General features: G+C 39.6%; 4 protein-coding genes across 7 annotated transcripts; 1 reads left to right on the top strand and 3 right to left on the bottom strand.

Annotated features, from left to right (window-relative positions):
- Positions 1-48,248: 48,248 nt before the first annotated feature.
- Positions 48,249-56,767, bottom strand: E2F6 (E2F transcription factor 6). 3 transcript variants are annotated; one of them, XM_070955506.1, is made up of 7 exons: positions 56,627-56,766; positions 53,986-54,160; positions 53,664-53,880; positions 51,945-52,103; positions 51,671-51,785; positions 50,896-51,039; positions 48,249-49,031 (listed from the first exon to the last, which is right to left on the bottom strand). In XM_070955506.1, exons 3-6 carry the CDS (start codon positions 53,873-53,875, stop codon positions 50,911-50,913), a joined length of 615 nt encoding a protein of 204 aa, XP_070811607.1. In that variant the 5' UTR covers positions 53,876-53,880; positions 53,986-54,160; positions 56,627-56,766; the 3' UTR covers positions 48,249-49,031; positions 50,896-50,910. The 3 variants fall into 3 exon arrangements, with proteins under 3 accessions (XP_070811607.1, XP_070811615.1, XP_070811598.1); XM_070955514.1 differs by lacking the exon at positions 53,986-54,160 and having other exon boundaries at positions 48,249-48,889; positions 56,627-56,767; XM_070955497.1 differs by lacking the exon at positions 53,986-54,160.
- A 24,924-nt stretch (positions 56,768-81,691) lies between these two features.
- On the top strand, positions 81,692-188,702 carry ROCK2 (Rho associated coiled-coil containing protein kinase 2). 2 transcript variants are annotated; one of them, XM_070932985.1, is made up of 34 exons: positions 81,692-82,204; positions 120,516-120,597; positions 121,880-121,980; positions 123,386-123,523; positions 124,242-124,502; positions 138,487-138,631; positions 148,991-149,129; positions 152,671-152,762; positions 154,398-154,557; positions 155,038-155,119; positions 156,297-156,385; positions 160,618-160,666; positions 162,850-162,985; positions 163,433-163,524; positions 163,713-163,959; positions 164,226-164,332; positions 165,649-165,808; positions 167,763-167,923; positions 169,390-169,574; positions 171,664-171,733; positions 172,677-172,780; positions 172,897-173,083; positions 173,841-173,934; positions 174,017-174,111; positions 174,230-174,409; positions 174,834-174,999; positions 175,303-175,479; positions 177,916-177,986; positions 178,828-178,916; positions 179,474-179,552; positions 180,018-180,279; positions 180,954-181,182; positions 184,867-185,001; positions 186,038-188,702. In XM_070932985.1, the coding sequence occupies exons 1-34, from the start codon at positions 82,058-82,060 to the stop codon at positions 186,039-186,041; spliced, it is 4,515 nt and encodes a 1,504-aa protein (XP_070789086.1). In that variant the 5' UTR covers positions 81,692-82,057; the 3' UTR covers positions 186,042-188,702. The 2 variants fall into 2 exon arrangements, with proteins under 2 accessions (XP_070789086.1, XP_070789087.1); XM_070932986.1 differs by lacking the exon at positions 184,867-185,001 and adding an exon at positions 182,137-182,214.
- Positions 188,703-192,980: 4,278 nt separating this feature from the next.
- On the bottom strand, positions 192,981-207,065 carry SLC66A3 (solute carrier family 66 member 3). Its single transcript, XM_070955483.1, has 7 exons — positions 206,917-207,065; positions 200,535-200,617; positions 200,379-200,448; positions 198,809-198,866; positions 196,644-196,764; positions 195,998-196,039; positions 192,981-193,700 (listed from the first exon to the last, which is right to left on the bottom strand). Exons 1-7 carry the CDS (start codon positions 207,063-207,065, stop codon positions 193,612-193,614), a joined length of 612 nt encoding a protein of 203 aa, XP_070811584.1. The 3' UTR covers positions 192,981-193,611.
- A 6,357-nt stretch (positions 207,066-213,422) lies between these two features.
- Positions 213,423-218,252, bottom strand: CIMIP5 (ciliary microtubule inner protein 5). Its single transcript, XM_070955470.1, has 3 exons — positions 217,984-218,252; positions 215,908-215,947; positions 213,423-213,614 (listed from the first exon to the last, which is right to left on the bottom strand). The coding sequence occupies exons 1-3, from the start codon at positions 218,250-218,252 to the stop codon at positions 213,423-213,425; spliced, it is 501 nt and encodes a 166-aa protein (XP_070811571.1).
- Between the last annotated feature and the right edge of the window lie 50,816 nt (positions 218,253-269,068).

Here is a 269,068-nt window from a genome sequence, read left to right as displayed (position 1 = left end):
TCCTCTAAGATAAGTGGGCTAAAAATCTTCATGTGATTAAAAACTTGTATAAAGGAAACAGCAGTTCCATTCCTATTCAATATAAAAACACCCAAAGTACACGTTAACATCAGATGAAAGAGAGAACTACTCTTACAGTTTGGGTTTCAAAAGTGCTATTTAGATCTCTTTTCTACTTTGCCCCAAATAAACACACATTCACCAAATATAAGCAAGGGCAGGCTTGAGCTCGTATCTCTAGCATCTTCACATATGTGAACAAGAAAGATCACTGCAAGGACGTAGTTATCTGTATATACCAGGGCAGGGGTGAAATCCAAAATTTTTCCCTACCAGTTCTGTGGGCGTGGCTTGGTGGGCGTGGCAGGGGAAGGATATTGCAAAATAGGAGCCTGGATAGCTCAGCAGACTAATGCATTGTAATTTAACTCCAGCTGTCTGCAATTAAAGTAAGATCGAATCCCGCCAGGCTCAAGGTTGACTCAGCCTTCCATCCTTTCTAAGGTAGGTAAATTGAGGACCCAGTTTGTGGGGGCAATAAGCTGACTTTGTAAAAAAATATACAGAAGTATGAAGGCTATTGCTTAATGCATTGTAAGCCGCCCTAAGTCTCCGGAGAAGGGTGGCATATAAATCAAATTTAAAAAAAAAAAAATCTCCATTCCCACCCCACTCTAAGGCCAGCCAGAGGTGGTATTTTCTGGTTCTCCGAACTACTCAAAATTTCCGCTACCAGTTCTCTAGAACCTGTTAGAACCTGCTGGATTTCACCCCTGTACCAGGGGTCTCCAACCTTAGCGAATTTAAGCCTGGAGGACTTCAACTCCCAGAATTCCCCAGCCAACAAAGCAAAGCTGGCTGGGGAATTCTGGGAGCTGAAGTCCTCCAGGTTGCCACTGTTGGAGACCCCTGGTATATAGGACTGGAAGGTTTTATTTCCTGATGGATTGAAAAACCCCAAAATACACATGCCCATTTCACATTTCTAAACAGAGTGGGGTCAATGGACTAGTGGTGGGTTGCCCTCGCTTCGCTCGCATGCGCGCGCTATCCCGTTGCGAACCGGTGGTAAAGGTAAGTAGAACCCACCCCTGCAGTGGACATATGAATGTTAGTGGCATGGCTGGTGGGCCTGATCCTGAATGGGTGATGGAGCCACAATGAAAAATGCTATAAGTAAATTCATTCCTTCTCTTGCAAATGTTTAAGCAAAATATTCTGTTCTTTATGCAGCCCAAACAACCACTAGTTGACAAGAGGGAAACATTGGCAGGCTTGGGGGCAAATCCACAAACTGGCAAAAAAAAAAAAAAAAACCAGATTATTTTGGGAATATTGCCAAAAGGAAAAACCTCAAAACACATCAATGTTCATGCAGCTATAGAATGATGGCAACTCTATGTGAAGCTTCAGTAATGGACTGTAAACTACTAGGGTGGGGGGGGTGGGGCATTTTTTTTTTTTTTAATTTAGTGTTGAGAGAGTTACCAACTCACCCCACTGGCTTCTATGCTGAAAGATTGACTAAAACCTGGCTTTCCCTGCTCCTAGTTTCAACACCCAAATCCCTGCAGCACACTGGCTTTCAAAGAGATAGAGAGAAAATTTTCTTTTAGTTGAACTTGACTTCTGTACATGTCCATATTATTACTTTTGCATCAATACAGAAATGGTTTGACACCGCGTTCTTCTACAAGGATTTTTTTCAACTTCCGTGTCTAGCTTAAAGGACTGGCATTTCCTGAGATCTGCCAGGAAAGATTTCCTGTTTCAGAAGGTCAGCTATATTAACCAAGTCCATTTCCTCTTAGCTTTTTGAGATCAGCCAAGATTGGCTAGGTACTGACATCTAAGTGACCTGTGCAACATTAGTTTGTTCAATTTCACACAATATTGCTTTAATATGCACACCAGGATAAACTGTGCAAACATCTACAATATTGAGGATTGAGATTTTTAAAAAAGAAGCTATAGATGATTAGGCTCAATTACTATAAAGGGAATATAGTGTACATCTGCAATAACATAAATTGTTTACTTGTAGCATTCTTATAGATACACTTGTACAAAATGCTGAAAGTTAGATGCCATTTGAAATATAGTATGCATAAAATAAGCAAAGCAAGAGGCATCTTTGCTTATTTCATGCATACAATGTTAAGTATTAGGGACATTCTTACAATCCTATGCAAAAAAATGATTGAATCAGTATAACTCTTTTAAGGTTGAGATCTTGGACATTCTGGTCTGAGTGCAGACAGGTATAAGATATTGCTGAAAAACATTGATAATATTTGAACCAGATAAAACAGCCCTTTAGTAATAGGAATCAAACTTCTAATAGTCTGAAGTTCCAGAATAATATTCACATTAATCACTTTAATATATAAAACAGAATTACTATTAAATGAAACAGCCTCTATATTTAAGAAGCTGCCATTTCAAATGCTTACTTTCACCATAAATAAAACTAAGGGATCATCTACATTGGTTCATTATTGCTTATCTTTTATACATTTGCAGCCATTTGACATTAGGATGTTACAACAGCATTTTCAATGCCACTACACCAGGGTTATCAAACACAAGGCCCACAGGTCAGATCCAGCCTGCGATGTGGTCGGATCCGGCCCGCAATGTGGTCGGATCCAGCCTGTGGGGCTGTCCTGGAAAATGTAAGGGGTCAGCCCACATGGCTTTGACCCGGAATACCCAGTGCGAAGAGCAAACATTGGGCCAGCGTGGCTTCAGCCCGGTCTACCCAATGCAAAGTGGAAACATGCCAGCAGTTTGGGGAGTGGCGTCAAGATGGCCACACCCACCCAGTCAGCCATGCCCAGTGAGTGGCATCAAGGTGCCATGCCCACCCAGTTGGTCATGCCTACCAGCCCCCCAAGGTCAACCACAGCCCTGATGCAGCCCTCAATGAAATTGAGTTTGACACCCCTGCACTATCTAATGAATAGCCTGTATAACACATATCTTGTACATAGGTAAGTACTCAAAATGCTTCATAGTATCAGTAAAATCTTTATTGTAGTATAGATGAGCGCTAATTCTCCCATGTTGCAAATGGGGTTTATAAAAGTTAAGGCTGAAGGCTGCTTGTCTATGGACACTTAACAAGTCTGTGGCTGATTTCTGTCAGGAACTTTCTAATTTATATTCTGTGGCTACATTCACTCATTGTGCTAATCCATAGTAATATTTATTCAGTTTGGAGCTAGAATATTATGTTTGCAAGGCATGTCTTTTGTGCTTAACTTGTCAATTGTGTTTTATATGGTGATCTAAATCAAAGAAACTGGCACCCCAGTTCACTACCATTCACATCATGGCAAACATGCTTAGACAAAAATTGTTCAATTGTTAAATGTGTTTTAAGTTAATTATTTGATTCAGCAGTGCAATTGAAGCAGAAGGCAGGAATAAATGTATTAGGCATTAGGATACCTCTCAATGATTGTGGGAGAGATCAATAAATCATATAGCGCTCCATAGCTCAGTTTTCTGCTCTATATGGAGATGAATCAGTAAACATCAACTGGACTAGCAGAGAGAAACAAAATACAAAGTGATGACAATAGTCTACTCCACTGTTAACAATGAAAATTAGGTCTCCATTAAACAATCTAGAAATTAAAAACACTCCAGATTTGAGGATTATGAAACTCAGAAGAGCTACTATACTGGAGACACTTGCAGATTAAAAGACATTTTGACCAAGTGAAATGTCACCAAATGTTGATTTTCAAAAGAAAATGTATGTGTTAAGGCTGCTGGGAAGCTTCAGTAAGAGAAAATTCCTATTTGCTTTCCCTTACAGAAAGGAAAAAAAACAGTCCAGAGACATTTTTTTCAACAGTATCCCATTCTAGATTACATTTTCAGTAAGAAGCATTGCTGAACTAGGCTGAGCCATTAATTTTGTTGAGAAATGAGCACTGACATTCTAATATTAGCCTTTGTTCTTTATTTTATCCCTTCAGCTCTGGAGAACAATTTTCAAATCAATCGGCCATTAAGTAGTGAAACACCACTGTGGCCCACAGTGTAATATACGATGTGGCAATAAATACATTAGACAGAAGAATTACATCCTGTAAGGGTCTTGTCTTTCCACACCTACAGGAAACAATGTATTTTAATGCAGATTTATAGGTTTTTCTTACAGGATCTCATAAAAGCTGCAGGTGTAACTTCAATTACTATGGTTTGCTGTTCATGAGTCAATAGCATCTAGTTAATCCAGATTCACAAACTGGATTTTCCATCCTGGGATATTATTTTGACCTTGTCCATCATGCTGTGGGTTTTTTTATTAAATTAACAACTTCTGATTTAAATAAATTTATCCTCAAATTATATTTAAAAGTCTCAGCGCACTTTAAAGACTATGAAGTAGTTATGGAAATCCTAAGCAGGGTAGAAAATGATAGCCAATAAAGACAAAGAAGAAATAGCTGAAGTCATAAACTTTAAATCCATTTTAGAAAATGAAAAATGCTTTGGCTCTCTCAGATATATCCATTGTGTACTAACCAAAGGACTGCATTCCATATGAATTTAAACCCAAAGTTGTTTTCATAGGCAGATCTTCTTAAGCTTCTCTTTTTCCTTCATTGCAAATAAAAGACGAATCCATCTCTATATTAATCAGTAGTCTTTCTAAACTGGTGACTTTCCAGATGTATCAGAGGACAATTCCCATCAGCACTGCTTTCTAAAATCATGGCAAATAAACATCTGGAAAGGAAGGACTTAAGGAAGTTATAAAACATATATTTGTATACATAGGATGAGAGGTGGTCTTAACTCTTTCCATGGCATTTACATCACTGTCTCCTCTTTACTGACAAGATTTAGTATCACTTTGAAAAGTGTCCAGCCTGCTTTTGAAAAAAACAGGGCAATTTAAAGTGTGTCACATTCAAAGTTTGTCCATAGAATCTAATGCAACCTAAGTGTACTTAGCTTTAACAGATAACAATTTAGATTTAAGTTTAAATACAAGTCTTCTGGGCAGAACTTTTGAACCATTCTCCAACAGAAAACCCTGGTATTTTTCTAGCCCTATATGACAAAAAGCAATCAAGATCACACAAGAAAGTTTTGATGATCTCTCACACAGCATTTCCAATTCCTTTCTCCTGTATGATGGTGCTTTTCTGCACTAAAAGATACAATAGTACAGTGATTTTAACTCTGAGCTATCAGGTTTGTTTATGCAGACTTCAACATGCCTTCAAATATTGCTTTCCCATAGTCTATGTAAACTCTGGTGGGGTTTTTTAGGTCCCTCTCAATCTGAATCTCTTAGACTGACTTTTTTTTTAAAATGGAAGAATGCCAATGATCTGCCTTACGGGGATATTGCAAGAATGTATTTTATACCCAGGAATGCACTATAGTAATTATAATTGTACAAACCATTTTAGATTGAGCCCCATCAGAATTGTCTTCAATTTATAAACAAGGTTAAACAGGGTGGGATGAGACTTCAATCCTACATTTATTTATCCATGAGTAAGTTTTGCTTAACGCAAATCAGCTAAAACCAAGTAAGAGGCATTATAATTAAACAAATTTTACATAACACACTATGTGGTGTGGTGGTTTACTTTATGGTTTATTAAATAAAGCCACAATTAGCTGGGTTAACATAAAATGCAAAGTAATAGACCAAATAAACTGTGTTATAGCATAACATATTACACTAACTAGAAAAAGATGGCTCCAAAAGAAAATTATCAATAAAGTATACAATTACAACAAGCTATGACATAGTTTTAAATACTGAGATTTCAAATGCGGGCATTTTTAATTATCTTGTTGAGTTTCTATATTCTTGAGGCAAAGGAAACTGACTTACAATCAATATTTAGATTACAACCATAATGCACTTATGGGAAGCAAAATTTAAATGCAGTCGCAGCAAACAGAATTGTTTAAATAAAAAACCCTGATCTAATAAAAAATATTAAAATATTATTCTGCTATAAATAAAATGTAACATTCATAAGATGCTTCATTTGGTATATCATAGACTTTCTCACATTTGGGTGCTTTTTGGTCTTTTTTCTCCTTACATTTAACTAATCTTTCATACAGACAAAAATAATTCAAAATGAGAAACATGCTGATATTAACGTAATTTGTACTCATAGGCTGTCTTTATTACTACTTATATTTTTAGCATAGAACAAGTGTGCTAAAGATCCAACTGGCACAACGTCTTCTACATAAAATGAATTTGACCTAGGTGCATTAGCTTGTCTGTTGAATTTTTCACACAAATACTCAAAGAGCCCATGGAAAATATAAAAATACCAGTTTGAAATTACCTATCACAATTTCCCATGAACACACATTTTAAATGGGAATTGTAATTCTGTGGTTCCAAAGACCCAAGGGGCTTCAATTTTGAGAAAGAATATATGTAAAGGGCCAGGAAAAGTAAATTTAAATTTGTAAGGAAGTCATAATATTAAATCCTGCTGTGCCCTGTAAGCAAAAAGACAAATTATCAACTGAAAAAATAAATTATCAGAACCACAGAGGTATAAACTATGCAAATTTCTCCTGAAAGTAGAGTTTTAAATGTGGGGAAAAAAAGATGTCTGCACACAGATTCAATATTATTTAATACAGACAACCTGCAGATAAAACCGTATGAAGAAAAAGAGGGTGGGGGGAAAATCTTCCTTAATTTTATTTCATCTGTTTTTAAATGGATCTAAACCACTAAATCACAGGATGAAAGAAAAGGATGAGGTGTGTTTTTTTATATATATATAATGTAAAAACATTCCTTTTTGAGTACAATGGAGTGCCCTGTGACTTAAAATGTTGCGGGTTTTCCCTACTATATATAGCCAAGCAAGAAACTAAAGTTTCTGTGAGTAATTGTGAAATGAATACTGTTAATAACAGATCTTCGAAATAAATTGTTGGAGAATCAAATAATATGCTGCTTCTTGTGCCAGCAGAACAATGCCTGTGCATTTTGAACTATTGTAGTCCTATTAAAGTCAAGATTGGGAAAAATAGACCCCGATCTATTTGTAGGTCACTAGAAAATTTGCAGTACACTTCCTATAACTTGCTGATAGCTCAACGTCTTGCAAAGTACAAAAGGCTTGACAGACTTTTCCTTCCAAATATTTACTTTCTCAAACTGAGAGAGCATGCTTAAGACCTCTAAATAATAAGATAACTACATAATAATCAACATGCACACTCAAAAAAAAAAAATTGGACCTGCAGGCAGTTTAGTGAAGATTAATAGTGATGAGCATAGCTTGATTTAGTCTACTTCTAGGCCTCGTAGCTTTGTTCTTTGCTGGATCTGAAAATACTACCCTGTTTCTCCCAAAATAAGACATCCCCTGATAATAAGCCCAATCGGGCTTTTGAGGGCATGGTAATAAGGCCAAGCACTTATTTCAGGGTTCAAAAAAATATAAGACAGAGTCTTATTTTTGGGGAAACACGATAGTGGCACCTTAACGGGTTTGTCTTGCACAGAACAAAGTTGTACTATACCTTATAGAGGCGAAGCTTCCGATTTACCCCTTGCAAGTCAATCCTGTGCTTGTATCGTTACAAGCAAGCAAAGTCTTGCCAGTTAGCCTTTTGCAAAGGTGGCTAATCCCAGCTGCTGCTGCTGCTGCTTTCCGTGCCAACATTAGCTTCACTGAGTTTGTCTTTCTTTGATTCAGAGCAGAGAAGGCTGTCAGCCTGACTGAGTAAGCCTCTGGAAACAGCAAGTGTTGGTCAGGTCACCCTGACACAAACATTCTTCTGTGACAGCACAACAGAGGAAGGATTCAGTTATCTCTGTTTGCAACGGAAACAAAATAAGGCCTGCGCCACAACTCAGTAATTTGGTTTCAGATAATTTTGGTGCAAGATGGGCTGGATAATAAAGAGCAATGTCCCCCCTTCCCACACCCACACTTCCTTACCTCAGCTTAATTCTTATTAACACTGAAGTGTTGCACTGGGTCATCTTGTTCCTAGTCAGGTGCTTACCAGTCTAAACCCACCGTTAATATCAACCACTCCCAGCTCCCTACAGCCTCTTGGATGGAAGAAGGAAGAAGGCTATGCTTTGCAACCTATGGATTTTGCTAAAGGTCTCCCTTAGCTGGAAGTGTGCCTGTTTTAAACAAGTCAGAAGGAGACAGAGGAGGTAAACCAAACAGAATGGAACAAAGTGGAAGAGCCTGCTATTTGGTCCTTGAATGGCATGTTTGGGGCTGCCCACCAAAAAGCGAGCCTAGCCTTTTATGTTAATTAATTTAAAATTATCATAGAATTGGAAGGGGGCCTTTGAAATCAATTTCGTGTTTAGCACAGGAATCCATGTAAAGACTTTCCTGAGAAGAGCTATTCATCCCCTCCACAGAAAGTGATCGCACCACTTCCTTTGTGTGATGTTCCTATATATTTGTTTTATCTGTCACGAAAAATTATACAGCAGCAAAGATTTTGGAGAGCTCTGGACGCTCTATGCAAAGACTGACTTCAGAGAATTCCTACCCATCCCTGTACAATTCAAGTTGAGATTTTGGGTCTGAAGAGGTCTTGAAATGCATCCATTGTAAGATTTAGAAATTCAAAGCATACGGTACTATAAAAATACTGAGGTAGCAGTTAATGGATGGGTGCAGGGAGGTAGAATTAAGAAAAACAACAACAAAAAGGGGGCTGCTTGAAAGCTTTTTCTTACACTTTTTTCCTCCTTTTTTATTTTTCTTAATCAGTATATTAAATCTCATCTTTTGAATTCTCACTTTCACCCTCACTTTAGTGTAAAGTTTATGTCACAGCAATTACAGTATTAATACTATTTTCAATCTTTTCAAAATCATAGCAACACTTGGAAGCCAAAAGAAAAGCAAGCAGATTAGACTAGAACCTTTCTATCCATAACTGCTGAAAACGTACAGAACTGTTTTCCTCCCGTTTTGACTTGGAAATGCATGAACCTGAACAGAAATCCCTACAAAATTATTACAAACAAAAACCAAAGACTCTCCCTCAACTCTCGCTAAGGCCTCAGTCTACAAATGGTTTTCCAATATTAAAGATGGCCTTTTCTCAAAGTTGTCCACTTCTGATGCAGAGCCTCTGCTGCAGTGGTGGGTTTCACTTATCTTTGTTACCGGTTCGCTTGCATGCGCAGAGCATATTTGATGATGTCCGGGCAGGTGGGTGGAGCCTCCCACCGCCGCTGCTACAGGTTTGCCTGAACTGGAGCGAACCGGTAGCAACTCACCACTGCTCTGCTGGAAGAGATAGACTAGCTATAAAGATGAGCTTCCCTAGTGATAAATAGGCCACCAAAGCGAGAAAGAGAGGTTATAATAAAGACTAATTATATCCTATAACTATATATAGTTATAATTCAGATGTGGAAAAATGATTGGCCAATATTTAATTGAAAGATTTAAGGCCTTATACAGCAAATTAAAAGACTACCAGAACAGATTATGCCATACAGGTAATCCTTGCTTACTGACTCATTCGAAGTTATGATGAACCTCCCCCAGAAGGTACTTACAACCTGGATTTAGAGTTTCAACATCCCCCTCCCCCATGATCATATGATCACATTTTTGTTATTCAGTAATCGGCCTGTATTAATGGCTGTTTGTAGCATCCCTCAGGCACGTTATTATGATTTATGACAATTTTTTGGGGGGCTGAAAACTGTTGTTTACTTCTGGCTTTCAGCAAAAAAAAATGCCCATTATGAAGAATGGGTTTGCTTTAGGGTTGCCAGGTCTGCTTCCAGAAAATAGCGGACAAGCGGGGGGGGGGGGGGGGGGTGTTAAGTAGTAAAAAAATAAAAAAAAAATTACAATTAAATTATATATTTTCTTACAAACATTTTAACACGTATTAAAATAATCACTTCAAAACTTTACTTAAAATTCAAAACATCAAATATATTATAATAATATGTAAAATATTAAATTACATTTTACTTTGCTGTCGTGTGTATTTTTTATTTGACTGCACAGCTTTGATCAATTCTTTGTGTTTAAGGAATAATTCTTTAATTTCAGTACAACGTTGAGAAATATTAAAAAATATACAAAGTTCACTTCGAACTGATACAAGCAGTCGGTTATGTTTGTCAGTCCACAAATTTCCCATGACGCTGAAAATTCGTTCAACATTTGCATTTGATACCGGAATTGATGCACAATACTGGAACAGTTTCAGTAAACTCGGAGCTGGCTCTTTCTTGAAAAAGTATGTCCACTTATCAAGGGATGAATCGCCCTGCAGATGAACATAAACTTCTTCTAAGGCAGAAATTTCATCGAAGAGAGTGTTGGGTGGAAGTTCTTCTCGCCATGGTGATAATAAGCAGATGTTCGTCATTTCTTCTAAAGTTGAAGGATTATTGCAATCAATTAGATTGAAACAACTTAGCGTCTCATACACTGAATCGGTGAAATTATACCACTTTTCTAGGTACGCAATGACTCTTTGATACCCGTTGATGGCTTCTTTCTTGAACTTTTGCACGGCATTCTTAGGCAAATGTTTTTTATGTAAGGCAAATAAAACTTCATTCCAAAAAACTGCTCATCGTATTTTTTTTTGCAAAGAATCACGCAGCTTACACATGATAATGTGAAGATCACATGCAAGAATTTTCTTGCTTTCCAGCTTCAGTAGGGTGTCTTGCATTATTGACATGAAGAAGTGCGTAAAATATAAATACAATTCTGAAATTGTTGGTTCATCGTCCTTTGCGAGTTCATTTTCCTGATCCAAAATAAGGTTCCAGATAACCTTATGGCACTCATCAGATCCAAGAGAAATAAAATACAATTTTAGAGGTATTCAGTTTAAAAGAAGTCTTTCGACCGCTTTAAACAAACTTAACCAACGTGTTGGAACATGGCACAAAACTTCATGAAATTCTGACTCGTAAAACTCAAAAAATGATTTCAACTCTTCTCGTTTCATCGCAGAATTCGAAAATTCGGCAAAAACCTTTAGCACTACATTTTCAATATCAAAACTGCTTTAATGCATTTTTTGCACTGTTGTGTAAAATGTGATTATTGCAATGAGCATTCGATCTTTGTCTCATTCTAACTTATGAAAAAAAAGACAAATCGCGATTCTCCTATCCTTATTCTCTTAGACTGTACAGCTTTAGATTATGTACCATTTCATCATAAAGCTTTTGAATAAAAAAAAGTCCACTATTTTGTGAAAAAAAATAGTGAACATAATGTGAAAAAAGTGGACTGTCCGCTCAAATAGTGGACACCTGGCAACCCTAGTTTGCTTCATTGTTTGCTTAATGTCTGTCACAAAAAAAGAAATTATAAAAGCTAGTCAGTCACAGGATGACTCCCTTAACAATCAGCATGACTTAACAATTGTAATTCCAGGCTCAATTACAGCTGTAAATTGAGGAGTACCTTTCTGGAATTCTGCTTTGTAGAAAAACAAGGTCAGTCAGCCCAACCTGTCAAGTTCAATCTCCTTCCCCTTCCAGACCCATTTAGGGTCTGTGGTTTATATTAACAGGAAGAGCAAGAGGGAATCATAAGCATGGAAACATATACCACCAATTGTGTCCAGTCCAACCTCATGGGAACATTGAGTGAAACAGAAGTTCCATACTTGCCTATAGCCCTCTGCCAACCAACCATTTCAGTTAGGATCTCATTGTGGAGGAGTTAAAGTAACTTAAAGTATCTATTAAAGTTTATTGTAGAAATGCCTGGCCCTAATGGCAACTGCAAAATCATGGAAAAAGACACCTGGAAGACAATAATGTAGGCTATGGCATACGTCTACAAAATATAAGTATTGTTTGTTCGTTAAATCCATTACTCAAACTCTCGGCAGAACATTTGAGTGCTAATTTTAAAAATGTATACAAGGTCAGTTCGACCTAGGAACAAAAAAAAATTGCAATTATGGTAGCTGATCAGAATGAATCATACTTAAGCAAGCTTTCTCTTTTCCAATAGCATGCAATATTAATTAGGCAGATTATTTCACAAATGAAGTGGGCCTTTGCCAGGAAAACAGAGCATATTTTCCTGAGAAAACATATTGGATGCATCAGGCCAAGGCCTGAATTAAATTCAAACTTCTGGTGATTACAGGGACCCACCCAGTCTTGGTAACAGTGTGAAAGTGGCTTGCTATTGCTTCTTCCTGAATGATTTTACAATTTTCCCATTTAACTTCCAACCCTAGAGATCCCTGGTGGTCTCCCATCCATGTTTGACCAGCCAGCCTTGCTTAACTTCTGACCCTTGATAAAGTTGGATGTTGAGTGAAACTGATGGAAGTTCTGTAGGTGAACCAATGCGCACACCATCACTATTAGGTGTCTAGTTTGGAAAATCTGGTGGGAAAATGGAGGCCAAGAACAGAAATGGGACTTGTTCTCCCCATCCACACCTACATTCATTACAAAACAAATTACTTGAAAAAAAGATGTTCACTTTTAAACTGAACAAGGTTATATACCAAAGTGAAGACACTACTGTGACAGTTTAACGTCACATGTAGGAATAAGACTAGGTTGGTGCTCACCAAATTGTTGGACTTCAGTAATTTCTAGCTAGCAAAGCCAGTTCCTTTTGCTTTTTTCTACTCAAATCCTCTCCTTTCCTTTGGTTCAGGATCTGAAATACACTCCACAGTGCTTGCCTCAAATCCAAGGATTTTAAGACTGACAGGATTTTTCTGATACCTGGCCTTCTTTTTTTTCCCCAGGTATAAATTGTGTCATAGTTAATCTCAAGATAGACCCAGATGGCTTTTGTTAATGAAAAAGATGCCTCAAAATAGCACTAAATACAGGTAGTACTCAACGTATGACCTCAATTGAGCCAAAAAAATTTGTTGCTAAGTGAGTCATTTGTTAAGTGGGTTTTGCCCCATTTTATGACCTTTCCTGTGACAGTTGTTAAGTGAATCACTGCAGTTGTCAAGTTAGTAATATGGTGTTAAATGAATCTGGCTTTCTCATTGACTTTGCTTGTCAGAAGATCATAAAAAGGGATTCCATGACCCTGGGACACTGCAACCGTCATAAATATGAGTAAGTTGCCAAGCATCCAAATTTTTACCACATGACCATGGGGATGCTGCAGTGGTCATAAGTGTAAAAAGGGTCATAAGTCACTTTTTCAGTGCTGTTGTAATTTCGAACTATCACTAAATGAATTGTTGTAAGTCAAGGTCTACCTGTTACGTAATTTGGAAAAAGTTCTGGATTCAGTCACAGATTTCTTAAAATTAAGAACTATCTGGAGAGATGGCTGCCAACAAAAAAAAGTAAGATCAAAAATAGAAAACCCTCAAAACTACTTTGAGCCTATCAGTATTCCAACTTGCCTTAGTACAGTATAAGGTCATTCTTTCAATTGTATCAGAAGAAATTATCCTGAAAGTAATTTAGGTGCCTCTCTCTCTCTCTCTCTCTCTCTCTCTCTCTCTCTCTCTCTCTCTCTCTCTCTCTCTCTCTCTCTCTTCTTCCCTCCCTCTCTCTCCCTTTCTTTCTCCCTCCCTCCCTCCCTCTCCCTTTCTCTCTCTCTGTTTATTCCTCCCTTGAAAAAAAATCCTTTATTTGCTTTTCTGTTCTTGCTTCTGTGTAACATGAACTCCTTCACACATGGTAAAGTTCAGCCTAATTGATTTGTCTGCAAGATACTATCTTGACGGGAAACAAGCCACAGAATATTGTGTTAACATTTTTCCTGTTTCTTTTTTTCTTTTTGTTCATTTTTTTATAATTTGTGTATATGTCATAAGCTCATCCTTCACTTTGTGAACCTCACATACCAATAGTCCAAATAAAGATCTATTTAGAATTTTGCAAAAAATGGAATTATTTGTGCTGTAGTGGTGAATAATAAGGCTAGAAGCCAAAAGGCATTATGCTCCGTTAGATTTTATCTCCATATTTTCCCCTTCAAACTGTCTGAGATATTTCGGCACCAGCAAAAAAAAATAAAAAAAAATCCCACAAGCAACTCAACTAAAGAGCAGAAGTATAACTAGAACTATGAACATACCAATAATAAAAGAATTAACTTGATCTGTTCTTCCAAAATAGAATTTAGCAGTGATCTCTTTTTGCTTCAAGACAAAGCCTTCTCTATTTTTTCTGGAAAGAAAGATGGTTTTTAAAAAGTGCTGAATAAACACTGGAAAATTACCAGTAGAAAAACAGAATTATTTGGAAATTCGATGAAACAGACAGGACAATTATACAATTCCTCATCTGGAAACATTAACAGGATTGCAGAATGGGAAATGAGGTTATTTTCAATTCTACTTCTAAAGCACAGTGACAACACTCGTTGTTGCCAAGGGCATCTTTTATCTGTTAATCTTATTGTTTTAAAATTAACCATATATTTAAATATTTATAGGTGGGATACAAGTATTTCAGTACAATCTGATGTTTCTAATAAATCCAAATAAATCTATGTATACCTCAATGTACACCAGGAACAGCAAAGGTCTGAAGATTTTAAAACATACATAAAACAAAATTAATTGAAACATAAACAAAATTACATATTCCAAAAGTAAGCACAATTGTCAAAAAATATAGAGAGATACTGAAATTCTCTGAAAACTGTTAAGTTCATGATGGAATGTTCCTATCATCAATTCAATATACAGGAGTATAGTTATACCATGTGCAAATTTAAATATTTATAGTAGTATGAAAGTTAATTCTCAGGTTGATCAGACTTCTACTAGCAATTTCCAGAACAATTAACACATACAGACTGGCCCTCTTTCCCCCTCAAAAATAACACTTTATATATATATATATATATATATATATATATATATATATATATATATATATATATATATATATATATATATATTTTCTCAGGTTTTCGCGGGTGTTTGTATGTAGGTCTTTGGTTATTCGGGTCTTCTCCCACGTAAAATTGGAAGTGTCTTGGCGACGTTTCGATGAAGTCTCATTCGTCATCTTCAGGCTGGTGTTCTCGGCTTCGTGCTTCCAGGAGCAATGTGAGATCGCAGCTGTCTCTTCCTTTTAACTGCTAGTGGGGGTGTGAGCTGATTGGGTGGGAACTTGGCTGTGCTCTGATTGGATGGGGGGTTGGTTGTGCTCTGATTGGCTGGGGGTGTGTTCTGTTTGGGTGGGGGCTTGGTTGTGCTCAGCTTAGTCTGTAAAACAACAACGCAGCTCACCAGCTCAAATCCCCCTGCAACTCAGACTAAGCTGAGCACAACCAAGCCCCCACCCAAACAGAACACACCCCCAGCCAATCAGAGCACAACCAACCCCCCATCCAATCAGAGCACAGCCAAGTTCCCACCCAATCAGCTCACACCCCCACTAGCAGTTAAAAGGAAGAGACAGCTGCGATCTCACATTGCTCCTGGAAGCACGAAGCCGAGAACACCAGCCTGAAGATGACGAATGAGACTTCGTCGAAACGTCGCCAAGACACTTCCAATTTTACGTGGGAGAAGACCCGAATAACCAAAGACCTATATATATATATATATATATATATATATATATATATATATATATAAAGCACATATTAAAAGAAACAGAATATTCTCCATTTTATCCAAATATAAGCTTTGCATTTGATATCGGGTGCTCCCTAAAACTCTTGTGCAATTAACCTACTTAATAAATAAAATTACTGTTCGAATCATTCTAGGATTAACTATGTCCAGTGGTGGGATTCAGCCAGTTCGCACCACTTCGGGAGAACCGGTTGTTAACTTTCTGAGCAGTTTGGCAAACTGGTCGTTGGAAGAAATCATTAGGGCAGAGAACCAGTTGTTAAATTACTTGAATCCCACCACTGACTATGTCCAGTTGTTGTTTTTCTTCCATTCAACCATATCTGATTCTTAGAATGTACTTGGATAAATCCCTGCAATTATTTTGGCAATGTTTTTCACAAGTGGTTTGCGATTGCCTCCTTCCTAGGGTTAAGAGATAGTGACTAGACCACTGGCTTTATGGCTTTATGTCTAAGGTGGGACTAGAAGTCACAGTCTCCTAGTTTCTAGCCTGATGCCTTCAACACTACAACAAACACTACACCACTCCATTTCCAGCATAAGTATGATGGAATGGAATGAGAGGTGGATTCCCAGGACAGATGGGTACATTTCAAAGGAGTAAGAGGCAACTCAGTCCAGATGTGTGAGAGAAAGAGGAAGAAAACAATCCTGTCCCCCCAAATAGTTTACAGAGTATATTTTAGATGCAGATAGTAGAATCTTTACTCTGGCAAGATTTTGTCTATACATGTGAAACAATACAGAACTCAACTTGGAAGAACTGTAATGTATCATTTTTTATTTTGGGCCTGACAATAAGTGGCTACAAGATAAATCTGACATGTATAAAATGTTCTGTATCCAATATTCCTTGTGCAACTGCAAAATCTTGAGTGTCAACAAGATCGTATGATTGTTCTTCCTATAAGAATTGGAGAATCACATGGTCTGATCTCCCTAGAGTTAAGATGATCTTAGCCATGTTTTTGGAATGAATAACAGAATGGAGCAAAATAGTTTGACTTGGGAAGAATTCAAAGACATTTGGGGAAAAACAAAGTTTTGAAAAAATGGATTTAAAAGAAGTGATAGATGAGGACAAGACTGACCCCAAGGCCGTTTTGAATATGGATTTAAAAATGACAAACTACAAGAATGATATTGAAAAAATGTTGCATTGGATTTCCAAGAAACCAACTGTTAATAATTACAACTAGTATACAAATAACAATGCAGAAAGTGATTTGGATAACTTTCTTATAGTGGATTTATAAGGGACGTTTTAAATTTATGAAGGAGTTTCTGAGAAGAGAAAAAGGGAAAACCAAAAGAAATCAAGTTTTGGCACACTATTTAAAGATATTAAAGATCAAAATTCTTAAAAGTAAAGGGAAGGAACACAAAATTGGTTTATTTGATCAAGATTTATATGTATATGTATACGCATACGCATACGTGTATGCATGTGTGTATGCATCTGATAACTTCTTGATGAAGACTGAATGATGAGGCTTTAAAGATTTGTTTATAAAAAAGATATGGGAAGAAGAGATCTCTTGTTGTAAAGTTATAAATTATTTTATTTAAAAAATGAAAGAAATACAGTTGATTTCTTTGATTAAGGTTAAAATATGTGTGTTGTTATTTCTGATAACTTTTAATGGGCTTTGCTGAGTAGCACAGAATGACAAGGCTTGAACATTTCTTTATAGATAAGACATGAGATACGGGAAGAAAAAAATCTTTGTTGTGGTATCAGAAAACATGATAAGTTATTGAAAGTGTTATACGTATCTTAATAAAGGAGGAAATTGTTTCTTTATATACCTTTTTTCTTTGTTCTTGTGTTACATTTTCTTTGTTACATTTTTACTTCTCTAAAACATTCTCTTTCTTCTGCATTTTTTCTTTTTCCTAGTTTGTATTAGTTTTTTAATTCTTGTTTCTGTAGATCTTAATAAAAATTATTTAAAAGAAAATATTTTACAATTATGTGTATTTTAAACCAATTGAAATTTCTTCCAAATAAATGTAAGATAATAATATAGGTAACTTTAATCAAGGCATGCATCAATTTAGCAGCTACAAATCAATTAATCTATCCATCACGCAAGCTAACTTTGCAGGGTGAAAAACTGTGAACCCATATATGCATCTAGTTACTGAAATGCGACTACTCCATACTTTTCTGCACTCAAGAGTGTATTTGCATTCCTAAGGTCTTTGTGGAATTATGGCTTCTAGATAAGAAATAACAGAGAGATATAGACTGCTGTTGCAGACATTTGCACCCAATGACTAATAAATTACACTCAAGGTTAAACTAGCACATTAGATAATCAATATATGTGCTTTTACTAAACACATAGTAGTTAATTGGAAAGTAGCCTCAAACCATCAGAGATAAGGAAAATAATGTTATTTCTCTCTGCCAGGACCCTATCAACATTCTTAAACCTTTGGCACCGTATCTGTTTTGTCTATTATAAGGTACATAAAACATTCTTTCTTCCTCCTCCTCCTCTCCCTTTTTCTTGTTGATATTTTATAAAAAAATGCACAGGAAAGTTTTTGGAGAAACAATTTTTAAATAAAATGTTCACTGTAGTCTCAGCACTTATATGAACTGTGATTTGTCTGCTTGGTTATTCTGATGATTGCTCCCTTATTGTGACATGAAAATGAGATCATGGCTAGCCAAAGTCCATGGTATAATTATGCTTACAAAAAAACCATCTGGTTATTATGCCAAGACAATTTCATTGCTCCTGATACTGCTGCCAGCAAGCATTTCATTCCTGAGAATTTTGCAGCAAGCTGAGATGAATGATATATATCATATCACAACACAAATTCCATTCACAACATACTTGCTTTAAGCTTCACACACTACAGGTAGTCCTCGACTTACAACAGTTTGCTTAGTTAATCGTTCGACGTTACAATGGCACTGAAAAAAGTGACTTAGGACCATTTTTCACAGTTATGACCGTTGCAGCATCCGCACAGTCACGTGATTTACATTCAGATGTTTGACAACTGACTACATTTATGATGGTTGCAGTGTCCCGGGGTCATGTGATCCCCTTTTGCAACCTTCAGACAAGGAAACTCAATGGGGAAACCAGATTCACTTAACAACCGTGTTGCTAATTTAACAACTGCAGTGATTCACTTAACAAATGTGGCAAGAAAAATCATAAAATGGGGCAAAATTTACTTAACAAATTTCTCACTTAGCAACATAAATTTTGGACTCAATTGTGGTCATAACTTATACAAGTGTGCATTGCAAAATAGCAATAGCACTTAGACTTATATACCGCTTCACAGTGCTTTATAGCCCTCTCTAAGCGGTTTACAGGGTCAGCATATTGCCCCCAACAATCTGGGTCCTCATTTTACCAACCTCGGAAGGATGGAAGGCTGAGTCAACCTTGAGCTGGTGCCTCCCTCTATCCTTGCTTCCCCACAGACACCCATGTTACACTCGTGTAAAGTTTGCATCATTAAAAAAGGTAAAGGTTCCCCTCTCACATATATGCTAGTTGTTCCCGACTCTAGAGGGTGGTGCTCATCTCCGTTTCTATGCCGAAGAGCCAGCACTATCCGAAGACATCTCCATGGTCATATGGCTGGCATAACTAAACGCCAAAGGCGCATGAAACGCTGCTACCTTCCCACCAAAGGTGGTCCCTATTTTTCTACTTGCATTTTTTACGTTCTTTCGAACTGTTAGATTGGCAGAAGCTGGGACAAGTAATGGGAGCTCACCCTGTTATGCGGCACTAGGGATTCGAACTGCTGAACTACCGACCTTTTGATCAACAAGCTCAGCGTCTTTAGCCACTGAGCCACCACGTCCCTGTTTGCATCATTAACAACAACTTAAAAATACAATGCCATTTCAGTCACAAGATTAAGAATATGCCTCTCATAAATTTGCTACATTGCTAAAAATTAGGAGTAGGAGTATGGCTCAGCAAGAGAGAAATAAAATACATATACCAATCCTGTGGGCAAAATACTAAAACCTGTTTTCAAGACCATATTTACAATAGAATATTTTCCCCCTACAAAAGCAAGTTGTTTTTGACATCTGCAAATTGGTTTCCCCACTATTACCAAAAAATCACAGCTAGTTTCAACATACAGTATGTTTAATCTGATCTGTAATTCAGAGTGCTATTGTCTTTTTGGTTTAAGTTTCATTTGTGTACTCCTCATAAGCATTGGGACTGACAAGAAGCCACAGAAAAGCATTAGTAGCACAGTGGTATATTATGATTTTAATTACTAAGCAAATGTATAGCAAATGCCACAGATCCAGTGGTGGGAGCCAGTTTGCACCACTTCGGGAGAACCGGTTGTTAACTTTCTGAGCAGTTCATTAGGGCAGAGAACCGGTTGTTAAATTATTTGAATCCCACCACTGCACAAATCACATAATCTTTCATTAAAACTCTGTACTATTCCCATCGTATGTAAATCAGGAGTGAACAACCAGCAGCTCTCAGTCTTTATGCCACATGTTAGGCATTTAAAGTCCATTGTTATGCTAAAAAAAATTAGAAAAGTCAATAGCTGTAGCATCAAGCATGAGACTCTTCTTCAATTTCTTGTTGAGGTTCTTGCTTAGTCCCTACTATCACCTCCATTTGCACTTTTTCTATTTCCTTTTTAAATTTCTCTAAACATTATCTTGCTTTTTTGCGCCAAATTCAGCTGGAACCTCTGTTATTTAAGACTAAAAATCAACCCTTCCAGTTCGTCCCCTTGATAAACTGAAAAACCCATCTCAGTGACATTCCTATCAATGCTTAATTTCCTTTCAACACTTTAATCCATCACCTTCAACAACTGAATGCATCCAAGATTGCTGCAAACAAAAACCTGAAGTTTCCACTCCTAGTAATCTCAGCTGTACTGAAATTAGAAGGCTAGTGGGATTTTGAAGGTTTAATCTTCATTCTCTGACCAACCTGATGTAGTTAAGATCAATGGAGAGGGAAGGTTAAAGGAGTGTGGTTTGGCATTCCTGTTTCTCTTCTGCAGTTAAAATCTCAGCTGTTTTGAGACCAGTAGAAGAGGAAAGATTGATTTACCCAAAATATTCAGGCCCCTATCTGCGTGCAGCCATGGGGACAAGAAAGATGATCATCTTATACAGGTAGCTCTTGATTTATGACCACAATGGAGCCCAAAATTTCTGGTGTTAAATGAGACATATATTAAGTGAATTTTGCTCCATTTTATGATCTTTCTTGCCACGGTTGTTAAGTGAATAATTGCAGTTGTTAAGTTAGCAGCACAGTTGTTAAGTGAACCTGGCTTCCCCATTGACTTTGTTTGTCTGAAGGTCACAAAATCACATAACCACATAATCACTGCAACCATCATAAATGGGAGTCAGTTGTCAAACATCCGAATGTAAATCGTGTGATCATGGGGATGCTACAACGGTCATAATTGTGAAAAATGGTCATAACTCCTTTTTTTCAGTGATGTTGTAACTTTGAACAGTCACTAAATAAACTGTTGTGAGCTGAGGACTTACTTGTATAGCAGAAGAACTCAGACATTCACCTAGCTCTTCCTCACCTTTTTTGAACTGCCCCACTTAAATGCACTGGTGGTCTTTTTCAAATGACCTGCCTTCATGGCATTGCCAATGTCACCCCCAGCCCAGAGATGAGGTTGCTTTAAGTCGTTTTTAGCTGTTCCAAAGCAACTTTTCCAACTCAATGTTTGCTATGGAGATGATCTAGCATTTTTCATCACCAATGTGGTTGGTGATGCAATTAGGGGATGGAATCTGCTCCTGCAGCCTAACCAGGGGGCCAAACACTTCATTTCAAGCATTTACCTATACTCAACCAACCCCTAGTCCCCAGCCCACATTAAGAAGTACAACAGACAGGTTTTTTTCTCCCACTGGCAGATGATGCTTGCTGTCTTCCTCCCATCCTACAATTGTTTTAGCTATGAGTCATAGAAAAAGCAAAAATATAATTTCATTGTGAACCTGTAGGTAACAGCACGTAAATTTTAATGGTATCTTGTGATAAAACCTCTGCAACCCTATTGTATATAATTGTATAATTGTATATGTTTGCTTAGAAATAATTCCATTTATATTCTCTGGGTTAATACTTATCTAAATGTACATAAGATTAATCACTTTTTTAAAAGTTACAAAAGCAAATAAGGCATGCCTTTTTCATTGAAATTTACTATTTTTGTTGACATATGAATGTAATCCCTTAATCTAATCAAATTCATACAGTTAAATATGCCAGGCATCATTAACTTGCTTGACAGCTCTGATTGTTCAACACATTGTAAGGAATGAGCCATTTTTAAAATGTGTATCAATATGTCAATTGTATTTATTACTTCAGTAGTTAGGAGATTTTCTCTAATAAATTATCTCTAAAATCTGAGGGCAGTCTTAGATTTTCTCAGAATATAGTAACGAGAAGATATATATTTTTTCTACTTTTCTCTTTTGGAGGATGGGAAGATCTTAAATTCTTTTTCTTTCAGGTTAGTACATGTAAGGCATGATTGTTACCCTGTTTTCTCCAAAATAAGACATCCCCTGATAATAAGCCCAATCAGCCTTTTGAGCGCATGGAAATAAGGTCAAGCACTTATTTCGGGGTTCAAAAAATATAAGACAGGGTCTTATTTTCGGGGAAACACGGTATAATAACATGTGAATGTAGTAAATCAATAAGATGCAAAAGCTTCACAAGGAACTTTGATAATCACTTCAATAAGATTTCCTAAATTCCAGGCTTGAATCCCAGATTTGTCATTCTTGCCCCATCTTTTTGTTGTCCGTTTTCAGAATTTGTCTTACTGACACGTCGGCATTCTCAACCAGAGACCTCAAGACCTGGGCTTCTCTTAATGAAGGAACAGTTACATTGTCACTGAAGAGTAACTTGAAGAAAGCCTTCAAATTCCCCACAGCATTTATTTTAACGGAAACTTCTTGTGCCTGAGAAGCAAATTAGGGAAGAACAGTCTCTTGGATACAAGAAGAAAGCAGTGTGAGGTAAGAACAAAATTGAGTTATGGAGAGACAACATGTACAGCACAGTGCGTTGCCTTGCACACTGAAGCTTAGCACTTCATCCTGTCCATTAGCAAGAGTACCGACTACAGAGTTTCAGATTTCAACAAAAAAAAGAAGAAAATGCCATTCTGAATGAGGGGAATCTCACAGAGCATGGGCTGAAAGAAAACCACAAGCATGAGCTTGAGCTGGCCATACTCCTGAGTTAGGAAAGTTAAAACAGACAAAAGAAAAAAATAAAAGGTAGAAGAGCCAGTTTGGTCTAGACTCTACTGGTTAAGGCATCAGGCTATAAATCAGGAGAATATGAGTTCTAGTCCTGCCTTAGGCACAAAAACTGGCTGGGTGACCTTGGGCCAGTCACTTTCTCTCAGTCCAACCTACCTCACAGAATTGTTGTTTTTGTGAAGAAAATAGGAAGAGAGAAGAGTATTGGGTATGTTCATCACTTTGAGTTATTTATAAAAATAATAAAGGCAGTATATAAGCAAATAACATAAAAATAAATGAAACGTTTTCTCTATCTCCTTGCTGATATCTTCTTGTGTCATTTGAGTTTTTGTAGTCTTTCCTACCTGTGGATAAAGACCCAATATGAAGGGAACAAATAATCTCCAGGAGTCAGATTGGGTAATTATCTATCATTCTGAAATCTTCCAAAACTGACAAAAGATTCTTTTCCGCCCACTGCAGAGTGTTTCCTAACTCAGATCAAACTTTCCTCTGATTTTATAATGGCCCTCCCAGGATTGGACCTTGGGACTGAAGCCCAGCACCCCACAGGCCAGAGGTAAATAGACACCCAGGGACTGACAGATGGTGGGATCCAATTGGTTTAATATCAACATTTGGATCTGTGTAATGTTTTGTAAGAATAAACTGGGGGAAGAGAAGAGCCACAACCAAGACAGTGGTCAGATAAAAGAAATTTGAGTCTCAGACAGAAAGGTACCGTATTTTTCGGAGTATAAGACGCACCGGAGTATAAGACGCACCTACCTTTTTTGATGAGGAAAAGAAGAAAAAGAAATCCCCCTCTGCCTCTGAACAATTTTGCCTCGTTGCAGCAAACAGCAACAGCCTGCTTTAATTTCATTTTCATTTTCAGCATAGCTTGATTAGCACAAGGGGAAAAAAAACTCTGCTCCAGCAATTTACCTCTTTGCAGCAAGCAGCAGAGCCCTGCACAAAACAGCTGAGAGCAAATCAGCTGAGAGTCGGGAGGCCGATCCAATCAACTTGTGCTAATTAGGTTGTGCTGAAGCTGAAAGGAGCTGTTTTTTTCTTGCTATTTGCTTGCAAGGAGGTAACTACTGCGAGGCAGAGGCCAAAGGGTGGGGGCACATTCGGTGTATAAGACGCACCTAAATTTTCACCCCCTTTTAGGGGAGGGAAAGGTGCGTCTTATACTCTGAAAAATACGGTAGTTTGTGAAAGCGCTTCAGACTTGACCCTCCTTAGTTCTCATAGAGAAAAGTGGGGGACGTGCACTAAGACTTGCAAAATATTCTTACTGAACCTTATAATAAATGTAGTATTAGCTTTTATACATTTGTCTATGGAGATTCTCAGTCATCCAGGCCAAGATTGTCCCAAAGGTGCTTTTTCAAGAGGCAACTGGACTTTCTTGTTTTTCTTTAAAGACATTTCGCTTCTCATCCAAGAAGCTTCTTCAGCTCTGACTGGATGGTGGGGAATGGAATTTTTCATACGTTTGGTTTCCTAGTCTGTCTATCTCGAAGGGCTGGCAATAGGACACAGTATGATGTTGGCCTGACATTAGTGACCACAGTATCCTTTGTTTCTTCTCATTTCCAAACTATTTTTCTAGTCAGGTGGCAGGCAGTGAATATGCAGTCTTTTATTATTATTATATGCACAACAATGTAAAATCCCAACTCCCAGTTCATTAGCTAATGTTGGCCTTCATGCACATCCAATGTGTATGAATAATAATGCTTCATAGACATTATTAATTAATTAAAATATATATTGGTTTTCCTACCCACCCTTTCCAACTAACTGAACAATGCTTATTCTCAGATAATTCACATCCATCTAGAAAGAGGCGCTCATAAACCCATTGGTATTTTAAAAATTTATCACTGTATCATTTATGGGAAGGGTTAGGTTGACCTTAAATAATAAGAATCTACCAAGGTAGCCAAGTGGATAGACTGCAAAAAATGTAAACCACACAAATCTGGGAAGAAGACAAGTGCTGATCTTCATAATGACAGTGTATGCTTGTTCCAGCCAATCTGCCAGGAAAATGCCACATACCGTACACAACAAACTTTAGAGTCCTAGCTTACAGGATGTGGATTGTCTGAATACACTGAATATCTATGTGGCTGGCCACTTTTTGTTTCACAATGCTGTCCTGTGCATAGCAGATAATGCAATTTAGGAGTAGCACGTTATCAAATGTGGCTTTTAGAATAGAATTTGTTGGCCAAGTGTGATTGGACACGCAAGGAATTTGTCTCCGGTGCATAAGCTCTCAGCGTACATACAAACAGCAAAGTGATAGGTCATAGATCAACGACCATAAAAATACAGTTATCATAAATCATAACAAGATACAACACTGTGATAGCCATAGGATACTAAATAAAAGCATTCAACATAAATCATAACAAGATACAACACAGTGATAGTCATAAGGTGCTAAAGGAATAGATAATAGGAAAGATGAGAAAGAATGATTAAGCACAGAGAGGCAAACACTCAGTCCTGCACTGGCACCAGTGCTGAAAGTAACATCTGACTTCCACTCAGTCATGGCTGAAGAAGCTAGATTAAGACCATTCCGGATGTGTAATGAGAGAGATGGCAACTTGCCCCATGCCTCAAGTAGCAGAATATCATGGGACAATCATCCCTGTATCTAAAGCTACCAGTTTTGGATTGCAAAAACCAGGACAAGCACTAGGCAGCAGTAAAAAAAAGTTATACTTTTGTCAGTCTTCTTGGTGCCCTCTAATAGACCTCTGCGTTTTTGCAGTTCAGACAGGATTATCCTGCTGTGAAGCAGCACCTGCCCTGGGGGCTGGGGGGGGCACAGGGAGGAGGGGAGGAGGTCAGACTCCCACATTGCAGAACAAATCTTGTGCCTTGTATACATGACACATCACACAAAAAGGAGAAGGTTGTGCTTGGATATGCCCAGACTGCTGGCTGTCCATTCAAGTAGAAGTGTTTAAAATTATCAGACTAAATCTGAAGAGGAATCTAACTCAATGACAATGATTCTTAGTCCACCAGCTACTTGCCATTTCAGGTGGAGTAGAAGAAAACTAGATTAAATAATTTGCAAATATAACCTTTCACAGTGTTGCAATAGGATGCAGGTAGAATAGAATCATTATGGTGTAATGGTGAAGGTGTTGGCCTAGAAACTTGGAGATCGTGAGTTCTAGTCCTGTTTTAGGTATGAAAGTCAGTTGGGTGAATTTGGGTGAGTCATTCTCTCTCAGCCCAATCCACCTCACAGGGTGGTGGTTGTTGTGGGGAAAATAGGAGGAAAGGAGAGTATTGTCTGTGTTTGCTGTCTTGAATTATTTGTAAGCATAGTCATAGAAGCCTAATAAATAAAATAAATAAATTATATTGTCTATTTGCACACAGAGACTCCCTTGATTTAATGGCTTCACAAGGACAGAGACTATTTTATTGGGGAGGAGAAATGTTATTATCTGCTTCCTTATAAAAATTAAGAGGACAATGTCACACTCCCAAGAAACTTTCTCAGCTTTACCCAGGATTTTTTTTTCCTCCTGAAAAGAGACCAATTACATGGCAGGGGGCAAAGGATGAGGATGAGATAACAGCGTTTAGCTATTACTTTGATGTCCACAGGCACCATCCTCAGCAACTGACCAAGGAATACAAAAGAAGCTCTTGGGTTGCTGGGAATCCTGTCATTCTTCTCACCAGCTTTTGATATTCCAAAGCATCCTATACCCTGACCTCTGCTCTTAGACACAAAGATCTTATTTCCAAATCTAGCTACCCAGCAAAGGATTTATTTACTTTTCTCACACTGCTACTCTTTTTTAAGATGCTATTTGGTTTCAAAATCTTTTTCTTTCTTTCTTTCTTTCTTTCTTTCTTTCTTTCTTTCTTTCTTTCTTTCTTTCTTTCTTTCTTTTTTCTTCCTTCCTTCCTTCCTTCCTTCTTTCATTCTTTCCTTCCTTCCCTTTCTCTCTCTCCCTTTCTTTTTTCTTTCTCTCTCTCTCCTTCCTTCCTATCTTCCTTTCTTTTTCTTTTCTTTCCATATGCAATCAACAACTGCATCTATTCCTTAGAGCTTTTAATCATATAGGACTTCCTTCTTTATACATTAATGACACATTATGCAATCAAACATTCTAGTCTAAATACATTATGCAGCATGCACAAATTTCTGGCTCATCTTTCTACTGCATAAGCACCACCCAACCTGGATGTTGTACAATTTTCTTGTTTCAATTTGCATACCAATCATTTCCCACAGACAAGAATCAATTCTGAACTTTATTAAACTATTAATCAATAACATTTATTTAAATAATTGCCAAAGTAGTAGCAGGAGAACAGGCAGGCTGGTTATGTGCCAATTCATAAGAAGAGCTGGGAAGGATTCAGGGAAGGATTTTAATGCTTTCTTGGCTATGACAACTGACAACTCCTAGTTGTAAAAGTTGCAGCTGCAAAAGAACAAAGGTTTCTTTGGAGGAAAACTGGGGAAGGGAGGAATGTTCCCAGGGGTCTCATTTAATTTAAAGCAGCCCAAGAAACAAAGGAAAGGAAGGTCAAATTAACCTTGACTTTGGGGATCAATGTGCTATAGAAACACGAGGTACTCTTTTGATCTTTCTCCATATTTGATGAGCTCAGATGAGTTGCTACTGTTCAACATCTATTTCATAAAGAGGTGGAAGAAAAAATGGGTTCATGTATGCCAAGCTTCTTGTGGACTATAACTATACTGTAGTTGGCCAGTCTAACTATAAATGGCCAGTCTTTTAAATATGTGTCAGCTGCAGAAACAACTGAGACCTCTAACAAAGATCATCCATACTAGTAGTGGATATTCAGTACATACCTACATACATAAATGACTATCACACTATGGTCTTTTAGGGAACACAATTCAAACCACAGAAAAGGAGTGGACTAAATGAATTGAATACAAAACATGGGAAATAAGAAATTGAACTAAAATCAAATTTTCGTTCAAAAACAGATTGGACAACCATTTAACCAGGACACTATAAGGTGGGAGTTGAACTAGAAGACCTCCGAAGTCCCTTTGATTCTATGCTCTATGTTCTTACTTTCTACCAACAGCATTCATGGTACTTTTCCATAACTTTCTATCCTTGCAAAGTCATCTTTCCTTTTACCCCTCCTGTATGTTGCTTCATATGCTGCATGTAAATTCTCATCTTTTTTGAGCATCTCTTTAACTCCATCCAGCTCCTCAAAACCAACAGTTTTTTCTCAATCTTCTGCTTCCTCTCAACACATTCATTCTGCCTTCATATATTGGTTTTGCGGTTTGGTTTTCGTTTATCTTTTCTATAATCACCATACAACCAGGGGTGAAATGCCACCAATTCACTCCGGTTCGTGAGAACCAGTAGTGATAAAAACTACCAGTTCACCCAAACCGGTAGTAAAAAAAAGCTACTGGTTTGGGTGAACCGGTAGTTAGCTACCAGTTCAGGTAAACCGGCAATTTAAAAAGCTACCGGTTTGGGTGAATCTGTAGTTAAAGCTACGGGTTCCTCCAAACTGGTATTTCCGACGATCAGCTGTGCTACGGGGTTTAGCTTTGATAGAAAGCAGGAAATCCTGCTTTCTAGCAAAGCTAAATCACACGGCACAGCTGATCCCCCCCTCGCTGTTCTACTTATCTTCCCAAGCCTCCTTTTGGTGCACACTGCACATATGCATGCAGCGCATGTTTGGCACGTGGCGTATATGCGCAGCCAGCAAACCAGTAGCAAATAGGTTTGGATTTCATCACTGCATACAACATAGTGTACAATTAGTCCTTGACTTATGACCACAATTGAGCCCAAAATGTCTGTTGCTAAGCCAGACAGTTGTTTAGTGCGTTTGCCTCATTTTACAACTTTTCTTGCCCCAGTTGTTTAGTGAATCGCTACCGTTGTTTACAACACAGTTGTAAAGTGACTTTGGCTTCCCCATTGACTTTGCTTATCAGAAGGTCAGAAGATTTTACCACCTGACCCCGGGACATTGCCAATGTCATAAATATGAGCCAGTTGCCGAGCATCCGAATTTTGATCATGTGACTATAGGGATAATGCCATGGTCGTTAAGTGTGAAAAATGGTCATAAGTCACTTTTTTCACTGCTGTTGTAACTTTGAATGATCACTAAATGAACTGTTGTAAATTGAGGACTACCTGCATTTCTTTTGTACTGGTGAAAAAAGATTGGATTGAATCCTCATTTGTTCTCGACCCTGTCTCTTTTTGCTTCTTCACGCAAACTCCATTTCCACTGCATTCAACTTATTTTTATGTGTCTCCTGATTTACCCAGTTCCTACTTCTTTTTAACAAAGTGGGCAGACACTCACTACATAGATAGTCATTTTCATTTCTTTGGACAAACATTCAGTCCTTAAAACAGACTACACACTATCTGCCACTTTTCTACTAGCAGTTTTTATTCATTTTTTATTCATTTTAAAGGTGAAGAGGGAATGGAACGGATGTGCTCCCACTCCTTTTACCACAGAAAATCCATTAAGGAGGCAAAGAACAAATAGCTGCCCACTGTTTCCTGATTCTAAAAAATATGGTTCCTTTATGTGGAACTATCCTGGATTTGCTACTGAGTTCCTCATTTGCTTTCCCCCCTAACTTCAACTCTATAATTCTGGAGTTTTGTCTTTACATTTCTGTATCCATTTAAAAACACAGAGATGACCTCGTTATTTTTGACATGATAAAATCATGACAGTGTATCAGTCTCCTCTAATGCAATGACAATTTCATCAAATTCACCGTGTGGTATGATTTGAAAATCATATCTGAAGATACCCAAAATTAGAGCTGGGTGAGAATAAACAGCTACCTCCCGCTTCTGTGTCTCCCTTGACTCACTTTATAAACTTTATTTTTATACTTTAGAAAATAAACATCTGGAGTTACAAAAATGATGTTTAAAATTTCCAAAAACACACGAAGTAACAGTAAAAAAACACTTTGCCTGAGCTTCATTAGTCAGCGGATTTCTACCATTTAGCCATAAATTTAGGTTAAAATGCTGCTCCTGCTGTTTCTTCAAAATAATCTCATTTTATTAAAAAAAACCCCATTCAGCTGTAATCTTCCATTCTTCTATTAATCAGTTTTGACACCGTTGACCCAGCCAGTTAGAGCTTCCAATAAATAAAGTCTGATAAGGAAGTATCAACAGTTTCTTGGGGGGGGTGGGGGGGGAATTATAGCTGAATACTTTTAAGTGCAGAGACCATGTTGTTATCCCTCAGCTGAGGCCCAGAGCATCATTTAATGCTGCCTTTTCTTGGGATGGCAGTGAGTAAGTGGCATTTCATGGCCCCCTTGATCCGTCCTCTGCTAGGCTGAGCTAAAGGAGAAGGCAAGGCAGAGAAAGGAAAATAGATCCATGAGGTTTTAGGGGTGCGGTGGCCATTGAGGTTGCTTTCAGATCAGCTTCTTTGGAGGCATCTAATGAATCCATCAGAATTTGGAATCATATTTCATTTGATTCAACCATACTTGACTTAAAGAGATGTGAATGCTCAGCTAGACTGGTTTGTTACTGATGATTTGTGACTTAGCATAACATTCATTTGTTCATGTTGGCTACCTACACTAACCACAGTTAAGATTTACATGTGAGCCTAGCCATTGCAAGGAGGTAGAGCATAGAAGCCAAGGGATAGAAAACAGAAGCTAACAATGTTTGAAGGAATACAGAATATAACCTATTGGTTTACAGCTCATAAATGTGGTCTGGAGAACAGGAGGCTCAGTTTATGAAACAAAAGTTCTCAAAGGGGTTAAAATAAAATCTCAATTCCTTTGTTCCTAAGGAAAAGATCAAGGTCACGGCCTTGCAACATTTGTTGATTCATAGAGGCCAAGAACTATCATGTTCATTAACAGCTCCAAGAGCTGAAGTGCAGGTCTTTCTCATCCTTGAATCTGAACTCCTTTTCAGCAAAAAGAGTGAAGGTTGAACCCATTCAATGCATGTGCATCACTTGGGCTCATTCCAAACAGAAAGAGGACAAATTAGAAAATGATACTTATTTCTGTCACTAATGCACTACTAGACAATTAATCTCTTGAAGACAAATTGTCCATTCTAGCTATTCACATTTTACCTGCAAGAATGAAGGCTCTATAACGGCACTAAATTGTTAGTTCCTTTCTCACAGCCTCACAGCTAGGACAATCCTTTGTCCCTTTGGTTTAGCTCCTCAGGCATTTTGAGTCACTAGCACTGCTGCTTGGAAAGCATTTTAAAGTCTCACTTTTCAAAGGTGTAAATTCTTGAAAAGTGACCCCTTTAATCTACTGGAGCAAAAGCAACATAAAGAAGTTAAGGTGCCTTGAAGACAAAACATATCAGTAAAGCAATGACTTTGCTTCCAAATCTTTTGCCTACTACAATAACAGCGCTGTCTTTACAAGTTTACCAGTTTCTTTATCTGAAGTTGTTTTTTTTTTGTTTCAAGAGGATCTTGCAAAATGCCAAGCATAGATGTAGTTCGAGACCACAATATATTTACTCACTATATACAGTAGTTTTACCTGTGATTAGAATTGTGATTTAGCATGTTTTGTTTTACAGTGATATGTGTTTTGATTGGAATATTTGGATGCTTTTTATTTTACATTAGGAATTTGAAATTTCATAGAAGAGCTCAAACATTAAGACGCTCAAGACAGTAACTGAAAATTTACCAGTGAAAATAGATATAGATACCAGTATATATAGTTTGGATTCAAAAATCATGTTTTCTATATAATTTAAATTAATGAGACTGCAGAAGAGCTAACCACGGAACTAAAAGAAAGAAGACTAAAGATTAATAAAAAAGGAAGACCAAGGTTCACTATAAAGGTTACTGATAACCTTTCAAGCACCACTGAATTAAAGATTTTTCATGTTTTTAAAGATTTTTCATGTTTTTGTTCCCCTCCTTTCATTCAAAGGGGATTATATTGGACAACATCCTGGTAAAAGTAATAAATAAATGTATTTATTTTTTTGACATCACAACCCAGATTAAGGGCACCATAATAAAACAATTATTGTTGACTTTAAATCCCATATAATGTTCCTTACTAGTAGGGAGGATCCAGTTTAAGATGGGTTGCCAAGTGAATATCAGTTTAACTGTTTATCAGCTAACCTTCTGGAAAGCATATTTTAAGGCTGATAAGTCTTATTTACTAGTTATTCTGGACTCTGAACATTTCAAGAAGTTCTTAAATATGCATCCTTGTTTCATGCTTCCCGTTTAACAGAAGTAAAATGAAATTAGCTCTGGAGGACCCTTTCTATGGTGACATCTTTAAAGGTACATGTTTCCCTGTCAGTCATGTCTCACTCTAGGACGCTGTGCTCATCTACATTTCTTGGCCGAGGGAGCCAGGATTGTCCAAAGATAATTTCTGTGGTCATTTGGCCAGCATGCCTATACACCAAAGGCACACCTATTTGCATTTTTTATTATGAAGCAAGAGAGATGTATAGCTCTCTCTGAGTGCTTTTTGCCATCAAAGGAAGAGTTTTCCATCCCCCAGAGCTTTTAAGAACTGAAGTATGGCAAGCAAAATGGTGCTGCTATGTGTTTTTATAACTTCAGCAGTATTTATGATGATTTTGAATATATATTATTCTTATGTTTTCCCCTACTGGATAGGCCCCTATATTTAAAAAAAGCAAAGTTATATCACAAATTCTCACAATAATTGGTATTTCAGAACTGGTACTCTACTATATAAACTAGAGAGGCAGAATCATTTACATACAGAGAAAAGACAGACTGTCATCCCTGTTCCTGCCTCCAAAGAAGGTTCTCAGTAAATTCCAAACAGAATTGCACAAGAAAAAGAACACAGCAAGAACAAATTGTGCCCGTCTTCTTTCAAAGTACTAGTTGCATAAAAGGCTGTTGTACAAGCCAGGCTTGTGACAAGACTGCAGTTGAGATTAAAACAATTTTCAGGCCTAAATTCAAAGAGCATGACCAACAGAGTATCAGAGTCAGGCTGAAGTGACACGATTTTTTATTTCAGCTTGCAAATACCTCTCACTATAGCCACACTAACAACTAATGACTTAGCTTCTCCAGAGCCTTGCTATGAAGTTCATCTGGTATGTAGAAACATTACATAGGATTGATGTCACAAATGTAATAAATGATAAGAATACAACATGGAACTCTTATGGAGATACTTGCACCAGAATTTAGGATTAGAGTATTATCTGCAATAATGAAATAGTTATCAAAGCTTTCTTGGGAATAATGTTAGCCTTACAATAAAGTAGCCGGCAAGGTTATTTTTAATAGAGGGAGATGGGTAGGTTATCTTAGTGTTCAAATTAATAATACAAAGAAAAACCAAATTCAGATTAACTGGCACTCCTTCCGTCATTTATTTTCACTCTATGTAAAATTACACACACACACACACTTCCATGGAAAAATAATTTGAAGCAGGAAAATAAAATGTCTTTGAGTTACCTATACTTACAAAATAAGCAAAATATGATAAAGTAGGACACATTAATGTTGAATAAGGAGGAAGCCAATATTTTATCTTGGTTTTATGACTTGTTCTTAAACAGAATGAATTCAAAACTCTCACTGGTTTCATAAAATGAGGCAATGACCTTAGCCCTGCCATAACTAATGTAAGAAAAAACTTGCAAGGAGAAGAAAAAAAAGCAAGTGAAAGGAAGCACTCCTATATTTCTTTAAGGATGCTCACACACGACTGGAAAAGATTCATAATGAAATAAAACCAATACACACTCTGACACAAATTATGCATGCATTAAATAACAGCAGTTGCTTTAGATGTTTTTCTCCTGTAAAAAAAAGAAAAAGACAAGGTCTCAGGACCTAAAAGGTCCACAAAGCTTCTGAAACCCTAAATGCTACAAAAAACCTTGCCTGCTGAACCACAACTGCCTTCTACCACTTGACTTGCCGCATTACCCCTGGAAATTTGAAAATGCCTCCCCTACCCAATGGAAGTTCCCATCTTTTTCAAGGTTTGGTTTTGGAGTAAAAACTCTTCTGAGCAAAAGAATACGAATTCTGCTCACAACTTTGTTCCAAAAGAAACAAAGACCATTGCATGATTCATTCTACTTGTAGACCCTTCTCCGCTCACTCTACCCAAATCCCTTAATGGATGCTCAAGCTTTCCATCAAGTAATGTTCAAATAGTGATAGCTGCCAAAGGTTGCTGGAAAAAAAAACAACAAACGGGGTGGGGGGTGGGGGATGGGTCCCTAAGAGTTTACACTTCAGTATGACAAAGTTAAGGGGAGCCAGCCAACTCCCTTCCAAACGAAGGTCAGCCCCACAGCCATGGGGCTAATTCGTTTTTCTTCTGGAAGTGCCAAATCATTGGGTGGTGATGATATTTTCTGCTGGGAACTTATTGGAGATGATAACATCTACTTCTTTTCTTTTTCTTTCTCCTCCCCCCCCCCCCCACTAATCTAGATTCTTTTCTTGCTGGTCCAGGATGGATGGTGCTCAGTCTCCGTTCAGAGGAGACGAACTCCAGTTCCCACTGTTTCCTGGATATTCTGATTTCTTTCACCTTTGTGGCTCTAGCTTCTCCTTCGCTTCCTTAGGATTTGCAAAGTGTGTGTGGGGGGGGGGGGGGGGCGGGGGGGAGAATCGGAATTTTCCTAAGGGAAGAGGAAGGAGAGAAATCTTACCTCGGAGGGCTGCCTTTGTTGCCCGAAAGGATGACAATTAGTTAGGGAAGCATTCGCCTCCTTTTCCCTAAAAGCAGCGTGCTCTAAAGAAAAGGAGAAGGATGCTCACGCCTCCCACCTCTCCGACCCTCCTCCTCCTCCTCCTCCTCCTGCTACTCCACAACTCCCTCCCACCCATCCTCTGAAAGAAAGCGCAGGCTGACCTTCTGCTCTAAGTCACTACCATTGATCTCCCGCTTTCAAACCCGCGCAACTTTGCGGGCTCTCGCGCTCTCCACGCTACAACAGCATCCAGAGAAACCCTGACACGCGGGGACGGGCCCGCTCGCCCAGAGTCTGCCTGCCTCACGCAGCCGTTTGAACTGTTACCTCTGGACGTTTGTTTGTTTGTTTCCTTGCTTATCTCTCACAGCAAGACCCTCCTAGGAATTCCCCCCCCCTCCCTCGGGAGGGCAAAATGTCAGTCCGAGCCCTCTGGGTCATGGGATCAAATTTCCCACGAGGCCTCCGGTGCCCGCTCCTGTCGGTTTTCCAACCGGCAGCGGCCTTTTCGGTCCGCTTGGAGTGGATCTCAAAGCTCCACTTTCCGAACGATTTCCTGCCAGTGGATTTCAGGGCTGGCGGATCATGAGGCAAGATGAAGGCTAATCGATTGAAGAAGCGTTAATGGAGATGGGATGAAGACTTGGCTTGGGGGGAAAAATCATGGATTCTGACCAAGCGGGGTAGGAGGAGACGTTTGGAGCGGGCTTGCCTTCCTCCTTTCGTGATTATAATTTTCGTTTGGGAATCATGTTAGATCTGATCCTTATTTTGAACCATCCAAGTGGCATTATTCACATTCAGCACTTTTTGTCAGCTTGGCTTTCTCAGGGGTTCTCCAGACTCTAGAAATAGGCAAGAATTGACTTGGAAGGGGCTCTTTTCACCTCCATGCTTCTTGCTGTGATACTGAGGCTCTGTGCCATCACAGCAGAAGGCTGTTAGAATCTTGTGTAGTAATGACTGGGTAATAGAGCTTCCTGAATGGATCTGAAATCAACTTATTTACATATTCTGATTTCTTTGTGGCTTTCAAGCTGAGTCCCCCCCCCCCATCAACTTTCTGGAAAATGCTTTTTTGTTTTTCTAGCCGTGATTCTCAACCTGATGTCGTCACATGGGGTCTGCAAAAGCTTGAAGAAATGCTATGATTTAAATCTTGAGTTAAGTCTTGGCGGTCCGTGGCCATGATTCGTGGCCACAAAAGATATTTAAAGGGGATCCATAGTGAATAGAATAGAACAGAATAGAATTCTTTATTGGCCAAGTGTGATTGGACACACAAGGAATTTGTCTTGGTGCATACGCTCTCGGAATACATAAAAAAAAGATACATTCGTCAAGAATCATAAGGTACAACACTTAATGATAGTCATAGGGAAACAGTCAATATAAGTCTTAAGAATACCAGCAACAAGGTTACAGTTATACAGTCATAAGTGGGAGGAGATGGGTGATGAGAACGATGAGAAGATTAATAGTAATGCAGACTTAGTAACTAGTTTGACAGTGTTGAGGGAATTATTTGTTTAGCAGAATGATGGCGGGGGGGGGAACTGTTCTTGTGTCTAGTTGTTCTGGTGAAAAGGTTGAGAACCACCATTTTCTTATGCCAGTTTTCCTAGAGCTAAGCAACAAGAATTATATGTGAATAAAACATGGATATGAGTCCATTCTATAGTATTTTTTAATAAACACGCATATGAGTCCAAGAATGAAGTTATGGTGTATTTCGGGTGATAACTGCGGACAATATCAGCAATATTAATTTTTTTTTAATGCTGTATTGGCAAGTGTCAACTCCCAACTGACCTTGGCAATGTTGGTAACTCAGTAGGGAGAGCCTTGTTTAGGACTGCCTGGAAATTCCAGGGTGTCCGCCAGATTGGGAAAGGAGAAGAAACAATCTGGGAAAAGACAATAGCAAACATCTCTAACACTGCCAAGAGAAAGATTCAATCAACAGATGTCAAGCTTGATTTGAGGGCATCTTGACCTTCTTCAAAATTATTTGCCGTGCAACCCGTATCTGTAATCTTGCTTAGTCAGACAGTACTACAAAAAGTGAGAAGCAGAGGTTGTTTTTGATTGCAAATGAGTGTAATAACATGGCAGATGCCATAAAATCAAATGTCTCCAAGTTTGGACCTTTAGGAGCTTAAATACAAGTTCTCCAAAATGTACTGGCTTGTCAACCCTACTGACGCAACTCTATTGTTGTCATGGAGGCTGAAAGTCCCAAGTCCCTATACAAAGCCTTCTGTGCCAATGTTAATGCCTGTAATTCTCCAATAACAATGCAGAGAGCATTTATGCCATTTCTAAGGAGGTAGAATCCCTAATGTGTCTGCTGAATTCTCACCTACTCAGAGGAATTCTTAATATATGAAGGCAACCTTCCACAACTCTTGAGAGCTGGTTTGTTTTTGGCTGATTTCTGATGTTCAGAAGGCAAATTGTGCTAACTGCAATCCAAGAAGGAAGGGCTCTTAAACATCCCATGTATCTTCAGAGCAGCTAAATAGATTGAAGAGTGAAAAAATAAAAACTATCTGTCAGGGTTCCAAATAACATCCCCCACCAAAGAAGACTCCAAGGCAGGCAATTCCTCAAAGTTCATTTTATTAGAGATGTCATATTGGCATATCTGGGAAAACTCAAATCTGAAAGCTCCCAGGTTTTCCCCACCCAAAGGAAAGTCAAAGTCCCTTCCCCTGCACCCACATGTTCATTGTCAGCACTTCAAGCTTCATTTACCTGTATGGTAAACAGGAAATCCTGGGTCGGTTCGAGGAGGCAGAGGAGGACCCCTGTGTGGAGGACGAGCTCAGGAACCTAATGCAGAAAGGGAGGACCCACCCCGTTTCAGAGGGAAGTTCGATGGCGATCCAGACCAGCTAGCGCAATTCCTCGACACAGCTGAGATCTACATCGAGCGCTATGGACACCTCTACCCATTTCCCAGAGTCCTAGTGAGTGCCATTTCAGAAGGGTTGGAGGGAGAAGCAAGGAGGTGGTCAGCAGCCCTCTACAAGAACAGGGCCCCCCAACTGCAAGACGCAGATGGGTTCTTACAACTACTACAAGCCCGGTTTGAGGAGACCTCGAAACTTGACATTCATCACATGATCCAATCAATCCACCATCCCAACTGGAGATGCCTCCCAGTCATAAATCTCCAGGTGCAGGCTGAACATCCTTGACTCTCAGAGAAAAGAATGTTGTTATGGCTAAATACCTCTACCAACTCCATACAACCCCCCTCCCAGTTTCTCACAGCACTAAGTGTGGCATCCTTGAAGATCCAAAAGAAAAGATGGCCTCCAGGGCTGACACTATCTCAATGCATTGATTGGCATATGAGCACAATTTAATATAGACATTGAATGCAATGTTTCCTTGATTATTTATTATTTATTTATTTATTTATTAGTTTGATTTATATGCCACCCTTCTCTGGAGACTCAGGGCGGCTTACAATGCTTTTAAGCAATAGCCTTCATACTTTTGTATATACCTACTTAGTAGGGCTTTTGGCCCCCCCCCCAAGCGGTGTTCTATTTTATACAAAGTCAGCTTATTACCCCCACAAACCAGGTCCTCATTTTACCTACCTCGGAAGGATGGAAGGCTGAGTCAACCTTGAGCCTGGTGAGAATTGAACTCGCAGTAATTGCAGGCAGCTGGCAGCTAAATACTACTTTAACAGTAGTTTAGTCCACTGCACCACCAGGCTCTTATTTATTTAGTGTATGGTGTATCATACATGGATTAGCATATATTAACATTTCACCTAGATTAGTAAAACACAATAAAATATAAATGTTAAAAATATCTATGTTCAAATACCAATACCTAGGCATCTAACCATTGAAGCAAGCATCATTTATATATTTTAAAAATCGTGTGTGTGTGTGTGTGTGTGTGTGTGTGTGTGTGTGTGTGTGTGTGTACATACACACACAGGAAGCCCAAGTTTGAATCCGAGTAAGGGTATGGCTAGCTGATGAGAGCTAAATAGCTTGAAACAGATTTATACTAGTCTCCCTTTATTTCTTTATCAGCAAAATATAAATTTGGGATAAAATGGTTTGTTGAGAATGTAACTGCTTGAGGGCTCCTGGATTGGAGCTGAAAGGGGAAAGGGAGCAGAATGCCCCCTCCCACATGTTGGGATAGACCAGGTGTCTCGATAGAAAAACACTTAATCTTTCCCCTGGCTCAAGCTGATGAAGGGAGGAAAACTTGTGGCTCAGAGGTTAATTCAACTGCCTAACATGCAGGAAGCACAAATTCAAATCTGAGTAAAGGTATGGCTAGCTGATGATATATATATGCTGTCAGTTTACAGCGATCAAGATATGATCTACAGTTTGATGTGGGACCCTGCAGTCACATAGAGGGGAGGATACTATGCCCCATTTATACAGAGTCCCAGCAGACATCATGTGAGGTGCAAATCCTATTCAGGATTGTCCATTGCTAACGTGATAGTTCAAAGCCTGGTTTCCTTGGTTCTACTGTCTTATGCAGCCTGACAATCATTTACAATATCTATAAGCATTTATTTTTAAGTAGCTTATCTGTACCCCTTTTAGTGGTATGATAGCAGAATACTTTAAAAGATTTGCAGTCCTTCATATTTTCAAATTTCTCCATAATTATGTACTCCAGTCTCTTGACATGTGATATCCTTCAGCTGCCTTGAACCTGTCCTACTGTGGAATTACGCTATGTAAATTGAATACATCAAGTGTAACAGCTAATTGGCTTAGCATTATTTCAGAATGGAGAACAAAAACATTAATGTTGTATCAATATTAGTAATTCCATTTTAATATTCTTATATTATTTGGAAAGCACACAGAGGTCCCCCGCCCCCAATTTTTCATTTTTCCTCTAAACATTTCTACATAATATGGCATAGGAATTAATTCTCTAACAATGGCCGTTTGAAAAACTGTTACATCATGTCTAATGTCCATTTAAAATTCTGAGAAATCATGATGCTCTTGGGTACATTAGGTTCTATCCATTATTTAGAATGAGTCTGATATCAAATTTGCTTTTTAATGCTATTTGTTTATAGTTTTGCATTTCAAATATCCATCAAAGTTCCAGCTGTTACAGTGTCACTGCAATCACGTGATTGCAATCTGGGCACTCGATTACCAGCTCACAATTACTACATTGCAACATCCTGCAATGATATGATTGCCATTTGCAGCCTTCACCGCCAATGTTGGACAAGCAAAGTCAATGTGTAATCCCAGAGGAGATTGTAAATGGAGACTGCATCATGTTGTGCTTAACGGTGGCATGGGATTCGCTTAACAATGGCAACCAAAAGGGCTGGAATTGCCATAGCTAAGTTACGTGACATTGCACTTTATGACTGTGTCACTTAGTAACAGAAATTCTGGTTCCAGTTACTGTTGGTAATCAAGGACTACCTGTAAATGCCATAGGAAAGACCAAAACAGCTGTGGAGGAGAAATAATTACAAGGGCTCTAAGAGTCTGAGACGAAAGCTTCTGGAGCCTTATTCAGATGAGAGCAGATGAGGAGACCAAAAGCAAAAAAATAAAAAAGTCTTCAGCACTTTGGATTTGAAAGCAAAGGTGCTTTGGAATACATGGACACAAGTAAATGCCACACCTGAGTGCAACTCTTTAAACCAAGCCCGTCAAATTGATCTGCTATTGCAAAGGGGAGCCAGATCCTCTCAGAAAAACATGCAGATGCTTTAAAGTGGGGTTTGGGGGGGGATGCCTTTTACTCCAAAGCACTGCACAGCCCTAAAAAAAGACACTTGGCCTTCTAGCATCTACTATCACTGTGATTTCTGTCAATCTGCTTCTTGTACCAATGCCTCTGACTATCTGGAATTCTCATATGCTATTTTGTGGCATAGCGCCTCTGCCTTCAGGCATCCCAATAGTCAGACTGTTTTTACTATTGTTGGAAAAGGTGAAATTATAAGAATATTGCTCAATGTGGCTTCCAACAATCCAATAAGCTACATCACTATTTTTCCTCACAGTGTGAAAGGAAAAGTTAAGGATGAAAAGTGCTCAATATATTACAATAGTGGGAAAAGTTTATTTAGAATGAATTTCTGATTCACATTTTGTAATTCCCAAGGCTAAATGATGCTTTCAAATGCCTGTAATTTTTTTCTTCTTCCAGTGATAAAATAGAGATTTCTGGATGTACTATTATTAGTATCTTAATAGTGAACAGATGTTTATTTTTACTTGCTCTTTATTTTAAATGAATGTCAACCTTACTTATTGATGGTGAACCATCAATCCTGAAGCCATTTGTGGGCTTTCTAAATCATACTCAATTCTCATAAATATGTCATGGCTGGTAATAAATTAGAAGGTAAATTGTGCATCATTCATTCATTCAAGTATGCATTTGGAGAATATACAGTATTGTTCATTCATTTTCAATGCCTATAAATAACTATTTTATCCTATTCTGGATGCTCAAATTAAATGGAAAAAGGAAACCAGTAAAATGTTATTCTAATGAAACAAAACACTGCAAAAGACAACATCTATATAGTGAGCATCTTGCCAGGGAGAAGTAGTGGGGGTGGATAGTCTCTCCTAAATTTCTTCAGTCTTCTCCTACATTTTAATTTTTAAATTGCTTAAAATTTGTCCTCAGTTACCCCAGAGCAGTGGTGGGTTGCCCCCGGTTCGCACCGGTTCTATAGAACCGGTAGTAAAACTGGCGGGAGGCTCCACCCACTGACCCCGACATCATCAGAATGCTTCTGCACGAGCGAAGCAAGCACGTACGTGCAGCCCCGTTGTGAATCGGTAGTAAAGGTAAGTAGAACCTACCCCTGCCCCAGAGATAAACATACCACTAATTGGAGGGGCATTCCCCTCTAATTTTGAAGGTTTGCTGAAGTCCTGATGTAAAACAAATGATGGATAATCAGGAGGTTTTTTTTCCCCCAAACTTAGAAAACTGCATCAGACAATTGGGAAAAATGATGAGTTTCCAGCCCAAAATAACATTCTGCAAATGTCTGTAAACAGTCTAGCTACAAATGCATCATTGTTATCCTGCACTGATGTGTAGTCAAAACAAAAGCCACATTTGTATAAATGTGAAGCCAGAACTACCAACAATCCTGATTTGTGAAGACCAATAAACATAGTCAGATAGACTAATCATTTATAAGCCAATCATTTTGTTTGCCTGAGCAAATTGTTGTTAACAAGGATGGGCAAGCAGCTAATTGTGTTTACCTCTTTGTCATCTCTTTTTTATGATTTTGTTGAGACTGTGTTGCTAAAATACAGCAGCAAAACATCCGTATCAGTAATTGTTTGTGAGACAGAGACACAGAGAGAGAGAGAGAGAGACTGTTTGACTGACTGACTTCTGGTCAAAAATAAAAATAACAGATATGTTACATTTTCCCCAGATTTAACACATCTAATTTCTTTTTTTTTAAAATCAAGTTTTTTTTATTATTTTTTTAATTTATACATGCGAATGTATGAATGTGTGAATGGCGCAATGTTTGAGTATCATACATTTCAATACATATAAACATATTCCTTTTAAGAAACAAGAGAATATTAATACTGGAAGGCCATGACCTTCAATTGGGATGGCATGCGTTCCTCTGGGAAGGGAAAATCAAGATGCATACATATTTCCAGAGACATCTGGGGAGAAGTGCTCTGATAAACATTTGGGATACTATAAGAAAAAAAAAATCATTATATGAAAGTTCCAGTTTGGATATCGATGATGGAGGCCATAATTTATCAAGTGTCCTGGACCTAAATAAAATTGTAATATATTCGGAACTATTAGATGAATTTGGAAATTTAAAAACAGAACAGGATCTAAAAAACAAGGAGTAAAAATTGACTGGTGGCCATATCAGCAAATTAAGACAAAATATAAAAAAGACAGAGAACAATATGGTATATACAGAGAACAATTGGAATTGGATAAGATATTATTAGGACCGGGGCAAAAAATGATTACAAAAATGTATAATTTCTTGGTAAAATTTAAAATGGAAGATGAAACCGTGAAGGAAACGATAATTAGTTGGGCAAGAAATTTTGGATACAACATTCATTTGGATCAATGGGATAAATTATGGGAAAGAAACTACAGGCTAACAATGTCAGCTGCTTACAAGGAGAATCTTTACAAGATTTATTTTTATTTTTATTTTTTATTTTTTATTTGATTTATATGCCGCCCTTCTCCGGAGACTCAGGGCGGCTTACAATGCGTTAAGCAATAGCCTTCATTCTTTTGTATATTTTTATACAAAGTCAGCTTATTGCCCCCACAAACTGGGTCCTCATTTCACCTACCTTAGAAAGGATGGAAGGCTGAGTCAACCTTGAGCCTTGGAGAGATTCAAACCAGCAGAAATTGCAGGCAGCTGTGTTAATAACAGGGTACATTAACCACTGTACCATCAAGGCTCTTACCGATGTTTTACCGATGGCATGTGCCACCAGCAAGATTGGCTAGGATGTTCCCAAACAGGTCCCCGGAATGTTGGATGTGCGGCCATAAGCAAGGGACGTTCTACCATATGTGGTGGACTGCCCTAAGATTAGGAAATTTTGGTGGAAGATTAAAAAATGGCTGGAAGAGCTAACTGGGCGGAAGATAGAAAGAAAACCGGAACTATTCCTCCTGAGTATTTTGGAAGAGAAAATGGAAACATTTTTACAATATATCATATTATACATACTAACTGCGAGTAGGATCGTCATAGCACAAAATTGGAAACAACTGGATATCCCCCCCAGACCAAATCATAATTTTAAAAATATATGAATGCGCAGAAATGGACAGATTATCTATGGAAATTAAGGAAAGGGAAGACACTGAATATTACTTAATTTGGAATAGATGGTATACCTGGCTGGAGAGTAAAGTTAAAAAATAAGCAATATTACGTTATGAAACCGAATTGTGAATAGAAGTTAGTACAACTTAGATAAGGATGTAAAGTAAGATAGTGATAGATAGAAGTAGAATTTGTGTATGGAAGTTAATTAGGATAGAGATACTGATGTAGAAAAGCTGTTATTAGTGTTTAAGCTTTGATGTGTTTGTTTTTGTCTGTTTGTTTTTGTTGTGTGTTATAGTTTTCTATTTTTTGCTCTTTTCTATTTTTTGTATTGTGTATTTTAATGTTTGAAAATTCAATAAATATTATTTTTTTAAAAAACATATTCCTTACATTCCATTTTCCTTATTTCATATTATTTACTCTTACCTTTTACACAAAATTTTAATTTTCATATAAATATTAACTAGTATGCAATAACATCTAAACTGATGTGCTTTAGCATCCATATTATCTTCCATTATAGTTTCAATAGTATAACCCTCAAGAAAAAAAAATACAAAATTGTCCATCTGTTTTCTTTTCTCCTGTACACCAGAGGTGGGTTCTACTTACCTTTACTACCAGTTTGCAACAGGATCGTGCTCTTCACTTTGCTTCCTCTGCTTTTATTGTGACTCTGCTCCTGTTGTATTTTTATTTTGTCACACCCAGTTTATTTCTCTTGCATAGTTTATCTTATAGTTCCGTTATTTGAAGAAAAGGTAGGTTTATAGTTCCAGCATCTTAATATGCCTTTTTAATATCATGCCTTTTATTTTGGGGATTCCATTTCCCACTTAATTTTCTTTTTAAACAGATAGTTACTTCTTTAAATTTCCAATATGCTTTTTTTTCACACAATAGTTGCACGCCGCTGTAGCAAATTGTTCTAAAAGGAATTCCCCTTAAATTTTTTGTGGGGTCCAACTTCAGCTATAAATCTTTTCTTACCCAGACGACACACCATTCAGCATTTCTCTACTCCTGCACAAACTTATGGTTCTGGCTGTTCCTCGGCTTCATGTCAGCCATTTTGTCTGCCGCTTCTCCTAGTCTTCGGATGAGGGGGTTTTCCAAGTCAGGGAGGGGAGATGAGGCTCTCCTCGATCTGCAAGGCAGTCCCCCTTTGCTTCACCACCCCTCCAAGGTGGCTATGGCTTCTAGTGAAGCCCCTGACAGAGAGCTCGGAATGGACCCGCAGAGGTTGCAGATCTCGCACCGAAGGCGCTGGAAGTTCAATTGGAAGCTCCACATCTAATTTCATCCATGGAATGCCACCCTGCTCCAAAACTGCCATGCTCAGATACCAGCTCATTTCAGTTAAAACTAACCAGATGAAATCCAATCTTTATTAGAGTCATAGATCAGCATAAAAACTCATCGGAAATGTACAAGGCCAAAAACTTAAATCTTATATCTGAATGGCTTGCTGCATCTCCTGTAACTGGATCTGAGAACGTCAACCCTTGAGGTAATAAAGAAGACAAAAGCTAGGATCTTGATTCAGTTGGTGTATTATTTTGATAAGTTATTTTGATATTTCCTCAATGTGATTATAAAATGGATTTTTTAAAACAGCATTTGTAATAGTTCATTTTTTTCTGGATTGTTATGTTCTACAAGAGACTAATAAAACACTCTTTCGTGTCCAGAATCCTTCTAAGGAACAATTTTGTCTACTTTTGGTATGAGAAAAATGTTTTTGTTGGGGTCAATATGATGCTTTACAAATAGCATTTATATGGCTTATGCCACCCTTGAATTGAATAGGATTTCTAAGTCATTCAGGGGAGGAAATGTTTAAATTAGTGCAGCAAGTCGGTTGGGACCTACTGGGGAATAGGATCTACTGAGCTCAGTGAAATACAGATGTCAATTGACACGTTGAGATTGCAAGTGAACAGGTCTATGATTCCCCTATAAGGAACTGAGATGTTGTTAGGGAATGTAATCACTGCCCTCTAGTGGGAAATGAAAATTAAAATAATGCCATTCCTAACAATTATGAAGTAGGTACAACCAGCAACTATTTACGACAAACTGTCAGGATGGAAATCAGATTTCATCCTGTTACCAATTATTTCAGAATAGATACATCATTCTTTTACTGCTGGCCTCAATTGAACATGGAAATGCAACGTTTCCGAATATTCTAAGAAAGTGTAGTGTGTTACACATTCCAACAGTGCTTCCGGCCACTCACTGAGCATTCTGTCAACATGTCAGTAGCCTCTCTTCATAATGGAAGCAGCCTACCTGCTTCCATTATGAAAAGCTGCTGTGCCAAGCTCAATTTTTTATTATTCTTTCCTTACGTACCTTTCAGTGGTGGGTTGCTACCGGTTCTCCCCAGTTCTTGCGAACCAGTAGTGGAAATTTTGAGTAGTTCGAAGAACCGGTAAATACCACCTCTGCCTGGCCTCACCCCCAATCTATTCACTGCCTCCCGAGTCCCAGCTGATCGGCTAGAAGGGAAAAAACCTGTTTAAACTCTTGCCGCGGCGCTTCAAAGGGCCGCTCTACAACTGATCAGCAGTAAAAGGCAGTGTGGTGGTAGACCAGTGCGCTCCAAAAACAAATAGGTAGACCGGAACACTCCAAAAACAAATGGGTAGATTGGTACGGCTCTGCAAGCAGTTAAAAGCCTGGTAGAGCAGTACCTCTGCTAAATCCTAAAGAATTGTCACATGACCATCAAACCACGCCCACAAAATAAGCCACGCCCACAGAACCGGTAGTAAAAAAAATTAAAACCCACCCCTGGTACCTTTGGCTTCTCATTGTCAAGGCCAGCACTCTCTGCTTTAGCCACTTTTAAGTTGAGCCTGTTTACTTTGCCACCATGAAACTTGTGCAATTTCTTATGAAAGTCATGAACATGAGACCATTGAATTGATAAATTGAACGGATACATTGAACAGGAATGGATGCCAGCATCGATTTTGTTTATTTTACTCTTCCGTTGTTTTTTTTCATAAGTAATGTATCTAATACTTTTTCCTCCTCATTTCCCCACAAACTTGTGAAGTGGGCTGGATTGAAATTGAGCAAATGGCTCAAAGACACCCAGCTGTTTTTTCAATACCCGTCTTAAAAGTTGTAAAAATGAATTTGCAGAAAAGATAGCCTGTCCAATTGGAGATTTTGAGCATTCAAGGGTATATCATTATACATTTTATTCTAACAGTTTCCCCTTTAATACTCTGCTGGTTGGTGTTGAACCAAAAGTCAAATCCAAGAAAAGAGAAGCAGTTGCAGGAAGTGGACATGGAAGAGGAAGATGGATCCACGATTATAGCTTATTTATACTGCTACTTAAAAAGTTTTATATTTAATTTTTTTGTGGTGCAGGTTTTCTTTTGTGTCGTTTTTAACAAACTGTATTCAGTAGTTTAGTATCATTTTTAATAAACTGTATTAAATATATTACTGCATAATGAATTTTGAAAATCTGTAGAATTATGGCAACATTCTTCAAATCCTTGAAAAGATGTCAGATGGAAAAACAAAACATGGTCCCACTAATTCCAGAGTGCCAGATCTAGAATAATGGCAAATTATGACTTATTAGGAAAACAAATGAACAAATGTCTGACCTGCAAGAGCAGTTCACAGTGGAATCACTTCCACACAGATAATGCATTCTCCTTTATTAGATGTGTCGAGTCCCAGAGTGTCTTTGGATTTCTGCATTAAGCAGGGGTTGGATTCAATAGCCTTTCTTTACTCTATAATTTTGACACTCCAGACCAGCGGTCACTAACTGGTGGTCTGTGGACCACTGATGGTCCACGAGAAAATTTTGGCGGTCCGCAGAAAAATTATTTGCATTTTTTATATTGCACTAAATCAGAGGTCCTTAAACTACGGCCCCTGGGCCAGATACATGCAATGAACATTTGTGTTGCTGCAGTCTCCCCCCTTCGGGGTCTTTTTGTATGGGTCGGAGGGGGACAGAAATTCAAATTTGGGGTCTGCTTCAGCCTCCTGGTGTGGTGCTTTGGGCGAAGGCTGGAGGGAAGCGGTGCTGGTGGCGAAGAGCCAGAGGGCCTTGTTCCAGTGGGACTGTATCATGGCCTGGAACTGGCTGACCATCTCAGCCCGCTGAGCCTCTAGACGCTGGTATCTGGCCTTGCACTCCTGCAGGTCTTCCCTCTGCTTGGGAAACCTATGCTTTTAGTCCTCGGTGAAGTACTTCTACTGACCCTCCTTCTCGGTCAGATCCAATTTGAAGAGTTGCCAACTCTTTCTTGTGGTGGCTGCTTAGCTCCAACAACTGCTTCCTGTTGGGGGCCCTAAGGAGCCCGGGCAGGGAGACGAGGAGTGGCTGGGAGGGGAGAAGCGAGTAGAGGCTGGCGAGATGCCCCTCAACATGAGTGACATTGAGTTGGCCACACCCACCCAATCACATGACCACCTAGCCACGCCCACCCAGCCGGTCATTAGGCAGATCATATTAGTGGTCCGCTAATTATGAAGTTAGTGGTCCCTGAGGTCCAAAAGGTTGGTGACCCCTGCTCCAGACAGCCAAGATTTCAGCAGCTGCATGGATATTCACAACTGAGTTGGTAATTCAGTTCAACTTTAATGCTAATAAATAGTAAGATTGCGGCATAGATGTACTGTAAATACAAAAGTTTTTACTTTAAAGTTCCATTCAATTACAGAAGACAAAAGAAGTCCATTTTTTCCATATTTACACTTTTATTATTATTTGCTGTACAGATTCAGGAGTGCAGTTCTGCCTCCCAAATTTTATTTAATGACCATTTAAACATGATGCATACAAGCTGGGTCCACGCAATTTCAATTTCTTCAGACTTGTTTTTTAAAACCTTATTTTTTCTACTCTAGTTTTCTTGTATAAAACATTTCCTCTTTTGGATTTTTATATTTCATTCCATGTTCAAAACAACCTTGGAGCAACTGTTGTGCAAGCAAGCGTTAATACATTTCTTCAGTTTCAAAGAGCTATCTTTCGAAAGAGCAGTAAAAGTAATCCAAATGCTACTATTCATTGAACTGCAAAAGAAGCCACTTACATGAAATAAATTACGGCAGGTAGTATGTGGACTTATGAACCTTGTATCAGAAGACAAACCTAAGCCACTTTTGTAAAACTTAAGCCTGACTTGCTTAAGTGTATTCCTTAGTGTATGTCTCTGCATTTGTGTTGTGTTAACTGTCACTTTTCCAGTGTAAATAAACCTTGGATCTGATATAGAGAGTTAAAGGATATATGTTCATTTAATTCTTCTCTTTTATGCCATTATGAATTCCTGAAACAGGAAGCAAGTTCTCAGGTGAGGTGTCCACAATTTCATTCTTTAAAAAAAAAAAAAAAAAATTAAGAGAAACACCTGTTATCTCTGCATTGGTCCATAGTGATTTAAATCTTGGAAAATCCTTGAATCTGAAGTTTAGAAATCAAATCCTTCACTTTTTCTTCCACTCTTCATATGATTCACTGCAAAAGTTAAAATTAAGACACATACTATTTTAGAATAGGATCATATACTGGAGAAGTATTTTTTTAAAATTTTTTAAAAATTTTTTTGATTTATATGCCGCCCTTCTCCGGAGACTCAGGGCAGTTTACAATGCGTTAAGCTAGCCTTCATATTTTGTATATTTATACAAAGTCAGCTTATTGCCCCCACAAACTGGGTCCTCAATTTACCTACCTTAGAAAGGATGGAAGGCTGAGTCAACCTTGAGCCTGGTGAGATTCGAACTTACAGTAATTGCAGACAGCTGGAGTTAATCACAATGCTATCAGTCTGCTGAGCCACCAAGCCCTTTAACCACAGCAATGCAATAATATCAATGCATGCATATGTATCATGGTACTTCTGCTTAGGTAAGCAAAGTTATGGAAGTACAAAACAAGGTGGGAAGTTGTAAGAAAAAGGCAGGAAATTTTAACAAAAATAAACCAAAAAAAATGAAAATATTCTGTTTCTGCTTCTTCTGTGATTATCATCAATTCAATTTCTATGACTGCCTATCTCATCTGAACAAATCTAGGTGGGTGATCCAATTCACATTCATTCACTCTACATGACCAGACAACTTTTGGTCACTCAGTTTTGTACATAATCTTAATTCATTCATTCATTCACTCTCCATTCATTTTATATTCTATCTTTTTGTTTTATTTAAGGATCTCATTCCCATTGCATTCAACTTCCTTTGATATTTCTCCTGATAACCTACTCTCACTCTTTTGAAGAAGCTACTATTACACACAATGTTTACCTCTAAAATTGTATACATATATTTACTTACTTTAGGTACAACTAAAATAATGTGCATGGACAATGAACATACAACTAAACTGTATCATATGCTTTCAAGCAAACAAATCTCTAGGTTTATGACTAAAACCTTTAATGTGATGATTACAAATTCAATATTCAATAATAAAGATACTCTTCTCTTATGTGGGAATGAGAGAAAGCAAGTTCATTTGTAGAGTTAATGTCCGATAAAATTTATCTACTTGAAGCACCAAAACTCAACACCAAAACAGGTAGTCTCAATTTATAACCAGTCTTTTAGTGACTGTTCAGTTATGACAGATCCTTCAAAAGACATTTATGATCTAGCTCTGATTGACTGCCTTCCCTGCGGACTTGTGACTGCATTTCAGATACTCAAGAACTGGCCTGTATCCACCACTGTTGTAAGTCGAGGACTACCTATTCAAGAACGCAAACTTTCCACCCTCCCTTAACAACAGTCCTTGGGGAGATCTATTGATAACCTAATGGTATCATATAAATCAGTGGTTATCAACCTTTTCTTCACCATGGATCCCCTTTAAATACCTTTTGTGGCCACGGATTATGACCACAGACCCCCAAGACTTAACTCAAGATTTAAATCATAACATTTCTTCAAGACTTCACAGACCCCCTATGAGGACATTGGAGGGTCCCCAGGGGTTTGTGGATCACAGGTTGAGAACCACTGATGTAAATTATATAGTGTTATCTTTTTTGTAATAAGGTTATAAATAACTAGTGCTAGAAAGTTCACTCAACCTTTGTTTCCAATTTGGATTTTTTTTATCCTGACCCAATGCTATCAGATTGCAACATGCAATTCTAACAGTCTCAAGAAAAAAGCAAAATGCTTTAGTCATGAATAGTTTATATAAACATTTTACTTGTTTGTAGGACTTCTGTCAAAATGTCAATCCCATCTTAATCATTTAACTAAAAAAGGGGGGTTCGATTGTACCTATTCTTATTTCTTGACATTAGACTCATCTTGAGCTTAGTTCTTTTCACACATCTCTGCTATCTCTTTTCAGTTCAGTACTTTACCTCCAGCAAATCAGCCTATTTGCTTTCGCATGAAAGTTCATCTGTATTTTCAGAAGCTTTAACATCTGGATTATCTAACGACACCTCACATAAGTAAATGTCAATGGGGCCTTTTGTGCTTCTAACGTGTACTTCTATGCAGTCCTGAAAAAGACCAATATGTTTTCAAGATTAAATAACAAATTACAGTATGACAAATCTTTTAATAGATGAAGGGTGCATAAATTTCATTGTATTTCAAAACTCAAAGTGTGCCAGCATATTCACAGGAAAGAGTTCTAATTACCGAGAATGTAACAAGAATTTCCAGGTAAGCAGTTCAGGAAAGATCCCAAATACCTTACGCTGCTGATTTACGTATTGCTTCGAACTCTGAAACTAGCAATGGATATGTATGTGTCTCCCATTCTCTTCACAAGCTTCTCATTAAGGGTTTTTGCTTAAGATCAGTGGGACAAAATCATTTTAATTTCAAATCATTACAGTTTGATCCTAATGAAATCAGCTCAGATACCTTTGAAACTTCAGAATGAGGTACTTTAGAGTAAGAAACCAAAAATGTGTGTAATTTCATTTCCATGTAGAAGCTGGCAGCCTAAGCTATAGTTAAATTTTCAACAAGTATGTTAATTTACAAACATATGAGGCAAATCTCCTTCTGTGACATTTAAAATAAAAATGAAAACTTCACTGTTGGTCTTTGTAGGTAGATCTTTTGTACAGCTATCCATCCAATCAAATCCCAGTAATTCAAATCAAGTCAAGAAGTACCTACTTTTTTAGGAGGGGGTACTTCCATCCTGGTTCCTTCTGGAGCCTTAATTGCAATAATAATCTGTTCTTGAAATGTCTGAATGTTATTGATATCTTGATAGGTCACATAAGCTAATGTATGCAACAGTTAAGAAATTTTAACAGCAGTAGCAGAAACTATTGTTTACTTTTAATGTATACAATATAATTATTAAAGTATTATAATTACACAAAAACCTAATATTGTTCAAATCCAGCAATTCTGAACATTTGTCAATGTTAAGGAAAAAGGATATTTTGCATTTTCTTTATCGTCTGTTAAGTCAAACAACTGATGAGCACAATCTTTGATTAATTCATCCAATGCTTCTTCCATTGTTGTCAAATCACAGAGTTCATCTCTTAACTTCTGTTGCTCCGGTGTTCGTTTAGTAATATGCTTAATATCTGAACCCCTAAGATAATTTTTTAAAAAAATTATAGAAGGTTTAAGCTTAAAGGTATAGGTAGCAATGCATCATTTTATCAATACCAAAATCATATTTAATGAGAGCATAAAAATATCTATATACTACTAAAACTCTAGTGTCTGTAACCTTGAACTGGGCAAAATGGTATATCAAAACTTTGTCAACAAAGATACCTCAAATGGGATATCTTATGCTGGGACTCTTTACTCCTGAGGAAATGAAATTTGGGAAAGCTATGGCTGCTTCAGTGCTGCCAGCTGCTGGAGTCACATAATCCTCATTTTCAACATTTGGTGACACTCATGCAATCCCTTGCTCCCTCCCACAGTCAGCAGAATCTACATACCTGCCTTCTGGGAAAAGAAGTAGGAAAGGGAGGGAGGAACAATGAGGAATGAACTCCACATATCCTTCTTGGCCCCAACTGCCCTCCCAATCACCTTTCCCAACCCATCAGCAACTCTTGCACATCCCTGCGACCCCCAGGCACTTTCTTGACTTATTGTTTCCCTTTGCGCACCCTCCCTGGTTTGCACAGCACCTCTCACATCCCCCCCTATCATTCCCAACCTTCATCCCTGTGCATTCCCTTGCTTCTTCCCTACGTGGTAGCAACCACTTATCTGTCTATTGGCCTTGGCCTTGCAACTTCCTGCTGGCTTCCCTACTTTCTCACTGCAAAATTCTCACAAATAAAGTAAATGGGGAAACAAGCAGGAATTCTAGGTACAGAGGGAAGAAGGGAAGAAAGAAAACAATGGCAGGGAAGAAAAGACATAAGGAAAAGAAAGGAGGAGGGGGAAGGGAAGGGAAGTTTCCAGTGCTTCATGCCAACTTCCCACAAGGACAATGGGAAAGCCATCAGTCATTCCTGCTCCTGCTGCTTTTTGCCTTACCTTGGTCATTTTGCTGTTTAGGTAATGAAATATCTCTTAAACGATGACCCAACAGGGCACAGGTTGTCTAAACTTCTAAAATCAGGTATCACTAGCTGCTACACATTTTATGGGACTACATACATACATACATACTAATAGTCTATTCCTGTGCAGACTTAACCCTGTAAACTCACTGATATTCTTATTAGATCAGGTTGTGTAAATTGTATAAATACTGTTGTGTACATTTTTACACAATCCAAGATCTTTACAAGTCTTACATTAATAATATTTATATATAAGAAGTTCTGCATCATTATTGGAGATTCTTTCCACTTGAGATTGTATTGCGGTAAGAGCTGAAGCAAGGAGGTTTCTCCATCTCAATAGTTTGATGCTCAATTACAGTATTATGATGCTTAGAACATAGACCAAACTCAAATATTTAAATATATAATTGGAGAAATCCTTAGGTCAATCCTGTATCCTTTTATCCGTAGTAGAGGTAGCGAACAAGGCTATTAATTTAAAATAATGAATTTGTGTCCAAGAAGCCTTCCAAGTTGTATCACACTCTTAATAAGTAATAGTTTGAAATAATGTGCCACATCATATTTAAATATCCAGGATCTCAAGTATAAAAGTTAGAAAAAAAGAGCCAACTTACACCCATTGAATATGATTCTTGGATCTTTTCTGAACAAGATGTATTCCATCCAACACATTTGTAATATCATATACTCTTCGCTTCCGTACTCCTAGCAAACGAGATACTTCATTCAAATCCAGGACTCCTTCTGGAGCAGCTTTGACAAGATCCATGAATCTTCTGGTCAGCTGAACCAGAGATCCATCATAACGGGGCTTTCTGCCTTTCATTGATTCTGCATAGGGTTAAATAAAAGTACAGATTAACAGGCACCAGTTCAATAATAAAACATATTTGCATTGCCTCTAAAAAGTTCATACCTTAAGCAAAAACACATTACCTTTCAGATTTAAAAAAGCTCAAATTCATATGGAACTATATATAGATATATTTCAATTATTGGCAAACATGAACTTGTGCTGTGCTGTTTTATCAACAGGCGCTGTTTACTGATCCAGTATTGCCATAGTATGACATCATGACTTGTCATCCCTAAGTGAGATAGCCAAATTCACCTGTTTGATGAGAGAAAAAACAATACCTACATTTATTGCCGATTGGAAACCCTGATGGACTTTTTGCATAAAAGAGAAAAAATAAATGTATGATTTATGATTTTGATTATTAGATAGGGTAGAGTCATGAGATAACTTTAAAGAAAGAGATAAATTTATAATTGTACTTATAAATGCTATAAAGAAGATTGGAAACCACTTCTTTGTACTGTATCTTTTTTTTCTATTTTTCCTTTAGCTTTTCTTTCTTTCTTGCAGTTTTAGCTTTCTTTGATTTTTTCTTTCCTTATAATTACTTTGCATTAGTTGTTTTTAAAAACTTTATATTTACACGCGTATCAATATAAAATGTTAATGAGAAAATAAGAATTTTTAAGTTTTGTAAAGGCTCCACCTTCATTGTTTTATGGCTACCAGAAATCAACTGTTCACCACCTTCATTTTCAATTTTTGTACGTGCCTATGGAGTGTCTAGCACTGTATTTAAGAGTAAAAAAGAATGATGCAGTGTGCAAATTCAATAAACACTGCTGATCTTGTGATAGTCTGGCTATGTGAATAATCTTACAGCAAATGTGATGTGTTTGGTAGATAAGAGAGATTTTAAAGAAAAAAGCACAACATTTTCCCTTGACATAATTATCCTATTAGCTCAAAATAGGTCCTCCAACATCCCTTCAAAACACTACATGATTACATATCTAATGTCCCTCAAAAGATTACCACTCCCATTCATGCATTTTGTTTCTACTTCCTAACTGAATCACTTACAGAAAGATATGATATAAGCAATAAGTTGTTGGTTTTGTACACTGCCCAGAGTCATGTCCAGTAAGGTGATCAACCATATAAATGTATTATTAAAGGAATTATTCAAGAAAATAAAAACAAAAAAGGCATTGGTTTGCAGATCTTAGATTAACCTCAACACAAAATGCTGACCTCTTGATGGCAACTCAGTAAAAATTGGGGTTGGAGTAAAAAAACGAAAAGGATCTCATCTCTGAGCATCTCTCTGTGTTAAAAGATTTAAATGGAAGTTAAAAACAAACCACCCACAAACCGTTCAATTCATTAAAAGGCTCCACAATAGCATTACAATAGTTACCACAGCACTGAAAAAAAAAAAGACTTACGACCAGTCCTTGGATTTACAACTATTACAGCAACTCTGCAGTCACAAAATTCTGGACCCTGGCAGCCAATACAGGTAGTCCTCAACTTACGACCACAATAAGCCCAAAATTTATGTTGCTAAGTGAGACGTTTGTTATATTAGTTTTGCCCCTTTTACGAACCTTTCTTGCCACAGTTGCTAAGTGAGCCATTACAGTGGTTAAGTTAGTAACAGTGTGGCTTAATGAATCTGGCTTTCCCATTGAATTTTGCTTGTCGGAAGGTAGCAAAAAAGGGGATCACCGGACTCCGGGACAACTGCAACCGTCATAAATACAAATCAGCTGTCAAGCGTCCCAATTTTGATCATGTGACCCAGTGGTGGGTTTCATTTTTTTTTACTACTGGTTCTGTTGGGTGTGGCTTGGTGGGCGTGGCAGGGGAAGGTTACTGTAAAATCTCCATTCCCACCCCACTCCAGGGGAAGATTATTGCAAAATCCCCATTTTCTCCCAATCAACTGGGACTCAGGAGGCAGAGAATAGATGGGGTGGAGCCAATCAGAGGTGACATTTACCGGTTCACCGAACTACTCAAAATTTCCGCTACCAGTTCTCCAGAACTGGTCAGAACCTGCTGAAACCCACCTCTGGTGTGACCGTCATCAAAATGCTGCAACGGTCTGTTAAGTGTCTACAACGATCGTAAGTCACTCTTTTTCAGCACCGGTGTAACTTTGAACGGTCACTAAACGAACCGTCGTTAAGTCGAGGACCGCCTGTACTGTAGCAAGAAGCCCAGCGTTTTTGGACCTCTAGGAACTAAACCTGGCTAATAACGCAAAAGGTTGATGCCTCATGCCTTTCACACACCGGTAATCTTTCTGAGGCCGACCCCCAAGGGCGACAGCTGTCCCTATCCCACCAGGCCCCGAGAACCCCCAAGACTCGCAGGCTACGACGAAGTTCGAGACGAACTGGGGAACCCCCAGAAAACGCAAACGGGGTTCAGACGAAGCCCGGGAACTCCCCTCCCTTCCCTTCCCCTCGCCCGGTCCTAATCTCATTCTCAAGGCCCCTTTAAGAGAAGCCGAAGGAGCCGCCTTCAAAAGCGCCTTCCTCCGGCCCTTCCTTCCTCTTTCCCTCCCTTCTCCGATCCTCCTCACGGATGGGGGGACTCTATTCTATTCCTTCCTCAGCCCCGCTGGACTCCCCTAACTCGCCGAGTTGGCAACCACCCACCCAGCCCGGCCAAGCCAGTCCATCTCCGTCCTTTCTCCTATCCGCGCAAGGCGAGAGAGGCCTTCAGAAGCCCCGCGGGTTGCTTTGGCCCACCCGCTGCCTCACTCACTGGCAGCAAGTCCAAGGAAGGCGACGGGAGCCGCAGCTGCTGCTCCTTACTCGCGGCCGGGGCTCCGGCCCAACGCCAGGGCGGCCATCTTGGCCCAGCCTCTCCCTCGGCGGCGCCCCTGGCCTTTCTCCGCCTCAATAGAGGTGGGGGGGGATGGATGGGGAGGAAGAGGCGGCGAAAGGGGGAGAGACAGCAAAGCGCCGCCCGCTTTCTGCTTCTCCGCCTCCTCCTCCGGAGAGATGCTTCGGCTGCTGCTTCATAGCGCTTTCCTTGGGCCGGGCCGTTTGCGGGATTCCCGAGCGGGAGCTTTAACCCCCCCCACCCCCCCCGAGCGGAGCAGAACCTCCGTCTGCCTCAGGGCAAAGCGAGAGGAGTTGAAGGCGCCTCTTCCGACCTTGGTTTTCGGATCAGGCGGCGTCGAGGAGCCGCTCAGGCTTGCTCTGCGATGGGCGGGTGGGATCCGGCTCGGGGACCGGGGCTGCCACCGCCACCGCCTCCCCGCCTTGCCTACGGGAAATGTGTTCATCTCCAAGTTAGGGGTTTTCAAGGTTTCTCCAGGGACAACTGCTTCTAAGAATGCTCTCTTTATTATGTTTTAAAGTTCTTTTGGTTTGTTTTGCTTCTTAATTTAATTTTTTAAGAAATTCTTTAAATATGTACGTGCAATTCTTTTTTTTTTTGCTTGCATGTCTTAACCAATATTATTATTATTATTATTATTATTATTATTATTATTATTATTATTATTATTAATAATAATAATATTAATATTAATATCTAGGACGCTGGCAGCAACCCGTATCAACCATTAGAACCAGTCAATGGTATTTGTGATTCATTTTTGAATGTTCAATTGACTGAGTTTCATGTTTAATGAATAAAGTAAATAATAATAATTGGTTGATACCTAGGACGCTGGCGGCAGCCCGTATCAATCATTAGCACCAGTCAATCGTATTTGTGACATATTTTTAAATGTTAAATTGACTGACTTTCATGTTTAATGAGTAAAAGCGATAATAATAATAACAACAACAACAACTTCATTGTCATTGTACCTGTATACACAGTATACCCACAGTATACCCATACAACAAAATTCACAACACCCAAAGACCAGGTCCAACACACATAACAATCCCGAAACACACTCCTACCCACCACAAATTCCCCACCCCTAAACCACCCAAACATCCACACAACAGACCAAGTTAATAATAAATAAATAAGTTAATAAAGGTTATAAACTTTTCGACAACAAATGATGCTTTGAAACGAACTTATTTGTTATTGGGGACGCTGTGTTATTTTAACTTTTGGGTAAAGAAAGTGGGCTTGGAATCAAAAGACTTGTGAATAAAGAAGAACGTTTGTAGCTCAAGTGTTGAAATGAAGGTGCTTGGTGCTCTCTGAGCTTGGTTGTTTTCTTGCAAACGTTTCATTACCCTAACTAGGTAAGTGCTCATCTCCGTTTCCTCATTGAGGGAAGCCAGCATTCTCTTCTTTGATTATATGGCTAGCATGTCTATAGGATAAGCTCATCCAATTAGAAAAGAATACCCTAATCCAAGAACTGCCAAAAACAACTGCAGCCCCACCAACACTGGCAGGATAAGATGCTGTACATAAACAGGGAGTAAAACCCCTTCTAGCAATGGAGATGTTACCTATTCAGGTAAGGAACTGTCTGCAAGCAAGTAACCAACTTCAGAGAGCATCAAGAACTTTGTAGCTCAACTTTGACCTACATACTGTATATTGTCATTTACTGGTATCATGCCCAAGCGTGACCAGACTTCATATTTAGAGTATCTGTTCTGGAGCTTCTCGAGGTGAACAGCAAAAACAAGCAAAAACCAAAATGAAACAAAAATGGGGTTCAGGCTTACAATATACTGTAATGAATTCAGAAAAGAATGGAGTAGAAAGGGAAAAGGAAAGCAAAATGCCCTAATTTATGTGGTACTTCAAGCGACATTAAAAAATTATTTATTTACCTAGTTACTTATTTAACAAATTTATACACCTTCCTATCTCACCCAAAGTGACACCAGGCTGTGCACAATAGATAAAAAAATAGAAAGAAAAACTTTAAGAAATGTTGCTGAATTAAGATTTCATATTGGAGTGTTTCATGGTTAACTTATAGTTTTGCTATTTGTACTTCTGCTACAACAGCGAAATCGAGAAAAGAGAAAGACAAGCAGTTGGGAGTCCAATGATACTCCCAGGATATATCTATTCAAAAATGTTTAACCAAATATAACATAGACAAAGATGAGATGCCCTGTTTATTGAACAAACCTGAAATAATTATATTGAACGGCAGTTGTTTCATAGGAGAGTTACACAGGAGTCATGCAAAAAAAGTGAAGAAAAAAAATCTGAATTTTTCCAAGATTTTCAAATTCTTCAGAATTCTATACCAGGGATGTGTTGATTTTAAATCTGACTGGATTCCTTTTCTAACAAAACCTTGTGTGAAAAGCATAAATAAAGGCCTATTCCATCTTATATGTAAGCTATATTGTGTGCAAATACAATTCACCAGGCCCGCTTACAAATGCATCTCAGCTGAGAAAAGAAGCTTATATTGCTTTCCATTGCTTTTTATTTATTTATTATTATTTATTTATTAAATTTATATACCTCCCTACTCCCGAAGGACTCAGGGCGGTGAACAGCCAAGAGATAAAATACACATAGTACAAACGTTAAAAAACCATTTAAAAATACATTAAATACTTTGGCCCACAAACAAATTTAAAACACCCCAATTTATAAAACAAATTTAAAACAATTTAAAAGGGAGGTTAGGCCAGACCAGCCTGCTGGAATAAGAATGTTTTGAGGGCACGGCGGAAAGTGCGCAAATCCAGGATCCTCCGTATCTCCGGGGGCAGCTCATTCCAGATGGCAGGTGCCCCCACAGAGAAGGCTCTCCCCCCGGGGGCCGCCAGTCGACATTGTTTGGCCGACAGCACCCTGAGAAGACCCTCTCTATGGGAGCGTACTGGTTGGTGAGAGGCTACTGGTGGCAGAAGGCGGTCTCGTAGGTACCCCGGTCCTAAGCCATGGAGCACTCTAAAGGTGGTAACCAAAACCTTGAAGTGCACCCGGAAGACCACTGGAAGCCAGTGCAGCTCGCGCAGGAGAGATGTTACATGGGAGCGCCATGACGCTTCCATAATCACCCACGCGGCCGCAATCGGGACCAGTTGGAGCCTCCGGGTGCTCTTCAAGGGGAGCCCCATGTAGAGAGCATTACAGTAGTTATTGTGTGGTCAATAATAGTTATATGTTGTAGTCAAAGCAATGATATAGCAGGGAAATCAGGAAAAAAAATGCCCTCATTTGAGTAATCTGGGCAGTATTTTGTTCCCAGAACACAATACACGGTGTCTTCAAAGTTACGAGGGCATGAGTGACCGTACGTAACAAGTCCCGATCCAGAAAGGGACGCAACTGGCAGATCAGGCGAACCTGATAGAAAGTCCTCCCGCCCACAGCCGTCAAATGCTCTTCTAAAGACAGCCATGAGTCCAGGCGGACACCCAAGTTGCAAGCCCTCTCCGTGGGGGCCAACGACTCGCCCCCAATAGTCAGTGATGGCACCAACTGACTATATAGGGATGTCAGAAACCACAGCCACTCATCTTGGATGGGTTGAGCCTGAGTCTGTTTCTCCCCATCCAGATCTGTACGGCCTCCAGGCACTGGGACATCACTTCAAGGGCATCATTGGGGTGATCCAGGATGGAGATGTACATCCGAGTGTCATCAGCGTACTGATGGTACTTCACCCCGAAACCACGGATGATCTCATCCAGCGGCTTCACATAAATGTCGAACAGAAGGGGCGAGAGGACCAACCCCTGTGGCACCCCACATACAAGGGGCCTCGGGGTCGACCTCTGCCCCCCTGTCAATACAGACTGTGACCGGTTGGAGAGAAAGGAGGAGAACCACCGCAACACGGTGTCCCCCACCCCTAACTCTTCCAACCGGTGCAGCATGATACCATGGTCGATGGTATCAAAAGCCGCTGAGAGGTCTAATAGGACCAGGACAGAGGAGCAACACCTGTCCCAAGCCCTCCAGAGATCATCAACCAATGCGACCAATGCCGTTTCCATGCTGTATCCAGGCCTAAAGCCCGACTGGAATAGATCTAGATAAGCCGATTCATCCAGGTACTGAGGAAGCTGTCGCGCTACCACACTCTCAACAACCTTCGCAACAAAGCGAAGGTTGGAGACTGGACAATAATTAGCCAACTCTGCTGGGTCCAGGGAAGGCTTCTTGAGGAGAGGCCTCACCACCGCCTCCTTCAAGGCGGCGGGAAAGACACCTCACTCAAGGAAGCATGTCAAGTTGCATGTCCATTCCTTAATCTGTTCTGATGCAGGAATACAGCTCTGTCTCCTAAATTTTAATCAGCAACCCTTTAACCATGATGCATACAAACCATTAGTTGGTAGATGGGTGGCTACAGAAATTGAATGAATGAATGAATGAATGAATGAATGAATGAATGAATGAATAAATTGGGCCCAAGAAATTTCTTCAGGCATGTAAGTCATTTTGCATATTTGTAAAATCGGGGAGGAGTATGTGACCTGCTTAACAAATGCCACGACTTACCACTGTAGCTCTGGGGTCAGTTAAAGTTATAAATCGAGGACTACCTGTATTATAATAAATGTCAACAAAGCAAAGAGCAAAGGTTTTATAGCCTTATTTCCTGCACTTGTTTTCTTGTACAAAACATTTTCTCTCCATATATTGAGCATGAAGTAAAATACACTTTAAAATAAAATACATTACTTCATTCTTATTGAAGAAATCTATTCAAACAGCTATCTTTTGAAAGAGCAGGAAAGATAACCTAATGTTGAATTCACTTTTATTCATTGCGCTGCAAAAGAGGCCACTTACAGACATGAAATGGTTTATAGCAGCTACTACACAGACTCATGAATCCTACATAAGAAGACAAACCTACACCACTTTTATAAAATCTAATTTAAGCCTGACTTAAATAGCTGTGTGTGTGTGTGTGTGTGTGTGTGTGTGTGTGTGTGTGTGTGTGTGTAATCGCGCCATCACAAGTTTTCTTGCTCAGGCACCAAAACCCTTGATTTTTAAAAACATCAAGAAACAACATTTTTAAGCATGAAATTCCACCCTGTATCTGGTCCCAGCATCCCATTTTTCATTTGGGTTGAAAAAACAAATTGTCTTCCTGTGCACACAAGTCCCTTATTCGGGTGTCACGAATTTTGTTTCCCAGACACCGAAAAAACCCACGATTTTTCAAAACAGAAAGCAGCACAATTTTTTAGCATGAAATGTCACCCCGAATCTCATCCCAGCTTCAGTTTTTGCATTCGGGTTGAAAAAAAATTGAGCTCCTGGGCACACCCTGGATTTTTCTTCCCCAGGCACCAAAAAACCTTGATTTTTAAAAACAGCAAGCAATACCATTTTTAAACATGAAATTCCATCCTGAATCTCATCCCAGTGTCCATTTTTTGCTTTTGGGTTGAATTTATTTTTTGCCTACCTTGGCATCACAAATTTTCTCCCTGTGAACTAAAAAACCCTCAATTTTTAAAAACAAAAAGCAGCACCATTTCTTAGCATGAAATGCCACACTGAATCTCGTCTCAGCGGTGGGAGGAGAGATGGAAGGATTGTATCTCTTTGCAGTCACTGGTTGTTAACACACTCTCTGAGAGCCCTTGAGGACACTTGGGGATTTACCTTCTTATCTGTTTATTTGGATTTGGTGTCCTATGTTGTGGCATGGGCTTGTGAAGTGGTTGTTTTGTTTCACCAATGTACAAATCTGCATATGTCTCCCTGTTGTATTGCATATATCACATTGCTCACTTTGTGTCTGGGTGTTTCACCCTTGGTGTGGACAAGCTTCTGACTTGTATATTCTTGGGTTTAAAGTTGGAAAATGCTACTGAGCTTTTCAGATATTCCTGCAATATATATGAAATGACAATGTTGCTACATTTGTTGTTCTCTTGTCTGTAATGGAGGAGCTTCTGCTGGGTCTTTTTTTTTATTTTTATTTTTTATTTGATGAGGACTCAGGATAATCACAAGTTCTGAAAGATTCCTTGACATATTTTAGTACTTTTTCTTTTCCCTCTTTACTGGTAGACAAACTTTCAGCCCAGTTATGTAGGGCTGATCACTCCCATTTTGTGCTCCAGTGGGTGGTGAGAATCAAAATATAAATACTGATCTCTCCAGGAAAGCCAGACTGTTTTCCTTAATATCTTCCCTTGTGAACTTAATGCATCTGTCCTCAGTGTTGATGTGTTTGGTGAAGGCCAGAGACAGGATGTGCTGCTAGTTCTTCTTGTTTGGTTATACAGATACAGTCTGTTATGTTCAAATCTGAAACATTTTGTTTTACATCAATGAGGAGTTATGTTGATTTTTAGTGAATTTGACTTCTGGAAAGATGGCAAAGCAAATAAGCAAAGACAACCAGTTGCTTTGAAATCCTAACCCCAGGACTTTGGTCCCTTAACATGTGGACTTCACCATTTTCAATATATGCAGTATTGGAAATTGAAAAGAAATTCCAGGATTATTACTTAGAGTACCACTTTTTAAACTATCATGTAGAGCTGTGATGACGAACCTATGGCATGTGAGCCGTCGCCCCAGTTCAGCTCCACCGTGCATGCGTGTGCACTTCCCACCGGCCAGCTGATTTTCAGGTCTCTGCTGCACAGAGGGGGCGGGGGTGGGGTGCATGAGGGATACATGCGCACATGCGCATGGGGTGGGGGCTGCATGCTCATGCGTGGGGTTGCACGTGCATGCACGGAGGGCGGGGGAACGCTGAGTGTCATGTATGCATGCATGGGGGGGGCGGGGGAAGCGTGGGGGAGTCACGCGGGCATGCGCAGGGGCAGGGGAAGATTGCGCACATATGTACAAGGGTGATAGACTGCCGGGGGGTCGCACGCACATTGCATTATGGGTGTGGATGCGCACATGCTTTCGGCACACGACGACAAAAAAGTTAGCCATCACTGACGTAGAGCGTTAGAAATAATATACTTTAAAAATGCATTCAATTTGGCAATTGGTGTAGCCTTTGGAAATCTGCTATATTTCTCTTACACTGACTTCAACACAGACATGCCCCTCCCTGCCATAAATGAACACAGAAATAAATAGAATCCCCAGGAAATTTAGTTTTAGTTCTTATCTTATCAGCCTGATTTAACTTTACAGAAAGCAATCTATTATGTGCTGCTAGCTGCAGAGTCAGAGCAGGTAAAAATGAACCATTTTCACTAACGTATATCCCAGCGATTTTCTTGGCCTGTGCTATGATTATTTCCAAGGACCAACTTTTCCAGAAATTGATTAATATTTAGAATTCAAATAAAAATTTAATATAGTTTCTTCCAGATCATAGCTTTGAGAGATCATAACTAATCTTAGAAGAATTATAGGGATTAGACACAAGATTAATATTGATTTAAAAAATCTATTTAGTGCTTACAGGATTAATAGTAAAAGTCAATGTGAAGAAAATCCTTGGAAATATAATTTCCTAGAAATGCCTCCTTTACTTTTTCTCAAAATAAATCTGAAAGAAGACATTGGCCAACCATTGTAACTTGGGTCATTAAATAAATGGTTATAAATGGAGGACTGCCTATAGCCACTGTGCAGAGGAAGCAGCATAGCTGCTTCGTAAAAAAATGGAGGACTCTTTCACTACAGGAAGGAGGAGAAAATTCCAGGAGGTGTGAGGAGGGGCCTCCTTCCAATGGAAAACAGTACATCCAGAAAAAATAGAGTAGTCTTAGTGTTAATTAATAAGTTCATCTTCCCAAAACTCACATGAGCTTCGCATGGGATGCACTAACTGATTTCCGGTCAGCCCTGAATTTTGCATGAGCTCAGGACAGGACCAAAAAAAAAAAAAAGAATCCATATTTGACAGGAACTGGTGGCAGCTTCAAAGATATCTAATTTACAAGGAAGCCCTTGCTAAAAAGCTCCTTCAAAAACATCAAAGTAGAATCTTGTTTGCCTTCTCAGAAAGGTGACCGAACAGCGCCAACGCCAAATACATTGTTAAATTGAACAACTCCTCTGAATATAAAAGAAATATTTAATAGTTGTTTTCCTTTAAGACAGTACTCACTTCATCTATCCCTTCTTTTGTGCAGAGATAAGTCCTACATTTACCCCCCTTTTCTTCTTTGCAAAATTCTTGAGGGAAAGATCCATTGGCTTCCATGTGATTTGCCCGTAGATATATCATAGGATTTTGATTTACGTGGCAAGGTGTGTCATACATCCCATAGCATGATATCACAGTCATTGTTTGGCTATATTGAAAACTTTACTGTGTCACTCCAGGTGGCAGACTTGTGCTATTTTTTCTCTCTCAGACTTCTAAATGTTTCTGTTTTATGCACAAGATAATTCTTGGGGTGGCACATTGAACAAAGTAGAAGTGTAGTTAAGTTGAATAATAAATTCAGATCTAGAAAAAAAAACTTCAATAAACACATTTATGTTGAATGGGATAGTAAGTAACTCACTCCATCCCAAAAGGTAAGAATCACTGTTTCCTTATATATCAATGTCCTATTATCTACGATTTTGCTATTATTGACATGGCCTTGGTTTTGCATTCTTCTGAGCTCATCTCCTAACAAATGCTCCTTGAGATTGTACTTTGATTCTTTTTCCTATAAAAGCAGATAGTTATAGCTGTGCAAGTCTTATAGACTAGCATCTCAATATTTATTACTTCTCCAAATATCATGTGTGTTGACTGGGAAATTACTCAGTGGCCGTAATTTTGGTTTTGTATCCCCCAGAAATGACTGAATTACAAACATCTGTCTGTAATGCTTGTTCTTGGCATGGTGACATCAGGGTCACCCACCATGGGAAACTTGAAGTCTGGAGGCAGAATTGTTGAGAGGTTGGGAAAGCTAGGTTCATCACTCATTCTTTTCCTTCCTCCCTCCCTCCCACTGTCTCTCCTTGAGGTGTTCATGTATATATTATATAGCATTATGGACACATGCATCTGCATATGCTTTCTGGTTCTTAATCACAACTTATGGACCATGGAGTTGAAAGGCCTTAGATGAATCAGGATACAGTGCTATGCGGTATATACAATGTTGGGGCCCAGGGATCTGAACCAGGGAAATGAGTTTAATGATCACGATATATACAATGTTCATATGTATGGATATTACTTCTGTCAGTGATAGCATTGAGGCAATCAAAATTAGAGGTTTGTTTCATTGCCACTTCCTCTCTATTACAATTAAAAATTACCCAGAATGAGAAATTACCACTGAACCTGCAAGTTCACAAAAACTGGGGTCTCACAAAACTATAATTTTTAATGTGAGATCAGTACATTAAAACACAGAGGAGTCACATTAATAGCAATAGCATAGCATTTAGAGGGTGATTGGGACATTGATCCTGCAGAGGTGCTCAAAGGCCTGGGACTCCTCCCACTGTGGTGAGAGAACAGTGGAGACCAGCTGTTCTTTCCACATGGTTCTACCATCTCCTTTACCATCTTTATTATAGAACTTTATTGGACCCCACCTGGATTCCAGTTCCATTTGGTCTTCTTAGTGGATGTATTTGGCAGCTAAGCTAACTGCACTGCGAGATGCCCCCCTCTCGCAGACGTGGCCCTCCACATTATTGAGGGCCTACCTCAAGGACGGGTTTTGGGACCCGGAGAGATAGCATGTTTCAAAGCGGGAATTGAGGGGTTTTTTAATTAGGGCTTTTAATAATTTTTTAAGAGGAACTGGGAGGGTGACCAAGGAGGATGGGGGAGGGTAATCCACCAAGGTTGGGGCCGAGCCCGACACAGGGTAACGGTTTGGAGGGTGCTGGACGAGGGATTGGGGAGGGGATGGCGGGCTATCTTAATGAGGGATGTACCATCAGCACGGTGGATGGGAGGGGCAGATATGGCGGGAGCAGGGGACCATATCATGTGTCGGGGGTGCACACTCGCTACTTGAGAGCAATTGCGCGCCCCGGTCCCCAAGGCTCCTCTCGGATACTAGGTGGCACAGTTACTCAGGACCTGGGCATCCGGCTGATGCTGTGCAACGCCAGGTCCGTGGTAAATAAGGCCCCCCTCATTTACAATCTTATTCAAGAGGGGGGAGTGGACCTTGCGGGTATTACGGAGACCTGGTTGGGCCCGGAGGGAGGGGTCCCTCTAGTTGAGATGTGCCCACCAGGCTTCAGAGCATTCCATCAGCCGAGGGCCCAGGGGAGGGGCGGGGGGATGGCGGTTATTATTAAAGAAGGTCTCGGTCCGAGGGAGACCACTGTGCCACAGATTGCCAGATGTGAGTCCTTCTTTGTGAGATGGGGTCATGGGGTTCAGATGGGCTTGTTGTTTACGTACCTGGCTCCCTGCCGCGTGGCAACAGCCCTGCCTGAGCTACTTGATGTGATAGCCACGGTGGCAGTTGATACACCCAGACTTATGGTCATGGGTGATTTCAACTTGCCGTCCATTGGTGAGACGTCGGAGATGACTTGGGATATCATGGCTTCCATGACGGCCATGGACCTGACCCAGTTAGTTCATGGCCCACTCATAGGGGGGGACACACACTGGACTTGATTTTTGTCTCTGGCCAGTGGTTGAGTGGTCTTGTTATAGGGGATATAGACATGAAACCCTTGTCATGGTCAGATCACTCACTCCTTCGTCTGGACCTTTTAACCACGACACCCCGCCACAGGGAGGCGGAGCCAATTAGATGGGTCCGTCCCAGGCGCCTGATGGATCCTGATAGGTTCCAGATGGAGCTTGGGCCATTTCCTGAGGATCTGGTACACGACTCGGCTGAAGACCTGGTGGCTGCCTGGGATCGGGCGGCTGGTGGGGCCTTGGATCGAGTCGTGCCTTTGCGGCCTCTGACCCGGTGCCGATCCCTCAAGGCTCCCTGGTTTACCGAGGAGCTGAGGGAGATGAAGCGCTGGAAAAGATGCCTGGAGAGTAGTTGGAGGGCCAGTCTTGCTGAATCTGACCGAACACTGGTAAGGTCGCATATTAAGACCTACCTAGTGATGATAAAGGCAGCAAAGTTTAATTACTTTTCCGCTCTTATTGCATCATCAGAGAATCGTCCAGCTGCCCTGTTCAGGGTGACCCACTCCCTGCTCCACCCGGAAGCGCGGGAGGACCCCCTGGAAGGCAGGGCCGAGGATTTCGGACAATATCTGTATGACAAAATCACTCAGATCCAGGGGGATTTGGACTCTGACTGGGTAGATTCGGGCAGAGTGGCGAGGAATAGTCTTGAGAATGTTATCTGGGAAGAGTTTGACTCTGTTACCCCTGATGACGTGGACAGGATTCTGGGGAGACTTAGTGCGGCCACATGTTTACTGGATTCGTGTCCCTCCTGGTTAGTACTGGCTTCCCGAGAGGTTACACGAGGCTGGCTCCAGGGAATTATTAACGCTTCGTTGAGTGAGGGTTACTTCCCCACGGCCTTGAAAGAGGCAGTGGTGAGGCCTCTCCTCAAGAAGCCTTCCCTGGACCCGGCAGTGTTAGCCAACTATCGTCCTGTCTCCAACCTTCGCTTCGTGGCGAAGGTTGTTGAGAGTGTGGTCACGCGACAGTTTCTGCAGTACCTGGAGGAAACGTCTTATCTAGATCCATTCCAGTCGGGTTTCAGGCCCGGGCACAGCATGGAAACGGCATTGGTCGCATTGGTCGATGATCTCTGGAGGGCTCGGGACAGGGGTTATTCCTCTGTTCTGGCCCTGTTAGACCTCTCAGCGGCTTTTGATACCATCGACCATAGTATCATGCTGCACCGGTTGGAAGAGTTGGGGATAGGGGGCACCGTGCTACGGTGGTTCTCCACCTTTCTCTCAGACCAGTCGCAGTTCGTGTTGGCAGGGGGGCAGAGATCGACCTCGAGGCCTCTTATATGTGGAGTGCCTCAGGGGTCGGTCCTCTCGCCCCTTCTGTTCAACATTTATGTGAAGCCGCTGGGTGAGATCATCCGTGGCTTTGGGCTGAAGTATCATCAGAACGCTGATGACACCCAGCTGTACATCTCCACCCCAGGCCACCCCAACGATGCCCTTGAAGTGATGTCCCAGTGCCTGGAGGCTGTGCGGATCTGGATGGGGAGGAACAGGTTCAAGCTCAACCCTTCCAAGAGTGAGTGGCTGTGGTTCCCGGCATCCCGATATAGTCGGTTGACTCCATCACTGACTATCACAGGCGAGTCTTTGGCCCCCGCAGAGAGGACACGCAATCTGGGAGTCCTCCTGGATACGCAGCTGTCCTTGGAGGAACATCTGACGGCTGTAGCCAGGGGGACCTTCTGTCAGGTTCGCCTGATTCACCAGTTGCGGCCCTTTCTTGATCAGGATTCCCTATGCACAGTCACTCACGCCCTCGTCACCTCGCGCCTGGACTACTGCAACGCTCTCTACATGGGGCTCCCCTTGAGGAGCACCCAGAGGCTCCAACTGGTCCAGAACGCGGCTGCGCAGGTAATCACGGGAGCCGCCTGGCGCTCCCACATAACACCACTCCTGCGTGAGCTGCACTGGCTCTCAGTGGTCTTCCGGGTGCGCTTCAAGGTGTTGGTTACCACCTTTAAAGTGCTCCATGGCATAGGACCTAGTTATCTTTGAGACCACCTGCTGCTACCGATGACCTCCCACCGACCTGTGCGCTCCCACAGAGAGGGCCTCCTCAGGGTGCCATCAGCCAAACAATGTAGGCTGGTGACCCCCAGGGGGAGGGCCTTCTCTGTGGGGGCACCTACCCTCTGGAATCAGCTGCCCCCAGAGATAAGGAGAATCCAAGACCTCGGTGCCTTCCGCCGTGCCCTTAAAACTTTCTCTTTTCAGCAAGCCGGGCTGGCTTAACATATTTTTTAACATATTTTTAATTTTTAATTGGTTTGTTATCTTAAATTGGGGCCAAATTAATATATATCCTTTTAATTGTTTTTTAATGTTTGTATTGTATGTTTTTAATCTGGCTGTACACCGCCCTGAGTTTCTCGAGAGAAGGTGCAGTATATAAATTTGAAATAAAATTTTAAAAAAATAAAAAAAATATACACAGTGCTTTACAGCCCTCTCCAAGCATATTGCTTGGAGTCAGCATATTGCCCCCAAAAATCTGGGTCCTCATTTTACCCACCTTGGAAGGATGGAAGGCTAAATACCTTGAGCCTGGTGAGATTTGAACTGCTAAATTACAGGCAGCCAGCAGAAGTAGCCTGCAGTAGTGCACTCTAACCACTGCGCCACCGTGGCGTTTAATTTAAATTAAATCAAAATTTAATTTTTGTTCTATTTTTACTTAGTCTTGGCTGGTTGCCCATCAAATAGCATGTATGCCCTTGATCTACTGCAAGTGATCTTTCTGTGATACAGTAATAGAGCTTCAAGGAAAGAATAGCATAATTTTGTAGATGCACTGATTTTAGACACAGTACTCTTTGTTCTTACCTGGAAATTAGCTCCCCATACGGGAACTCAGTGCAGACATAGAGAGGCTGGGGTTCTTAATATGCAAGTGCAACTCCAGTGCATCTGATTTTGGAGACTCTTGAAATAGTAAGAGATTCAAGTCTGAATCTGATTTTATTCATTTCCAATAGCTCAACAAAATTAGCATATGGGATCCATGGAACTTCTGTTCCTGTTAAATTTATTTACATTGCTATCTGTAATCATTCTTTTCTATAGCAGGGAAATTCTGCCATACATGTAGCATATTTCTTTCTGATATTTATAGCATGAGCATTCTATTAATATAACTGAATATATTTGTTTAAACCTCCAGGGAAGCATCTAACCATCTGCTGAGAATAATGCAATAATTTTCCATTAAACAAATATTTGCTCCTTTCTTACATTTAATTCCATATTCAGGGCCCACATATGAGAAGAAAAGTGGAATTTGGCAGGAATTGAAAGAAAGGAGGTATATTAGCACAACATAAAAAGAAGGAAACACTCTGAACTATGACAACCTATCCCTACTCCAAGTCTCCAATGATGTACTTCTCGCCACTGTAACTGAGCTTCCATCTTGCTGCTAATCGTCCTCTTCTCTTTCCTTCTAGTAGATAGCTGGAGAGACCGTGTTTCTCTTTCTAGCATGTTCCTCTTACAATTCAGGGCTGCAACTGGAAAGACACATATGTGTGATGTAACTATAAACATTAATCATATCTTTAAATAAATTTGCTTAAAACATGTTTAGATTACCATTATCCTAGGATTATATTAGGCTAGACTTCATTACAGTCACAGTCAGAAAAAAAAAGTATATGATTAAGCAGTACATAACCATTAACCATTAAGACTCATAGTAGGTGGAGTTTACATGCCACATAACAAAACTCAGCAGCACTTAAAGAAAACATGTCTGTGTTGCTTAATAGGTGATGTAAGTAAAATGAGTAAGAATACCCTGGGAATTTTGAGAAAAGGAGGAAAATCAATTGCAAAGGCATGTTCCTGTAGAACTGGCTGCATAACAAAACACAGGCTGTAGGTTTTCTTAAATAACAGAATCATAAAATTTTGCACCTGCCTCATAAAGACACCACGGTTTGACCAGATTTTCTTGTACTTCCCTCCTAACTGTGTACTTGTGGTTAAAATGAGCCAAGGATAAAGCTCTTCTGAATTCATGTTGCCATCTCATGGTAGAAATCTAATTGAACTAGGCAAAACTGTAAATAACTTAAGAACAGCTGGAATGAACTGTGTATCTGGATTAAGATAAAAAAAACTTCATTGCTGAGGCTGACTTCTGTGCCCTTTGGGATACATAATCCTGATAGGCATTTTGGGCTCCGAAAGCTTGTGAAACCGCCCCTAGGTATTTAAAGGTTGAGACTTGTTGGGTGGTGAGCTGTTCTATTTGATGATATGGGATGTTTAGAAAATATGAGGATCTTAAACTTGGAATAGTACTATACAGCCTCATTGCAGTGAAATAGAAGACTATCCAAGCCTCTTTTACGTATATTCACTTTTCTTGGCAGTTAATCCACATTCAAAACAACAAAATAAAGCATCAATGCTAGCACAAAAGAAGAAAAGCTGTTGAAATCATTTAATGATTACAATAAAAGAAGTGCAAAAGATTCAGAGCTAGCTGCTAATTTTTAACCTGTCTTGTTGAAGAGTTGGAAACAGAGGAAGGATTGTGCTATAATGAAACGTCTGCAAGAAAATCACTACGCTCAGAGAGCACCAATGACCCCACAGCTATACATTATCCTATGAACATTATATTAAGACATGAAGTGAGGATCAAGGTGACTGTGAAGGGAATTTCCCGCTATGCAGGAAAATGCAAGGACTGACTCCTTTCAATTGCATTACTAATTACAATCTCTAAACCAGAGATGAGCAAGGTCCATTTCTAGGTCACCTGTGAAGGAGTCAACCAACCCAGTTAAAAAGGACAAGGTGACTGTAAAAGCTAGTCTTCCTTGCCACCAGCCCGTCTCGCAGAACAGGTGCCAAGCCCCAGAACCAGACAGAAAGGGACGATCCCACAACAGACCTGTCTGACCAACTGGAACTAAGCAAGTTCTTGTCCCCAACTCTGTTGCCACAAGCCCTTTCCTCCCAGTGTCAAGGGATTGCCTGAACTGGAGGCCCCAACAATCTGGGTCCTTATTTTACCCACCTCAGAAGGATGGAAGGCTGAGTCAACCTTGAGCTGGTGAGATTTGAACTGGCAAATTGCAGTCAGCCAGCAGTCAGCAGAAGTAGCCTGCAGTACTGCACTCTTAACCACTGCGTCACCGTCTAGTCATTAGACAGTTTCTCTCCCTCTCTCCCTCCCTCCATCTCCATTAGTTAGTGGCACTAAATTTGGGGGGTCATATATATCTCCATCTGATTCTTTTGTGAGTGGAATCTGATCAAGCACAAGAATACATTAATTAAATTGCTATCCTGGCAAATAAAACTCCACAGAAGTGCAGTTTGAAATTTAACTGGTATGGTATTCCTGATAGAAGTTCCAGCCAAAAAATCAGTGCCCTTGTCTTTAATTTCCATGTTCTGTGCAGAATATATTACCACCTGACTTGCTCAGCGCCATATGGGACAGCCAATAGATAATTCCACAGCAGATAAACATTGAAAAAGCACATCTTGACCGAGAATATTAAAAAGCAAGCACCCAAGTCTTCAAAGTTGCCAATGTTGAGCCACGTGCATCATATGTGCAGGAACAAAACTGTCCCCAGTCCTTGCGTCTATTAGAAGTGCCCTCCTGATTTCCTTGAAGACTTTCACCTTTTTGTTTCTGCACTTCTGCAGATGGGCCTTTCCTGATCCTATATTAGGAAAATGGTGCCAATCCATAAATTCAAAAAACCAAACCCCTTCTTCAAGAATGGCAATAACAATAATAAAAAGCATAAAATCCCAACTGTACATTAACTTTGGAGATGCCCTAAGAAAGTTCAGCAGCAGGCCATGTATTTAGGCCATAGGTAGTCCTCCATTTACAACCATTCATTTAACAACCATTCAAAGTTACAACAGCACAGAAAAAACTGACTTGGAACCATTGCAGTGTTGCAAAGTCATGTGAACAAAATTTGGGCATTTGGCAACTGGCAGGTTTTTACGATGGTTGCAGCATTGCAGAGTCATATGACCTTCATTTGTGAACTTCCCAGGGGGCTTCCAGGTAAAATCAATGGGGGAAGGTGGACTCACTTAACAAACACTTAATTCATTTAATGACAGCAGCAGAAAGGTCATAAGTTCAGGGGCTTACTTAATGATTGCATTGCTTAGTGATGGAAGTTCCAGTACCAATTGTAGTCATTAGTTGAGGACTACCTGGATTTTTGCCTTGCCACTGCACTCTTATCATAATGGCTCAAAACAGGCCCAATGTTCACTATCCCAAGTGGAAGAGGTGAGGAATAAGGGGTTAGTTTACCAATCCAAGATATTTTGCTGCTTGAGTGGGCAACTGAAAGCAATTTTTAAAATTTATATCCCACCTTTATTAAATATTTTAATTTAGAATGCTAGAGTGAGTCCTGACTTTCTCTCACCCCCTTCCCCCAATTCTTAGAATTGCAATTTTATGAATATTTTCCTGGGATTAAGTTCCACTCAATTCAGGGATACATCTGAGTAGATCTAAATAGAATTGCTTTGTCCTCACTCATTTTTGCTCCTGGGCTGATACAACTATTCTGCTACCTCAAGGAGTAAGAGAACCCTCAGATTTAAATAAAAATCATTTATCCTTCAATTGGGTGTCACAGATACATCCATATAGTTTTCATGGCAACAGTACAGAAATGGCTTGCTGCTGTCTTCCGAAATTTCTCTTTCTATTTTTATTGCTCAGTCAAGCAAACAACTCTGGTATGATATCTCTCGTCCAATTCTGCTTGGTCTTCAGTCTAGAAAAGATCAGCCAGGTGTTGCCAGGTCCCCCTCTCCAAAAAAGGTGAGGATGGACAAGGAAAAAAAAAGATTTTAAAATGAGGGGAAAGTAAAAAGACACATGGCAAGGAGGGCAGTATGAAAAAAAATGAGGAAGAACCAAAGAAAAATAGACAAATAACAAAGGAAAGAGGAAAATTGCAAAGTCCCCAATGGAAAAAAACAGACAGAGCCAAAAATGGGAAGGAAAGAACAGGAAAAAAATGATTTCTTTGCTTTACATACCTTTTACTCTATTGTCAGCATCCTGATTTCTCAACAGCAGTCATACAAAAGGAGCACCCCAAGCAAAATGGCAGACACATGGGTTTCTTTCCACCCGGCTAGATGATAGGAAACTGACTGCACTAGGAAGAGTTACGCTATCACAAGGATGCAATGCAGGTAGTTCTCGAGATACGACTGTAATGGAGCCTGCTCATTAAGACTGCATGTTGCAACAGTCCTTAGGGGAGACATTCTCACTTGCCTGGTCTCCCCAATGAATCGGTAAATGCATGTGCTAGTCATTAAATGAAGTATGGGATGCCTCGGGTGCAGTGGTGGATTTCAAATTTTTTTGCTACCAGTTCTGTGGGTGTGGCTTGGTGGGCATGGCATGACTTGGTGGATGTGGCTTGGTGGGCATGGCAGGGGAAGGATACTGTAAAATCTCCATTCTCTCCCCAATCCAGGGGAAGGTTTCTGCAAAATCCCCATTTCCTCCCCATCAGCTGGGACTTGGGAGGCAGAGAATAAATGGGGGCAGGGCCAGTCAGAGGTGGTATTTACCAGTTCTCCAAACTAAATTTCCGCTACCGGTTTTCCAGAACTGGTCAGAACCTGCTGAAACCCAGTTCTGCTCGGGTGGGGTGGGGGGCCCTTAGAGCTGTAGGATGGGCTCAGGCCCGCCTGCCCGGCCCCCCTGTGTTCCCCACACCAGAAGACATCCCTTGTTCTGCTTCCTGGCCCTTGGGTCCCCACAGGCCTTTTCTCACTCCCACCAGGTTCTTACCATAGGCTTAATTCCCCCCCCCCCCCGACCAAACACCCTCCTCACTTGTCTTTGAAGTCCTCTGAGGTCTTCCAGATTGCTGCAATGGATTGTTTCTTTGTGTGATTGAATGGGGCGATTCCAGAAGCAGCCCCCATTTTATCCCACCCCCCAAAATGTGGCCTCATTCGGGTCACCGCTGTATGGCCAAGAGACAAACAGCTTTGATTTGCTGCCTTGATGAGGTCTACACAGCACTGTGCAGACCTTGTTAAGCAGCAACACAAAACAGTTTGAGACCTGCCATTTCCTCCCTGCCCAAAAATGGGTGGGAGAAAATGGTGGCTGGGTTGTGGTCACTGCTGCATGGGCCAGGGACACGTGGCCTGCCCTCTTTCCCCAACATGGAGCCCAGAAACTTCAAAAGGTAAGTGTGAAGGGTGTGTGAGGATCAGGCCCAAGTGCTGTGTGTCCTGGAGGGATGGGTGGGGTGAACAATCATAAATATGAACCAGTTACCAAGCATCTGAATTTTGATCACATGAACCATGGGGATGCTGGAAAGATCATAACCGAAAAACGGTCATAAGTTACTTTTTTCAGTGCTGTTGTAACTTTGAACAGTCACTAAACGAGTTGTCAAGGACTACTTGTACTGTGAAGTACTTTACAGCAAATGGGCAGAATGCAGCCCAAACATATTGCAATGGGTTTGACACCAGCCAAGAATAATGCTGTCTCCATCATTATCTGTCTCTTTCAAACTTCTATGGAAAAACGTTAAGTTGCATATATGTAGCTTGGAGAAGATTAAGAAAAGACTTGACAGCTGCTTTCAAATATGCAGGATAGTAGCAGAAAAAGGAGAAGATTTCCAAAGGGCTGGATTATAGTAAATGAGTTGAGACTGCAAAGCTGCTGGTTTTGGCAAATTTAGGAGAAACTTTCTAATGATAAAAATAGCATAAGAGTGGAATCCCAAAGAAGGTGGTGAGTTTTCCTTTGGTGGAATTCTTGAAGTAGGCTTGTATCTTTCATTGAGGAACTTGTATTGAGAGAATGTTAATTAGATGAATATAAAATCTTTTTGGTAGATACAGTAGGCAGGCAGGCAGGATGGCACATCATAACCTGATGATTTTGGCTCATGAAGGGCACTAGACAATAAGTTTGACCTGTGTTCATGCTTTCACATTATGCTCATGCAGACAAATGTTTTACAGGGATCTGTTGTCTTTTTTTGGGAGGGGGGGGGAACGGTCTTGTAGCTTTTGTGTTTAATAAATTTGATATAGAGTTCAAGAATGAGTTTAATTCATACCAAGAACAAATGGGTAGATTTCTGCAGATCAGTTTTCTTTTAAAGGAACAAAAACTTGCCATGTTGTTTATCTGGTCACTTGGTTACACTGTTCCACACTCCCATGTCTGCTGTTCTTACAAAGCAGTTATTTTGATTACAAAGTTTATAGTGCCCCGAGACTTCAAGCACTCCATCACAAATGGACTTTCTCTTTGTAAATATTGTGTGACATCATGCTTGCTCAATAGTTTTGGAAGGTAGATGAACTTACTTTTATCTTTCTGTTATTGGAATTGACAACTAAGAACTTGGTAAATGTTTGTCTCTGGTAATTTTTCTTTTCCAAATCAGGAGTTTTAAATTATTTTTTTTTCAGTTTTGATAAAAGTGATTGCTATATTATTGTGATGTCTGAATTTTCTATTTTGTTAGAAAATTCACCTATGAGGTAATACATACAACTCTGTTTTACACTATTATTATAAATTATATCTAATTGCTCTTTTGGGGAATAAATTTTAGAGTTGTTAGAAAGCTTTATAAAGAGCTTTATAAAGAGCAATTCAACACTAGGAAATGTCAAGAAGAGACAAAGGCAGTTTGGTATTTCAAATTATGCCCATGAATCTGAAAAGTAAATGTTCTTCAGATATTATTTTGAAATCCTAAATGAGTCTTGAGACAGTACAGCTTGTACTTATACTGCCATTTGTAATAGTTAGTGTACTCTCCTCATCTAATTGGTTTCCCTCAGGTGTTCAAAATGTCTTCTTTTGGCAGATCTATCTCCAGAAATTAACAAGAAAAGAGAACAGTGAGTAACCACCTTCTTTGTGTGAAAATCTGGGGCAAGAGTAGGTATAGAAGAGCAATCCTTCCTCTGCACCACACTTGACCTTCCTGTTTAAAAAGCCTTGAAATTTTGGAGGAAAGGAAATGGAGCAGAGAACACTGCAAGATTTGCCTCTTAAGAAAACCACAGGCTGTTTAAGAATTGCAGTCTTTGGGAGTTATAAAGGCTCTGAACTCCCTTTAAGATGGGGAAAATATGCACAGTGATAACAAGCTATAAATATATGAGATTTTAGATCCGGCCAACATTTGCATGGAGATATAGCGTGGAGTTTGTACAACATTTCTGGGTTTACCATCTCTTCCCTGCACTGCCTAAAATGCAGTGCCATATAAGGTTTTTTTTATTGTTATGAGAAATTTAATTGCAGTGGCATGTAGGTTAAGGAATCAGCCTTTTTTTTTTTTCATTTCAGATGTCCAGGCATAAGCAGGACCTAATAGAATGAACTTTCTTCTCACCAAGATGAGGTAATATTGCTGTAAGCCACCATAAAACATACATATCCATGGCAAGGAGATATCTCCTCTGAGACACAATAACTTTGGGTAAAGCGATTCATGTTATCTTACAACCACAGTTGAGTTTACAGTCAGAATTCAATAATGGATTGCTTCAAAAATACATCAGTCCTCTAACATGCTATTTGACATCTTTTCACATGCAATTAATGCAGCGCTGTGATGGATGCAGCACTACAAGGCTTGGAAGTTAATTTGATTAACCATTGGCTCATCTCCTCCTCCAGAAGAAATGCAGTGGTGACAGCTTTGGAACTGCAAAACCTATTGATGGAAACTCCTGTCTTGTTCTGCCTCCTAACTTTTGGCATTTCTCCCCTCCTGTTGTCAACATGCGGTGGCATCTTGCTACTATCCTTCCTCTTGGTTATTTTCCCAGCCCAACTCTTGCTCCCTGAAGAAATCAAGCTGATAAAGGAAGAATGAGGGCAATGGTGGAGTGATATGTGGCTGTCATTTGGGGTGCTTTTGGCGTGGTATGTGCTTGGAAGTGCTGGCCAGCTCAATAGGAGAATGAAGGGCAGCAGGGATGATTGTTGTACGTCGATATAAAACTGAAGGTTTGAGAAGGAAAGCTGGTAGCTTGATAGAATGGTATCATTAAATAAGAGACTCTTACATCTCCAAAACTGGAAACATCCCCTTAGAAGATTGCTAAACATGATATAAAGCCTGCTGTTTATTTATTATGCTGGTTGTTTTGACTTGATGTGCCAGTAGATGTCATTAGATTTGCTTGGTTTGACCTATTGTTTGGATGCTTTTCATGCAATTTCTTTCCTGACTAAAGCAAGAACTGGGAGGTCCTCATTCAAGTTGGCTCCAGTCTATACTTTATTAATAGAGAAGTAAGAGATTAATTGGCCTAAGTAAATATAAGAGTGAAACTGTTTCCTACTATACTTTCTTTTATCAGCTTGATAGTTTATAATGAAATAAACACTATACTTCAGACAATATTTAATTTTAATAGTTAGGCCCGCTTATCCATTTAAAACCACTATTTTAAAAGGCTGTCTGGGAAATTAGTACATGTAGTTATTGCTAAATGCTGGCCTCATTTAGTGGTAATTTGAAATCAGGATTTTTTCCCCCTCCTATTATTTTGCACAATAAAACTAGCAATGAGATCATCTCTCTCATTTGATTGTTCCACATTCAATGCCTTCATGTTTTCTATCACATTGATTTCAATAAATACAGGTTTCTGAAAATTTAAAACTTAATTTAAATTTCTCTTGGCTTCTGATATTAATATTTTTCTTTTTTTTCATATAAAAGGAAAGATGGCATAGCTGGTACTTGAGGGGCAATGCTATTAATACTTGATGAGGAATCTTTACTACAGTGCTGTTTTAGTTTTCAGGAACTTTTAATGAGAAAGCATGTTCTTACATGATATTAAATAGGCAAGACTTGAAAGCAGATGAAAAAGATAGGATGATAACAATTTCAATGCACCATTTCCATGTGAGCTCTTTTAGGCCGTATCTGCATATAATGTTATCCTTGAAAATTTAACTAGACCTTATCTAGTATTAAATGCATTGCATTGCATTATTTCAATATAACATGTTTACATGTATGGAAAACAGTGTTACAGATTATTGCGTTAGTTAGTTTGCTGCAAAATTCCCAAAAGGTGTTATCTGAAGCATCACGCTATAGCTCCAGAGCATCTTCCATTCTTTTGGTATCCAGGCTCTGATTTTTAAAACAAATCTTCTGGAATCACTTCAAACCAAAACTAGCTTCTAGCTGCTGCCACGCTGTAGTTTCTTCATAAACTGTCAGGAAAGGCAGGAAATCCGTTTGTGCTGGACATTTACAGCTTTTATTCTGGAGAGCTCTTGAGTCTATATCAGTATTTTTCACATTTAGCAATTATTTTAAGATGCATGGACTTTAAATATCAAAATTTCCCAGCCAACATGCTACCTGGGGAATTCCGGGGTTGAACTTCACACAACCTGAACATGCCACGTTTGAAAAATACAGGTCTACATAGCTGAAGAAAGAAATGTCATGTCTGAGAAGGTAAGGTGAGACTTCCTTTCTCCAAATCTCTTTTAGTATCATCTGGCTTGAAAAAGGCTTTGGGGCAGAAAGTACACCCACTGGATCAGAACCAGCTTCCTGCTGTGGAGCTAACAGGTAATCTTTCCTTATCCAAAACACTGTGTGTGTCCTTTTTAATTTCAGAATGCCATTAATTCTAATTAGGGGGTAGGTTTTTTAGGAGGGGGCCCTTCTGTAGGTGAATAAAACATTCTATGCATGCTCACAACCATCCTTTGCTATGTGCAGAAAGGAAGACGTTTTGAAATCCAAACACGGTATATTATGTTGGTGGGGGTGATGGACAGAGGCTAGTTTGCCATCAAAGTAACAGGCATGAACTGTGAATGGTGTGCCACAGTTCTGCAAAATCGATTAGAAAAAACCACCACCACCAAATCAAACTCCACCCAAGCCAGAAGACATAACGGGAATGAATATTTTTGTCTAGAGGTACTGCGGTCCTATTGGTTTGGATATTCAAGGCAGAAGGTTTCCCCTGCTTCTTCATAAAGCGTTTGTCTACCATAACAAAGGTCATAAATATTGGCTTTCCTCATCAGGATAGAACTTGATGGCGTCACTTCAGCTAAGGATAGCTTTCCCTGGCTTAGCGCTTCGCTTCATGGGGATGCCGCACATGCACCTTAGCTGTTGTCGTGACAAACCCAAGCCGGCTTTTCCCCCCCTTCCATGGCCAAATCCCCCCCTCCCCCAAAACAACCGGCGAGCTGATTCAAGGGATGCTGCCGGGAGTTTTAAGCCCATCCCCCCTCCCTTTCAGTCGCCCTCAGAGCTTTATATGGTCTGCGTGCCATCCCGCAAGCATCACCGGCCGGTCCGCCTCTTGAGGCTAATCGCTCCACTTCGGTTGCTATCGCGTTGTTTTCCCTCCCCGCCTTTGCTATCAGCCGATTGGAGGCGGAAGGTGGCTGGGCGAGAGAAGAGCGGCATGCAGGGAGTCACCCGCTTATTTTGGATGGCCTGAGGGCAGCTTATATCTCGAGGAAGGCACGCACCTATATACGTCTGTGCCTATCGTCGCGCGTGCCATTCCTGGAGCTCAGTCAACAAGTCCCTTGAAGGGTGGGTGGGAAACTAAGCGAATAAGCACCAGCCCTGCCGCACCAATTGCACAACCTTTCACGCCTGAGCTCAGGGACTTATATTAGCGAGTCCCGAGGAGAGAGCTTCCCCCGTACTGGTCTCTCTTTCCCGCTGCTGCTCCTCGCTTGCCTGCCTCTTGGTGGGGATCCTTCTACCAGCGAAGGCTTGTGGGTAACGAGGAGGAAGCCATCGCTGTAGTAGTAATCATGCCGCCGCCGCTGCTAAAATAATTAAGCTTGTAATTGCAATTAAAGGGGGGGGGAGGAGGAGAAGGAGGCAGAAGCTTCAATCACTCGTTCGGCCGACGAAGCGGCAACTAGCAGAGGTCAGCGCGGGGCAGCCCACTCCCTTGAGAGAAACGCCTCCAGAGAGAGAAAGACCCAGCGAGGCGGGCCCAGCCGCCTCCCTCCCATCCTTCTAGCCACAGAGGAAGAGGAGGAGGGAGGAAGTCGGGCGCCGCCGCCGCCGCTTTCCCTCCCTCCCTCCCTTGTCTTCTCCCCGACGGGTAGTGAGTGACCTGGTGCAAAATGGCCGAGGCAGCGTGGGGGGCTCGGTCATAACTTGCCTTCCTTTCCCGCCTCGTCGCTGCAGAAGAAGAGACCAAGGAGAGAAACAGGAAGGCCGCGGCGGGGCTTCCCGAGGCGGCTTCCCTTTCCCTTCTCCTTCCAGGCGCCCACCTTCCCCCTTTCTGGGTTGTTCATGCCTGGGAAGCGGGCGGGTGGAGCAGCGGCAGCAGTGCCCGCCCCAATCGGGAGGCGAGGAGGAGGAGGAGGTCGTCCGCTTGCACCTCTTTGGCTGCTCCTCCGGAGAGAGGCCTGGCCGGGTGAGGCTGGGACTGAGCCCCGTTTTTCTCCGCCCGGCGGATTGTTTGCTTCCTTCACCCCAAACTCGGCAGGCCCCGAAGTGGAGAGCAATCGGCGGGGCTGGAGACGGCAGGGAGTCTCCGCCCGCTCCTGCCGCCGCCGCTGCCGCCTCCTCCGTTTCCAAACAAGCGACGGTCTCCGGGTCTGCTTTGGCGCCCGAGAACCCAGAGGGACAAAAAAGCGGTGAGAGATCCGCCGCGAACGTGAAAATGAACCACCAGCAGCCGAGACAGGTAACGAAAATGTCTGCCTCCCCGCCGCCGGTATCCGGGGAAGGGCATTTGGCGAGCCGGCAAAGGAAGTTGGAATCCATGATCCGGGACCCCAGATCTCCGGTCAATGTGGAAAGTTTGTTGGTGAGTTCAATTGATGGCGGCTGTCTGTGTCTGTGTCTGTGTATATGATTAGAGAAAGGTGCAAAAAAAAAAAAAAGATCTGAGATTGAGGGCAAGCAAGGATGCAGGCAGAGCTGTATCTCCTTTGGGGTGCTTTAAAGCAACGTTATGCTTGGAAGAATCCACACCTCCCGCGTTTTCCGTGATTGGGGAAAAGAGGCGAGAATAGCTTAGGACTTGGATGGGAAGACCGGAGCCTGCTCCCACTTTTTGCTTTGGAAGCGCTGGGCGGGGAGAGGAAGATGTACTGTACACCAGTACAGTTTCTCAATATGGAGAGTTTTGAATACTTCTGACTGGAGGGCCGGAGAGACTTAACTGTTTAGTGGACGTTTGTGTCTAAAATACAATGCCCGTCCTGTGCTCTGCCCCCTCCCTGCGCTCGGAAACGCTCAACACTGAAGGAATTTTTATTTGAGAGTCTGGATTGAGTGGACGAGGCAACGATGAAGAACACTTTTTTTTTTCTCACGGAAGTGTGTTGACAGGATGAAAAGGGGAAGGGGTGGTCCTATTGAAGGATTCTGCCCCTTCCCTCCCCATCCCTGAAATAAAGTCCCAGTGAGAGGATAAATAAGATTTCTGGAACAAAAACGTTGTGTGTGGTGAAAAATAATGATTTGCATGGTGTAGGGTTGTGGAGGGGTGTCCCTTGCCTCTTCCCAGAATTTTGCGATTTGGGAGTCAAAACCCAGCAGTCTTTTTAAGAGTCTTAAAGTTTACTTTTGATCGTTGATGTTTTTGTTCAATTATTTAGACATTGTCCATGTTTAAGCTGCTTGTATTGAGAGGTCTAGTCTTTGCCACTAACTTTTCAGTTCAGATTCTTGTTTTTCAGTGATGCTGTAGTGAATTTGATTTCTGTTAATGGGGAACTAATATTGACTTGTTGCATGCTCTGTGAAGGCACTTTAGAAATTATGGTAATACTTAATGAAACTGTGTATCTTGGGAAGGTAGATTCAGGAGGAATGATTAACTTTATTAGCTGCAAAAAAAAAAAGAGAAACTTATGACAAACGTTTGTTTAAAAGAACACTTCATTTCGGCTATAAAGCTTATTAAGGAATACCATTTGAAATTCTTCCAGTACTGAATATGAAATAGTGAGCTGTAGAGTCAGTATGCTGTCTATATTTTGAGATAGCAGTGACCTCACACCAAGGTTGCAGAAAAAGAATTGTCCCCCCCCCCAGAGTTTTATCCTGCAGGCATTTTTTTGGGGGGGGGGAAGCAGCTGGAGCCATCTGTAAGAATGACTCAGTTCTATTTGGCCAAAATACAGGAACTGACTAAACAATATGGGCATCTCTGTGCTACAGCAATACATGCTTACTACAGACTCTTCAATCTGGTTCTTTTCTCTAGTGTCTGCCTCATTTTAAGAAGAGCCATGCTGGATTAGGGTTTATTTATTTATCATATTACATCTACAGAGGCCATGCAATCACTGACATATCCACTGATATGTGGATAATATAATAGAGGAATAAAAATTGTGATAAAACCATAATAAAATAAACATAATATGGGGCTATAGAATTGCACTGGGATAGATGTTATAATTCAGTATCTAAGGTTTTAACTGTTTCTGGTGTGGCTGTGATGAGATCATCACAGGTGCTTTGAAATCTCCTGAGGAGACATTCTTGAACTATATATGTTATAGTTGGTTCCAGAGCATCACAGTCACACTGTGGGCTCTCGGCCATTCCCCGCTTAAAGAGTTTTGCCTTAGTTATGCCATGGCCTGTCCTGATTCTCTTCAGTGGGCTCCATATTTTTCAGGGCAGCTGTATTCCTGGAATTAGTCTGTTGGATCTGCATGGTTTGTTTGGTTATGGTTATTAAAAGTTGCCCATCTTAATCGCCATTCCTCATCTAGATCTAAGACTGGTATGTTATCCCAAATTGGTTTTCTAGACTTAAGCCTGGTGAGAGATAGTCTAATATTTTATGTATTGGAAGATCTCTAGGAGTCAATGACGTATTTATCTTATTCCATTCTTGGACTTTATGTTGTTACCTGAGATCAGGAGGGGCAATATTAAAAAGAACATTTAGCCATGAGAGGAGTGTGGATGTAAAGATTCCAGATATCGTTCTCATGGTGTCATTAAAGTAAACATCAATCTTGTTAGTATGACAACTTCCCCATACAGGTGTGCAGTATTCAGCAATAGAGTATACTATGATTGTGGGCCAGGGATTTTCTTTTCTACAACATAAGTGTTGTACCTTATGATTCTTGACTAATGTATCTTTTATTTTATGTACACCGAGAGCATGTGCACCAAGAGAAATTCCTTGTGTGTCCAATCACACTTGGCCAATAAATAATTCTATTCTATTCTATTCTATTCTACAGTGGCCACTCAAATGACTTTGGGGTGCTTAGAAGCAGAAGAATTGAGTCTCCCACCCCTTGTTTTCTTGCATTTGGCATTTAGAGGCATATTTTCCCAATGTAGAGTTGAAATTGGCTCTTTAAGATCTAAGGCTTGATTGATTTGTCCTGCATGAATTTATCCAACCCCCCCCTTAAAATCATCTAAACTTATAGCCCTCACCATGTCTTGTGGTACTGATTTACACAGCTTAATTTTGTGCTGTATAAAAAAAACATTTTCTTGCCTGTTTTAATATCCTTTTATTCAGCTTTACTGGATAATACCTGGCCCTAGAATTTTAAAAGAGGAAAAAAATCTTCCACTTTATGCATGTCAAATATCACTTTACATGCTTTGATTACTAGCCCTGCTCAGTCACTCTTTTTCCAAGCTAAACTCTAGATACTATGTGTTTATTTCAAAAGGAAGCTGTTATAAAACCCTCTATTTGCATTTTTTAAAACTCTGTTAATTATTTTTTTTAAAGTCAGCAAGCAGAACCACATACAATATTCTAGATGTGGGTATAACATACATTTGTATAAAGACATTGCAGCGTTGGCAATTTTATTTTCAGTTGCTTTGCTAATGATCCCTAGCATGATCCCTACCATGAGATGAGTCAACACTTCATTGAATTATTGTCTGTGACCTTAGCATCCTTTTCCTGGATAGTTACAGACAGTTCAAACCACATAAGTGAATATATGGAGTTAAGCGTTTTGGGCACTAGAATGCATCACATTAGTTCAACTTAATTTAATTGAACTGCATTTACTGTTAGGTTCACTATTCTGCCAGTTGAAAGAGCTCTTTCTGGAACAGTCACTTTTGGATTTTACCACCTGCCTGGAAATTTGACAGCTAATATACTTTTATGTCAAGATTACTTGTGAATAATATGACATTATAAAGCATTATTACAGACAAAGTACTTAAATGACTCCTTATTTTGCTTCATTGAAAAAATTATGCATTTTTACTCTTAATTTCTATTTTTTTAATTAATTATTTTGTATATTTACTTACAGAATATATTAGCAATTATATCTGCACACAGCATATTCTTCCATTTTGTATTTTGTTTATCATTTCTGTCTATTTGAATGAAACAGATCTTAAGTGGACTGGTCTATAATTTCCCAAATCTCCCTTGGATCATCTTTTTAAAAGTTGTACGTCATATTGGATACAATTTTGCACTAAGTGATTGAGAGACAAGTTGCATATTTTATCTATCAGCAATTTCACCTTTTGAGTTTTTAAAAACTCCCAGATGGATGCAATCATGACCTGGTGATTTATTATTGTGTCATCTCTCAAGATACTGTTGACTGTTACTCAATTTTCTCAGTACAAATTTTTCTCTGAGAACGTTAATACAGACTGACGGGGGTATCTTTCTATTATAGAATAGAGACAAAGAATTCATCCAGTTTTTTGTTATTTTCATATCCTTGAGCATTGTTTCTATCTGTTGATATTTAACTATCCAATTCTGTTTCAATTTAGGATTTTATCATTTCTCTTCAATCTGTTTTGGAGATATAATCCTCCTCTAATAGTAATATTGATGCTTCTCTTCCCTTATTATCATGCTTTTTCCCCCAATAATTTGACCTCTTTTTTTCTTTATTAGGATTGGCTTTGGAGGACTCATCTTGAATTACACAATTTCCCAAACAGTGCAAGACAACCGTGCTGTCTTCTTCCTAGATTTGGTTTACCATTTCTTACATTATAGCCAAGTTATCATCTTGATTGGGAAAACTAATTAGGTAGTCTTAGAAGACATGAGATTGGAGAATTTTGCTAGGGATAATTGTTAGAAATATTTCAAAACATTTCAGTGCTTGTATCCAGAAGAAAATATCCCTGTTACCAGCATTATTACATTTTAGCTTTTGAAGGAAAGAGTATCTAGAATAAATATAGTAGATAACAAAAAAACCAGGCAAATACTTTATTCTGATATGATGTTTCTTTTCAGTTCTTCTGTAATAAAAATTGTAGCTTTGAATGACTTCTCATTAACATGGCAAGTCTTTTCTGCTTTTTAAAGCAGTTTGATTTTATTCAGGCCTCTGCATAAGTCTCTAAAAAGTTGTAGCTGCTTTAAGAGTTGGATCTTTAAAGCAGAGGTATTGTTTTTGGACTGATTTCGGACTTTAAAAAAAGCTTTTTAATGATTAGCAGAAATGCCATGCTCGCACAAAGTCTGAAATATTTATTTTGAACCTTTTTTAACTGTGCACAATTGTGCTTTTATTTACATTAGTACTGTACAATTGATTTGAAGTAATTTCACCAAGAAAAGCTGGTAGTGTGTCAGATTTTTTTCTGCTTTTGTGAAAAATATACTTTGCTGTTTACTACGTGATTTTGTAGCAGATGGCATGATTGCACAACTCTTGTTTAAATAAAATAGATTAATTTTTTTATGACTGAGTTCTTTGAATAGGACAGAAGACATGATAAATATCTACTTGAAATAAAACCACTGTTTTTTAAGGAAAATTTCAAGAACTTTCATTTTTATTGCAATCTTGGTCATAAGAACGTATCTTTTACAACAATAATTTCATGTTTGATGTATCTTAGTGATATTTCATTCATGTAATTAGAATAGAAATTGAGAAACAATTCAGTTTTGTTTTTATAAAAAGATTGCAGTGTCAGTAAGGTTTAGTAAAATGAATTCTTATTCAGCTCTTAAGTTTTATCTTTTGTGTTGTGTGTTTTTGGGATGTGGAGAAGGAGGAGTAATAGTAATAGTTCAATTTATGAAATTCTTATTACATTTGGGAAGAGCGATGTATTACCTTGCAAAAGTTGTGATAACTGCTGAATAAAATTATTCAGTTTTTCTGTAAATTCTAGTTCACTTAGTTAATACCGTGTTTCCCTGAAAATAAGACCTATCCTGAAAATAAGACCTAGCATGTTTTCTGCGTGTGCATCTAATATAAACCCTAACCCCAAAATAAGCCCCATTTAAGCATCTGCGCAGCTGCCCGCCCGCCCATCCATCTGGTTGCTTGTGGTGCCTCCGACATGGAGTGAGGCAAGGAGGAGTGGAACTGCATGCGCACACCAGCTTACCTCAGGGCTCCCAGGGTCCCCAGGCCATCCATGCCTTGACAACTGTTTCGCAATGGCAGCCATGTGCAGCAGGAGCTCATGTGGCAGTTGGCCCACTTCTTCCAGCACTGGCGTGGCACACCAGCAGGAGGCTGAGCAACGTGCCAATGCCGCAGCCACGAGGCAGGGTGGGCTGCCCCCACACACGCACCGGCTTACCTCGGGGGCCCCGCAGCCAGACTATCCAGCCCCAACAACTGCCTTGCCTTGCAGTCGTGACACCAGTACCTCCTGCTCCAGTGCCACGCCAGTGCTGGGAGAAGAAGTGGGTTGGCACCATGAAGCAAGGCAGGTGAGGGGTGCATGGAGAGTCCCCATAGTCTATATAAAATAAATGGATTAAGTATGGATATTATGATACAATTAAATGTATCTTTTTACTCAGACTCCAGAAAGTAAAGAGCCTTCATTGTTATTACTTGACAATTCAATGTGTGAAAGATTTGTAAAAGTTGATAGATTTCAAATTTCATTGAGATTAGCAGTTTTTACAACAAAGTGGGTAGTGATAACAGTCATGATTAATAAATAGCTTGGTATGTTTAATAATAGTTGTAAATTATATACAGTTTAGTTATTGTTAATATGAAAACAGCAAATAGAATTTTGTTTAAAGGGAAACAGGGTTTTTCCTATATATGTATTTATCCACATTTGTTGAGGAATTAATGAATGAGCTCTGTCCAAAGCAGTTTCCTTAATAGGAAGAATTTTACCGATTTCTCCATATGTTTTAATAACAACCAGTTAATCAATTGGTTCAGAAGTTGAAGGAGAATATTTTTCTGCTGAACATCATTAGAATGCTGGAAATAATAGTATTCAGCATTTAGTTCTGCTTGCACTTTCAAGAATGGAGTAAATTAATGGTGATTATTTTGTGTATTTTTAATGATTTAAGATCTAAAACTTCACAATAATTACTTACAGGAGTGTTACAGGGAATATATACTTTTTCCTTATATGTAATGTGACTTCCCTTTTCCTTTGTCATTTATTGCTATTATATATGGTTATTAGTCAGAGTGGTTAAACACGTAAAAGGTTATGCTCAAATCTAACACTTTAAAACTCTGTGGATTGTTCCAGTTTAGTGGTTGCCTTTATTCTGTCTTCTGTTAAAGATAAAGCAAAGGCACCTCTGGCAGAGCAGGATGGAATAATAATTCTATCAGCATCTGTGCCTCTCTGAAACAGTATTTATTTATCAAAGTGCTGATAAGTAGGCTTATATCCTGCCTTTTCTCCAGAAGTTTGAAGTAAAACACTTAGGATTTCTTGTTCCACTTTTATCCCCACAACCACAGCCTTGCACAACAGGGCCTGATTTGTCAGGGCCTTACAAATACTGATGGCCCATAATACTTATTTCTAGTGATCATGTAAATGGCAGTTTATGGGTTGCCTGTCTTATTCTGTGTATAACCTGATTACTTTTTGATTAGAACACTGTTCTACTCAATATGTTAAACTACATTTGCATTATAAGCTAACTGTTTCATTTCATTGTGACTTACTCAGTCCAATTTTCTAGATTTACATAACACGTTGAGCCATAAACTCATCACACAGGCTGATTTGTTAGGCTAAAGTGTGTGTTGTGCAACCCCAGCCATATTTAAAGTTTTTGTTGTCAGTAACAGGATAGCAACAAAAGGGGGGGAGAAAATACCTCCATTTGTTTTTTTAGAAGTGTTTATTTCATACTTAGCCATGATGTGATAAACTGTTTTTTGGGTTAGAATGATACATCGGTACAGCCAATATGGTTTGTAAAGACTCCTCATCACTCTTTATTAATCTGGAATGAGGGATGGAATGCTACAATATTCACTCCTGGGTCAAGTGCTTCTTGTAACGTTTTCATTAACAATATACAGAAAGGAATAGAAATACTGCTTTTCATATTTGCAAATAACGTAAAACTGGGATGGCTAACAATTGAAAATTATTTATTATGAGATGTTAAGGAAGCTGACTGTTTAAAAGTCAATAGAAATGCATAGGAAAACTCAAACATGCTAGTGTAGAATATGGAATAGTTGAGATTGTGAAAAAGATTTTGTGATAATAGTCATCGCAAACTGAATATGAGTCAGCAGTGTGATATGGCTACTTAAATGTTAAATACCTTTTTAGAAGGCATTCTTTCTATGCCTTCTATTCAGTATTTTTTCTAACCTTTGTAGTGGTACATAGATAGGAAAAAAATAAGACCTTACATTCTATCTATTGGCTAAATGTTGAACTACAGCCTGCTTCTGTGCCAGTCCAGGGTAACCAGAAAGGCCAGAAACAGGCAGGTTAGAATTGATAAAATAATTTAGTCTAGGGAATCAAGAGGACAGCAGGTTGGTGATATCTATTTTAACATTTGCTGTATTCTATGGGATTTTTCTATAATTTTTACTGACATAGTAAGTGAGAAGTTTTCTCAAATTATGCATTAGTGCTGGACTGCTGTTGTCCTAGTGCAAAAGATGAAATTGTGATCTTGATTTACCTCATGAAAACATAGTGCTAGAGTTAAAGTTGTTTCAGGATAAATATTTGTTTTAGTAAGGCTTGAAAGAAGGGTGTTTTCTAGCTGGATTTGAGTTAGTAAACAGTGCATGAAATCTTTAGTCAAATATATTATGCAATGAACCTTCAGAATTCAGAAGTCCAATTTTCATAACATTAAGAGCACTTTGAAGCGCACAGTGGTTAGTGTCATAGTTGGCAGAAGCTGGGATAATTAACGGGAGCTCACTTCGTTATGTGGCACTAGGGATTCGAACCACTGAACTTACCTTTCTGATCGACAAGCTCAGCGTCTTAGCCACTGAGTCACCGCGTCCCACTGGGATATGTATAGATCTGTGTTTATTTAAAGTTCCACGTATATCATGTTGAGAATTTTGGAAAACTCAATTGAACAAAACAGTTCCGATTTTGAAGAAACAGTGGCTTTCTACTATATTTTTTTAAAATTCCTTGGAAATGTGGATATATTTAAGGTCAATTCTTTTATGTTTGAGATAATGAAAGGTAACGTGCCTTGGGGATAAGAATACCATCTTTTTCTCCATTAGGGCTTTGGATCACTGACAGAAGAGAAATAAACATAATCTTGGAACCTCAGACAAAGAACATGCCAAGCAGTGATAGAATGTGGCATATTTCATATTCCCAGTGGGCTTAGTGCACTACAGTTATTAGTAATTCATAGTATTTACAAATGTAAAAGGCAATAACAACTACAGTATGATATTTGTTAAGGCTTTACCAGAGGGCAAATCTGAATGAAAGCCCTATCTTTTAATCTCGTCCTATAGCCACCAATGCATAAAAGCATGAGCAATAAGATACAATGGACTGGTGTACACATCACACTACTTCCTAATATGACATTCAGTTTTGGCTTAGCTTATGATCTGAATGTAGTCATTGTACTTAGTAAATCATAGTTTGTGATGTATATAAAGTAATAGTTTAGGATGTATATAAAGTAGAGCTAATAGTGCCTTATTTATTATACAATGGTTAATGCTTTTAAAACAATAGGGATTAGTTTTTAATTGTACTTGATGAATACTGTTCCCATGATGATGAAGATAAAATTTACTTCAAGCTCAGCCTGGTTCCTGATTATTTCTTGGATAGTTCCATGTAGTTTTCTTTGCAACTTTATGGATATGCTTTGACACTGCTTTCTTCAGGCTATGTTTTGATTTCCCAGTCTAAGCTAGAACCCTGGGATTTCCTGGTAGTCTCTCCTCTAGATATTAACCAGACTAAACCTACCTAGCATTTGAGAACAACCAACAACCAAGGTTAGCTTGGTGCTACCACTTGCTGAATTAATGGGAAAATCTCATTTTAATTGTGCTTGACTTCTATATGATTTCCATGTAGTTTTCTTACCACCAGTATGGGAAAGGTTTGATAGTGCCATGTTCTGGAATATTTTTCAGCTTTTTACCTTTGTCTGCAACTTTAGCATTCCTTGATTCTCTCATCTGAATAGTAACAAGGTCTAACTGTGTCAAACGTTTAAGGCTACAGGAATATTGAGAGTCTGCTAAAGTGGATAAATCAGTAGTGTTAGTATGGTCAGATTAGAATAAAAATAGAATCAAGATGTCCTAAAAAACCTGTTGCTTCTGTTTCCTCTTGTTAAAAGTTTTAAAAAACTTAGGCTGCAATGTGTTCACCTGCTGTGGTTAAGTCAGTATCCATTAATAGAAGAATATGCCAATAGGAATTAGCCACATGCTTTGTGCTCTTGTTTTTAGGTGCAGAATGTCTCATTGCCTCATGAGAAAGAAGGGTTTCTAGAACAAACAGAATAATGAGTTGGAACGGACCTTGGAAGTCTTCTAGTCCAGGGGTGGGCAAATATGGCCCCTTTATGACCTGTGGACTTCAACTCCCAGACTTCCTGAGCCAGCTTGGCTGTCTCAGGAATTTTGGGAGTTGAAGTCCACAGGTTGTAAAAGGGCCACATTTGCCTATCCTTGGTCAAGTAGAAAATGCTCAAGTAGAAAATCCTATACCATTTCAGACAAATTGTTGTTCAATTTCTTCTTAAAAACCTCCAGTGTCGGAGCACCCACAACTTCTGGAGGCAAGTTGTTCCGCTAATGAATTGTTCTAACTGTCAGGAAATTTCTCCTTAGTTCTATCTCCCTGATTAGTTTCTATCTATTGCTTCTTGTCCTGCCTTCTGGTGCTTTGGAAAATAGGTTGATCCTCTCTTCTTTGTGGCAGCCCCTTAGATATTGAAACACTGACATCATGTCGCCCCTAGTCCTTCTTTTCATTAAACTAGATATATCCAATTCCTCCAACCATTCTTCATATGTTTTAATCTCCAGTCCCCATATCATTTTTGTTGCTCTCTCTTCATTCTTTCTAGAATCTCAACATCTTTTTACCTGTACATTTTGGTGACCAACTTTGGATACAACATTCCAAGGTGGTCTTACCAAGGCATTATAAAGTGGTATTAACACTTCATGTGATCTTGATTCTACCCCTCTGTTAATGCAGCCTTGGACTGGTTTTTTTTTTCCCCCAACCACACTGCTGGCTTATATTTAAGTGATTGTCTACTAGGATTCCAAGACCCTGTTGCTTACTACTATTCAGCCAGGTGCCACCTATTCTATACCTCCATTTGTTTTTTCTTGCCTAAATGTAGAATCTTGGTTTTTTTACCATTGGGTTCCATTTTGTTAGATAGGGCCCAGCGTTTATGTCTGTCAAGATCCTTCTGTATCTTGAGCCTATCTTCTGGAGTGTTAGCTATTCCTGCCAGCTTGATGTTGTCTGCAAATTTCATGAGTTCCCCTTCTATCCCCTCGTCTAAATCATTGATGAAAATATTGAAGAATACTGGGCCTAAGACAGAGCTTTGATGTACCCCACTACATACTTCCCTCCATGTAGAGGCCGTTCTGTTAAGGACTACACGTTGAGTACGATTGGTCAGACACATACGAATCCATCTGGTGATGATGCTGTCTAACCCATAGTTTTCTATCTTATCAAGTACTAGGTTCGAGATGGCGAACCTATGGCACGTGTGCCACAGGTGGCATGCGGAGCCGTATCTGTGGCACGCGGAGCCGTATCCGCGAGCGTTGCCCTAGCTCAGCTCCAGCACACATGCATGTGCCGCCCACTTGATTTTCGGCCCTTCCGGGCCCAACAGAAGTCAGGAAATGGTCTGTTTCCAGGGGTTGGGAAGGCAGTTTTCGCCCTCCCCAGGCTCCAAGAAAGCCTCTGGAGCCTGGGGAGGGCAAAAAATGGGCCTTCTGGGCCCACTGGAAGTTGGGAAACAGGCCATTTCTGGCCTCCAGAGGGCCTCTGGAGGGGTGGGGAAACTGTTTTCGCCCTCCCCAGGCTCCAAGAAAGCCTCTGGAGCCTGGGGAGGGTAAAAAACGGGCCTACCATGCCATCACATGCCAAAAGCGGGGGGAGCACAGGGGGGGGTAATGTGTCCATGTGCGGGGGTGGGGTGCATTGAATTATGGGTGTGGGCATGCAGGCACACAAACCCCCCGCACTCCTCCCGTTTTTGGCATGCAACGGCAAAAAGGTTAGCCATCACTGTACTAGGTTATGGTTTACTTTATCAAATGCCATACTGAAATCCAAGTAAATTATATCCATAGTGTTCCTCCAGTTCACCGATTTTGTCACTTTGTCAAATAATGCAGTAAGATTTGTCTGGCATGATCTTTTTGACAAACACATGTTGGCTTATGACGTTGTTTGCCTCTACATGTAGAGGCAAACTCTAATTAGAGGCAAAATCTAATTGCAGATTTTTTGCTTGATTATCTTTTCCAGAATCTTCCTAGGTATTGATGTCAGGTTGATAGGTCTATATTTTCTGGATCCATTTTCCCCCCTTTTTTGTAGATGGGAACTACATCAGCCCTTTTCCTGTTATCTGGTAGTTCCCCAGGGCTTCCAGATCTTCAAAAGATATGGATCAGTGGTTCTGAGATCATATCTGCCAGTTCCTTCAGAATTTTGGGGTATAATCCATCTGGTCTTGATGATTTGAATTCATTTAGAGTGATAGGCATTGTTTTACCATTTTCTTTTTTATTTTGACTTGCATTCCTAAATAAAATAAATAAAAATAAAGTGCCTTTTTTGCTACCATCACTCCTCGCCTGGCCTGAGAAGGGAAGGGTGGGAGATGGAGATTCTTTTCATATTCCAGAGCGGGAGTGAAGCTTCATCTGTTGCTGCGTCTTGTGAGCGTTTCTTCCAGCCCTTGTTGGTGTTCCGCACACCTCAGTCTCCTGGGGAAACGTGCAACTTCCTCTTAGCCATGAGACCCTGGCCTGGCCTGGCCCGGCCGTTTCTCTCCACCGCTGCTGTTGGCGCCTCCATAGCCTGCCTGCTGCTCTCACAGCGCAGTTAAATTTAGCGCGCTTCACAATGGGGGAGACGGCATTCCCTTCTTCTCCTGGAGCCCATTACAACATAGAGCATCGGCTGCAGCCAGGTCGGGCAAGTGTATCGGGGTGGAGAGCAGGTTTGCATCTCCCCGAGGGACCGAGATGCATCCAGCACCAACAAAGGCCAAAGAAGCACCCATGAGACGCAGAGAGAGCCGGAGAATCAGGATGAGAGAGAGAGAGAGAGAGAGAGAGAGAGAGAGAGAGAGAGGAAGAGAGATGAGAGAGAAAGAGATGAGAGACAGACAGAGTGTGAAAGAGGGGGAGAGATGAGAGAGACGGAGAGAGAGAAAGAGGGGGAGAGAGAGATGAGAGAGAAAGAGGTGGGTGAGAGAAAGAAAGAAGGAGAGAGATGAGAGAGAGATAGACAGAGAAAGGGGAGAGACAGAGAGGGAGAGAGATGAGAGAGAGACAAAGAGAGGGGGGGAGAAATGAGAGATCCCTGTGTTTTGTTTTCTGTGGGAAACAGGTCCAAATGGCTCTTTGAGTGTTTAAGGTTGCATAAACAGATGGCCAAACTAAGTGCCTAAAGGACCCCATCCCGTCACTGGGAGTCCAAGTGCTTCAACAAGCAGCGTGCTGGATTCATATTAGTAGTCCACAGGATTTAAAATTTTTAATTTAGTGGTCCCTGAGGTTCGAAAGGTTGGTGACCCCTGCTCTATCTACTTGATTAGTACATTTAGCCTGAAGTCTGAAAATAAGCAATAATGTTTATATTAGTTTACAATAGTTTACAATATAATGTTCCATGTGATCCAGATTTTGCAGAGATCTATACTTGAATTTCAATGCAAGAACACTTTTTTCCCAAACGTTCAAATGAATGAATGTATGGAGGGCAGGAATGGAAAGGGCTGAATACCGTATCTTGTCCCCATTCGCTTCCTGGTCGAAAGCTACCCAAGATTTTGGAGGCCAACTTCAGAAGTGTATTCAGAATGCTATCATATTTTGTTTTATTTTCAAGGAAAAAGTATGAATTAGTCCAGCACTGGATTTTTCTCTCTGTTCTCCAGGTGGTTTGTGTCAGACTCCCTTTGCTACCAGATAGCTGAGTGACCTTGCTTTATATCAGCTGATTAAGCAAAGTGCTATTCACATTCCATAGCATCCACATGGCAAGCATGGACAAACAGCAGTGATGAGTGAAACAGTTGTTGGTTTAAGCCTCACAATGCTTTTGCCATTCTTTCCAGCAAGACACACTGCCAGAATTAAAGAGAGAGGAGTTGCTACCAGAGTGAGGTTGGGCTGGGGATGCCGCATGGGTATTCTTTATGAATTTCTGCTAAAAACAAAGTTGCTGTGTGAAGCCTGCATATTGTGCAATTAGTTGTATGCAGAAAACTTGTATGTTTGGTCTCAAAGAAAGCCTTTGTCCCAAATACAGCCTAGAATTAAGGCAGTTACAGGCATGGCTGCATTTTTCAACTTTAGAATAAGAACAGTTTATTCAGTTGCATAAAGATATTTGCCATTTGTAACCCAATAATTTGCCATAGAAAGCAAGAATAAAGATACCTTTTTAAAGTTTTATTTTCTGCCTGTCTACGTCATAATAGGAGAATGAAAAGTGCTCTTTCCCCAAGTTTTTCAGTTACTCAGTTCTATTCATACATGAAACACAATTTATTTTGTATTCTCTAAGGGCACTTAAGGTTAAAAACAAACCTTATAGGTGCAGTTGCTCTGGAAGTGAAATATCTCTAAAGGTAACAAAATCTAAAGTACCATATTTGGAATAAGGGTAGTCAAGATTCCTTCCTTCCTCCCTCCCTCCCTCCCTTTCTTTTCCTACCCCTCCTTCTTTAGTGGTAGAATTAGGAAAAGTTTTACCACTTGAACATAATGAAGATATAATGAGATGAAAGTTGGAATTCAATTATTTTGCATTGCACCAGACGATAATTATATTGCTGAACCAAGAATATGATTTGATAATGACCTGTCCTAATTGACCTGTCTTCTTCAATAAAATAGAACATAAAGCAAACAAATACTCTATTTATTGACTCCTATGGAAACAAAAGCTTATTAATAACTATTCACATGGCAATCCAAGCCTCCTCTTTTTTTAAAAAAAATATGACTGGTGAGAAAATCTACTTTAATTTGCTTTGTTAGCAATGTGCTATTAGTAACTTAATTAAAAGAATTAATTTGGTATTTATGTTTAAAGGTAATCTTTGTGTAAGCACTGTTGGAATCAAACCCTGAAAGTCTATTTTAAAGCAAAAATAAACTAAGACAGTTTTAGCAGTGTGACTTACAGAGTGGTAGGTGGCTGACATTTGATCCTCCCATAGTTTGTGCAATGGGCAAATGCAAAATATTCTCAGAGTTCCTTTGTGAAGTAACAGAAGTAATGACAATTAGTACTCCTATCATCTAGCAATGATTTCCATGGTTGGCTCTTTTAAAAAATGGTGTTCTGATTGCAAAAATCATGCAGAAATTATCTGTGATTGATTCATGTGACTTTGCACTACCAAATATTTTTTAATGTGCAGAAAACATTTTCTTGACATAGCTCTTGAACTTTTAAGTAAATAATTAATACTCCTTTTAAGTTAGATACAGGGCATTGATTCTTTACCATGATATATTATGCTTATTTCATTCTGAGTTGGATAAGAAGAATATTGACTTTAAATTTATGTGTAAACTGTTGGAGTACTTCCAGTTGTGATGTGAGAAAGTCTGAGAAAACCAGAAAGCCTTATTTGTTCATTCTGCTTCAGGATGTGACTTTTTTTAGTTTTCTCCCTTCTGCTTGTTGCTGAGTCTTATGGCAGGAAAACACAAAAATAAACCACTTGTAGTTTGCTTTCCCCTTGAAAACAGCTCTCCCAGAACTTAAGTCAACCAAATATTGGTAGTTGATTACTGAAAGTTTATAGCAGTTCAAACAAAGGTGATATCAGTTTGGGGATTTTAAAGTATGCAATTAATTAGCAAGCAGTATCAAAGTACTTAAAAACATTTTAAACTTTAGATTTGAAGCTTAAGAAAGTAGATTTTCAGTTAAATGTATTTGTCCCGTTTCCTCCCGCTCTCCCCCAATTCAACCATAATACCTGATAAACAGCCAAATTCCAAATCTTTGACATATAATTCAACATTATTTTAACACATTTCACATTGAAAGGTTTTCCCATAATTTGCTTATGTACATTAATATACTAGTTTTGCATGTACTAAATGATCCCATGCCCACATGATATGGGTCAATTTTTATACTTCCAATAAAAAAATCTGATATCCATTCTTTCAGATACATTATTTGGAGAGTCTAACACACCTTAAATACATCTTTTGATCTAAAGGACAATAAAATATTACGAAATTGTGATAATATTGGTACTCTCAAAGTGAAACTATTAGCATTTAGTTGGGATAAATAAACTGGAAGGTTAAAATTAAGATACAGTACTTAGGCTGTAGACTTGGAAAAGTATTTTGTTATTAATAACAATAACAAAAATCCAGAGTTTGGTGCAGCTTTGCTGAGTGGATACCAGAGAAAGGCAAACCATTTGAAAAACAAGGCACATTTTATGTTACCTCTTTTCAATTTGAGCATGTCAAATAAATGCTGTAGTATGTTGCAATTGATTTATCTGCAAACTGACTACATTGCATATAGCACTTAAGGCTATTGGCAATACCTTCTGTGAATGGTTTCATCATAGGGGATTGGAATGCTAAAGTAGGAAGTTGAGAAGCTGTGAGAGTTTGACCATAGAGAAGACTGAGGGCCAAAGCATTAATGTTTTTTAATTGTGGTGTTGGAAAAGACTCTTGAGAGTCCTTTGGACTGCAAGGAGATCAAATCAGTCAATCCTAAAAGAAATAAACCCTGACTGTTCTTTGGAAGGACAGATACTGAAGCTTGAAGCTCAAATACTTAATGGCCACCTAATGAAAAGAGAAGACTCATTGGAAAACACCCTGGGAAAGATTGAAGACAAAAGGGGAAGGGGATAGCAGAGGATGAGATGGTTAGACAATGTTATTGAAGCAATGAAAATTTTGGGCAAGCTGTGGGAGACATTGGAGGATGGGGGTGGGGGCTGGCATGCTGTGGTGCATAGGGTCGCAAAGAGTTGGACACATCTTAGCGATTGAACAACAAAACTGTGAATGTCTATGGAGATTCTCAATCGTCCAGGTCATGGTTGATCCAAAGGTGCTTTTTTTCAAGGGGCAACTGGACTTTATTGTTTTTTCTTTGAAGACGTTTCGCTTCTCATCCAAGAAGCTTTTTCAGCTCTGACTGGATGGTGAGAAATGGAAGGACCTATACTCCTTGCTGTTTAGCTGGTCATTTGCATTCTTTTAGCGAGTCATTGAGGCCACCTAGAGGTTTATCTCTGTCGTCAAGGTCACCTGAGTGGTGCAAATGGATGTGGAGCCATGGCAAGATGTCCATGGCGAGTTGGCTGTGGCGAGTTGTCCCGTCCTGTTTTTATCTTATCCCTCAGCACAAAAAAATGGTGGCTCTGGCCTTTGTGATGACTTTTTTCAACCATCCTTCCTCTTGGAGCTCTTTAAAAGATATAGCTTATGGCTACAAAAAAGATTGCTAAATCCTGTGATTGTGTGACCAAAAAAAAGGTGGTGTAGTAGTTTAGGCAGCAGATTAGAAACTGGGAGACCATGACTTCTAATCCTACTTTAGGTGAAAAGCCATCTGGGTGAGCTTGGGCCTATCTTCTCTCTCAGCCCTAGGAAGCAAGGGCAAACACTTCAGAAAAGGTTGCCAAGAAAACTTTAGGAACTAGCTAAGCAGTCTCCCAAAACTGAACTGCCTGACTGAAAGGCACTATCTCGCTTTCAGTGTGCATGTGTGCATCTATGTGTGTAATCAAGAAATGTACTGTAATCACAATTTCATAAGTTATATCCTTGAGATAAATGAAAACAACGAGGCTTAATTGTTAGAATTAGGTATAGGTTTTTGGAGACTTGCTGTGATATAAATAGTTCATCTTTCCAGCCACAAATATTTCTATTTAAGAAGAAAGGAGTCATTTGCTCTAAAAATGATCAGCTTGTGTTAAAAGTATTGGAATGACAAACTTCCTTTCTGAAATTGGGACTGTGAGTTAACTTTGGTATCTAATGCAAAAAATATTTTCCATTACATCTATTAATGAAGACTAAGAACTTCAACTGTATTTCCCACTATATAGAATTGGGGGTGGGGTGCTGGGGGTGGGCATAGGAATGTCTACAATTTTATGAGTTTGAAAAACATGGGTTATTTAATGGTATTTAGCTCTTTGTTTAAGGCAGATTCCATTCCTGAAAGTTTTTAGGTATTTAAAACTTTAGACAGAAGGAAATTGAATCAAGATATTTTTAAAGTGTTCTGTTAGGGATCAGATTACTGATAAAAGCTACATTTTATCCCAAGAATAGAGTATGCAGACTTCAGAACAAGTTCTTCTTTTGGATTGTTGTTCTAATTGCTTGAGAAATTTGGAAAATGTGTTAGAGATGAACAGCTAAATGCCTTACTAAGTAAAGTCCTAAAGCTCTTCTGATATCACCATCAAACAATATTTTAATTTAAGTTCCTTTCCAGAACATTTAAAGCAGGAATCCACATTTAATTATCAATAATCATTCCATTTCTTTTATCACCATCCAAATATATAATAAATTACTTATTTATTGAAATTACTGTTCTATTATGTAGAAGATGATATTTTAAACAATCTTTTTATGATTATACTTTATGATTTGTACAGATGGGTGAGGTGTGAATACATAAAAGTAATATTACAGTACTGTATTTGTTGTGCAAATAAAACATGAACAAATGAAAACAATAGCTGCCACGTAGCCTTTTCCCACGGAAGATCTTCAGTTGAGAAATACTTTCAGAGATTAGTTGCGGGAAAGTCAAGAGACCTCTTCTACACACACACACACACACACACACACAAATCCACTTTAAACAAACTGGCTATATTTTGAAAGAAAATCCATATATTCAGTGCCAGGTTTTCTTGTGAAATCCTGCATACGTTAAACTTGAAATGCAAATCCAGAGACATTTAAACATTTTTAAAAAAATATTTGAGAATGCTGCATGAGAATCTCTTCTGGGTCTTGCAGTTTAAGTTATCCCTAAGCAAACAGAGGTTTGTATCTCAGGATTTTCCTATAATGAAGTAGAGAGCACATCTGTTTACACAAAGTCATCTTTGTGACTGCATGCCACCTGCAGACAAGTAGCAGGTGGCCTCTGAACTGGAGAAGAAGACATCATATGCTATTGGTGGGCTTCCTAAAGACATATTCTGGTCATCGGTCTGCAGTGACTTTGATCTAATCCAGCAGGACTTTTCTTAAATTTTGTAGTTTGCTGTGTTTCTGCCACTTGCAAAAACTTCTTCTACTGCTACTTCCAATGTCCAATAACTCTTGAGTGGTGGGGCGTTTTTTTTTTTTTTTTTTTTGGTGATATAGGAGGAGGCTGTAGTGAAGAGGTGAGTACAAGAAAACTCATTCAGTAGGTATTCTCTTCTTAGGATGCAAGCAATTGGAAATGTATGAAGAACTACTGTAACATTAGTTGTGTGAACCCTGCTATTTTAGAGTTGTATTCCTGTCTTTTAGAAACAGATTGGGTATCTATTGGGGGGTGGGGTGGGAATGTCCCTATTGTTCTCTGAAGTTTCCTATGCCAGTAGATCAAGTTTTATGGTGCTGAGGTAATGGGCCTTTAACAGGACTAGGCAACAGAGTTGTACCTGCTTAGAATTTGGATAGGAGACCACTAAGAAATCCCACAATTGTAGACTAGCAGAATAGCAGAAAAAACATGACAATTGCATGGGCATATTGATGAAGTCGCCAAGAATAAGCACAATTCAAAGGTGACTTTTCCTTTTCAGTAATTCAAATCATCTAGTATGAGTTTATCAAAATTAATGAATCATGGCTTCACTTCACTTTACTGATTTATGTAAATATTGATCTTTTTAAATAATTTTTTGTTCTTAGTTAATAAAAAGAGGATCATAAAATCATCTAATCATAAAATGTATTATCCCTTTGTAGTAGGAATATTTATAAAATCAAAATAATTTATTCTTTTCTATGTTAGTGAATAATTCTGTTCTAAAGGTACAAGGGGAGCTGCAAATTTTGAAGGCATGAAAGTCCCAAGTCTCCTCTTAAGGGATTTAGCTAGCTAGGCAGTATAAAGTTTTCAGTGCACAAGCTCACAAACAACCTGTATAAATTAAAACAGCTTAAAAATCAGCAAAGCAACCCCTATGGTAAATTGATAATTATAGTTATCTTACACATTTTGATGACTGAAGATAGGTGAAGTAGATGTTTTTGAAACAAAATGTTCTGAGTTTTGGATGATAAAAATCAAATTCTTGTATCATGACTCCGTGATTGAAATAGATATGTGCTTTCAAAGAAGGATTCAGGTTATAAGTTCAGGTTATGAGTCAGTTTAATTACTTATTTCTAGAAATCCTATTTAAGGATCAGGAGGAGGATTTATACTAAGGTTATATGATCTAAAATAGTTGATTACAAATGTATTTTGGATTAAATATATGCTGCCAAAATAAGATGTGACTTTTTAATCACTAAGATATGCTGCAGAATACTTGTGCTTATATTTTTAGCAAATGATGAGTACGCTAATTTTATATATAGTAGTAGTAAACTCAGCTTTAAATCTGCAAGGATAGATGTATTCTTTCCTGACTGCCAGTCGCTAAAACCATTTTTCCCAGTTCAGGATGGTTGAATGTATGTGAAACTGATATTTCCACAGGTTTTAAATGAATTGCTGTAGGGTTCTGATTTATAATTCTAAACAATTATGTCTCAGTTTGTCACTTTCATTAAAAGTAATAGGAAAGGTGGTAGGAAATAGGTATATAAGAAATATTAGCAGGAGGAATTTTATTTTATTTTCTGCTACTGCCAGATGAAATTGTAAAGTGATAGTAAATGCAGGTAGTCCTCAACTTACAACAGTTCATTTAGTGATTGTTTGAAGTTACAACGGCACTGAAAAAAAAGTGATATATGACCATTTTTCACATTTACAATCGTTGCAGCGTCCCCATGGTCACGTGATCAAACTTTGGATGCTTGGCAACTGGTTCAGTTTTATGATGGTTGCATAGTCCTGGGGTCATGTGATAACTTTTGTAACCTTCTAATAAAAAAAGTGTATACTGTGTAACATTGTCTCTAAATAAACTTTTGTGTTTAAAAATTACAGTAATGAAAGGCCACAAAGTTATGAAACAGCATTTCTTCTAAGATGAAATAAACACTGGGTACAAATCAATGAGCTAAAATTCTGTTCTTTCCTGATGTCCTCCTGGCATTATGGAAATGGGAATATGCTTCAATTGATTTTAAAAACCTTAACACTAGATTTAAAACTTAAGTACAACTAATGGTGTTTCCAGAAAAAGGAGGAACATGGATTAATTTATCAGAAAACATCTTCCCAGGGCACTTGGATATTGCTTCCAAAGCCATTGCATTTCTTGCTGAATTTTGGAGGCATCACTGAAAATGTTCCCATAGGTTGGGCAGGGAGGACCTGTCCTTGGCCAGACTTGTCCTGCGCAGCCAAAGAGGTCAAGAAAGGTATTTTGGAGGCAAGTGCGAACAGCCTCTATTTGATAAGTTGCAGCTGTAAATAGAATTGTGCTTGTGCAAGGAAGCCTTGTCACATTTGGAGAGGAAGTTTTTTCATTCTTGCTCGTGGGTGCTTCTTCCTTTATGCCCCATCCGTCTGCATTTTCTCACCATTGCCACCAATTGTTCTACCCAGCACATACTCTTCCATCTGCTGTCCCGCATAACTCCCTTGTCACACTTATCTCTTTGTTAGTTGTTTGTCCTTGCTAGGGTCAGGGGAAAAGAGGGTCTTGCCTGCTTTGCTTTCTCTCACTTGCCTTCATTTTTTTAAAAAAGTTCCCGGCTTTGTGGCAGAGTGAAACAGATATAAAGATTTTCCCTCTTTCTTCTGAAAGGAAGAGAGAAGCTTCACCATGATTGCCCCATGTGCAGTCTACATGAGAAGAGAGGGTGGCTAATGAGAGAAAGAGAAAGAGAGAGAGAGAGAGAGAGCTCTTTTGGAATTTGGGTTCATTGACTGCCAGGATATGCTATTTACCTTATAATCTTGATTCCTACTGACTCTCCTGTCAGAATCATAGAAGACTCAGTATGGTTTCTTGCAGATTCATGCTAAGTAGAGTCAGATTTGCACCCCACATCATGTCTATAACTTGAGTTGTTGACATCTTGATTTTCCATTACAGGAATCCAGAGATATATCAGCAGATTATTGTTGGCGTCGTTTTGCAGTTCTGTTTTGGAAAAGAGCAAGATAGTATGTTTGTATAGGACACATTGTGGATTTCTCTTGCTTGCATATTTCTTAATGTATTTAGAATTTTCCCGGATATATGCTATTTAGAATAGAAACTTGCAAAAAAGAACAAGAGATACCATGGATTGCACGTTTACAACTTTCAGTGCCATGACAGTCAGAACTAATGAATAAGACTTTGTAAGAAATCTGTGATAGATTTTGTATATATCCCTAAAGAGAGAATTCTGAATCTTGGCACGGTAAGCAGACAATTACAACATGTTCTACCTTTGATGAATATAACTACTTTTTAGGCATAAATTATTTATTTCCCATATTTTACTGAAGAAGAGTGAATACAGATCTGCAAGACCATCCTTAATAAGTAAGATGTGGCTTCTTGAGAAATGTAGTAAATGGGAGAAAAATATTTCATCTTTCAAAACAAAATATAATTCTCCATACAGTTCTTCCCAATCTATTTTTTTAAGCGCAAGATCTCAAACTTCAGGTAATTAGGGCAATTCTTTTGGAATTATTTCTCTTTTTATTTTACAATAAACGGTTTGAAATATTAAAAACAGTCAGAGAATCTGTAAATAGTTACTTGCTTCTTGGAACAAATTACATTAGCTAATTAAGTCTTTGTGACTACTGCAGCATAGACAGAAAATATGTCATACGCTTCTTAACTGTGAAAAGAAAAAAGACAGCAGATGGACTGTGGGATGTGAGAAATGAAGACACTTAAAATCTCAAGAATTATTTCTACTTACATATATAGTTACATTAAAATTATCACTGGTATTTTATTATAGAGTTAATAAGCTTGTTATCCAGTATTTCTCAACAAATGGATACATTTGTTAAAATGTTTTCTGAACTTGGCAATTAGTTTTACAGAAAGAAAATTATGAAGAATGATTGACTTCTTACTGCCTTGAAGATAACAGTGTCCTGATTAGCAATTTGAGAACCAACATAGCTCTGAACAATTTCCATCAGCCTCCCCCCCCCCCCACCCACAGTTATTGGTTAAGAGATTTATGGAACTCACAGTTGGAATGTAGGTTGAGTCAGTTGCCTATAGGAATAGAAGTATGTTGAGATTCTACTTTTATGTAATTCTGCAACAGATGGGAGTTTTGCCAGCCAACTATGGATTACATTCTTGCAAAATTGTCTGGTTTATTCAATTCGGAGGTGAGATAGACCCCATCCCTGCTTGCCTTCTGGAAAGCCCTTAACATGCATTTTTCCCATCAATTCTGAGAATCCCAGCAAAGTGGTGGTATGATAATTGTTTTCTCACTAATTGAGTTTTTTAATGTTTCATCTCTTATTTAGTTATGTTTGAGTATTTTAGAGTTTTTAATATTTGTATGTATGGTTCCTCTCATCCCGTCCCCAGATTCACAGATGGGAGGCTAAATAAGTATATATTCAACATACATTTAAATATTAAATACACTATGTGAAGTATTTTCCAGTTTTAGGCTGCAGCTTTCAAGAAGTTCATACCCTAATTTAATATTTTTTATATATTACTAGCATGGAAGTTGAAACAGATATCCTTCATACTAGGGGGTGTGCTTGGGTCTGTCTATATGTCTCTCTATTTCAGTATAAGATAAGGTTAATTAGGCAACAAATCAAAATTATAGATGGCCCTGAATCTACTAAGATGGCAAGTAGCTTAACTCTTATCATTTTTAAAATCTGAACTTGAAATGCCTGACAGTCTTTCCACCATAAACTTTCAGTTAATTTATTACTGGTTTAGTCATTTCCAAAATTTACATTGAGCCGGAGAGAAGGATGGTTGCAGATTTTTGTTCCTTGTGAACATTCTAATGACCTGGAGATTTTTCTGGAAACATTTAATATTTAGGGTAGGCCCTCCCTTGGGGCTGTTAAATTGCAGCAAATATTTTTGCACTGTGGCTAAACCTAGTAAAGTTTCTCTCCCAAACACAGGGGATTCCAGCAGTATACTGTAAATAAACAGAATATCTAGAATATCTCAGATATTGTGGGGATAAAAAAAAAAAGATACCTTGGCTGAGAGGTCTAAGGACATTCTTGTGCATATAATTGTGCTGACCCTGTGGATGTGTTTTGTTAGATAAAGCTATTTTTAGTTTTGGCAGACTTCAAACTACTGCAAAAAGGGATAAGAGGAAGTCAACAGTGAAATCACTTTAATAACATATTTTCTACGTGAAGTGTTTTCTATCTATGAGGCCTAGACAGAGAATATGTCATTTCCTGGATTAGTTATCTTCCATATTGATGGCCTGTTATGGTGTATACTCTCTCCCCCATCCCCTTCATTCATCAGGGGTTCAGAACTCTAGTACAGAAGGAGCCATATTCCTAAAATAGTTGCTTTCTAAGTTTTGGCAGTAATTTTAAATACATCATAACATGCCTACACAACTTGTAGGTTGCATGTGGCCCACCATACAGCGCTGTGTGGTTCATCCGCATTTTTTGAAAACTCAGCAATCGATTGTCACCAAATATCACTGCTATTAGAAAAGATCTGCTGCAGAGGTGGTATTCAACTGGTTTGGGGGAACCAGTAGCAGCAATTTGACCTGGTTCGCCGAACTGGTAAATACCACCTCTGCCTGGCCCCGACCACGCTCGTCGCTTGCCCCTTCTGGCTGCTTGCCCCACTTACCCATCCCCGCCCTATATATGTTGTCTTCGCCACGCGGCCCAGCTAATTGCCTCGCTAATTGCCTTGCCCACTCTGCTCAGCTCACCAAAGGTAAGCAATGCATGCTGCCTGCTTGCCCTTCGCCTTGGGCCGGGGCCCAGGGACATGCCATTCCCTGAGGCGCCGGAGCTGCCATCTGCTCACTGTCCACCTTGACCGGGTTGGGGAATGTGTCATTCCCCGGCTCTGGCCTTGCCCTGGAGCCTCCGTCCGCTCGCTGCCCGCTCTTTCTTAAGCGCAACATGTCACCCCATTTCCCCTCCTTCAGAGTCACCGGTCCTTAATCTCCCCGCTTCCTTCCCCACGACTGCCTCTTCCTTCATCCCACAGCTGCGACCTTACCTTCCTCCCGTGGCTGGCTGATCCATCATCGCTGGGCTCCCCGCCAGCCTGCATCTCGCCCTCCTTGTCACAAGATGCCTGCAGCCGCCGCCTCTTTTTTTCGGTGCAGCTGGAAAAAAAGAGGCAGCTGCTGCAGGCTTCTTGCAGCGAAAATTATTAACCTCCAGATCAAATGCGCCACTGCTATCGCCGCCCTGTTCTATATGCCGGCTGCGCAAGTGCACTCCATTGCCTGCTGCTGCTCCGCTGGAGGAACTTTCCTGGGCAAGCATTCCAAAATGGGGTGATGCATTGCACTTAAAGGAGAGTGGGTGTAAGCTCCAGGGCCTTGGATAATGGGTGATGTTAAGGAAAAATATTGTATTAATTCAAATTTTTTTCCTACTGGGTTCTGTGATTGTGGCTTGGTGGGGGTCATGTGACTGATTGAACATAGCCAATTAATTGTCACTCACAGCAAGTTTTCACCCCTCAGTCCCATGACCTGCCCACCAAGCCATGCCCTCAGAACCGGTAGGGAAAAAATTTGAATACCACCACTGATCTGCCGCCACCACCTAGTTTTTCATAGCTGCTTCTCCCCAAAGACACATTGCCAAGCAACTCCAGTGCTTTCAGGCCTTGCCAAAACTCCATCGCTGTTGCCACACCGTTGCTGAATGGCTAATGGGCATGCCAGCTATTTCTTTGTGGTCTTTGATTATTTTTAATGGGAGAGTATGACCGCTTTCCCTACTATGAGTTGTAACATGGGACTAAGTGTCATGTAAACATGTGAAAAAGATGTATATGATTATGGTTTCGAGTCTTCTTTACTTTCTCTTTTACTGCTTGGGGTGTCGAGGGAATATGGCAATCTTAGAGATTCTTAAGCAACAACTATATAGCTAATACTGATTGATCAAATCTTTTCCAGGAGGGACTAGATTTAAATTTAACTTGTTGGCCATGCATTCTCTGCTGAAAAAAAGTAGCAGTAAATAAGGGGGAAATTTTGTTTAATATTTGTTAAGATATCTACTTAAAGTAACAGGCAGTCCTCATTTAGCAGTTGCTCATTTAACTAACTCATTTCACAGTTACAACAGTGATGAAAAAGTAACTTTTCAACCATTGCTTAAAAGGTGCATCATTTTTTAAAACAGGTATAGTTTTAAACAAAAACATTATTCTGAGTAATATATTCATTTTTACCACATAAATTCTTCTAGATATCCATTTGATATTTAAATAGATATCAAATCCAAATTGAATAGGATTTAAGCAAGAAGTATGCAGAAGGAATGAACACTTCCTTCTTTTAAGGAAGTTGTACAATAGTATCTGAGTATGATTGTATGGCCCAGAGAAAGATAGGACATCCAACCTGAAAATAAAAATGGCGGTGGGGGGGGGAAGAGTCTTATTAGAGCTTTCTTAAGGTACTTGCAAAGTATGCTGGTGAGTGTGCAGTGTTTCTTTTTTTGAGGCAGCCACATTTCAGGTTGCTCAGCATGGTTGCTTCAAGAGTTCATTTGTGTATGTGTGTTCCTATAAGGCTGCTTCATTTTGTCCTGGCAGAAAGCACCGCCTGTGCATTTATACACATGTGCGAACAACCTGGGAAAGCCTTTGAGGTAGCCACACTGCCTCTGGGAAAGGATGTGTCTGTTTCAGGGAGGAGCAGTAGGCAATTTCAGTCAATTTGTTCAAAGGCACTTTGCAGAGTGTCTTTTGAATAATACGAACCACCCAGAACCTTCCTGATTAACATGCAAAGAAGTGGGCTGTAATCTTGACTGCAATTATAAAATGACATACGTTGTATGATATACAATTTTAAGTGGAACGGTTTCCTGCTTCTTGCTAATGATGGAGTTATGTTAGCATCGTTTTGAATGTTTCATCATTCATCCCGTTATTATTTTAAAGGCTTTTAAATACTTAACATCCCCTGAAAAACAAAACAAAACCCCAAACTCCATCCCACACCAAATACAAAAAACCCCAGCCAAATAATAGATCACAGTTGGAAACAGAAACAGTGTTGTCTTTGTCAGGCTATGACGAATGTTATTCCATAGGGTGTTTCCTATGGAAAGGCTGTAGTTGTTGCTGCCCATCAAGCCTCTGACATCTGAGGAATTTGGAACAGGGCCTTAAATGATGAATAGATCATATGATGATAGACACAGAAGAGAAAATGATCTACAAGATACCTCAGTCCCAGACCTCAATCCATTTATAACTTTGAAGACACCATGTATTGTGTTCTGGGAACAAAATACTGCCCAGATTACTCAAATAAGGGCACTTTTTTTCCTGATTTCCCTGCTGTATCATTGCTTTGACCACAACATATAACTATTATTAACCACACAATAACTACTGTAATGCTCTCTACAAGGGGCTCCCCTTGAAGAGCACCCAGAGGCTCCAACTGGTCCAGAATGCGGCCGCGCGGGTGATTATGGGAGCGTCATGGCGCTCCCATGTAACATCTCTCCTGCGCGAGCTGCACTGGCTTCCGGTGGTCTTTCGGGTGCGATTCAAGGTGTTGGCTACCACCTTCAGAGCGCTCCATGGCTTAGGACCTGGATATCTACGAGACCGCCTTCTGCCGCCGAGAGCCTCCCACCGGCCAGTACGCTCCCACAGAGAGGGGCTCCTCGGGGTGCCGTCGGTCAAACAATGTCGATTGGCGGCCCCAGGGGGAGAGCTTTCTCTGTGGGAGCACCTGCCCTCTGGAACGAGCTCTCCCCAGAGATACGGATGATCCCGGACTTACGAACTTTCCGCCGGGCCCTAAAGACTTTCTTATTTCACCAAGCCGGGCTGGCCTAATTTTTAAATTGTTTAATTTTAATCTGAATTTTAATGGGGTATTTAAACTGTTGGGCCAAATTATTTAATTTATTTTAAATTGTTTTTAAATTTTGTATTTTGTGTTTTTACCTTTTGCTGTTCACCGCCCTGAGTCCTTCAGGAGAAGGGCGGTATATAAATTTAAATATAAATAAATAAATAAAAATAAAAACATAGTTCTCTATTTATAGTGGGATATATCTGATTTTCTGGCCTTCAAAATTTAACTATTTAAATCTAATTTTAATTTTGATTTCAAGAAGCAATGGATGGAAACTAATCAAGGAGAGAACCAACCTAGAACTAAGGAGAAATTTCCTGACAGAACAATTAATCAGTGGAACGACTTACCTACAGAAGTTGTAAATGCTCCAACTCTGGGAAGTGTTTAAGAAGAGATTGGATAACCATTTGTCTGAACGGGTATAGAGTTTCCTACCCGAGCAGTTCCAGCTCTGTTGCTCTGTTCTTTTCTGTTCAATTTAAATAGTGATTTATGCACTAGTGACGAAGCTTCTATAATAATTTCTAAATGCATTCTTGTTGTTTATTATAACCTGAATATATACTTTGTGGTACTTCAAGAGAAAGAGAAAGTTCAGTTTTGAAAAATATATAACATATAAAGCAATATGTTAGTCCCCCCCCCCCCCAAGTAAATCTAACAAAAAATGGAATAATGATTTTAGTACTAAGGAAATAGGTTGACAGTTATAAAATCAGCTCCAATTTAATTAATTGTTGAGGATGGTTTGGAAAATATTTTTTTACCATGATGTGTTAGAACAACAAGTGCTATTTTTAAATAGTATTAATATTGTTTTGTTATGGTAGTTTTCTTAGAGCAAAAAGTAGTTATCTTTACAAAAAACAAGGGTATGCATTTTCAATTTACTCGGTTTTAAACTTGTTAAATTAAAGATATGTAATTTCAGTCAAGACAGTACAAAAAAAGAAAGCATTGGGTAGCTGGTCAGTTCAATCTTCATAATTTTTTCATAGCTGAAAAGCAAAGACAGGCTTTCCTGTTTTATCGGTTCCCAAATCTGTAATATTGTATTAATTTACTTACTGCAAATAAGAAACACTCCTTTTATACCATGGTATTGCTGTTAAAGGTGGGACGTGACTTCCTTTGTAATTTTGTTTAAAGGTTTCAATTTTTCCCCATGGCTCTGAAATTTGAGGAACGTTTTTGAAAACTGCAACTGGTATAAAACACAACAGTCTGATTCCTGGCAGGCATAACCAGCCAAGAGCATGTTACACCTGTATTTCAGTGCCCTACATTAGTCACCACTTGGTTTCTGGATATAATTCACCGTGATGGTTTTCACTTATAAAGGCATATCTGGCTTGACACCTGGATGCTTACAAGACCTGCTTCTCCTACCAGATCACCCTGTTCATTATGTTCATCCCAGAAGGTTGCTTGTTGTACTTCTATAAACTCAGAGGAATTAAAGCCACAAGATGGCTGATTTTCTGTTGTTTAGTAACTGAAGTGACAAGGGGACTGAAAAAAGTGACTTACAACCGTTTTCCCTTAACCACCGTTGTAGCATCTCCGTGGTCATGTGATCAGAATTTGGATACTTGGCAACTGGCATGTATTTATGACAGTTGCAGTGATCCCCTTTTGTGACCGTCTGACAAGCAAAGTCAGTGGGGAAGCCAGATTCACCTAACAACCATGTTATTAACAACTGCAGTGATGGGGCGAAAGTCACTTATTCTCCGCATAGGAGGGAAACGGCAGTCAGATTGGGAATGACACCTCTATGCAGCATAGGACCGAGTCTGCTAAATTTGCCTGGCTCCGCCCTCCTGGCCCAGTGTTTCGACTCGGTCTATGCTGGACAGACGTGTCTTCCCAGCTTAGCCATGTCAATCTCGGAATTTCTGGCTTAACTAGACAGTTTTCTGCTCTTAGGGGCTATTTTGTTTTGAATCTATTTTTTTGCTGAGCCCCTTTGCTGACAGCTGATTTTTACGAGCTGCGAACTCCACCATCTGCGCTCCCCGACCATCGGGGGAGCCGAGCTGCGTTTTGACAGCCTTGTCCTAGCAGCTTTACAGACCTGCAGTCGGACTGTCAGGTCCCAGCGATCGCATTCACAGCTGACGGCTGGTGATCCAGCGCCTTTGCGGTCAGGATCGGCGGCGTATTTTTCTGAAGTCCTCGTTGCCGCGGTAACAGCCGGATGGCTGGCGGCTTGATTCTTCGCTTGGGAGGCAGCTCAGCTGTCAACGGCTCTCCTGTCAGCGGCAATCGCAGTAATAGCCCCTTGGCTAGCGATCTGAACTCCCCTTTATTCGCCCGTTGTCACAATCCTTGGAGCGGCTTCTTCTGGGCGATTTGCTTGGCCGCAGCGGTCCTGTGAGGTGAGCCCTCCTCTGATCCCTTTCGCACCTTTCTTCGCGCTCCTGGCAGCCATTTTGCACTCCAGTGCGCCTCTCCAAAATGGCGGATGCCAGGCGGCCCAAGGCCTCAACCAGTGCCAGCTCCTCTGGGAAACGGCAAGCACAGGATAATCCAATGGAGGGTTCCTCTGGCCTTCAACGCACTGAGACCACTAAGGTCTCCTCATCCTCGTTAGCTTCTTCCTCCAAGGTGGACCAGTGCCGCCATAAAGCTTTAGAGAAGGCCTTTAGCAGGGCCCAATCCCAGGTGGTTCCTGTTATCCCATCCATGCCTCAGGATGTTCCTCCCAGGGCCAGGTCTCCTGTTCAATCCCAGGCTGGCAGCTCAGTTAGGGAGCTCTCTCCAGATGTACTGGCAGCCAATGGCCCTAACCCTTGCCCAGGGACAGAGCCCCTATTTCAAACCTTGCCTGCTCCTGAGGGGCCTCATGAAGTACAAGGGGAGGCCCAGGCTCCTGCACCTGCTCCATCTGTTCCTCCACCTCAGCTACCTGAGGCCTTTGAGATCATCCTGGCTAGGGCCATCAGATTAGGCCTGGCCCAATGCATGCAGCAGGGCAATTTACTGACTGACTCAACAGCTGTGTCTCATACACAGCAACCTGCGCAAATGGAGGATTCCATATCTGAGCAGGACCTTGCGGATCCCCCAGTTTCTGCTGATCAAGCCTCTGTTTCCAAGGCTGATGATGTGCCAGACTCTGCTCTCTCTGACGATGAGGGTCTGATCCCTGACCAACCTCCATTTATTGGCCTTTCTCGGCCTCAAGTCTTTCGTTCCTTACTGCATAAAGCTATAGCTACTACTTGTTTAGGAACTGTTGCCGCTGATCCTGCATCGACTACCTCTTCGGATCCTGCTTCTGCCATGTTTGCAGAGCCCACTGTTGACCCAGAGACCATTCCTGCTCCCAAGCTATTTCTGGATATGCTTCACCGTCAGTGGGCTATCCCGGGGGCAGGACCTAGCCCCAACAGGCTCGACAAACGCCTTTACAGTTCTGCACCCGCTCTTTCAGACATCCATCTATGGATCCTCCTATTGTGGCCCTTTGCAACGCTTCCCATCCTACTGGTCCTCCGGAGGACTCTCTTCGCCCGGAGGATAGGCGAGCTGAGAAAACCTTGCTCAAGGGTCATCAAGCAGCTGCGTGGGCCATCAGGTCCTCAACTCCTTCTTTAATAGGGCCGCTGTCCTCTGGATCAAACAACTTCAGGACCGTATCTCTCCTTCTGATTCTCGATCTTGTCAGGACTTGAACAAAATTTCTGCAGCCCTTGAATACTTGGCGGATGTGACATTGAACCCCACTAGGTTTGCAGCTAAGGCCCTTGGATCCAGTGTGACTTCTCACCGCCTCCTCTGGCTCAGGAACTGGAATGCTGATCTGCGCAGCAAATGGCAACTGGCATCCACTCCTTTTCCATCCGGACGTCTCTTTGGTCCTTACCTGGAACCTCTATTCGTCGAGCCAAGAGACAGTCACAAGATTCTTCCCTCTGTCACCAGGCGATCCGATTCCCGCTTTTCCGCCCTTCCTCGGTTCCAGTCCTTTCGAGCTCCCGAGTCTGATACTTACCAGCCACGATACCAACGTCCCTTTCCATCCAGGCCCCAGCAACTGGATTCCCAGGTCAGACAGGGAGGCAAGTTCCTCTCCAAACGCTCCTTCTGGGGAGGGAGGGGTCTTTTCCTAAGGAGATCCCGCTAGTCCCCACGTGGACCCTCCCATTGGGGGCCGCCTTTCCCTCTTCTTCCACCAGTGGGAGGTGTCTACTTCTGATGCCTGGGTTTTGTCCACTATCAGATCAGGGCTTTATTTAGAATTCCACTCCCTCCCCCCACCCATTTTCCTCGCTTGTCCGGTCTCACAGGACAGGATCAAGAGGGAACTGATAGTTTCAACCATCTCTCACCTGTTGGATATCAGGGCAATCCAACGGGTGCCTCGGGGGCAATGGGGCCTGGGGTTCTATTCCTGTCTATTCGTTGTCAGGAAAGCCTCGGGGGAATGGTGGGCCATTCTTGACTTAAAAGCCTTGAACCGTTACATAACCTATCGATGGTTCAAAATGCACACTCTGTTTACCATCCTCGAGTGTGTGCGTCCGGGGGATTTTCTATCCTCCATAGATCTAACAGAGGCTTATCTCCACATCCCCATCGCCCGCCCCCACCGCCAGTATCTCTGATTTAGTTTCCTAGGCGAGCATTACCAATACCGGGCTTTGCCCTTCAGCCTCTCCTCAGCCCCTAGGGTATTTACCAAGGTTATGGCCGCTCTAATTGGACATATCCGGACTCTTCCCGTCCGTCTACAATTTTATTTAGATGATATTTTGGTCCTCTCGCCTTCCCTCCCTGATGCTCACCAGGACTTGTCTAGAGATCTCTACCTTTTGCAGAGTCATGGTTTTTCTATAAATTGGGCTAAGAGCCACCTTGCCCTGGGTCCCTTCGATGGTATCCCTCTCTCCTGATCGTCAGGATAGCATTAGGGTTCTGGCCTCTCAGTGTAGGTCGGAAGGTTCAGTCTGTACCCTGAAATTATCCCGTCTGTTGGGGAAGGCCAGGCTATCAACATAATAATTTTAAATTGGGGTATTTTAAATTTCTGGGATTTTAATTTGAGCCTAATCTATTTAATGATTTTAAATTTTAATCGTTGTTTTGTTTTGTGTTTTTAAATAGGCTGTACACCGCCCTGAGTCCTTCGGGAGAAGGGCGATATAGAAATAAAATTATTATTATTATTATTATTATTATTATTATTATTATTATTATTATTATTATTATTATTATTATTATTATTATGGTGTCCACTTTCGGAATAGTACCTTGGTCTCGCTTGCATAGCAGGCAGCTCCAATGGTTTCTGCTCCCGCATCAGCGGGCCGGTCAGGGTTCGTCACTGGTTCGCCTTCGGCTGATGCCCCAAGTCCTTTCGTCTCTCCGGTGGTGGACATCGCATGCCATAACTCGGGGCACCTGTTTTCGGGAGCCTCCTCGCCTGTCCCTGGTCACAGACGCCAGCCTGTCCGGCTGGGGTGCGCACCTCGACCATCATATGGCTCAGGGCCTGTGGTCAGCTCAGGAACATCAGAACAACATCAATTTCCTGAAGTTGCGAGCCGTCAGGTTGGCCCTCCTTCAGTTCCAGACTCTGGTGGAGGGGAAGGATATCCTTGTCCTCACGGACAATGTGTCCACAAAGGCCCACATCAACAAATTTGGGGGCACCCACTCGCAGCTGCTTCTCTCGGAGTCCCTGCGTCTGGGTCTATGGGCCAAGCAACATCTGTAATCCATCAAAGCGGACTACATTTCCGGGGCTCGAACATCCAGGCGGATGCCCTCAGCCATCACTGGGTGGACCAAGGCAAATGGAGCATCCAACAGCCTCTCAGGCGATTGCGGAATGCTTCGGGACTCCCTTGGTCGGCTTATTCGCCTCTTCGTCCAATCACCATGTACCCCGGTACTTCTCCAGGTACCCGGATCCCAGGGCAGAAGCCACGAACGCCTTGCACAGCCCTTGGCCTTCTCTACGCCTTCCCCCCCTTCCTCTGATCGCCAAATGCATTCGGAAGATGCTGGATGAGAGGGCGGAACTCATTCTTCTGGCCTCTCACTGGCCCCGGCAGCCGTGGTACGCGGACCTGAAAATCTTGTTAGTGGCAGCCCATTGGCGCATTCCGCTCTCCAACCTGGTTCTTACTCAGGGCGCCCTTCTCCATCCGGACCCCTCGAGCCTCCAATTAACCGCTTGGTGGCTGAGCGGAGCCTCCTAACAGCAGCCTGAATCACAGCCCGGGTCATTTCAACTATGCAAGTGGCTCGCCGTCCCTCGACTCACCGGATCTACGAGGCCACTTGGGCTTCCTTCTCGGCCTGGTGCGGCCGGGCCAATATTGATCCGGTCGCTGCTTCTCTGCTGCCTCCTGAAGGAAGGTAATATACTTACCTTCCTTCAGGAGGGTTTTGATGCGGGCCTGGCCCCTAACACTCTGCGTCGCCAGTTGGCGGTTATCTCGACGGTGTTGTCCTGCGGCTTCATGGACTCGCTCGCCCGACATCCTTTCCTCCACAATTTCCTTCGAGGAGCGACAAATCTGAGACCGCCGGTTGTACACCGGTTTCCAACTTGGAACTTGAACAAAGTCCTACGGGCCCTTACAGCAGCACCCTTCGAACCTCTTCGCCAAGTTTCCCTGTACTTCTTGTTCTTCAAGGTGTCTTTCCTAATCGCAATCATCTTGGCTCGTCGTATATCGGAGTTGGCGGCTCTCTCCATCCGCCAGGATCTGTGTATTTTCCATACTGACAGGATCGTCCTCCGCCTTGACCCAGCCTTTTTACCTAAGGTGAATTCGATCTTCCACTGGGCGCAGGAGCTGGTTCTTCCAGATTTTTGCCCTCGCCCCGTTCACAGACTGGAGTGCTCCTGGCACACTCTTGATGTACGTAGAGCCATTAAGATTTACATTTACAAGCTCTCTTCGTATCTTTCCAAGTGCACACGGGTCACAGGCCCCACCCTGGGACACTGGGTTAGGGCCACCATTGCTACAGCGTACCAACAACTTCATCTCCCGGTGCCTCCACAAATAACAGTGCACTCAACATGGAGTGCAGCCACGTCTGCGGCCTGGGCCATCCGGGCTCCCTTGGAAGAGGTCTGCCAGGTGGCCACTTGGACAACCCTCACTCCCTTCATCCGCCGCTACTGGGTGGACTTATTCGCATCGGCGGATGCGGCCTTCGCCGTTGAGTTTTGCAGGCGGTACACCAACCTTGACTATTCCGGGCCAGAGCTCTCACGCCCTGGAGGACATTCAGTTTTGGTATGTCCCCAATCTGACTGCCGTTTCCCTCCTATGCGGAGAATGGATGTTGGTCTTACCTGGTACGTCCGTTCTCACTATGGAGGAAATGGCAGTCAGCCCCACCCTTCTGGGTCCGGCCCAGATGGGTCGATGGGGTGGGTGGCTATTAATTCTCTCTCGTTACAGGAAGACACGTCGGTCTGCGACAGCGCCCTTGCCGAAACACTGGGCCAGGAGGGCGGAGCCAGGCAAATTTAGCAGACTCGGTCCTATGCTGCATAGAGGTGTCATTCCCAATCTGACTGCCGTTTCCTCCATAGCGAGAACGGACGTATCAGGTAAGACCAACGTCCAACTTGTCTTGCTTACAAATGGAAATTTTGGGCTCAGTTGTGATCGTAAGTCGAGGACTACCTCTATTACTTGCATTTAGTGGCTATTTTATTGTTGATTGTTACTGTAAACTGCCCTGAGTCTGTGATTGAGAAGGTAGTATATCAGTGGAATAAAAAGACAGATAAAAAATATTTGATATATTTGAAGGATGATTGTTCATAGGCTGGTTTAAACTAACTAACCCCTGTATCTTAGCAGTTCAGAATTCACCATGATACTGATTGTTTAACTGAGAACGTTGGCAAGAAAAAAAGCTGGAGACAAAGTTTGCTGAATTTGTTTTGTAGTGTAATTTGTGTTATTTGTCGTTTTGAGGATGTGCTCAATTCACCCCAAATTTCAACAGCATCAGAACTAAAATAGTTATTTTTCTGTAAGTTGGTTAGACCATTGAAATAGGCTTTAGGATAGTTATCAGATATTCAAGGTTTTGATCTCATATTGGTAATCTTTCTTGTAATAGAATAGATCTATCAATTTCTTCATTATTTAATTGCAAATTATTAACAAACTAGTTCTTGATATAGCACTCCAAGTAGTTCATGGATACAGTCTGTTAAACATCTTGTAAGATTGATTAGAATTAATTTCTTTCTTTACAATAACAGCTCCAAAATATTACAGAAATGAATGGAAGATATATTACATGACCATTTCAGTTGTATGCTGTTAGGTGGACTTCCTTGGTTTTTTTCCTAATGATATTAATCAATTGTAAAGACTCACAAAATGGGCAATAGACATACAGGAGCAACACAAAACAGCAAATTAGAATGTCCATGACTTTAAATATTCTGTTTCTACAATTATTTGTTTGTGAGCAATTGTGTTCTGTAATTGTGAGAGATTCTCATCCTTGACTCTCTTGGGTATTCTTTTGTTACCTGTTAAGAAAATAGCCTCCTCACTAGTTTTCCCAGGAGCTGAGTGGCCGAGGAAGGCCCTTCTAAAGGGAAAATCCAGTTGCTGACATTTCTGTCATTTTATCCTATTCTCTTTCAATATACTTTATTAACGAAACTCTGAATATCTTGCTCTTTGTGGAGGTGGAACTTGAAATTTTATTTCATGTTATGGCTCATTTGCGGGAAAGAAGTGCAAGTATTAGAAGAATGCATAGTCTTGTAGGGGAGAGGTTTGTAATGTTCCCAGGTATTCATTAAGTGTTTGGTTATGAATGAAAATTTATATTAAAATTAATTGATAATATTTAAAATGCTTTTTTTGGTTGTTTGTTTTTGCTTTGAAAGACTAATATGGGTACCCTCCTGTTTCTGGAAAGTCTTCGCAAATTTCTGCGCATTCTAAACCATTTTAGAATGATTGGTTTGGGTGATACTTGCTTCCCTTTTTTGTGTGTTATATCAGAGTAGTAAATGTATTTACCTGAGATTAGAAGAATATTTGTTACGGTTCATGATGAAGATGACAAATATCATAACTAAAAATACTTTAATCAATTTATATTGCTTTTACTACTCTTTTTCCCCCCTACCTTTACGTGTGCGAATCCGCTAGATATTTTGGAGGGGAAAAAACTGTGGACTTTGTAATGAACAGCATGATTTCACATCCAGGTTTAAAAGAACTAGGATCAACTTCCTGTTGCCTGAGTAGAGAAACAGCACATTGCACTGGTGTCTAGTGATAATGATGCTGTCAAAAAGGATCTTTATTTTCCTTTTGGGAAGGGAAGTCTAGAATGTAATGAAGAAAGGTGTTCTCCTACAAAACAAGTTCATGATAGGTATTTGAGTGCCAGCACTGTTCAAATGATCCAGACATCATGGAGTGGCAGAAGACACTGTACTTTTCATATATATTTTTTATTAGTGATGCAAATGTTGGGAGTTGTTGGAAAGGCTTATAAAATATACAGATGAACAAACCTTGAAAAGTGGCTGATAGTTTAGGTGAAAGTGAGAAGATTCAAAACGATGTAGACAGTCTTGAGCTGTGTCTCTGAAATAAGTGGGATGGATTTTGAAGTTTTCATAACCTGAAACAATCTCATTAACTGGAAATGGGTCGCAATGAAAACATGGCAGTAAATTTATTGATTTATTCATTCATTCCATTTGTGTGACCCCACTCCCCATGTCCACAAGCGACTCTGGGTAGTGAAAAAATTAAAAATAAAGTAAAATCAATACAATAATACAAAAATTAAAATACATAGCACCAGAGAAAATATCATATATTATAATCACTAATTTGTTTTTAAAAAACCAAGTTTCTGCATACATTGGGGATCAGCCCCAGATTAAGAGTCAAGTCTTTTAAGGATTTAAAGAACTAAAACCCAGTAGGGTCTACAGCGGGAATATATTTTCTTAATTACAAACCTGTATTTACCTTAGAATAAATCCCATTGAATGTTATAGGAATTGCAAATATGACAATATATCCGATGGTATCTATTTAGCAGTGAAATGATATCCATCAGCAGATTTGATTCCCAATTCCCATCCAGTGCCCTTCAAAATCTGTGCCAGAATACATCAGAGGTAGTATTGAAAAGGTGCAGCAATAGAAATGTCTTGCTGTGCAAGCAGAAGTTGACTAATTTTGCTTTTTGATAGCCTAAAGTATGTATAATATGAACTATAGTAAGTGAAATGTAGAACATACAACTGTGTAAAATATAAGAAGATAAATTCCATTCTGAAAGATTTGTTCCTAAAATATGGATAAACATCATATGCAAATGGAAAGCTTGTGTGTTTGGAATCTCATGGTTCTATATATGTTCAAATATTCATGGAGTAAGGAAAGGTGAAATTTCTAAAATAATCTTCCTTTGTTTTTTCCCTTTTCTCCCTTTTTTCTTTTTTTCTAGGATGGTTTAAAGTCCTTAGTCCTTGATCTGGATTATCCAGCACTGAGGAAGAACAAAAACATAGATAATTTTCTTAACAGATGTAAGTTTTTCTTATGTATAATATATCCCTATGTAGATGAAGAATATTTTTATATGTATTATATAACATTTTTATTTGCTTAATCCACATAAACTTGCCCCTCGTTTCTAAAAGAGATTTGCTGTCACGATATTATGATAATAGACTGTCAATAGTAATTTAATAGTAAATATCATATTCTGGAACTCTGAAACTACATATTTAGTTCTCAACAAAATGGGAGAACCAGTTGGTGTGGTGATTAAAGGTATTACGCTAGAAATCAGGAGATTGTGAGTTCTGGTCTTGCCTCGAGCACAAAGCTAGCTGGGTGACTTTGGGCTACCAGACACACTCAGCTCTGAAAAACAGACAGTGACAAATCACTTCTGAAAGATAATCTTGCCTAGAAAGCTGCATGGACTTGTCCAGGAGATTGCCAGGAGTCCAGACTAACTTGAAGCAGGTGGAGGTGTGTGTGGAGAGAATCCAAAATAGTATGATTTGATTTCAAGGGTCAATGATAAAAAAAAGTTAAAATATGATATTTAAAGGTACTTTAACATCTTATAATTAAATTTCATAGTTAAAGTATTCCTGATTATGGTGGGTAAAGTTAACAACTAATGCTGTTTTAACAAACATAGTTTTATTTTGTTTTGCTATTTATGTAGACAGGTAGTCCTTGATTTACAGCCATTGATTTAATGACCATTCAGGATGACAACAGCACAGAAAATGTGACATGACCCAGTTTTCACGCTTATGACTATTGCAATATTCTCATAGTCGTATGATAAAACTTTGGGTGCTTGGCAATTGGCATATATTTACGATAGTTGCAGCATCCCAGGATTCTGGGATTCTCATTTGCAACTTTCTTAGGAAGCTTCTGACAAGCAAAGTCAGTGGGGAAGCCAGATTCATTTTACATCCACATGATTCACTTAACAATCCTGTCAAAAAAGGTGGCAAAATGGGGCACGATTTACTTAATAACTGTCTTGCTTACAGAATAAATTTTGGGGTCAATTATGGTTATAAGTTGAGGACTACCTGTATTTATGGATTTAAGGCCTGCTTTTTCTTATTTTACAAAGATAATACTTTGCACTGTACTTCTTTAAAGGATCTGTTTTTTTTGTGCATTGCACTGAAAATACAACCTGACATTGCAGATTAAATGGTCTATGCCATTTGTAATTACTAGTCTTAAATTTCTGTATTGTTAGTGGCTTAATGTGTATTATCCTTCGTGGATATTATTTTAATAGCACAAATATTTTTCTTTAAACTTTTTCAGACGAAAAAATTGTACAAAAAATGCGTGATCTTCAAATGAAAGTAGAAGATTATGATGTTGTTAAAGTGATTGGAAGAGGTGCATTTGGTGTGGTACAGCTGGTAAGAACCTAATATCATCATAAAACATTTGGGTTTCCATTAATTCTCTTAAGAATAGTGTTTTTCTTTATGGCCACACATTAGGTTTCTTGGGTTAGTGGGTAATCTCAGAATAATTTAAAGTTATGAATAAATAAAGTAAATTAAAACATAAGCAAATATAAATAATGTGCTTTGGAGCAGAAGTGCATATTTAATTTACACTGATAAGTATGAATTAATTATGGGTTAACAGTGGGTTAATAGAAAGTTTGTGAAGATTACAGAATAGTGGATGGCCATTTTTTAAAAAGAAACAAACATTTCTAGATAATTAGATAGGCAGATAAAAGAAAGTATGACTTTATGTAGTGCATTGACATGGAATCTGTTACAAAATTTAAGGACGGTCAACTACCTTGCTATATTGGATGTGGGATGATGAGGGAATTAGTGGCCTGTTGCCATGATGATTGCATATTATCTCCAGTAATGGAAGTATTGATTTATTGATTCCAGTTATGAGAGAGTATTAGTGTGTTTGTGCGTTTCTGTTTTGTTTTGTGGTTCCTGTTGGCATTTTGTTGGCCATTATGGAAAAACACTGTTGGATAGTAGAGGTTTGTGGTCAAATTCAGCAAGGATGTTTTATATTTTTTGTAGAAGATTGGCAAATCAGAGTGTTATTATTAGATGTAACAGATTTTTGAGACATGAATACTACACAGTTATTGCCAGAATTCTTCAGAATGAAGCACATGTTTTATCATGGGTCTGAAAGATGCATATGTATTGAAGCTGTTTTGGGGCTTTAATTTAATCAGTTCATAGGAAAGAGCCAAATTCTGACTATTAACATCAGAAGTGTTTCTGTTCTAAAGATGGTGCTAACACAGTTGTTGGTGCTTGGGAATTATAAACGTCTATATGCAACACGGACAAGTGTGAAACATTTCAGTGATTGTATAATAAATGGCTTGAAGAATGGGCTTTTTTCTAGAAGGTCTTTTTGTCTCTTTCTAATCTTTTCTGCTTAAGGAGGGATGGAAGGAATTGCCAAAAAGATAATTTTTGTTTCTGTGCCAATTGGATGTTAGATCTCTCCTCAACTTCTTGATGATGGTACCAGCGCTGATTGTCCCATTATGGATATTTATTTTGTTTTGTAATAACTGTTTTTTTAAAATAAAGAAGGGGTGTGTATGTGGCTGACCATCCTGTAAAAATGTATTCCCTTTGGCTGTTGATTTAATATTTTCTTTCTAATAGTTTTACCCTTCAGGTTTCTGGTCTTTTAATTCTATTTCTTGAAGGCTATTGCTTTTCAGTGTTCAGATAAGCTTAGAGGATTGTTCTTTGGTATTTATTATTGGTTCTCCATATCCAACTTTCTATATTATTTAAATCCTGATTTTTTTTTTTACAGGTTCGCCATAAAATAACACAGAAAGCATATGCCATGAAGCTGCTAAGTAAATTTGAGATGTTAAAAAGGTCAGATTCAGCTTTCTTCTGGGAAGAGAGAGATATAATGGCCTTTGCCAATAGTCCATGGGTAGTTCAGGTATGGATATTTCTTGTGTACAAAGTTCGGTGGTAATTTAAGGGAAATGTAAATAAATGGGGAAAATATAAATAGGTGAAATAGCAATTTTTATGTTTTGATACCTGATGGGTTTAGAATTTGATATAAATATATTGTAAGCTGCTCATATAATTCCTTGATTTAAAATACACACATTCTCCCTTGAAGTGGAGATAGCATCCAGGAATGGGTTGTCCTCGTCTGCTAGCCAATAGAACTGAGTCTGTCAAAGCTGTGAGGACACGCCTACCCCAACGGTCCCCAGCTTTTGACTCAGTCCTAGCTAAAGACAGACGTGCTTTTGCCTAGGGCGTATCAGGTAAGACCAACGCCCCTTTCTGTGCATTGTTAGTTTTTGAAAGAGTCCTTCCATTTGTTTACCCAAGTCCTAGGATTTAGGAATTTCCTACCCATTCAAAAACCATACCAAGGTGATTTATAGTAGCCCATGAAATAAAGAGACATTTTTTCTTAGAAAAGGAGAAAATAAGGCTTGGAACTAGCAGAAATTTAATGTTTTTGCTATTAACAAGAACCTTGTATTACAACATAACACTGAAAGCTATAATTATAATACAGATTCTTATCTAATAATTCTCTAAATGGCTATCACTTTCCATCCTAGCCAATGATAGTTGTAGTTATTGCTTCACATAGAGGGAAAAAACCTATTGATACTTTATTCTTTTGGAAACAGCTTTTTAGTGCCTTTCAAGATGACCGATACCTATACATGGTAATGGAATACATGCCAGGTGGTGATCTTGTCAACCTCATGAGCAATTATGATGTGCCTGAGAAGTGGGCCAAATTTTACACAGCTGAAGTGGTCCTTGCTCTCGATGCAATTCATTCCATGGGCTTGATACACAGAGATGTGAAACCTGATAATATGCTTTTGGATAAATACGGACATCTGAAGCTGGCAGATTTTGGTACTTGTATGAAAATGGATGACGTAAGTATCTGGGTCATCGTGTCTGTTTCAAAAATAGTGTGTGCAATCGAAAGAACCTCATTGTTATTGGGCAGCATATGAATATTAGTGAAAGGATTTTAATTATGCTATGGTTAATATTGAACATAGTGCGGTGGCTGAGATACTTACTGTGAAGATTTGTGATTCAGTGCTTGCTATTGTAATAAATTAACCTGGTTTCTTGAACCAAGCTACTGTCTTTCAGCTATTGCCTTCTATCTGTACTACATAACATTAAACTTCTCTGTGTTAAAATTATACTTTTCTGTTGCTTGAGTGTGTCTCTATCACATTAAGTATTTTTGGTATTGGTTTAAGGTACTTGCACAGCATTCTATTTGCTTGCTTGCTTGCTTGTTTTGTTTGTAACATTGATGTTGAACTGCTGGCTTGGGATATCATTCTGTACTACAAATCGATTCAGTCTCACACCTACTCTCAAGAGAGATAGGAAAGTGTAAAGTGTATTATAATGTAATCATCTATTTTGAAAACTAAAAGAGAACTAAAGTTGATGGACAGATGTATAAAGTTCAGGAGTTTAAATCATAGTTCTGGGGTTCAAGTTAATAAAACCTGAAAGCCAGTTTGGTCTAGTGGTGAAGGTTAGAAGCCATCAGACGGTGAGTTATAGTTCTGTTTTAGGCATGAAAAACTAGCTGGATGAATTTGGTCCAGTCTCAGCCCAGTCCACCTTTGGTTTTTTTGTTTGTTTGTTTTTTTTAATTGAAAAAGTTTTAAAACAAACACAATTTCCCCACAACCCTCCCCCCAACCCCCCCTCCCCCTCCCCGACTTCCCAGAGCAGAATACAAGGTATTTCTATTAACTTTTAACAATAAACTAAATTGCTTAACCAATCATTAAACTAACACCCCCTAAAAAAAAATTCTTAACCCCCCCATAGATAAAATCCTACTTCTTAGACATAAAACTTCTAATATCACTTATATAACGCTTATACAGTTAAAAGAAATCATTCATAAGCTATTTGATATTTTTTGGTCTGATACTTATTTTGAATATAATCAATCCATCTTCTCCAGTCCTGTATATACCTTTCTTGTGTATGATCCTTCAAATATGCTGAAATTTTAGCCATTTCAGCTAAATTAGTTACTTTCAATATCCAGTCATCAATAGTAGGCAAAAAATCCTTCTTCCAGTGTTGTGCTATCAGCAATCTTGCTGCTGTTATCAAGTTCAAGATCAGTTTAGTCTCTGCAACTGTACAGTCCGTAGTTATACCCAGTAAAAACAACTGTGGAGTAAATTTCAGTCTTTTTTTTAGAATATTCTGCATCACTCACCAAATCTTTATCCAAAATGCTTTGATTTTTCTACAAGTCCACCATATATGATAATAAGTTGCATCATCACAGTCACATCTCCAACATTTAGCTTGCACATTAGGATACATACATGATAATTTTTTGGGATCTAAGTGCCATCTGTAAAACATTTTATAAAAGTTTTCTCTTAAATTTTGTGCTTGTGTAAATTTCACATTTCTAATCCAAATTTTTTCCCAAGTCCCCATCATTACTGGCTCTTGAAAATTTTGTGCCCATTTAATCATACAGTCTTTAACCAGTTCCGTCTCAGAATCTATTTCCAATAAAGCATTATACAACCTTTTAATATGCATTTGTTTTTGATCTCTAATTTGTTTTACCAAATTCTCCTCATTTTGCACAAAGCCAGTTTTTTGATCTTCCTTCCATCTAGCTTGAAGTTGACCGTACTGAAACCATGTATAAATTATACCTTCTTCTCTCAATGTGTCTAAAAGTTTCAAATACATTACCCCCCTTTCCATAATGAGAAGCTCTTTATAGGTAATCACCTCCTGTTTTTGTTCTATACTTATATTTTCTATTGCATGTCTAGGATTTGCCCATACAGGTATCTTATAATTTAACTTATATTGATATTTTTTCCAAACCCTCAACAAAGCATTTCTAAGTATATGGGCCTTAAATACTTTATCCACTTTTTTGTCATATAACAAATAGGCATGCCATCCATATAACAGATCATAACCTTCTAGATTCAAAATTCTCCCCTCAGTTAAATTAAACCAGTCACTAATTTGTGATAAGACCGCTGCTTCATAATATAATCTTAAATTAGGCATTTTGAGACCCCCTCTTTCACGTGTATCTTGTATAATTTTCATTTTTATTCTGGGTTTTTTCCCAGCCCAAATGAAAGTATTAACACCTTTCTGCCATTCTCTCAGATTTTCATCTTTCTTAAGCACAGGTATCATTTGGAACAAAAATAAAAATCTAGGTAACACATTCATTTTAATTGCTGCAATTCTTCCCAATAAAGACAACTGTAATTTTTTCCAATTCTCCATATCCTTCTGTACCTTCTGCCAAAGAACCTCATAGTTATTTTTGTATAATTTTGTATTAGAAGCTGCTATGTACACTCCTAGATATTTAACCTTTTTAGCTATTTCAAAATCTGTTATTCTTGCTAGTTCATCTCTTTCAAGTATAGACATATTTTTAATTATCATCTTTGTCTTATGTGAATTAACTTTAAATCCTGATACTTTCCCGTATTGATCAATTATATCCAATATATATGGAGCTGACTCTATAGGTTGGGATAAGGTAACAACCAAATCATCTGCAAATGCTCTTAATCTATAATCTTGATGTCTAATTACAATACCCTTCAATTTTTCTGAATCACGTATCTTATTCAATAACACTTCCAAAGTCAAGATAAACAACAATGGGGACAGAGGACACCCCTGCCTTGTTCCTTTCTCAATTCTAAAAACCTCTGTTAAACCTCCATTGACTATAATTTGTGCTGTTTGCTGCTGGTATATCGTTCTAATTGATTGTGTAAAATATTCCCCAAAATGCATTTTCTCTATTATTTTAAACAAAAATTGCCAGTTCAAGCGATCAAATGCCTTCTCTGCATCCAAAAATATAAACGCTGCAGGGACTTGATTATTTTTTTCCAAATATTCCAGTAAATTTACAATTTGTCTAACATATTTCATTTGTCTCCCTTTTATAAACCCTGATTGGTCATTATGAATTATTTGTTGCATAACTGGCATTAATCTATTAGCTAGTATCTTGGCAAAAATCTTGTAATCAGTATTCAAAAGTGAAATTGGCCTAAAATTCTCAGGTTTGATGGAATTTTGATCCTCCTTTGGAATTAGTGAGACAAAAGCTGTTTTCCAAGAAGGTGGTACTCCTCCTCCTGCCTGTATTTTATTAAATAAGATTTTGAGTGGTTTTAACATTTCTAATTGTAAATGTTTATAATAAACAGCTGTTAGTCCATCTGTTCCCGGAGCCTTACCTATTTTTAATTGTTTAATTACCCCAACAATTTCCTCTGAAGTTATTGGCTGATTCAATCTCTCTCTCTGTTCCAGCGTTAATTCAGGAATATCTATCTTTAAATATCTATCAATATCAACATCTTGAATTGCATCTTTAGCATATAACTTTGTATAGAACTCCAAAAAAGCCTTTTTTATTAAATTCTGTTGGTAAATCTCCTTACCTCTAAATTCTATCTTGTCTATAACACGTGATTTTTGTTTTTTTCTCATCGTATAAGCCAACCATCTCCCAGGTTTATTAGCATTACAGAATGTATTATGTCTAGCATATTGTATACTGGTTGCTACTTGCCCAGCCATTAACATATTAAATTGCTCTCTTAAAATATTGATCATATCTTTTGCCTTTTTATCTCCCGGGTTAGTTATAAGCAATTGTTCTTTCTTTTTAATTTCCTCCTCTATCTCCTTCCGTCTGTTTTGTTGTTTTAGTCTATATTTATTGTTCAAAAAAATTAATGTTCCTCTCATATATGCCTTACTCGCATCCCATACCATTTCCATCGAGGTACCTTTATTCATATTGTTAACAAAAAATTCTTTCATTTGTTTTTTAAGTTCACTCAAATTATCTTCATATCTAAATAAATTCTCATTTAACCTCCAAGACCTCCTTTCCCCTCTTTCCTGCTCTAATTCCACCCAAACCGGGCTATGATCAGTTAAAGTTCTTGGACATATCTTCGTACTCTTCACCCTAGAAAAAAGATCATTTGTGGTTAATATAAAATCAATCCTAGAAAAAGATTGATGCCTATCTGAAAAAAAAGTAAAATCACTTTCCAGTACATTCCTTTCTCTCCAAATGTCTCTGAGCTTCATATCCTCCAAAATATCAAAAAAAGATTTAGGCAACTTAGCACATATGGGTATCTTGGAAAGAGTTTTTTTTATCTTTCTGGGTATTTATTACCCCATTCCAATCACCCATTAAAAGTAAAGATCTATAGTCCCATTGTAGTATTTTAGTCTGTAAAAGTTTATAAAATTTGTCTTGTTGCTGATTAGGTGCATATACTCCAATTACAAGCAGCTTCCCATTCTATGTTATTAATTCAATTGCAATATATCTACCTTGAGTATCAGCCTCAATTAAATTGGCCAATAAGCCTCTTTTAACATATATAACTAGGCCATTTTTCTTTTCTGGTGCTGATGCCACAAAATGTGTACCTAATTTCGAATTTATCAAGTACTTTTGATCTGAGGATTTAATATGCGTTTCTTGCAAACAAATAACATCATTCTGAAATTGCTTCAAGTAGTGAAATATTTTCTTTCTTTTTTGTGGGGAATTTAAACCATTGACATTCCAAGAAAAAAATTTATTTGCCATCTCTGGGCCCTCCAAGCTTTGAGAGCATCAGCTGAACCTCCTCCGCCATTTTGGACTTCGGCCTAGCTCCTCCCACTGCTTGTGTTTTTTGGACTTGTTTTGGACTTGTTGGGTTTTTTTGGACTTGTTGGGTTGAATCTTGAGGCTGTCGTGCCAGATGTTGTTTGTAAGTGGCTCTTGTCAGTCGTTGATCTTTTGGCAACTCTATCATGTTTTTGTGGGGAGAATAGTGGGGGGGATGGGAGACATGTTCCTTGCTTTTTAAGTTATTTATAAAAACAATAAAGACAAGATTACAAAATCTAAAAAAGTAAAAATAATACAGATGTAACCCTCATCTGGCAGCTAACGTGTTGCTGTGCTCTAAAGTTCTGCTGTAAAGTTCTAACTTTGCTATACTGCCAATACTGGTTGTAAGGAAAGGGACCCGTGTCCCTCCTGGTTGGTACTGGCCTCCCGGGAGGTTACACGAGGCTGGCTCCAGGGGATTATAACTGCTTCTGTGAGTGAGGGTGCCTTTCCCGCCGCCTTGAAAGAGGCGGTGGTGAGGCCCCTCCTCAAGAAGCCTTCCCTGGACCCGGCTGAATTAGCTAACTACCGTCCGGTCTCCAACCTTCGTTTTGTGGCGAAGGTTGTTGAGAGTGTGGTGGCACGACAACTGCCCGGGCACCTGGATGAAGCTATCTATCTAGACCCGTGCCAGTCGGGCTTCAGGCAGGGGCACAGCACAGAAACGGCATTGGTCGCGTTGGTGGATGATCTCTGGAGGGCTCGGGACAGGGGTTGCTCCTCTGTCCTAGTCCTATTAGATCTCTCAGCGGCTTTTGATACCATCGACCATGGTATCATGCTGCGGCGGTTAAGAGGGTTAGGAATAGGGGGCACCGTTCTGCGGTGGTTCTCCTCCTTCCTCTCCGACCGCTCGCAGTTCGTGTTGGCAGGGGGGCAGAGGTCGACCTCGAGGCATCTCGCATGGGGAGTGCCACAAGGGTCGGTCCTCTCGCCCCTTCTGTTCAACATTTATGTGAAGCCACTGGGTGAGATCATCCGTGGTTTTGGGGTGAAGTGTCATCTGTACGCTGATGATACTCAGCTGTACATTTCCACCCCAGACCACCCCAATGATGCCCTTGATGTGATGTCTCGCTGCCTGGAGGCCGTGCGGGTCTGGATGGGGAGGAACAGGCTCAGACTCAACCCGTCCAAGACCGAGTGGCTGTGGCTGCCGGCGTCCCGATATAGTCAGCAGGTGCCATCGCTGACTATTGGGGGTGAATCTTTGCCCCCCACAGAGAGGGCTCGCAATCTGGGTGTCCTCCTGGACGCACGGCTGTCTTTAGAAGAGCATATGACGGCCGTGGCCAGGGGGGCCTTTTATCAGGTTCGCCTGATCCGCCAGTTGCAGCCCTTTCTGGACCGGGACGCCTTGCGCACGGTCACTCATGCCCTTGTCACCTCCCGGCTGGACTATTGTAATGCTCTCTACATGGGGCTCCCCTTGAAGAGCACTCGGAGGCTCCAACTGGTCCAGAATGCGGCCGCGCGGGTGGTTATGGGCGCAACTCATTGTGCCCGCGTGACACCCCTCCTGCGCGAGCTGCACTGGCTCCCAGTGGTCTTCCGGGTGCGATTCAAGGTGTTGGTTACCACCTTTAAAGCGCTCCATGGCATAGGACCCGGGTACCTTCGAGACCGTCTTCTGCCACCAATAGCCTCCCACCGACCTGTCCGCTCCCACAGAGAGGGTCTCCTCAGGGTGCCATCAGCCAAGTTATGTCGGCTGGCGACACCCAGGGGGAGGGCCTTCTCTGTGGGAGCCCCAGCCCTGTGGAATGAACTGCCCCCGGAAATACGCAAGATCTCCGACCTCCGGGTGTTTCGTTGCGCATTGAAGACCCTGTTGTTCCGCCAGGCCGGGCTATCAACTTAATAATTTTAAATTGGGGTATTTTAAATTTTTGGGGTTTTAAATCGGCCAAATCTATTTAATTATTTTAATTTTTAATTATTGTTGTGTCTTGTGTTTTTAAATTGGCTGTACACCGCCCTGAGTCCTTCGGGAGAAGGGCGGTATAGAAATAAAATTAAATAAAATAAATAAATAAATAAATAAAAATTATCAAACACTCTGCTTTCTTTATTACTAGTTTTCAGAATACCCTAAAGAATAATGACATTGAAAATAGACAGTGTTTCTATGACGATCCAGTGATTGCACATAGCACTATTTCTCACTTAGGTTTTTTTCAGAATGGTTTGATCTGTAGCTTATATGAAAATCTAGTTTTCAGGCTTCCCTTATTTTCAGAAGGAACCTGTCAAATGTAAGAGGTTTCTACAGTATAGTGAGATGGAAGCAGGAGGAGAGGAAGAACACCTGAAAACATTGTATGTAGCCCTTGAAACCATGGTTTATGTTCCTTACTGAACAAGTTGCCAACACATTGAAATAGGTTGAAATGATTAATCCTGGTGAATGAACAATTGTATTTTGGGCCAGTGTGGTCTGGTAGTTAATATGTTGGTCTAGATTGGGGTCGGCAACCTTAAACACTCAAAGAGCCACAAAAGTCCTAACTGGAAGCCCCTGTTCAATTCTGGAGCCGACCGGAAGTCCTGTTCCCCCATCATAGTTTCCTCCTAGCGCGGCGTCCTTTTTCCTCTGCTGACTGGAAGTCTGGATCTCCCACCATAGAGTCTCCTCCTAGCATGGCATCCTTTTTCCTCTACTTGTCCTAACCGAAAGCCCTATCAATTGTGGAGCCGAGCAGCAACAGGGAGCCACAGCAGAGGGATGAAAGAGCCACATGTGGCTCCAGAGCTGCAGGTTGCTGACCCCTGTTCTAGATGTATTAGAGCTGGGCTGTCAAGCTCCCAGCCCGCAAGCCGGATGCGTCACGTGCTGGCCATGCCCACGTCCAGTTTAGCGAAGGGGAGGGGGAAATCCCAATAAGTCACATGATGGCACTGTGATGATGTGAGTTTGACCCCCCTGTGTTAGAATGATGCGGATTGCAATGTCTAATCACCCATAAAATTTGGAGATAACTGAAGGCAGACATTCTCTCCCATACAAACTTACCTCAGTGTAGGGAGGATGAATTATTTGTCAGCTGTTGAAATAGAAACGTTGCTTATACCACATATATGTAGAAAAATATATTCATATTACATGTATATTTCTATTCATGGGGAAAAAAACCCACAGATGGATAGCTTGACGGCATTTGGATGAGTTGTAGACACTCTCCCTTCTAAATTGTTTTTTCTTCCATTCTGACCCATCTTTTCTTCTTGCCCACTTTCCTTAGTTGTATTAATACAATTTGCCAGACAGTGACTTATAAATGTACTAGCTGGATGCCCGTGCTTCGCTACGAAACTATGTGCTCAGGCTTGATAAATTAACACTTGCAGCCTGAAACTTAATGTAGAATGTGTAACTCGGTAGCATCAGAGTGCGTTAATATAATGCAACTGGCAGTTGGAACAGAGGGGGAGGGGTAGTAGAATTCCCAGCACGCAGCATCCATCGGTTATTTATCTGGCTACCATCCTGTCAGTGTGTGAGAGAGTTGAGGGGTGTTTGGAAACTCAAACAGTATTTGCTGTGTGAGCAAGAAGGAGACAGGAAGGAGGCTGGGTGTGGCTTAGCTCAATTGTTCTGTAGTAAAGCTGCTTGCTGCTGTGAAAGTAAAACTGAAAGTGAAAGACTTCTGCTTGTGTTTTGCATTTGGAACATTTCTTTTGATGTGGGGAGGGGGAGTAGAACTCATCAGAGCATGTTAATACTAATATAGGAAATACTAATGCTCTGATGGTCATTTCGAAAAATCCTTTTTTAGTGAGTACCTAGAAGCCAAGAGGAACATACTGGCAATTTTCAAGTTTGTAGGCTTTACAGTTCTGGAGATTTCGTGATTAATGCGTCAGTGGCTTTTGCTTTTATATATATAGATTCCAACAGGAACACAATTCAGAGAGAGCTTTAGAGAAACTGCAAGGATGATAAAGCTAAGATGACATTCAGTGTGGAGCTGAAGTAGAAATTTTCTTTATATTCTGTTCAATGTTATTAGTTACACACTTAGGAACCTTTAACAAAAGAGCCTCACTAGTTAATTTAGGACTACCATATTTGAACTGCAAAACCTAGGAAGAGATACAAACCATTCTAGTGGTCGCTAAATTTTTGTAGCGCTAATAAATTAGAATAGTATTTTGATTCAACCATTATGAATATCATTCTTTTTTCTTTAAAAATATTTACTTACTCTCCAATACCAAGTCATAGAATTTAAAACATACAGCACTCTATTTATCTAAGAATCCCTATAAAGTTAAAATTGCATAGAAGGGTCCAAATGGTTCCTATGAGCTAAAGCTACAAATAAAAAATTTGCTGCTGCCTTCAAAACACCTGGGTATTGGTTGTTTAGTCAGAATATCTCAATCTCCTCATCATAAGTAGAGTTTATCAAACTAAAGAATGGGTGTATTAACTCTAAATCTGATAGTTTGTGTACAGTGGGCACTTGAAAAGGATTCATACACACATTTCTCCATGCTCATGGCCAGTTATATTTTACAGACAGCAATAACTTAAGGGAAACAGTTATTGCTGTTCATGATGATTAACCTGCCCCCCCCCACACAATTCTCTCTAGATTAACAGTGGTTCTCAACCTGTGGGTCGGGACCCCTTTGGGGGTCGAACGACCCTTTCACAGGGGTCGCCTAAGACCATTGGAAAACATATTTTCAATGGTCTTAGGAACAATTTTATGGTTGGGGGTCACCACAACATGAGGAACTGTATTAAAGGGTCGTGGCATTAGGAAGATTGAGAACCACTGCTCTAGAACAAACTCTCACCTGCAAACATGAGAAATTCTTTTTTGTTACTATGCCAGAACCCCAAATTCTTCAGCTCATTGAGCCCTTCGTGAAGTTTCACATTGTTCATCAACCCTTATATGAAAATAATGTAATAAATACTGTAGCACTAGAATAATAATAACAGAGATCATCCAATGCTTTCTGATAGCTGAAAAGCAGTTAACAATAGCTAAAAATGATCGGAAAAGGAAGTATGCAAACTTTGTGTCCTTTCAAAAGTATTGACCGCAGTTTGAGCAAGATGGCTAGTCTCCCGGAGCTCTAAATTCACCTAAACTAGGCAGTTGCCATGAGATGAGCAGTACTTGTCTGAAGTACTTGTGAGTAATCTCAATCTTCTTTTCTTACCTGGAGAGGAATTATTGAAGAGCTGGTCTATTTGCTAGTTCTTAATCCCTCTGTGGTTATTCATTCTGCTTTTCAGAACTCTCTTCAATCCGTGATTTCTTCCTCTGGAACGGATATGATATTTTTATTAAGGTTCTTACATATATGTGTGGAAGAACAACAGGTTGAGAAAGGATATTGAGAAATATACTTTCAATATTTTAAAACCTCTTTCATAAACGCTTGTTGATTAATAAAAGCAATATCTATCATGTATTTCCTACTCAGAAGCATCCCTTAGCATCCCCTAGTGGCTTTTTGGTTTACTTTAAAATTAAACAAATAGGTCATTTTGGACTAAAAAATTCTTTCTGTGGTAGACTAGAATATGCAAGTTTTGATTTGCAGATATCATTGTTCTAAAATAAAGACGCTATTTGCCTACTATATTTATTGAAGTAATCAGTGAACTTTATACAGTGGATGGATTTTTCTTTTTGCTTTTATAAATTATTAAAATATTTAATCATGCCATTTTTGGCAAAAAGTTGAAAAGACATAAACTTGGAAGGGCTTAACAGATCTAAAAATATGAACACCTCCCCCTCCAAATCAGCAGAAATCCCATCCTTTGGGCTTTGTGTATATCTAGGTTGCCAGAAATATGTCTATCAACTGAGAAAACATTTCCTGTCCTGTGAGAGAATGTATTAAATTTTAATCTCTATATTACTAAAACACTCATATTTCTCTGTGCATAACTTTCAGTTGGGAGTAATTGTGCATTGTACTTCTGCATCAACTCCTGATGTTTGACTGCACTATACATTTCAACATGAACTACTTTCGAGGCAAATGCATCTCTGAATATTTCCATGAATTTTTTTTGAAGTACTTTTCAAGTACATTAAAAGCTCTGTCAATGTTGAAGGCATTGGGGAATCTGGGAAGGAAAGATCTCTGAAAGGGGTTGTTTAATCTCCAATAAACGCTTCAAACATTTTATATATTGAATAGTTCTTTATTGCTGACCTTGTTAAAAGGGAGTTGTGATTCCACAGATCAGAGAGCAGTATGCATCCATTAAAATTTAGGAGGAAAAATATTTTTATACTTGAGTCAATTTTGAAATGAACTAAGTACAGAACATTAAAACTTCATGACTACCTAGTACAGTTACTGGTTTATTTAAAAAACCGGCTAAAGCAGGTTGAAACTAAAAGATAAAAGATAGTTGTACAATGGACAGTTAATTTGTTAGTCCTAATTAGAGAAGATCCTCTTTCTGCAAGCTTATTTTAAACTTCCATGCATCTTAAATTATGCTTAACCTTTTGATAGAAATATAAGCAATCCCTCTGCCTATAGCAGAATACATTATACCATTTCTTTTGTCTCTGTTACATAGGCTGTGCCATGCTACAGTTCTTTATTTTCTAGGTGAAAAGTAAAATATGGATACAGAATTGACTCTGTACTTGGACTTCATTCTTCCGTTGAAAAGCTAGCAATGCTTAAATATATATTTTAGAAGTTGGCATCCTACCCCTAAATGAGTAAATTTGTCCCACTTAAGAGGTATAACTTCTTGTCACCTGAGTCTTCCTCTGTCTACCCATAATTATCTTCGTAACAATTCTTTTGTTGTATCCCTTTCATGGCAACTGTTAAAGCTTCATATTTTCCTAAGATAGTTTTGCAGAGCCCTAAATGCGTACATAGTTGCTACGATAAGTTTTGATTATAATCATAGTAATAATTCTTTCCAGGTTTTTCACTAGACTCTTCTAAACAGTGTGGTAAAATAATGCAGAATCTTATCTCTCCTTCCAGATAAGTCTCCCTATATCTAATTTAATTTAATAATAGCTGCTCAGGTGATGCTAATGTGTGCAAATACAGGTAGTCCTTGACTTACGACCACCATTGAGGATGGAATTTTGATTGTAAGTCATAACAGTCATTGCACGAGACACCTACATGTCTGCTTTACTCAACAACTGCAATCCAAGCTCTTTTCATTGCATGCATGCCGCAGGGATTGGGGGAGTCCTTGACAGGTCCAGTGCCCACTGGCACATGGAAACCTGCAATGGGCTGGGAGGCGTCAGCGAACTAGCCCCACCAATGCTTGGATCATCTTTCCAAACTACCAACGCTTGGATTCATTTACCTTTTCATTGCCTCGCTCTATCCTGCATGCAGGCCCAATTCCATGATGGTTCAGAAAGCTCCTTCTCTAAATCTCTTGTGCAATTTGGATGGGGTCGTCCGAATAATCAATAGAATAATGATATTTGCTAGCATTTTCTCCTCTGGAGGGGAAAACGCTAGGGAAACTGACATTCTGAAAGGTTCTGAGTATCAGTGTTTCAGTGTTGAGGCTCAGGGCCTTCTTAGCATTTTCTCTTCCAGAGAAGTGAAGGAAACTAATAAAAGAGGTGGATCCCAGAGGAGAAAATGCCACAGATTCTGAATCTCGGTGCTCTGCAGCGCTGAGGCTCGGAGCCTTTTGTGCTTTCTTCTTCAGAATCCATTTCTTTTGTTAGCGTACTTCTGCTCTCTGGAGGAGAAAATACCAAAGGTTCTGAGTCTTAGTTTTCTAAAATACTGAGATACTGAGCCTTTAGCGTTTTCTCCAGAGGATGCTAGTGAAAGAAGTGGACTACACCCATAGCAAACCTTTTGTTTTCTTAGTGACCATCACCAAATTGGGTGGGTCACATGACTGACCCATTTTACTCTTATGATATACAGCCATAATGGCCAGGCTCCCTTATGGTTGTATATGAAGGACTACCTATATAACCCACAAACGGATGCACCCAAAACTATTAGAGATCCAGGCTTAATGGTAGAGCCAAGGTATTAATGCCTTGCATAAGCCAATGGGATTGGAATAATTCTGATCTCGAAGAGTGGTTATGTTCCAAAGAGTGGGAGCCATGACAGAAAAGGCCCTCTTCTGGGCACAGTCAGATGGCACTCTCTCACAGACGGGACCCAGAGCATGCCTGTCCTGCTATTGTATATACCAGATGAGTAGATACCCTGAGGAGAGATTCTCCTATAAGTAATATGGCGCTGGGCCTTGAAGAGTTTTAAAAGTGAGCATTAGCACTTTGAATTGTACCCAGAAGCATAACAGTAACAATGTAGTTTGTAAAGCAGAGGTATGACATGTGCTAAATGGCTGGCAACCATAGCTGCCCATGGGCCACCATGTTTTGCACCATCAGAAGCTTCCAAATATTCTTCAAAGTAGGCTGCAGGTTTTAGTAGGCTCAGAACACAGTTCTGAGTTATGAATTAATGTGGTTTTTAATTTTTCTAGTATGAAAGCAATGAACAAATCTGATTTATGTAATTTTTGCATCATAATAATGTCCAAAGCAAGAGTTGCACATTATATGTCACTATCAGTCTTTAAAATATGTATTTCTTTCAGGGTGGATCACTACTACTAACAGGTTACTTTTTTAGTGTTAAATATAACAGATAATGTGCAGGCAAATAAAATAAGAATTGAACCTGGAACTTCTGCTTCACAGCTTTTATTGCACTACAATTTACTACTAGTACATAGATAAGCTATCAGAAAAATGTGTTTTCTTTATAGATTTATATGGGCTATACTCCATAACTGGAATGCTTGCAGCCACTAAGTTACTCTAAATAGAGGTGTGACTATATATTGTTTTCTGTTATTGTAGGAGCAGCTCCAAAATTCTCTTGAAATTTATTGCAAACCAGTTGACTCTGTGAGCCATTAACTGGACATAGCATACATTCTCAGCTTTTGTTTACTTTGTCTGACTTTGTTAACTTTAAGCTTAACTCCTTCACTTCAGTGAACAAGAATGTTTTATACTTGAGCCCTAAGCTTCGTGTAAAAGAAGCACAAGGCATATTGGTAAAAAATAGTATGGTTAAAATGAAAAAAAAAATTGAAAAAAAATGTGTGTTAACTATCAAAGTGTTGTTTAATTGTCATTGTTTATGTGGTTGAATAGACTGGCATGGTGCGTTGTGATACAGCTGTTGGTACACCAGATTATATATCACCTGAAGTATTAAAATCACAAGGTGGTGATGGATACTATGGACGGGAATGTGACTGGTGGTCTGTCGGAGTTTTTCTGTTTGAAATGCTTGTTGGTAAGTAGTGTTGTTTTTTCCTTGCGTGTATATGGATTTTTGTCTTGATAATACTTAATATGTTCTAGTGATGTAATTGCTGCAAATATATAATATAGATTTGCTCTATCTGTGAGGTTTGTGTGTGTATGTGTGCTCACATGCTCTTGCTGCTGCTGCTGCGATTACTGGTCCCTAAGTGAATCTGGTTTTTAGTAATGCTTTTTGGATTCTTATAAAATGAACTTCCCTAAATATCATGGAAAATTGGCACTTCAATCTAACGTGCTGAACAGTGCAACTTTAATTATTTCTTAGTTAAGGAAAAGCAGTTTTATTTTTTGGACTCTACTGGGTCCAGCCCAAATCCGAAAGGAAAGGAAACAAAAATAGGCTTCTCACTATTTTAAAGGCTCTTTCCAATTATATATAAAGTTTTATAATGACTGGTTTATGCGTATAAAAATCTTGTTAAAATAATTGAAAGGAGAAATTAGAGCTTTTTAAGGAGATTATTTGATGCTTTAGATTAAAAAAAATAGAGACAAAAAGGCTGGTTATAAAATCACATGAAATAGTTACTCAGCTTAAAAATTCTGATAAACAACTTTTCATAGAAATGGCAAATGTTTTAAAAACAAAGATCTTCAGGATGAGATTATCTGACTGCAGAGTTTATATAGCAATTATGCACGGGGCGGGGGAGAGGAGGACAAACAGACAGACAGATGATATAGCTAGATAGAAAAGAGAGAGAGGACAGACAGACAGATGAGATAGCGAGAGAGAGAGAGAAAGAGAGAGAGAGAGAGAGAGGACAGACAGATAAATGATATAGCTAGATAGATGAGAGAGAGAGAGAGAACACACTATTCTCCATTGAGAGTGGAGACAGCAGCCAGCGTGGGTAGTGCCCATCCAATCAGCTTGAAGGACTGAGCCTGCCAATTATTCTTAGTCCCGCCTCTGTTGCCGGGCAGGCCAGCTTTTGGCTCAGTCCTTCAGCGCTGGCTGGTGTGTGGGACTGCTCTCTGGTTAAATTCTCCTTTTTATCTCTTTCGGTTTGAATTCTTTCGGTTTTCTCGACTTGGACTGTTCAACTATTCTTTGGTGATTCGATTTGGACTTATCTGTATTTTCCGGCTGACCTGGACTGTTCTGACTATGAGTTGAAGGTTTTGTGAGTAAGGCAAGGCCTCGTTAACATCGGCCTCCCCTGGCCTCGCCAGGGGCGTGGGTTTCTTCGTTCTATATCCCCTCAAGGAGACCTTTTAACTAATTTGAGCTTCGAGGGACATTTGCTCTTCCCACGATCTCCTCATTCCTTCGTTTAAATTCACTCCTCGCTCCCTGTATTATCAGCAATTTTGGCGGGCTTTTAATCAGTGGCGCCCGCCATTTTGGACTCAAAAATTCCCGCGGTTGGGGGGGAACGCCAGTTTGCGGCCTCCAAGCCTCGTTTCCTGCCGGAACGCTCCATTTGTGGCCGTTTTTGCTTCACCTTAATTTGAGGTTACTAGTGGCGGGCTTATTTATTCTGCGGAGGAGCCTCGCGCCCCCATCTCTGCGCTACTGCGGCCTGTTGCTGCGGCCCTGTTAATCACCTCGTGGCTTCTCTGCGCAGTTTATTCAGGTTGCTGGCTACACTTTGCAGCTGAGGAGCTTCGCGCCCCCCCCCTTTCGTTAATACAGAAGCCCGGTTCCGGAGGCCTTCAATTAGCGCCCGGTGGAGCTTTACGCCCCCCTCTATATTGCAGCCATTGTTGTTGGGCGCTGACCGCCATTACTGATTGGTGGAGCTTTGCGCCCCCACTTGTGTCCTGATTTTACAACAATCACAAGACTGTGGCCTTGATTTGTCTGTTGGCCCTCCTCCCCCCGCCACACTTCCAATTAGTGGAGTTGCTACGCTCCCAATTTTTTGATCTATCTGGCCTTGGGGGATTATAATTAAGTGACAGTTCTTTGAGGCTGCCTCGTGTGGAGTTCCTCTCGCTCCCTCTCATCTATTCAGAGTTGATCAGTGACACAAACAGTCTGGTGTGTAGAGGGTTTGTTCCTACCTTATTTGGCTGCCATGCCTAAAGCCCTTTCTAAGTCTAAGCACGGCCGTAAGGCTAGTGCAGGTGAAGTTGGCCAATCAGACTCCACGTCTGTTACCCAGCATTCTGCTATGCAAGATTCCAGGTCTCATTCCAGAACTTCTCAATCCTCACGTTCTCAGCGCAAGTCTTCCACACGTGACGTGTCATCCTCTTCTTCTAAAGTGGAAAAGCGTAGAGACAAAGTTTTGACCAGGTTATGTGACAAGGCGTGTGCCCAGTTGCCTCCAGCCTCTCTTCAACCCCCTACCTCTCCTAATCCACCCCCAGTCGCGGCTCCTTCGCCTTCTCCTGATCAACTATCCCTGCAAGATTGCCCGGTGTCGATTTCCGATGAAAATTTGTGGGGTCCTGACTCAGTTTCTCAACAACCGGTTCCTGATCCAACTAGAGTCCAGGAGGCGCCTTCATCGGATCCGGTTCCTGTCCGCTCCTTGGATCCTTCCATTCTTCCAGACCACCTGCAGCAAATGATCGAGGCGGCGGTTCAAAGGTCCTTGGCCGCCCGTTCGGGCCCCTCTAGTCGACATGGATCGGTGAGAGAAGTTTCTCCCTGCTCGGCGGCTCGCAGTGACGAAGGATGTTCACATTCTATTCGATCCGCTTCTCCTACTTCTTCTCACTACAGTCATCCTTCAGCCTTCATCGACGAAGGAGATCCTGATTCTGACCTCTCGGAGGATGAGAATCTTCCCCCGGATCAGCCGGCTTTCACAGGTCTCTTTCCTCAAGCCTTGTTCAAATCATTACTCTTCAAGGCCGTTAATACGGCCCGTCTATCCTCTCCAAATGCGGATCCGGCGCCCCCTTCGTCTTCCTCTGGATCTTTGGACCCGATGTTTGCTGAACCAGCTAGGCCTATAACATCTGTTCCTACTCCTCCTCTCTTTCTGGACGTCGTGAAACGCCAGTGGGAATCTCCGGCTTCTGCTCCCCTACCTTCGGCTAATGATAAAAGAAATTTTCAAGTATCCTCGGATCTGGAAGCTCTTCTTCAAATTCCTTCGGTGGATGCCCCAGTTGCAGCTCTTCTTCCTAACTCCAATGTTCCGGGCGAACCGGACGAAGGTCTCCGTCCTGACGAACGCAGATCTGATCAAGTTCTTCAAAAGGCTTTTCAGAGTTCCTCCTGGGCGATTAAAGCTACTACTACAGCATCCTTCTTTAATCGCACAACGTTGCTTTGGTTGCGGCAGTTACAAGAGAAGCTAGCCCCCGGAGACACTCGTATCAAACAAGACCTGAATAAAATCGTAGCCGCCGTACAATTTTCAGCTGACTCTACTCTGAATGCTGCCAGGTTTTCGGCGAAATCTTTGGCTTCGGCAGTCACGGCTAGGCGTTTATTGTATCTCCGTCACTGGCAGGCTGATGCCAGACATAAGTGGCGATTGGCTTCGGTTCCCTTTAAGGGCACGAAGCTTTTCGGGGATGCTTTAGATCCCTTCCTCACAGAAACCAGGGATAAAAAGAAGGTCTTAGCTGCTGTGTTCCGGAGAGGGGCGCCCTGTTTCTCTCCTTACCCTTCTCGTTCCTTTTCCAGAGGTGCGGATGGGGGGTCCTCCTTTTCTTCTACCTTCCCCTCGTTTAGGAGAGATGGGTCTTTCGGCAGGCAGCGGGGTTCTTCCGATAGATCATTCAGGGGACGTCCCTTTAACTTTAAACGGCCCTTTCGAGGAGGAGGAGGTCGTTTCGCCCGTCGCCGTCGCTAATTGCCCTTTGGATCCTCCCATTGGCGGTAGGTTGGGTCTTTTTGCCTCTGTCTGGGAAGAATCCACTTCGGACAAGTGGGTCCACGCCACTTTAAAATCTGGGTTGGCCATTGAATTTATTGCCCCCCCCCTCACACCTTTGTTTGTTGCCCGATTTCTCGTAATTCCGTCAAAAAGTCCCTTATGGATTCATCGATTCAGCATCTCCTGACTATCAGGGCTATCCAACCTGTGCCTCCCGGTCAGGAGGGGTCGGGATTCTATTCAAGGGTGTTTCTAGTCCCTAAATCCTCGGGGGGGTGGCGTCCCATCCTGGACCTCAAACGTTTAAACAAATACGTTGTGTATCGAAAATTTAAAATGCAATCATTAAAATCTATTCTGGACGGCGTTCGGAGGGGCGATCTCCTCTCTTCCATTGATCTAACAGAGGCCTACCTTCATATCCCTATCCTCCCTTCCCATAGACGGTTTTTGAGGTTTTGTTATGACGGAGCTCACTATCAATATAGGGCTCTCCCATTTGGCCTTTCTTCGGCCCCCCGCACCTTTACGAAGGTGTTGGCTGCCTTGGCGGCTCAGCTCCGGCTCCGCTCAGTCCATCTCCTGTGTTATTTAGATGATATTCTGTTGTTGTCCCCTTCCTTACAGCAAGCTGCCTTAGATATTCGTTTGACGATTGAGACTCTAGCGGCTCACGGTTTCTCTGTTAATTTGGAGAAGAGCCATCTCTCACCCTCTACTAGGTTGGTTCACTTGGGTGCCCTGATTGACTCTCTTCAAGGCAAGGTTTTTCTTTCTCCCGATAGACAGATTAGTCTACGGCAGTTAATTTCCCGAGTTGAAAGGAGCCGGGTGGTTTCCCCCTATGTCTTGTCTCAACTCTTAGGTAAAATGATATCCGCAATAACTATTGTCCCCTGGGCCCAACTCCACGCCAGGGAACTCCAATGGTTTCTCTTGCCTTTGCAGAAGGCCGGCAGAGGCACTTCATTGAAGCCGATCCCTCTTCCTCCTGCGGTGCGAAGATCTCTCCGGTGGTGGCGCTCCCCTGCTCTCTCGGCGGGTTGCTTCTTCCTCGAGCCCTCGAGGGTGGTGGTGACGACAGATGCCAGTCTCCTGGGCTGGGGAGCTCATTGCCAGGGTCAACTGGCTCAAGGAACTTGGACACTTTCGGAAGCTCGGCATCCCATCAATTGGCTGGAACTGAAGGCTGTTTTCCTTGCTCTAAAGTCATTCCGTCACCTGGTCTCCGGAACCCACGTCCTTGTCCTCACGGACAACGTCGCCGCAAAGGCCCATTTGAACAAACTGGGGGGCACCAGGTCGAAGTCTCTTCTAACCCTGGCAGTTGCATTGGGGGTCTGGTCAGAGCGCCACCTGTGTTCCCTTTGGGCGGAACACATCTCCGGGGTACAGAATGTTCAAGCGGACTGGTTGAGTCGCCAGCAAATAGACAACGCGGAATGGCGCCTCCTCCCGCTCCTCTTCCAGGAACTGGCTCTTCGCTTCGGCCATCCAGTGATCGACCTGTTCGCGACTCACGAGAACTCTCAACTTCCACTGTTCTTTTCACGGTACCCTCATCCTCGAGCAGCCGGCGTCGACGCTCTTCGGATGCCTTGGCCGTCGGGCCTTCTGTACGCTTTCCCCCCGACGGCCCTCATTCCCAGGGTCATCCGCAAGATTCTATCCGAGCGAGCGGAAGTGATCCTTGTGGCACCTCATTGGCCTCGGAGACCCTGGTTTGCGGACCTCGTGTCCCTATCGGTGACCCCATCGTGGCGCATCCCTCTCTCGGACAATATTCTCTCGCAAGGCGCCCTGCAGCATCCAGACCCGGCCTGGCTCAAGCTAACCGCTTGGAGATTGAGCGGTGCACTTTGAGAGAGGTACAAGTCCCGGCAGATGTTGTGCATACCTTGCTATCTTCTCGACGGCCTTCTACGGAACGCATTTACTCTGCCACCTGGCGGAGTTTCTACAACTGGTGTGGTCAGGTCGGTGTCTCGCCTCTTCAACCGTCAATTATTCATATTCTGATGTTCTTACAGAAGGGCCTCTCCCAGGGTCTATCTCCTAACACTCTCCGCCGTCACATTGCAGCTTTATCGTCAGTTCTTACCTGTGGCTCCTTGTCGTCTCTGGCTCACCATCCCTTGATCCGCCGTTTTCTTTGGGGAGTGAAGAATTTGTGTCCTCCTGTTCTGCATCGCTATCCGACCTGGGATCTTCCTCTGGTCTTGCAGTCTCTTACGTGTTCCCCATACGAACCACTACGGACTACCAGTCTCAGACTTCTCACCTGCAAGGTTGCCTTCCTGGTGGCCATCACTTCGGCTCGCCGCATATCTGAACTCGCCGCTTTGTCCACCCGTTCGGACCTGTGTGTTTTCCATGCTGACCGGGTGGTGCTCCGTTTGGACCCTACTTTCGTGCCGAAGGTCAACTCTGTTTTCCACTGTGCCCAGGAACTGGTCCTTCCAAATTTCTGCCCCCGGCCCGCGCACCCTCGGGAGCGTCGTTGGCACTCTCTTGATGTCCGGCGGGCGCTGCGAATATATCTGAAGAGGACGGCTCCCTTCCGTCGTTCGGAGTCGCTTTTTGTCTCCTTCTTACCTACTTCTCAAGGCAGTAAAGTCTCTCCTTCAACCATCGGTCGTTGGATTCGCCAGACTATTGCCTCAGCCTACGATGTTAGATCCCTTCCGCGCCCTTCAGGTTTGACAGCTCATTCCACCCGCAGCGCGGCGACGACGGCAGCTTGGGCTACACAGGCTTCCTTGCTGGAAATTTGTAGGGCGGCCACGTGGACTTCTCCTAGCCCCTTCATCAGACACTACAAACTCGACCAGTTTGCGTCAGCCGAAGCCTCGTTTGGTCGCCGAGTTCTGCAAAGAGTGGTTGCCGGAGAGGACAATGCGGTCCAGCGTGATCCCCCCCCTACCTTCGGGACAGTGAACTTGGGTATGTCCCACGCTGGCTGCTGTCTCCACTCTCAATGGAGAAGGATCGTTGGTCTTACCTGATACGTTCCTTCTCGTTGAGTGGAGACAGCAGCCAGACCCTCCCTTTATCTTCTTCAAGCTGGACTCGACATTTCTTCTATCTTTCTGTCTTTGATTCTCTCTTTGTCCCACACACCGAGTCTGTCTTCCAGTCTTCGCCAAAGCTGGCCTGCCCGGCAACAGAGGCGGGACTAAGAATAATTGGCAGGCTCAGTCCTTCAAGCTGATTGGATGGGCACTACCCACGCTGGCTGCTGTCTCCACTCAACGAGAAGGAACGTATCAGGTAAGACCAACGATCCTTTCTCTACATATTATATTAGCTAAACATTATATTTGTAGCCTATGGTTGCTTTGATGGAAAAATGAATATCTGAGGTTTTGATTTCTTCAGCCATTGCATAATTTTGAAATTGAAGCTACTTATCAGGATTTCTATTTCACTTGGTTCAAAAACCTAGTCCTAAAATAGAAAGGGTTCCCCCCCCCCAATAATCTACATTTGTCATGGCAAGTGGGCCCCTTTGATTTGGAAGGAAATCACATTCTTTCTCAAGAGGAAGAAAATTACTATGGGTGGTTGTTCAAAAATTAGTTTGATTAACAAGTGCTCAAAATTTATAATGGAGCAAGAAATAAATGTTTCAGAAATATTCGTGATGAAGCTGCTTTAATAAATTGAATAATCATTATGGTTCTACTAGGAACTTTTCAGGTATAGTATTTATGAAATTTATATAGATGTTTTGGATATTGTTTTATTAGGTCATGTTATTAAATAAACTCTTTTTCAATTAGTATACAGTTCATTACAATCTAATTTTTTCTAAGCATTTCAAACTTGAATGTTGAATAAAGAAAGGCAAAGGCAGGCAAAATACAAAAGGAGGAATTCTAAATAGTGGTAAAACGTTTTTTAAAAATTTGTTTACACATTTCAGAAAATACTTCTATTTTAAGGATGTTTCTAGAATATCTATAAACTAATTGATTGACATGATGTATCACAACCTTTCAATCCTTTGCAAGAAGAATATACCTTTTTTAAGTTTCACATTAGAGTTATTCTAAACTAGTTTAGTTTCTAGTATTCTAGTTCTAGATAAATGTATTCATATATGTAATATAGGTTTGATAGCAATGTCAGACTATGCCCAAGTAAAATTAACAGTTACTATAGGAAGTATTGCCCCCTTTATATTGATGGTATTGAAATATTACTTTATTATCTTTACAAAAGAGGCTGTGAATTATAAAAGGTACAACAAAAATTTGAAGTTTTTCTTATAAATACCATGTTTCCCTGAAAATAAGACCCTGTCTTATATTTTTTTTTGAACCATGAAATAAGCGCTTGGCCTTATTGCCATGAGCTCAAAAGCCCGATTGGGCTTATTATGGAGGAGCCTGTATAGCTCAACAGACAGAGCTCTGTAATTTAAGACCAGCTGTCTGCAATTAAAAGTAAGATCGAATCCCGCCAGGCTCAAGGTTGACTCAGCCTTCCATCCTTTCTAAGGTAGGTAAATTGAGGACCCAGTTTGTGGGGGCAATAAGCTGACTTTGTATAAATATACAAAAGTATGAAGGCTATTGCTTAACGCATTGTAAGCCTCCCTGAGTCTCTGGAGAAGGGCGGCATATAAATCAAAATTAAAAAAAATTAAATAAATTATCAGGGGATGTCTTAATTTGGGGGAAACAGGGTAGCTTTCTATAAATAGACTTTCTGCAAAAATGTGAAGCTTTTTTTATAAGTAGACATTCTACACCCATATTTTAATGCCTATTGCATTGTAGCCTATTCTTTATAGAAAATCAAAAGATTACAATGGGGGAAAAGTTAAAGAAATTTTTAATACGCGTAAGGTTTAGAAATGGTATAAGATTTCCTGAAAGAGGTTAGACTAGAAGACCTCCAAGGTCCCTTTAAACTCTGCTATTCTGTATGAAAGATTCTACTAAGATATATAAAGCATCTATGAGTGAGACACAGGAACTTTATCAAAGCAGAATATTCACTAAACAGATACTGACAATGAGATAAAAATGTGATTTGCTGGTTCAAACCATTGCAGGAATATAAGTATGTTTCCTATTTAGGATATCCAGTTTAAGAATATAGTGATTCTGACTCGGTAAATCAGCAATCTATTTAAATTCTTGATTGTATATTATTGTGATACATTTAATCCTGAACAAAATTAATTAATTTTTATATATTATAGCTCTCTTCATGATTATAAATGACTAGTTGCCCCTTTATCTTACTGAGAAATATTTGATACCATTAAACCAATGTAAATAAGAACCTATCGGTGCAGATGGCTATCTTATTTGTTGGTGTTACATATTGATTATACCAATACCATTCAGATTTTAGAATGGCACATGCATTACAATATGATATTACCTTTAATTATATGTCATTGTTTTTAGAAAAGGCCACCAAGTATCTAGTAATATGAGACTATCAATTGTAATTCCAAAGTATATATTCAGAAAAATTGAAATTAGTACCGTCGTGATTTTTCAGGATGTGGAAAATGCTTTTAATAGGTTGGAAAATTTTGAAACAATTGTTGCTTAAATTAGGAATTTTTATAGATACTCGTAGATAAATTGCACAATAAATCTCTCCCCCTAGGCATTTTTTGAGATAGAAGATTCATGACAGCAAATTGTCCATTCTCAGTAGCAAATTCTCTTCTCTATGATGTAACATGTTTTCTTTAAATATTTGTATAAAAGTTAGTGATACTGTAATAAGGAATGTTGTATACAGTTAGACTCATTGTTTTGAAGCACTAGGAAATACAATTTATGCATACTAGAAACAATTGTCATGTGAGTTTCAGCAAAAGATAAATCATGGTTGGGGTTAAGGCCGTACAGTTTTCATGAAGCTAGTACTTGCAACTTCTCCCTCATCTCCTCTTGAACAATTGAAATAAAGTAGTCAAAAACAGTTCTGCTGTGAAACTAAGCAGGATTTCTCGTTATGCCCAGACTTGGGTACAACTTGGAACCTAAATGAAATATTGCATGAAGAGGAGCAGTTTCTCTTGATAGAATGGAATGCTTTTTTTCTCTTTTTCTTTTTCCCAAATGCCTCTACAAGATCTGCTTTTTCAAAGGATATTGAGGGAATTTGCGGTATTTTGGGTGGAAGGAAAAAAAGGGGAACCACCATTTTGATATGTTACCAACAAAACATTTAATTTCAACTTGCAGTTTTGAACAAATCAGAATTGTAAACCATATTTTGACTCTGGATTTGTTGAAATGGGAGGTGTGTAAATTATGAGCTTTCCAGACATTTTTCTATTTAATTTTTAAAAGAGAAGGGAAAGCAAAACCTTTAATGTCACTTATTCTTGGGAGAGGCAGAGATGGGGGAGGAAGAAGATTATAGAGGCCCAGTTCAGATCTGAAGAGGACCAGCAAGTTTATGTTTTGAATCTTTAAGCACCGGATGCTCAATTTACCATCTTAAACACTATGTTAATCTTTAAGATTCAACCACAACAATAATGCCTTTACATTTCGAATTTTTAGGAGATACTCCATTTTATGCTGATTCATTGGTGGGAACATATAGTAAAATAATGGATCACAAGAACTCATTGCATTTCCCAGAAGATGTAGAAATTTCAAAGCAGGCAAAGGACCTTATCTGTGCTTTTTTAACAGACAGGTTTGTAAACATATTTTTTCCTTACTGGGGTGAATTTGTTATTGTAAACTATTCTGTCCGAACAGGCATTTGGGAGATCTCACTGATATAATCTGTGCATACAATCTTTGATACTCCATTTGTAGACAAAACCCAACTTAAATTTGTCATTAGTTTAGGCAGTACTTTCAACTTGGCTTAATTATAAGAAATTCCATGAGATCAAGCCCTCATGGTTAGGAAATCTTTTCTCCTAGAAAGTACTTACCAGATTTTCCTAGGAATCATACGGAATAACGATAGCAATAGCTTATATACTTATATACCGCTTCATATAGCTTTACAGCCCTCTCTAAGTGGTTTACAGAGTCAGCCTATTGTCCTATTGGGTTCTCATTTTACCGACCTCGGAAGGATGGAAGGCTGAGTCAGCCTTGAGCTGATGAGAATCGAATTGCTGCCAGAATTAGCCTGCAATACTGCATTCTAACCACTGCGCCACCACAGCTCATAATAGCAATTAGGTTTACCAGTTTATAAATATCTCATTGAATTTGGAGAGAGTGTAGGTAAAAAAGAACCCCCAACAGCCATTATGTTTCACCAGACATACCATACATCTTACTTGATTGTGCTAGAGGCGGTCTCCTACTTGTCCTGCCACCCAGTTTGCATTTATTAGTGTCAGGGACAATGCAAACCAAGTTTAAATATTGGTAATATAAACAAAATTGATTTCCTTCAACTTCTCTCCTAACTATTATGAATATTCAAGATCAGTTAAATGACCCCAATTTTCTTGATTCTCTTGGGGGCTATATGAACTGATGGAAATTACAGTGTGTACAATTATTAGGCAAGTAAGTATTTTGACTGTTTCATTTTTATGCATATTTTCCACCTCCAAGCTGTATTAACTTGAATGCTTAGTGGATATAAGCACACCAGGTGATGTATATTTGTGTAAAGGGGCGTGGTGGCTCAGTGGCTAAGACGCTGAACTTTTCGATCGATAGGTCGGCAGTTGAGCAGTTCGAATCCCTAGTGCCGCGTAATGGGGTGAGCTCCCGTTACTTGTCCCAGCTTCTGCCAACCTAGCAGTTCAAAAGCATGTAAAAATGCAAATAGAAAAAATAGGAACCACCTTTGGTGGGAAGGTAACAGTGTTCTGTGTGCATTTGGCATTTAGTCATGCCAGCCACATGACCACGGAGACGTCTTTGGACAGCGCTGGCTCTTCAGCTTTGAAATGGAGATTAGCATTAGAGTCAGGAATGACTAGCACATATGTGCGAGGGGAACCTTTACCTTTACCTATATTTGTGTAATAAGGGAGGGTGTGGTCTAAGGAGATAAATACCTTATATCATGGTGTGCATAATCATTAGGCAACTTCTTTTCCTCCGGAAAAATGGGCCAAAAAAGAGATTTAACTGACTCTGAAAAGTCAAAAATTGTAAAACATCTTTCAGAGGGTTGCAGCACTCTTGAAATTGCTAAGATATTGGGGCATGATCACTGAACCATCAAACGTTTTGTTGCAAATAGTCAACAGGGTTGCAAGAAATGTGTTGAGAAAAAAAGATGCACATTAACTGCCAAAGATTTGAGAAGAATCAAATGTGAAGCTACCAGGAACCCATTATCCTCTAGTACTGTCATATTCCATAACTGCAACCTACTTGGAGTGCTCAGAAATGCAAGAGACATGGCTCAGAGACATGGCCAAGGTAAGGAAGGCTGAAACCCGACCATCACTGAACAAGACACATAAGTTGAAACAGCAAGACTGGGCCAAAAAATATCTGACCACAGATTTTTCAAAGGTTTTATGGTCTGATGACATGAGAGTGATTCTTGATGGACCAGATGGATGGGCGCATGACAGAATCATAACAGGCACAGAGCTCCACTTCGACTCAGAAGCCAGCAAGGTAGAGGTAGGGTACTGGTATGGGCTGGTATTATTAAAGATGGACCTTTTCTGGTTGAAGATGGACTCAAAATCAACTCCCAACGTTTTTAGAAAATATTTTCTTCAAGCAGTGGTACAGGAAATAATCTGCATCTTTCAAGACCATGATTTTTATGCAGGACAATGTTCTATCACATACATCAAAGTACTCCACTGCATGGCTAACCAGTAAAAGCCTTAAAGATGAAAGAATAATGACATGGCCCTCTTCCTCACCTGACCTAAACCCTATTGAGAAATTGTGGGCCCTTCTTAAAACGGGAGATTTACGGTGAAGAAGAATAGTACACCTCTCTGAACAGTGTCTGGGAGGCTGTGGTTGCTGTTGCACAAAATGCTGATCGTCAACAGATCAAGAAACTGACAGACTTCATGAACTTATGAGTGTTCTTGAAAAGAAGACTCTATATTGGTCACTGATTTTTTGTTTTGAAATGTCAGAAATATTTATTTGTACATTTTAAGTTGTTTGTTTATTATTCTCACTTTAACAGATGAAAATAAACGAGCGAGATGGGCAAATTTTCATTTTTCGTTTAGTTGCATAATAATTCTGCATTCTAATGGGTGCCCAATAATTGTGCCACACATGGATATTCTCCTAAGAAAGCCAAAACCTCACTTTTACTTTCTTAAATATTCAGGTTTGAGGTTTATTAACATTTTGGATTAACCAAGAGCACTGTAGTTGTTCAACAATAAAATTATTCCTCCAAAATACAACTTGCCTAATAATTGTGCACACAGTGTATACATATTATTAGACAAATTATTGTGCTTAAAGGTGCAATTTAAGACCTTCATTTTGTATAACTTTCTGTCCCCTTGTGAGGGCAAGTAGTAAAGAAATACACGAGGAAGTAAAATATTTTGAAGTTTTAAAGAGGACAACTCTGAGTTTATATTCCTTTCTACTATGATGTAGGCCTGTTTGTGTATGTTTATATATTTGTGTGTATGTGTATATATATATGTCAGCAAGGTAATACTTATTATTAGTTATATGACTAATTTTGATACACAAGTATTTCCTGAGGTGCAGTTAGGAACACAAAATTGTTATGTTAAAAAGAAATGAGTTTGCTGCTTACATAATGGGTTCATTATACATTGTTGGGGAAAATATGAATATGGGTATGGGTGAGTTTAAAGGATGTGATCTTTGAAATACTTATTTCAATAAAGTTTGAATAACTTTCTGTGTTAGGAAGCCAGGTCTTCTGTCACGTATGTTGAAATATTTGCACTGTGGTTTGGCAAACTTGTAGGGTGGGTTTTTCTTAAAAAGAGCTTTTTTCCAGCATTCCTTTTCTACTGAGTGCAGTTGGAATTATGTCTTACTCCACACGTGGCAGATTGAAAATTCCAGTTATTTCATCCAGTATATGTGAGAGTATCGAGAAATTTAGTAGCAAATGTACTGGGATGATTCAGGTTGCAATGTTAATGTTAATGAACAGTTAAAAATTATAGCATATCTTACACGTTTAGGCAACCTGGCATCGAAATAAAAACTGTGAATAGGTTGCCTCAGAATAGAAAATTGTAGAACTTACAATAAAATTTGACTTTAATCGCCATGTTTAGGGATGTGCGGCTAGGGAGGAGTGGAGTTGAAGAAATTAAATCTCATCTATTCTTTAAGAATGATCAATGGGATTGGAATAGCATTCGAGACAGTAAGTATCTTTTAAAATTTAAAAAATGCATTTTCCTTTTGTGTGGATGTGTGTGCCTAAATTAGTTTAATGTGGATTTAAAATGTAAGATATTTACTGTGTAAAAACTTCAGTTTTTTAAAATTACACTTTTCAGCAAACGTGAAAGCTTTACGATTACTTACAACTAAATGCCAAAGTAAAGTTTCTAGATTGGAAGTTGGTGAAACGCTCCTAAAATCAACTTCGGTGTTTCATTGTTTTTTGCATATTTCTTGCAGTAAATATTTCATTTAGTGCAAATCTCATTTCTAACAGTCTTATGCACTTGAAAGGGCAAGCTTTTCCATTACGTTCAGAGGCCTTGCCTTTACAAGGTAGGAAAAGATTCATAAACACTCTCATGTTCTCTGTGCTTACAGAAGAATTGGATTGGGGAAAAGATTAGTGGTGGGTGATTATAAACTGCTTAAAGGTGGAGACCCTGGAGTGTACTAACTCATAAATAAAATACAAGGAGATTTCAAATTTTTTTTGCAAACCATCTTAATATCCATGTGGTTCAGCGAGAGAGAATCTACAATGCAGATATTTGATTCTTTATGAAGTTTTTCATATTCATAGTCTATTGTGATTGCGTTTCATTCTTAAAGCAATGGATGTCTTATGGGGATTCTCAATCATCCCATGTCATGGTTGAGCTAAAGGTGCTTTTCCAAAAAGTGAAAAGAAAAGAAATCCATTTTTCTTTTGGAAAAACATCTTTGGAACAAAAAGCAATTAGAAAAGCACCTTTGGGATAAAAGTAAAGAAAGTCCAGTTGCATTTTGGAAAAACACCTTTGAGATAAAGCAGCCAACTTTCAACTTGAAAGCTTTTTTGAAAGGGACAGATTATGGGAGCCTAAACGAAATTTAAATTTCTTACATATTTTATCTTAGACACAATTCTTTTAGGAATTACACATCTATCATGTCAGCTTTGTATAGTCAAACATTTATTCTTAATATATAACATTGATTAATTTGTTTAATAGGGGTTCTGAAATAATTTAAATTTTGTCCCAGTTTGGAATAAGCAACCTTGCTGTTTGATTGTTCTGAAGCAAAATAGTTAATTGCACGTTGAATTAAAATAATTCTCTTACTTTGAAACTATAGAATACAATGAGAGGCATTCTGGCCTTCCACAATGGATTAAACATTATAGAGGCTTTGAGAGAATAGGAGACAATTTCCTTTTAGATGAGGTTCCTTATAGAGTAACAGTTGAGACCCTGGTGCTGACATGTGATACAAAATTAAACCTTAAAGACAAAAGAAGGGCCTGGTGGCTCAGCAGACTGATAGCATTATGATTAACACCAGCTGTCTGCAATTACTGTAAGTTCGAATCTCATCAGGCTCAAGGTTGACTCAGCCTTCCATCCTTTCTAAGGTAGGTAAATTGAGGACCCAGTTTGTGGGGGCAATAAGCTGACTTTGTATAAATATACAAAAGTTTGAAGGCTATTGCTTAACGCATTGTAAGCTGCCCTGAGTCTCCGGAGAAGGGCGGCATATAAATCAAATTTAAAAAAAAGAAAGAAAGAAAAATGCTGTTTTAATATAAGAACATTGAATTTTGTTCTAATACAGGTATCTACTTTTTTTTTAGCTGCTGCACCAGTTGTACCCGAACTGAGTAGTGATATAGATAGCAGCAATTTTGATGATATTGAAGATGACAAAGGAGATGTTGAAACCTTTCCAGTCCCAAAAGCATTTGTTGGAAACCAACTGCCTTTCATTGGATTTACTTACTTTAGAGAGAACCTGTATGTAGTATATGTGAAAAAATATATATACCAATTAACCTTACTTTTCAGCAGTGATTTTACTTGTGCATATGTGTTACACATGTATGCATGTATGTATGCATGCCATTGGATTATGTTTTTGTAATTGCCAAAATGTTTATTACTGCATTTTCGGGGGAAAGACAGGGAAGAATATAATACACACAAAATAGAGGCATTGCTCTTATAGTCAGTTATGCTGACCTGCATTTTGTATTCCAATATATCTGCTTGCATAGGCTTTTTTTTTTTTGAAGCTTTCTATTTAAAATGGGTTTAAGAAGCTCTTAGGCTCCTCCCCCATTAACCAAAAAGCTCCATTGTCTGTTAATAGAGCTAACTCTAAATAAATGCCTTCATTCTGAGCACAGTCTAGTGGGATTAGGACTAGAGAGAATTGATTAAAATGAGTTGATTGGCACAGTGGCCAGAGTTTTTGAAAACTTCTGTTTTGAACAGGTTGCTAAGTGACTTTCCTGAGCTCGGTAAGAAAGTTGAACCCTGTAAGAACAATGGGACAAATGAACTTAAGAAAAATGAGGTAAGTACTCATATTTTAATCTGCTAAACATTTATTTCATATGTATGGAAAATGTGTGCATCAGTAGTTAATTAATTGCACAAATCTAGAACTGCTTGTGAATTATCCACTTTAATAAAAGGTGTTCTGGTCATTGTATGATTTAAGCTTTAGATAACTAGATTTTTGAGGATAATTTAAATCAAGCAATATAGATTATTGGGGAAAAATGGAAACGTATCCTGTTTTTAAGCATGTATCTGATTTTTATTTTTTACAGGATGGTGAAGAGGTAAGCACATTATTCTGAAGATTTTTTATCAATATGTATTGCTACACGATACACACATACATTCTCTCTCTTTCCTTGAAATATAAAAAATCTCAGTTTAAGAATTTTTTTTAAAAAAAAACTTCGTAAATGGACATTTCATAGCATTGGATTTATGTGTCTGCAATTTTTTTTTTTTTACCAAATTTGGGTTGGCTTTCATTTAGGAAATATGGAATAATTTAGGAAAGGCTTCACATTTATTATTGTAAAGTTTGCTGCTTTAAAAATTTAAAATACACAGTGTAACACCACAGTGTAACTTAAGGACAATGATGATAATGACAAATCTGCAAGATTTTGACTGAAGTGTTAATTTATATTCAATATCATGTGTTTCAGCAAGTTCAGTATGTTTTATATATTATCATAAAAACAATTTACTTTCACCTTGGCAAATAACTAGCAAAGAAATGATCAGTATAAATCAGGTATTCCCAGATTTTTAACACCAAAAGGCCTGTTTATATTTTGAAGACATCTTGCCTCTAGATGAATAATGTTAAATCTGTCCTTCATTTTGCCTAAATAAATGTAATTATTGATCTCTAACTCCATCTTTCCATCATCTTGTCCAGCATTGATGTTTATGTTACTCACCCGCTGACCTTCAGCATTTCCATCACCTCATCAACTTGTCCCTGGATTATTAGACCTTCATTTGAAAATTACTGCATAGTTGTCTACAATGATACCTTTTGTAAAAATTTCACATACTCACTACCAACACCACTCCCAAATTCTTCATGCCATCCCAGTTTAGGAACTTCTGATGTAAGCTATATAAATAGGGGTATTTTTATGCGCTAACTTTCTAAATTCTGTCACTTATAAATGCCTAAAAATCAGGGAATTTTTTTCTGTCAGCTTATACAATTCCAGGAAAAAATAAACAAATTAGAAGATCAACTCCGTAATGAAATACAAACCAAAGATGACCTCGAGCAAAAATACAGGTATAACTATATTCTCTTTATAAAAATTAGAAACTCTTCAAAATATAATTTTAGTTTGTTAAAACTAATATTATATAGACATAGGCCAAATCCACTCCTTAAAAATACATGTAATATAAATGAAGAATCTTTCCTATATTAAAAGCTGTAATATCAAAAAGCTGTTATATGTTACACTTTATATACAGTGGTGTTTAAAAGTTTGTGAACTCTTTTGAATTTTTAATACCTCTGCATAAATATGTTTTGTTTGCCTATCCAATTTATGTGACTGGCCATCTTAACAAGTGATTCTGGGTGACAAACAGAATTAAAATAGAATAAAAACAATAATGAACAATATAAAATTAAAAATAGAGACAGTTGAAAAACAGCAATTCACTAACACAACCAAGAAGTAGGTCCCTGTGCACAGTTGGGGGCCCATCTAAGCCATGAAAGGTTTAAAGGTGATAACCAACACCTTAAATTGCACCCAGAAGCACACAGACAACCAAAGATAATAGTAATACCACTATTACCACATGTAATAGTGGTATTACATGTGCCAAGTAACTGGAGCCCATGCTGCTGCATTCTGCCCCAGTTAAACCTTGCTTGAACATAGAACATGGAATAAGGTTAACTCAAAGCTTGTAGTACCACATCCAGATCTTCACAGCCTCTAGAAATTGGGACAAGGTATCCATGACATCATTCAAGTAGCCCTGGGGAGAAATATAAAGATGGGTATCATAAGCATTTTAGTGATAACAACCCCCCAAAACATTGGATGATATCACCCAGTGGCCCAGTGGTGAAATATAAAATTTGTTGATACCGGTTCTGTGGGTGTGGCTTTGTAGTGAGGGGGTTTTCATGTGACTGGATGAGCGTGGCCAACTTTTTTTCCCCTTTTTTAAAGCATTTTTTACTACCTATTCACCGGAACCGGTAGTAAAAAATGCTTTAAAAAAGAAAAAAAAGGTTCCGACGATCACACGGCACAGCTGTGATCGTCAGAACCTTTTTTTTTACTTTTTTTAAAAAAAGGTTCCGAAGATCGCGCGGCACAACTGATTGACAATCAGCTGTGCCGTGTGATCCTCAGAACCTTTTTTTTTCTTTTTTAAAGCATTTTTTTACTATCAGTTCTGGCAAATAGGTAGTAAAACAATGCTTTAAAAAGTAAAAAAAAAAAAAAGATTCCGACACTACACGGTCGTCGGAACCTTTTTTTAAATCTTTTAAAAGTATTTTTTATTGCCGGTTCACCTGAACCGGTAGTTTTTATCACTACCAGTTCGCCCGAACCTGAGCAAATTGGTAGCATTTCACCCCTGCAGTGGCCTCATGTGGATGTTAGGAGGGGAGAAAATCCTCAGTCCTGTTGCACCCCACAAAGTAGGGGCTATGGACTGGATTCTCTCACCCATCAATACCGACTAGAACCAGCCCTGGAGAAAAGAGGAGAACCAGGTAATACTTTGCTTTAATTCTAGAACTGGTCTCAACAGATACCATGATAAATGAAATTGAAAGTCACTGAGAAGACAAAAGAGCAATATGACCTAAAAATCCGACCTAAAATGCAATCTGTTTTCCACACAAGTTCTAAAACTAGATGAAGAGAACAATTAAGTTAAAAACATTATTTTGTTCATTTATTCTTCGACAAAAATGAACCAAAGAAACATATTTGTGCGTGGCAAAAATATATTTTGCTTTCAGTAACTGGTGTGCCTCCCTTGGACAGAAATAATTACAACTAAATGTTTCTGATAGCTGTTAATCATTCATGTGCATTGGCTTGGAGAAAATTTAATCCATTCCTCTTACAGAACAGCTTCAACTCAGAGATGTTGGTGAACTTTATTATATGAACTGCTCACTTCAGGTCCTTCCACAACATTTCTGAAGGATTAAGGGGTTTTGCCTTGGTCTTTCCAAAAGATTAACTTTCTTCTGGCTTAGCTTTCTCATAGATTCAGTTCATAGACAGGTATCCCGACACTTTCCTGTAGAATCTGCTAGTATAATTCAAAATTCATCATCCTATCAATAATAGCAAGTTGGCCTGGTCTAGAGGCTGCAAAGCAGGCCCAAGCCACGATACTACCAGGCTTCACAGATGGCACAAAGTTTTTGTGCTAGAATCAAGGTTTGCTTTTTGCTAAACATGACGTTTTCATTTAAGGAAAAAAAAAAGTTATGTTTTAAATTTTTCCCTTCACGTTCTTCCAATAACTTTCTGGCTTTATCCATGTGGTCTTTCACAAACTGCAGAGGGGGTAGCAAGGTTCTTTTTGGAGAATATTGGCTTTCTCTTTGCCATTCTGCCATGCAAACCTTGTTATTTAGTATTCTGGGGATGGACTTACAAACATTGACATTTGTCAGTGCAAAAGAGGCCGTTAGTTCCTTAGATGTTATCCTGGGGTTCTTTGAGGTCATCTGGAGTATTCCATGCCTTGATCTTGGCGTGAAATTGGTCAGCTGACCACTACTTCAGAGGATAATAATGGTGTTTAATTGCCTCTATTTGTATACAGTCTGCCTGATAGTAGACTGGTGGAGTCCTAAATCTTTACAAATAATTTTGTAACTGTTTCCAGCCTGGTGAATATCAAAACTACTTTTCAGAAGCCCTTAGAAATCTCTTTTGTTCTAGTCATGAAATCCTTTTATATCCCTCAGTTGTAAAGATCAGACTGTGATAGTGAATGCCTAGAATTCTGTTCTTTAAGTAAGGGAGGATGACCTACACTGGCTCTTAAATTTCTCCCTCAAATGAACTGTTAATCCTAGAGGTTCACATACTTTCTCCACACATAAATATGTTGTTTTGTATCATTTTCTTCACTAAATAAACAAGTATAATGTTTTAGATTCATTTGTTTAATTTGAGTTCTCTTTATCTAGTTTTAGGACTTTTGCAGAGAACACATCACTCTTTAGGTCACATTTATGCAGAAATGCTAAAAATCCAAAAGTGTTCACAAGTTTTAAGCGCTACTGTGTATTGGTATGTAGTGATTTTTTTTTTTTTTGAATTGGAGGGTAGAAACACAGAGCAAAGCTGGACAGTGTCCTGCTTGCTGGGAGAGAGCATATAAAATGTGGAGGGAGATGTTGAGAGGTTACAATAGGTAAGGATATGACACTTGTTTGGATCTTGGGCTTTGTTTTCCAGGGTTATGAGGGAGGAGGGTAGCATTGCCAAGGATTTTTTGTGAAGGGGTTCAATTCTGTAAAGCCTATTTTTGCACTTACACAAAATGACAGGAAAATATATTGAGGTGATCAGAGAGGGTTCTGGGGCCTGAAGATTTTGAGGCTGTGGTAATACAATAGTTAAGAGCTGTGGTGGCATAATGATTAGAATGCAGTACTGCAGGCTACTTCTGCTAACTGCCAGCTGCCTGCAATTCGGCAGTTCGAATCTCACTGGCTCAAGGCTGACTCAGCCTTCCATCCCTCCGAGGTCAGTAAAATGAGGACCCAGATTATTGTGGGCAACAGGCTGACTTTGTAAACCATTGTAAAGCACTGTGAAGTGGTATATAAGTCTAAGTGCTATTGCTATTGCAGAAAACTATGTCTAAAAGTTGGACGTAATCCTGTATTAAATAAGGTTGAATAGGGATCTGTTCAATTAGCAGATCCTACTATATCTAACCCAAATCTCCAAAATTAACAAACAAGACTGAAGTATTAAGTATGGATGCTTTCTTTTCTTCCAAATTCTTCTTTTTGCTGTTCTATAGGTAGCATATACACTGTCATTACATGAACAAATATTAGTAAATAGAGAACAGAAAATCATCAAAATGTTTTTTTTTGTAGTCCACATTGCTTCTTTGCTTGCTCCTTTAGGTTTTTGCAAGCTGTTCGTGTCTTATTTAACACAGGATTTTGCCCAATATTTAGACAATTTAGCTAATGTGAATTTTGAGGCGAATTTGGAAAGTTTAAATCTATCTGTAATTTAGCAGCTGCATATATAACTGGACTGATAGAAATTCAAGAGATCATTATTTAAAGGGCCACCTGCAAAATATAAGAATTGTTGGAAATCTGACTTCATTCTACCGCTCTCAATAAGCCTTGCTAAAGAGAATTGTGTAAGAATCGTATTTAGTTGCGCACTTATAAATGGTTAAATTTTTGCTGTGGAGAAGATTTTATGCTAAAGGAAATCTTTCTATCTATAATTCTGTGCCTCTCTCACACTTATGTTAATTATTCTACAGAGCTATTAACAATCGTCTAGAGAAAATAATGAAGGAGTTGGATGAGGAGGTAAATTAATAATTTGCTTTATATTTTGAGTGTAATAATACTTTGCATTATATACAGCAAAATACTTTGTTTTGAATTTTTGAATTTTATCATTTTAATTTGAGACACTGAGTGTGTTCTGAAAAAAAGTTAATGAATTTGTGGGCTAGAGATGCTTAATAGTAAATAAAAATTAAGTTACTGTTACGGAAGATTATGAAAATAAAATAAACTATTTTGCATATAGTCAACATTTGAACTTAACATACATGAAAATTTTGAGAAGGATGTTCACTTAGTCTCAAAATTAGTGCAGAATCTGTTTTGAGGGGAAAAAATCAGTTCAATTCTTTTGTGGCACTTGGGTATAAACTCTTACTTGGAAAACCCCAAAGTCACACAATGTATTGATTAAGTCACATTATCTTTATTTGGCCTTTAATAGAGTGTAGACATAGTACTGTCTTCTGAACATTGGGGATGTATTCCAGATTATTTTTAACTCTTTTCTTTCAAAAATAAATAAATAAAAAGATTTAAAAGGATAAATAACAGTCAGGTGAGGCAATGAGCCACCTGATGCCACAGGAAATGTATCTGGGAAGGGAAGGGCAATCTCCTCTGGAACTTAGGCGGATCGAATTCAGCCTTGATTATCTAAGTATTTTATTTACATTTCTACTTTGGCATGTTTTCTTTACATTTGAGGCTGTGGCACTGCATCAGTGAAAAGGCATACAATAGATGTTCCTCAGTCCCAGCTTATCTGTTGTTGTTTTTTGGTAGGAAGTCAAGTAAACGCCAATCTTTTATGTGATATTTAGCTTTTGGATGCTTGCTTACTAATGAGAACTAGGCAAAGGTCCTCTTCGCAATGTACCATGGGGCAGTTCAATCTCTCAGCTGCGTGGCAATACTTAGCTGGCCTTATCTGGGCTCAGAAGCTAAGAAGGGATGGCCCTCGCTAGTGCTTTGATGGGATTCTCCATGCCTACACAAGAAAGTCGAAAAACATAGCAAAATAAGGCAGTGGCAGATCTTTTTCTGCATTCTTGCCATTCTTGTTTCATGGACCTGCCTATAAAGCCTCTAGTAGACAAGATCAGTTTAAAGGAGGTATTTTTTATCCGGCCAAATAGCTCTTTTGGTATTAGTGATGTAGCCAGTCCTGAAAATCAAGTACACTAAATTGATTATTCTCTGTCTTTTATACCTTGGGAACCATCAATCATTGTGTCGATGAACTAGGTCTCACTATAGTAGGATTTTTGTTACTTATGCTAGAGACGGCTTGTGCAAGTAAACCTCCATTATCTGCAATTTTTAAAAATGCAGTACAAGGTCCATATAACATGCTCTGTTACATTGTAGATTGCTTGGTTTTGACTCAGTATGTTTCCTGAATCTGGCCTTTGTAGTCTATATATTGTGGATTATATTTTCATACACTGTGCAAACCAGACAAATGTGAGAAAGTTGAGTTTTCCTGATAATCTTTTCTAGAAATCAGTCTTCTGCATCCTCTAACAATGAGGCTGATCATTCAGAATGAATTGTATGAAACATTATATTAACAGAGAGAATTCTTAAGAGAATTGACAATTACTTAGCAATCACTCATTGAGCAACTATTCAGATTTACGACAGCACTGGACAAGTGGGATTTATAACCAGTCCTTGTACTTACAATGGTCCAACACTCCCATTCACCTGATCGCCATTTACGATTTTCATTGCTGGCTTTCAACAAGTCAATGGAGAAACTGGTTGCAGGTTGCAAATGGTGACCTCATAATGTGCTTAACAACATTGCAGGGTTCACTTAATGACAGCAACCAAAAGTGCTGGAATTGCTGTTGCTAAGCCGTGCTGTTGCATGAAGTTATGCCTTATGACCATGTCACTTAGTAACAGAAATTCTGATTCCAACTGCTGTTGTTAAGGGAGGACTCCCTCTATTGCTTGTTTAGATAGAAATCCATTTTGCTTGCTTTTATGCTTTCAAACCCTAGCGCTCTAACACATGGAACTGTGTGACTGCTCCGCTGTTTGGAAGCAATTTGGCACGATCCCATCTGCTGAACATTATATTGTATATTTGCTGCAGTCGAATGAGAAATGTTTTTGATTTTTGCATTAAGAAAATTTGTAATTTTAGAAAAATGTCCCCATCATATGTTTCTCTTCCTCCATGATTTTCCTAGACATCTTCAAGGAAACATCTAGAATCTTCTTTCAGACAGCTGGAAAGGGAAAAGGCTCTTCTTCAGCATAAGAATGCAGAATACCAGCGGAAGGCAGAACACGAAGCAGATAGAAAACGCAATCTAGAAAACGATGGTATGTTCACCAGAAACAATAAAAAAAAACCTACATTATTTGTGGCATCAGGGCAGTGGTAGGATTCAAAATTTTTTACTAGCGGTTCTGTGGGCATGGCTTGGTGGGTGTGGCATGGCAGGGGAAGGAAACTTTAAAATCTCCATTTCCTCCCCACTCCAGGGGAAGGTTACTGCAAAATCCCCATTTCCTCCCAATCAGCTGGGATTCGGGAGGCAGAGAATAGATGGGGGCGGGGCCAATCAGAGATGGTATTTACCAGTTCTCCGAACTACTCAAAATTTCCGCTACCGGTTCTCTAGAACTGGTCAGAACCTGCTAAATACCACCTCTGCATCAGGGAGAAGAGCATTGATAAATCCCATTCTGCCTTTCCTGCTTGGAATAACTTGTGACATACTGTTATGAAACCCGTATGGTGGGATTAGTGCTTTGTTTTTCTTTCAGTGAACAGTTTAAAGGATCAACTTGAGGATATGAAAAAGAGGAATCAAAACTCCCAAATATCAAATGAAAAAATTACTCAGCTACAAAGACAGGCAAGTTACCATTCTGTTTTAAATTAGACTCCTAATGGTACTTAATTAAGACTTTTAATTTCTGAGTAACTTCATAATTAAAAACTATGTTACGCTTTGCTACAGTAAATGGATGGTAGTGTCTGTTAAAAAAAGCTTTTTTTTTTAGTTTGTATGTAATGCTGTGATGTATTTTTGTGTCTCAATAGCTGGATGAAGCCAATGCCTTGCTGCGCACGGAGTCTGATACATCAGCCAGGTTGAGAAAGAACCAAACAGAAAGTACAAAGCAAATTCAGCAGCTAGAAGCTAACAACAGAGATCTGCAGGATAAAAACTGTGCCTTAGAGAATACAAAGCTTCGACTGGAGAAGGAATTTCTGAATCTGCAGTCAGCCCTAGAATCTGAAAGAAGAGATAGGAATAATGGATCAGAAATTATCCATGATCTACAAGGTATGAAAACCAGTCTCTTAGAAAGTGATTTTCATATCATAGGGGCCATTTACTATGATTATCCATTTTAATTGGGATTTTAGATGTATTAAATATGTAATTTATCAACATTCACAGGAATCAGCTAATTATTCTCACTTTCCTTCTGCCTTCAGAATATATCATCAATGATTTGATTTTTTTAATCAAAGCGTGTAAAGGGTTACACTTTAATAGATATGTACATAATGCTTTTTTCCTTGTTGAAATCTTTTAAATATTCCTAGGTCGAGTGCTTAATTTGGAAGAAGAAGTAAAAAATGGGAAGAATACAATAGCTAAAATAGAGGCAGAGAAAAGACAATTACAGGACAAATTGACAGATCTGGAAAAGGTAAACTTAAAAAAAAAGAATTATATTGTTCAGTTGAGCTAATAAAATAAGGTCCTATTCATAGCATTACAAATAGAATTCTACAGCACTCCAGATTTGAAGGGGAAAACATGATTCGGAGTCAGCAGCTCCTCTAATCAAGCTACACCAGTTTGGAAAAGATGCAGCTTCTGTAAAGAGTTATTGACAGATGCCACACGAATGCCCAGATTTTGAATCCTAACCACACAGAGTGAACTGGGTGGTGGTTTTCCGTGAATATTGGGTTCATAACATCTTTGCTTTGAACTTGGAACAAAATAAAAGCCAAAATGAAATGCAGTGCAAGGACTGCAGAAGGCAGCAGAATTCGCCAAAAACCTCAAAGCAACAGTTTTTAAATAAAGTTCAAGAACAGCAACAGGCTTGAAGCGTAAGTCCATGCACACAATGCATTTGTGTCCCAAGACTAGACAGATCAACCAAGCCCAGATTGTGATAGTCAGAGCGTTTATGAAACCTCAATAGCAATAACATTGTGTGCTTGTAAAACATACTAAAGCATGCACACATATTTGCAGTTTCCAACTGCAAAGTAAAAGTAACACAACACACATGCCAATATGAACTCTTAACAGCAATCTACCCACAGAATCTCTCTATTTTTTTGTAACAATTTTAAAAATCGCAGTAACTTAAGAGGCAGAATGGCATACATACAGCTGTAAACAGTCATGTTGTATTTGGCCATGTGGTTACCTTTCCTGTCAACATTTTACTTTCACATCAACATGTCCTTATTTGCTAAGGGAAACTAGGAAACTTGAAATATCCAAGTTTTATATTGAGGTTTAAATAAAATCTTCAGAATACTTTTAATAGTTATTGTGAGGGCAAAACATTTTGCACATCCATGTTAATGAACTGTACCTTGATTGTAAATTTTAGGGAGAAGCTAGGAGGGATTTATTGTAACTAGATTAAGCAGAGTTGCATAGTTATCCACGCCAGAATACTATTAGAAAAACAAAATTTTATATGTAACCAGATGTGTTTGTGTATGTGTGTGTGTGTGGGGGGGTATCCTCATTCTCTATGTACATCACTCTTTCTTTTGGTTTCTATCCAATTTAACACTCTGCCTTGATCAGTGACTTTTATCATATTAGGCTTTTCATCATAGTTTTAATATCAGCTTGCTTGCATAATAATTGAAGTAGCAGACTGAATACCTAGGTCAAAGCCTACATTTTTTCTGTCTATAACCAATAATTCTCATAAAGCATTTTACATGAGGTTCATATTAATTATGAGATATTTTGATTTATGCCTAACAGGAGAAGAGCAACATGGAAATAGATATGACTTACAAGCTTAAAGTCATGCAACAAAACTTGGAGCAAGAAGAGGTTGAACATAAAGGAACAAAAGCCCGACTAGCAGACAAAAATAAAATATATAAATCGATTGAGGAAGCTAAGTCTGAAGCTATGAAAGGTATGCATTTAATCTCACATGTTCATAACTTCATTTAGCATATTTATATTCAGCCTCCTATTCAAAAACATGAATGTGACAGTTTAGCTTCAGGATGACTCCACAGAGAAATAATTCTTTGATTAAGGTTATACAGTCAGTTCAGGAACAGAAGGAAAATTGAGAAAGACCTACCTATATAAATCAATATATTTCACTATTATAACCCAGAAGCTAATCTTAATTTAAAACTTTGTTTTGTTTGTTTGTTTGTTTGTTTATTTGTTTGTTTGTTTGATTGGTCTATGTGCCATCAAGTCGGAGTCAACTATTAGCAATCACATAATTTTTCTCCATAATAATCTGCCTTTAATCTAATTCTTTAAGTCTTCCAACAGCTTACCTATGCCACTGCAATTGAGTCCATCTTGCTGTTAGTTGCTGTCCATCCTCTTCCTCTCTTTCCTGCCACCTTTCCCAGCATTAGAGCCTGCTCCAGTTTCCTAAATCTTCACATGATGTGTCCAAAGTAGGATAATTTTGAGTCTGGTCATTTGTGCCTTAAGTGAGAACTCTTGGTTGACTTGTTCAGTGATTCCTTGGTTTATTTTCTTGTCTGTCTAAGGTGTTCTGTGGAGTCTTTTTCAACACCAGAGTTCAAAAATATATATATTTTTCCCATCCTACATCTTCAAAGCCCAACTTTCACTTTCATGGAGCGTCACAAAGAATACCATTGTTTCCACTATTATAATTTTTATAGGTATAGACCAGTGTTGACGAACGGGAGCACGCGCGGGAGGGGGAGCACCAGAAACCCGAAGAGCAGCTCCCCAGCACGCATGTGCAGGAGCACCAGAAACCGGAAGAGCATTCGGAAAACAGCACCAGAAACCGGAAGAGCAGAAACTGAAAGGTCTTCTGGTTTCTGGCACGCATGCGCTCACAAAGACCAGCTGGCTGGCATGCATAGGCATGCTGGAAAGCAGAAGCTCAGCTTCCCGGTGCACCGGGGAGCTGCTCTTCCAGTTTACGGTGCTCCCGCACGCGCAAAGACCAGGCCAGAACCCAGAAGAGCAATGGGCGACGGCTGGCATGCCCGAAGAGATGGCTCTGCGTGCCACTTCTATGCTTGCCATAGGTTCGCCATCACGGGTAAACAAATCAGAGCATTTGAGTATCTTTTCCAGGGCCTTCCAGGGCCTTCATGGCTGCTTTGCCAAGCACTAATCTGTGACATATTTCTTGACTGATGGATCCTTTACGGTTATCATCAGTCCAAAAAGACAAGCTATCCAGCACTTCAGTATTTTTCTTCACTGTCAATTCTAATGCTGGTTCTTTTACCTGCTGTGATTAGTTTGGTCTTTTTAATATTTAATTCTAGTCATTTTTGCACTATGCTCTTTGACTTTTATTAATAGAACTTGCAAATCCTTTGCATTTCAGCCATGGAACAAGTTATTGATGCTTCTTTCTCTGGTTTTAAAACCGCTCTTGGCTATTTCCAAACCAGCTTCCTTTCATATATATTCAGCGCATAGGTTGAATAAATAAAGTAGAGTATACAATTTTGTCTCATTCATTTTCCATCCTGGGGCCAGTCTGTTTTCCTGTGTTCTCTCTGTACTGTGGCTTCCTGACCTCTATATAGGATTGGCATGAGGATAGTGAAAAGCTCTGGGATTCCTATTCTAAGCACATTTTATAGCTTGACATGATCAACACAATAGTTTACTAGAGAGCATTTCACTGAGGCAGCCTTCGGCGGCACCATCTTGTAATGGAATCTTGATGAATGTATTTTTTTTTCCTTTTATGTACACTGAGAGCATATGCACCAAAGACAAATTCCTTGTGTGTCCAATCACACTTGGCCAATAAAGAGTTCTACCTATCTATCTATAACAATAGTGTACTATATGCAAATATGAATTTCCAAATAGCAAAATAGCTGGGTTTTTTCCTTTCACAGAAATGGAAAAGAAACTTTCAGAAGAAAGAATTACAAAGCAAAAAGTAGAAAATTGTTTACTGGAGGTTGAAAAGCGGTGTTCTATCTTGGACTGCGATCTGAAGCAATCCCAGCAGAAAATAAACGAGTTGCTTAAGCAGAAAGATAAACTAAGTGAAGATGTAAGTATAAACTGTTTTTTAAAAAATCAGTTTTAATGTTTGCTACACTACATCTACTTACAGCTTTCCCCATCTTTTGTTACAGTTATGATAAATAATTCCCTATAAAGATCTACGTTTTTGTTCCACTTTTATAATTGATATTTACTTAACTTTTTATCAAAACCAAGTGTGGACTAGATTGAGGGAATCAATGAATCCAAAGTGTTCTATAGGTAATTTTGAGTATGTACAGTTAGTCCTCGACATATAACCACAATTGAGCCCAAAATTTCTGTTGCTAAGTGAGACAGTTGTTAAGTGAGTTTTACTCCATTTTACAATCTTTTTTTACCACAGTTGTTAAATGAATCACTGTAGTTGTTAAGTTATTGACATGGTTGTTAAGTGAATCTGGCTTCCCCATTTGCTTGTCAGAAGATTGCAAAAGGGGATCACATGACCCTGGAATGTTGCAACCATCATAAATATGAGTCAGTTGCCAAGTGTCTCAATTTTGATAATGTGACACAACAGTTGTAAGTGCAAAAAATGGTCATAAGTCTGTGCTGTTGTAACTTTGAATGGTCACTAAATGAATGGTTGTAACTCGAGGACTACCTGTACTTTGTTTCTTTGTCAAATGCTAGCAGCACATCATGCTCCATGGTGCCCCTTTTGATGATCACAGAACTTGAGCATGGGGTCAGGGGGTGCAGCAATGGGAAAGGTTAAAAATCAGGCATATTTATTTTAGGATGTAAGCTAAAGGTATATTGTATTCCTACATGGAATATTTTGGGTCTTATTCCCCCGTTCTATAAGTAATTTGAAATGTGAAATTTTTAAGTGAAAAACAAAAGCTATTTGCACTTCAGGGAATGTTAATCAAAATATTTGGCTTCACATTACAAATTGCCACCTTCATTCCCTATAGTGCTAAAATACTTTATTGAATATTAATGTGTTGTTTCGAATATACATTTTCATTTACTTGTTTCAAAATTCTCCAATTCAAGGTAGAGTGTTTAATACTGATTATACTAGCTTTCAAATCATGCATGATAAAAATGACTTAAACTTAGTCTTGGGTATAAGTCCCACTGGGCATTGACAATTCTATAAAATTGGGCTGTAAGACTGAAAGGACACACCTATAGGACTCTTGAGGTTTGACTAGAGAATGGGACTGGCTTTCAATTAGAAATGGAATATTAATTTTGTAATAAAATCTTCCATTACGGCTGTAAAGCTTTTGTTTACAGTTTCTGTTTAGCGACAATTTATCCTACTCTGCAGCTGGAACAAAAATCAATAAACTAGGAGAAAATCCTTGACTAAAACTACTCTTTAGCAGCTGGTATTCAAGAAGGATTGTCCAGTTATTTAAAAAATTGACATCATGTAATTACGCAAGCATGAAATATGTTATTTTCCATGCGTGTGGTCGTAAAAGTCTATCTACAAAGTATCAATCTGTTTTGCAGGTGGAAAATCTGACATTGAAAATTGAACAAGAAACGCAAAAGCGCTGCCTCATCCAGAATGATTTCAAAATGCAAAGCCAGCAGTTCAATGCACTGAAGGTGTCAGAGAAGCAGATAAAACAAGAGAATAACCATCTTATTGAAATTAAACTAAGCCTAGAAAAGCAAAATAATGAGCTACGCAAGTAAGTCCCTTCAGCAATAAATATTCTGTTCCATTACAGTTGATTGTGACTCAAGACTGAGCTGTGGAATGCTAAATTCTGGTATACACATAGGGTTTCAATCAATTCTTCAGCAGTGTTGATACTATTATTATTATTATTATTATTATTGTTTCTTAAATTTACATGCCATCCATCTCCCCTATCAGGCAAATGAGCGGCTTACAGATCATAAAAACATAAATATAAAAGCAATTAAAATACTAAATATATGCAAATTTAAAATTATTCAAAAAGTAGGCCCTAGAGATGGCGAGCATGGGGATGAGGTCTTCTTACCCCATCAGCCACCTCCAGTGAGTACCCCCTCAGGGGCCCAAAGCCAAGTTTTAACACCCTTCGGGAAGATTGAAAGGGAGAGAGCAGTTCTCACCTCTGAGGGTAGGGTGTTTCACAGGGACATAGGGATATTCTACAGATATACGGGGGAGTTACTTTAGTTCATAGCCATAAGTAAAAAAATAACAATAAAATCGCAATAATGCATATTTTTTTTTTGATATTTTGCTTTTGCTCCTTCTGAGTCCTAGTTAGCATGTAACTGTATCATAAATTGCTATGGAAAAAATGACTTTAAAACCTCATCAACATAGGCAATTCTGTGGCTGTGCATCTGCTTAGGGAATAAAAAGAATCTGGGTTTGTTCCCTCATCAGCCCTGTAGGCCAGATAAAGTCAGAGGTGGAGCTTTAGGACAACAAAGGACATTTCAGGACAAAGTCCATCCATTGAGGTCATTTGTTTCCCCATGTAGGAACAGGTGGAAGGTGTGTCTCCCTGTCTGTTCGTGCTTGGGGAACATCCATCCAAGTATAACGAAATAGGAAAACTCTGTCTTTTTTTTTTTTTTTTTACCTCATATCATAAAGAGAACTTTTCTTCATGCTGCAACAAACAGAAAATCACTTTGCTTGATCCTGTCCAGGAAAAACTAAAGAGTTACTGTGCTTGGTAGACAGATAGGATTTGTTATGTTTCCCTCTTTTTCTTTCAGCCCAATAAGGATTAGGTAGGAGGTGAAGTGGAGACTCAAGATCTACTATTCAGCCAAAACAGCAAGAGAGGTTCAAGACAAGAATAAGGAACAGTCTGGGGCCAAATATAAATAATCCTCAACTTATGATTGGCCACTTAGCAACCTGTTCAAACTTTGAAGTTATGACAGTTCTCCCCAGTGCTACTTATAACTTGGTTTCAACCGTTCTCCTCCCTGCCGCCGCCCCCCCCGCCCCCCCCAGTCACATGGTTGTATTTTTGGTGCTTGGCAAGTAACCTACGCCAGACTGTTTGCAGTTCCCATGACTGCAGTTTATGATGTTTTTTTGCCAGAAAAACATCCATTGGCTAAAATGGGTTTCCTTAACAATCACAATATTCGCTTAGCAACCATGGCATTTGCTTAACGACTGCTGCTATAGAAGTCATAAAATTGGGTGTAGTCATGTGGTGACCTGTTTAACAACCAGAATGATTTACGGTCATAATTCCAGACTCCATTCTGGTTGTAAAGCAAGGACTATCTTTAGTCAGTCCTGAGTGAAAGGGAAAATCTTCTTTCCAGAGCTAGCTTCTGGTTTTCTTTTCTTGAGGGTAATGGTGAAGCAACAACATAATAGGCCCTGCCTGCCCTTTCTGCTAAAGGAAACTGTACCTTCAGTTAGTCCAAATAAATCAGAAAATCCAGAATGTGCAAAACTATCCAAAAGATTAAAGCAGGTTTTGTATTTACTTTATGTCTTAAAGAAGGAATTTGTGCATTTGGGTCAGACAGTCCTGCAACCATAGTTCTTGACCGATATCATGTAGCAAGGAATCTGAAAGAACATGACTAATATCCTCTTCCCCTCTGCAAGCATCCAATAGTTTCATTGTCTTCCTTCGAATTCGAATTCCTCATTTAATGAAGTGTGAACTGACAAAACTTTGAAAAGATTAACTTTTTTTACTCGGCCTTGGCAATCAAGAAGGAGGAAGATAATAGTCCATTCCAGCAACATTTGTCATGGAAGTAGTATTACTTTAAAATTGCATTTATCTTATTCTCTGTCAGAGAGCGTCAAGATGCAGATGGGCAGATGAAGGAAATTCAAGACCAACTTGAAGCAGAACAATATTTTTCGGTATGTAAAATATTAACATACTCAATATTATGTTTATAAGTGTTAAGCCTTATGTATCTTTTGTGTTTATCACACAGTTGTAAATATTCTGGGATTTGTTGATTTATTAGTCACTGTGCATTATATTTTTCTAAAAATTTGGCCTAGTATCATATCACATACTGTTTTTCATAAGTGCATAAAGCACCATTATCAGCATGGACATACTGTGGTGCCCCTCAAGTTACTAGATTTAGTTCATATCCGCAAGTTTCACTTCCTATTCAGTTTGGTTCTTTGGCAATAATAAAACATTTTATCAGCCTGATAAAAATCTCTCCAGATATTAGTTAGGTCCAACCCTGAATATCTTTTGAAAATCAAAGTTAGCTCAGTGGTATGACTTGCTGACATGAAAAATGTAACAATCCTATTATTACCATCTCAGCCCAAATCAATACACTGAAGGATGAAGGTCTCTTCAGTTGAAGGGCTTTTCCCACTTTTAGTCTGGGTCATTAATCATTACATCATACTGGCTGTCATATTCCTAATATATTTTATTTTCAATATATGTATAGTCATGCTGGCTACATGACCACAGAAAGTATCTATGGATAACATTGGCTAAGAAACGGAGATGAACACCGCCCCCTAGAGTTGGAAATGACTGCATAAGGGAAACCTTTACAATAATAACTATTAATATATGGATTAATTTACTCAAGTAGAATATTTGATAGCTTTGACTATTTATAATATTGACAACTGATATTTATCTGGTCATTGTGGGTAATATTGACAAATCCTTGTTTTACATATATTTTAATCCTGGCAAAAATGTTATGAAGATTCCTTATCTTAAATTAAAACGGGCAGTTTTTCTAACACAACTTTTTTCCATTGATCTGGTTGCACCAAAGCTTTAATATCTATATTGCTGTTCTCTTGTAAAACATTTCAGACGCTGTATAAAACACAAGTTCGGGAACTTAAAGAAGAATGTGAAGAAAAGGCCAAACTTTGTAAAGAAATACAGCAAAAGATACAAGAGTTGCAAGAAGAGAGGTGAGACGATGATAGCTTGAATAATAGTAGCCAGTAAGAAAACTCCTATAAAGCATCTTCGGCCATAACACTAATTTATTATGATACTAATTTTAATTCATACTAATTTATTACAGGGATTCCTTGGCAGCACAACTGGAGATCACATTAACAAAGGCAGACTCCGAACAGTTGGCTCGCTCTATTGCTGAGGAACAGTATTCTGACCTGGAAAAAGAGAAGATCATGAAAGAACTGGAGATCAAAGAAATGATGGCAAGGCACAAACAGGAGCTTGCTGAAAAAGATGCCACGATAGGATCAGTAAGTGATTCACTCGAAACAGCAAAGTGATTCGACAAGACTCGAATCGTAGGCTTGTCAATCTGTACAAATTTGTCCCTTGAACATGAAGCATTCCTGGTTTTTTTTTTTTTTAAAAAAAACTGCATGAGAAATTGCAACAAATAGCAGTACTTAAAACCTCCAGGGACCAAACTTATTTACAAACTGCCCCATAAATACACCAAGTATAATGTTACACTGCAGTCACTGATGCTTTGGCTCTGAATTTGGCTAGACGTACTATGGCATCAGAAATGTTCCATACCATAAATTTAATTTCTTTGTACAAGAGTTTGCAATAGGACCTTTTGTAGATTTCAGGACTTGTGTTACATGATCATCAGAGTGTATAATAATGTTTTGAGAGCACAGTATATTTTTAAGTAGTTTAGAGGGATTCTAGTTTAAACATTTTTTTCTAGCATAGATGTGCTGATGGTTTCTGATGCAAGTGATTTCCCTTTCTAAATTCAAGCTGTGCTAAATTTTTTCAGCCCTGTTACTTAGTTTTACTTTTAAACTCTACTACTGTTAGATATGTTTCCCTTACAATCCTTTTTTTAAGCTTCTATTTTTGTCTGCTTCCCACACCGCTGCCATGAGCTCCTTTGCTGGGAGCTTCTGCCTCCTCCCCCATTCTCCCCCATCCTCACTTGGAATCTCAACTCCTACTTAAGTGCTTGGTTGGCTTGTTTCTATTCTGTGACTGACGCTTCTTATAATTTCTGTATCTTAGTTGGAAGAAGCAAATAGAACTTTGACTAGTGATGTGGCAAACCTTGCAAATGAAAAGGAAGAGCTGAATAACAAACTGAAGGAAATTCAAGAAAGTGAGTATTTAAATTTAAAAATAAAAGCATTTGATTTCATGTTAGCTTCACAAGTGCTACCTATTTTGTTATTTATTGACAGGGCTTGCCCATCTGAATGAAGAAGAAAATGATCTTGGATTGCTAAGGACTCAGTTTGAGAAACAGCTGGCTTATGAGAGAACAATGAAAACACAGGTAATGTATAAATGAGAAAATGACCATAGTTATCACTGCGATAATAATGGAGAGACGGGAATGTATTCAATTCTAATCACATAAAAAAAAAGCCCATTTATTATTTTCTTATAATCAGGCTGTGAATAAGTTAGCAGAAGTTATGAATCGAAAAAATCCCATCCAACGAGGAGCTGACACAGATGTCCGAAGAAAAGAAAAGGAGAACAGGAAACTGCATATGGAGTTGAAAACCGAACGGGAAAAATTAACTCAGATGATGATTAAATATCAGAAAGAAATCAATGAAATGCAAGCTGTAAGTATCTTATATGATAGTAAAAATATCTACATGAAAGTTTCAGCTATTTACACATTTATTTGACATAGTTATTCTTTAGCTTAATTTTTCATGTATTCTTGAAAATCATTAGAGAACGTCTCACAATCTAATATCCTTCCAGTGGCGAGTGATACTGATGGTTATGAGGCAGGCATTGATGACAGTTTAAAACATCTGAGGAGCTTTGTCTCACTTTTTTTCTAGTCTCCCAATTTCACTATATCACTCAGCTGTACTGAAATAGGAGCTATTTAATTGTTTTTATTTTCTTCAAATCCCATGGTAGTTCGCTTTTAGTGGTTTGAGTTAAGAGATTGCTGTCAGAACCATCTTTGTAAGCAAGACTTTATCATGCATTAAAGATTAATTCTGATTGTGCTTCGTCAATCTCTTTTTACAGCAAATAGCAGAAGAGAGCCAGATACGAATCGAACTACAAATGGCTCTGGACAGCAAAGATAGCGACATAGAACAGCTTCGGTGTCAGCTCCAAACAATACATATTGGCCTAGACAACAGCAACATATGTGGCCCTGGTGAAGTAGAAACGGATGATAGTTTCCCTGGTAAGATTTGTCCTTCTCTTTTTTGGAAGAAAAGGAGACATATTACAATTAATAACTCTCTATTTTGAGAAGTTACAATTGGAAATGTCATCTCTCCATCTTTCTGTCGTTAAAATTTTTAACCCTTTCTCATCAGGCTACCTTTGAATAAGTCAAAAGTAGGTTATAGTTCTTAGGCAAATCCAGATCTGTTGCATTATTCTATTTCAAAATCAGCAGTTGTGAGGTTTTTTTTTAAAAAAAAACTATTCTTCATTAATCCTTTCTGCATTTCCCCCCCTCCTCTTTCTGTTGGGTGCTTAGTTCGTATCACTCAGTCCCACACTTCAGAATCTATGTCTTTTACCTACCAACGCTCTTCCACCTCTGTCAGTATTGCTACTAAACCTTCCAGCTCTTGTGTGTTTCTCAATTCTGATTCTGACTCTGAGGAAGAACCAGTGTCTTCTGCACAACCCCCTTCAGAACCTGACGATCCAGGTGACCTTCCAGAAAATGTGTAGTGATGAAACGCTGTTGCCTATTTTCCATTACTAACACTGAGGACAGTAGATACCAAGGAGGAATGTCCCGCATGAGAAAGCAGCAGCAACTAATCTTAATCTTTAATCTTAGATTCTGTGGATGTTGCATTCATGTAGGTGCATGAGATATGCATGTCTTCCCTTTATCTGCAGATCCATATTTCTAATACATTTTAACCTACAGTATTTTGTATAAATGAGGCCCTTACTGCAAGCTTTAATTGTTTCACTGAAATGGTAGGATCTGAGGGGAAATTTCAATTAGAAGTGCAGATTAAATTAGTCCATCTAATTGTAGCTTTGTGTTTTTCAAACTGTCACACTTTCTGTAATATTTCACTCTCTCCAAAAACCCAAAGTCCAAGTTGAGACTTTATTATGAAAACTCTTTCAATACAGTCATTTAAATGCCAAATGAGTAAATTGTGGTGGTGGAAATTTTTTCAGATTATGTACTATGGCAAGGATGTTCAGATTTTGAACAACAAAAAAATCCCTCCCGAACTAGAATCATGTCTCTCCTTAGAAATGGCTCTGTATCTTTAAGAAACAGAAGGACATGGTAAGAGGATATTCTCCAAGATTTTTGTGACTTTTTATACACTGTCCAGAGTGTATATACACTCTTTTTATACACTTTCTGAGGCAGATGGGCAGTTCAAAAATATGAAAAATAAATAAATTGCATCTAAATACATATTTATCCAAATCTTCTTCATTTAAGTCTTTGTGCTCCAGTTCCTCAACCTTTCCCCCCCAAAAATTTATTAAATGTCAAAAAAGTATAAAATGCAAAAAAATAGAGAAAAAAATAATTAGAAAGAGAAAGGGGGTAGGAAAAAAGCAAAATTGGAGAGTACAAAGAAACGAACAAAAAAGCTATCAAAAAAAGTAATTTCTGCCTTTCATCAATACAGATAAAAATGTAAAAATCAATGATTCTTTGAACTAGAATAAACCATAACAGACAGTACTTTTATCATCTTAAACAAGTCTAATCATCAAAATCCAAGGTTAAAATTTCATTTCTTTCAATTTCAAACAAAAAAAATCCAAGAGTGGCTCCCAAGTAGAAAGGGAGTTAGGTAAAGTGTTTTCTTTAATCAAACCAGTCAGCTTCACAATCTCCACCAATTCCGATAATTTCACCATCCATTCTACCATTCTGGACATATTTGAGTCCATCCATCTTTGCATATAGTGAGGTCTTTTTTTTTAATCTGTTTGTCCATCAAGCTTAAAAGAAAAACCCTCTGGTTTCAATTGTACATTTAAGAATTCTCTGAATTAAAATAAATATCTGATCTAGATATATATAAAAAGTACATATATCTGGATATTCCTTAGCTTTTTTTACATATTCACCAAAGATGATAAAAAGTACCTTCATATTGATTGTATTTCCAACATATATTTGACACTTCCATATACATCTTTTATGGTACATCATCTTACAAAAGTCCTCATTCAAGTTATAATTCCATGCAAATTTCAGTCCTTTACTCCACATATTCTCCAGTTGATCAAGTGTTATGTTATTACCAAAGTTTTGGTCATGTCTTAAATATATTAGTCCTCTATACTCATTTGCAAGATTAATTTATGCATCTTAGCAATCACATGTAGTCATTAGTACATAATTGTGCAAAACACGTCCAACTTAAAATCAGTTTTTTATTAATAAAATAAAAATTCTTCTTATCCAGTTTAAATATTAATATCTCTCCAATTAACATTCAATACATTTTAAATTCCAATTATATTTCCAGTGCTGCACTTTGAGAAAGATCTATAAAAGCAATAATTCCTTAAAGAAGTCAGACATGCTTATTTGATTTTAATGTGCTTCATCCTAAATAATAATGTTAAACAAAAATTGGTGTAATTGTTTTTGGAAGAAAGCACACTACACTCTCTACGTTAAATATGATGTTCCTCACAATCCTGAAACCTAATTGCACTCTTCCAAACAGGAAAGTATTTTAATTTTCTGTATTGAACTAATAATCAGGTGGCTCTATTCAACTTCCCAAGCTGAAGACCAGCCAGATGTTGCACTGAGAACCCTTGCAGGGTATCTTCCAATACAAAATATGTTCTGTGTTTAATTTTTTGTAAAAATGAGTGGAAGGCAGCAATAATAATGCTTTTTATATTTCTGCTCTGGGCCATAATATATTTACTAATAAGAATGTGACATAGTTACATGATGTGGCATAACTGTAAGAGAACGTCGCTTGTTTTGCTTGTAAATTTCAGCTGTTTTATTGCTTGTAAGTTTATAGGTTAATACAACGTGTAATAAATGCCATTTTTCTTAATGAGACATAACATTAAAACAATGGGATATCTGTATAATACTGTTTTAAAAAATTAATTCAATCCTTTTCAGAGTCACGACTTGAAGGATGGCTATCATTGCCTGCTAGAAACAACACAAAGAAATTTGGTTGGGTAAAAAAGGTAAATAATACAATTTTTAGGATGTTATTTTGACATGATATGCACCACTAGGTACTATTCAAAAACAAAAGAATCAAACCATTGTTTCTGCAATTGTGCTGCTTTTAAGAAATTATGAGCCTGGCTATGTATTACAGTCAAAAGACTGATTCACTAATAGCATAAGAAGCTATTAATGAAGAAGCTATTATCTTGTAGCTGTTGTGCTATGAGATAAGCATACACAATCAGAGAGAGTTGTCTTTTAGTTTTGTTTGTTGACTTTCTTTTACTTGGGTAAATTTTCAGTGGGAAGTGCTAGGTGTAGGAGCTTAGAAAATTTTCAAAAGCTGTGCAGCGGAAAAAGGTACACAAAGCCCTCCATCCAGATGTTTAGTTTTAGGTTGTCCTAACTTAGAGATGAGTGGTAAGGTAATATGTCGATTGTTGCCCAAAACTTATGCAAGTATCAAGTTACTTATCCTCTCATTTTTTTAAAATTTCATTTATACATTGTACATTGTTATATTTTAAATTTTTTGTACTGGTTTTGTTTCATGCTATATTTTTTCTATGGAAGCTGCTGATAGTTGCAGTGGCATAGAAATATATTTAATAAATAACTAAAAACTAGGATATTTTGTTTGAAGTTTAAGATGAAATATGTTTTGTAGGAAGAGAGGCTATTCTCTTATATTTTGACTGACTTATATAGCCAGACTGGAAGATATCTGGTCCTTACATTTCCTTATTAAAATAACATTTTACATATTTTCATTTTGTCAAAAAGTTGCCATACAAAATTTGATTATATAAATAAAACCAATTTGCAATTTATACTTATATTTGTATTATTTAACAGTATATTATAGTCAGCAGCAAGAAGATACTATTCTATCATAATGAACAAGAAAAGGAACAATCCAATCCATACATGGTACTGGACATAGAGTAAGTGTTGTGATTTTTTTTTTTTTACGTTTTGAATATGGTCAATATTTTTGTGATTCTGGAACCCTGTCAACAAAGTCCATCTTTCAGTATGGTGAGCTAGTTAAAATAAATTAGATCCCTTTGATGAATTTGTAAATATTCTACTATACTCTACCAACCTATTGTGTAAAGCAGAGCAACTTTAGCAAATCTGAAATTTGTGTCATTAAAATACAGTGTTTTTAGGGTGTTATGATTTTAAATGGTCATAAATTTAATAAATTTTAATGGGCATTCCATTAATCAAATTTAGATCATTAATCCAAAATGGATGCATGGGGGAGAATCCATTCTACAGACAGACATATTGTAAGTGGATGGAACCTTGAGAAAGCTTTAAAAATCAAAGTTTGGATTAAGAGCACAATTGAAATCTTATTTAAAGTCCAAGATGAGCTCTATGAAGTAAATGGGAAAACTTCTAGAAATGTTGCTGCATTAAGGCTTCATGTTTAAGCGATTCACGGTTAATTAACTTACATTTTTGTTTCATATCTGCATTTCTGCTACTATAGCAAACTGTTCCATGTTCGACCTGTCACACAAACGGATGTGTACAGAGCAGATTCTAAAGATATTCCCAGGATTTTCCAGGTATCCCTATTTAAAAACTTTTAACCAAATATAATGGTAGACAAAGATGAGATGCCATGTTTATTAGACAAACTTGAAATAAACACACTGAGGGGCAATTGTTCTATAGGATTTTTTTTCCTCAAAAAATCTTGCAAAGAAAAAAGTGGGGGAAACCGTTTCTGCCTGAATTTTTCCAGATTTTTTGTGAAGCATCATATCTTTTACTGAGAATCATATTTTTTCTTCAGCAGAAATAAGTTATTTTATAACCACTTTATAATAATTATAATCATATGCATGCTGTCAAATTAGGTGGTGAAAACCACTGTTTTCCCGTGTTAAGAATAGAAGAAAAATCTTGCTAAGAATTACTGTGGGGAGGAGGAATATTTAAGAAGCATTTGAAACTCTTCCATAATTAATCTTTTGTCATTAGATAGATGTTTTCTCTATCTGTATTACTGACTTTTTTCCCAATTCCAGATCCTGTACGATAATGAAGGAGAAAGTAAAAAAGAACAAGAGTTTCCTGCAGAATCATCAGGGGAAAAATCAAATTATATTTGCCACAAGGGACATGAGTTTATACCTACCCTTTATCATTTTCCAACCAACTGTGAAGCTTGCATGAAGCCTTTGTGGAACATGTTCAAACCTCCTCCTGCTCTTGAATGTCGCCGTTGCCATATCAAATGCCATAAAGATCACATGGATAAAAAAGAAGAAATAATAGCACCTTGCAAAGGTAAGCTTTGAGCGTTCCTTAGCGTTCTCTGAGCTGGGTTGTTTTCTTGCAGATGTTTCATTACCCAAATTAGGTAACTCCATCAGTGATGATCAACCTTGAGCTACACATATTCTCCTTTAAAGGTAAGTTTAAAATAAATAAAATCCAAGTTGATTGCAAATTGATCCTTAGAAAATTTCAGAGTCCATAGCTAGATTAGAATTTTTTAAGATTAAAATGACCCAGAAGAATATGCAGATTTTCAAATTCTGTAGCAATCTACCACAGAGATGCACAAAAGCCAAGGATGTCCTTTAATTAGGCTGTATCATTCAGGCAAAAAATAAGACAAAATGCACTCTCTCGTGGCATCAGAGAATCCAATAAAATTTAGATGGCTTATCTTGACTATACTTGGCTGAATTGTTCAAAGGCTAATGCTATGAAAAATCTTGCTAAAATTCTACCTCAATTTCAGCTGGAAAGTTGCACATCGGGTTAAACTACTGCCCTTTCAACTTGACTAGTTTTGATTGGACAAAAATGCTGTTTAATGTGTAATTTAATGTGTTGTTTTTTTAAAAAAAATTAAATACATTTATTTTTCAAAATAAGATATGGTTTCTCTTCAAATACAGTATATTGTACTAATACGATTCGGTTCTAAAGTACTTGTTTTTAATATATTTCAGTGAATTATGATATTTCAACTGCAAAGAATCTATTAGTGTTAGCTAATTCTACAGAGGAACAGCAAAAATGGGTGAACCGCCTAGGAAAAAAAATTCCCAAAAAGCCTCCAGCACCAGATCCTTTTGCACGATCTTCACCCAGAACTTCCATGAAGGTCCAGACGAGCCAGTCTCTCAGGCGGCCAAGCAAACAGCTTCCACCAAATAAAAAAGAAAGCTTTCCCCCAAGGTAAAAAATTACATGTACAAAATTGTGATAACTTTTTAGAACACTGTCCTGGGCATTTGAGGGAGTCATGCCAAGTATTTCTTTGATAAGCCACTCTCTTGTGGCTGATCCTATAGACCTGTGGATTTAGATCTTAGGAACCATGGATCCTTTGCTTCTCTTATCCAGTGTCTGAGGGAACGAAAAGTTTTTGGTTTATACAGATCTCCTTTATAGTAAGATTATTTGATTTAGAAAGTGAAATTTAAATCTTAGAAATTCCAGGTCTGCATTTTTATTTTATTTATTTAGCATATGGTATATCATACATGAACTAGCAATATATACTGTATTAACATTTCACCTAGCATTTGTACTAAAATAGGACCTAGGATTTTCTACATGACACCTTCTTTTACCTTTGTGACAGAAGTGGGAGTTTTGTGACGAGGTTAAGAAGACATACAGTACGTTAAAATGTATCCATAGCAATGAATTGCTAGGTTAACAATAACGCTAGGAAGGTTTGAGACAAGCATTGATTTTATTAGCAAAAACTAGATTGCTTATTTGGAGCCTGCGGTATACAGATAAATAGGGCTGCACAGTCCATGTTCAATATCTATAAGGCCTGGGAGTGCAAATATAGCACCTGCCTGCAACAGGTGGAAACAGCTTCATCTTCTCTAAAATCATGCCGCAGGTGCCCTACTGCCAAATTGATTTACAGTTTTCTTTGGCTTGCTTATTCCTATTGGATGGGCCACCCCTTCCTCCTCAGTTTTTCAATTCAGGGTAACAGTGTAGAATAAATCATCAATGGAATTTCATCCATCTTAGAAAGGCATAAATAAGTACCTGTAGATCTGAACCCAATAGGAAATATTAGCCCACTTGTTCACTTGTTAAAAGTGTAGCAGCACATGATATGTTTTGGGTTCCACTACTTCACCACAGTTTTATTTTATTTTTTAGTACTGAGCCTGCCCTGCGAATTATTCTTCACTGAATTGTGTTTTTTCTATACTATATTCTTTTATTAATATATCAAGAGTAAGTAATAGGGAATTATGATTGAAGTACAGATGCATGTTAAGTGAGAACTAACTGTGAGAATTTGGCTACAAAGCGTAAATGACAATATTTTGAAATAAACAGTATTTGTATAATAATTAGCTTAATAGTTTATTTAAAATACTAAGCAGTTTAAAATGTATTACATTTGCATTACCCAACTGCTATTACCTACAATGGCCCATGCTTCATTAGGGAGCTGTAATCTAAAACCAAAATATTGTCATTTAACAACCAACCAGTTTTGAGTCTGTTTAATGGCGTGAAAAGCATTTTGTGTGCATTTCATGCTTTGCCCTGTTTTTTTTTTTCTTCTAATTGTTGCATATAAATTATTGAAGAAGCATAGATAATTCCTTTTGATGTTTGGAAAAGACTGTAAAAATAATGGAGTAAGTGTTCTAATTTAATCCAGAGAAAACTATACTTTTAAATCCGTTTGAAATTATGAAGTGGCTTTAAGTGTTACAGTTCTCTTCTTGAATACGGAACCTTTATTTTTACTAGTAATGCTAAGATCAGTATTCTCCAAGTAGTCATAATTAAAGTTTGAGGCAGGAAGTAGAGATCTGTAAAATCAATCCAGGAACAGAAAGTTCCAGAGGAATCTGGAAAGTCCTATTTCCTCCTGGGTTATGCTGAACCTTCTCCTGGACCATGTCATTCTACATTCAGTGACTGAAACAGTTAGTTGACAGCAACTTATGTTAGGTTGCACCTAACATTTTGCCTCAGAGGGCACACTGTCCACAGTTTATCCCACTATCCTTACAGGATAGATCTAGCTTACCTCCTATCTTAGTCTCAGGGTAACTGGTGGGTTTTTCCATTTGCAGTAGCACCCCAATGTGTGTGCAAGTGTGTGTATGCATAACTATAGAATATTGTGTGTGTAATGTTACACAATTGATACATGGTGTGCATAATACAAATGATATCAACTGCAACCTAAATATCAAAGTTTTGGGGAATATATGTTTTTTATTAAGGAAATATGCTTTAGGTTTAGCTTGTTCCTTCATAGATTAATATGATAAACAGCAATGTAACTTATTAAAAAAAAGGTGGATAAAAGGTTGATTTTATACAGGTATAAATAGAGATGTTCTTTCATTTTGACTGCCAAATGCATTTTAGTTTATAGTTCAGTAGTGGAACTTACAAAGGCAGTTGATATGTTTTGACAGCACAGCTCTATTGATTTAGCAACATTTTAAAATATTCTGATTCATAATCGAATAGTGTTGGTTAACTAATCAGCATCTGAAAAAGCAAAAACAAAAGCCACAGATATCTTTACAAAAAATAGAAAGGGTAGGCTTTAATTTTGAAGAGGATGACATATCTGTTGGAGACTTCATTGATAGATTTACACAATGAGATTGTCAACTTGCAAAGCTTTCAAGTTGCCATGAGCAGGAGGGAGGGAGAACTGAAGTGAATGCGCTTGATCCTTCAATACCTTGTTTCCCCCAAAATAAGATATTCCCTGATAATTAGCCCAATCGGGCTTTTGAATGCATGGCAATAAGGCCAAGCGTTTATTTCAGGGTTCAAAAAAATATAAGACAGGGTCTTATTTTCAGGGAAACACAGTACGTTTTTTCTGATTTACCAAGGTGCACCTCAATTCCCCTTTATTGAACTTTCAATCAAAATCTCATGAAAGATTCTTCGAACTTATTCAGCTTTAGAGCAGGCAGAATGGACAGTTGTTTTGTTCTTCTTCTCCCAAATGCCCCATATGAATTGAGATGCCACCACATGATGCCACAATGGATACTAGGGACAGAGATCACTTATACCCAAATGAGCTATGCTGCAGGAAGAACCACTGTGAGGAATTCTGTATGATCAGAGTAAAATTTGAAGGACACACAGGAGTAACCGAACTTTAGATTCATTTACTTAGAACTAAACCATTTAGCATTGCATCTGAGATAAGCAGATATGCAAGCCTAATGCGACATTCACATAGTTGCTTTAATCACACAAAGCCATCCATTTGTTTTTACATCTTGGTGGTGGTGTGGGTTTTTTTGTATTTTGACACATAAAATTGCCACAAGTCTACATTTGTAGAGTAAGGTCAGTATGAATTACTTAAACTTACTTGCATACGCTTTACAATTTGTATACATTCTACAACAGAGATAAAAGCACATGATGTTAAATCATATTTTTCTGTCAAACTTTTTTCTTTAAGTGGTAGTATCTGTCTAAAGTTTTATGGCCAGGAAGTTATATTCCAAGGAAATTGCTGATTTTTTCCCTCATTTCTGCCTCCTTGGAAAAATTCTGAAGCACTAGCAAAGTACTTTCAGAAGTAAGATGAGGTGACTCTGTAAGATTTGTAAGTGCCAATTCTTCATCATTCCAGTTTGTAAGCACTGACAATAAATGAAAACCCTGCGTCATTTGTGCTGGGAAATACCATGCATTCCATACATTATGAGATACACTTTGACATCCAGGAGTTAATTTTAAGAATGTACATAAGACTTGTGCATATGATTCTTACATTTTAACCAGTATCAGAAATGGTAATAACATGCACAAGAAAAATGTTTCAGTAGTTTTGATATTCAGAATTGTCCTTAACTTGGCTCACAATAAAACCTCATTTTCCAGATTGATTGGTGTGGCATGTAGAGACTGGGATTGGTCATTTGATGATATTGATTTTGATGTTGATTTTAATATTGATGATGCTGAGGACGATCTTGATGATAGCGATGATGATAACAATGTGTTTATTCTAAAGAGGTAAATGGATGAATATCTGCAGGAGAATGCATTGGTTTTATTACAGCATGCGTTTTCAATTTTTCCCAGTAGAGCTATATGTGCTGGCTTAAAATCTAATAATAATAATAATTTGATCCATGCATGATTTTTATTGCTTTGAAATTATAATGTCAAAATCCCTTATATATTTACATGTGCTTCTTATAGTAGATTTTTCATGTATGGCTGCCTTTGTGCAAATCCACTTTTGAACATTCAGATCTATTCTTTGTTATGTCACATGTTGCTGCAAGCTCATATATAGGTGACAAGGTAAAAACTTGATTTTCCGTGCTTTGGTGTATCTTCGTCATACTAAAGTGTGGTATAACTTGCTTTGCAAATATATTACACTAGATAATCAGCATAGGAATGATAGAACTTCTTGCCTCCATCCCCCAACAAATTATTTAAAGAGGCTGGATTTCCTAATTTTCAAATCAACTTCGAGAGGAATATAATCTTTCCTTCGAATCATTTTTGATTGGGAGAAAGATAGTCAGCTATATAAATATTTTAAATAAATAAATGAAATGTAAACTAGATTCTATTCTAATACCCATCACGCTATCGCCCAAAATTAAACAACTTTTTTCACTACCACCCTAGAGATTTTTGGACTTTCTGTGTCATACATGGGCTGCTTTCCTCTTGACCAAGAGATTCTATGATTTGAGAGTTCTAAATTTTGCCCCATTTTGCATCATTCTCTGCATCATCTCTGATCCTGCAACAGCTTTGTTATTCGGTTCCCTCTAGCAACAAAGTGAGTTGTGACAATCAATTTGAAATGAGAGTGACAAAATGCTGGGTATCTGAAGGAAAGAAATTAACTGCTCCTTAAGATAAATACATAAACAAAGAGAAATCTTTTGCTTTGCTAATGTGAACCAGATTGGCTGAGAGATCCAGCATTGCCTCGTTGCCTACCTCTATTTCCTTAGAACCCACAGACTATGAATTTGAATTTACTATATTTAAACTGACTGAGGTCTTTTCTTTCCTTTTTTTCCAGCTAACTGCCTTCTGGGAATGCAGTTTTCAAGGTGATCTTCATCCCTCTGAAATAAGACTGAAACTTCGTACCTTGAGTTATGACTGCCGTTGACACCAGGCAGCCCAAGAGCCATGTGAAACAGAAGGAGGCCCAGGAAAGGAAGTGGGGGATATGCCGCAGGGGGGAGGCCCGGTGCAGGAGTCAGGTGGGTAGTGGGCAGGTATGGAGTGCATGTGATTAGAGGAAGGCTGTGAAAAGAGGCGCAGGCTGCATGCAATCACAGGGAACCCAAGGAAAGTTGCACCCTGCACCCATTTTCTAAGGCCTCCCTGAGCTTGTACATGTGCACACACATACACAGGCTCCCTGTGCCCTGTTTCCATGGCCTCCTTCCCTGTGATTGCATATACCTTGCACCCTCATTCCCTGGCCTTCTGAACTTGCACCACACAGAGCACCCCATCCCCAACTCATATGTGGCCTACTCTGGGTTACTCAAGGCTCCACCCCCCCCCCCCAGCACCCCTGCACTCCTTACCTGGGACTCCCTCTGCTTCCCACTTAATGACCTGCAAGACTGCATTTTGGGCTATCTACTACTAGGGACAACCAGGACTTAGTGATTATGGTCACCAAGCAATCATGTGGCATCCTGCTTTATCACACCTCACAACCCCCCCTCCCAACTGCAGTCGTAACTCAATGACTACTTGCATTACAAAGATTCTCCTGTATCACCAAATATGAAGAAATCCCTTTTACCACTGGTACTGCACTCCACCGCACCTCCCCGTGCCTCCAGCAGTGCCTGGTATCCCCTTCCTTCTGGAGATCAAAGCAAGGAAGAGACTTCCATCAATTGGAATGCCCTCAGCCAGTGCCCTCTGCACAAGCCGTGGGCCTTGACCTTCTCTGATCATCGTGCCCTGCAAGCTTCTGCCCTCAAGGCCTGGAATGGTAAGAAAAGAAGATCTCAAGAACGCCCAGGAGGAAGACATCAAGTGTGCTTTGGACAGTGGCCTTGCCTGCCAAGGTCAGTATATTCCATCTGGCCAAACAGGAGCAGCTGCCAGGTCTTTTGTTTCCAAATAACGCTTAATAAAAATCAGAGCTTTGGTTTTATTATCTGCTCTCTTTTGTTGCTATATTGTGCCTGAGCTACTGTGATGTTTGCTGTCTGTTCTTCACATGTCTCTCCACACCCCCCCCTTTCCTCTCCACGCCTTCACCTATCCCTTTCTCATACAAGAAAGCTATAAATCTGGCTTCTGTGAAAAACCTAGAAGTTGTGGCTTACTCTTTTCTCCAATGTGTCTCCATCACCATCTTTGTGTGTAAAAACCAGCTTCTTCGGGTGAACGACACTCCTAGTCTGCAGCCAAAACAACAAAATGTCTCCAGAGCAAGAACGTGTCACTCACAGACCTCTTGAAATAAAAATATATTTAAACATTTGGGGGGGCGGGGGGAGGAGAGAATTCTCTTGAAGCTCTTTCCACAAAGACTCAACAGGGATCAAAATGATGAGGAGTCGTGAAGAATCCATCCTTGTTCAGCTTCTGGAGAGAAACGCTACCAGCAACTTTGCCAAAAAAAAAAAAAAGCAATGAGTGGCAGGGTTATATCAGATCGATGAAGACTGCATCTTAAAAAGTGACCATTATACTGTGTGTTGTATGTATTTTGGTGTTTAAATAAACACATTGTATTGTAATGCTGCAAAAGTGTTTTTAAAATTTTTTTCCATTTTATTTTTATACATTTATTCATATTCCATTAGTACAGTTTGCAACTATGCACTTGTATAAAGCCATAAAGTTGACATTTATATCATTCATACTTGTTTATTCAGCATGTCTGCACTCAGCAGTTAAATATAATGAAAAGTCCCAGGTATGTACTTATTACCTAACAAGCAGTCCCAAGTCTTGTTTTATCAGTTGTGAATGCCTTAAATTAATTTTGTCCCCTTAAAGTTTATGCTCATTCCTGATATTTAAGAGATAAAAGAATGCAGAGGTTTACCAGCTCTTAAATGCAATTTTGCTTTGTTGCAGAATAATAGTGCACTATGTTTACATGTAATAGTTTATATCAATGTCAGTCTATATGAATGTGTACCTAATAGGTTTGAGAGGGAGGGGAGGGGGGAATCAGCTAAACATTGCTTCCAGAAACAATGAACTGGTAGTATTAGAACTAATATATAACTTTCATGCATAGGTATTTTGAAATCAGTTCTTTGTTCAATTCTCAGTATTAGTCACAGACTTTGTATTCTCCTTATTAAGTGCTATGATTTTCACTTTTTTTTTCATACTATCTTAGCTGTGTGTTTTATTTCTGGAAAAATATAACTATTTTTACATTTTCATCGCACAATGTTTAAGGAATTTTACAATAACTGAAAAATACTGTAGATGTATTTTAAACCTTTCAGTCCTATTCTCTAAGCACATAGCTTTAGCAACAGGAAAATAATCTCAGTTTTGTGTTTGAGAACTTGTGGAAGGAAAATGCGCCACGGAGGCACTTAATCTATTTTTTTTATGTTGTACAGAATATAATTTGTAAACTCATTCATGCCATGTCCATAATTTATCCCACAAATGCATGTTTTATATAGAACTACAGGATGCTATGTTAAACACAATGAGAGTAAAAAAAAAGAAAGAAAGAAAAATATTGGAAACTCTACTTTGGGATTTTTTTTAAAAAAATGTATGCATATATATGCACAGGTGTTGTATGATAACAATGGAATGTAGAATCTATTATTTGAAGAAAGGGACTGATACATTTCACTAGATTTTGTTTTTGTTTCAGTAACAGAAATTGAGTATTTAAAATGAGAGGACCAGGAACTATTTGGTATTTATCCTCATAAAAATTGGAATTGGTGTAGAATTCACCAAGCAGGACTCCTACATATGTCCCATTTGTTTGTGCAGTTGTATGCGGTTACGTCTGAGCTCATCACACGCTTAGATTGGCTCATTCAAGCCTCACTTGTTAGGAGTTCACTTCAGTAGATCACGCACAAGAAATATCAATTCACTTGGACCTATAACATGGGTGTTTCCACTGAAAATCATGTACCTATAAAAGGATCTAATAATGCATATCCTAGCTTGCACATTTAAATATACTTCTATTTTGGTTAATTTTTACAATTTCATGACACGGTGAAAGAATATTGTCTTGTGTGCTTGCTCTGAACAGTGAGTGTACAACAAAATATATTAGGAAATGCATATTTTGCATACAAAACTTACTGTTTAAAAAATGTAAACAATAAACCTTGTTTCAATTCACTAATGGCATACATATTTTATATTATAAATTGTTATTTGTGGGATGATCTGAATTGGAAGAAATATATTTTTTTTAAATAAACTATTTGAGTAAGATACTAATATTAGCAAGTTGATTTTTTTTTTAAAAAAAAATAATAATGTGAATAACTGCTTTGTACTTGAAACCTGCATTGTATATAGATTCAATTGACTCTTACATGGTTATGTGAAAATCTATATTTAAAAAGTAATTTTATTTAGTGACTTTCAGGCTTTTAAATGCAGACCCGAACTTTGCTTTTAGAAAGAAGCCTGAGCATGATTTCCTTTTTATCCAAAAGAATTGGATAATCCTTTTTATCCAAAAGAATTGACGTTTCAAACATCCTCAAAGAAAAATCTTATCTTTGCTGCATCTATAATTAATTGCTTCTTAAACAGTTAGGAGATGGAGAAAGCAAAGCTGTAAATGTCCATATCAGCTCTGTTGCAGTTGGGAGCAGAGATAAAAATCCAGAGTATCTAGTTGCAATTTTTTTTCCAGTTTAATTGGAAGGAAATTCTGTCACACATTTAATTCCACAATCTTCCTTTGATCCAGAGAGATAAAAGATATTGCCAAACTATGGAGAGCCATAGAGTAAGTCAGATTGCCATTACCCACCAGAAGCAATTCTCTAGGAAAAATGATGATTTTGAGAAATGAATGGATGAAAGATTTGTAAAATTAAGACAAGAAATGGAGAAAGACATTGAAAAATTATCTGACAATATAAAATAAGAGTGGAAATTCTAGAGAGTAAATCTGAGGTCCAAGATAAAGAGTTGGAAAGAGAATTGGATGATTTAGATGTATAAGAATTGAGAAAGTTATCTGCTTAAGATATATAGTATGATTTTGGAAGTTCCGGATGAAAATATTAGAAGTCCGCTTACTCTCTTGTAATCCCTTCCCTTGCTTTCTATGAGGGGGGAGGAAATATATTTTTGCAGGCAATCTCTTGTGGCTGGCTCATGTTTTTTCTCCTCTCCCCCCCCCCCCACCCAAAGCAGAGAGTACAAGAGTGAGCAGACACCCAATGGAGAATACACTGGGCTGTTTGTATAATGCGCTTCCAGCCCCCTTCTAGGCTGTGGGCCCTACTCAGTGGGTTTCAAATCTTTTTACTACCAGTTCTGTGGGTGTGGCTTGGTGGGTGTGGCATGGCTTGGTGGGTGTGGCTTGGGTGTAGCAGGGGAAGGATAGTGTCCATTCCCTCCCCACTCCAGGGGAAGGTTACTGCAAAATCCCCATTTCCTCCTAATCAGCTGAGACTTGGGAGGCAGAGAATAGATGGGGATGGGGCCAGTCAGAATTTTTACTACCGGTTCTCCGAACTACTCAAAATTTCCGCTACCGGTTCTCCAGAACTGGTCAGAACCTGCTGAAACCCACCTCTGGCCCTACTACATTTTTAAAAAAATATTCCCTACTGTCTGCAATCCCTTCCTCTTCAAATACCAACAATTCTTGTCTTGCTAATTATCCCAGTACTGGGCTGAACATTCCAACTGATAGAGTAGTTGGAGAAAGGGAAGCAGTCAGTCATGTGATTTCTCACTTAGTGACAGCTTCACTTAATGACAAAGCTGCTGGCCCCAATTGTGATAACTAAACAAGAAATATGTCCTACTTTAATCTGACCAATGATTTAGGATTTTACTCAGCTGTGGGATTTGTTACTATAGATCATAATAATTTAGAGAAGTCTTGCCTGTTGGACTCTGACTTTTGTCCCTTACAGATTCATTACCTCCCTAGGACAGTATTAAGAAAGTGGCAACAACAAAATAAGTGACTTTCAGCAGCAGGGATTGGGAAACTGGTCAGAGTTGAGGGAAAGCTGAATGCAGCAAAGTACAGGGATATGCTCAATGAAAACTGACTGGGTTGAAGGTTCACTTTCCAACATGACGATCCTCAAGCACACAGCCAAGACAACACAGGAGTGGCTTAGGGACAACTCTGTGAATATCCTAGAGCAGAGTTCCTCAACCTTTGCAGGTTGGTGGCCTCGGTTGGAGGGGAGGGAAAGAAGGGATGGTTTTGTGGGAGGGGCAGGTGCATGTGCACCCATTGCTTGTGAGGCTGAGAGTGCCCACAACACTCACGTGAGGTCCCAAGCGCCGATGCTCACGAGTGGGGCTGCAAGCACCTGTGACGCTTGTGCAAGTGGGGCCACAAGTGCCGACACTCACAGAAGCTGGGCCGCGAGCCCCTGCAATGCTCACAACTGGGATTATGCACACGCATGCACGCACACCAGCCAGCCACTCACGCAGCCTGGTTGCAAATAGGCCACAGACTGGTAGTGGGCCGTGGTCCACAGCTTGGGGACCAATTGTAGAGTGGCCCAGCCAGAGCCCTGACTTGAACCCTATTGAACATCTCGGGAGGGACCCAAAATTAGCTGTCCACTGATGGTCACCATCGAACCTGAGCTTGTGAGGATTTGAAAGGAAGAATGGCAGAAAATCCCCTCATCCAGGTATGCAAAGCTTATCGCGTCATACCCCAAAAGACTCGAGCTATAATTGCTTTGTTGAAGTGCTTCAACAAAGTTCTAAGTGAAGGGTCTGAATGCTTATGCCAATGTGATATTTCAGTTTTTTTTCTTTTTAATAAATGTACAGATATTTCTAACATTATTTTCACTTTGTCATTTGTAAAATCAGGCTGCAGCAGAACAAAATTGACAGAAGTGAAGGGGGTCTGGATACTTTCTGAATGCACTGCATATGTATACATAAGTGCACAGCCACTTTGGTCTAGTCCGTTAAGGCACCAGGTGAGGAGGAGACGATTCTGAATTCTAGTCCCACTTTAGGCACAAAGCCAACTGATTGACCTTGGGCCAGTCACTCCCTCTCAGTCCTAGGAAGGATGCAAACATCTTTCACAAAACTTTGTCCAATAAACTGCAGGGACTAATCCAAATAGCCGCTAGGAGTCCACATTGACTCGAAGGTACACACACAAACACTCACAACAGACATTAACTTACATGGTATTGTAATTTAAAATGTTTAATCTTTATGTCATCTCAGATGGAATGCATGTAGATGTTTTTTCTTTTAATCCTTACAAAAATCCTGACAAACCAGGCTAAACAAAATAGCTTTCCCACCTCCATAATAAAATGTGTTGTATCTATAATTTGACAAAAATCCTTTACCGGGACAAGCTGAACTCATAAATACTTAATTTCCCTGATGATAATTTCCCACATGATAGAGCAGGTCATATATTTTTTTTTAATTCCCATATGAGATGCACAATTATTCAAGAGTTAAAGAAATTTTGAAAATGTAATTAAGGTACTGCACTTAACATTAAACAAAAGCACTTTATTTCCTTAATTAAGTTTAAATGCAGAAAGCTGCATACTTAGTTCAAAGAATAGACACAGAGCTTTACTAATCTTTTTTTGAAATGCCGTTCTTTATTGCTGAAGTAACTTTGAGAATTAAGCACTAATGATACAGTTATACTTCTTGAAACCTAGTGGGACACTAAACCAAGTTCAAAGAATTGCTGAAATATTGTTGATGTTCTTCAGGTTTCATGTATTTGTTTATATTTGGAACCAAAGTATAACAGTTAACAGCTACTCAAAATAGCGATACAAATTTGGTTCAAAAAAATATAGACTGACACATAAACCCCAAAAAAGTATCAAGTTTAACATATTTAAAGTGCAGGAACTGAAATAAAAGGATTTATTTATTTTTTTGTAGTTGAAGCTGTTTTGAAATACTCTTAATAAAATACACAGGTCTTTTTTTAAGATGAAGATTTAGAGGGCCATTTAGCATGAGGAAATCGGAGAAAGATTTCCTCATAGGCTAGTTTATCTTTGGAGGATAAATTTCACCTTAATGAAAAAACCCCCAGATAACAGTTGCCAGAAATACAGTTCTGAAAAGCCAGCAATTCAATAAATGTAAAACATTAGTTTTCTGTTGGCTTGAACTGTTGTTGGTCCTACTGAGCTAGAAGGGTGGGATTGTCCGTGGAGATAACCAGCAAATAAAAATCAACCAGTTTGAGAAGTCTGTTATGCAATCTGCTCATATAAAATGAAACACTTTGTTCATCTAGCCAATTATTTTTACAAACAGTAAGCATAAACATCACAATGCACCTGAGGTGTTGGCACTGAATGTTAGGTACATGTAAAGTATGTAAACATCAGCTCTCATTTAATGGAATGTCTCAATTTTAGTTTTTGTTTAAAAAGGAGGAGGATCTGCATCTTAGTCTTGTTTCTTAGCCTTCCGGTATTCCAATATAGTAGCGATGACCCAAATATTAAGAGCCATCATGACTACAAAACGGATCAGAACTAGGAAAAGGAGGAAAGAATACTCATTAGCAATTACATACCTTAAAATAAAACAAGGAAATCAATTTTAAACTTAGGAAATAGCTTCAATAGCTTTCAAACTAATAGCACAATACCTATGCTAGAAGAGAAACTCCTGAACCTTTCTCCTCATACAAAGCATCACACTGTTCCTCCCCCCACCCAATTCCTTCCAAACTCCAAATCTGTAGTTTCTTTAAAAGAAGTGTGTGTTTTAAGAAAGGCACAAGAGCAGTTGCAAATTGAAAACAAACCCTTCAGTAAAGTGATATTCCCAGAAATAAGCTTCTGCACACCAGATCTCCTAATGGAGTGGGAATGTGAATTTGACTTAAGAGCAGGAAAAGAGCCACATCAAACCATTACAAAGAAAGATATTTGAGTCCTGGGAAAGTAGAAAGTGTAAGAAAGAAATTCAAAACAACACTGCAATTGGGTTAGGTACAAGTGGAAGTAGAGAGAATTTCTGATAGGCTTTCAAGATTCTGTTACACCTTCACCATATTAAAAGTGCATTCCAGGATTCCTAGTGATTCCCATTTTACATAAGGACATTGTGACAGATGCTTACCCCACCACTCTTTGACTAGATTATAAGAGGAATTCCCACGTCTTACATAGATTCTTGTGTCACTTATATAGAATACCTCACAATCACAGTATTTAAAGTCAGCTCTCATAAAGCTATATCATCATCTCAGCACTTTCAGGTAAAGAAATCCTTTCTACCTTGATAAGGCATTTGCAAAATTACTTTTTTATTGTTTTCAAATAGAAGTGATTAATAATAAATTTAAAGCCTGTCTTCCCAGAAAATATACAATATCTGTCTACATGTAAACATGCATAATTAAATCTGCACAGCGAAGGCAAATTTCCTGTTCTGATCATAGTTGCAAAGAGAACCCCTTCAGCACTCCTAACTCAAAGCACTCCTATTCATCCCTTCAGTGCTCCTATTCAAAGCTTTGGAGGATGAGATCCTTATGAAGGACATAGGCTGGTTTTGAATCCTTCCTTCATCCCCTGAAGGAACCTCCCAGGTTTTACAGAACACTGTGCAAATCCAGCAAAGTCCTCCATTGATTTTCCAGTGAATGAAGGGCAGCAGATGATTGAATGATAAGGGGGAAATGAGTTGTGTTCCCCCATATCCCTCACTGCCTGTTTCAACTGCTCAAACATGACTAAGATTTGCAGTCGAAGATTCCTTGCTTCACACCTTCCTTTTGAATGGGAAAGTTTGGGTTATTCTATTTAGCCCTTTATTCTAACAAGAGCTCTTCCCTAGTTATTCTTCTCTTGTCTTCCATAGCCAGTAAGAACATATAGGTACTCCAAAGGAGGCCAGGTCAGGAGACTGCAAGGACTACAAGTAGTCCACAAAGCGATGAGGACATAAAGCACATCATCACTTCACGAGACTGCATCATTTACTGATGGCAATCTTCGCAGTCCCCATTGCTGTCCTTAAGAGAGGTTCACAGGTCATTAAGCAGGGCCTTCCACATAATTTCCTGCTGGCTTCCAGCAACCACAGTGCGAAAACCAGTTGCAAGCGCTGGTCAGCTGGCAAGGAGGCTGGAAGGCAGGTAAGTGCTGGCAGGTGGGGAAGGGTGCATGAGGGGTCAGCACAGCATGCTGCAAGCACATCAAGAGTTGGAGTGGCTGCTACCAGGTGCGGGAGGGTGTTTGTCAGGGGGGGGGCAGGTGTGCCATATTGTGAGTCCAGCAAGGGTTGAGGTAACTATTGCTGGGTGGAAGTGACTTTCAACCTTCCCTGCCGGCTTCTCCATTGACTTTGCTTGTGGGAAGCTAGCAGGGAAGGTTGCAAATGGCAATCTTGTGACTCTGAAATGCTACAATGGTTGTAAGAGTGAGCCGGTTGTCAAGTGCCCAGATTGAGATCATGTGACTGTGGGGGTGCTGGGAGGGCTGAAATATCAAGGACAGTGGTAACTACCTCTCGTTGAGTGCCACTGTAATTTCAGTTGCTGAGGAAGTGGTTATTAACCTAGGACTACCTGTACTGGTATTTTATTGTTATAGAGTATAATAGAATCTGAAAGCCTCTTGTCCCATAGAAGATCAAAGCAGGGGTATTTTGAGTCTTTTTCTTAGGTACCCACTTTTCCCAGAGCCGAGATACTGTTGGCTGCTAACAGTTCTTGCATCCTGTGCCACTGTTATCTCTACCTTCCTCTACACTTCCACTTTTTCTGTAGATATATTTAAAACCCCTGCTAAAAGACTCCCCAATAATAATGTAACATTACCTGTAGAATCCTTTGTAGTCATTAATGTCGTAAATATTCTTGCTTTAATTGGGAGAAAGCGAGAGATTTTGAAAGTTAGCAGATTTTAAATAAATGAGTTTCATATTTTAGCTGACAATTCTCTTTCAATCCTGGCAAATAAGATATGCAGAACCGTTATCATGTCTGATGGAGAAATCTTGTCAAACATCTGCCTGAAATGTTCCTTCCTACTCCCCCTTTGGTATGCACTCACATGTTCCTCCCATAAGATAATCTTTCAACCAAAAATAGTATCTTTCAGGTATTTGTTTCCATTTTCTCATCAATTTTTGCAGGACTTAAAACCTTATTTCAACAAACTGCATTTAACAGTAGCTCACAATCGTTAACATTGAAATTCTTCCAATAATTTTAAATTTCATTCTGTTTGGTCCAGTGATTAAGACATCAGGCTGCACACAGAATATCAGGAGTTCTCGTCCTAGCTGAGGCACAAAGCCAACTGGGTGGCATTGGATCAGCCACTTTCTCTCAGATTTAGAAGAGAGGGAATGGCAAACCACTTCTGAAAAAAGTGAGAATTGGACACAATTGAACCGAAGGGGGAAAAAAAACATATACTGAGAAATTCCACAAACATGTTGATAGGATAGATATTGCTTACCTGCACAGGTGTATATGGCTAATCCCCAAGTTGTGGCACTCACTTGTTCAGAATCTCTAGTCTGCCAAAGACACTGGAGCTGAGCAAGTTTACTTGCTGCACTGACCACTGTGCTCAGGTTCTGCAGAAATGGAAGAATAGGAATGCAACCGTTAAAGCAAAGATCACATTGAAAGATAGGAGGTGTCCCATCGCTCAATTCTTTTTGTAAGCAGAAACTGAATCACTGTTGCTGCCTATTCAAAAAAGATTTCATGTCCCAGGACCCAAAGGGCATATTCCGCTTCAGATCCAACAAGGCTGCTGGCAGCTAGTGAAGATGACATTTAATGCTTCGGTCTGCACCGATGCATCGAACAATTCCTTTGCAAGTTATGCAAAGCCATACTGAGATTTGTTGGATTTAAGACTATTGTACAATCCACCTACCATAGTTAACAAATCATGGTTCACCAAAGGTATTTTATTGTAGATCCTGTTTAATTGGGGGCTCTTCCACGGTGGCATACATAACACAAGTGACAAGACTATTAAAAAAACAGCTACTAAAATCAGTAACTTAAAAACAGAACCCCATAGCAACTGCAGACCCTTTCTAGGAACCTGCAACTGATGGCCGAACCAGTAAATACTATAGAAATGGGAAACAACTTATTCTCACCTAATACCTAGAGACACATTTTAGACCCAATTTAAAAAGGGCTGATAATAAGTCAGGATATATGGAGTTGTGATGATATCCTAACTATGGGCTAGACCAGGGGTCTGCAACCTTAAACACTCAAAGAGCCATCTGGACCCATTTCCCACAGAAAACACCGGGAGCCACAAACCTTCCTGTGCCTGACTATTTCTTGAGCGGCCACAAAACTAGCATAGTTGAATTAAACGTTCTGTTTTCTTCTAAAACTTTTCTTTTCTTGGATTTATCCATAATTGGCCTACCGGGGGGTTGAAAAGCTCAATAAATTGTGTGCCAACGGATGTCGCACACTGGCAGTTGTGATGCATATTTTGAGTAACAGGGAACCGCAGCAGAGGGATGAAAGAGCCACATGCAGCTTCAGAGCCGCAGGTTGCTGACCCCTGGGCTAGATTATATTGGCCTAGGCCATCATTTAGTCAGCCAGTAATTTAGCCAAGATTGATGAGCTGATGCAGGCTAGTGTTTTACTGCCCCAGGGACAGAGAACTTGAGGCCCTAGTACTATACTGGGCCAATCACCGTTAAAGCTACAACTGGCAAAAATTAGTGGCAACTACTTTAGATACATAAAATAAAATAATAAAATAAAAATAAAATAACTTGACACAGTTTTCTTTTTTTAAAAAAAATTGCCCTTACCATTTTTCATTACTTCATCCCCTTGGCTCATTCAGATACCCAACCCAGCCCCCAGAAGGATGTCTGCTCTAGGTTATTGTAAGGTATGGCCTTTATTAATAATCATACTGATCAGTAGTGTAGTGAAATAATATATGATCACTCCCAAGGTTAGGCGATCATTTTAAGTTAACATATTTATTTCTTCATAACAGTTAAAAACTAGACAAACTTGAATTTTCTGATACAATTTCTATCCTAACTTATTCATCTTATGTTTCCAAATCTCCATGTTTTTGGACTACTTTGACCTGGCTGGCTTTACAACAAGGCAAGCAGATACTGGGGTGTTTCAAGGCATTTCCCAGTGTACCCACAGAACTTTAAACTTTAATCAAACTTTAATGAAACACTCTAAACTTTAATGAAATACCAAAATTATTGAAGGAAACAATTAGACCCTTTCTTTATTTTGGCCTCTTGAGCTTGAAGTAGCAAGCTATTTTGTAAGCACGGCATACACTGGGCTGTGCCCAAACCAACCATATGATGTCACTTGTCCTCCTCTTTGCCTCCCTGCAGAGAGACCCATGATGGCCTAAAGAGCAACATCTTTCCAATCAACACAAAATGTAGAGCGACTCAATTTCAAGGGTTATGCCATATCATTAAGTGATGATGCATCTTAATTCAAGTGAAGGAAAGCAGAAGATAAAACAATGAGCTTCTGATTTTTCATTTCAATGAAGTTCCTGCCCCACACACTTCGGGGTGATTTCCCATTACAAATTGCAACATGTAGAATGGCTAATTACATAAGCACACTCTTTCAACTCCTTACCATACTCAAGTCCAATATCCATTCCTGCAGAGTTATAGCATACCATCCTGCCACAAATCTAACCTTTCAGGTTAAGATACATAATGCAGGTGAAGGTTAAAAGGATGCTTGGTGGATCTGTGGCATAATCTGATTTTAACCGATGCAGTCACTTTATTGTGCTCTTCTCCTTTCCTTATTTGCAATCCTTTTGATATACCACTGATTTCAATCATCTTTAACCTTCACATCCACATACATTAAATTATTCATCAGGAGAAGATGACTGAACTAATAAGCCTAAAATTATTAATTAACAATTTGCTTTTACTTGTGCATGTTCAGCCAAACTGTGTAGACATGCCCTCAGGATCCCCAAGAAAGCTCCTTGTAAATTAGCAAATCCAAGTATGTATTACAAATGAGAATTGTGAAGCAGTTCAGAGAGATCAGAAAAGGGTTTCAGAGTATATAACTGTTTGCCACAGCTGCATCTTTGTGTTTGCCACAGCTGCATCTTTCCCCAGAATCCCAAGTGCAGTGGTTAGAATGTAGTATTGCAGACTGACTCTGCCCCACTGTCAGGAATTTGATCCTGACCAGCTCAAGTTTAATTCAACCTTCCATCCTTCCGAGGTTGGTAAAATGAGGACCCAGATTGTTGGGGGCAATATGCTAACTCTGTAAACCACTTGGAGGGAGCAGTCTATAAGTGCTATTGCTATGAAGCAGTATATAAGTGCTATTTCTATTATACAGCTGCATCCTGCTCCTGGGAAATGATGTAGCTGCTTTAAAGAGTTGCGGACAAATGCTATACTCATGTCCCTACTTGTTGTGAAAGATCTGAATCCAAAGCACTACAGCCCCATTGCACCCATTTTGCAGAGATGGATTTATACTGGTCATGGAATGAATAAACTTGACATTCTCAGCCTTCATTTCACACTCCACAAATTTCTAACTTTCAGGCCACTTGGGATCCAATTGGGAAACAAACTATTGTACAATGGTTCTTGTGATACTTGGGAAATGTCTTTATGATCATTTTAAGGTAACATATTTAAGTTAACAATGTCTTTATGATCTCATCCATCCTAACTGCAAAATGAAAAAAAAAAAAAAAGAGTTTCATTTCGGAATCCAATGAGTACAAATTTCCTATAAAAGCTTGACCCCAAGTAAGTTATGAAAAATATCACATATATATTCACCTATACAAGCTGAGCTTCCAAATACTTCTTTAGAAGTTTTGGACTCCAAAATCCACCAGTCCTAGCCTGAATGCCCAACAGTTAACAGAGATAATAGATTTTGTAGCCCAACAACATGGCAGAGCCACTTCTTCTATCCCTGAATTAAAAGCAGGCCCACTTCTGCTACACTTGAAAACTTCTCACAAAGTTTGTCTATTCCATTAAAGAAACTTCAATTGCCAATGAACGACATTAATCCCACTAGAAAATGTTTGGCTAAGATCTTGTACATGTGAACATCTAATAAGAAACATGGAAGAAGGCTTAATTCTAAAAATGGGATGGAAGAACAATGATATAAATGGAAAAGAACAAATCCATAAAGTGAAGGATACATGACTGTGTAAGGCAAAGCATGCTTCATTTTGCCATTGAAATGCAGAACAAGCAGGCAAAGAATGATATCTGAAAGAAAACAAAACAAAGTTCATTACTACATGACTGAGAAAAACAAAAGAATGGTGGAATAATAAATGAGGAACAAATCCTACCTTGCATAATCATGAGGGGATATTCTATATATGTTAGCTGAGGATAATGGTAGTAACTCATGTATCTCAGGCAAACAAGGAAACTGGAAAAGAAAGCATAACATCAATCAATGGGGCCAATTCAGACATACGGTAACCAGCCCAGCAGGGATGAAATGCTCCCGGTTCGGACCGGATCCCTTGATCCAGTAGCGATGGCGGTGGATGGTTCGGAGAACCGGTAGCAAAAATCCCTGCCCCCCCCCATGCGCCCCCCCTCCCCATGCCCAGCACGATCATCAGTTGGGATCGTCAGAGGCTTTAAAAAGCATTTTGTTCTACAACCTCTTCAGCCGAAGAGGTTGTAGAAAAAATGCTTTTAAAAGTAAAAAAAAACAAAAGTTGGCCACGCCCACCCAGTCACATTACCCACCCCCCCAAGCCATGCCCACAGAACCGGTAGTAACAAATTTTACATTTCACCACTGCAGCCCAGTCATCTGAGAACAAGCTTTATTATTCTTCCTCTTCCTCCATGGGCCTAACTTCACACCAAATAATTCCTCAATTTTTAAACAATTTATCACAATATTCAGAACAAACTAATTGAGTTTAAAGGCATCTCCAAACCAAGGCACAAAGGCAGAATTTGATCTTCCCAGGGCAGCCAAAGATGTAATGTATTGTACTGTATTTATTTATTAAATCTATATGCCACCTTACCTCACTCTGAACAGTGACTCTGGGTTGCTTGCAATTAAAATCATAAATATTAAAAACATTTAAAACAAAGCAGGAGATAGAGAAGGAAGCAGGCCAAGAGCTGTCAAATAAAAGCCAGGGACACAGCGTTTATAGCGCCCGGAATCTTACCCTATACGCTCCTGAAATTGAATTAGAAGGCTAATTCTGCCAATTGTGATTTTTACCAACTGTGATATTACAACCACGTAATAAGTCTGTCATCTGTACCTCTATAACTGTCTGGTTTGGTTCTGCAACCCAACAAGACAGACACAGACTTCAGAGGATAATTAGAACTGCAGAAGAAACTATTGCTACCAACCTGCCTTCCATTGAGGATCTGCATACTGCACGAGTCAAAAAGAGGGCTGTGAAAATATTTATAGACCCCTCGTATCCTGGAGATAAATTGTTACAACTCCTACCCTCAATACGACGCTATAGAGCACTGCACACCAGAACAACTAGACATAAGAACAGTTTTTTCCCAAACGCCGTCACTCTGCTAAACAAATAATTCCCTCAACACTATCAAACTATTCACTAAGTCTGCATTACTATTAATCTCATTGTTCCTATTACCCATCCCCTCCCACTTATGTCTGTATGACTGTAACCTTGTTCCTGGTATCCTTATATTGACTGTTTCCTAATATGATTTCATTGCTTATTTGTTCCCTATGACTATCATTAAGCGTTGTACTTTATGATTCTTGATGAATGTATTTTGTCTTTGAGAGCGTATGCACCAAGACAAATTCCTTGTGTGTCCAATCACACTTGGCCAATAAAGAATCCTATCCTATCCTATCCTATCCTATCCTATCCTATCCTATCCTATCCTATCCTATCCTATCCTATCCTATCCTATCCTATCCTATCCTATCCTATCCTATTACAGAAAACAACAGGAGCCAAGAAAGGAGAGAAAGCTGGATTTCACATGTTTGGATCTAGTGCCATGTTTTGAACAAAGCTTTACTTTTTTATACAAAACACTTGAAGAGAAATTCAAACCTCTGCAGGGTTGTAGTTTATACTTGGGATTAGTTCACAAATAACAAGAAGGCCTGGTTTCCTGTTAAAAGCTGTAGTAAACTTTCTCCTGGACTGGGATTAGCAGTAAATTCAAATGCACATAAACATATATGCAGCTTTGGGACACAGTAGTTTTTGATCTTGTGAGAACAGTCTCAGAGCCTTTCCCCACTTCCATGTAAGTACAGCCTGCCCTAGAAATACAGCTTTTAAAAGGGAATGCTTGTTTAAAATGTCAGCAAATGTTAAAAAATAAAGTATAAACTGGTTCTTTTTTGCAGCATTAGTCACTCAAGAGAGCAATCCTGCTCATTTTAATGCTAGTAAATACAGAATATATCTCTGTTCAAGAAGCTTTTCAAAGCCAAATACTGAAATCGTCATCTGGACCCCATTCTATGTTAATTCTACTAGAACTGTGATGGTGAACCTATGTGCCCAAAGTGGCACACAAAGCCATGTCACCCGGCCTTGCCTGTTTGTCTTCCGGGTTTCTGGTGCGCATGGACGCACAATGATCAGCTGTTCTTTGTGTGCACGTCAGTGCCAAAAACCGGTATGCGCATGCACGCCGGCCAGCTGATTGTCGGGTGTGCATGCGCTCCAGAATTTGGAAGTTCAGTTTTTCTGGAGTGTGATCCCTTCGCATGCGCAGCAGTGCCAAAAACTGGCCTGCGCATGTGCTAGCCAGCTCATCGTCATGTGTGCATGCACGCTAGAATTCAGAAGTTCGGCTTTTACGGAGCGTGGCCCCAATGAGCGTGAGCGCACGATGTTTCCGCCGAGTGCCAAAAATGTTCGCCCTCACTGTACTAGAAGCTCTTTCTCAAACTTCACTGTTCTGATACAATCTAGAATTCTGGATGTTCAATTCCTACAAAACATGCCAGAGGAGTAGAGTCCCAAGAAAAAGCTGTTCCATATAACTGAAAGGAAGAAAAGCTATTTTGTGCCAATCTTGATTTCAATAACACATAACAGAGGCATGCAGAACTTGGATCTGAAGCAGGAGAAAGGATTTCACATTTTGTGAAGCATCTGTGCCTTGCCTAAAGAAGCTGCACAATACCTAACATAGATTTGGTAAAATACTTGTCTGAGTTCACCTTACAGAATTCATCATGCTTTCATGAAGTGCAGACTTCCTATGTGAGACCAGAAGTGGCTCTTTCTACAAGTACCAATGAGAACACGAATGCTCACACTGGACCTAAACTTGGTCCGCTTTGCATCTCAATATGCGTATCTCAATCACATAACTTTTCTGCATTTACGGCCATATGCAGTCATGCAATCATGTGACTACTTTTTATGTTTTTGCTGAAAACCAGTGTTTACTTGTTGTTTTTGACAAAAATGCCCATAACAAATGATGAGTTTGCTTAACAGTTGCTGCAATAAAAAGGTCATAAAATCAGATCGCTCACGTGATGAGCCCCTTTACAGTCATCACAACTTACGACCATAATGGGCAGGCTTCATTATGGTCGTATGTTGAGGATTACCTGTATGTAAGTTTTTCTACTGCAGATATCAATGCCGCCAAAGTCATGGAAGCCAAGAGTAGAGATGTCATAGAGCACTAAGGACATGGCAAAGGTGTCATCTGCTCACAAAAAGTAGTACCTCAGCTTTTTCCAACCCAGTATCCTCAGGACGTACAGAATTTTCAACCAGCAAGGCCAATAATAAAGCTGGCTGAGAATTATGGGAGAAGTATCTGGCAAACACAGGTGAGGGAAACTAAGCTAATTTGCCAACCATTTGGAGATTAAAAAAAGAGGACACTGGCTGAGTCAGCAAAGTGTGCAAGGACGAGGTCAGAAAAATGACTTGAGACGTTTCTTGTTCAAATCAGAATGTAAGGAGCCAAACCTCTCCCCCAAACTAAATGGCATACAAAAAAGTTAAAAGCTTCTCTGACTTCCTGCGGCACAGCAGTAAGCTCGAATTGGCTTCCTTTTCTTTTGGAGAGGCTTAAATGCCAGTCCGCCAGAGTCACTGACTCACAAGCTTGTAACGATATTATTATAAAACTGCAAAGAACAAAGAAGACAGAATAAAAATCATTTTTTAATGAAAGGAACACATTTGGCCACATTTGTCTGCCTCAAGAATGCACTTTGGTTTTTTTTTTATAGATAGGTATTGATAAAGAGTAACAAGACACTTAGGAATTGCAGAACTGTCACTATCAGCACAATAAAATGTCATTCTTCACTTCAGCACAACTATCCATGAAGTGCAACACCCGAGTAAGAGATTACGATATACAGCTTTAGATTCCCCATGCTTTATTATTCTTACTGTGGGTTTCAGAGCACGCAGTTTAGAGAATAGCAGAGTTGGAAGGGACCTTGGAGATCTTCTAGTCCAACCCTCTGCTCAAGCAGGAGACCCTATACCCGTGAGGGCGAAACTATGGCACGCATGCCACCCTCTCTGTGGGCACACATGCCATCACCAGCTGCTCTTCTGGTTTCCAGCGCGGGCACCGGAGTGCTGGAAAACAGTCTGAAAAACAGCCCCAAAAGAGGCCATTTTCCGGGCCTTTTCCAGGCTGTTTTCTGGGCCGTTTTTTGGGCTGTTTTCAGGGCGTTTTCCAGGCTTTCAGGCAGTTCTTTGGGCTGTTTTCAGGCCATTTTTGAGCCATTTTCAGGCCATTTTTTGGGGTCAAAAACAGCTTGAAAAACGGCCTGAAAATGGCCAAAAACAGCCTGAAAACAGCCAAAAAAACAGCCAAAAAACGCATGCGCATGCCAGCCAACTGGTCTTTGGGTTTCCGATGCTCTGGCGCATGAACATGTACACACATGCATGCGCGTTCCAGTTTGGGCACTCGGTGCCGAAAAGGTTCACCATCACGGCCCTATACAATTCCAGACAAATGGTTGTCATCGTAAACAGTCTGAAAACAACCTAACTCAGCTCAAATAAAGGGAGAAAGAAGTTGACACAGCTAAAGAACACGGAATTAGAAAAAGTTGCAAAAGTCCCACTTCTACAGAAAAGTAAAACGTTTCCTAAGAACTTCAATGTGGGGACTCCCAGTGGTTTGGCCTGGAACCTCAAGTATCTTAGATAGAAAAATTTTACTTGGCATCGTAAGGGAAATGCAGCCATGAGATGCTCCATGGCACTAATGTTACCTTTTATTATATTTACAGGTAATCCTCAACTAACAATAGTTCACTTAGTGACCATTCAAAGTTACAACAGCACTGAAAACGTGACTTATGACCATTTTTCTCACTTATGACCATGGCAGTATCTCCACCGTCATCTGGTCAAAATTCGGATGCTTGGCAACCGATTCATATTTAAGACAGTTGCAGTGTCCCAGGGTCATGCAATCACTTTTTGTGCCCTTCTTACAAGCAAAGTCAAAAGGGAATCGAGATTCACTTAACACCTGCAGTGATTCATTTAACAACTGTGGTAAGAAAGGCCATAAAATGGGACAAAATGCGCTTAACAAATGTTTCACTTAGCCATAGAAACCTTGGGCTCAACTGCAGTCACAAACTGACGACTGCCAATATTGTATGAACTGGGAAGGAGTTTTGGGACTGAATTTGTAGCCCCGTTTTAGGCTCTCTATATGTGCTTCCTTTCAGGGAGGCAACTGAGGGCTGAACAGTGGCTGCTGCAACTTTTCTTTTCTGTGGCTTTCAAATCCAACCAAAAAGGATTGTTTTGCCAGCTTCTCCTCCTCCTTAGAGGCCTCCTACAACCCTCTTGTTAAACCAGGAAGCCAAACTGTAGAAAAGCCCAGAGAAAAGGGCAGGGCTGCTGTTGGCTTGAAGTGGCGCCCAGAATAAAAAAAAAAAGCCCAATTCCTGTGCGGAGACGAAAAAAAAAGAAGCAAAGCGGCCAAAGCCGGAAAGGTGTGTGTGTGTGTATGTGTGTCTGTCTGTCTGTGTGTGTATCTGTGAGTGTGTGTTTGTCTATCTGTGTGTGTGTGTGTGTGTGTGTGTGTGTGTCTGTCTGTCTCTGTGTGTGTGTGTCTGTGTATATATTGTGTATATATGTGTGTGTGTGTCTCTGTGTGTGTATATGTGTCTGTCTGTGTGTGTATCTCTCTCTCTCTCTCTCTCTCTCTCTCTCTCTCTCTCTCTCTGTGTGTGTGTGTGTCTGTGTGTGTGTGTGTGTGTGTGTGAGAGAGAGAGAGAGAGAGAGAGAGAGAGAAAGCGGCCAGATGAGGCTCCAGAGGGTGTCCCAGAAGACGCTTCGTGTCCCAGGCCTTCCTTTTCGGAAAAAAAAACCCACGGCCATTAGCCGCCAACCTCTTTTTCCCTTGAGGTTACGTTATGTATCCGCAGCCGAACTCGGGCTGGGCGTTCTCTTTTGCCCGCGGCGGGGCAGGTTCAGAAGAGCCCCCTTGGCATCGCCGCCCAGCAACAAACAGCCGCAGCCTCCAAACGGGGAAGGGGCTCGCGGGGAGGGAGAACAGCCGACCCGCGATCCCTTCCGCAGGTCTCAACTCCTCCGTGGACACCGGGAAAAGAAGCCTCCCCTTCCTTCCCAAAGACCGGGCAGGCGGGAGAAGAAGAGCGCGGAGGTTGCCGCTGTTGCTGTTGCTGCCGCCGCAGGGCAACTTGGCGGAGAAGTCTTTCCTTACCCGCCGAGCTCCAGTAATAAACTTTCCAGGCTGACTCCTCGGGCGGATCTGGCGGCCACCAAGGCGGCTCCCTGGGGCAGTTTGAGCACCAGGCAGGCCGCGATGGTGCTCCAGTTTGCCGCCTCCAGCAAGAGGGAGCCCGGATCCATCGCGCCCCGCTTCTTCCAAGCAAGGCAGCGCCCGGCCTCAGCTTCAGCCCGTGGAAGACGCGGCCCCGCCCACCGGAGTCGAACGGACGAGGGCGGGGAGAGGGTGAAAATGGTGGGAGGGGAGGGGGAAAAAAAAAGGAGTCTTGGTTGTCATGGTTACGGCGGAGTTCAGAACGGAGGATCTTACTCCCAGCCTAGAGAGAGAGATTTGCCAGCCTCGACCAATTAAAACTCTGATTTGGGGAAATTAACAGTAACAGAGTTGGAAGGGACCTTGGAGGTCATCTAGTCCAACCCCCAGCACACGCAGGAGACCTGTACTAGGGATTCAAACCAGTAACAGTAACAGAGTTGGAAGGGACCTTGGAGGTCATCTAGTCCAACCCCCAGCTCACGCAGGAGAACTTTTAGTAGGGAGTCCTACCGCCGAACTGCCGACCTTTCTGATCGACAAGCTCAGTGTCTTAGCCATAATAAAATAAAAGAAATTATTCTTCTCTTCCTTCATCTCACCCCCTTCTTATTCTTATTTGCTCAAAGCAGAGGCAGCTGTACTTTGCACATGCCCAGGGGCATTTAAAAAAAAACAAACCCTTCACACCACGTGCCAGCCAGGACATGTTCTGGTCTGAGTTCCAACTCCAAATTGCACTTTCTTTAATTGGAGAGGATGGAGATCTATTTAAAAAAAAAATCATTCCAATTCCCTGGCATCATTAAGCGTAGCTTAAATCTAGCTGCAGCCCTCAGCATTTTTCTTAAGAGAGCAGCTTTGATTCCTGAAACCACCATCCGCAGCAAGGAAGCCTTTTTTACTGTTTCCGGTGTGCTTATCGAGCACGCTCAGAAATTGCCTGCCATCCTGTGTCTTGCAGTATAACTTAGAATAGAATGAGCAGGAAGGGACCTTGGAGGTCTTCTAGTCCAACCCCCTACTCAAACAGGAGACTGTGTACCATTTCAGACAAGTGGCTGTCCAGTCTTTTCTTAAGTGTTGAATCCCACAACTTCTGGAGACAAGCTGTTCCATTGGTTAATTGTTCTCACTGTTAGGAAGTTTCTCCTCAATTCCAGGTTGCTTCTCTCCTTGATTAGATTCCATCCATTGTTGCTTGTCCTGCCCTCTCATGCTTTGGAAAATAAGATGGCCCCCTCCTCTTTGTGGCAGCCTCTCAAATCCTGGACTACTGCTATCATGTCCCCTTTAATTTAATTTAATTTAAATTTAATTTATCGCATTTCTATGCCGCCCAACTCCCAAGGGACTCTGGGCGGTTTACAGCAAAAACAATGCGAACAATGAGCATAGAAAAATTATTTAAAAACATTATAAAAACATTTTAAAAACATTAAAAGCCCATGCACACCATTCATGGCCGGATCTCGCAAGATTGCAACAGCGAGATCAACGGCCCCAGGCCTGCCGGAAAAGCCAGGTCTTCACCGCTTTCCGGAAGGCCAATAGGGTGGGGGTAGTCCGGATCTCAGGAGGTAACTGGTTCCAGAGAGCTGGGGCAGCCACAGAGAAGGCCTTCCCCCACGGGCCCACCAGCCGGCATTGTTTAGCTGATGGGACCCGGAGGAGACCAACTCTGTGGGATCTTACTGGTCGCTGGGAGCTATGCGGTAGAAGGAGATCTCAAAGATAGCCTGGCCCTGAGTCATGTAGGGCTTTAAAGGTAATAATCAACACCTTGAATTGTGCCCGGAGACCAATAGGGAGCCAGTGCAGCTCACGGAGAATTGGTGTAATGTGGGTGTATCTAGGTCCTCTAGTACTTCTTTTCTCTAGACTAGCCAATCCCAAATCCTACAACCATTCTTCATATGCTTTAGTCTCCAGGCCTTTAATCATCTTAGTTGCTCTTTGCACTTTTTCCAAAGTCTCAACATCTGATTTGTAATATGACCAAAACTGGATGCAGTATTCCAGGTGTGGTCTTACTAAGGCTTTATAAAGTGGTACTAATACTTCAAGTGATTTTGATTCTATGCTTCTGTTTATACAACCAAGGACTGCATTAGCTTTTTTGCAGGGGTGGGGGGTGAAATGTTACTGGTTCGGGCCAGTTCGCCCGAACCGGTAGAAAAAAAATGCTTTAAAAAGTAAAAAAAAAAGTTCCGACGATTGTGCGTCGCTCAGCTGATCTTCAGAACTTTTTTTTTTTTTACTTTTTAAGCATTTTTTTACTACTGGTTCTCTGGAACTGGTAGTTAAAAATGCTTTAAAAAGTAAAAAAAAGAGCAGGAAATCAAAAGCGTGTCTGGTGTGGATTGCGCATGCTCATGCAGTGTGCATCTGGTATGGACACATTTGGCATGCACTGCGCATGTGCGGGCAGCAAACCGGTGGCGATCAGCGAAGGATTTCACCACTGCTTTTTTGGCTCCTGCTGCACATTGCTGACTGACGTTTAAGTGATTGTCCACTAGGACTCCAAGGTCCCTCTCACAGTTACTGTTTTTGAGCCAGGTTTTGCCTAATCTGTACTTGTACCTTTGGTTTTTTCCTGCCCAGGTGTAAAACCTTGCTTTTCTCCATATTAAATTTCATTTTGTTGGATAGGGCCCATTGTTCAAGCCTGTCAAGATCTTTTTGGATCCTGAGTGTGTCTTCTGGGGTGTTGGCTATTTCTGCCAGTTTATTGTCATTGGCACCTTTGATGAGTTCCCCTTCTATTCCCTCATCTAAGTCATCTACGAAGATATTAAAGAGTACCCAGTCTAAGACGGAAACTTGTGGTATCCCACTGCTTACTTCAGTGGTGAAATCCAATTTTTTTTACTACTGGTTCTGTGGGCATGGCTTGGTGGACGTGGTGTGGCTTGGTGGGCATGGCTTGGTGGACATGGCAGGGGAAGGATACTGCAAAATCTCCATTCCCACCCCACTCCAGGGGGAGGATATTGGAAAATCTCCATTCCCACCCCATTCTGGGGCCAGCCAGAGGTGGTATTTGCCGGTTCTCTGAACTACTCAAAATTTCCGCTACCGGTTTTCTGAACTGCTCAAAATTTCCACTACCGGTTCTCCAGAACCTGTCAGAACCTGCTGGATTTCACCCCGGCTTACTTCCCTCCATGCAGACATAGTACTATTATGGACTACTCATTGAGTATGGTTTATCAGCCAGTTATAAATCCATTGGTGGTGGTGCTCTCTATCCCACATTTTTCTAGCTTACCAAGAAGTAGGTTGTGGTCTACTTTGTCAAATGCCTGCTGAAGTCTAAATATAGTACGCATGGGGGGTGAACAAGGAATTCTTCTCCAATGTGAGGTATCATTGTGCTTGACCTTTCTTTCAAAATATAGACATGTCGTTTGTCCCAAATCTTTTTAGAAGGGATGATGAGATGATGATAATGACGATGACAATGACAACTGTCATCATCATCATCTCTTCATCCCTTCTGAAAATTAGCACTTTCTGGTATTAAACCATTAAGCTTTTAGGTATTTTATAATATTTTTGATATGCTATGTTTTGCTAATTGCTATTAATGAATTTGTATTGTTTTTCTATTTCTAATGTGTTAAATAACTTTTTAACAACCTAGGAAATTTTAATGTATTAATTTTAATAACAGTAGCAACTTTTTAAAAATTATTTTAAGAATAGTGTGTATAAGATTATTATCAGTGTAAATTACTCAATTCATCCTCCTAGAAATTCAAGGCCGATTTGGGATTATTTTATTACATCCTCTGAAATGCTTGGAGGCTGTTGAGAGATAGTGACTTGCTTAAAGTAACGAATATTTACTATAATACACCATACATCACAATCTATGATACTGATATCCTAGATATTGTAAAGGAAGAACTATGTTTGTCAATGGCTGCAAAAACCAGGAGTCCGGTAGCATCTTTCCCAATTACTGTAACAAATTTTGTTAAGACATAAGCTTAAGTGAAATGCTTCATTAGATTGTTAGAACAGAACAGAACACTTTTATTTGGCCAAATGTGATTAGGCACACAAGGGATTTGTCTCTGGTTGGGAAGTTCTCAGTGTATATGTAAAGCAACAGAGTAATAATAATGATTAGTAATAGTAATAATCATGATAATAATACCAATAAGAGGGGGTAATAAAGAACATAAGAAGGATAACATTACAGCCAGACAACATGGATAAAAAAAATGGGTAAAAAAGGACTTCTGGCTGATGTTGCAGTGAGATTGGATGCGAGGAGTGGGTCTCTGCGCTCCTGTGCCGTGTTCTCCCCATTGGAGGGCTCCAAAAGGAGCTAAAGCCACCCTGTAGGGATGGTGAAGAAAAGAAAGGTGCCCTGCAGGTCGTGGAGAACAGCAACTCTCCTGCTTGACCCAGGGCTTCTTCCCTCTCATCCACAACGAGGAGAAAAAGTAGCTATCATGGCTGCCATGAAGCTGAGACAGCCGAGGCAACAAAGAAATGTGCAAGAGCTGTGTAGATGAACAGTGACTGGAACTGGGTGAGAAGATTCTTTTATTATTTGGACCCTAACTTTAAAATAAAAAAAAAGAAGAAACTCCAGGAAAAGAGACTCTTAGAACTATTTCTCAAAGCAGCGAACAACCATAGAGAGAAAAATCCTAGACTTCCTGATCTTGATCAGCGTATATGACCTAAAAAAGAGAAGAAATCAGACTAGTAGAAGGCTAAGTTAGTAAGCACAGGACAATTTTATTTCATGCCAGTTGCCAAGTTTTCTAACAAATGTAAATGTTCTTCATTGCAGGAAAGTATTGAAATTTGAATATGATGGGAAAAAAATCTTTTAGTGTTAGCCCAAGGATTCCTGAATTATTCTGACTGAAAGCTACTTTACTATATATATAGTATAATTAAACTGCAACAATAATGGACAATTAGGGAACCACATTTGCTTCTAACATCCCACCTCTAATACCTAAAAGAAGAAGCCATTTTAGTGCTTCTCTAAAAGCTATCAAGGACAGGACCAACCCATATATTGAGGGAAGGTCATTCCAGAAGTCAGGTCCTGCAGCAGCAAAGGCATGCCTCCTACTACCCCTTGTATTGTTTCAAGGAAGGGACCTAAAGAGTACCTATCCTAACAGAGTATGGCTGGTAGAAATAATTGGAGAAAGGCAGTGTTGTAGATAATCCAGTCCTGAGCCATGTAAGGCTTTATAGATGATAATCAACACCTTGGATTGCACCTGGAAGACTCCTGGGGACAAATGCAATTTATAAAATAGTGGTATTGCCTATGTGTGTGGGTGTGGGTGTTGGGTGGGTGTATTGAGATATGCTCATCAATTCACACAGCACTGCATTCCAAACCAGTTACAGTTCCTGAAGTGTCTTCAAGACCATGCATAGCAATAATCCAACCACGATCTGGCTAAGGCAAGAATGACTGCATGTAGGGCTTCCCAATTCAGGAACAGGAACAGCTGTACAATTGGCACAGTCACAGCGTTAAGCAGCCCAGTCAGAGAAGCTGCTCTGAACTAGGACAGCTGCAGGGGTGGGATTCTACCGTTCGGACCAGTTCGGGCGAACCAGTAGCTAGAACAATCAGCTGGGATGAACCAGGTCAGCTCGCCCACCTGCCCCTGCACTTTACTTACCTCTATCTTCTCAGCTGATTGGCACGGCACAGTGGATTGTCGCGCATCAGCTGTGTTACTCCCAAGTGGTAACACAGAAGGTTAGTATTTGTAAAACTGTGCATGCACGCACAGCGTGTATTAGGTGCATATGCGCATAAAGCGCATGCACACGCATAGCATACAATCACCGAACTGGTTGTTAAACTGGCAGTATCCCACCACTGGACAGCTGGTTTAGCTGCAGCAATCCAAATTGACCCCTAACACTCAACCTCACAAGTAAGATCTCACATCTGGCTATCTGCAGGGCACTGCCTCTGACAATCTCCAGGGTGTCCTGGATGACTCCTCCCTTCTACCATACGCAAAACCCCAATAGACACATTTGATGTCCAGCCAAGTCTTTGCAATGTATAACAGGTCACCCCATCATCTGCAATAAAATTTCAGGCTTAATTTTGGTGGAAGAAATACAGTTTTCCTACAGAATGGGGAAAAAAAAAGAAAATGGACCTCCACACAACCTCATGCAGTTTATGCTTTCAAGATTGGGATGTAGCACCACTGTTTTCTAAACATTGAAACTGTAGAGATTAGTGTTTACATATGATCGTGCTCAAGGATAATATTTGCAAACTTTGCTATCAACTTTAATTTGCTAAATATCATCGCCAATCGGTCTGCAGAATAATTAAGTCTGAAAGGGTAAATGCACTAAGTTTTTGACATTAATCCTATTTCAAAAAGTACAGATGAGCACTTTTTTAACAGCAAGTTTTCTCTTTAGTTCTAGGAAGGCTGAAGTTCTTGCTCAGTTTTTGTTTTTCTTCTTCCATAATTGAGGAAATAGTCCATTTTTATCAGTGTTTTACCAAGATCAGTGTTCATTCTGCTGCCAATAACGTGGTTGGTGGTATTGGGAATTTTGTCCGAAAATATTGATATATATTCAGGGAGTTGGGCAGACACTTTTTTCTTGCCCTAAAAAATATAATTCAGTTATTTATGTGAATAAAAGTTTAATTAGAAATGCTTCTAATGCCATATTGCACATAATCAATTCCATTGGGAATTAGGAAAGATTTCAAGAATAAACACAATAATGTTAGAAGTATTTTACTAGAGCAGATCAAAATTCTGATAACTCTAGGATTTAGCTATCATAATAAAAACACACGGATAGTTCTGGCTTTCATACATTTGTTACAATCATTCTGGAAATTACCTTGTTTTAATGGCTGTTGTGTCTGCCTGTATTTTATGATAATGACCCAAAGTCGATTTTATCTTGTATGAAAAATTCTGCGGCTGTAAGCAAACTGCTAATCCAGTTAATTAAAAAACTTTGCAATACAAAATAATCACTGCAATAAAAATAATACAATAATGGACGTGCCTTTTAAAGGACATTTAGCAATATTTTAAAACACAGTTCACTCAACTCTAATGCTATACTTGTTATTTAGTCATCTGTATAGCGTTATCCAAAGCATTCAATTTTTTCATAATTCTAAACTACTTTTGAAATATTATTAATGCGTGGTTATTTATTAACCATTCCTGTCTTAAAAGCATAGCATCAGAATGACTGGCTGAGACACATTGAATTCACTTCTTAGGCTGTGTAGATGCTAGTTTTTAGAGATGAGAGACAGAGAAACAAAGGAAACCCCGCTTTTCTTCTAGCCTGAATAATAGTGGGCAGCTTCCAGATCTTGTGACAATTTCAGAAAGAAGAGGAAAGAAAAGGAAGTTTTGTCCTGTCCATGGATAGAAGCACAGACAACCGCTCAACCCAACAAAAAACCAAATGAGATATTGAGCTGAGATGTAAAATATTCCTATAAAACTAGGCTTAATGTGTAGAAACCAAAAGGGATGACAAGAAATCATTGGCAGTGACTAGAGGATATATTCTTGATTTCAAAGCTGAACCATTCTAACTTTGTAAAACAGTTTCAGATTTCAAGAGCCTCTCTCAGTGTAAGTTTACTGTGTCAGCACAACAACCCAATTCCAAAATACCTTCCAGTTATCACCAACATCTTGCTGAGATCACCCTGTTCTCTCCACCCCTACCAATTTCTTTCTAAGCTATAAATTGCCTGATTTTCTTTAGAAAAATGCTGTTTTGCAGCATCATTCAAACGTCAGGAACATTACTTTAATACCCTTTTTTCTCTCTTTGAAGTCAAGGTTAATTATTTCATTCCCTCAGTCTCCAGGGAAATATTTTCCTTGCCTCTCCAACTTTCTTAAATTTTTTAAGTCCTCGGGTTTTGTTTCCACTTTGCCTGGTGTAAATTGACTGAGATATTAACTCTGTGTTTGTGTGTGTGTATGTGCCTGCGTGCATGCGTGTGTGCTTTTCCCTCTCATCTCCAGAGCTAATAAGTTATCTTGTTTATTTTTATTCAGGAAAGAACAAAGGCGTTCCACTCTGGGTTTCTTTTTTCTAATCCCAGAGGTGATTTTTTTTTTAAAAAAAAGATGGTGATCAAAGCTCATTAAAAAGTATGTCATGGCAACCTTAAAAAGGGGTGGAGCTTCATTGTCCTGGTAATGGCTATCATCTTGAACTCTTTTTTTAAAAAAAAACTCTCTGAAAATGCCCCTGCCCAAATCCTAGGCAGGCTTACATGAAAAAGGAGCATCCCTCCTCATTTTTGCCTACTTTTAGAAGGCAATGAATCATAATGATAGAGCTATGCAAAATGGAAACAATGGAAATCTTTTTTGTTCACTGAAGGCTACGTTTGAAGGAGAACGTGAGCTATCCATGACCAGTATTCGGGGAGATTTTCTTTATGTATTTCCCAATTCAGAGAATGGCAAGATAGATAACCCTCCACATTTTGTGCTGAGCCTTCACTGGATAAGAGCATAAGCTGTTTTTGTGAATCAAGCTATTCTGACTAGGTGGCTCAGTGGCTAAGACGCTGAGCTTGTCGATCAGAAAGGTCGGCAGTTCGACGGTTCAAATCCCTAGTACAGGTCTCCTGCGTGAACAGGGGGTTGGATTAGATGACCTCCAAGGTCCCTTCCAACTCTGTTACTGCTTGATTTTATCTGCTCCATGATAAAAGTAAGCCACTGTCTAATGTGATATATGAACCCACCAAGTGTAAAGCATCATCACCTGTTCATCCTTGACCATTTTGAACTATGACTATGTTAATACAGGATGAATATATGATGTGAAAATATGGGGGGGAGAATATTGTTTCAAACATGTCAGTATACTTTTAACATGCATATTTGGATTTTAACTTACCAGGGGATCATAGTCCTTTAGGAAACTCCAGTTCTGATACCTTCAATGTAAAAGGATAATATCTTTTATGATTGTTGAGTATAATTGTACCAAACAAATGAAAATTTGATAGATAGATAGATAGATAGATAGATAGATAGATAGATAGATAAATAGACAGACAGACAATCTCCAATTCTTAACTAGTGCGCGATTTGAATGAGGTGAATCATATCTTATTTATTAGAGTTTATGTTGCTATTCATTTATTCTAGTTCTGGTAATCACAAATTTTAATTAATCATTATAACCACAACACCCACATTTAATGAATATATAAATACATATGTATATTTGTGCGTATTCCGGTGAACTTGGAATGTATTTGTAAGTACAGATTTGTTTTATTCTTTTTATATTTTCATTTGATGTGGCTTTTTTTCATGCATGTGATGAATTATTCATTTTTATTTTATATTGGTTTGAAAATGGGCATAAATTTGTATATATATATGTGCATATGTGTGTGGATATATGTGTGGATATATGCATAGATGTCCATGCATATCTAGGGATTGTTCAATTTCTTTCTCGTTGTTTCTGTCCCAAAATGTCATGAGCCAGTAGGAAACTATTGACAAGCATATCAATATGCTTCAAGATGGAAGGGAGCGGAGGAATTATGATGTAATTTTAAGTAGAGAGGATAAGATATGAAAGTATTTACAGATAGTTCTTGATTTACAACCATTCGTTTAGTGTCCTTCGAAGTTACAATGGCACTGAAAAAAATGAGATAACCAGTTTTCACATTTATAATCATTGCACCATCTCCACGGTTAAGTGATCAAAATTTAGCAAATTAGCACTTAGCAAAAGGCATGTATTTATGATAGTTGCACAGTTCCGGGATCATATGATCCCCAGCTGTAACTTTCTCAGCTGGCTTCTGACAAGCAAAGTCAGTGGGGGAAGCCAGATTCCCTTAATGACCACATGATTCACATAAAAACTGTAGCCATTCACTTAACAAATGTGGCAAAAGATCATAGAATGGGGAATAACATAACTCACTTAACAACTGCCTTGCTTAACAATGGAAATGTTGGGCTCAATTGTGGTTGTAAATTGAGGACTACCTGTCTAGGGCGTGTCAAATGTTTCCCACTTTCAATTTCGAAACATTAGGGGTGCTCAAAAGCGGTGACATACCTTGGGGTTTGTAAAAATATTTTGGTTACTTCAATATAATTTAGATGTGCTTGGTAAGTACCAAATACCGTATTTTTTGGACTATAAGACGCACTGGAGTATAAAACGCACCTTAGTTTTTGGGGAGGAAAATAAGAAAAAAGCTGATTGGGGGTGGATCGGCCTCCCAGAATACCCCCAATCAGCTGTTTCCAGAAGTGAACAGGTTTAGCAACAGGTTCGTTGGTTGTGAGCTCTGCACCTTGCTTTTTTTTTCAGCCTCTCAAACATCCGTTTTTCAGCCTTTCAAAGGGAGGTTTCAGAGGCTTTTTTTTCAACCTCCATTTCAGAGGCTGGGCGGGGCTACATTTGGATTATAAAATGCACCCAGAATTTCACCTTCTTTTTGGAGGTAAAAAGGTGCGCCTTATACTTCGAAAAATACGGTAAATATAACTTTTTAACATTTTTTGTTTCATTGTATAACTACTGCCTTTTCTTCTCCTCCTCCCCTCATTTTCTATCTCTTCTCTTTCTTTTTAACTATCACTTTTTTTAACTCTTCTTTTTTTCTAAGTTTACATTGCTTTTATTCTGTAAAAGTCACAGGCAAAGGCTAGTATTATGCAGATCGGCACATATGAGCAATCAAACGTGAACAGTCATATCAAAGCATGGGTGAAATCTACATACCTTCCCTATCGGTTCAGAAGTGCACCATCATCACGTCCTATTTTTGATGCTCTGTGCATGTGCAGAGGGCTTTGTGTATGCGCAGAGGGTTAAAACCAGGAAGTAACGACATCCAGGCTACCGGTTTGCCAAACCGCACAAGCCAGACAGAACCGGCAGGATTTCACCACTGTATCAAAGCTTTTAAGACGGACACACTCCCGAGTTACTCACCAATATTTGGTTGCCTTCCTCTCAGCCTCCACAGCCTCTCTCCAGATCTTGTCTTGCTGGACCTGGTCCCTCTTGAGAGCTTCTTGCTCTTCCCCACAGATTTTGCTTGAGGCCTTCCCGAAGTTCTGGGAGGTAACAAGTGGGCTTCTTCCAGACCTGCTGTTCAACGAAAGCGAAGAATATGAGGCTAAATCTCCAGTAGAGCTGTTTGCCGGTAACGGATACCCCGTTGATGTGGTGCTTCGGAGTCCATTTGTTTTGCTTCCCATCGTATAAACTCTGTTTGTAATACTTACAATTGGATCATCCCAGAAAAAAAAAAGTGTGGGAGAGCATTAGCCAGAATGCGGTATGCTCACCAATTCAGCAATTTCTCGGCCAAACGTTTTGACATAAATGGTTAAATGAGCAAGGGAAATGCATGATTTATTCTGAAGTTTCCTAAGAGGTTCTGGATCACACTTGTGAGAGGACCCAGCAGTCTATTTTTGGACAGTTCCACATTGCACAGGAACTTGAAAGAAATTTCAGTGAGTTAAAAAAAACAAAACACTCAGGGACTATGAAACAGTGACCGGCTATCTGTATATAGATATTCCGGAAATAAAAATAATATTTCTTTGTTGTTTCCAAGATCCACACTGCATCATAAAGCTTTCTGATCACATAACAGACAATGACAGGTAAAGGGATTTTACCCTTTACTAAAAGGATTTTTTCCCCTGAATTGCTGAGCTTTTCCTGCAGAGCTGAAACAAAAGAGACAGGGAGCCTGGATTAGCCTGTGTTTACTGTCTCCGTTGGAGACCAGACTCCTTGCTATGAATATTCATCATGGACAGAAGGCGTGTGCTCAATAAAGACAACTGCTGGAGGGCTTGGCTAAATTTTTATGTTGCTGCTAATCTCCTCCTCCTCCTCCTCCTCCTCCTCCTCCTCCTCCTCCTCCTCCTCCTCCATGTTTTTCAACTTCGGCAACTTTAAGCTGCATGCACTTCAATTCCCAATATTGAATTAAAGTTGTCAAGATTGAAAAACACTGCCTGTGTTTGTACAAGCAGACTTACCCCCATAGATGCAAGAAAACCCACACTTCAGTCTTAGATAACAGAAATTTAGAGTCATTTTAATTTCAAACAATTGGTCTCTTTTAATACTTTAAACAATACAATTAAAAGACGAATAGCAGTAGATGCAAGTATTTCGTATTGACTCATCAGTACGAACATTACAACAACGCAGTTAAAATCAGCCTAAAATATAGTCATTGGTTGCTTCCCCATACACGTTATAGGTTTAATTAATGCTCTTGCTAGATCTCATATTTTAGGCTGATTTTAACCACGTTATTGTAATGTTGGTACTGATAAGTCAATACAAAATGCTTGCATCTACCATTGTTCATCTTTTAACTGTTATCATTTTAATTTCCCCAAAACACATTGTCCAATTTAAGCAGCATGGTGGCCTAGTGGTGAAGACTGTCACCTCCCCCTCAGAAGGTTGCATGTTCAATCCTGGATAGTGGCAGATGTTTCTCTCCTAGGGCGTAAGGAAAAATTATCTGCTGTGAACTTTGCATAGCATCAGGAAGGGCATCCGGCCAGTAAACGCTCAGCTCCATCCACTTGCCCTTGACACCTTGACTCTACCCCAAATTAAGGCATTACAGAGTTGTAAAAAGGGAACTTTTATTTTAATTTCCCCAAAACAACCTGTCCCAATTGTTTCCTGGAGTTTGGAGAAAGAGGATATCTGAAACATGGAGACTAGGACAGAAAAAGCAGCTGCATTTGCCAGAGCATATCCTCACAAAATCTTTCCCAACATGCACGCATTGAGAGATGTTTTCATGTAGACTTTGAAAATTGTTTGTGAAGGGAAAAGTCACACGAGACTTTCAAACGGCCTCTATTACAACACTCATATAAACTGCCTTCTAATTGCAAACAGCTTAAAATTGCAAAACAGATCTTGGACAAAAGAGGGTGGTGTAGGACAAAGCAATCCATGCTGATTTCTGAATGAATTTTTCAAAAGGTCTCTACTGTATAATGCTAACTTTACATTCATACAAAACATTTGCAAACTTATTTAAAGCTATTTCACACTATGAGCTGATGATGATCTTGAGTCTGGTCTGGAAGCTACAACTCAGTACTTAATTATATTATTTATGCTACTCCTTGGGGAGGAGGGCTAAAATGCCCACATGTTATACTAATTCAGGATCAACATAGGTGGAATAACATCTTGGATTCTATCTGTTTCATGGGCACTTTTACTTTTCTGAGGAGATCCTGTTCTTCATGCCATGGGCTGCTTCTTGGCAATGACAAAAGGGCGACTTTCCACATGAAGACACCTGGAATAGCCTTCCTGCAGGCTAGTAAGCCCTGTGCCCACGTTGATGTGGTTTTGTCAGTCTTGAGGGATAAACCCAGTGATGGGATTCAGCCGGTTCCATCCAGTTCAGGCGAACCGGTAGCAGCGACTGTGGTAGGCCCCGCCCACCCACTCTGACATAATGCCGTGCTATTTAGCTAAGTTTTGGAGGCTGTGTGCATGCGTGGAAGGCATGCGCATGAAAGGCTGAGCATGTGTGGACAGTGGTGCATGTGAGCAAAGCAAGCGAGCACACACGCGCTCACATTTGCGAACCGGTACGGAAGGTAAGTGAATCCCACCTCTGGATAAACCAGATAGGAATCATCATCAGATGAACTAATTCTACCTTATTTTAAAGCTACATTGACAGAATTTTGCAAGTCTCAAAGTACAATTACCTCCCCCTCCATCTTCTTTACAGTCTGTGAAACTAGGGAAGGTCTCTTCTGAGATTCTTGCTCATTTCATTGTGCAATTGTGGGCTATGCTGTAACTTATCTGACTGCTCCCTTGGCACAGTCTCTTCACCCAATTTCCCAAGGTGTTTCCCATATAACATTACAGGGTTACACGCCTTTTGTAACCCAGATTTTGTAATCTGTGTTGACTTTCTCCAATCTCACTCTTGTTTCAGAAAAGTTAACACTTAAACAAGTACCATACAACATAACTATCACAATTAAAAACCACAATAATAACATTTAAACAATGGAGCCAAGGTTCTCAAAGAAATAGACAGTGTACAACCCTACAGCAGAATTCACCTAATATCTTATCCCAGCGCCAGAGGGAATAAATCAGTTTTTCAAATGTTTCAGAACATGGCTGACATTATCTTTTAATACATTGCTTTTACCTCGTTTATTTTAAAAGGTTTTTAGAATTTGTGCATTGCTTTGGGATGCTCTGTAACTACAGATAGTCCTTGATTTACAACAGTGTTGTAACTGTTGTAACTGCAACTGTTCAAAGTTACAACGGCACTGAAAAAAGTGACTTATGACCTTTTTTCACACTTAATGATCATTGTAGCAACCTCACACTTATGACCATTGCAGTCACATGATCAAAAGTCGGATGCTTGGCAACTGACTCATATTTATGATGATTGTAGTGTCTAGGGGGGTCATGTGATCACCTCTTGCAACCTTCTGACAAGCAAAGTCAATGGGGAAGCCGGATTCACTTAACAACCAGGTTACTAATTTATCAATTGCAGTGATTTACTTAACAATTGTGACAAGAAAGGTTGTAAAATGGGGCAAAACTCAAATGTCTCGCTTAACAACAGAAATTTGGGGCTCAATTGTGGTTGTAAATCGAGGATTACCTGTATCAATGTTATAGAACAACTGTTGATAAATAAATAAATAAATGTCCAAATTTATTTCCTGAATGTTTTATTTAATGCTACTTTACTAAATCAAATTTAGATTGACTTCAATATTGTTTTATCTATTATAGCTACAGGTAATCCTCAATTTACAATAGTTACATTTAGTAACCTTCCAAACTTACAACATCACTGAAAAAAGTGACAACTATTTTTTCACCCTTACAACCATTACAGCTTCCCCATGGTCATGTGATCAAAATCCAGATGCTTGGCAATTGATTCATATTTATGACGGTTGCAGTGTCTTGGGGTTATGTGATCAACCTTTTGCGACCTTCTGACAAGCAAAGTCAATGGGGAAGCCAGATTCACTTAACAATTGTGTTGCTAATTTAACAAGTGCAGTGAGTCACCTAACAACAGTGGCAAAAAGGCCGTAAAATGGGGCAAAACTCACTTAACAAATGTTTCCCTTAGCAAGAGAAATTTTGAGCTCAATTGTGATCGTAAGTGGAGGACTACCTGAAGAATGATCCAACTGAGACACTTCCAAATAATCCCAGTGAAATAAAGTCACTTTCATAGCAAAGCTATCAACCTTCTCCAACAGAGCTTGAAATGGAAAGACTACAGTTGCCATCAGTTTAGTGTAATGATTAAGGCACCAGGCTGGAAATGAGTTCAAGTCCCACCTTAGCCATAAAAGCCAGCTGGGTGACTTTGGGTTAGTTACTCTTTCGCAGCTGAACTGATTTCACAGTTGAGGGAGAGAAATAGGAGAAGGAAAGTGTGTTCACCACTTTGAGTTATTTGTAAAAATAAAAAAGGTGGGAAATGAATAAACAAACAAATATCCAACCATCATAGATTTAGCTACTATCCTGTTTCCCCCAAAATAAGACATCCCCTGATAATAAGTCCAATCAGACTTTTGAGTGCATGGCAATAAGGCCAAGCGCTTATTTCAGGGTTCAAAATATATAAGACAGGGTCTTATTTTCAGGGAAACATGGTATGTCAAGGGTGATGGAGCCTGATATATCTAACAGGAACTAGTTTGTGGAATGCCTAAATTACAATGTAGAACTCATTTTAAAAGAGCTTGAATTCAGCATTGTATTCTATTATCTTGTAAGTATTCTGCCTTTAAGTATGCACGTGCATTCAAATCCTTCATGGAAATATGTAGTTTTTGTGAAGCTTCATAGGAGTGGGATCCCGTTTGTGATATCCCATGGGCATGTCTTACCTTCCAATTTTTCTTGCACATAATTGTTCTTCAGAATGTCCATCTCAGAGGAGTCTTGGCTTGCCCACACACTATGGCACTGAGTTCCTGAGTCAGAGAATCTCCATATCCTGCCTGGTAATTTCTAAGAATAGCCTACTATAAAATATCCTATAAATTCCATTTCTAAAGTTCAGAGTTATTTGAACAAGCATGCATTTAAGAATCCTTTTAGGTTGCCTTTCAGAATACAAACCCAAATAAAGCAGTGCAATAATTAGTTTCAAACTGAACAAAATCCAGAGTTAATAACAGAAGCAGGTTACATAAAGATTCTAAAAAAACAAAACAAAACACAGCAGCTATTATAGCACCACCAAAATATGACAAATTCATTTTTAGGACTTTCCTTACTGGCCTGCAATGTTCTTTTTGTGTTTATTTGTGACAGCTTTTCTATGGCAAGCATCAAGCCATGTTATGGTTCTGAGATTACACAGTCTAGACCTGGGCCTGCCGAATTCCAGGCTTCAAATTGTAAGTCAAATACATCTCTTTTTTTTTTATATATATATATGCCGCCCTTCTCCGGAGACTCAGGGCGGCTTACAATGCGTTAAGCAATAGCCTTCATACTTTTGTATATTTTATACAAAGTCAGCTTATTGCCCCCACAAACCGGGTCCTCATTTTACCCACCTTAGAAAGGATGGAAGGCTGAGTCGACCTTGAGCCTGGTGAGAATTGAACTCACAGTAATTGCAGGCAGCTGGATATTAAATGCTGCCTTAGTAGGAGGCATTAGCCTCCTACGCCACTCAGGTGTAGGAGACATCTGAGAAATTTAAGTCCCCTTGAAGAGGTATGTCCTCTGCCTTACATCCTGTGAGAACAACACCCTATAGGGCATTTTGAGCAAAATTCTATGCAAAATCTCAATGCCAATAGTCACTAATAACATATGGAAACCAATGGCTGAACATACCTCCTTGAATGAATTTGAGGATCCAAATCCTTTGCCTTGGAAAAAGGACTTGGAAAAGCCATAATGAGGGAAAGTTACTTTGCGCCAAGGAGTCAGAGAAGCAGTGTGTTTCCCCAGACACGCTATTTGCCAAGAATATCAATTGCTGGTTGCCAGAAGAGTATACCATGGTAACCTCAGCTTCTGTTTACAGTTCAAATACACGTCCATTGGTTGACGGATCTATGGGAGCTTTTCAGGAAGTCTTCTAATTGCTTCAGCTGCAAATCCCTTGAGATGGGGACAATGAAATATTTCTTAATAAGCCACTTCTATTGTCACCAAACAAAAAGGACACATTGCAATAAGCAAGCACTATATAGTTCATTAGCACATGGCAGTTATTTAATTTTTTTTCCTACATGAAGGAAAGGGCTGCTTTGGGGGAAGGATTTTCAAAGGCAGATTAGGGTTGCCACATCCATGCCATTAGACTAATCTCATTTCCTACATGGGGCTATCCTGGGGAAAGATGAGGGGGAAGCAGAGCATTCCACACAATCAGAGCTCTTCAGGGGACAGTAAACTTAACCAGGTAGGTGAGAACTCAACTGAGAGCAAAGGGCCCTTCCCCCCAGTATATGGCATCAAACATTCAGTTATTTTCTTTTGGATTCTAAAAAAATGGGATAACTCAAAAGTAGTATCGTTCCACTGAGATTTCAAAAATGAATGTGGTTTTCATTTTCTGGAATGTATTTATTTATTTATTTATTCAACTCATTCAATGACTCTGGGCGACTTACTATTCAAACTATTCAAAACTAAATTCAAAACTACAACTCAACACTGTGAAATCTCATTTCATTATATTGTTAATATCCTCCCAGATTGTATGTAAATAACAAAATACATAAGCATTGTAATTTTTGTCATTGTACGTTGCCTTGAAGGCATTCTAAAAATACATACAAATAATGGCTATTGTCTGAATTGGGAGTCTGATGTTTGGGTTTTTTAAAGTATGTCTTCTAGATGCTTCTTATCAGTCTTGTAATAATTACAAGAATAAAGTGAGGATTAATCTTTATATTCAAGGAAGACAGGAAAAAAAATGAACTGATGGAGAGAATGTATCCTTTCCTTTCCTCTCTTGTCCTTTGCTTGTTTATTTTCCAGGCTTCTTTTCCAAATAGGCGGATGATTAAATAAAAAGGCAAGAAGAAGAAGAAGGAGGAGGAGGAGGAGGAGGAGGAGGAGGAGGAGGAGGAGGAGGAGGAGGAGAAGAAGAAGAAGAAGAAGAAGAAGAAGAAGAAGAAGAAGAAGAAGAAGAAGAAGAAGAAGAAGAAGAAGAAGAAGAAGAAGAAGAAGAAGAAGAAGAAGAATAGTATTTTTCGGAGTATAAGATCAGTGGTTCGGACTGGTTCACAAGAACCAGTAGTAAAACTGGTGGGAGGCTCCACCCACCGACCCCGACGTCATCAGGAAGCTTTTGCAAATACGCAGAAGCGTGTGCGTGCGAGCGAAGCACCCCTGTATAAGATGCACCAGAGTATAAGACGCACCTTAGATTTTGGTGAAGAAAATAGGGGGAAAAAATTCTGCCTACCAGGTATTCATCTGGTTAGTCCCAGCACATTAGTTTGCTCGCTGGTTTTGAGGCTGGGGCTGGTTGGGGCATTACTTCAGCACATTAGTTCACTCTCTGGTTTTGAGGTTGGGGCTGATTGGGGCTATGTTTCTAAAGCACAGCTGACTGTTGGAGGGACCAGCAATTAGAAAAGCAGGCAAAGCATGGACGATCGCTTCGCTCACATTGGAGCTGGGAAAAAAAGCACAGCTGATCCTTGGAGGGAGCTCCAGTGACTAAAGCAGGCAAAGCGCAGAAATGGTAAGAGAAGGCAGCAGCTGTTCTGGGAAGCCATTTTGGGTACCATGCAGGGTTACATTCGGAGTATAAGATGCACCCAAATTTTCAACCTCTTTTAGGAGGGAAAAAAGTGCACCTTATACTCTGAAAAATACAGTAGTTCTCTCTCTATATATATACATGATTACAGTGAAGATTCCTTTATGGAATTAGATATAAAAGTCATTTGTTAAAAAAAAAAAGACGTGTTGACAGTTGTTTGCTAATCTCACAGTTGTTTGGTGAAGCACAATAAAGTGGGTTATTAATATATGCTTAAAGAAAGCATCTCAGCAAAGTTTGTCAGCCTTAAGTTTGGACAATAATACTTCTTTGGAGAACTTGGTGCTCTCTGTGTTTGATTGTTTGCAAATGCTTCATTACCCAACTGATGTTATCCAGTTGGGCAATGAAATGTCTACAAACAAATAACCAAGCTCAGAGAGCATCACATTCCCCACAATTCAACCCTGAGCTATTTCTGTTGGAAGAATGTTTATCCTACACTGAAAGAAATGAAATACTGTATCAAAGAGAGACATTCAGGAATAAAATGTAGGACAGGTAACAAAAGTAACAACCAAAAGGAAAAAAACCAGGCTCAGGATTCTTTAGCACTTTCATTCTATAATTATCCCTGAGAAGAATTTAGGAACTGGAGCTGAGTCCATACTAAGTAATCCATACTTCCCAAATGTCAAATGATTTCAATGTAAGCAAAATTATGGAATTCCTCTGTTCCCGATTTTGAAATTGCTGAAATAATCCAAAAGTTCAAGGTCAAGAGAGCTCTTTCTCTGTCTTTCAAGCAAATGATAGCTTAAAAGCCATTGGGTCAAGATCTCTATTGAGCCATCTGCTATTCTATATTACCTGCAGAGAGATTTGACATCAATTGTAGCAATTGGGTAAGGAAGGATGATTGGAGTTGCAAAACAGACACTGCGAGAGCGCACGATGGGAAAGAAAGGCTGGTCTTTAATAATAAAGCTAAAACTTAAAATGTTTGGGGAAAAGTCAATGGAGAAGGTCTTGATGCTTAGAAAAAGTTTCCCCAGCTACATAAGAGGCACTGTAGACTTCCTAAGAAGATTGAACTCCGGTCTCCCTAATAACTCTGTTGTATCCTATATGAATATTGAGACTCTGTACCAAGAAACTTGGAAGTTTCCCAGTCAAAATAAACCTACCAGGTAAAATTAAACCCACAATACAAGAGGGTTCACGAGGCAAGAAAAGTTCAAAGTTCACAAGGCATGATCCCAGTCAATCCACAGCAAGGCAAGAATCACAATGACCAGAAAACACACAGCTAGTTAGTCAGGCTGGTTGTTTCTCATGACAAGACGAACAGAAGAGATTGGTGGATGTTTTGGACTGTGGGTGGCCCATATGGGGAATGGGGGTATTAACTATGCTTGCTTTTGCTCAGGAAACCCAGAGCTGGTTTTGCTTCTCCTGTGCCAATGTGGTTTATTCAGTAAAGTGGTATACTCTTGGTAAAATAATGTCCCAGGAGTTTCTTTTTCTGGATTCACCAACTGGACAGTTGACATTAAACCTGCTCTGGTTTTCCTATGCAAAAGCAATTGTAGTTAATTCCCCCTTTGATGCAGGGGTGAAATCCAGCAGGTTTTTACCGGTTCCGGTAGCGGAAATTTTGAGTAGTTCAGAGAACCGGCAAATACCACCTCTGGCTGGTTCCAGAGTGGGGTGAGAATGGGGATTCTGCCACGCCCACCAAGCCACGCCCACCAAGCCATGCCCACAGAACCAGTAGTAAAAAAAATTGAATTTCACCACTGCTTTGATGTCATGGTAAAACTACACAATGGAGACATAAACATCACTTTTACAGGTACCCTACCAATTGCCATGGATACCTATATGCTTCCAGATTCTACATAGGATCAATGGGACAAACTTTGCATGAAGAATGAAAGCACACAAATTTGACATCAGGGCTCAAAACAAGGGCAAAGTTGTATCAGAATATTTCAATTTCCCAGAACCCACTACTGAAGATCTTTCCAAAGTGACCATTTTGGAAAAATGAGACTTTTAACAATATGATTAAGCAAGAGACGACTGAATTTGTGTTCATCAAAGTGTTTCAGACTATCTCAACATGTCTCAAGAAATATAATGAGTTTTTAATACATTACAATTGTTAATTGATTCTGTCTGCCTCAAGGAGCCTGGATAGTTCAACAGACAGAGCACTGTAATTTAACACCAGCTGTCTGCAATTAAAGTAAGATCGAATCTCGCCAGGCTCAAGGTTGACTCAGCCTTCCATCCTTTCTAAGGTAGATGAAATGTGGACCCAGATTGTGGTGGCAATAAGATGACTTTGTATAAATATACAAAAGTATGAAGGCTATTACTTAACGCACTGTAAGCTGCCCTGAGTCTCCGGAAAAGGGCGGCATATAAATCAAATTTAAAAAAAAAATTAAAAAAAAAATAACCTGCAGCTCATGAAAGTTAGGCCTTTTAATAAAATTTGCTAGTTGGAAAAGCTGCTACAAGACTTCTGTTTTTTGGCACACATAAAACAACTGTTTTGTGCTTCAACGACCTCCAAGAGTTTCAATGACCCTCTAAAAGGTTGCAAATGACCAGCTGTCTGCATGGAATAGAAATCCTTCTATTCCCCACCATCCTGTCAGAGCTGAAGAAGCTTCTTGGATACAATGTAAAGTGGTGGATACTGGTGAGTTTAGATTAAAGTTCTAAGCAGGTAAGCATGACTAATTCTGGTTTAGATCTTATATAAAAGCTTGATTTCTCTGGTGCAGAAATCTCAGTGAGATTGCCTAGTCCATCTTTTTTATTGAAGGAGACAGATGGGATTACAAAATGGATATAAATGGTTAATATGCCAGAAGATTGGCGAGTCTTAGATTTATATTTTTTTTAATTTTTTTTTAATTTTTTTTTTTATAAACAAACATACATATACAGACGTAGACATTAAAACAAACTATACATAAACTAACTATACAGAAAAGTCTTACAGCTTGAACTTTAAAAATAGAGCTACTTCGGTAATTATATATATATATATCTATGTATATTTATCTTTCATCATGTATCAATGTTTATACAACGATATTTCATTTTATTTCCTTATTTTTGTATCATTGGGTGGTATTCCCTTATTTTGTGTTCTTTTTATCTAACCAGTTGTACCATTTCTGCCAAATTAAATAATACTCTGAATCTTCTTTTCCCTGTATCTCTTTGGTAAGTTTGTCCATTTCCGCACATTCCATTGTTTTTTGTATTATTTTTTCCTCTGATGGCGTGTCCTCTAGCTTCCACATTTGTGCGAAAGTGATTCTGGCTGCGGTCAGGATATGTATTATCAAGTATTGTGTCTCTTTTTTATAGTTCTTTGTCAGTATTCCTAGTAGATATGTTTCTGGTCTGAGGGGCACTTTTTGGGTGGTGATTTCTTCCAGCTGATTCTGAATTGTTTTCCAAAATTTTTTGGCCTTTGGGCATGACCACCACATATGGTAGTAGGTCCCCTTCTGTGTTTTGCACTTCCAACAGTTCTGATTTATATTTTTACTATGCCACAAAGCTTGCTAAGTAATGTTACAACAGTGACCCTTCCTAAGCCATGGATTGTTGAATCATGGATTGCTGAATAAACAAAAGTTGATTAGTTCATACATTACTATAAGCATGAAATCCTGGTTTATAGCTAATGGTTGGCTTTACAGATTTGATAAGGCACAAATATGCCTTATCCTGCATTATACCTTGGTAGTACAGGGGTTTAAGGCACCCTGTTATTAAGCTGGTTATTAAGACCAGCTGCCTGCAATTACTGCAGGGTTCGAATCTCGCCAAGGCTCAAGGTTGACTCAGCCTTCCATCCTTTCTAAGGTAGGTAAATTGAGGACCCAGTTGTGGGGGCAATAAGCTGACTTTGTATAAATATACAAAAGGATGAAGGCTATTGCTGAGCACATTGTAAGCCGCCCTGAGTCTTCGGAGAAGGGCGGCATATAAATTAAATTTTAAAAAAAAAAATACTGATGCATGACCAAACTATCAGAATAAAAGTATAGGTGTCTGAAACAAGCCACGATATTAGAACAACGGGGCATTATGATGTCATCAGGCAAATATCACAATTATGTGATTTGTGTCAATCATGTCATGACGACTGACACAAGTCTAAGTTGCACTGAATGCTATATTATGCAACTTGCTCGCTATCAGGATCTGTATGTTGTCATTCCCACTTCCAGGGTTGCCCATGTTAAGAGAATCAAATGGTGTGGAAAACTTATGTGTTCTGCGGTAAATTCTTGGAAGAAGGATAAAAGTTAAAATCAATGGCCTATTTTATTCTCATAAAATCCCTGTGTGGAATATGAAGCTGAAAGAGCAAGCAGTTTGGGCTGGCAATCGTTCACTAAACTGCTCAGGCCTGAGAGGGGTTTTATTTGGCTGGAAATGAGATTGTTAAGTGTTTTGTTAATTTTTATCCTGTTTTTTTTTCTCCTCCTGAAAAGCACTTTGGAAATATTCATAAACAGTTAAAATATTTAAATTAAGTACCATAATATTGTGACTTATGAAACAGTCTTGCCATGTTATGTTTTTGATTCCTGAACTTGGGATTTTAATTTTTCCTCTCCGGAAGCAGCGGACGCTCATGACTTAAAGTCTTTTGGCTCAGATTTATTATCACCGTGTCTGGTTTGTGGTGACTACAGTGCTTTTCAACCCCAGCTCTTGAAAACTTATAGTTTCTGCCTTCTTGAGTTAAGACTGTGGATTTCTTAGCCCTGTCAACATTAGGGCAAAAGACAACTGATTATTGAGTCCATGACCCGATTTGCTTCCAGCAGTTCAAATGTTTACAAAATGTCTCCTTTCACAGTCATTTTTTCTGGCAAAAAGGTGATGTGTGATTTTCAGCAAATGTAGATCAAGGAGATAATAAACCCAGGGAACTCTCACCAGTTAAAGATTCACTAAAATTATCCTAGGCATGTTGGCTTGATTAAAATTAATGATCACACTGAGTTTAACAAATCAGTTGGAATTTTAATTGTTTATGTATATTGCACTACAAAAAGATGTTTTGCATTCTATTAATTGCATTTTTGTAGGGGAATCACTTATGCATGGATTTCAGCTCGTTTCTCCCAAAGAGATATAGTGATAGTGATGGTGGGTAAATCGGTTATTGTTGCTTTTCCAGCACTGCAGTACAGTGAATGTAGTCATTATGTTATGAATTATCATAAGCAAAAATAGTTCTGTAGAATTAGAGCTCGGGCACAAATCTGGGCCAAGCAAATTTGCAAAATTAAGAACTGAAACTCTCATTTCGTCAGTGTCTCACCTGCTCCTCACAATGAAAAAGCAAAACTAGAAGACAAAGAAGCTGCAAACAATTACAAATGAGGGAGATGTTACTTTTTAAGATGATTACAAAATTGTGGGTTGTTCAGCTATAATTCACGATCCTACTTACCTAATTGTAACTATGTATGGCCTGATCTGAAAGTTGTTGTTCTTTAAAAAAAAGAACAATTTCACCCATAAGATAAAGGGTCTGTTGATTATGATTAGACTTCCCCTTTCATTTATTCAGTGGTATTGATCCAGATTAGGTGAAACCATGCTTAATTAAATAAATAAAATCACAAATTGGAGGAGGACTACACAGTTTGTGTGTTGTCCATCTTCATTCTTAATTCAAACAGATTAAATATTAAGATTTAGATTTAGATTTAGATTTTATTGAACTTCTATACCGCTGTTCTCCCAAAGGACTCAGGGTGGTGTACAGCCATATTAAAACACATATAAACCACAAAATTTAAAAACAATTTAAAAACAAATATATAAAATTTGGCCCACAAAATTAAAAACTAACAAACACCCAATTTAAAAATTCCTATTAGGCCAGCCCGGCTTGTTGGAATAAAAGAGTCTTCAGGGCGCGGCGAAAGGTACGCAGGTTGGAGATCATACGAACCTCTAGGGGCAGCTCATTCCAGAGGGTTGGTGCTCCCACAGAGAAGGCTCTCCCCCTGGGTGTTGACAGACGACATTGTTTGGCCGACGGCACTCTGAGGAGCCCCTCTCTGTGGGAGCGTATTGGCCGGTGGGAGGCTATTGGCGGCAGAAGGCGATCTCATATATACCTCGGTCCTAAGCTATGGAGCGCTTTAATGGTGGTAACCAACACCTTGAATTGCACCCGGAAGACCACAGGGAGCCAGTGCAGCTCGCACAGGAGAGGTGTTACATGGGTGCGCCATGTCGCCCCCATAATCTGTACAATTAAACTGTACAATTGTGTACAGTTCCATCCTGGGAAGGCTCTGTAGGCCTCTCTCAACAGACAATCTAATTTATTCTAAAACAATCCTGCGAAGTAGATTAAGATGAACCTAGGTCTCCCTGAGCCTAGTCTTACACTTTGTGATACCACATGGGCCCTTTTCTCCTGTTTATATCAAGAAATCTAGAGTACAATCTGTGCCAATGGCCTGATTTCACAGAATGAAAGCTGAACAAGCTGTACATTCCCATTCTACAGGATACACCAATGGCCTGAGATGAGAAATTATTTTGAAATGTGAAATTATTTTGAAAATGGCTAAGAAAAATGATCCCAAAGAGGAAAATACACACACACACGCACGCATACATGCACACACACAATAACCTGCACTACAGGCAACAAGACATTTTTTGTTCCTTTTTTCATAAGGAATGTATTTCACCATTAACCTTCCATCACCAACAGGGCATGAGGCAGTGGTGAAATCCAAATTTTTTTTACTACCGGTTCTGTGGGCGTGGCTTGGTGGGCATGGTGTGACTTGGTGGGCGTGGCAGGGGAAGGATATTGCAAAATCTCCATTGCCACCCCACTTCAGGGGAATGATACTGCAAAATCCCCATTCCCTCCCCACTCCAGAGGGGAGGATATTGCAAAATCTCCATTCCCACCCCACTCTGGGTCAGCCAGAGGTGGTATTACCGGTTCTCCAAACTGCTCAAAATTTCCGCTACCGGTTTTCCAGAACTTATCAGAACCTGCTGGATTTCACCCCTGGCATGAGGACATATGCAAATCACTGTGAACTGGACAGAGAAATTAAATGCCATTATATGTGCTTGGATTGCTTCAAACTTAAATTCAAATGTTAAGTGATGATTAGGTGGCAGGACATGATCAGAACGATATTAATGAGCTTTGTGGTATGATGAAGTGATCTCGTTGGCCTTCTATAATTATCCTAACATAATTAACAATACGCTAGCTCTTTCAAAGCATTCTAAGCATGCTGGGAAACAGTTCATTCCAAAATTAGTCATACAAGATGATTATAGGCAGTGAGTAATCTGAACTTGGTCTTCACCTGGCAGTAATGATTCTAGCACCAAAACGAAATATAGTCGAAAGGAATTATTTAATCTGTTTCCCATAGCAGCAAATTCTCCTGCACTATTATTTGTCACCCTCCTCGATCTTTGTGACCACTGGGCTGCCAAGTTATGTACAATTGATGATAGGAACTTGGGACCTAAACATTTATTCTTAGATTGTTGCTTTTTTTTCTAGTATAAGGAAAATTAGTATGCCAATCATGCTACATTTCCACAAGTTCCAACTTTGTGAGTTCTCATGCTTTCTCCTGGGCTCTTAGAAAAACTTCCCTAATATAAAATATGATAAAAGATCATGCTGAAATTATCTATTTTGGTGTGCATGGTTATGTACTCTTTATTTACAGATCTTTGTCAGTAATAATTGGTACATGGAAAGAGTGAACATTTTTAGGGAAGTTAAAATAGCATCCAAAAGAGGAGAGGTGAAAATTAATGCAGCATGAAAAATAATCAAAATAATATTCATGGCTGATAAATAAAAGAATTCAGAAGAAAATCTTGTCTGACAGCAGTGGAGTATGACTATTCTAATTAACTTTTGAAAAAAAAAAGGAAGCAGGAAATACTTTAATGTAGTTTTATGCACTTACACAGAACTTTATTGTGGAGTGTCTGATTCTTTCAGCGTCAATGCCATTCCAGTTCTGTGGTTTATTTAATCAAATGCCATTAAAATGATGGAAATCTTGTCATTATCATTGTTCTCACTGACATGTGCTTTCAGAGGAATTGTTTCTGTAAGCTAGCTTGACAAGAACATAAGCAAAATGCTTTAAGAACATAGCTAAGTGCCTTATTTTATCCACAGACACTTGGGGAACGTGCCTTGATAATGCTGTTTACCTCATGACTACCATATTCAGTAAAATTACATTGTGAGATTCTCCTGTTGGATTCCTTAACCCTTTGAAACTTATTATATAACAAGCTGTGCTGTGTGATGTTTAAGGCAGTCAGCAAATTTAAAAGGTTCATCCAATGTAATCAGAGGCCCATTAATTTAGCGGGCCGTTAATAACTCCAGTAACTGGAGACAGCTTCAGAATGGGGATACATCATGGCTAGTTCCATTCTTGGACACAGATCCTCTGGGATCATAGTTGGGACTCTGGAAGTAACATCCCCAAAGAACAGAGTGCTGACCACAATTACCCTCATCTGGACCAGAGTTTAGGTAGCTCATGAAGATGCAAACTTCAGAGGCAGCTGTGAAAGTGCTCAACAGAACCTCAAAATTGCTACATCTCATTGAGACACTTTTCAAACATACATTTTTCTTCTTCGTAGGTAGGCCTGAACTGAGAGGAATATGCTAATTCTTCAACTGTCAGGCACTGTGTTGGCACTCTACCCCACAGCATGTTTCCCCCCTATTTCTTTAAAGTTAATAGTCTGGCAGCAGCCAGCTCAAGTAGGATACATGTTGCTGTAATAGAAATTTTATTTCATGACCAAAATAAAACACAGTCCAATGGAAATCTGCAGATTGGTTTATTTAATAGTCAGCTCAATCTGTTCTCAAATGGAGGAAGACAATTTAGCAAATGGCTTCTCTTTTATGTTACTTTGCTACTTCACCCCTTAGCTGCTTCATTTGGTATGTTATCCATCCCCTAGCGACCTTATTAAATGTACATAACTCACATGGATTATATTTATAGGCAGTCATGATGGCCCAATCAGGTGCACAGATTTTTTGGATGCTGATCAAACAGCTGCATTTGGCTACATACTGAGATGAGCTGAAAAGTTTCTGGGGAATTGAGAATTTCATTTGAGAACTTCTTGCTGTTCATTTAATACAACAAATTTAGTAATAGTAGTGATTTAGTAATCAAAAGAAACTATAAAGTTTTATTCAAAAGTGGGGGAAACCCCTAAATTTCAGTCTCTACTCTTTCTGGCTTTTAAAAAAACCAAAACACAAACACAAACTAGAGAGATGGTTTGATATAATGGTTAAGACACTGGATTAGAAACCAGGAGGCTGTGAGTTCTAGTTCTGCCTTAGATGTGAAGCCAGCTGGGTGACTTTGAGCCAGTCAGTTTCTCTCAGCCCTAGGAAGCAGGCAAAGGCAAGCCACTACCCCCCACCCCAAAAAACCCTCTTTGTATGAAGGTTTTCTCTGAGAAAGAGAGAAAGAGGGAGGGAGGGAGGGAGGGAAGGAGAGATATAATATAGCAATAGCACTTAGACTTATATACCACTTCACAGTGCTTTACAGAGTGGTTTACAGAGTCAGCATATTGCCCCCAACAATTTGGATCCTCATTTTACCCACCTCAGAAGGATGGAAGGCTGAGTCAACTTTGAGCCTGGTGAGATTTGAACTGCCAAATTGCAGGCAGCTGACAACCAGCAGAAGTAGCAGTACTGCACTGTAACCACTGCGCCACCGCGGCTCATAATATAGATAGATAATGATAGATAGACAGATAGAGAGACAGACAGACAATATAGAAATATATAGATATAAAAGGGAAATACAAACCTCTATATTTCTGCATATAATACTATACTTTGTGCACCATTCTGTTCAAAGAAAACTGGATTAAATACATGATGATTTGTAGTAATGTATGAGAACAGCAAGAAAAAGGTTGTTCCCAGTATGATGTTTTAGGAAATACATTTCACACCCTACTGATTCCATGTCAAACTCTTTCTTGTACAATGGATTTTCTCCAGAGCAGATAAATAAGTCAAAATAGCCACCAACGTTGAGAAGATCACAATAACTCTACCAAGTGAATTAGCTTGCCAATAAAAGCCTTTGTTGGCAAAGACACATTTCTAAATAATAATTAACTATGCGCCTTAAAGAATGCATTTACATGAGGATTTTGCCAAAGGGTAAACTCATCATATTTTCATATTTCTCATCTGTTTTGTTTTGTCCAGCCACTTTGTTTATCTGTTTCCCATCTGGAACTCTTTTACAATGAAAAAATGGATTGAATGGATCTGCTGTAAATGTCAGTCATCCTTTCAACCGGGTAGCGACTGGGTGCTTCTGACACGAGTGCAATTTTTTTTAAAAAAAATAATCAAAGGAGCTGTAATATTTGAACTGGCAGAAGAAATAATTGTCTAGTACAAAGTGGTCAGTACTGACCCTCAAGGGTTGATGGGATATTCATTATTGTTATTATTATTATTCATAATACTATTAGTTAAAGTGATATTTATAGCATTATTTTCATGTAATAAATGTTTGGGGGTTGATGAATAATTTGGAACTTCATGAAGGAGTCAATGAGTCAACAAGCTGAAGATTTTGATGTCCTTGACCTAGTGCCTCCCAAAAGGAGGGTAGAACAAGAAGCAATGGGTGGAAACTAATCAAGGAGAGAAGCAACTTAAAACTAAGGAGAAATTTCCTGACAGTTAGAACAATTAATCAGTGGAACAACTTGCCTCCAGAAGTTGTGAATGCTCCAACACTGGAAATTTTTAAGAAGATGTTGGATAACCATTTGTCAGAAGTGGTGTAGGGTTTCCTGCCTAAGCAGAGGGTTGGACTAGAAGAATAACAGAGTTGAATTCTATCCTATTTCTTAAAGCCAGGATCCTCATATTTTGCAATTCCAAGTCCATATAAAAAAGGAAGGGAAGAGAAGGGAAGGGAAGGGAAGGAGGGAAGGAAACTGTGATTAACAGTTATGACCAGTGCTGGACCATCTCTTAAGCCATCTTTTAATACCTATTCTAGCCTTTGTTTTGCCTGGACAAGACCTCTATGGGTCTGCCTAGGTCCTAGGTTAGGGTTGTCAAACTCAATTTCATTGAGGGCAGCATCAGGATCATGTTTCACCTTGGGGGGCCAGGGTGGGCATGGCCAGCTTGATGTCACTAATGTTGGGGGTGCCTGTGGGGGCCCGAGCCCTCTGCTAGTGAAAATGGAGTCCCAAGCTCCATTTTCAGCTGCGACGGCCTCTTGCAACCCTCTGCCAGCAAAAATTGAGTTTGCAAGGGCCGTCCACGGCCCTCTCAAGTGCTGTTTTTGCTGGCAGAGGCACCGAGGGCTGGTCCTTCGCTGTTTCCAGTGCAACCCCACAGGCCATATCTAAGCATCCTGTGGGCCGGATCTGGCCTCTGGGCCTTAAGTTTGACACCCCTTCCCTAGGTGAAACAAGTGCAAATTTTGATAGCAGTCCTGCACTGCCTCTGCAAGTGGCATCCACAGTTGAAGCAAGTGTGCTGTCAGAATTACCCTGTGGTAAGACAGGTGGCCAATAAATTTGATAAATAAAAAATGAATGAATATGGGGCTTTGCTTTTGTCTGGGTAAGCAGGAATGAGTTTATATACCAGTCACAGTGCAAACCTAATCAGCTTTTTTTGTAAAAATGCTCAACCTCACTCAAGCCCAAAGCTTAACCCTAACCCTGAGGATCATGATGCACACTCTGAGAACCTCTGCCTTAAGGAGTACTCTATCTTTCTCAAAGCCCTGGGCTGAACTGTTCCCATTTACTTAACGACCACAATTGAGCGCAAAATTTCTGTTGTTAAGTAAGACATTTGTTCAGTGACATTTGTCCCATTTTACGAACTTTCTTGCCATAGTTGTTAAGTGAATCACTGCAGTTAAGTCGGGAACATAGTTGTTAAGTGAACCTGGCTTCTGCATTGATTTTGCTTGTCAAAAGGTTGCAAAAGGTGACCACATGATCTTGGGACACAGCAGCGGTCATAAGTATGAACCAGGTGCCAAGCATCTGAATTTTGATCACATGATCATGGGGGATGCTACAAAGGTCGTAAGTGTGAAAAATGGTAATAAATCACTTTTTTCAGTGTAACTTCGAACAGTCACTAAATGAACTGTTGTAAGTCAAAGACTACCTGTATTAGCATTCCAGGCATGATTTTAATAACTACTACTAATTAGACCACAGGGCTTGTACACGGAATATGCATCTAAGGGAAGGTTTGCACCGGGGGTGGGTTCTACTTACTTTTACTACCGGTTCACAACGGGAGCGCGCAATCATCCCATGATGATGTTGTGGTGGGTGAGTGGAGTCTCCCACTGGTTTTATACTGGTTCTAAAGAACCAGACCAAACCGGGAGCAACCCACCACTGATTTGCACCCCATAAGTACATTCACTTTACAATTCAGAATCCCAATGGAATGGTTGGGCCTCAGTTTGGGGAATATTGCATTGAACCTCCAGGTGTCGAAAAAAATAAACATTTTTAATGGAGCTCAGCATTTTTCATACTGACTTCTATTTCAGGCGCACTCTTAAATTGCCACTGTCAATCTGCTCTACCCCCCCCAGACTGTCACAATGGTTTGATGGCAAGCTGCCATTTAAGAGTGTGCTTAAAAAAGAATTTCCTTGAGAACACGTGTTTTCGAAAAGCTTTTTTCTCTCCTGGGGGCACCGAGAAATTTCCCCCCCCCCTCTCCTTTCTTTGCAACGCATTGCCAGCCCCTTACAGGAGATTTTCTGAATATGCCTTTGAAGGTTGTCCAGAAATTGCAGCTGGCCCAGAATGTGGCAGTTTGGGAGGTCTGCCTCTTGGAAGGACCGGTACAGCTCATCTGTCTGGAACCCGCACTGCAAATTGGACATTAATATAATTGAGCGAGTCCAGAGATACTTAATGAGAAGAGTCCTCCACTGCTCTGTTCATAACATAATACCTTATGCCACCAGACTTGAAATTTTGGGCTTAGACAACTTAGCACTACGCCACCTTCGGTCTGACTTAAGCGTAGTACATAAAATTATCTGCTACAACGTCCTACCTGTCAATGACTACTTCAGCTTCAACTGCAATAATACACGAACACACAATAGATACAAACTCAAGGTAAACTGCTCCAAACTCAATTGCAGAAAATACAACTTCAGCAACAGAGGGGTCAATGCCTGGAATGCACTACCTGACTCTGTGGTTTCTTCCCCAAACCCCCAAAACTTTAACCTTAGACTGCCTTCTGTTGACCTCGCCCCATTCCTAAGAGGTCTGTAAGGGGTGTGCATAAGTGCACCAATGTGCCTACCGTCCCTGTCCTAGTGTCCCTTTTTATATGTATCCATTTCATGTATTCTTAATCATGTTTATACTTATCTGTTATCTAATACATGCTTGACAAAATAAATAAATAAATAAATAAAATAAAATAAATAAACAACACCCCAGTGCTGAGACCAGTTCAAAATGATTGCTTTAGTTATCTCCAGAACCATTTTATTTTGCACAGCTAGAGGTTCTCCTGTTTTTTCATATGATGGAACAAACTTATCAAAGCCTTTTAGAGTGCTAGCCTGTTTGGTGTAGTGTGATTTTTAATGTGTGTGTGTGTGTGTGTGTGTTCCTATTCCCTTCTGACCTGTATGGACGGTCTGTGTCTTCCTTCAGGTCCTCCAACAGAAGTCAGGATCCTATGCAGGATCTTAGCTGTTCTTAGCACTGCATTCTTCTGGACAAAAATCTCTGAGGTCATTCCTGGGATCTGTTGGAACCACTCTCTCAGCTTAAGAGCCACAGCCTCAACTGCTCCTACCACCACTGGGATCATTTTTACTTTCCACATCCTCTCCAGGTCCTCCTTCAGCCCCTGGTACTTCTGCAGCACCTCCTACTCTTCTTCCTGATGCTCCTGTCACTTGGCACCATTACATCTCTCACCACCACTGTCTTCTGGTCTTTGTCTACTACCACAGTGTCTAGTTGATTGGCCAGTATCTACCTGTTTGGCTGGATCTGGACGTCCCACAGGATTTTAGCTCTTTTATTCTCCATGATTTTCTGTGGGATCTGGACTTGGGAAGGTCTAGCCCAGGGGTGTTAAACTCAATTTCATTGAGGGCCGCATCAGGGTTGTGGTTCACCTCAGGAGGCTGGGGTAGGCTCCCAAGCTACATTTTTGCTGGCAGAGACACTGGCCTACAGGCCTTGAGTTTGACATCCCTGGTCTAGCCCATACACTGTGAAGATGTTTGTACACGCAATGCCAGCTACTTGGTTGTGCCATTCATTGTATGCCATTCCTGCATCTTATGGTCTCTCTGTCTCTCTCTCTATCTCTCTGTCTCTGTCTCTGTCTCTCTGTCTCTCTCTTTCTCTCACATACACACACTCTGTGGTATAACCGAAGATGTTCAAGAGATGTAGCGTACACATTTAGAGATGATGATGGTGATGACGATAATGATAATATGGTAATTAGGAGGAGTCTTGGTGGTGCAGCGGACTAAGTGCTGTTATATAGCACTTAACTGCCAGGTGCCTGCAATTAGTGCGAGTTCAAATCTCACCAGGCTCAAGGTTGACTCAGCCTTCCATCCTTCCGAGGTAGGTAAATTGAGGACCCGGATTGTGGGGGCAATAAGCTGACTTTGTAGAAACACCACTTATGGGGGGCTAAAAGCCCTAATAAGCAGATATATACAAAAGAATGAAGGCTATTGCTATAAGTGCATTGTAAGCCGCCCTGAGTCTTTGGAGGAGGGCGGCATATAAATTGAACTAATAAATAAATAAATTATAATAAACTAAATGACCATGAAATGTAGAATAAAATCCAAACAAAAAACAAAGCAGAATCCATTGTATAATGGAGCTTTTCTGTCTTCCATGAGAAGTTTCTCAGATCCTCTACAACTGTATACCTGGAAGCGTGAGACTCTTTGAAATGAAATTGAACATATTGCAGTCTATATAGAAAGTGAAGTCAGTGAAATATTGCTGCAGTTAAATAGTTGTATACTCTGCATTTATTGGTCTTCCACTACTTATCTCCTTAGATGGTATGGTACAATAAATGATTTATATGGTTGTACGCTATGCTGAGCCAAACTGGCTGTGTTTGAGAAATCTCTGCTTATTTTGTCAAGTGAGATCCCAGCAACGACATATGACAGCAAGCTACACTGGTTATAACAACAGTTACATGTTAACAATTGCACAACATCATCAGAACGCAAATGCTACCCTTATGTAGTTAGATTTTCACACATTGGATGCAACTGTCCAAGTTGCAGTATTTCTATGATGACATCATTGCAAGTGTCATCACACCTCTTCCTCCCCCCCATGCATGCCCTTGTTTCCCAGATGTCTGCCCCCAGTTCCTGGCCTAATAGTACCACAGAGCAGAATTGCTAAACACTCAAGAAGACAAAGCGGGTGCAATTTCCCCAAGATCCCCATTGTGTATAAAACGGACTCTGAGATTTCTATACATCCTGATTGGCTTATGTCTTGATCAGAGAAATACTGTCACATTCCCAGCTTTTAAAGTAGAAAAGTGGGATTAAAACTATTTTAAATTAAGTAAAGCAAGAGTTGCTGTATTTCGTGGAAATATAAATCCACAAATATAAATTTAAAATATAAATAGTTTCAGGTAGGGGGCAAGAATGATCTCGCTAAGCAGTACGATTTCCCATGAACTTTCCTTTTGTTTTGTTTTTTTTCCTATTTTCTTCAAGAGGTTTTCCGGAAAATGCAATATATTAATGTACACTGCTCAAAAAAAATAAAGGGAACACAAACAGAAGACATTCGAGATCTGAATGAATGAATGAAATAGCCTTAGTAAATACTTTGTTCGTTACATACAGTAGTTTTGTGTTCCCTTTAGTTGTTTGAGCAGTGTATAAACTACTGTATGTAAAGAACAAAGTATTTAATAAGACTATTTCATTCATTCAGATCTCGAATGTCTTCTGCTTGTGTTCCCTTTATTTTTTTGAGCAGTATATAAATGGATTCATTGCAGTTCTAAAAACTGTAACTGCTCTCTTTGGATAAGAGCTATAAACAGATGCCATTAAGACTCAAATCTGAAGTAAGAGAGTTGTTAATGAATGTTAATGAATCGATGGAAGAATAGATACAGTGGTTTGTTCAAAGTGAAACCATCTTCCTGCAAAGAAAAATCTTAGAATTATCCTCTCCCCGCCTCTTCCAAAAAATGATTTGCTGCTTTATCTTTATATATATATATATATATATATATATATATATTTTGAACCAGTTAAAATGTCGAGAATATAGCCAGGAGTTGGAAGTTGAGGGGATTTTTGTCACTAAAACAGATTCTCCTTCAGGGACCCATGGCAGACAAAGCAGGACAAGTCATTTTCAGATGTCTAATATTTCTCTCAATGTGACTTCCTGGCCCGAACATATTATTGTCCTTTTAAGATAAGAGGGATCCATTCATCTGCAGCGGGCAGAGAATCACCCACTAGGCATGTCAGCTGTGGAAGGGACACACAGCCTAATCCAATTTGTTGGTGAAGGATGGAAGGAGTGAATCTTATCGTGTCCATGCAAGCACTGGGCTATAATTGGCATTGCCAGCTGCCCTTTAAAGCACCGTGTTTTTAGAAAGGAAAGGAAGTGACTATTCAAACTGAGCCCGTCAATGCTGTGTGCATCTATTTTCTTGATGCCTTATTAAAACAAATTTGAAACAGTCACAAATGTGATCCTTCATCTCCCAACACAGCCAATAAAAAGGTAAAATTATGTCATTCAGTAGGCAGCTCGAAGTATAGTTGCCGACCATTTAATTAGATAAAGCATCCAGCCATTAATGTAGCTAAATAAGTTTCTTATTTATAGGACTATGTATGTGTGTGTGTGTGTGTGTGTGTGTGTGTGTGTGTGTGTGTGAGAAAGGGGATGCGGTGGCTCAGTGGCTATGACACTGAGCTTGTCGATCGAAAGGTCGGCAGTTCAGCAGTTCGAATCCCTAGTACCACATAATGGGGTGAGCGCCCGTTACTTGTCCCAGCTTCTGCCAACCTAGCAGTTTGAAAGCACGTAAAAAATGCAAGTAGAAAAATAGAGACCACCTTTGGTGGGAAGGTAACAGTGTTCTGTGCGCCTTTGGTATTTAGTCATGCCAGCCACATGACCACGGAGACATCTTCGGACAGCGCTGGCTCTTCAGCTTTGAAACGGAGATGAGCACCGCCTCCTAAAGTCGGGAACGACTAGCACATATGTGCGAAAGGAACCTTTACTTTTTTATATAGGTGAAAATGTAGGACGAAAGGGCCCTCACTTTAAAATAGAAAAATAGGAACAAAATTATGACATGATGTTGTTAGGTTCCTATAGTACTAATGTGCAAAGTTCAAGCTAACTACTTTATTATGTTCTGCCTATAATACAGGAATCTCCCCAGCCTGTCAGTCTCCTCTTGGGAACAGTTAGATAAGGTGCCAAGGAACCTGAAGTGGGGGTCAGTCCTGGGCCTTTTGCAATCATGCAGTGACTCCAGGCTAGCTCTGTGTTTGATCCCTCTTCCCTGCCAGGCTGGGTGCTTCCCAACATAGTGCGATGACTCTGTCCACAATTAATTAGAAGCAGATTTGAAACAGAGGTTTCACTTAACAGTTTATTTGTTTATTTCATGTCCAGATCAAACCTTAAACTGCCAAAATGTGGCCACCTTTTTAGGTCAAGGTCAGATCATTTTCAGAAAGATTGGGAGAGCATATTCTGAGGATTTGGAACAGGACATTCCAAGGTTGGAACAAGAAGATTCAACACTTTTGTATTCCTTTAGATTCTTTTTCTGAAATGTCAGTTTCCAAGGGAATAATTGACTTGAAGCTCCTTATCCAGGAAACAACAAGGTATTTTGAAGTTTGGCACAACGGCAAGCCTCTGTTCACAATATCAGGGAGTTAATTTTGTGCTGAAACTGCACATTCCTCAAATCACCTTCTTAATTTTAAAATGGCATTATCTGAATTCTTATTCAATCTTTGCTCAAAAATAAGTTCTGTTCTTTCAATATGTAGCATGCATTGCAATAGCAGTCTTATTCCTAAGCAAATAAATATCTGGTAGTTTTTAATCATTTAAACTGCTTCCAAATCTTCTCCAAATGTCTTTAAAAACAGGTGGGAAAACCAACTGGGAACAAACTGGAAAACAGAACAATTTGAAAATGAATCCAATCAAGATTCAGTTGTCTACTGGAATGATATTTAATGAATAATTTTTATTAAAAGAAAATTCTATTTTAAAAATGAAAGAAACATATTACAAAGTAAGTTGTAATTCCCTCCTTAATTAGACAAGTTGGTTTAGCCACTTCTGCCAGCTCAGCCATTTTCATCATCCAATCCTTCATTATGCTAGAATGTTTCTTGAAGGGGATACTTTGACTAAATCAGATTCCACATGTATTTATTTAGTCGCTTGCTTCTTTGATTTTTAAGGCTGCTTATTTGCCAATTGACTAAAAACCGTCAAAGGACAAAATAATTCATGCATAAAAAATAGATCAGGTAGGGGACAATTAATTCCAAATACATGGTCATGAAGATTCACACAACATCCTGGGACAGACCTGGAGAGAGGTGGTGATGAAATAGTTTTTCAGTGCTTTACAAAAGCCTTCCAGAGTTGGGGATGTCTGGATCTCAGAGGCTATTAGTCCACAGGATGGACATAGAGGCAGAGAAGGCCTGTCCTTGGGCTTCATCAGATGGCATTGCTTTATTCATGGAACCCAAAGCATGATAATCTTGTCAGCCATGGTGGGGCTGGTAGAGACAACGGGGACAGGTTATTTCTCTGTGCCATGTAGGATCACCAGCATCTCAAGGAGTATAAATAGCAATAGCACTTAGACTTATATACTGCTTCACAGTGCTTTTACAGCCCTCTCTAAGTGATTTACAGAGTCAGCATATTGCCCCCAACAATCTGGGTCCTCATTTTACCCACCTCGGAAGGATGGAAGGCTGAGTCAACTTTGAGCCTGGTGAGATTCAATTTGCCAAACTGCTGGCAGTCAGCAGAAATAGCCTGCAGTACTGCATTCTAACCACTGCACCACCGCAGCTCTTTCATTTTAATCATTTTAAATCATTTTAAATTACAACCAGTAATCAATAAATTACAATCAATAAATGTTTTTATTTAACACCATTGGAGCTATTCAAATTAATTATATTTGGTATTCTACTTAATCATTATTTTAATCTTAAAATAAATCTCTAAATAAAACAACCGTGTTATACAAAATAGCACATATTTTTAGAGATAAATAATTATACAAGTGATGTTTCATGAATTTTGTTTCATGAATACATCCCAGTCAAAATGATTAAGAATAGACTTTGACTCTGTTTGAGGTAGATTAAGTCTCATCTGCTTTTCAAATAACAGTGTATATTGATTGTTTTGTAAGAGTTGAATTCTGTTCTATTAAGACTTCGACTAAAACTACTTTTCCCAGCTGGGTAGATTATTATTCATATATATATATATTATGGTTGATTTTAAATTTTGATATGGATTTTAAATTGATAACTTTTAAACTATGGGCCAAATTTAATTATTTTAAATCTATTTTTAATCGTACTTTATGTATAAATGTTTTATTTTGGCTGTTCACCGCCCTGAGTCCGAAAGGAGAAGGGCGGTATAGAAATTTTAATTTTAATAATAATAATAATAATAATAATAATAATAATAATAATAATAATAATAATAATAATAATAATAATAATAATAATATACAAGTAGTCTTTGACTTACAACAGTTCATTTAGTGACTGTTCAAAGTTATAATGGCACTGGGAAAAAAATGACTTATGACCATTTTTCACTTTTGCAACCGTTGTAGCATCCCTATGGGCACGTGATCAAAACTGAGACACTTGGCAACTGATTCATTTTTAAGATGGTTGCAGTGTCTTGTGTGATCACCTTTTGCCATTTTCTGACAAGCAAAGTCAGTGGGGAAGCCAGATTCATTTAACAACCACATTACTAACTAAACAATTACAGTGATTCACTTAACAACTTTCCCAAGAAAAGTCATAAAACGGGGCAAAAATCACTTAACAACTGACTCATTTAGCAACATAAATTTTGGGCTCAATTGTGGTCATAATTCGAATACTACCTGTATTGAGGCTGATGCTGGTTTGATTCCAGCTCATATGCCAAGATTGGCAAAGGGGATCTTGAAGCTTCCTCAGAAAACAAATCATTGTTGTCTCTAATGAAAAAAAATGGTTATACTTAAAATTAATTAATTTACTTAATTAATTAGAGCCATTGAGTTAGAATTCATTCCTTTTTGAAATTTGGGGAGTATTATTTTCTGCTTCACTTTTCCCAATGTATTGTATCTCTTAAATATACATTCTCAAGTTCTCTGTCTGTAAATTGGGATGTACAAAGTGTGTATTTTCTCTGGCATCTTTTGAAGCTGACCTCCTTTTTTTACTCTAAAACAACTAGGGTTGATCAGTTTATTTCCAGTCTATCTCCCTTTCATATGTATTCAACCGTAAATTTATTCTATTCCCTTTGCAAATTTAATCTGAAGTCTGCACAAGAAGTGTTATTTAATATGCATTCTTAAATCATGAAATACTTATCTGCAAATGTTTCTCTCAAGACACATGCTTGTACATGTATTTTATGCTCTATGTATTCCTTTCTTTGATAGAATAATTCATTCCATTCATTTATTTCTTTCCTTCAGGATCTCAAGATGCCATACGCAGGGCTTCCTCTTTCAGTTTTTCCCACAATAAACCTGTGGAGTAATCTGGACTGAGAAGCAGTGGCCATCCCAAAGTCACCCAGTGGTTTTTCCATAACTGAGGATAGGCATGTAACTTGTTACATAATACAAAGTGTGCATTTTAATATATTTCAAAGATCATGACTGAACCATGGCATACAAATGGGATAAAGGCACTTCAGTCTATACATTCATCCATAAAGGAATGGCTTAAAATAAGTCAATTATAGAATTTTCAAAAGCCAAGACAGAGCAGAACTTAAGGCACTTTGCTTCAAGTGACAAAGAATACAATTTCATAAAAAATTGATCCCGCTTTTCAGCATTGACAATCAAGCGGCATCTTGGGGCAACAGGCTACCCCACACGAGACGGGGAATACTGTCTGCCTCATCTTCTTTAATAACGCCTCAGTTCAACTCCTCACAATGGAGGAATGGCTGCAAAAGTTAATGGAGTTAGCAGAGATGGCCAAACTGACTGCTTTGATCAAAGGAAAAAAGTATGCTTGTTTCTAGTTGGAAACCGCTTCTGGACTTTGTGCTTGAGGTGGGGGAAAAATGAAACTTTGAGTTTGGGTTTTACAGATTAGATAGAATTGTCGTTCTATAAATGGTTAATTTATACTATTATGTAAAAGTAAAAAGTTGAGATTTGATGTTATTATCTTATTCTACTACACCAGAGGGAGTTGGAAGTCAATGCCTTTTTTTTCCTTTTTCCCCTTCTTTTCTCCCCTTCTGCCTTCCCTTTTCTCTTCCCTAATTTTCCTACTTTTTGCTTTTGTATTTTTGTATCTTATATCATAAACTAATCAGAAAAATCATCAGCAAATAATGCCTCAATTCAGTAGCCATTCCATTCTTCTTAGGGACAAAGGCCAGCCCTGTTTTGAGGACTTCCAGATCTGTGATCTCACTCTCATTTCCTCTGAACGCTTATCATGTTAATTATCTGTAGCCAGGATGTATTGATACATCCCAGTATATCCTTCATTGCAGCATCAAGATTATCTCGGTGTAGTTACACTGGAAGATATATGACAACTGTTTTTAGGGGTATACAGATAGTCCTCGACTTACAACCACAATTGAGCCCCAAACGTCTGTTGCTAAGTTGTCAGTTGTCAAGTATTTTTTTTTTTTTTTGCCATTTTACTGCCTTTTTTGCCACAGTTGTTAAGTGAATGAGGCTTTTCCAATGACTTTGTCATAAAGTCCCAAAAAGTAATCACATGATCTCGGGACATTGCAACCATCATAAATATGAACCAGTTGCCAAGCCTCCAAATTTTGATCACATGACCATAGGGATGCTGCAATGGTCGTAAGTGTGAAAAATGGTCATAAGTCACTTTTTTCAGTGATGTAACTTCAAACAGTTACTAAATGAACTGTTATAAATTGAGGACTAGCTTTATTCAAGTATTTTGGGGTAAGGTGGGCGGTCAATAAATTTAATAAACAAACAAATAAATAATAAATTGCTTTTGCAATGAAATATACAATATTTTTGTTTTAAAGCACATTGCAACTTCTAGAAGTAGAGGCAAAAATCTAATTCACCTGGGCTTAACTCTACTTGGGGCTCAAATTCAAAAGCAATTCCAAACCATTCCAAACCATTCCCAATGTTATAACCTTTGGATATGTTGGTAAAGTAACTCCCTCAACTCTCATCCATTCACTATTCTAGCTGGGAATTTTCCCAATGTATCTGCAGGGCAGCAGAATAGCAAATGTTCCAAACACTTTCAGAGCAGTGGCTATGAACACTATTGTCTTATTAGCATCCGAGTAAAGAGAGTATTGCTGTGTAAAATAATGGCTATAAAACCTACAGTAATTGCTATAGATTTTTCCTGTATGACTCCTCTTCATTCATAGGCATCCCTCCTTCCCTCCAAAAACTCCTATCATGAAATTCCTTTTTTAAAATTAAGCCTTTCTTGGCCAGGAAAGCAAAGAGAATAAATAAATAAGTACACACACACACTTAAAAAAAAATAGGCACCATCAACCAGGTTTTTTCAACTGACCAAACCTACAATAATGGTCAAGAGGTAGAGGCTTTTAGAGAGGCCGAAATAGAAAGGTGTTGAAAAATCAGTGTACTAATGCTGCTAAATTCTTACTTGGAGATTATGAGGTAGTTTATACCTAATAAACTAAACGAACACATCTAATTTAACTTTTTACTGCTTTAAAAGTCCAGCAGTAAAAATATACATCCCTAACTATATTTTTTGCTGCTGCATTTTTAAAAGCAGCAGATGTTGACAGTATTCTGATGGAAACCACCTGGCTTTCATTTGAAAATCCAGGTGTTCTCTTCCATTGTGAAACCACATAAAGCACTGCTTTTTTGAATTCTGAGATGTATAAGCAGATTGTCATATGAATACCAAAAGTAGCAGAGGAAATTTTTGCTCAAAAAAAAAAAACATGTATTACTATTAAGCTGGTCATTTAAGGAAGAAAAATGACCATCCTAACTTCAAATAAAAATAAATTCAAAGAACTATACTCAGGAATCACAGCTAAAACTCTCAACGTTTTAATGAAATTATTTTGTGGAGGAGAGTGAAGGAGCAGCATGATCCTTTAGTTTGGCCTACAAAAACTAAATCTGTCTAAAATATTATACAGATCTTTGAAATGCACTGAAATAATATTAAGAAAATAGAAAAATAAAAAAACAGATCATATTAGCACTATAAACAGAACAACTGAACAATGGAGAATAGAAGTTGAATGTATCAAATTTTATGGTATTAATAAGGTGACCAATCGTCCTCCTTTAGGGAGGACAGTCCTTCTTTTTTAAGTTCTGTCCTCTCTTGAAAAGTGTCCTCCTACATGTCCTCCTTTTCAATATTTGAAGACTAATCTGTAAATCTCCATATTCGATCGATGCCGATCTGATCCGTTGTGTGTGATGTGACATATTTGTATTTGACATCACGATTCGTCAAGGCTCAGTACAGTGCAGCGAGACGCAATTATGAGATGCATGCGCTCCGCACAGGAGAATTGTTTTGAGAGACTGCACCACATGCAAGAGTGCGCCACGCGCAAGTGGCTTTTTTTACTTCTTACCGAAACATGACACAGCACACACGCACGTGTCCTCCTTCTCATTGTAAAAAAGTTGGTCACCTTAGTATTAAGAATAAACTTACATGTTACTAGCAATTTACAGATGTGATCCAGCAAAAGAGAGAGAGAGAGAGAGAGAGAGAGAGAGAGATTTGAGCAGATGGATGAGAAAAGTTCTGTTCCAAAGTGTTTCCTTGTTTGCAGATAAGTTTATTATCTTTTGATATAAATAGCTGAGACATTCATAACTGTGCTTCCATCTTTTTTTTTTATTAACATGTACTTTTGCAAAGGATTTACAGAGATCTGGATTCAAAGGGCAAAAAGTGATTCAGTGTGTGGGTGGGCAGTTTTCAGCATCACGTTAACGTGTTCCCAACAGGTGCTATGCGCACACTCAAATGTGCTTCAAATCACAGTTTGCCTTTGGAATCCAGATCACTGCAGGGCCCTGTTTATTATTTAAAACTGGAATAACAGTGAGATGTTATGAACAAGTTGCGTTTTGACACCTTGAAGAGCTGTTAGCAGCAATTAAAGATGAGAAAGATTAGAAAATTCCTATCTTTCTTGCAGTATCAGGGACATTCTTCTTGGATTTCAAAAACATCTTGTTTGTATCTCTTTGCAAACATTTGTTTCTTCAGTGAAATGCTTTCCATTTAATAATTCTTTCCTTAACTTCACAGCATGGATAGTTAAATGTAAAGGTAGATTTCATGTTGTAGAGAATGTATCTGTGCCTTATTAATTAACACATAATCATGGATTAACTGAGTCTCAGTCTGGTTTAACTGTTGTGGATTTAATAAGACAAACACAACTTTTGGGTTGATCAGAGACAGATTTTATATATATATTGCGCAATAGGTTCAAGGCTCTGTACATGAAGCGTTGAACAAAGACAGGAATTAGGTACAGTGGTTTTATACCCTTCTAGACAAAGGATTCTTTTGAAGTCAGCAGTTCATATGGTCCTATACATTTATCAATTTTAATTGACATTACAGAGTTTCTTTGCAAAACAATCATAATTCTTTTTTGTAGATTACTGAAGCATATCTTTTATCTTTTGACGATGGACAATTTTTAACTCATGTGGATCCCCTTGACCTAACCAACCTTTAAGCTGTATGTCATTAGAATGTTCCTTTCTTCTGACAACTTAGAGGCCTCCTAGAGGAACCAAAAGGACCTTGGCTGAGTTTGTACTCTTTCCAGCCGGATGCATTGCTTTTTAGAATAGAGTGAATAGAAAGTTATCCAGTGGTCATCCATCAGAGCCCGCTTCATTACATTATAACTGTTAAGAACCAAAAGTGGGAGAGCATTAGTGGCCTCCAAATCGCTTTTAAGTTGGTAGGGTTGTCCCAAAAATGGGTCAGCCTGAACGATCAGAGCCAATCAGAGCCAGACACAAGCGATGGCCTTTCGCAAAACTTTTATTGAAGCACTTCAGCAAAAGGGTTCTGGCCATTAAAGGAACTGAGACCCCAAACACCAGCAAAACACGATCGTGTATGCAATTGGATGCCAGAAACAAGGAAGGAAAATTTCATAAAAACCAGTCCATTCTTATTACCTTTTATGGAGTTATACCTTGCTTAAGTCAATGTGTCCATTTGCCCCTAGAGCTTGCTCAAGCCTACGTGTCCTTCTGCCCCTAGTTGCATTTTCTGCAACTGATCCATATTTGGTCATTCTACTTCTGTTGCCAAGCCCTGTGACTTCCTATTCAATTTTGGGTACGTGTCATCCCATTTCCTCATTTCAAATTAACATGTTATACAATGACATTTCTCTAGGTTACTCCTCCTTCTCAGAATGAGGGTATCCTGTTTCTTAGTGGGTGACCCATCATTTGTGCTGGGCTAAGAAGGTCCAAGGGCATAATCACATAATTTGCTACAATGAAATCATTTGTATTTCTGTTCGATTTTACAATGTACAAAAATGTATAATACAAAATTTACATCTGTATGCATATATTTTTATACAAAAAAAGTGTATTCTTTGAGCAATATCTTTTCTTGTTTGGCAATATAAAAACAGCTATCTTAATCCTTCACAAATAAGGAAAACATGATTCAAAAGCAGGGATTGGATAACTTTTGAATGGCCTAGACCAGGGGTCTCCAACCTTGGCAACTTTAAGACTTGTGGACTTCAACTCCCAGAATTCCTCAGCCAGCTCTGGGAGTTGAAGTCTACAAGTCTTAAAATTGCCAAGGTTGGAGACCCCGGCCTAGGCAGCTGGTCTCTAAAGGCTCTGCCAGAACAGATGGAGCCCTTTTCAGCCCCCCTTTTAATGGTGACAATTAGTTAAGAACATAAATGGCAATACTTTGTTCTTTTGAAGGCACCTGCCCTTATTTTTAAAAAATAAAAATAAACTGTGGAAAATTATGTCAGTGGTAATGCCCATTTTACCACCATTTTGATGGTGGGGTCTTTCGGGTGTTGAGAGATATTTGTGACTGCGATACTAGCCAGAGGCTGTTGGCATCTGCACCTGATACATGTAACCCTCAACTTACAACCGTAATTGAGCCCAAAATACAGTCATAAGTCCTGCCAGTTGTTAAACAGATCACCATGTGACCCAGCCAGATTTTACCACTTGTTTTGCGGCAGTCATTAAGCGAATGCTTCAGTTTGTCAAGTGAATCCATTATCTACAATTTGTGCATTTTGCCACAAAAAAGTCATAAACCACAGCCTGAGGATGCTGCAAACAACCATAAATGCAGGCTAGTTGCTGAGTGCCCAAAATGTGTTCATGTGACTGCAGGGGGGCACAAGCATTGTAAGTTCAAATCTGGGCCATATGTAGCTTTGGGGACGTCTATCATAACAGTTACTAAGTGACCAGTCATAAGTCGAGGACTACCTGTATTATACATGCAGATTGTAGCAAAATATTCATAAGTACATCTTTTATTATTATTATTATTATTAAATTTTTATACCGCCCTTCTCCCAAAGGGACTCAGGGCGGTGTACAGCCAAGATAAAACCAACAATACAAAAGTTAAAAACAATTTAAAATTATTAAATAGTTTGACCGATCGTCTAAAATATAGTAACCCATTAAAATAATATTTTAGGCCAGCCCTGCTTGATGGAATAATAGCATTTTAAGGGCACGGCGGAAGGTACGGAGGTCGGAAATCCGACAAATCTCCGGGGGCAGCTCGTTCCAGAGGGCAGGTGCCCCCACAGAGAAGGCTCTCCCCCTGGGGGTCACCAGTCAACACTGTCTGACTGACGGCACCCTGAGGAGACCCTCTCTGTGGGAGCGTACTGGTTGGTGGGAGGCTATCAGATGCAGAAGGCGGTCTGGTAAATATCCAGGTCCCATGCCATGGAACGCTTTAAAGGTAGCAACCAACACCTTGAATCGCACCCAGAAGACCACTGGGAGCCAGTGCAGCTCGCGCAGGAACGGTGTTACATGGGAGCTTGAAGCTTGGTATCTATGTACATTTCTATGGGGAGTCCTTGCAACAATGTAAAAGTTCCCCACAACAACAGGTGGGTTGTGAGGTGGCTTGGGCTGACAGAGAGTGACTGGCCCAAGTCACCCAGCCAGCTTTCATGCCTAAGGCAGAACTAGAACTCACTGTCTCCCATATTCTCCTTATATATTTACAGTACAGTTAAAAATAAGGATTGATGAAAGACTGTCTAGGCCGTAGAAACGCCATTTCAGAAAAAGAAAAGGCAGGCTCTTGCCTTTATAAACAAATGAGCATATCACACAGCAAAAGCTACACGAAAAAGACATTTATTTTATTTGAAGGAAGACATGGCAAAGATAAGAGACCCATTTTATATAGACATCCTGGTTAACTATAGATAAGGAAACATCTGTATAGGACAGAAGGATTGCCCAGGAGGAAGATATTCATGCGGATAAAGCAGAAACTGTTGTAAGAAGCTGACACATTCCATCGTATTGGTAATGATTAGCTAAATCTTTAAAGTAAAAACCTACCAGAAGAGAGCTCCCTAGGTGGCTCAGTGGCTAAGATGCTGAGCTTGTTGATCAGAAAGATCGGCGGTTCGAATCCCTAGTATAGGTCTCCTGCGGGAACAGGGAGTTGGACTAGATAACCTCCAAGGTCCCTTCCAACTCTGTTACTGTTACTTCAGAGAAAGAAGACCAGTCCATCACAGCTGCCACCCAAATAAGCATATTTTCTTTGATGTATTTTATTGGATTCTGTTTGGCCATGAACCTTGGGAAAAGAAGGTCTTCTGATCCTTCCAATATGGAGTCCTCTTGCCACTGCAAATATTCTCTGCCAATTTAACTGAAGCTTAACAGTGGTTATCAGCTGAATGAGCTCTATTTTACCCAGACATCAGCGCTAGTTTTTCTTTGAATTAAAGCTGTCAGCTTCTGTCTGTTTCACCTGACAAAGCTGCAGTGCCTGTTATTGAATTTCTGGTTCAGACAAATCCAACTTGCAAATACAGAAAGGTAAAAATGTCCAAGTGTCACTCATTTTCCCTCTCCTATCAGAATGCTACCGTCAGGTCCTTTTCTATGTGATGCAGAATGACTGATGCAGCTGCCCGTACAATGCAATGCAATGCAATAATGTTCTTTTATTGGTCAAGTGTGATTGGACACATCAGGAATTTGTCTGTCCAATCACGCTTGGGATTAACTCCAAAGTTAATTAGCAAAGACTGGAGTGGATTTTGCTGAGGTTCAGATTACATTCAACCATTTGAAAAATTAATTCAGGATGATTTTTTTTTAAAAAAAGTTGGAAAATAATTTTTTTCCCAGGTATGAATGGCAAACATTGTTGGACAGCGGGAATGTGTATGGAAATGGAAATGTAGAATGGGAGAAAGACAGGTTTTCAGTTTTATATATTTATATTTTTATCCCCTCGCTTCTGTTACCCATGACCAAGTTCTGGGAATGATGTAAGTTATAATTCATAATGTTCAGAAAGTTCTGATATAGGAGAATCTAGCTAGTGAAATTGCATTGCTCCTTCCCTGCGATGTTGAAATAATATTCTTTCATTGCAAAAAGTCAAAAATAAGTAGCAGTAGACCCAGTGGTGGATTTCAAAATTTTTTACTACCGGTTCTGTGGGTGTGGCTTGCTGGGCGTGGTTTGTTGGGCGGGTCAGGGGTAGGATACTATAAAATCTCCATTCCCACCCCAATCCAGGGAAAAGTTACTGCAAAATCCCCATTTCTTCCTGATCAGCTGGGACTCCGAAGGCAGAGAATAGATGGGGGCGGGGCCAATTAGAACTTTTACTACCGGTTCTCCGAACTACTCAAAATTTCCGCTACCGGTTCTCCAGAACTGGTCAGAACCTGCTGAAACCCACCTCTGAGTAGACCCGATGTTTTTCTTGAAGATCTGAGGTAGACCAAAAAGATTATAGTGGGGCAAATTTTGAGGGCCAGTTGGTGGAGTGGTTAAAGGTGTTAGACTAGAAGCTAGACAACTGTGAGGTGCTAGACTAATTCATGGAGGATAGATCCCTCAACCAGTCATGATGGCTCAAAAACTAGCAGAGATAAAGGCACTTTGTGTTTTTTCAAGTTGCTAAGGAACAAGAAGCAGCAATTCTTTTCATGCCCTGCTTCTTGGAGCCATCCAGGAGGCTAGTGTGAGAATAGAAGGTAAGGCAAGACCAGCCTTTGTTGAAGGGAAATACCAAAATGATGGAAAACTTATCCTTTACTTCTGTTGTTACATGGTACTAAATTTTTCCATCCTCCCTCCCTCCCTCCCTCCCTCCCTCCCTCCCTCCCTCCCTCCCTCCCTTCCTTCCTTCCTTCCTTCCTTCCTTCCTTCCTTCCTTAAGTCCTGCCTTAGTCATGAGAGCCAGATGGGTGATCTTGGGCCAGTCACTCTCTCTCAGCCCAACCCACCTCACAGGGTTGTTGTTATGCGGAAAATAAAAGGAGGAAGGTGTGTTGGATATGTTCACTGCCTTGAGTTATCTGTAAAAATAATAAAGGTGGGATACAAATACATAAAAATATATACATAAATAAATACGCTAGAGTATTGTGCTCAACAAAATTTTTGAGAGGGGTATGGTAAAAATATTATTACTTTATTTAGCTCTCTATTATTTATGATTTTTAAAAAAGCTTTGCAAGTGTTTTTGTAAGTCCTAAAACCCTGTTTCAGGATGCATATGCTAGATTGAAGCAAAATTATTTGCAGCTATTTGTTTGCAGTTCTAGGTGGAATAATTAATAATAGAACTAATGAAACTATTCAAACTAAGTATTATGTATTGCTGGCATTTCTCAAAGGCTATAATTTCACCAAAGGCTATTAAATATTTGACCTTCATCTATTTTTATTTAATAAATTCGATCTCTGCACTCATTTATTTTAAATAATGCAACATTACCATTTTAATCATTTTTCTTCTGAATTCTTGTCTCCTGAAAAAGAAGAAAAGGGAGAAGAATATGCATTAAAACAAACAGCTTGAGGTTACCTCAAATACTCTTTCAAATTACCCATCAACCTTTCAAATTAAACTGCAAATTAATAAGCCAGAAATAACCGCTTTAGCGGTTGTACCAAATAATAAGAGAAACATAGAGAACGGATTCATTCTTAGGCTTTAAAGGCATCAAGCAAATACAAATTGCTTATTATGTCATCTGTGGCTTTGTACGCCCACAAAGCAGAAAAAATAAAATAAAATAATAACTGTGGAAGGAAAAACAACAACGCATGCCTGAAAGAATTCAGAAAATTCATACTGCTATGCAGCCTTAGTCTCCCAATACCACTACTAGGTATTTAGTAGATAAGCAGCAGGCTTCTGACAGTTCTAAATTATATCTAACTGCACAGTGACACTCCACAGTGTTGAACAAAATATGACCTCCAGGAACACCTGCAGAGCCAACCTGTGGTTTCATTACTTGAGTTTAAAAGTAAATAAGAGAGTCACATGCCCCTCACTCAGTGGTGGAATTCTGCCAGTTCTAGGGGGTTCGGCCGAACCGTTTGTTAAATTGCTGGCTCGCCATGCCCCTTGCCCCGCCCCTCCGCACCACTATTTATTGCCAATAAATAGTGGTGGGCGAGGGGCGGGCGAACCAGCAATTTAACAAACGGTTCGGTGTTTTTTTGTAATTTTATTGGCCCGCAGAGCTTCAGCATAGGCTAATTAGCCCTTGATTAGATCGGCTCCCGACTCTCAGCTGTTTTGCTCTCAGCTGTTTTGCTCAGGGCTCTGCTGCTTGCTGGAGCAGATTTTTTTCCCCCTAGCTATGCTGAAAAACGAAACTGAAAGTAAAGCAGGCTGTTGGCTTTGCTGTTGCTGCAACGTTGGAAAATTAGGCAGGCAGATTTCTTTTCTTTTTCCTCACCAAAAAAGGTAGGTGCAAACAATGGGAAATTTAGGGAAAAAGAGGAGAGTTCAAGATTTTAAAACACAAAAGAAAAAAAGCTCTATTTAACTAGGGAATTGTAATAATTGAGATACTATTAATTGTATATTGTGTTGAAAGCAGAAATGGTTAAGTTGTGGTTTGGAGGAATATATGGGGGAAATTATTTGGTTTATTATTATTGGTAAATATAATTAATTGATTTGTAAGAAATTGGATTGCATGGAAATAATTGGAATATTCATGTTCATATTGATTAATATTGCTATTTGCTTCCAGTGAGCAGCAATGCCATTTGTACCCATTTCTGACATACTCACAGTTCCCTTTTGTTAGAATAATAATGAAAACTCAAGAACTAAAAGTATTGGAAAGATATTCTTCTCATTTGCATCTTTCTCAGAGATCCTTGCAGAAGGATTCACCTGAGATAGCTAACCAAAGCAGCAGGCAAGGCAGAGCTGTTCAATGTTAAGCAAAACGGAAGATGGGACAAGCTGGTCTCTATCTGTGATCCCTTTCAGCTTGCTATCAAAAGTGGCTGATTCATCCCATTTAATGATCAGGTAGCCCTGGAAAAGATTTATTATATTTAGTAAGGTCACAAAAACTCCAAAGCAATGAGTGTCCAATCAACAAAATAGGACCATTTATAGCAGGGGTGTCAAACTCAAGGCCGGGGGCTGGATCTGGCCCGTGGGACCAGCCTGGAAACAGTGAAGGATCAGGCTGTGGTGTCTCTGGCAGCAAAAACAGAGCTCAGGAGGGCCGCACACAGCCCTCCTGAACTCTGTTTTTGCTGGCGGAGGGTTGCAGGAGGCCATCGCAGCCGAAAATGGAGCTCAGGAGCCCTTTTTTGCTGGCAGAGTGCTCAGGCTGCCATAGACACCCCCAACAAGAGTGACATCGAGCTGGCCACGCCCACCCTGGCCATGCTGACCCTGGCCCCTCGAGGTCAAACACAGCCCTGATGCAGCCCTCAATGAAATCGAGTTTCACACCCCTGATTTATAGGATAAAGTCAAAGCTATCTATCTATCTATGATCTATCTATGTGTTTATGTCTTGCATTTGCACTCTTTCATCCAGGAGCTCATAAATAAGCTCATAAATAAGTGTTTAAGGTAAACTACAAGTTGTTGTATCTCAAATGTGACTGGCCCTGTTTTTTTCAGAATGGTGCTTGCAATCCAAACCTGAAATTTTCCGTGTACATGCGTGCTCCCACATCTTTTTTGCAAGATCTCTAATTTACAAAGGATCATTCCTGACACTTAATTGTTTTCAATCCCATTCATCAGCTTTTTTAAAAAGTTCAACAGAAAGAAATGTAGACAGCAGACGAGAGGCTAGAGAAATAGATGTCAGAAGCCAGGCCAGATCCGTGATAAAACATTTAAGAAGAATTATTTGGGGTTGAGTTTCTATTTCTGTGAATAAACTGGCTTGAAAATACTGTATGCCTTGCACATGAAATGAGAATGTCACAGCACTGACTGATCTGCACCCAAAATGAAGAAAAAAAGCTGTCAGTTCTTACTTCCTTTCTGACCAAAGCAGATAAATTAGTAGAATCACTTCAATGTCTAAAATGCTTAACTTCCTGAAACTTAGCTGCTCATAATCATCAATTGAAGGCATTTTGTAACCAACATAAATTCAATTTCCATTCATTTTTTAAAAAATTACTGTATAAAGTGCATTTATGCTCTGATATTGTCAGATAAGTAGATATTTAAGCATGATGAAGGCAGAAACAGTGAAGATAAAACAGCTCATTAACATCTAAAAGAAAAAAATGGATTTTGTTCCTCATCTAAAGGAAAAAGCAAATTAACATATGAACACATGAGGCATATTTTAAATCACAATGCACTTCTTCTCTGATAAATACACTCCCCCCCCCCTCCAGTTTGTGGGAACATTTCAACCTTACAACTTTTAAGAGAGGAAGATTTACACTTTGAATTCCATCAGGAAACCAATTGTAAACTGGCAATAAAAGGAGTCCCTGCAAGTTTTAACTCTATAGCCATCTATAGAGTGTGCTGCTCATCTCTGTTTCTGTAAACCATTGACCCAGTGCTGTCTGAAGACGTTTCTGTGGTCTTGTGGCTAGCATGACATTACACGGCAGCTCAAAGAGTATGGCAAAACACAGAACACTGTTACCTTCTCACCAAAGTGGTTCATATTTATCTACTTGCATTTACATGCTTTCGAACTGCTGGGTTGGCAGGAGCTGAGGCAAGTGATGGGACTTGAACCACTGGAGTATAGACCTTCTCTGGCATCTTTTAAGCCACTGAGCCACTGCACTTCTAGCAGTAGCTACTGTACTTTTCAGAGTATAAGACTCCCCCCCCCCAAGGGTGGAAATGTTGGTATGTCTCATACACCAAATACAGCTATTTTTGGCCTCATGAAACAGGCCTATTTTTCGCAAAAAGGGATGCACAGTGGGTTTGGGAGGCTTGCAGAGTGCTCCTGGGGGGTGGGGAGGGCTAAACCACCACACGTGGGGAGGCCAAAAACGGGCTCGTTTTTTGCAAAAATAGGGCATTTTTGCCCTCCCCAGCCCCCAGGAGCACTCTGCAGGCCTCCAAACCCTCTGCGCATCCTGTTTTTGTGAAAAATGGGCCTGTTTTTGGCCTTCCAAACCCCCTATGCATCACATTTTTGCCCTCCCCAGCCCCCAGGAGCACTCTGCAGGCCTCCCAAACCCTCTGCGGGTCCCATTTTTGCAAAAAAAACGGGCCCATTTTTCGCAAAAATGGGATGCGCAGGTTTGGGAGGCCAGCAGAGTGCTCCTGGGGGCCAGGGAAGACAAAAACTTTTTTTTCTTGTTTACCTCTTCGAAATCTTGGCGCATCTTATACTCCGGTGCGCCTTATAGTCCAAAAAATATGGTATTCTAAAATGGTGAGTAACAATAACTGGCTTGCTAATGTATCACTGGAATTTCTATGTGGTTTTCAGAAGCCTCCCCACATACAATACACTTCTTTAATTTAGGCAACCTGTTGCAAAATATCTCTGTGCAGAAAGTATCAGAATTAGTGTTGCAGTTATGAAATTTGCCCCTGCCTGTTCCCTTTGGACCAACAGTGCTGGTGTGACCTTGTAGCACACTAAAGTTGAACAACCTTGTTTGGTTGTTCTGTAAGGTGACCAGATTTTAACATTGGTAAAGAGGGACATTGTGGGTGTGGCTTATTTTGTGGGCGTGGCTAGCTGGTCATGTGACTGGGTGGGCGTGGCTAGCTGGTCATGTGACCGGGTGGCCATGGCTATGTGTATAGGGTAAGGTGAACAGATTTTAACATTGGTAAGAGGGACACCATTGTGGGCGTGGCTTATTGTGTGGGCATGGCTTGGAGGCCATGTGACTGGGTGGGTGTGGCTAGCTGGTCATGTGACCGGGTGGCCATGGCTATGTGTATAGGGACTACTCAGAGGGCTGGAAAGTCATTTCTGACAGGTCCTCACACTTTTGACTGGTCCTCACACTTATGACCATGCTCACATTTATGCCCGTGCAGCATTCTTAACAACCATGTCACTCATTTCACAACTGCTTCTCTTCACCATGGTGATAAGATAGGGAAAAAAACGTAAAATGTGACGACAGTCGTAAGTTCGAGGATTGGTCAAAAGTGCGAGGACCAGTCAAAAATAACTTTTTCAGCCCTCTGAGTAGTCCATATGCACAAAAGGACTAACCAGAGAGCTGAAAAAAGTCATTTCTGACAGGTCCTCACACTTTTGACTGGTCCTCACACTTATGACCATCCTCACATTTATGCCCGTGCAGCATTCTTAACAACCATGTCACTCATTTCACAACTGCTTCTCTTCAACAAGGTGACAAGATAGGGCAAAAATGTAAAATGTGAGGACAGTCGTAAGTTCGAGGACTGGTCAAAAGTGCGAGGACCAGTCAAAAATAACTTTTACAGCCCTCTGAGTAGTCCATATGCACAAAAGGACTAACCAGAGGGCTGAAAAAAGTCATTTCTGACAGGTCCTCGCACTTTTGACTGGTCCTCACACTTATGACCATCCTCACATTTATGCCCGTGCAGCATTCTTAACAACCATGTCACTCATTTCACAACTGCTTCTCTTCAACAAGGTGACAAGATAGGGCAAAAATGTAAAATGTGAGGACAGTCGTAAGTTCGAGGACTGGTCAAAAGTGTGAGGACCAGTCAAAAATAACTTTTTCAGCCCTCTGAGTAGTCCATATGCACAAAAGGACTAACCAGAGGGCTGAAAAAAGTCATTTCTGACAGGTCCTCGCACTTTTGACTGGTCCTCACACTTATGACCATCCTCACATTTATGCCCGTGCAGCATTCTTAACAACCATGTCACTCATTTCACAACTGCTTCTCTTCAACATGGTGACAAGATAGGGCAAAAATGTAAAATGTGAGGACAGTCGTAAGTTCGAGGACTGGTCAAAAGTGTGAGGACCAGTCAAAAATAACTTTTTCAGCCCTCTGAGTAGTCCATATGCACAAAAGGACTAATCAGAGAGCTGAAAAAAGTCATTTCTGACAGGTCCTCGCACTTTTGACTGGTCCTCACACTTATGACCATCCTCACATTTATGCCCATGCAGCATTCTTAACAACCATGTCACTCATTTCACAACTGCTTCTCTTCACCATGATGACAAGATAGGGCAAAAATGTAAAATGTGAGGACAGTCATAAGTTCGAGGACTGGTCAAAAGTGTGAGGACCAGTCAAAAATAACTTTTTCAGCCCTCTGAGTAGTCCATATGCATTAAAGGATTACAGCAATAGAGAGGGATGAAGGAATGGAAATTAGAGTAGGAGTGAGGGTAAGAGAGGGAGGAAGAGAGGAGGAGAAGGAGAAAGAAAGAGGAAGTAGGGAGGAGAAAAAGAGGGTGGGGGGAAGAGAAAGTAAGAAGGAAAGAAAAGAGAGAGGTGGTAGGTTTGAGGAGAAAGATTGCTGTACAATAAAAAAGATGAAAGGGAAGAAAGCCAACCCCAAGCAAATATAAAGATATTAAGATAAAGAATGAATTGTTAAACTTTAAAGAATAAAAGAGAACAAATATGAATAAATAGCAATAATTAGAAACACACATACAAACATACAATGTATTTTCTTTGAACAGAATATTTGGCTGGTTCACAAATTTAAACAGCGTTTAGTCATTTCAATTAAATTTACAATTTCTGTATTTCCTTTTTGCCATATTTATTCCTCATCTATTTTTAAAAAAAACCAATATTACCCTTCATCCTCATCTCTAATCTTAATCAAATTCAATTTTTCCCTTCTATTCTATATTATACCCCTTCCCATTGTCATCTATTTTTATATCCATCCTCACATTGTTTAATTATGTAATTATGTAATACAGTTGTTTAATACAAATTCAACATTTTAATATAAATCAATTAGTTATAAAACTATCTTTTTTGTATATTAATCAATATGAACATGAATATTCCAATTATTTCCATGCAATCCATTTTCTTACAAATCAATTAATTATATTTACCAATAATAATAAACCAAATAATTTCTCCCATATATTCCTCCGAACCACAACTTAACCATTTCTGCTTTCAACACAATATACAATTAATAGTATCTCAATTATTACAATTCCCTAGTTAAATACAGCTTTTTTTCCTTTGTGTTTTAAAATCTTGAACTCTCCTCCTAAATTTCCCATGTTTGCAGTTTTTCACCTACCTTTTTTGGGGAGGAAAAATAAAAATAAAAATAAATCTCTCTCTGCCTCATTTTGTCACGCTGCACCAAAGACCCTGGTTTCAGTTTCGTTTCTGAAGCTTAGCTAGGGGAAAAAAAAACTGCTTTACACTGATTGCCTGTAGGGCGGCCCTTTGAAGCCCCGGGCAAGAGTTTAAACAGTTTTTTTTTCTTCTAGCCATCAGCTGGGGCTCAAGAAAAATCGGGACTTTTTTGAAACGCCGCGGGACGCGGGACAAATTGCTCAAAAGCGGGACTGTCCCGCCAAAAGCGGGACGTCTGGTCACCTTATTGTTCTGATTACAGATAGTCCTTGACTAAAGAGCATAACTGGGACCAGAATGCAAGGCACTTTTTAAGTGGGTTATGCCCAGTTTTACAACATCTTTGTCATGGTTATGGAACAAAACACTGCAGTTGTCAAGTGAGTCGCGTGGTCGTTAAGCAAATCCAGTTTCCCCCAATGGCTTTGCTTGTTGGAAGCCAGCTGCAAAGATTGCAAAATGGTGGTCACATGGGATGCGGCAATTATAGCAAACGCAGGCCAGTCACTGAATTATGATCATGTGACTGCTGCGGCAGTCACACGCGTGACAACCAGTTGTGCATCGCTTTTTTTTTAAACTTCGAAAGGGTTGCTAAATGAATGGTCATAAATCGAGGACTACCTGTATTACACAGCAGCCTCACCCCTACTAGGATAGCACCGGTTTACTTACCTGCCCTGTGATACTGCATGGTTCCATAGGCCATCCTACTTCCCTTCCCAAGGAGTAGTGGTGTACAAGCACAGCTTGCAGGTGGTCAGCGCTGAGTTATATCAATCAATTATATAAAACTGGGTGGAAAAACTAATCACTCTTCCTATGGTTAAAAAAAATACCTATCTACTCATAATATAAAAGAAGGCACCTTTGGGGCTTGTGAGAATGTACAGAACATAGAACTTGGAATAATAGAGGTGGAAGGGATCTTGGAGGTCTTCTATTTAAACCCTCTGCCCATGGCAGGAGATCCTATGTTCTCTGAGCTGGTATACACCTTAAATTGGAAGTTACACTCATATATAGATTTTTCTTTTCTCTCATTCAGATATCAGTGCATTTGAAATGCACCAATTCCTTCTGTTAACTGTGAATACATGAATGTGGCAGGATGGCAGCCATAGAAACCAGAAGGAACGAGAGAATGGAGGGAGTTCTGTGACGTACATAAATGACCATTTGTTCTCTTCCCAAATCACTTCATTTCTTAATGGATTTTATTTAACTATGTATTATATAAGAGTAGATGCAGCAACACAAAAACAGTTTAGTTTTGTGCTTGGTACAAGCTCAGGTGTGTTTGTTTTAACTAAGGCACGTAAGACCTGTAACAGTCAGTGGTGATAAATGATCCATACCCCTCAAAACACTCACCTAATCAAGGCGATTGTCAGAGAAAATATTTGCAATTATGTGAGCCCTTGAACAAGCAAGATGATTCAGACTAATTTATGTCATTGTTTAATATGAAAAACTTATCATTTAAAGAAATTCTGCATTATAGGCCGGGCTGTTATATAATCGTATGATATGCATGCTGCTGTTTTTTTCTTCTCCCCAGGCTAAAAGCAAGGCTGGTTTGTTTTTAAAAATGCATTTAAAAATGATTAAGGTACCAGGGTAGGAACAGGGGCAGGCTGTTCAGGAGGGCCTCCGGAGCCTGGGGAGGCCATTTTCACCCTCCCGGGGGCTCAAAAAAGCCTCCGGAGCAAAAATCGCCCCCTCGCCATGGTGCAGGAGGTTGACTAGGCCACGTCCACCATGGCCACACACACCCAGCAACCAGGCAGAGAACCCCTTGCTAAATTTTTTGAAGCCCACCTCTGGGTAGAAACCAGGAGACAGTGTGTTGTAGCGCGGGAATAACGAGAGGCACAAGCAAGCTAGAGACAACAGCTTTTTAATTCAGGGTGAGACTTCAGCAAAGAAACACAGGCAACAGCCCTCCTTATATACAGTTTGGAAATAACCGTTAGCCAATCACAAGCAATGGTGCATTTGAATTTCCTGCACAAAATAGATACATACATAACACCCCTCCATTCCCAGAAGGCACTTATCCTATCTATTTACATATTTACATACAAAATCACGCAGGTGACCAGGGCGTGACTTCACTCTGGTTGACCTGCGCAGTTCAGTTGTTGGTGAGGCATCGAGCCGGTCAGAGGGACCTCCCATCTCTCCTGGCTCCGCCAATGGAACCTCCTGGATTTCTCCAGAGGCGTGGCCATCCCCGGCTGGGAGTGTCGACTCGTTGGGGCGGCGCTGGAACTCAGGCTTAACCGATAAGTAATCCGGTTTACTCGGGCTTGAGATAGCTGTTTCGGGGAAACTTTGGAAGTTAGATTTAACAATATCGGGACTTTCACAGGCTTCACAATTCAAACGTTTACGCAATTGATCTATGTGCCTTCTCCAAATTTTACCTTGCCCTACGTCCACTGTGTATGATTTCGGGCCGGTGATTCCAACAATAATTCCCCCTATCCACAGCGGACTGCTAGCATAATTTCTTGCAAATACTGGGGTCCTGATTTGGAATTGTCTTAATCCTCCCTCTTCCCCCTTAAAATTATCTGTGGAATAGTTCGGATGTAAGCGATCAAGAGTGCACCTGAGTTTACGGCCCATTAAAAGCTCTGCTGGGCTGCGCCCTGTGGCAGTGCAAGGGGTTGCATGCTGTATTGCTAAGAATTGATCAATCCTAGCTTGCCAGTCCCCCGTATCGAGTTGGGACAGGGCTTCTTTGGTCATTCGTACAAATCTCTCTACAAGGCCATTAGAAGCCGGATGGAATGGGGCAGATAATGCGTGTCTTATTCCTAACTCAGCCAGGTAGCTTTCAAACTGAGTCGCCGTGAATTGGGGCCCGTTATCTGATACCAGGATGTCTGGTAACCTGTGGGTAGTGAATAGCTTCCTGAGGACCTTGATTACCACCTCGGAAGTGGTTGATGGCATTAAGGCTATTTCCAGCCATCTGGAAAAAGCGTCGACAATTATTAGAAAATTCTGGCCGTGGAAAGGCCCTGGACCTTTAGGCTTTTCCCACTCTCTAACAGGAGCTACAGGGGGATCCGGGCGGGACTCCTGGCATGGCCTGCACTTCCCCACCCACTCTGTGATGTCTCGGTCAAGTTGTAGCCACCACACATAACTCCGAGCCAGACTCTTCATTCTGACTATACCAAGGTGCCCCTCATGTAGCAATTCCAACAACTGATTCCTTAACCGGGAGGGGATAACCACCCTATCGCCCCACAATAAACAGCCACCCAGCATAGACAACTCATTCTTTTTGTTAAAGAATACTTGAAAATCCCCACTGTCCACCTTAGTTGGCCAACCCCTCATGACCCAGCCCATTACAGTTCGTAAAACAGTGTCTTTGGCAGATGCCCTTGCCACCTCGCCAGATGAGAGAGGCCCCAGGGATACAACATCAATCAACAATACAGGGGCTTCTGGAGTCGGGTTTTCCAACAGATCGGGCAAGGGGCATCAGCTGAGGGCGTCAGCATGGCCTAGAGTCCGGCCCGGTCAGTGGATTAGTCTACATGAGTAAGTGGCCAGTAAAATAGACCATCTGGTCATCTGGGGGGAGAGAGCGGCCGGGGTTGGTTTGTCACCAGCCAAAAGTCCCAACAATGGCTGATGGTCCATTATAAGTTCAAAAGTCCGGCCAAACAAATATTCGTGAAATTTTTTGACCCCCGCCACAGCCGCTAAGGCTTCCCTCTCCAGCTGGCTGTAATTTCGTTCTGCACTGGACAGGGTACGAGAGTAATAGGCAATGGGCGCCTCTAACCCATTCGGTAGTCTATGGCTCAACACAGCGCCCACTCCAAAAGGAGACGAATCACAGACAAGCACAAGCGGCAATTCCGAGTTGTATTGGATAAGAAAACTGTCTTCAGACAAAATATTTTTAACAGCCTTAAATGTGGCCGCTTCAGTCTTGCCCCAAATGGTTCCACAATGGTGGCTTTGTCTTTGAGGAACATGGTATAAAAGTTCAGAAGTCCCAGGAAGGCCTGCAGTTTGGCCTTCGACTTTGGTGTGGGTGCATTTTGATGGCTCTTACTTTGCTTTCTGTGGGGTGAATGCCTGTGCCGTCAATTCGGTAGCTCAAAAATTCTACAGAGGGTACCGCAATTTTACATTTGGACTTTTTGAGCTTAAGTCCCGCTTCTCTAAACCTGGTGAGCACTTGTCTAACTCTATCTCCAAGCTGTGCCTCATTCTGGCCACTAGTGAGGACATCATCAAAATAGGGTACAACCCCCGGGAGTCCTTGTAGTAGGCGCTCCATAGTGCTTTGGAAAAACCCTAGTGCAATGCTAACCCCAAACTGCAGTCTAATGCATTTGAACGCACCTCTGTGCGTTACTATAGTTTATGATTCTGCCATAGCATCATCTACTGGCAGCTGCTGGTACGCCTGCGCAAGGTCTAACTTAGCGAATATCTTGCCAGGGCCCAGGGAATGAAGCAGATGGTGGACGATCGGGACTGGGTAGGTGCTCTGTTGCAACACCTTATTGATCATGCATTTATAATCAGCACAGATTCTGATTGATCCGTCTGACTTTACTGGCATGACTATTGGGGTTTCCCACTTAGCGTGATCTACAGGAACTAGCACCCCTTGTTTGATCAGTTTGTCAAGTTCTGCATCTATTTTTGGTTTTAGGGCAAATGGTACTCGTCTTGCCTTTAACCTAATCTGGGCTACATTAGGGTCTAGATTAAAAGAAATAGGGGTCCCCACGTACTTGCCTAGCATCTCTTCAAAAACGTCCTGGAACTCGTGCAGGAGGCTTTCCTTTAGAGATGGTCTGCCGAGGCTGTGGACACCCATGAAGCCCATGCCAAGGGCTCGAAACCAAGCTAGGCCCAGGAGGCTTGGCAGTGACTTGCTGATGATGGTCAGGGGAAACTCTTTCTGGAACTCGCCGTAGGTGACCCGGAACGTGCCCACGCCTTCCACAGGAACTCAGTTTCCTTGGTAGTCAAGGAAGCGAACTCAGCGTGAAAGTTGGTTTCTCTGGAACTTCGGTAGAAGTGCTTTAAGCGTGGCCCAGGACATGATTGACAGGGCAGACCCGGTGTCGATTTCCATGTTGCATGGTCTCCCTTCAATTTCTACTCTCATGTAGACCTTTTCCTCTACAGACGTGCTGGCTTGGCCGATTCTCATGCTGTAGGTCTCTTGCTTTTGATTCTCATGCCATTTTCTCGCACCGCCATCTCTGGTTGGCTGATTTGAACGTGTCGGTTCTGGTTGGTCGTGATGGTCATGTGACTTGTTATTTCGAGGGAATTGAGCTCTACAGACTCTAGCCAAATGGCCTTTCTTTTCACAACGCCTGCAAATGGCGTCTCGGTATTTGCAGGACTGTCTCTCGTGAGCTCCACCGCAGCTCGAGCAGTTTTCTCGGTGACGACTTTGCTCGCCCTTCTTTTTGTCAGTGTGGAAGATGTCTTCGTCTGACTCTTCTTCCGTGCTGGTCCGCGCCTCCTCTCGATGAACAGGTGTTGACTTTGGCCCGTCTTTACCCAACTGTGGACGTTGTAGCGCTTCGGAAGCCTTAGTGGATGCTTCGTGTGCTCTCGCTTCATCAAGCGCGCCGGCTAATGTCAAATCTGGCTTCGTGAGCAGGCGCCTCTGTAATCGAGTGTCTCTCATGCCACAAATCAATGGTTCAAGGAGCGCATCGTCTAGATCCTGGTAGTCGCAATGCGTTGCGGCTTTTCGAAGGGCAGTCACATATGCGCTGACCAGTTCCCCTTCTCTTTGTACTCGTTGCCGGAGCTTGTAGCGTTGTACAAACTTTGAAGGAACGGGAGCGTAGTGGGCTCTCAGGTTTGCTTGTAGGACATCCCAGGGGACCATCTGAACCAGAGTTGGCTCACAGAGGGACTCGGCCATCTCGAAAACATCTGGCCCGCAGTGGCTCAAGAAGAGGGCTCTTTT

Source organism: Pituophis catenifer, unplaced genomic scaffold, assembly GCF_029215685.1.
Source record: "Pituophis catenifer annectens isolate HBS135680 unplaced genomic scaffold, rPitCat1.0.hap2 SCAF_1, whole genome shotgun sequence".
Lineage (NCBI taxonomy): Eukaryota > Metazoa > Chordata > Lepidosauria > Squamata > Colubridae > Pituophis > Pituophis catenifer.
This window is presented reverse-complemented; position numbering and strand designations above follow the sequence as displayed.

Excerpts from the sequence above, each read along its gene's own strand:
- SLC66A3 (XM_070955483.1), bottom strand. The coding sequence starts at position 207,065 with ATGGATCCGGGCTCCCTCTTGCTGGAGGCGGCAAACTGGAGCACCATC. Across the intron at positions 200,618-206,916 it reads TTATTACTGGAGCTCGGCGG|TTTCCTTGTTTGCCTGAGAT; the intron begins GTAAGGAAAGAC and ends TTTCTTTTCCAG. Across the intron at positions 196,040-196,643 it reads AGCCATATACACCTGTGCAG|CAAGAATATTTACGACATTA; the intron begins GTAAGCAATATC and ends TCCCAATTAAAG.
- E2F6 (XM_070955514.1), bottom strand. The coding sequence starts at position 53,875 with ATGAAAGGCAGAAAGCCCCGTTATGATGGATCTCTGGTTCAGCTGACC. Across the intron at positions 51,786-51,944 it reads GACGATAAAGAAAATGCAAA|ATTAGCTTATGTGACCTATC; the intron begins ATATCCTTTTTC and ends ACTGTTGCATAC. Across the intron at positions 51,040-51,670 it reads AAGTACCCCCTCCTAAAAAA|GACTGCATAGAAGTACACGT; the intron begins GTAGGTACTTCT and ends GGTCTTTTTCAG.
- CIMIP5 (XM_070955470.1), bottom strand. The coding sequence starts at position 218,252 with ATGGGAAGCAAAACAAATGGACTCCGAAGCACCACATCAACGGGGTAT. Across the intron at positions 215,948-217,983 it reads AGGAAGGCAACCAAATATTG|GTATCAGAACTGGAGTTTCC; the intron begins GTGAGTAACTCG and ends TTTACATTGAAG. Across the intron at positions 213,615-215,907 it reads TAAAGGACTATGATCCCCTG|GGCAAGAAAAAAGTGTCTGC; the intron begins GTAAGTTAAAAT and ends TATATTTTTTAG.
- ROCK2 (XM_070932985.1), top strand. The coding sequence starts at position 82,058 with ATGAACCACCAGCAGCCGAGACAGGTAACGAAAATGTCTGCCTCCCCG. Across the intron at positions 155,120-156,296 it reads ATGAACTTAAGAAAAATGAG|CTTATACAATTCCAGGAAAA; the intron begins GTAAGTACTCAT and ends TTTTTCTGTCAG. Across the intron at positions 164,333-165,648 it reads AATTGACAGATCTGGAAAAG|GAGAAGAGCAACATGGAAAT; the intron begins GTAAACTTAAAA and ends TATGCCTAACAG.